The sequence below is a fragment of the Rutidosis leptorrhynchoides genome, chromosome 2, assembly GCF_046630445.1.
Source record: "Rutidosis leptorrhynchoides isolate AG116_Rl617_1_P2 chromosome 2, CSIRO_AGI_Rlap_v1, whole genome shotgun sequence".
Classification (NCBI taxonomy): Eukaryota; Viridiplantae; Streptophyta; class Magnoliopsida; order Asterales; family Asteraceae; genus Rutidosis; species Rutidosis leptorrhynchoides.
In genome coordinates this window covers 702314180-702602537 of record NC_092334.1, presented here as the reverse complement: position 1 = coordinate 702602537, position 288358 = coordinate 702314180, and the positions used below count along the sequence as shown (strand labels likewise).

The 288358-nt window shown below is 32.9% G+C and overlaps 1 protein-coding gene, 2 long non-coding RNA genes and 2 pseudogenes across 6 annotated transcripts; 3 read left to right on the top strand and 2 right to left on the bottom strand.

Annotated features, from left to right (window-relative positions):
- Positions 1 to 63437: 63437 nt before the first annotated feature.
- On the bottom strand, positions 63438 to 257910 carry LOC139890430 (glycerol kinase-like; annotated as a pseudogene).
- On the top strand, positions 72868 to 77856 carry LOC139894251 (uncharacterized). Its single transcript, XM_071877451.1, has 9 exons — positions 72868 to 73314; positions 74184 to 74339; positions 74437 to 74530; positions 74785 to 74882; positions 75309 to 75470; positions 75586 to 75657; positions 75860 to 76003; positions 76227 to 76376; positions 76484 to 77856. Exons 1-9 carry the CDS (start codon positions 72900 to 72902, stop codon positions 77854 to 77856), a joined length of 2664 nt encoding a protein of 887 aa, XP_071733552.1. The 5' UTR covers positions 72868 to 72899.
- On the top strand, positions 116217 to 128521 carry LOC139894250 (uncharacterized; annotated as a pseudogene).
- A 1401-nt stretch (positions 257911 to 259311) lies between the features above and the next one.
- On the top strand, positions 259312 to 261941 carry LOC139894140 (uncharacterized). The gene is made up of 4 exons (XR_011774833.1): positions 259312 to 259554; positions 260132 to 260218; positions 260805 to 260882; positions 261538 to 261941. It is a non-coding gene; the product is annotated as an uncharacterized lncRNA (long non-coding RNA).
- A 2750-nt stretch (positions 261942 to 264691) lies between these two features.
- Positions 264692 to 270277, bottom strand: LOC139894139 (uncharacterized). 4 transcript variants are annotated; one of them, XR_011774830.1, is made up of 13 exons: positions 269676 to 270275; positions 269315 to 269421; positions 269022 to 269099; positions 268705 to 268920; positions 268482 to 268573; positions 268344 to 268386; positions 267875 to 268036; positions 267744 to 267790; positions 266532 to 266668; positions 266133 to 266223; positions 265788 to 265876; positions 265434 to 265522; positions 264692 to 264992 (listed from the first exon to the last, which is right to left on the bottom strand). It is a non-coding gene; the product is annotated as an uncharacterized lncRNA (long non-coding RNA). The 4 variants fall into 4 exon arrangements; XR_011774832.1 differs by having other exon boundaries at positions 268705 to 269099; positions 269784 to 270277; XR_011774829.1 differs by having other exon boundaries at positions 268705 to 269099; positions 269676 to 270276.
- Positions 270278 to 288358: the final 18081 nt, after the last annotated feature.

Sequence of the window (288358 nt, the reverse complement as noted above, 5' to 3'; positions counted from 1 at the left end):
AAGCCTTTTATAAACTAAGGCATTCTTGGAACGTTCTTCGAATGTCTTACAAACTGATCTCGCCTTAAATAGTTGTGCCGAAGAATTCTGACCGACTCTAGACAAGATTTCATCAATCATGTCTCCGGGTAGGTCTCTTAAAATATTGAGTTGTCTATCCATTTTGTGTTTTTATACTGTAAAATAGACAAGAGTTAGATTCATAAAAAAAAATACTTATTAATACAAGCAATTTTTACATATATCATAAAGCATAAGCACACTATATTTCATATATTATACCACACGAATACAACTATCTTATTCCGACTCGCTTGTTTCTTCTTCTTCGGTTTTGGTTCGTTTTGCCAAGTTTCTAGGGATATATGATGTTCCCCTAATACGAGCCGTCGTGATCCACATTGGTTTAGAAAAACCTGGTGGTTTAGAGGTTCCCGGGTCATTGTTACAACTTAAGGACTTCGGGGGTTGACGATACATATAAAGTTCATCGGGGTTGGAATTAGATTTCTCTATTTTTATGCCCTTTCCCTTATTATTTTCTTTTGCCTTTTTAAATTCAGTTGGCGTAATTTCTATAACATCATCGGAATTCTCGTCGGAATCCGATTCATCGGAGAATTGGTAATCCTCCCAATATTTTGCTTCCTTGGCGGAAACACCATTGACCATAATTAACCTTGGTCGGTTGGTTGAGGATTTTCTTTTACTTAACCGTTTTATTATTTTCCCCACCGGTTCTATTTCTTCATCCGGTTCCGATTCTTCTTCCGGTTCCGATTCTTCTTCCGGTTCCGACTCTTCTTCCGGTTCCTCTTCGGGAACTTGTGAATTAGTCCACGAATCATTCCAATTTACATTTGACTCTTCATTATTATTAGGTGAGTCAATGAGACTTGTTCTAGAGGTAGACATCTATCACATAATATCAAACGCGTTAAGAGATTAATATATCACATAATATTCACATGTTAAAAAATATATAGTTTCCAACAAAATTTGTTAAGCAATCATTTTTCAAGTAAACACGGTCGAAGTCCAGACTCACTAATGCATCCTAACAAACTCGATAAGACACACTAATGCAAAATTCTGGTTCTCTAAGACCAACGCTCGGATACCAACTGAAATGTCCCGTTCTTATTGATTAAAAACGTTCCATATTAATTGATTTCGTTGCGAGGTTTTGACCTCTATATGAGACGTTTTTCAAAGACTGCATTCATTTTTAAAACAAACCATAACCTTTATTTCATAAATAAAGGTTTAAAAAAAAAAACTTTACGTAGATTATCAAATAATGATAATCTAAAATATCCTGTTTACACACGACCATTACATAATGGTTTACAATACAAATATGTTACATCGAAATCAGTTTCTTGAATGCAGTTTTTACACAATATCATACAAACATGGACTCCAAATCTTGTCCTTATTTTAGTATGCAACAGCGGAAGCTCTTAATATTCACCTGAGAATAAACATGCTTTAAACGTCAACAAAAATGTTGGTGAGTTATAGGTTTAACCTATATATATCAAATCGTAACAATAGACCACAAGATTTCATATTTCAATACACATCCCATACATAGAGATAAAAATCATTCATATGGTGAACACCTGGTAACCGACATTAACAAGATGCATATATAAAAATATCCCCATCATTCCGGGACACCCTTCGGATATGATATAAATTTCGAAGTACTAAAGCATCCGGTACTTTGGATGGGGTTTGTTAGGCCCAATAGATCTATCTTTAGGATTCGCGTCAATTAGGGTGTCTGTTCCCTAATTCTTAGATTACCAGACTTAATAAAAAGGGGCATATTCGATTTCGATAATTCAACCATAGAATGTAGTTTCACGTACTTGTGCCTATTTTGTAAAACATTTATAAAACCTGCATGTATTCTCATCCCAAAAATATTAGATTTTAAAAGTGGGACTATAACTCACTTTCACAGATTTTTACTTCGTCGGGAAGTAAGACTTGGCCATTGGTTGATTCACGAACCTATAACAATATATACATATATATCAAAGTATGTTCAAAATATATTTACAACACTTTTAATATATTTTGATGTTTTAAGTTTATTAAGTCAGCTGTCCTCGTTAGTAACCTACAACTAGTTGTCCACAGTTAGATGTACAGAAATAAATCGATAAATATTATCTTGAATCAATCCACGACCCTGTGTATACGTATCTCAGTATTGATCACAACTCAAACTATATATATTTTGGAATCAACCTCAACCCTGTATAGCTAACTCCAACATTCACATATAGAGTGTCTATGGTTGTTCCGAAATATATATAGATGTGTCGACATGATAGGTCGAAACATTGTATACGTGTCTATGGTATCTCAAGATTACATAATATACAATACAAGTTGATTAAGTTATGGTTGGAATAGATTTGTTACCAATTTTCACGTAGCTAAAATGAGAAAAATTATCCAATCTTGTTTTACCCATAACTTCTTCATTTTAAATCCGTTTTGAGTGAATCAAATTGCTATGGTTTCATATTGAACTCTATTTTATGAATCTAAACAGAAAAAGTATAGGTTTATAGTCAGAAAAATAAGTTACAAGTCGTTTTTGTAAAGGTAGTCATTTCAGTCGAAAGAACGACGTCTAGATGACCATTTTAGAAAACATACTTCCACTTTGAGTTTAACCATAATTTTTGGATATAGTTTTATGTTCATAATAAAAATCATTTTCTCAGAATAACAACTTTTAAATCAAAGTTTATCATAGTTTTTAATTAACTAACCCAAAACAGCCCGCGGTGTTACTACGACGGCGTAAATCCGGTTTTACGGTGTTTTTCGTGTTTCCAGGTTTTAAATCATTAAGTTAGCATATCATATAGATATAGAACATGTGTTTAGTTGATTTTAAAAGTCAAGTTAGAGGGATTAACTTTTGTTTGCGAACAAGTTTAGAATTAACTAAACTATGTTCTAGTGATTACAAGTTTAAACCTTCGAATAAGATAGCTTTATATGTATGAATCGAATGATGTTATGAACATCATTACTACCTTAAGTTCCTTGGATAAACCTACTGGAAAATAGAAAAATGGATCTAGCTTCAATGGATCCTTGGATGGATCGAAGTTCTTGAAGCAGAATCATGACACGAAAACAAGTTCAAGTAAGATCATCACTTGAAATAAGATTGTTATAGTTATAGAAATTGAACCAAAGTTTGAATATGATTATTACCTTGTATTAGAATGATAACCTACTGTAAGAAACAAAGATTTCTTGAGGTTGGATGATCACCTTACAAGATTGGAAGTGAGCTAGCAAACTTGAAAGTATTCTTGATTTTATGAAACTAGAACTTTTGGAATTTATGAAGAACTCTTAGAACTTGAAGATAGAACTTGAGAGAGATCAATTAGATGAAGAAAATTGAAGAATGAAAGTGTTTTTAGGTGTTTTTGGTCGTTGGTGTATGGATTAGATATAAAGGATATGTAATTTTGTTTTCATGTAAATAAGTCATGAATGATTACTCATATTTTTGTAATTTTATGAGATATTTCATGCTAGTTGCCAAATGATGGTTCCCACATGTATTAGGTGACTCACATGGGCTGCTAAGAGCTGATAATTGGAGTGTATATACCAATAGTACATACATCTAAAAGCTGTGTATTGTACGAGTACGAATACGGGTGCATACGAGTAGAATTGTTGATGAAACTGAACGAGGATGTAATTGTAAGCATTTTTGTTAAGTAGAAGTATTTTGATAAGTGTATTGAAGTCTTTCAAAAGTGTATAAATACATATTAAAACATTACATGTATATACATTTTAACTGAGTCGTTAAGTCATCGTTAGTCGTTACATGTAAGTGTTGTTTTGAAACCTTTAGGTTAACGATCTTGTTAAATGTTGTTAACCCAATGTTTATAATATCAAATGAGATTTTAAATTATTATATTATCATGATATTATCATGTATGAATATCTCTTAATATGATATATATACATTAAATGTCTTTACAACGATAATCGTTACATATATGTCTCGTTTAAAAATCATTAAGTTAGTAGTCTTGTTTTTACATATGTAGTTCATTATTAATATACTTAATGATATGTTTACTTATCATAGTATCATGTTAACTATATATATATCCATATATATGTCATCATATAGTTTTTACAAGTTTTAACGTTCGTGAATCACCGGTCAACTTGGGTGGTCAATTGTCTATATGAAACATATTTCAATTAATCAAATCTTAACAAGTTTGATTGCTTAACATGTTGGAAACATTTAATCATATAAATATCAATCTCAATTAATATATATAAACATGGAAAAGTTCGGGTCACTACAAGCTTTTTCTTCAATAACTGAAACGCTTTCTCTTGTTCATCATTCCATTCAAATTTCTTCCCTTTATGCGTTAATGCAGTCAAGGGTTTTGCTATTCTGGAAAAGTCTTGGATGAACCTTCTGTAGTAACCAGCTAGTCCTAAAAACTGGCGTATGTGTTTCGGAGTTTTCGGGGTTTCCCACTTTTCAACAGTTTCTATCTTTGCTGGATCCACCTTAATACCTTCTTTGTTCACTATGTGACCAAGGAATTGAACTTCTTCCAACCAAAATGCACACTTTGAAAACTTAGCGTACAATTCTTCCTTCCTCAATACTTCTAACACCTTTCTCAAATGTTCACCGTGTTCTTGGTCATTCTTTGAGTAAATAAGTATGTCATCAATGAAAACAATGACAAACTTGTCAAGGTATGGTCCACACACTCGGTTCATAAGGTCCATGAACACAGCTGGTGCGTTAGTCAATCCAAACGGCATAACCATAAACTCGTAATGACCATAACGCGTCCTAAAAGCAGTTTTTAGAATATCATCCTCCTTTACTCGCATTTGATGATATCCAGAACGTAAATCGATCTTCGAATAAACCGACGAGCCTTGTAGTTGATCAAATAAGTCGTCAATTCTCGGCAGTGGATAACGGTTTTTGATGGTAAGTTTGTTCAACTCTCTATAGTCAATACACAACCTAAATGTACCATCCTTCTCCTTGACAAACAAAACAGGAGCTCCCCATGGTGATGTGCTTGGTCGAATTAAACCACGTTCTAATAGTTCTTGCAGTTGGCTTTGCAGTTCTTTCATCTCGCTGGGTGCGAGTCTATAAGGAGCACGAGCTATTGGTGCAGTTCCTGGTACAAGATCTATTTGAAATTCAACAGATCGATGTGGAGGTAGTCCCGGTAATTCTTTCAGAAATACATCGGGAAATTCTTTTGCGACGGGAACATCATTGATGCTCTTTTCTTCAGTTTGTACTTTCTCGACGTGTGCTAGAACAGCATAGCAACCTTTTCTTATTAGTTTTTGTGCCTTCAAATTACTAATAAGATGTAGCTTCGTGTTGCCCTTTTCTCCGTACACCATTAAGGGTTTTCCTTTTTCTCGTATAATGCGAATTGCATTTTTGTAACAAACGATCTCTGATTTCACTTCTTTCAACCAGTCCATACCGATTATCACATCAAAACTCCCTAACTCTACTGGTATCAAATCAATCTTAAATGTTTCGCTAACCAGTTTAATTTCTCGATTCCGACATATATTATCTGCTGAAATTAATTTACCATTTGCTAATTCGAGTAAAAATTTACTATCCAAAGGCGTCAATGGACAACTTAATTTAGCACAAAAATCTCTACTCATATAGCTTCTATCCGCACCCGAATCAAATAAAACGTAAGCAGATTTATTGTCAATAAGAAACGTACCCGTAACAAGCTCCGGGTCTTCCTGTGCCTCTGCCGCATTAATAATGAAAACTCTTCCGCGGCCTTGTCCATTCGTGTTCTCCTGGTTCGGGCAATTTCTAATAATGTGGCCCGGTTTTCCACATTTATAACAAACTACATTGGCATAACTTGCTCCGACACTACTTGCTCCGACACTACTTGCTCCGCCATTACTCGTTCCGACACCATTTGTTCCTTTCGTTCTATTAACCCCTGGTCCGTAGACCTCACAATTCGCCGCGCTATGATCATTTCTTTTACACTTGTTGCAAAATTTGGTGCAGAACCCCGAGTGATACTTTTCACACCTTTGGCATAGCTGCTTCTGATTGTTGTTGTTGTTGCGGTTATTATTGTTGTTGGGATGATTGTTGTAGTTGTTGTTGTTGTTGTTGTTGTTATTGTTGTTGTTGGGCAGTTTATTGTAGTTGCGATTGATGTTGCGTTTGTTGGGATAATTGTTGCGATTATTATTGTAATTGCTGTTGTTGTTGTATTGGTGATTCTTATCACCGTTTTCCTCCCACTTTCTTTTGACTTGCTTCACATTTGCCTCTTCAGCAGTCTGTTTTTTAATTCTTTCTTCAATCTGGTTCACTAGTTTGTGAGCCATTCTACATGCCTGTTGTATGGAGGCGGGCTCGTGTGAACTTATATCTTCTTGAATTCTTTCCGGTAATCCTTTCACAAACGCGTCGATCTTCTCTTCCTCATCTTCGAATGCTCCCGGACACAATAGGTACAATTCTGTGAATCGTCTTTCGTACGTGGTAATATCAAATCCTTGGGTTCGTAACCCTCTAAGTTCTGTCTTGAGCTTATTGACCTCGGTTCTGGGAAGGTACTTCTCGTTCATCAAGTGCTTGAATGCTGACCACGGTAGTGCGTACGCATCGTCTTGTCCCACTTGCTCTAGATAGGTATTCCACCATGTTAACGCAGAACCTGTGAAGGTATGCGTAGCGTACTTCACTTTGTCCTCTTCAGTACACTTACTTATGGCAAACACCGATTCGACCTTCTCGGTCCACCGTTTTAATCCGATCGGTCCTTCGGTTCCATCAAATTCCAAAGGTTTACAGGCAGTGAATTCTTTGTAGGTGCATCCTACATGATTTCCTGTACTGCTAGATCCAAGGTTATTGTTGGTATGTAGCGCAGCCTGTACTGCGGCTATGTTTGAAGCTAGAAAAGTACGGAATTCCTCTTCATTCATATTCACGGTGTGTCGAGTATTCGGTGCCATTTCCTTCAAAATAGTCAAATGGAACAAGTTAATCATACAGAATATTAAGAGTAGTTGATAGTATTTCGTAGCATAATATGAACTCATTTATAAAAGCTTTTTCTTCATATTAGCGTTTTATAAGTTTAAATTCGGGTAGTACCTACCCGTTAAGTTCATACTTAGTAGCTAATATACAATTCAACTACTACAATTCTATATGAAAAACTGATTATAATAATATTTCGCGTTCAAACTTTTATACAATATTTTACAAACTTACAATACCGCTTATTTTACATAAAGCATGAAATATAGCACACAATAACTTTGATACAAGATAGTTGTGAAGATAATTCTAGCTAGTACACAAGTCATTCAGCAAAGGCAATAAAGACACGTAATTCATACGTCCAGAAACAAGTCATGCATTCTGGTTTTACTAGGACTACTTCCCATCTTTGGTCTTGTGGAACATAACCGTTATGGCCGTTGATAAGACAGCGTGTTGTAACGTCGTCAAAGGGACGAGGGTTACGTAATGTCCAACAGTCCCGTAACAATCTAAAAACCACATTTCTTACCCCAATTACCGACTCCGTCACTTGTGGGAATGTTTTGTTTAATAGTTGTAGCCCGATGTTCTTGTTCTCACTTTGGTGAGAAGCGAACATTACTAATCCGTAAGCATAACATGCTTCTTTATGTTGCATGTTAGCCGCTTTTTCTAAATCACGAAGTCCAATATTCGGATATATTGAGTCAAAATAATTTCTTAACCCATTGCGTAAAATAGCATTTGGGTTCCCCGCAATATATGCGTCAATGTAAACACATCGTAACTTATGGATTTCCCAATGTGATATCCCCCATCTTTCGAACGAAAGCCTTTTATAAACCAAGGCATTCTTGGAACGTTCTTCAAATGTCTTACAAACTGATCTCGCCTTAAATAGTTGTGCCGAAGAATTCTGACCGACTCTAGACAAGATTTCATCAATCATGTCTCCGGGTAGGTCTCTTAAAATATTGGGTTGTCTATCCATTTTGTGTTTTTATACTGTAAAATAGACAAGAGTTAGATTCATAAAAAAAAAATACTTATTAATACAAGCAATATTTACATATATCATAAAGCATAAGCACACTATATTACTTATATTACACCACACGAATACAACTATCTTATTCCGACTCGCTTGTTTCTTCTTCTTCGGTTTTGGTTTGTTTCGCCAAGTTTCTAGGGATATATGATGTTCCCCTAATACGAGCCGTTATTTTCCACACTGGTTTAGAAAAACCTGGTGGTTTAGAGGTTCCCGGGTCATTGTTACAACTTAAGGACTTCGGGGGTTGACGATACATATAAAGTTCATCGGGGTTGGAATTAGATTTCTCTATTTTTATGCCCTTTCCCTTATTATTTTCTTTTGCCTTTTTAAATTCAGTTGGGGTAATTTCTATAACATCATCGGAATTCTCGTCGGAATCCGATTCATCGGAGAATTGGTAATCCTCCCAATATTTTGCTTCCTTGGCGAAAACACCATTGACCATAATTAACCTTGGTCGGTTGGTTGAGGATTTTCTTTTACTTAACCGTTTTATTATTTCCCCCACCGGTTCTATTTCTTCATCCGGTTCCGATTCTTCTTCCGGTTCCGACTCTTCTTCCGGTTCCTCTTCGGGAACTTATGAATCAGTCCACGAATCATTCCAATTTACATTTGACTCTTCATTATTATTAGGTGAGTCAATGGGACTTGTTCTAGAGGTAGACATCTATCACATAATATCAAACGCGTTAAGAGATTAATATATCACATAATATTCACATGTTAAAAATATATAGTTTCCAACAAAATTTGTTAAGCAATCATTTTTCAAGTAAACACGGTCGAAGTCCAGACTCACTAATGGATCCTAACAAACTCGATAAGACACACTAATGCAAAATTCTGGTTCTCTAAGACCAACGCTCTGATACCAACTGAAATGTCCCGTTCTTATTGATTAAAAACGTTCCATATTAATTGATTTCGTTGCGAGGTTTTGACCTCTATATGAGACGTTTTTCAAAGACTGCATTCATTTTTAAAACAAACCATAACCTTTATTTCATAAATAAAGGTTTAAAAAGCTTTACGTAGATTATCAAATAATGATAATCTAAAATATCCTATTTACACACGACCATTACATAATGGTTTACAATACAAATATGTTACATCGAAATCAGTTTCTTGAATGCAGTTTTTACACAGTATCATACAAACATGGACTCCAAATCTTGTCCTAACTTTAGTATGCAACAGCGGAAGCTCTTAGTATTCACCTGAGAATAAACATGCTTTAAACGTCAACAAAAATGTTGGTGAGTTATAGGTTTAACCTATATATATCAAATTGTAACAATAGACCACAAGATTTCATATTTCAATATACATCCCATACATAGAGATAAAAATCATTCATATGGTGAACACCTGGTAACCGACATTAACAAGATGCATATATAAGAATATCCCCATCATTCCGGGACACCCTTCGGATATGATATAAATTTCGAAGTACTAAAGCATCCGATACTTTGGATGAGGTTTGTTAGGCCCAATAGATCTGTCTTTAGGATTCGCGTCAATTAGGGTGTCTGTTCCCTAATTCTTAGATTACCAGACTTAATAAAAAGGGGCATATTCGATTTCGATAATTCAACCATAGAATGTAGTTTCACGTACTTGTGTCTATTTTGTAAATCATTTATAAAACCTGCATGTATTCTCATCCCAAAAATATTAGATTTTAAAAGTGGGACTATAACTCACTTTCACAGATTTTTACTTCGTCGGGAAGTAAGACTTGGCCACTGGTTGATTCACGAACCTATAACAATATATACATATATATCAAAGTATGTTCAAAATATATTTACAACACTTTTAATATATTTTGATGTTTTAAGTTTATTAAGTCAGCTGTCCTCGTTAGTAACCTACAACTAGTTGTCCACAGTTAGATGTACAGAAATAAATCGATAAATATTATCTTGAATCAATCCACGACCCAGTGTATACGTATCTCAGTATTGATCACAACTCAAACTATATATATTTTGGAATCAACCTCAATCCTGTATAGCTAACTCCAACATTCACATATAGAGTGTCTATGGTTGTTCCGAAATATATATAGATGTGTCGACATGATAGGTCGAAACATTGTATACGTGTCTATGGTATCTCAAGATTATATAATATACAATACAAGTTGATTAAGTTATGGTTGGAATAGATTTGTTACCAATTTTCACGTAGCTAAAATGAGAAAAATTATCCAATCTTGTTTTACCCATAACTTCTTCATTTTAAATCCGTTTTGAGTGAATCAAATTGCTATGGTTTTATATTGAACTCTATTTTATGAATCTAAACAGAAAAAGTATAGGTTTATAGTCGGAAAAATAAGTTACAAGTCGTTTTTGTAAAGGTAGTCATTTCAGTCGAAAGAACGACGTCTAGATGACCATTTTAGAAAACATACTTCCACTTTGAGTTTAACCATAATTTTTGGATATAGTTTCATGTTCATAATAAAAATCATTTTCTCAGAATAACAACTTTTAAATCAAAGTTTATCATAGTTTTTAATTAACTAACCCAAAACAGCCCGCGGTGTTACTACGACGGCGTAAATCCGGTTTTACGGTGTTTTTCGTGTTTCCAGGTTTTAAATCATTAAGTTAGCATATCATATAGATATAGAACATGTGTTTAGTTGATTTTAAAAGTCAAGTTAGAAGGATTAACTTTTGTTTGCGAACAAGTTTAGAATTAACTAAACTATGTTCTAGTGATTACAAGTTTAAACCTTCGAATAAGATAGCTTTATATGTATGAATCGAATGATGTTATGAACATCATTACTACCTTAAGTTCCTTGGATAAACCTACTTTAAAAGAAAAAAATGGATCTAGCTTCAACGGATCCTTGGATGGCTCGAAGTTCTTGAAGCAGAATCATGACACGAAAACAAGTTCAAGTAAGATCATCACTTGAAATAAGATTGTTATAGTTATAGAAATTGAACCAAAGTTTGAATATGATTATTACCTTGTATTAGAATGATAACCTACTGTAAGAAACAAAGATTTCTTGAGGTTGGATGATCACCTTACAAGATTGGAAGTGAGCTAGCAAACTTGAAAGTATTCTTGATTTTATGTAACTAGAACTTGTAAAATATATGAAGAACACTTAGAACTTGAAGATAGAACTTGAGAGAGATCAATTAGATGAATAAAATTGAAGAATGAAAGTGTTTGTAGGTTTTTTTGGTCGTTAGTGTATGGATTAGATATAAAGGATATGTAATTTTGTTTTTATGTAAATAAGTCATGAATGATTACTCATATTTTTGTAATTTTATGAGATATTTCATGCTAGTTGACAAATGATGGTTCCCACATGTGTTAGGTGACTCACATGGGCTGCTAAGAGCTGATCATTGGAGTGTATATACCAATAGTACATACATCTAAAAGCTGTGTATTGTACGAGTACGAATACGGGTGCATACGAGTAGAATTGTTGATGAAACTGAACGAGGATGTAATTGTAAGCATTTTTGTTAAGTAGAAGTATTTTGATAAGTGTATTGAAGTCTTTCAAAAGTGTATAAATACATATTAAAACACTACATGTATATACATTTTAACTGAGTCGTTAAGTCATCGTTAGTCGTTACATGTAAGTGTTGTTTTGAAACCTTTAGGTTAACGATCTTGTTAAATGTTGTTAACCCAATGTTTATAATATCAAATGAGATTTTAAATTATTATATTATCATGATATTATCATGTATGAATATCTCTTAATATGATATATATACATTAAATGTCTTTACAACGATAATCGTTACATATATGTCTCGTTTAAAAATCATTAAGTTAGTAGTCTTGTTTTTACATATGTAGTTCATTGTTAATATACTTAATGATATGTTTACTTATCATAGTATCATGTTAACTATATATATATCCATATATATGTCATCATATAGTTTTTACAAGTTTTAACGTTCGTGAATCACCGGTCAACTTGGGTGGTCAATTGTCTATATGAAACAAATTTCAATTAATCAAGTCTTAACAAATTTGATTGCTTAACATGTTGGAAACATTTAATCATGTAAATATCAATCTCAATTAATATATATAAACATGGAAAAGTTCGGGTCACTACATTATCCAAGGAACTTGAGGTAGTAATGATGTTCATAACATCATTCTATTCATACATATAAAGCTATCTTATTCGAAGGTTTAAACTTGTAATCACTAGAACATAGTTTAGTTAATTCTAAACTTGTTCGCAAATAAAAGTTAATCCTTCTAACTTAACTTTTAAATTCAACTAAACACATGTTCTATATCTATATAATATGCTAACTTAATGATTTAAAACCTGGAAACACGAAAAACACCGTAAAACCGGATTTACGTCGTCGTAGTAACACCGCGGGCTGTTTTGGGTTAGTTAATTAAAAACTATGATAAACTTTGATTTAAAAGTTGTTATTCTGGGAAAATGATTTTTATTATGAACATGAAACTATATCCAAAAATTATGATAAAACTCAAAGTGGAAGTATGTTTTCTAAAATGGTCATCTAGACGTCGTTCTTTCGACTGAAATGACTACCTTTACAAAAACGACTTGTAACTTATTTTTCCGACTATAAACCTATACTTTTTCTGTTTAGATTCATAAAATAGAGTTCAAAATGAAACCATAGCAATTTGATTCACTCAAAACGGATTTAAAATGAAGAAGTTATGGGTAAAACAAGATTGGATAATTTTTCTCATTTTAGCTACGTGAAAATTGGTAACAAATCTATTCCAACCATAACTTAATCAACTTGTATTGTATATTATGTAATCTTGAGATACCATAGACACGTATACAATGTTTCGACCTATCATGTCGACACATCTATATATATTTCGGAACAACCATAGACACTCTATATGTGAATGTTGGAGTTAGCTATACAGGGTTGAGGTTGATTCCAAAATATATATAGTTTGAGTTGTGATCAATAATGAGATACGTATACACTGGGTCGTGGATTGATTCAAGATAATATTTATGGATTTATTTCTGTACATCTAACTGCGGACAACTAGTTATAGGTTACTAACGAGGACAACTTGTGATGACCCGGGAATTTCTGATCAAATTTAAACTTAATCTTTATATGAAATTGATACGATAAGAAAAGTCTGTAATATTGAGTCTTAAAAATTTTGGAACTGTTTACATTGATGCATTTGACCTTCGACCAGTTCCGACGATTCACGAACAATTAATTGTAAATAGATATGTGTATATATATATATATATAAATGGTAATTGAAAAATAAGTTAAAATATAATTAGTAATATTGTTATTGTTATTACTTTCATAAATAAATACTAATAATAACATTATTAGTATCATTGTTATTAGTAAAATTGTAAATTTAATTTAAAATTTTTTAAAATTATTATTATTAACTTGATCATAAAGAAATATCATTTTATTTAAAATTGTTATTTTCATTATCCTTACTAACATCATTATTATTAATATTACTAATCTTCTTATTAAAATCTATTACTAATGTTTGTATAATATTATATTTCCTTAAATATGTAAAGTACAGAAATAAGTAGATATATAAATATTCATACAAGCAAATATACAGATATACTTAATTATGTATATATTTACAAATTTTAGTTATAGAAATATAGATAGATACATATATTGGTACAGATGCATAGATATGTAAATATTGTATACGTACATATATAAATACTGATAACAAACGTAAATCAGATCATATCATTTTCAGCTGTAGAAGATTGATTCGTTCGTACAAATCAACTTAATTTATAAACTACTCTTAAATTCTTCTATTTGGTTGCTTATGAATGAGGATCTTCTGTCTAATCACTTGACTTCTTTAACCAAACGATCCACTCCTTATAATTGATTAACAACAATTCAATCGATTTCTTACCTCCTAACACCATCCTATTATCACGGTTATGATGTGTTATGACATAAATCATCATCAAATCATAACCAACCTTTGAACTACTGCTGGGTTTGCTTTGTCTACCACAACACAAAATCATTTACCACTAACGATACTACTTGGCTCTTGTTTTTTTTTGTTTTACGTGTTTGCTCGAACCAAACCCACAACCCAACGAACAACTACCATCGAACCTGTTGTTGCTCGCTAGTATTCTTCATTCATAAACCACCTCTTTAATTCTCTATATCTATCTCTCCTATTCTTAACCATGAACCACCATTTGTGCGATCATTTATGCTGCTATGTTACTGTTTCTGTTCGAAGAGAAACCCAACACCAAACGATGGAAACCGCTGCTATTTCCTTGCTTCTTCTATGACTGAAAACAGCAGATTACCACCCCAAACAACCCACTCCCATGCAAAACACCATCTTTAAATCCTCACATGCTATTTTATATTTTTTTTAAAACCCACCAAGTACCCAATATATATTCAAGTATACATATTACGGTGATCAAATTATGAGAGTGCAAGTAAGAAAAACATATTAAAAGCAAACTTGGGATCCACCGATAGTGGATTAAAGTGCTGTCACATTCCACTTTATGAAATAAAAGAATGTCGAGTGTTTTTTTTTATTTACATATCGAGAATAAAATAAGAAAAGGTATGGATGACAATTACTTGTTGGTCATCATCTATCGAAGTATGCAGAAGCAAAGAAGGCTTTTTAATATTTTTTTTCTTTTTCTTTTTCTCAACCGAACGATTTAATACTCGAATATAATAAGAGTAATGGGCTGTTGGTATTGATTAAAGAATGAGGAATAATGAGCAATTGGGATTTAAAAATCGATAAAGTAAATCAGTGGATAACGACTTCCACTTTATGTTCCAATTTCGAATCCTAAGTGTATCAATTAAGGGTCGTGTCCTATTTTTCATTTCTGGTCCGACAATATGAAGGAGTTTCATAATGATCATGTTGATGGATTATGGTTATTGGGTGTCCTTTAGTTGATTGGAAATTTAAAGAAGGAAAACATAAAACAATACAGGATACATACATATAATTCGGGTACTAAAACAGAAGAGAGGAATTGGAAGGATGGTTAAGGGTGTGGGTGTTTAATCGAGATGTCGTGGGTTCAAGCTTGGGCCGAAGCATTTTTTTTAGGAAAGCCTATTTTGAGGTAGATATCTAATTTATTATTATTATTATTATTACTATTGTTATAAATCATTGTTATTAGGGATAAGATAATTATTATTGTTACCATCATTAACGGGATTAAACATTATTATCATTATTAGTATTACTAAGTATTATCATTAAGTATTAGGAATATTATTAATATTATTATCATTAACATAAGAATCATTATTAACAAATGTCACTTTTATCATTAACATTGTCATTATTAATAAAGTAATTATTATTACTAATACTAGTGATTCATTATTCTCAAATCTATCATTTAAACAAATAAACATTTTTTATATATACAAAAATATACTTATTACACATACTATAACCATATTAAAATTACATATTAAAAATACATTATATATTAAACCTAATAACATTGTTTACATAAATATTTACATATAATAAATTTTTGACTTATCAACACAATACTAATTATATGGATATATATATATATTAGTGTAACTATATGTATAAATATTAAAATATAAAATATATATATATATATATATGTATATATATGTATATATATATATATATATAACATTTGAAATAATAAATACATTACTAAATTAAATAAGTAGTATACATAAATTAGCTTAATTATTATTATACGTTAACTATATGTGTTAATATATATATACTTGATATAGGTTCGTGAATCTAAGGCCAACCCTGCATTGTTCAATGTCGTCATATGTATTTTTACTACAAAATACAGTACAGTGAGTTTCATTTACTCCCTTTTACTCTTTACATTTTTGGGACTGAGAATACATGCGCTTTTATAACTGTTTTACGAAATAGACACAAGTAATTGAAACTACATTATATGGTTGAATGATCGAAATCGAATATGCCCCTTTTTATTAAGTCTGGTAATCTAAAAATTAGGGAACAGACACCCTAATTGACGCGAACTCTAAAGATAGATCTATCGGGCCCAACAAGCCCCATCCAAAGTACCGGATGCTTTAGTACTTCGAAATTTATATCATGTCCGAAGGAGGATCCCGGAATGATGGGGATATTCTTATATGCATATTGTGAATGTCGATTACCAGGTGTTCAATCCATATGAATGATATTTTTGTCTCTATGCATGGGACGTATGTTTATGAGAAATGGAAATATGAAATCTTGTGGTCTATTAAAATGATGGAAATGATTATTTATGTTAAACTAATGAACTCACCAACCTTTTGGTTGACACTTTAAAGCATGTTTGTTCTCAGGTATGAAAGAAATCTTCCGCTGTACATTTGCTCATTTTAAAGATATTACTTGGAGTCAGTCATGGCATATTTCAAAAGACGTTGCATTCGAGTCGTTGAGTTCATCAAGATTATTATTAAGTCAATTATAGTTAGATATATTATGAAATGGTATGCCTGCTGTCAACTTTTGTTGTAATGAAAGATTGTCTTTTCAAAAATGAATGCAATGTATGTAAAATATATCATATAGAGGTCAAGTACCTCGCGATGTAATCAACTGTTGTGAATCGTTTATAATCGATATGGACTTCGTCCGGATGGATTAGGACGGGTCGCTTCACAGCTGACTTAATAAACTTAAAACATCAAAATATATTAAAAGTGTTGTAAATATATTTTGAACATACTTTGATATATATGTATATATTGTTATAGGTTCGTGAATCAACCAGTGGCCAAGTCTTACTTCCCGACGAAGGAAAAATCTGTGAAAGTGAGTTATAGTCCCACTTTTAAAATCTAATATTTTTGGGATGAGAATACATGTAGGTTTTATAAATGATTTACAAAATAGACACAAGTACGTGAAACTACATTCTATGGTTGAATTATCGAAATCGAATATGCCCCTTTTTATTAAGTCTGGTAATCTAAGAATTAGGGAACAGACACCCTAATTGACGCGAATCCTAAAGATAGACCTATTGGGCCTAACAAACCCCATCCAAAGTACCGGATGCTTTAGTACTTCGAAATTTATATCATATCCGAAGGGTGTCCCGGAATGATGGGGATATTCTTATATATGCATCTTGTTAATGTCGGTTACCAGGTGTTCACCATATGAATGATTTTTATCTCTATGTATGGGATGTGTATTGAAATATGAAATCTTGTGGTCTATTGTTACGATTTGATATATATAGGTTAAACCTATAACTCACCAACATTTTTGTTGACGTTTAAAGCATGTTTATTCTCAGGTGAATACTAATAGCTTCCGCTGTTGCATACTAAAATAAGGACAAGATTTGGAGTCCATGTTTGTATGATATTGTGTAAAAACTTCATTCAAGAAACTGATTTCGATGTAACATATTTGTATTGTAAACCATTATGTAATGGTCGTTTGTAAACAGGATATTTTAGATTATCATTATTTGATAATCTACGTAAAGCTTTTTAAATCTTTATTTATGAAATAAAGGTTATGGTTTGTTTTAAAAATGAATGCAGTCTTTGAAAAACGTCTCATATAGAGGTCAAAACCTCGCAACGAAATCAATTAATATGGAACGTTTTTAATCAATAAGAACGGGACATTTCAATTGATTGTTTTTCTGAGGTGATTATGAATGAGAGAATGGGATGAGAAAAATGATAACCTAGCACCTCTTTTTATAGTTGAGATTAGGTCATTCTAGAATTAGGTTTAGGTTAGAATACTTGGAGGAAAAGTTATAAATTAGGGTTAGGTTATGAGTGGTGGTTTTACCTGAGTTTTACAAGGGTAAAAGGGTCTTTTTGCCTTGCCCAAAATCGGCTAGGGTTAGAAGGAGGGAGATGGAACTTTTTCGTTTTAGACCTTGTACATTTGCTTGGTTAAAATAGCTCCTTGTATGTTCAAGTTTAAATGTTTAAGGGCTACAAGTTTTAGAGTTTTACATTTTGTCCACGAAAGTTAATTTGCTTATTATTTTCATCTTTTATTAACTTGTCAATTATTGTACTAAGTTAATTAATATGCTTTATAACTCTTAACACTTAACAATTATTGATTAAATTTTAATCATTAAGTTTTAATTATACTGGTTGGGCATTTAATATTGGAAAAATATAGAATGGAAAAATGAGGGTCGTTATAATATGTGTGTACATATTTTAAAGCCAATAACTTTAATTTACTAATTTGGACCCATAATCGTTATCACCATTAGTATAATACAGAAAATTCAAACTAAAATATGACAAACTTGACCGATCTTACCGACTTTTTGGTTTTTCCAAATTTTGAGAGACTTTGACCTGATTTTTTTCAACTTTGACCCGAATTTTGACCGTTGACTATCATATTAGACAGTTTTCTTCAAGACGGGACGGGCTAGTCACCAAACCGTCGTAACGGGCGTCGAAATGGCTCGAGACGGGGTGTTTTACAACATTGAGTAAAACAGAGCTAAAATGAAAATTCTAGAGTTAAAACGATGAAAGACAAGTTACGAACCCAGAAACCAAGTTACGATCTCGGAAACAAGCAAGACGATCCAAGCCAACAGCAGACCAGGAGCCCACACCGGCCTCCTAAGCCAGCCTTCCAAACCGGCCTGCCACTTAGGAGCCAGCCTACCATCAGACTCGGACACTGGGCACATGAAACGGCCAAGGCAAACTGCCTGCCAGGCACCGGCCTGCCACACCGGCCTGCCAGCCGGTTCCAGCCAAAAACTCTCTATAAATTGGGCCATTTGTCACACCATTTTCCACACACTTCAATTCACTTCTTTCTCTTTCCTTTTACAATAATTAGTCATACTCTCAAGGCCTTCGACTCCGAGCGGGAAAATTAGTACCCAGAGAAGAACGCTGAAGATTGTATTAGGAGCGGTCTGGAGTTTAAAGTTGACACTTTTGTACTTTCGGAACTCGATTAATCTACTGGTACTTCTATCCTTTGTCTTTATATAATGTCTTCCATTATTATGATTTATGATATTGTTACCATGATTAGCGAGTAGTTATCTTTAGTGTATGCTATAATGTAGTTAGTTAAAATGCCGAAATAATATTATGGTTTGTGTATGTCGTTGAGATGCTTTTCGATTATGCTTTAAACTCAATCGCTTTTTCAACTAATAGAACGTAGTTATTGGCTCTGTTATTGGGAAGTCGCGAACCCCGATTCAGAGTATACTATATGTGTCACCCCTTGGTAAGAGAAGTCTTTCGGATACAACTCAAGCTTGACCGAGGCACACCAGTTGTAGTAGGTCCACCGAGATTTGGATTCCGATTAAAGACTCTTTCGTAGCGAAACATCTAACAAGGCTCATAGTACATTGTCGTTCTCAGACCATGCTAGTGTAGTTGTGATGACCCGGAAATTTCTGACCAAATTTAAACTTAAATCTTTATATGATTTCGACACGATAAGCAAAGTCTGTAAAATTGAGTGTCAAAAAGTTTGAACTATTTCATATATACATTTACCCTACGACTATTCCCAACGATTCACGAACAATTGTTTGTAAATAAAAATGTATATATATATATATATATATATATGTATAAATGTAGATATATGTAGTTATTTGAAATTTATAAAATATAATTTAAACATTGGAATTAGATATGTAAAATGATACAAAATAATTAAGTACAATTTAAAATGAATCTATATATAAAGACATATGAAATCTATGTATAAAAATATATATATAATTAAATAATAAAGAATCAATAAGGGTTATTATATAAAATATTATATGATATTACATAATTAATAATATATTAATAAATTGAAACATAGTTGTTATAATAAGATTAATATTACTTTCATTATTATTATTAATACTAATATTAATATTAATAATTAACATCAGTATTAGTTATACTATTATGGATAGTATATAGATATGAAATTTAATGCATTTAGTTTGTTACCTTTACTAATATTATTATTACTTTCTTTACTATTATTAGAATATGTATCTAATATTAATAACAGTGTTACTATTATTATATTGTATAAAATATAGACACGAAATTTGATATAATTGATTTGTTATATAACTACTAATTATTATCAGTATTATTAGTATTATTGTTATCATTATTCATATCGTAATTAGTTGTAAGATTACAATTTTAGTTACTACAAATGATTGTGTATTATTATTATTATTATTATCTTTATTATTATCTATTATTATTAATATTATCAACATTATATCTTTTATAATATTGGAATTCTTATTAAAATTACTTATAGCATTTTATAAACATCTAATAATTACGAAATGTAATAAAATATACATAAACAGTTATATATACATAAATACAATTTTATAAAATACAGCTTTCTAAATAAATATAAGCAATTATATAAGAAAATCCAGTTAATTATATTTAATACAGATTATATACGCGAGATTTCTGGTTACCATATTCTATTCTATTCTTTATTTTTTTTCTGTTTTCTGTTTAACCTGTGAACCTTTGTCCGACCTTTCCCTCACCCATATCAATCGATCGACTAGTATTTTTGAGAAAAGAGATTCTTTCCATTTTCCATTATCCATATTAATTATATTTAGTTTTTCTATTATCTGTTTTGATTATTTTGTAAGTCAAGAAACTGCCCATTTTTTTTCTGTTCGCGTCTGGTATGAACAAGGAATTGAAATCGTGCGAGTTTTCAAAATTCATTAATATGATGATGTTAGAGGTATTTCATTTAAACTCTCTGTAAAATTTCAAGGCTTAATTCCTCAAATTGATTGCTAATTTATGAGTCAAACTTATATTTCAAAAAGGTCAACAAATGTGTTCTTGGCAAAATTCGATTTTGTTTTTGAGTTTATGGAGCAATTAATGATTCCTTAAGTTCATATACACGATTCGAAAACTAGTTCATGTAGGAACTTTTGCTTAAAACGTTACCCAATTCAAAATCAAATATATTTTTTTTTCTCTTATACTCGTCGGACAGCAGCATAGAGATATATATATTATATTTTTTTTTGTTAAAGTTCAATCACTTGGATGAAGCTTTTCTGGTTCGTTTACAATCTTAAAACTAATTAGTTATTTTGTTTTGATTCAATCCCTGGTCGATCTCATTATGATGAAGAAGAAGAAGATTTAGAAACAGAAACGAGTGTTATATAGAATGGATTAGGATTTAATTCAGAAAGACAGAAGTGCAGGAACGGTTAGAGGGTGTCACCAATTAACGGGAGGTCTTGGGTTCGATTCTCGTTTGAGGCATTTCTTTTTAGAAAAACTTTCAAAGGGTATATACATTTAAATTTTATTTCCATTATTAATGTTATCATTCTTATTATTATTAAAATTGTTATTAATATTATTGTTATTATTTGTTAATGTTATTATTACTAATTATTAATACTATTATAATTATTATTGTTATTATACATGCTAAGATTAATAATATAATTAGTATTATTATTAATATCATTATCATTCTCATTACTAAATTATCATTAAATATTATTAGTATCATCATTAATATTAGTATTAGTTTAAGTATGATTTATATAATTATTACTACTAATTTTTATCATTTCAAGTATCGTTATTAAGATTAAGATTATTTGTTATTATTGTTGATATTGTTAGTATTATAGTTATTAGTAATAATATCATATTTAAATTTATAAGTATTAGACATGTTACTAACATTGGTATTATTAAGATTATTATAAATTATATCATTTAAGTATTATTATTTTTGGTATTATCTATATATATTAACATTAAGATTTGATTAAAGATAAAAGTTAAGGATATTATTAAGATTATAAATATGTATTAATCGTATAACAATTTGTATATAAATATTCATAAATGACAAGTTAGATATTTTCAAAATAATACTAAAATAAGATAAATATAATTATATATATATATTAAACATTTTGGATAAATACACAAACTAATTAAGTATAATATATAATTTAAGATATAATATATAATATTGTTCGATTACGATTATATATATTAATATAATTATCTAAGCACTAATCATGTTTGTATACACAAATTAAATATACATAATATATAACATAAGTTATAATACATGAATTTGTTCAATTTCGATTATATGTGTTAATATATACACAAATGATATAGGTTCGTGAATCCGAGGTCAACCCTGCATTGTTCAATATAGTCATATGTATTTTTACTACAAAATACATTAGGTGAGTTTCATTATTCCCTTTTTAAATGCTTTTGCAATATATATTTTTAGGACTGAGAATACATGCGCTTTTATAAATGATTTACAAAATAGATACAAGTACGTGAAACTACATTATATGGTTGAATTATCGAAATCAAATATGCCCCTTTATATTAAGTCTGGTAATCTAATAATTAGGGAACAGACACCCTAATTAACGCGAATCCTAAAGATAGATCTATCGGGCCCAACAAGCCCCATCCAAGGTACCGGATGCTTTAGTACTTCGAAATTTATATCATGTCCGAAGGAGGATCCCGGAATGATGGGGATATTCTTATATGTATATTGTGAATGTCGATTACCAGGTGTTCAATCCATATAAATGATATTTTTGTCTCTATGCATGGGACGTATGTTTATGAGAAATGGAAATATGAAATCTTGTGGTCTATTAAAATTATGAAATGATTATTTATGTAAACTAATAAACTCACCAACCTTTTGGTTGACACTTTAAAGCATGTTTATTCTCAGGTATGAAAGAAGTCTTCCGCTGTGTAATTACTCATTTTAAAGATATTACTTGGAGTCATTCATGACATATTTCAAAAGACGTTGCATTCGAGTCGTCGAGATTATCAAGATTATTATTAAGTCAATTATAGTTAGATATATTATGAAATGGTATGCATGCCGTCAACTTTCGATGTAATGAAAGATTGTCTTTCCAAAAACGAACGCAATGTTTGTAAAATGTATCATATAGAGGTCAAGTACCTCGCGATGTAATCAACTGTAGTGAATCGTTTATAATCGATATGGACTTCGTCCGGATGGATTAGGAAGGGTCGCTTCAGTTGGTATATCAAGATAATTATTAAGTCAATTATAGTTAGATATATTATGAAATGGTATACATGCCGTCAACTTTTGATGTAATGAAAGATTGTCTTTCCAAAAATGAATGCAATGTTTGTAAAATGTATCATATAGAGGTCAAGTACCTCGCGATGTAATCAACTGTTGTGAATCGTTTATAATCGATATGGACTTCGTCCGGATGGATTAGGACGGGTCGCTTCAGTTGGTATCAGAGCGGTGGTCTTAGCGAACCAGGTTTTGCATTAGTGAGTCTAACTGATAGTCGTTAGGACGCATTAGTGAGTCTGGACTTCGACGGTGTCTGCATGACAAAAGTTTTGTTTATCATTTTTGTCAGAAATCATCTGCTAATCATCTTTAGGAAATTATCTGCTCATTATTCTTAGTCTAGACACGTTTTAATGCATTGACTGCATGAATAGTGTATAGACAAAATTCATATCTTAGCGTATCTGTTACTGTAGACATTATCTGACACGTTTCCTTAATTTCCTCCGTAATCTACGGGATCTTCTGTACTATATTAGATATTCTATATAATTAGAATATTATCCGATATCCAAAAATCATCTCATATCGAAAATCCTTTATCTAACCGTACAAGATGGAACTCGCAACTAGTTCAAATTCCTTAGATTCCGACAGCTATTTCGATATGGATTTCGACTCAAGCTCCGAAGACAGTATAACCGGAATAGATCAACCAATTAATCATCACCAATTCTGGATGAATTGGGGATGGGTTCGTAGCCTACTTAATCATTGGAGGCAAGAAGAAGGTGATCCTTTCCACCAACCGAATTCACCTCTGGGTGAAGAACCTGAAGCACTTACCGGTGAACCGACCGAAACACTATTTTCTCTCTCATTTCCCGAGTATCTCATCACGATCATATACTATACCAAATTCTAGATCTTATTTATCCGCCCGTCCGAACCGACAGTCACCCCGGTGTAATGGAAGAAGTAGACGAGCTTCGCGCTCGGGTAGTGGCTTTAGAGAATATGGTGCGAAGGTTACAAACACCAGCAGCAGCACCAGCAGCATAACCAATACACCATCAACAACATCAACAGTACCATCACCACCACCAACATCAACATCCGCATCCCGCATCTCAACATCAGAATCTTTACCACTAAAAACAACATCATACGCATCATATATACCAATGAGTACCAACAACAATGAACGATGAAGTATTGATCCATAACTTCATTGATATTCTGCGAAGAATATGTGGTTCCTAATAGTTTTAGAGATTACTTATTCTAGCTCAAACCAAAAATCGAATGAGTTTAATATCATATTAACTCATTAAATCCATGATTACATCTGAAGAAAATGTATATGCAAGTATATTTTCATAAAGATTGTAATTAAAAATTCTTTTGTACAAACTGTTAATGGTAAAAATATTTTAACGGGTAGGTAATACTCGAGGAATATTTAGACTTCACATTAATAAGTTACAATGTACATTCTTCGAATCTGATTCAACGGTCATTTACTATCCTACTTACATCTACAGAGATACGAATCCGTTCACCGCAGAATAACCATTTTTATTCAATTTCATATTTGGATTTTGACTTATCATAATCCAACAAGTGGCATAATGAAGAAAACATTGGACAAAATAAAAGTTGTTAGAAACAAACGAATTAACTAATAGAAATTTTGTTAAGAATCCACGCTAACTGTTCCTAGCTAACTGTTCCTAGCTAACTGATCACATTTTATTTATCGTAATTTATTTATCGCAATTTAATTATCGCAATTTAATTTATCATCATTTAATTTCTGTTATTTATTTTACGCACTTTAAATATCGGGACACGTATACAAGGTTTTGACATATCATATCAACGCATCTATATATATTATTTGGAATTACCATAGACACTCTATATGCAGTAATGATCGAGTTCTCTATACAGGGTTGAGGTTGATTCTATAATAATATATATACTTTGAGTTGTGATCGAGTCTGAGACATGTACACGGGTCACGATACGTATTAATTAATTCGAATATTATAAACTATATATGAATTATTGAGTTAGTAACTGTGGACTGCAAACTGTGGACTACCAAGATTGGACAATTAAAAATGAATTAAAATATTGATTATAACATATGAAACTAAACAATTCTTTAAGTTTTCCACTTGATTTCATTTAAAACCTCATTTGTATCTTGATGATTACAATCTGCGTTCAAACCTTTCATGATTCTTGAAAACACCTCAATCGAGAAGATGAACCAACCGCACTTCATCAATGAAAGAAAAGATTGACGCATATAGTTATGCACCTGAAAACACTTAGAACCTGAGTAAACATTTAACCCGTATCTGTGCTAACTCCTTGGCGTTATTATTACCGAAAGTAACTTTACAATCTCTCTTCAAATTAGCCAATTTTGTCACAGCTCCAACAAGTCAACTTCAAATTTTCGTTCGAAACAACCTTATTATAACCATGATATAAAAGTTGCCTTTCGTCATCAATACCAGAAAACCGTTTATATCTCACTACATTGGCAGCAATTATAGTTAGATATATTATGAAATGGTATGCATGCCCTCAACTTTCGATGTAATGAAAGATTGTCTATCCAAAAACGAATGCAATGTTTGTAAAATGTATCATATAGAGGTCAAGTACCTCGCAATGTAATCAACTTTTGTGAATCGTTTATAATCGATATGGACTTCGTCCGGATGGATTAGGACGGGTCGCTTCAGTAGTCACCAAGCATATAAAATTCGCACCTGCACGCTGAAGTACAACGGTTGTTGTAAGCTGTACCTCTGCTAAGTAAGACCATGGAACCCGGTCAGTGCTGATTAGTACACTTCACCATAACGCGGTCTCAAGCATTGCACCCCACTTGAGGGATTCATAGTTAATTAAGGAACTGTTTGTTTAAACTCATAAAGGATTGGACCGTTAGGATAACCGAACGTGTTCATGGAAGTTAAACCAAATTGGCCATGGTGTTCCTTATGGTTAAACTCTTTTTAAGGGCCTAACTATCTTTTTAAACCTAATCATTAATGTAAGCATCAACACACATCACGTCTCTCGAATATGGCATACCTCATATTTCATTATGCTTAAGAAAGTTTAGACCTTTGTGGAATGTTAATACATCACCTAACCGAGTCACTCAATTGGATGAGCCGTCTGAACGTGTATGCTGTAGTCAAGATGCACGGGCGTCGTGACTAAACCAACGAGTATAAAATATTTCACACAAATTACCCACAAATCAAGATATCATGGGTAAATGTGTGGGCAACTTCATGGGTAAATGTGTGTGACGTACAAATGACACACAACATTTGCGATCGTGACTAATTTTACGTCACTAGTTCGTGGGTAATTTTACGTCGCTGATTCATGCTTAAATATGTATACATGATCATCTATTTACCATGGAAAATATCGTTTCAAATGCTTTATGCGAACCATGTGTTTATGGGAAGAAAAAGAAGGTGACTTTTAGGAAATCAGGGAATACACCTAAGTTAGAGAAATTGGAGCTCATTTATAAGAATGTGTTTGGTCCAACCAATGTAGAATCACATGGAGGTTCTCGCTATTATGTCACCTTCATTGACGACTCCACTTGAAAGGAATAGGTTTATTTTCTTAAAGCTAAATCTGATGTGTTTAATACTTTTGTGAAGTGGAAAGCTATGGTAGAAAATGAAACTAACTTGAAAGTCAAGTGCTTGAAGTTGGATAATGGAGGGGAATATGGTAGTCTTGAATTTAAATACCATTGTGCAAAGCTCGGTATTAGAATGTTGAAAACGGTACCGAAAACACCGTAACACAATGGGGTCGCCGAACGTATGAATCGTACGTTAAATGAAAGGGCTAAGAGTATGAGACTACATGCCGATTTTCCTAAGTTGTTTTGGGCGGATGCGGTTAATACGGCGGCTTATTTGATAGATAGGGGACCCTCAACACCGTTGGGTTTTTGAATTCCCGAGGAAGAATGGCAAGGCAAGAAGGTGAGTTATGGTCACCTTAGGATCTTTGGGTGTAATGCATATGTGAAGACTAAAGATGCGGATAAAGATAAGCTTGAAGCTAAGTCAAAGAAGTGTATTTTCATAGGCTACGGGTCAGATGAAATGGGCTATCGTTGTTGGGACAACGAGGCTAGAAAAGTAATTCGTTCGCGAGATGTTACTTTTGATGAAGATTCGGTCTATGGCAAACCGGAAACGGGGAGTCCTAAACTGAGTCAAGTTACTTTTGACGATGTTTCTATTGATGATCTTGCAGGTTCTAGTGGGAGTTTAGGAAACAATGAATTGCCGAATGACGGTGAGGCGTCGAAAAATTCTAATGATGGGAATGATTCGGAAAGCGGTGATGATTCCGAACATAGTGCGAGTTCTAGTGATGAGGAGGACACAAATGAAACCGGTCCAACCATTCCGGTTACTCCTATACCAAGACGCTCGACTAGAGTGCCGAAACCTAATCCTAGGTATTCTCCATCAGCAAACTACTTGCTCTATACCGAGAATGGTGAACCCGAAAGTTACTTTGAGGCAAGGAAGACAAAAGAATCTATATAATGGGAGCTTGCCATGAAAGAAGAAATGGGATCACTTGAAAAAAACAAGACTTGGTCACTAGTGAAGTTACCTCATGATAAAACGGCATTGCAAAGCAAATGGGTGTATAGAATCAAGAATGAGTTAGATGGCAAGAGAAGGTACAAGGCTCGTTTGGTAGTCAAAGGCTTTCAACAAAAGGAAGGGGTTGACTACAAAGAGATATTTTTACCGGTAGTTAAAATTACTACTATCCGTTTGGTACTTTCTATGGTTGCATCCGAAGACTTACATCTTGAGCAACTAGATGTAAAAATTGCATTCTTACATGGTGATCTTGTTGAAGAGATCTACATGAGGCAACCCGAGGGTTTTGAGGTAAAGGGTAAAGAGAAGTGGGTTTGTAAGCTAAAGAAAAGTTTGTATGGATTGAAGCAAGCACCTCGACAATGGTACTTGAAGTTTGACGAGTTTATGAAGAAGATTAGTTTCTTAAGATGTGAAGCGGATCACTGTTGCTACTTGAAGAAATTCAAGTCTTCTTACATAATCTTATTGTTTTATGTTGATGACATGTTACTTGCAGGTTCCAACATGTCTGAAATTAAAAAGTTGAAGGGATTACTTTCCCGCGAATTCGAGATGAAAGATCTTGGTGGTGCTAAGCAAATACTTGGCATGAGTATTGTGCATGATCGTGTGAAAGGTACTCTATACTTGTCTCAATCCAAATATATTGAGAAAGTAGTAGAGAGGTTCAATATGGAGAATTCAAAGGCTCGTTCTATGCCTTTGGGTAGCACGATTAAGTTATCGAAAAGACAATCACAAAGACGGTAAAAGACAAAATGAATATGGAAAAGGTTCCATATGCATCGGCCGTGGGTAGTATTATGTATGCCATGGTTTGTACAAGACCCGATATTGCTCAAGCAGTGGGAGTTGTAAGTCATTATATGTCTAATCCGGGGAAAGAGCATTGGGAAGCGGTCAAATGGTTGCTTCGTTATTTGAAAGGTACTTCTAATATAGGATTGTGTTTCTCTAAAAACAATCTCATACTTAGAGGCTATGCGGATGCTATTTTGGGTGGATGTGATGATTCGGGAAAAAGCACTACGGGTTATGTTTTTACAATGGGGAAGACGGCGATTAGTTGGTTATCTCGATTGCAAAAGAGTGTTGCTTTGTCAACCACCGAAGCCGAATACATGGCTATTACGGAAGCTTCTAAAGAGCTAGTGTGGTTGAAGAACTTCTTAGGCGAGTTGGGTAAAAGACAAGACTATTGCGTCTTGTATTGTGATAATCAAAGTGCTGTTAATCTTGAGAAGAATCCAGTGTTTCATAGTCGTACAAAACACATCAAGATAAGGTATCATTTTATTCGACAACATATAAATGATGGCACTTTATTCTTGGAGAAAATCCTTGGTACGAAGAATCCTGCCGATATGTTTACTAAGGTGGTCACGACGGAAAAATTGAGGTTTTGCATCACCTCAATTGGTCTTCTCACGAATTGATGAGAGAAGACCCCAGCTAGAGATGTGAATGGTGTTACAAGTTTAACAAGTAGTATTGAAGACCTTTTATCGAAGGTCTACTCATCCGAAGAATGTGTTGAGCGTGCGTGTCCCAAATGAAATTTGGCGGTAATCGAAGGTGGTTTAATGTACTTGGTTAGATCATTGATATGAATGGAGTTTTTTCAAAGTCTCCAAGTGGGAGATTGTTGGAGTATGGAGACATTTTTTCAAAGTCTCCGAAGGTTTTGGATGCGGTGTTTCAAGCTGATATGGCGCATCAAAGGGCAGAGATGCGGCGCATCACTTCTAGATGCGGTGCATCTGGAGCTGGTTCTTGAATCTGCAGTCGTGGAAGCAGGTGATGCGGTGCATCACTCATCAGATGTGGCACATCTGGTGTCTGGCAGCAATTTGGCAAGTTGCAACCTTTACATCCGAGCATGCTTTGGCCTCCTTTCACTTTAGGTGCAAAGTTGATCACTTTACACCTAAAATTAGGGTTGTGATCATGCCAATACAAGGTGGAAAGTATGGCTAGTTGGTTTATCTTTCATGATTGCTAGCACACTTGAAGATCAAGTTGAAGATTCATGGTGTTCTTGTTTTCTCTATATATAGAACTCATTGTATGCAATTGTAACACACCACTCTCAAATATTCAGTAAATAAATGATCTCTAGTTAGTCTGTGGACTAAAGCAATCACAACGATTGCATATAACCACGTTATATCTTGTGTCGATTTATTTTTCGCATTTATTATCTTTCGTTCATTAAGTGGGTTTGAGTGATCTTGATAGAATCACTACTCGGCTAGTAATCTTGGAGAATTACTAGCGTTGTTTGGGTCCTAATATCCTAACAACTGGTATCAGAGCACAAGGTTTCATTAAGGGAACGATGGCGGAAGATGGGAAGTTTAGAATCGACCGATTCGATGGGAGAGACTTTGGCTTTTGGAAGATGCAAATTGAAGATTACTTGTATCAAAAGAAGCTACACCAACCCTTGTTAGAGACCAAGCCAGAAAGCATGGATGATGCCGATTGGATGCTTTTGGATCGTCAAGCTTTGGGTGCTATTCGTCTTTCACTTGCTAAGAACGTTGCATACAACGTTGTGAATGAGAAGACGATGTTTGCTTGCTTGAAAGCACTCTCTAACATGTATGAGAAACCTACCGCTGTAAATAAGGTATTTCTCATGCGCCAATTGTTTAATACTAAGATGAAGGAAGGTACGAGTGCAACGGATCATATCAATGAATTTAATAATATCGTTTCAAGACTTGAATCGGTAGAGATTAAGTTTGATGATGAACTAAAAGCACTTATCTTGCTTTCATCATTACCGAAAAGTTGGTCGGGTACGGTTACCGCAGTTAGTAGCTCTACGGGAACTACTAAGCTAGCGTTTGAAGCCATAAGGGATTTGATTCTTGGTGAAGATACTCGTAGGAGAAACTCGGGAGAATCAACGTCCGGTTCTTTGTTAAGTACCGACAACCGGGGTAGGAAATTTGAACGCGGTGAGAAGAAGGGTAGGAAGAAATCTAAGAAGAGGAATTCATCAAAAGATAGAAGTGAAGTTACTTGTTGGGGTTGCAATCAAAAAAGGCACTTTCAAAGGAATTGCAAAAATGGTTCCGCGAAAGGTGTAAACTTGGCCGAAGGAGAAAGTGATGATGCACTTTTGTGTAGTGTTAAAAATTCGATGGAGTCTTGGATTTTGGATTCGGGAGCTTCATTTCATGCTACTCATGTCAAAAGCATGATGAAGAATTTTCGTTCATATCAAGGCAAGGTGAGATTGGCGGACAACAAGAACTCAACATAGAGGGCGTTTGTAACGACCCAGACTTTTTCTGACCGTTTTATACATATGAGATTAATATCTACATAAATTAAACATTACCAACATGATAAGCAATCCAAATTGTTGAGTCTTGTGTTTTTGAAAAGAGTTTTACACAACGTTTGACCGTCCAATTTGACCAATGATATCACGAACTATATAACATACGATAATTATACGATTGTGTACATATACGTATTTATACATATTTAACATGACCTAAGGATGGTTTAACATATCATTGTGTACTAATAACAATGAGTTATAAGTATACTTTGAGACTACTAACTAAAGTTTTCAAAACGGTAACTATACGTAACGTTCTTTGATATATATACCTATAACCTATAATGCTTATACAAGTATCATATAAATACGTATTTAATTAATTTTAAAGGGCTTAAATACATAAAATAATATAAGTATATTCACAAAAGATAGTTATATTTGAATTCTCGTTCCGTTTCCTCAAGATTTTTACATGTATACCTAGGGTATATGTAACCGTATTGTACGCAGCTTCTAGATGTATTTACTATTGGTATATACACTTTTAATCATTCATTATTAGCAGCCATCTTAGAGTCAAAAACATGCGGAACCATTATTTATCAACTTGTATGACTAATGAGCTAAAAAACAAACTTAAGGATTTTTTTTTCTATATAACAAGTAAATTCGTTTTTATGATTTCACCCCATTTTTCCATTCCATTTTCTCATACTTACACTCCAAATTCTCTCTCAAAATACTCCTAACATCATACTTGATCATCTCCAAGCATTTTCATCATCTTTTAGCTTCATAATCAAGGTAAAACTATGTTTAAACTTTGATTCAATTCATGTAAGTTATTTATCTTAAATCAAGATATAAACTTACTTACAACCTTTGTTTCTTTTCATGATTTCACTTCTTAATCTTCCAAGTCATCAAGGACAAGTTCATATCTTATTTATTCAGTAACTTTCTTCATCATACTTGAGGTATAACCTTGGTTCATCATCTTGTTCAATTCATATATGACTATCTTACTACGAATATATATAACAACAAGAACATAGTTTGAATGATTTCAAACTTGATTGCAAACTAAATAGATCCTTATAACTTGACTTTTAAAACACTTCAAGACCTGTAATATATCATAATGATATGCTAACTTAACAAGATACAACTTGATTTTACAAAGAACACATTAAATCTGAATCTACGTCGTCGGAGTGCAACCGGGGGCTGTTTTGTGTTGGATAATTAAAAACCATCTTAAACTTTGATTTGGAAGTTTATATTTTGGAAAAATGATATTTCTTATGAATATGTTAATATATAAAAATCTCATGGTGTAACTCAAAGTGTAAGTATTTTTGTAAAAATGATCATCTAGATGTTGTTTTTACGACGAAAATGATCACTTTCATAAGATTCACCAAAGTTTGACCTATAACCTGTGATTTCGAATGTAAACTAAGATATTTACAGTTCATATTCATAAATAATGGCTCGATCCAAGGAAGTGGCAAGTTGAACCAACAAAAATGGAGTTGTATTGAAGAAACTACGGCTAAAACAAAATTGGGTATCCGAAGCTAGTTTAGCTACGAAATTAATTGGAGTAAAACTAAACTAATCATATCTTTGCTAATTAATATGATATTTTATATATATTTACTTATGATTTGATTTTATATATTTCAGGACCACCCGTAAACAACACGAGAAGATTAATTATAAGACCTCATGATTGTACACAACACGTCATTTGACAACACGGTACTTTATGTACGCAACACGTCATTTGACAACACGGTACCATGGGTCGAGATTAATTCTGATCAATACGAATACGATGGGGTCTTGATTTATTTTATTGAACAACTAATTGTGGACCACTAACATCGGACTGCTAACTACGGACTATTAGATATTAAAAGTATTACAAGTATACATGTAACGATTATTTGAAAAGAAAATATGTTGATATATTATATATGGTTAGGTTCGTGATATCTATCGGAGACCAAGTCGTATATCTTCAAGACAAAAGTGAGTATATAGTCCCACTTTTAAACTCTAAATATTTCGGGATGAGAATACATGCATTTTATGATTTACGTTATGAACACAAGTGATTAAAAATATATATTCTACGTTGAGTTGTACCACTGGCATACTTCCCTGTAACTTGGTAACTACTATTTACATGAGGTATTGTAAACACGAATCATGTTGATAGATCTATCGGGCCTGACAACCCCAACCGGACTGGACGACCAGTATTTAACGGTTGTACAGTACTTCGTTTCGGTGACTACACTTGGTACGGTGTAGTGAGATTTCATAATAAAGGGAATATGCGACGTTGATTAAATTTTAAGTATGGTTATCAAGTGCTCAACCACTTAGAATATTTTTATTAAAACGTTTATGTATATTAAATCTTGTGGTCTATATTTATAACGCTGCTAGCATTAAACCTATATCTCACCAACTTTATGTTGACATTTTAAGTATGTTTATTCTCAGGTGATAATTAAAAGCTTCCGCTGCATTATGCCGAATTTAAGCAGGATTTGGAGTATGCATATTTGTGTCAAAAATAAAACTGCATATCGGAAGATTTGTAATGTGAAATATGTTGGAAATCGTATTGTTATTATCAAATGTAAAGTTTGTAAAACTAAGATTATCGCTAAACGATAATCATTATTATGCTATTTGAACCTTTGATTATAATAAAGGTTATGGTTTGTATTATAAAAACGTATGCAGATTTTGAAAAATGTCACATTTAGAGGTCAATACCTCACAATGACACCAATGAGTACGTGACGTTTATATTCGATATGAATGGGACACTTCAGGTGGTATCAGAGCGTTGGTCTTAGAGAACCAGAAAATTTGCATTAGTGTGTCTTATCGAGTTTGTTAGGATGCATTAGTGAGTCTGGACTTTAACCATGTTTGATTTCGAAAACTATTGCTTATCCTTGTTGCTTAAAAATTAATATGTAAATAATATGTGGTACTAACGTGCTAGTTTTTATGTGATAGATGTCTGGCTTAGAACTTGTTATCACATTCAGCGACTCCGAACCAGAATTCTCAGATAGTGTTCCAGTCATTAACCTATCCGATGATGAAAACGACACCTTTAATTGGGGAAGACTCACAATTTCCGGATGAATCAATTGAAGAGGAACCGAAAAGTGATCCTGAGGAGGAATAAATACAGGAAATTACGAAAGACAAGTTCGAACGAGGAAAGAAACGAAAGGCTACTGAATTGGAAAATCCAAATCCCGAGTTTAGTGAGGATGTTGTGGCACCAACTCCACCAGACACTTCTACCCCTATTCCCACTATTCCTATTAGTTCTATCCCGACATACAGTTCTTCGGTCCCTCAGCCAAAACGCAGGGAGACAGCCAGGATAAGCTTTAAGCGATTTCTTTGAATACAAACGTTTTGGGTTAAATGATGCGCTGTTGTTTTAAACCATGGGATCATATAACGTTTTGTATAATATTACTAGTGTGGTTTGCTTAATGTTTGATATAAGATAAGCATATGTAAAATAGTGAAGTGTGAAATGCAATAATTTTCCATGGTGAAGTATTATTTGGATGGTAGTAATTAATTTCTGTACTAAGCTATTAAGTATGAACTTTAACGGGTAGGTACTACCCTAGATATAATTATAAAACGCTAATAGGAAGAAAAGGCTTTTATAATAATAACTGGTTCATATTGTTAATAAGCTACAATGTACTGTAAATACACACTACATCCATAATATTCTATATGAATAATTATTTTTTTCATTCTTATTGAAGAATATGGCGCGATTGAACCGAACGACGGAACAAGAAATCGAGGAACTCATCAATCAGCGAGTGAATGACAGAATGTTATGGGTCGAGGCTGTGAGAGGTTCTGCAGTTAACCCAAATCCTCGTGTGGGATGTACTTACAAAACTTTTCAAGGTTGCAAGCCCTCATCATTCAGTGGAACAGAAGGACCGGTCGGTTTAACTCGGTGGATCGAAAAGATTGAGTCTGTGTTTAAAATCAGTGGTTGTATTAAGAAGGACATGACCAAGTATGCATCGTGCACCTTACAAGATAGTGCACTCACGTGGTGGAAAAACTATGTGAAGGCCGTAGGAGGAGATGTAGCTTATGATACTCCATGGGAAGAATTTAAAACAATGCTAATCAACGAGTATTGTCCAAGGAATGAGGTTAGTCCAGCTAGCTGGACTACGAAACCTGAAAGTTGTTGGTACTGAACTCACCAACTACAATCAGCGATTCATGGAATTAGCGTTGCTATGTCCCGAATTGATACCAACCGAAGAACGGAAGATAGAACTGTACAAAGATGGGTTGCCTAAAAATGTCAAGGCAAATGTTACAGCATCGAAACCCAAGACTATTCATGAAGCCATCACTATGGCAAACGAGTTGATGGACCAGATTATTCTGGATAAGAACACCGATGTCAAGACATCGGAAAACAAAAGAAAGTGGGAAGGTAATCAACAATCCAACAAGAAACAAGAAACCACGCAAGGTGCGGGTAGTGGTTCAAGCTCAGGTTATAAAGGACGAAATCCTTTATGTAACAGATGCCACAAACATCACTCTGGTTATTGTAATGTGGTGTGCGATAATTGTAATCAAAGGGGTCATCTTGCTGAAGATTGTAGGATTCCTGTTACAAATACAAATGGCACCAAGACTCCTGCCACCAATGCAAATAGAACTGCCTTGGCCACTGTTACTTGTTATGGGTGTGGGAAACAGGGTCATTATAAGATCCAGTGCCCAAATCTAGAGAAGAATAACGGATCTGCACGTGGAAGAGAATTTATTATTAATGCTAGAGAGGCGTGTGAAGACCCGGAGCTTGTTACAGGTACGTTTACCATTAATAACTTATCAGCATCTATTATATTTGATACTGGTACCGATAGAAGTTATATGTGTAGAGACTTTTATGCTAAATTGAATTATTCATAATTACCTCTAGATGCTAAGTACATGATTGAGTTAGCTAATGGTAAACTAATTAAATCCGATAAAATTTTCCGTGATTGTAAAATAAATTTAGCCGGAGAAACGTTTAAAATTGATTTGATACCCGTAGAATTAGGAAGTTTTGATGTAATAGTTGGCATGGACTGGATGCCCAAAATAGGAGTTGAAGTTGTATGTGCCAAGAAGGCAATTCGCATTCCTCGTAAGGATAAAACGCCAGTAATGATTTATGGAGAGAAGGGTAACTCAAAGCTAAAACTCATTAGCTGTTTGAAAGCCCAAAAGTGCTTGAAGAAAGGGTGCTATGCAATCTTAGCACATGTTAATAAAGTTGAAATGAAGGAAAAAGAGAAGAGCATCAACAACGTGCCTGTAGCAAAAGATTTTCCTGAAGTCTTTCCGGAAGAGTTGCCGGGATTACCTCCATTTAGATCTGTAGAATTTTAAATAGATCTAGTACCAGGAGCTGCACCAGTGGCTCGTGCTCCATACAGACTTGCACCATCTGAGATGAAAGAGTTACAAAGCCAGTTACAAGAATTACTGGACCGTGGTTTCATTCGATCGAGCACTTCACCGTGGGGAGCTCTGATTTTATTTGTCAAGAAGAAAGATGGATCTTTCCGAATGTGTATAGATTACCGTGAATTAAATAAGTTAACTATCAAGAATCGGTATCCGCTATCGAGAATTGACGACTTATTTGATCAACTGCAAGGATCATGTGTTTATTCAAAAATCGATCTAAGATCGGGCTATCATCAACTACGGACACGCTACGGTCATTACGAATTTTTGGTCATGCCGTTTGGATTAACGAATGCGCCAGCTGTATTCATGGACCTCATGAATCGAGTTTGTAGTCCGTATCTAGATAAGTTTGTTATCGTTTTCATTGATGATATTCTCATCTATTCCAAAAATGAGCAAGAGCATGAGCAGCATTTAAGGTTGGTATTAGAATTGTTAAGAAAAGAACAGTTATACACCAAATTATCTAAGTGTGCATTTTGGTTGAAAGAAGTGCAATTTCTTGGTCACGTTGTTAGTAGCAAAGGAATTCAGGTTGATCCAGCTAAAATTGATGCCATTGAAAAATGGGAGACTCCCAAGACACCAACACAAATACGTCAATTTTTGGGTATAGCCGGTTATTATAGAAGTTTTATTCAAGATTTCTCCCGAATAACTAAACCATTAACAGCGTTAACGCAAAAAGGGAAGAAGTATGAATGGACTTCTGAGCAGGAGAGTGCATTTCAATTACTAAAGAAGAAGTTGACTACAGCACCTATTTTATCGTTACCTGAAGGGAACGATGATTTTGAGATATATTGTGCTTCGCGACAAGGTTTTGGTTGCGTCCTTATGCAACGAAAGAAATTTATTGCGTACGCATCCCGACAATTGAAGATTCACGAGCGAAATTATACGACCCATGATCTAGAACTGGGAGCAGTAGTGTTTGCATTGAAGATATGGAGACACTACTTATATGGGGTTAAATGCACTGTGTTTACCGATCATAAAAGCCTTCAACATATTTTCGATCAAAAACAGCTGAACATGAGGCAACGTAGGTGGGTCGAACTGATAAACGTCTATGATTATGAGATTCGCTATCATCCCGAGAAAGCGAATGTAGTGGCTGACGCTCTAAGCAGAAAGGAACGAGAGCCAATTCGAGTACGAGCGATGAACATAAAAATTCGCATGAATCTCAACTCACAAATCAAAGAGGCTCAACGAGAAGCTCTTACTAAGGAAAACATAGGAAATGAAATAATGAAAAAGTATGAGAAGCAACTCGTTATACGGGATGAAGGAATTCGATGTTTTGCAAAACGTATTTGGGTACCAAAGTTAGGTGGATTAAGGAAGTTGATATTGAACGAGGCACATAAAACAAGATACTCGATACATCCTGGAGTTGGAAAGATGTATCAAGATCTTAAGACGCATTATTGGTGGCCTAATTTAAAGACAAACGTTGCAACATATGTCGGGGAATGTTTAACTTGTTCCAAAGTCAAAGCAGAACACCAGAAGCCGTCAGGGTTACTTCAACAACCAGAAATCCCAAAATGGAAGTGGGACGGTATTACCATGGATTTTATCACGAAGTTACCCAAGACTGCATGGGGTTATGACACCATTTGGGTAATAGTTGATCGTCTCACTAAATCTGCACATTTCTTGCCTATAAAGGAAACGGATAGAATGGATAAACTATTATGATTATACCTAAAGAAAATTGTTTCAAGGCATGGAATACCTATTTCCATTATATCCGATCGTGATAGTAGATTTACATCAAAGTTCTGGCAATCACTACAGGAGGCCCTGGGAACTCGTTTGGATATGAGCACCGTATATCATCCAAAAACTGACGGGCAGAGTGAAAGAACAATTCAGACTCTTGAAGACATGATCAGGGCATGTGTGATCGATTTTGGAAATGGATGGGATAAATATCTACCATTAGCAGAATTCTCGTATAATAATAGTTATCATGCGAGCATTAAAGCTGCACCATTCGAAGCACTGTATGGAAGGAAGTGTAGATCCCCTATCTATTGGAATGAAGTAGGAGATCGACGATTAACTGGTCCCAAAATCATACACGAAACTACTGAGAATATAGTACAAATCATGGAGAGATTTAAAACAGCCCGTAGTCGCCAAAAGAGCTACGCCGATGTTCGAAGGAAACCATTAGAGTTTCAGATCGGTGACATGGTTATGCTAAAGGTTTCACCTTGGAAAGGTGTAATACGTTTCGGCAAAAGGGGTAAACTGAACCCAATGTATGTAGGCCCGTTCAAGATCATCGAACGCATTGGACCGGTAGCTTATCGACTCGAGTTACCACAATAACTCGCCGGAGTACATAATACGTTTCACATTTCAAACCTTAAGAAGTGTCTTGCAAAGGAAGACCTCACCATTCCTCTTGAAGAAATCCAAGTCGACGAGAAACTTCAATTCATAGAAGAACCAGTCGAAATCATGGATCGTGAAGTTAAACAGCTCAAGCAGAGCAACATACCAATCATTAAGGTTCGTTGGAATGCTCGAAGGGGTCCCGAGTTTACTTGGGAACGAGAGGATTAGATGAAACAAAAGTACCCACATTTGTTTCCCGAAAACGCAAAATAGGTACAACTTTAAAATTTCGGGACGAAATTTATTTAACGGGTAGGTACTGTAACGACCCGGATTTTTTCCGACCGTTTTATACATATGAGATTAATATCTACATAAATTAAACATTACCAACATGATAAGCAATCCAAATTGTTAAGTCTTGTGCTTTTGAAAAGAGTTTTACACAACGTTTGACCGTCCAATTTGACCGATGATATCACGAACTATATAACATATGATAATTATACGATTGTGTACATATACGAATTTATACATATTTAACATAACCTAAGGATGGTTTAACATATCATTGTGTACTAATAACAATGAGTTATAAGTATACTTTGAGAGTACTAACTAAAGTTTTCAAAACGGTAACTATACGTAACGTTCTTTGATATATATACCTATAACCTATAATGCTTATACAAGTATCGTATAAATACGTATTTAATTACTTTTAAAGGGCTTAAATACATAAAATAATATAAGTATATTCACAAAAGATAGTTATATTTGAATTCTCGTTCCGTTTCCTCAAGATTTTTACATGTATACCTAGGGTATATGTAACCGTATTGTACGCAGCTTCTAGATGTATTTACTATTAGTATATACACCTTTAATCATTCATTCTTAGCAGCCATCTTAGAGTCAAAAATATGTGGAACCATTATTTTTCTACTTATATGACTAATGAGCTAAAAAACAAACTTAAGGATTTTTTTTTTCTATATAACAAGTAAATTCGTTTTTATGATTTCACCCCATTTTTCCATTCCATTTTCTCATACTTACACTCCAAATTCTCTCTCAAAATACTCCTAACATCATACTTGATCATCTCCAAGCATTTTCACCATCTTTTAGCTTCATAATCAAGGTAAAACTATGTTTAAACTTTGATTCAATTCATGTAAGTTATTTATCTTAAATCAAGATATAAACTTACTTACAACCTTTGTTTCTTTTCATGATTTCACTTCTTAATCTTCCAAGTCATCAAGGACAAGTTCATATCTTATTTATTCAGTAACTTTCTTCATCATACTTGAGGTATAACCTTGGTTCATCATCTTGTTCAATTCATATATGACTATCTTACTACGAATATATATAACAACAAGAACATAGTTTGAATGATTTCAAACTTAATTGCAAACTAAATAGATCCTTATAACTTGACTTTTAAAACACTTCAAGACCTGTAATATATCATAATGATATGCTAACTTAACAAGATACAACTTGATTTTACAAAGAACACATTAAAACTGAATCTACGTCGTCGGAGTGCAACCGGGGGCTGTTTTGTTTTGGATAATTAAAAACCATCTTAAACATTGATTTGGAAGTTTATATTCTGGAAAAATGATATTTCTTATGAATATGTTAATGTATAAAAATCTCATGGTGTAACTCAAAGTGTAAGTATTTTTGTAAAAATGATCATCTAGATGTTGTTTTTACGACGAAAATGATCACTTTCATAAGATTCACCAAAGTTTGACCTATAACCTGTGATTTTGAATGTAAACTAAGATATTTACAGTTCATATTCATAAATAATGGCTCGATCCAAGGAAGTGGCAAGTTGAACCAACAAAAATGGAGTTGTATTGAAGAAACTACGGCTAAAACAAAATTGGGTATCCGAAGCTAGTTTAGCTACGAAATTAATTGGAGTAAAACTAAACTAATCATATCTTTGCTAATTAATATGATATTTTATATATATTTACTTATGATTTGATTTTATATATTTCAGGACCACCCGTAAACAACACGAGAAGATTAATTATAAGACCTCATGATTGTACACAACACGTCATTTGACAACACGGTACTTTATGTACGCAACACGTCATTTGATAACACGGTACCATGGGTCGAGATTAATTCTGATCAATACAAATACGATGGGGTCTTGATTTATTTTATTGAACAACTAATTGTGGACCACTAACATCGGACTGCTAACTACGGACTATTAGATATTAAAAGTATTACAAGTATACATGTAACGATTATTTGAAAAGAAAATATGTTGATATATTATATATGGTTAGGTTCGTGATATCTATCGGAGACCAAGTCGTATATCTTCAAGACAAAAGTGAGTATATAGTCTCACTTTTAAACTCTAAATATTTCAGAATGAGAATACATGCATTTTATGATTTACGTTATGGACACAAGTGATTAAAAATATATATTCTACGTTGAGTTGTACCACTGGCATACTTCCCTGTAACTTGATAACTACTATTTACATGAGGTATTGTAACGCGAATCCTATTGATAGATCTATCGGGACTGACAATCCCAACCGGACTGGACGACCAGTATTCAACAGTTGCACAGTACTTCATTTCGGTGACTACACTTGGTACGGTGTAGTGAGATTTCATAATAAAGGGAATATGCGACGTTGATTAAATGTTAAGTATGGTTATCAAGTGCTCAACCACTTAGAATATTTTTATTAAAACGTTTATGTATATTAAATCTTGTGGTCTATATTTATAACGCTGCTAGCATTAAACCTATATCTCACCAACTTTATGTTGACGTTTTAAGCATGTTTATTCTCAGGTGATAATTAAAAGTTTCCGCTGCATTATGCCGAATTTAAGCAGGATTTGGAGTATGCATATTTGTGTCAAAAATAAAACTGCATATCGGAAGATTTGTAATGTGAAATATGTTGGAAATCGTATTGTTATTATCAAATGTAAAGTTTGTAAAACTAAGATTATCGCTAAACGATAATCATTATTATGCTATTTGAACCTTTGATTATAATAAAGGTTATGGTTTTTATTATAAAAACGTATGCAGATTTTGAAAAATGTCACATTTAGAGGTCAATACCTCGCAATGACACCAATGAGTACGTGACGTTTATATTCGATATGAACGGGACGCATCAGCATTGGAGATGTTGTTTTGAAGACTACTCTTGGTTCTAATTGGACTTTGAAGAATGTAAGGTACATTCCTAAATTAAAAAGGAAACTTATTTCGGTTGGTCAATTAGATGATGAAGGTAACGCGGTTACGTTTGAAAACCGCCAATGGAAGGTGGTTAAGAGTAGTTGTGTAGTGGCTCGTGGACATAAAAAGGGAACTCTTTATATGGTTGAAGTATTTAATGAAGACACGGTAGATGCTACGGTTAATGTTGAGTCCGAATCAACTCTATGGCACCGAAGACTCGGGCATATGAGTGAGAAGGGTATGAAGATACTTGTTTCGAGTGGGATAATTCCGGATTTGAAAAAGGTAGAACTTGAGTTTTGCGAACCATGTGTTTATGGGAAGCAAAAGAAGGTGACTTTTAGGAAATCAGGGAATACACCTAAGTTAGAGAAATTGGAGCTCGTTCATACGGATGTGTTTGGTCCAATCAATGTAGAATCACATGGAGGTTCTTGCTATTATGTCACCTTCATTGACGACTCCACTCGAAAGGTACGAGTTTATTTTCTTAAAGCTAAATCCGATGTGTTTAATACTTTTGTGAAGTGGAAAGCTATGGTAGAAAATGAAACTAACTTGAAAGTCAAGTGCTTGAAGTCGGATAATAGAGGGGATTATGGTAGTCTTGAATTTAAAGACCATTGTGCAAAGGTCGGTATTAGAATGTTGAAAACGGTACCGGAAACACCGCAACACAATGGGGTCGCCGAACGTATGAATCGTACGTTAAATGAAAGGGCTAAGAGTATGAGACTACATGCCGGTTTTCCTAAGATGTTTTGGGCGGATGCGATTAATACGGTGGCTTATTTGATAAATAGGGGACCCTCAACACCGTTGGGTTTCCGAATTCCCGAGGAAGAATGGCAAGGCAAGAAGGTGAGTTATGGTCACCTTAGGATCTTTGGGTGTAATGCATATGTGAAGACTAAAGATGCGGATAAAGATAAGCTTGAAGCTAAGTCAAAGAAGTGTATTTTCATAGGCTACGGGTCAGATGAAATGGCCTATCGTTGTTGGGACAACGAGGCTAGAAAAGTAATTCGTTCGTGAGATGTTACTTTTGATGAAGATTCGGTCTATGGCAAACCGGAAATGGGGAGTCCTAAACCGAGTCAAGTTACTTTTGACGATGTTACTATTGATGATCTTGCAGGTTCTAGTGGGAGTTTGGAAAATAATGAATTGCCGAATGACGGTGAGGCGTCGGAAAATGCTAATGATGGGAATGATTTGCAAAGCGGTGATGATTCCGAACATAGTGCGAGTTCTATTGATGAGGAGGACACAAATGAAACCGGTCCAATCATTCCGGTTACTTCTATACCAAGACGCTCGACTAGAGTGCCGAAACCTAATCCTAGGTATTCTCCATCAGCAAACTACTTGCTCTATACCGAGAATGGTGAACCCGAAAGTTACTTTGAGGCAATGAAGACAAAAGAATCCATACAATGGGAGCTTGCCATGAAATAAGAAATGGGATCACTTGAAAAAAAACAAGAGTTGGTCACTAGTGAAGTTACCTCATGATAAAAGGGCATTGCAAAGCAAATGGGTGTATAGAATCAAGAATGAGTTAGATGGCAAGAGAAGGTACAAGGCTTGTTTGGTAGTCAAAGGCTTTCAACAAAAGAAAGGGGTTGACTACAAAGAGATATTTTCACCGGTAGTTAAAATGACTACTATCCGTTTGGTACTTTCTATGGTTGCATCCGAAGACTTACATCTTGAGCAACTAGATGTAAAAAAATGCATTCTTACATGGTGATCTTGTTGAAGAGATCTACATGAGGCAACCCGAGGGCTTTGAGGTAAAGGGTAAAGAGAAGTGGGTTTGTAAGCTAAAGAAAAGTTTGTATGGATTGAAGCAAGCACCTCGGCTGAAATGTCCCGTTCTTATTGATTAAAAACGTTCCATATTAATTGATTTCGTTGCGAGGTTTTGACCTCTATATGAGACGTTTTTCAAAGACTGCATTCATTTTAAAACAAACCATAACCTTTATTTCATCAATAAAGGTTTAAAAAGCTTTACGTAGATTATCAAATAATGATAATCTAAAATATCCTGTTTACACACGACCATTACATAATGGTTTACAATACAAATATGTTACAACAAAATAAGTTTCTTGAATGCAGTTTTTACACAATATCATACAAGCATGGACTCCAAATCTCGTCCTTATTTAAGTATGCGACAGCGGAAGCTCTTAATAATCACCTGAGAATAAACATGCTTAAAAAGTCAACAAAAATGTTGGTGAGTTATAGGTTTAACCTATATATATCAAATCATAATAATAGACCACAAGATTTCATATTTCAATACACATCCCATACATAGAGATAAAAATCATTCATATGGTGAACACCTGGTAACCGACATTAACAAGATGCATATATATAAGAATATCCCCATCATTCCGGGACACCCTTCGGATATGATATAAATTTCGAAGTACTAAAGCATCTGGTACTTTGGATGGGGTTTGTTAGGCCCAATAGATCTATCTTTAGGATTCGCGTCAATTAGGGTGTCTGTTCCCTAATTCTTAGATTACCAGACTTAATAAAAAGGGGCATATTCGATTTCGATAATTCAACCATAGAATGTAGTTTCACGTACTTGTGTCTATTTTGTAAATCATTTATAAAACCTGCATGTATTCTCATCCCAAAAATATTAGATTTTAAAAGTGGGACTATAACTCACTTTCACAGATTTTTACTTCGTCGGGAAGTAAGACTTGGCCACTGGTTGATTCACGAACCTATAACAATATATACATATATATCAAAGTATGTTCAAAATATATTTACAACACTTTTAATATATTTTGATGTTTTAAGTTTATTAAGTCAGCTGTCCTCGTTAGTAACCTACAACTAGTTGTCCACAGTTAGATGTACAGAAATAAATCGATAAATATTATCTTGAATCAATCCACGACCCAGTGTATACGTATCTCAGTATTGATCACAACTCAAACTATATATATTTTGGAATCAACCTCAACCCTGTATAGCTAACTCCAACATTCACATATAGAGTGTCTATGGTTGTTCCGAAATATATATAGATGTGTCGACATGATAGGTCGAAACATTGTATACGTGTCTATGGTATCTCAAGATTACATAATATACAATACAAGTTGATTAAGTTATGGTTGGAATAGATTTGTTACCAATTTTCACGTAGCTAAAATGAGAAAAATTATCCAATCTTGTTTTACCCATAACTTCTTCATTTTAAATCCGTTTTGAGTGAATCAAATTGCTATGGTGTCATATTAAACTCTATTTTATGAATCTAAACAGAAAAAGTATAGGTTTATAGTCGGAAAAATAAGTTACAAGTCGTTTTTGTAAAGGTAGTAATTTCAGTCGAAAGAACGACGTCTAGATGACCATTTTAGAAAACATACTTCCACTTTGAGTTTAACCATAATTTTTGGATATAGTTTCATGTTCATAATAAAAATCATTTTCTCAGAATAACAACTTTTAAATCAAAGTTTATCATAGTTTTTAATTAACTAACCCAAAACAGCCCGCGGTGTTACTACGACGGCGTAAATCCGGTTTTACGGTGTTTTTCGTGTTTCCAGGTTTTAAATCATTAATTTAGCATATAATATAGATATAGAACATGTGTTTAGTTGATTTTAAAAGTCAAGTTAGAAGGATTAACTTTTGTTTGCGAACAAGTTTAGAATTAACTAAACTATGTTCTAGTGATTACAAGTTTAAACCTTCGAATAAGATAGCTTTATATGTATGAATCGAATGATGTTATGAACATCATTACTACCTTAAGTTCCTTGGATAAACCTACTGGAAAAGAGAAAAATGGATCTAGCTTCAATGGATCCTTGGATGGCTCGAAGTTCTTGAAGCAGAATCATGACACGAAAACAAGTTCAAGTAAGATCATCACTTGAAATAAGATTGTTATAGTTATAGAAATTGAACCAAAGTTTGAATATGATTATTACCTTGTATTAGAATGATAACCTACTGTAAGAAACAAAGATTTCTTGAGGTTGGATGATCACCTTACAAGATTGGAAGTGAGCTAGCAAACTTGAAAGTATTCTTGATTTTATGTAACTAGAACTTGTAGAATATATGAAGAACACTTAGAACTTGAAGATAGAACTTGAGAGAGATCAATTAGATGAAGAAAATTGAAGAATGAAAGTGTTTGTAGGTGTTTTTGGTCGTTGGTGTATGGATTAGATATAAAGGATATGTAATTTTGTTTTCATGTAAATAAGTCATGAATGATTACTCATATTTTTGTAATTTTATGAGATATTTCATGCTAGTTGCCAAATGATGGTTCCCACATGTGTTAGGTGACTCACATGGGCTGCTAATAGCTGATCATTGGAGTGTATATACCAATAGTACATACATCTAAAAGCTGTGTATTGTACGAGTACGAATACGGGTGCATACGAGTAGAATTGTTGATGAAACTGAACGAGGATGTAATTGTAAGCATTTTTGTTAAGTAGAAGCATTTTGATAAGTGTATTGGAGTCTTTCAAAAGTGTATAAATACATATTAAAACACTACATGTATATACATTTTAACTGAGTCGTTAAGTCATCGTTAGTCGTTACATGTAATTGTTGTTTTGAAACCTTTAGGTTAACGATCTTGTTAAATGTTGTTAACCCAATGTTTATAATATCAAATGAGATTTTAAATTATTATATTATCATGATATTATCATGTATGAATATCTCTTAATATGATATATATACATTAAATGTCTTTACAACGATCATCGTTACATATATGTCTCGTTTAAAAATCATTAAGTTAGTAGTCTTGTTTTTACATATGTAGTTCATTGTTAATATACTTAATGATATGTTTACTTATCATAGTATCATGTTAACTATATATATATATATATATATCCATATATATGTCATCATATTGTTTTTACAAGTTTTAACGTTCGTGAATCACCGGTCAACTTGGGTGGTCAATTGTCTATATGAAACATATTTTAATTAATCAAGTATTAACAAGTTTGATTGCTTAACATGTTGGAAACATTTAATCATGTAAATATCAATCTCAATTAATATATATAAACATGGAAAAGTTCGGGTCACTACAGTACCTACCCGTTAAATAAATTTCGCCCCGAAATTTTAAGCTATTGAAGGTGTTGACGAATCTTCTGGAAATAGATGCGGGTATTTCTTCTTCATCTGATCTTCACGCTCCCAGGTGAACTCGGGTCCTCTACGAGCATTCCATCGAACCTTAACAATTGGTATCTTGTTTTGCTTAAGTCTTTTAACCTCACGATCCATTATTTCGACGGGTTCTTCGATGAATTGAAGTTTTTTGTTGATTTGGATTTCATCTAATGGAATAGTGAGATCTTCTTTAGCAAAACATTTCTTCAAATTCGAGACGTGGAAAGTGTTATGTACAGCCGCGAGTTGTTGAGGTAACTCAAGTCGGTAAGCTACTGGTCCGACACAATCAATAATCTTGAATGGTCCAATATACCTTGGATTTAATTTTCCTCGTTTACCAAATCGAACAACGCCTTTCCAAGGTGCAACTTTAAGCATGACCATCTCTCCAATTTCAAATTCTATATCTTTTCTTTTAATGTCAGCGTAGCTCTTTTGTCGACTTTGGGCGGTTTTCAACCGTTGTTGAATTTGGATGATCTTCTCGGTAGTTTCTTATATAATCTCTGGACCCGTAATCTGTCTATCCCCCACTTCATTCCAAAAAATCGGAGACCTGCACTTTCTACCATAAAGTGCTTCAAACGGCGCCATCTCAATGCTTGAATGGTAGTTGTTGTTGTAGGAAAATTCTGCTAACGGTAGATGTCGATCCCAACTGTTTCCAAAATCAATAACACATGCTCGTAGCATGTATTCAAGCGTTTGTATCGTCCTTTCGCTCTGCCCATCAGTTTGTGGATGATAGGCAGTACTCATGTCTAGACGAGTTCCTAATGCTTGCTGTAATGTCTGCCAGAATCTTGAAACAAATCTGCCATCCCTATCAGAGATAATAGAGATTGGTATTCCATGTCTGGAGACGACTTCCTTCAAATACAGTCGTGCTAACTTCTCCATCTTGTCATCTTCTCTTATTGGCAGGAAGTGTGCTGATTTGGTGAGACGATCAACTATTACCCAAATAGTATCAAAACCACTTGCAGTCCTTGGCAATTTAGTGATGAAATCCATGGTAATGTTTTCCCATTTCCATTCCGGGATTTCGGGTTGTTGAAGTAGACCTGATGGTTTCTGATGCTCAGCTTTGACCTTAGAACACGTCAAACATTCTCCTACGTATTTAGCAACATCGGCTTTCATACCCGGCCACTAAAAATGTTTCTTGAGATCCTTGTACATCTTCCTCGTTCCAGGATGTATTGAGTATCTGGTTTTATGAGCTTCTCTAAGTACCATTTCTCTCATATCTCCAAATTTTGGTACCCAAATCCTTTCAGCCCTATACCGGGTTCCGTCTTCCCGAATATTAAGATGCTTCTCCGATCCTTTGGGTATTTCATCCTTTAAATTTCCCTCTTTTAAAACTCCTTGTTGCGCCTCCTTTATTTGAGTAGTAAGGTTATTATGAATCATTATATTCATAGATTTTACTCGAATGGGTTCTCTGTCCTTCCTGCTCAAGGCATCGGCTACCACATTTGCCTTCCCCGGGTGGTAACGAATCTCAAAGTCGTAATCATTCAATAATTCAATCCACCTACGCTGCCTCATATTCAGTTGTTTCTGATTAAATATGTGTTGAAGACTTTTGTGGTCGGTATATATAATACTTTTGACCCCATATAAGTAGTGCCTCCAAGTCTTTAATGCAAAAATAACCGCGCCTAATTCCAAATCATGCGTCGTATAATTTTGTTCGTGAATCTTCAATTGTCTAGACGCATAAGCAATCACCTTCGTTCGTTGCATTAATACACAACCGAGACCTTGCTTTGATGCGTCACAATAAATCACAAAATCATCATTCCCTTCAGGCAATGACAATATAGGTGCCGTAGTTAGCTTTTTCTTCAATAACTGAAACGCTTTCTCTTGTTCATCATTCCATTCAAATTTCTTCCCTTTATGCGTTAATGCAGTCAAGGGTTTTGCTATTCTGGAAAAGTCTTGGATGAACCTTCTGTAGTAACCAGCTAGTCCTAAAAACTGGCGTATGTGTTTCGGAGTTTTTGGGGTTTCCCACTTTTCAACAGTTTCTATCTTTTCCGGATCCACCTTAATACCTTCTTTGTTCACTATGTGACCGAGGAATTGAACTTCTCCCAACCAAAATGCACACTTTGAAAACTTAGCGTACAATTCTTCCTTCCTCAATACTTCTAACACCTTTCTCAAATGTTCACCGTGTTCTTGGTCATTCTTTGAGTAAATAAGTATGTCATCAATGAAAACAATGACAAACTTGTCAAGGTATGGTCCACACACTCGGTTCATAAGGTCCATGAACACAGCTGGTGCATTAGTTAAACCAAACGGCATGACCATAAACTCGTAATGACCGTAACGTGTTCTGAAAGCAGTCTTTGGAATATCATCTTCTTTCACCCGCATTTGATGATACCCGGAACGTAAGTCAATCTTTGAATAAACAGACGAGCCTTGTAGTTGATCAAATAAGTCGTCGATTCTCGGTAGTGGGTAGCGGTTCTTGATGGTAAGTTTGTTCAACTCTCGGTAGTCGATACACAACCTGAATGTACCATCTTTCTTCTTGACAAACAAAACAGGAGCTCCCCACGGTGATGTGCTTGGTCGAATGAAACCACGCTCTAAAAGTTCTTGTAATTGGCTTTGCAGTTCTTTCATCTCGCTGGGTGCGAGTCTGTAAGGAGCACGAGCTATTGGTGCAGCTCCTGGTACAAGATCTATTTAAAATTCAACGGATCGATGTGGGGGTAATCCCGGTAATTCTTTCGGAAATACATCGGGAAATTCTTTTGCAATGGGAACATCATTGATGCTCTTTTCTTCAGTTTGTACTTTCTCGACGTGTGCTAGAACAGCATAGCAACCTTTTCTTATTAGTTTTTGAGCCTTCAAATTACTAATAAGATGTAGCTTCGTGTTGCCCTTTTCTCCGTACACCATTAAGGATTTTCCTTTTTCTCGTATAATGCGAATTGCATTTTTGTAACAAACGATCTTTGCTTTCACTTCTTTCAACCAGTCCATACCGATTATCACATCAAAACTCCCTAACTCTACTGGTATCAAATCAATCTTAAATGTTTCGCTAACCAGTTTAATTTCTCGATTCCGACATATATTATCTGCTGAAATTAATTTACCATTTGCTAATTCGAGTAAAAATTTACTATCCAAAGGCGTCAATGGACAACTTAATTTAGCACAAAAATCTCTACTCATATAGCTTCAATCTGCACCCGAATCAAATAAAATGTAAGCAGATTTATTGTCAATAAGAAACGTACTCGTAACAAGCTCCGGGTCTTCTTGTGCCTCTGCCGCATTAATATTGAAAACTCTTCCGCGGCCTTGTCCATTCGTGTTCTCCTGGTTCGGGCAATTTCTAATAATGTGGCCCGGTTTTCCACATTTATAACAAACTACATTGGCATAACTTGCTCCGACACTACTTGCTCCGCCATTACTCGTTCCGACACCATTTGTTCCTTTCGTTCTATTAACCCCTGGTCCGTAGACCTCACACTTCGCCGCGCTATGACCATTTCTTTTACACTTGTTGCAAAATTTGGTGCAGAACCCCGAGTGATACTTTTCACACCTTTGGCATAGCTGCTTCTGATTGTTGTTGTTGTTGCGGTTATTATTGTTGTTGGGATGATTGTTGTAGTTGCTGTTGTTGTTGTTGTTGTTGGGCCGTTTGTTGTAGTTGCGATTGATGTTACGATTATTGGGATAATTGTTGCGATTATTGTTGTAATTGCTGTTGTTGTTGTATTGGTGATTCTTATCACCGTTTTCCTCCCACTTTCTTTTGACTTGCTTCACATTGGCCTCTTCAGCAGTCTGTTCTTTAATTCTTTCTTCAATCTGGTTCACTAGTTTGTGAGCCATTCTACATGCCTGTTGTATGGAGGCGGGCTCGTGTGAACTTATATCTTCTTGGATTCTTTCCGGTAATCCTTTCACAAACGCGTCGATCTTCTCTTCCTCATCTTCGAATGCTCCCGGACACAATAGGCACAATTCTGTGAATCGTCTTTCGTACGTGGTAATATCAAATCCTTGGGTTCGTAACCCTCTAAGTTCTGTCTTGAGTTTATTGACCTCGGTTCTGGGACGGTACTTCTCGTTCATCAAGTGCTTGAATGCTGACCACGGTAGTGCGTACGCATCGTCTTGTCCCACTTGCTCTAGATAGGTATTCCACCATGTTAACGCAGAACCTGTGAAGGTATGCGTAGCGTACTTCACTTTGTCCTCTTCAGTACACTTACTTATGGCAAACACCGATTCGACCTTCTCGGTCCACCGTTTCAATCCGATCGGTCCTTCGGTTCCATCAAATTCCAAAGGTTTGCAGGCAGTGAATTCTTTGTAGGTGCATCCTACACGATTTCCTGTACTGCTAGATCCAAGGTTATTGTTGGTATGTAGCGCAGCCTGTACTGCGGCTATGTTTGAAGCTAGAAAAGTACGGAATTCCTCTTCATTCATATTCACGGTGTGTCGAGTAGTCGGTGCCATTTCCTTCAAAATAGTTAAATGGAACAAGTTAATCATACAGAATATTAAGAGTAGTTAATAGTATTTCGTAGCATAATATGAACTCATTTATAAAAGCTTTTTCTTCATATTAGCGTTTTATAAGTTTAAATTCGGGTAGTACCTACCCGTTAAGTTCATACTTAGTAGCTAATATACAATTCAACTACTACAATTCTATATGAAAAACTGATTATAATAATATTTCGTGTTCAAACTTTTACACAATATTTTACAAACTTACAATACCGCTTATTTTACATATAGCATGAAATATAGCACATAATAAATTTGATACAAGATGGTTGTGAAGATAATTCTAGCTAGTACACAAGTCGTTCAGCAAAGACAATAAAGACACGTAATTCATACGTCCAGAAACAAGTCATGCATTCTGGTTTTACTAGGATTACTTCCCATCCTTGGTCTTGTGGAACATAACCGTTATGGCCGTTGATAAGACAGCGTGTTGTAACGTTGTCAAAGGGACGAGGGTTACGTAATGTCCAACAGTCCCGTAACAATCTAAAAACCTCATTTCTTACCCCAATTACCGACTCCGTTACTTGTGGGAACGTTTTGTTTAATAGTTGTAGCCCGATGTTCTTGTTCTCACTTTGGTGAGAAGCGAACATTACTAATCCGTAAGCATAACATGAATCTTTATGTTGCATGTTAGCCGCTTTTTCTAAATCACGAAGTCCAATATTCGGATATATTGAGTCAAAATAATTTCTTAACCCATTGCGTAAAATAGCATTTGGGTTCTCCGCAATATATGCGTCAAAGTAAACAAATCGTAACTTATGGATTTCCCAATGTGATATCCCCCATATTTCGAACGAAAGCCTTTTATAAACCAAGGCATTCTTGGAACGTTCTTCGAATGTCTTACAAACTGATCTCGCCTTAAATAGTTGTGCCGAAGAATTCTGACCGACTCTAGACAAGATTTCATCAATCATGTCTCCGGATAGGTCTCTTAAAATATTGGGTTGTCTATCCATTTTGTGTTTTTATACTGTAAAATAGACAAGAGTTAGATTCATAAAAAAAATACTTATTAAACAAGCAATTTTTACATATATCATAAAGCATAAGCACACTATATTACTTATATTACACCACGCGAATACAACTATCTTATTCCGACTCGCTTGTTTCTTCTTCTTCGGTTTTGGTTCGTTTTGCCAAGTTTCTAGGGATATATGATGTTCCCCTAATACGAGCCGTCGTTATCCACATTGGTTTAGAAAAACCTGGTGGTTTAGAGGTTCCCGGGTCATTGTTACAACTTAAGGACTTCGGGGGTTGACGATACATATAAAGTTCATCGGGGTTGGAATTAGATTTCTCTATTTTTATGCCCTTTCCCTTATTATTTTCTTTTGCCTTTTTAAATTCAGTTGGGGTAATTTCTATAACATCATCGGAATTCCCGTCGGAATCCGATTCATCGGAGAATTGGTAATCCTCCCAATATTTTGCTTCCTTGGCGGAAACACCATTGACCATAATTAACCTTGGTCGGTTGGTTGAGGATTTTCTTCTACTTAACCGTTTTATTATTTCCCCCACCGGTTCTATTTCTTCATCCGGTTCCGATTCTTCTTCCGATTCCGATTCTTCTTCCGGTTCCGACTCTTCTTCCGGTTCCTCTTCGGGAACTTGTGAATCAGTCCACGAATCATTCCAATTTACATTTGACTCTTCATTATTATTAGGTGAGTCAATGGGACTTGTTCTAGAGGTAGACATCTATCACATAATATCAAACGCGTTAAGATATTAATATATCACATAATATTCACATGTTAAAAATATATAGTTTCCAACAAAATTTGTTAAGCAATCATTTTTCAAGTAAACACGGTCGAAGTCCAGACTCACTAATGCATCCTAACAAACTCGATAAGACACACTAATGCAAAATTCTGATTCTCTAAGACCAACGCTCGGATACCAATTGAAATGTCCCGTTCTTATTGATTAAAAACGTTCCATATTAATTGATTTCGTTGCGAGGTTTTGACCTCTATATGAGACGTTTTTCAAAGACTGCATTCATTTTAAAACAAACCATAACCTTTATTTCATCAATAAAGGTTTAAAAAGCTTTACGTAGATTATCAAATAATGATAATCTAAAATATCCTGTTTACACACGACCATTACATAATGGTTTACAATACAAATATGTTACAACAAAATAAGTTTCTTGAATGCAGTTTTTACACAATATCATACAAGCATGGACTCCAAATCTCGTCCTTATTTAAGTATGTGACAGCGGAAGCTCTTAATAATCACCTGAGAATAAACATGCTTAAAAAGTCAACAAAAATGTTGGTGAGTTATAGGTTTAACCTATATATATCAAATCATAATAATAGACCACAAGATTTCATATTTCAATACACATCCCATACATAGAGATAAAAATCATTCATATGGTGAACACCTGGTAACCGACATTAACAAGATGCATATATATAAGAATATCCCCATCATTCCGGGACACCCTTCGGATATGATATAAATTTCGAAGTACTAAAGCATCTAGTACTTTGGATGGGGTTTGTTAGGCCCAATAGATCTATCTTTAGGATTCGCGTCAATTAGGGTGTCTTTTCCCTAATTCTTAGATTACCAGACTTAATAAAAAGGGGCATATTCGATTTCGATAATTCAACCATAGAATGTAGTTTCACGTACTTGTGTCTATTTTGTAAATCATTTATAAAACCTGCATGTATTCTCTTCCCAAAAATATTAGATTTTAAAAGTGGGACTATAACTCACTTTCACAGATTTTTACTTCGTCGGGAAGTAAGACTTGGCCACTGGTTGATTCACGAACCTATAACAATATATACATATATATCAAAGTATGTTCAAAATATATTTACAACACTTTTAATATATTTTGATGTTTTAAGTTTATTAAGTCAGCTGTCCTCGTTAGTAACCTACAACTAGTTGTCCACAGTTAGATGTACAGAAATAAATCGATAAATATTATCTTGAATCAATCCACGACCCAGTGTATACGTATCTCAGTATTGATCACAACTCAAACTATATATATTTTGGAATCAACCTCAACCCTGTATAGCTAACTCCAACATTCACATATAGAGTGTCTATGGTTGTTCCGAAATATATATAGATGTGTCGACATGATAGGTCGAAACATTGTATACGTGTCTATGGTATCTCAAGATTACATAATATACAATACAAGTTGATTAAGTTATGGTTGGAATAGATTTGTTACCAATTGGAATAGATTTGTAACCAATTTTCACGTAGCTAAAATGAGAAAAATTATCCAATCTTGTTTTACCCATAACTTCTTCATTTTAAATCCGTTTTGAGTGAATCAAATTGCTATGGTTTCATATTGAACTCTATTTTATGAATCTAAACAGAAAAAGTATAGGTTTATAGTCGGAAAAATAAGTTACAAGTCGTTTTTGTAAAGGTAGTCATTTCAGTCGAAAGAATGACGTCTAGATGACCATTTTAGAAAACATACTTCCACTTTGAGTTTAACCATAATTTTTGGATATAGTTTCATGTTCATAATAAAAATCATTTTCTCAGAATAACAACTTTTAAATCAAAGTTTATCATAGTTTTTAATTAACTAACCCAAAACAGCCCGCGGTGTTACTACGACGGCGTAAATCCGGTTTTACGGTGTTTTTCGTGTTTCCAGGTTTTAAATCATTAATTTAGCATATCATATAGATATAGAACATGTGTTTAGTTGATTTTAAAAGTCAAGTTAGAAGGATTAACTTTTGTTTGCGAACAAGTTTAGAATTAACTAAACTATGTTCTAGTGATTACAAGTTTAAACCTTCGAATAAGATAGCTTTATATGTATGAATCGAATGATGTTATGAACATCATTACTACCTTAAGTTCCTTGGATAAACCTACTGGAAAAGAGAAAAATGGATCTAGCTTCAACGGATCCTTGGATGGCTCGAAGTTCTTGAAGCAGAATCATGACACGAAAACAAGTTCAAGTAAGATCATCACTTGAAATAAGATTGTTATAGTTATAGAAATTGAACCAAAGTTTGAATATGATTATTACCTTGTATTAGAATGATAACCTACTGTAAGAAATAAAGATTTCTTGAGGTTGGATGATCACCTTACAAGATTGGAAGTGAGCTAGCAAACTTGAAAGTATTCTTGATTTTATGTAACTAGAACTTGTAGAATATATGAAGAACACTTAGAACTTGAAGATAGAACTTGAGAGAGATCAATTAGATGAAGAAAATTGAAGAATGAAAGTGTTTGTAGGTGTTTTTGGTCGTTGGTGTATGGATTAGATATAAAGGATATGTAATTTTCTTTTCATGTAAATAAGTCATGAATGATTACTCATATTTTTGTAATTTTATGAGATATTTCATGCTAGTTGCCAAATGATGGTTCCCACATGTGTTAGGTGACTCACATGGAGTGTATATACCAATAGTACATACATCTAAAAGCTGTGTATTGTACGAGTACGAATACGGGTGCATACGAGTAGAATTGTTGATGAAACTGAACGAGGATGTAATTGTAAGCATTTTTGTTAAGTAGAAGTATTTTGATAAGTGTATTGAAGTCTTTCAAAAGTGTATAAATACATATTAAAACACTACATGTATATACATTTTAACTGAGTCGTTAAGTCATCGTTAGTCGTTACATGTAATTGTTGTTTTGAAACCTTTAGGTTAACGATCTTGTTAAATGTTGTTAACCCAATGTTTATAATATCAAATGAGATTTTAAATTATTATATTATCATGATATTATCATGTATGAATATCTCTTAATATGATATATATACATAAAATAACTTTACAACGATCATCGTTACATATATGTCTCGTTTAAAAATCATTAAGTTAGTAGTCTTGTTTTTACATATGTAGTTCATTGTTAATATACTTAATGATATGTTTACTTATCATAGTATCATGTTAACTATATATATATCCATATATATGTCATCATATAGTTTTTACAAGTTTTAACGTTCGTGAATCACCGGTCAACTTGGGTGGTCAATTGTCTATATGAAACATATTTCAATTAATCAAGTCTTAACAAGTTTGATTGCTTAATATGTTGGAAACATTTAATCATGTAAATATCAATCTCAATTAATATATATAAAAATAGAAAAGTTCGGGTCACTACATCGGCAATGGTACTTGAAGTTTGACGAGTTTATGAAGAATATTGGTTTCTTAAGATGTGAAGCGGATCACTGTTGCTACTTGAAGAAATTCAAGTCTTCTTACATAATCTTATTGTTGTATGTTGATGACATGTTACTTGCAGGTTCCAACATGTCTGAAATTAAAAAGATGAAGGGATTACTTTCCCGCGAATTCGAGATGAAAGATGTTGGTGGTGCTAAGCAAATACTTGGCATGAGTATTGTACGTGATCGTATGAAAGGTACTCTATACTTGTCTCAATCCAAATATATTGAGAAAGTAGTAGAGAGGTTCAATATGGAGAATTCAAAGTCTCGTTCTATGCCTTTGGGTAGCACGATTAAGTTATCGAAAAGACAATCACCAAAGACGGTAAAAGAAAAAATGGATATGGAAAAGGTTCCATATGCATCGGCCGTGGGTAGTATTATGTATGCCATGGTTTGTACAAGACCCGATATTGCTCCAGCAGCGGGAGTTGTAAGTCGTTATATGTCTAATCCGGGGAAAGAGCATTGGAAAGTGGTCAAATGGTTGCTTCGTTATTTGAAAGGTACTTCTAATATGGGATTGTGTTTCTCTAAAAACAATCTCATACTTAGAGGCTATGCGGATGCTAATTTGGGTGGATGTGATGATTCGGAAAAAAGCACTACGGGTTATGTTTTCACAATGGGGAAGACGGTGATTAGTTGGTTATCTCGATTGCAAAAGAGTGTTGCTTTGTCAACCACCGAAGCCGAATACATGGCTATTGCGGAAGCTTCTAAAGAGCTAGTGTGGTTGAAGAACTTCTTAGGCGAGTTGGGTAAAAGACAAGACTATTGCGTCTTGTATTGTGATAATCAAAGTGCGGTTCATCTTGGGAAGAATCCGGTGTTTCATAGTCGTACGAAACACATCAAGATAAGGTATCATTTTATTCGACAACATATAAATGATGGCACTTTATTCTTGGAGAAAATCCTTGGTACGAAGAATCCTGCCGATATGTTTACTAAGGTGGTCACGACGGAAAAATTGAGGTTTTGCATTACCTCAATTGGTCTTCTCACGAATTGATGAGAGAAGACCCCAACTAGAGATGTGAATGGTGTTACAAGTTTAACAAGTAGTATTGAAGACCTTTTATCGAAAGTCTACTCATCCGAAGAATGTGTTGAGCGTGCGTGTCCCAAATGAAATTTGGCGGTAATCGAAGGTGGTTTAATGTACTTGGTTAGATCATTGATATGAATGGAGTTTGTTCAAAGTCTCAAAGTGGGAGATTGTTGGAGTATGGAGACATTTAAACAAAGTTGGAAATGTCGCTACAAAAGATGAGTTAAAGTGTTGTACGAATTTTACAGATTTCGGTAAACGTGAAATAGTGAAATGCGGCGCATCACTCTTTGGATGCGGCGCATTTATAGAGCAAAATTGTCCGAAGGTTTTGGATGCGGTGTTTCAAGCTGATATGGCGCATCAAAGGGCAGAGATGCGGCGCATCACTTCTAGATGCGGCGCATCACTTCTAGATGCGGCGCATCTGGAGCTGGTTCTTGAATCTGCAGTCGTGGAAGCAGGTGATGCGGCGCATCACTCATCAGATGCGGCGCATCTAGTGTCTGGCAGCAATTTGGCAAGTTGCAACCTTTACATCCGAGCATGCTTTGGCCTCCTTTCACTTTAGGTGCAAAGTTGATCACTTTACACCTAAAATTAGGGCTGTGATCATGCCAATACAAGGTGGAAAGTATGGCTAGTTGGTTTATCTTTCATGATTGCTAGCACACTTGAAGATCAAGTTGAAGTTTCATGGTGTTCTTGTTTTCTCTATATATAGAACTCATTGTATGCAATTGTAACACACCACTCTCAAATATTCAGTAAATAAACGATCTCTAGTTGGTCCGTGGACTAAAGCAATCACAACGATTGCATATAACTACGTTATATCTTGTGTCGATTTATTTTTCGCATTTATTATCTTTCGTTCATTAAGTGGGTTTGAGTGATCTTGATAGAATCACTACTCGGCTAGTAATCTTGTAGAATTACTAGCGTTGTTTGGGTCCTAATATCCTAACAATTAAATAATTTGTTAATTTCTTTATATATAAAAAAGAAACAAAGAGTTAAAGTCTACTTTTCCTAGCGTGAATGATTAATTAAATTATATGAGATCTGGCGGTAAACTTGTGTATATTGAATTGGGGTTTTTTAAAACGAAAATCAAATTGCGCGCGGTTTATATGAACGTGTCGCACGGTTTATGACCGAAATTTTCGGCAGAGTTCTATTAAACCGATAGTTGTGCTTTAAATGTACGTAGAGCAAGTGAGCAACGTAAACGGTACAAAACTATCTCCGGCTTTGAGGTAAAACAATCTAATGTAAGTTAATTTTTAATTCTATTGCAATAACATTACTAGAATTCTCAGTTATGAAGTGGAGTAGTATTTAGGATTGCTGTTTTTTGTTGGGATATTTAGTGTTTTTGGGTTTGTTATGGTCTTAGGGCTCGTAAATAATTGTTGTTGGTATGAATATGAAGTGATGCTAATTATATAATTCTAAAAGTTGAAATGAAATATTTGATTTAATTACTAGTTAAGTTGTTAACTTTTTTCAAGTGATTATTAGTTACTGGGTAGATGTATTTATATAGTTGGTTCAAGCCAAAATCCCTTTGTGAATCAACAGCCTACTTCATTTCGTTGGAGTAGTAATAGATATACTTCGATATATGAGTGTTTAAGATGTATATATTAGTTATTAATTCCTTCATAATCCTTGCTAATCTCTTATGTTTTATATACTCCGTATTGGTGTAGGAATCTGTACTAAATTGTCCATATACTCGATCCCTTTGAATTATATTATACCTATATCTAAATGACAGAGTGGAAATGAATAGTACTATTTATTTCTTCACTTTGCCCCATCTTAATCCCTTAACTTCTTTCACTTTATCTAAACTTAACCCTTTAACTTTCATTAACATACAAATCGAACCCTCCACTTTTTTCGTATATTTTAGATAAAGTGAAAGAAGTTAAGGGGTTAAGATGGGACAAAGTGGAGAAATGAATAGTACTATTCATTTCCACTCTGTCATTTAGATATAGGTATTCACTTTATCTAAACTTAACCCTTTAACTTTCATTAACATACAAATCGAACCCTCCACTTTTTTCGTATATTTTAGATAAAGTGAAAGAAGTTAAGGGGTTAAGATGGGACAAAGTGGAGAAATGAATAGTACTATTCATTTCCACTTTGTCATATTTTTTCAAAAATTTCACAAGCTTAACCCCCTTACTTTTATTAAAATACAAATCGAACCCTCACTTTACTAACTTTATTTTTTTGTTTTTTACTAATATTCAGTTTTCATAAACTTAACCCCCTAACTTTTATTAAAATACAAATCGAACCCCCACTTTATACGTACAGTTTTTTCAAATTTCACAAACTTAACCCACTACCTTTTATTAAAATACAAATCGAACCCCCACTTTACTAACTTTTTTTTTTTAAATAAAAACCCGAACGCTAAAAGCAGCAACTTTCACAAAAGGAACAACCCTTTAATGTTATGTCGAAATTTTTTTTTTTTTACAAAATAGATCAAGACTTTTTTTTTTTACTCGCATTCAAAACGGAGCCCCCGACGCGAAACGAGGACCCCACAACTAGTATATATCTAAAAGGCATAGTTAAAATGAATAGTAATATTTTCACGCTTCACATATGCACACCAACTTTTTTACCTTTTTAATGCACACCAACTTTTTTACTTTTTTATAATTCAACCACCAAACTTTTTACTTTTTTATAATTCAACCACTCCTCTATAATAGTTAACTTTATAACTCTTATAAATTTATCACAAACTTTTCACATTTCATAAATTCACCATTACACTTCTCATCTATTATAAGTCGACCACATACTTTTTACTATCTAATAACTATCCATTATTTTTATTATTATTATTGTTATTATTATTATTATTATTATTATTATTATTATTAAACCAATCACATAATTCTTCACTTTATTATTGTTTAACTTTTTTTTCTTATTATAAATTAACTACGTAACTCATTTTTTAATAACTATTTTATTTTCAAGCTTCACAAATGCACACCAAACTTAATATCTAATAGACAAAAAAAGATGAACAGTGATCATGGACGTTTTCGTCCTTTCACCTTTTTTTTCTTCCAAAAAAGCACTCATACTTTGTTCAAATATTAAAATCCCAAACAGGGGGGTAAAGTGTCAAATAATCATTTTCATAAAAGAAGTCTTAAACAAACTTCACCCAAATATTCAACGGGCCATATCTTCTCGCTCGCAACGAGTTAAATTTTTCCGACACCATCGTTAAACTCGAAATAATTTTAGGAACACAATGTCACTAACTATATGCAAAATGGACGTTTTTTTAAAAAACGCTAAATGTTTGAGGTCTTTTTCATACACGTTGATTTTGCGTTAAATTTTTAAAAGTCGACAATTCCATAGCAAAACGCGGAGATGCACATATATTGTTGATTTAAAATAACATTTAAATATTTCACGGATTATACCTTTTAGTTCGACTCGAGTTGCGCTTCAACGACATTATCGTTAGCCACGAAATAATTTTACAAACTAAACGCAATAAAATACATTGAAAACCGAACCCCGGCGCAAAGCGAGGGTTCGAACACTAGTTGTTTCTATATACTAGTATGAAGGGAGATGACAAGAAACACTTTTATTAACGAGAGGTCAATAGCAATGACTGTAAGTCTTGATTTCAAGATTTCATAATATCCTTATTAGCTATTTAAATTATTGATAAATGATAAATGTATGTGTATACTTGTAGGATAACACGTTACGTGTTAGAGAAACAGTCCAAACCAATATTTCCAATCCACCACTGAGTCCTAATTAAGTAATCAATAGTCACTTTATTTTAATGAAGACAGTCTCAAAAAGAAGGTAAAGAGTGTATGGATTTGGCTCAAAAGTATTTGACTATCATTTGAAAGTGAGAGTGAAGATAGTGATCAAAAGGATAATTGTAAAGATGTTCATTTGTAGGTTATCTCGAGAAAAGTGGAACTAATGAAGATGCTAACCATGGCTCAAAAGTCTTCATGTTATGCTTGCTACTTCACTTTTATGACATTATAGTTTATTTAGTTTATGGTTTCTGATGTTTGTATTTTTCATAATTTTGACTCTTATATCTAAATGTTTTAATGTACTGTTGTACTTCACTCATAAAGTTACTCATACGTATCATGTGTAAATTACAAATTACCTCCTCTCAATTTATACGCACAATTATATTTGTGTTAATTTACCCACAAACAATTATCTAACACATAAGAATATTAATGGGTAACCTTACCCACAAATTTCCCATGACTATGTCTATGGGTAAATTCGTGGTCATATATAAAATCCCACAACATATTTACACACGTATATAACAATTCATCCACAAATATTGTTGTGGTTAAAAATACCCATAAGTTAAACTTTTCGTGTGGAAACGATTACCCTCAAAGGTATTACCCATCTAATTGCATTTGTGGGAAATTCATGTGTATTCGCTTGTTACCCACGAATTTAAGTCCTTTACCCACGAATTTGGTCTGTGGGTGATCGGCTTGATTCTTGTAAATGAGTTTCGTTTGTTTTATTTGATGATGATCAAACAATTAGAAACATGATCATTGTTTGAACAAATAAAAACAAACGCTATAAAACGTAGAAAGACGCATATGTAACACAAACAAAGACAGATTGAACATAAAGTTTCTTAAATAAAAAGTGAAAAACTAAGGGAAAATACTATGAAACCAACAAAATATCTAATCTATTTAGAGAGCCAAATAAGCTGAATGAAAACTGCTTTGCACTAAGATGCCACTTTCTTTGTCCTTAATTCATCGTTCAAAGCGGGATTAAAAGTATCATTTTTCTTCATTCTCTCCCCATTTGCAAATATCTCTTCTTCTGTCCAAACTCTTACACCTAAACCGGCTGCATACGCTGCACCAAGTGTTGTTGACTCTATGTTTGCGGGTCTCACCACTGGGTTGCCCAACAAGTCAGCCTGCACATTCAGTTTACTAAATATTCAACAAACTTCATTTTGGTGTATACACGAAAAGGAGGACGCATATATCAGTGGCGAAAATACATGGGGGTAGGGGGCACCCGCCTCAGTGGGTTTTTTTTAAGTGTTAAAATTTTGGGTTTTTCGACTTTGCCCCCGATAGATTTTTTTTTTTTGCCCCAAAACATTTGAATTTTAGCCAAAATTCTTCAACTTTTGTCCCAAAACCTATAAATTTTGCCCAAAAACTTTCAACTTTTGCCCAAAAACCTTCATAATTTGTCCAAAAATCTCATATTTTTGCCCCAAAACCTCCATATTTTGTCCAAAAAATTTCTGCGGTTTTATTTTTATTTTTTGCCCTCGGTGAAAAAAATTCTAGTTCCGCCACTGCATATAATACCCTAAAACCTCATTTGTTGCCTAATTAAAAAATTAAAGTAATGATGTTAGAAACGTCACACCTTTATAACTAAAACATAAATTTGCAAATATCTCTTCTTCTGTCAAAACTCTTACACCTAGGCCGGCTACATACGCTGCACCGAGTGCCGTTGACTCTATTGTTGGAAAATTACGGTCTCACTAATTCCCAACAAACGCCTAATGAAAAATAGTAAAGAAATAAGAACAATCCACAACACAAGAATTTAACGTGAAAACTCCAAAACAGGAGAAAAACTACGGGCCTCCAAAGAGAGAAATACACTATATCACAAATTGTTACAATGACATAGACAACTCTCTTGAGCCAACTACACTCTCCAAAGTATTTACCTAATATAACTCTCAAACAAGGGTAAGAAAGAAAGAAATAATCAAATACTTAAAGCGTATTGATTGGTGTAATTTGGAAGTGAGGCTTAACACTCCTTTTATAACCAAGTCACCCCCTTCCAAGTTCTTCCTCCCACCTATGTGGGATAACATCCATTTTACCAATATAGCTAGCAACCATATCCATCTTCTAACCAAAACTATAACCAACAAATCTCCACCTTTTGGATAGAAGAAGATAACCATGCTTCCACATTGCAAGGATAACCGACGTAGATGCTTCCTTGACGACAACTTCAAGATCCTCATCTTCATGCCGCTGACATTATCTCTAACCCAAGAAATAAAATCTGCATCTTCATCGAATATTGTCAAGACCCGACAATCATTGTCATAACAGACAATCATAACTCTTAACAGAATTATCATACTCCACTATAAAGAGTATAGCACTTAGAATATCGCATTCCAAGCATTTCACCTCGGCACATGTTGTATAACCAGCTGAACAGTTATGGTGCAACTTCATGTTTGGCTTTCTCTGGAAGTTTCATCAGCTACAACATCAGTTTCCACCACACACCTTGCATCAACGCCAAACCAATGCCCATGTACAATTTGTGGAACCGCTAACGAATATTCCTTTCCATGGTGGCGCGGACACACCATGAGGATGACGTGACTTCAGAAGAATTCGTCACTCTCCGTAACGACGGAGACAATGTTAGCATCTTTGGAGCCATTTGCCGGATTAGCTCCACCGGGACACTTAACCCTTACATGCCCAGTCTTCCCGCACTTCCAGCATGTCAGATTCTTTCTAGAGTTTCTCTTCTGCCTATCCGAACACAACAGTACCGTAGCTTCTGATGACGAGACCCCGTTACCTTCCAATCTTTTCTCCTCGGATAGGAGCTTGCTAGTAACATCTTCAAACTTCAACGTTTCTTTCCCGTACATTAGAATATGTTTCATGTGCTCATAGGACGATGATAAAGATAATATCAATCTCAAAGCTTTATCTTCATCATCCGTTTTAACTCCAATAGCCTCCAGTTCCGAAACAATACCGTTAAGAATACTTAGATGATCTGAAATCTTTGAACCCCCATCCATACGCAGAGTATGAAATTGTTCTTTAAGACACAATCTATTTGAGATGCCCTTGCCCTGGTAAAACTGCTCTAGTTTAACCCAAAGCTCATTTGCCGTTGATAACCCGTGCACATTTGCAAGCACGTTCTTTGCAAGACACCAACGAATCGCACTTGCTGCCCTCAAATCCATATCATCCCATTCTTCTTCATCGAACTTACTGCTAGAATCACTGCCGGGAACCAGGGTGGATTTACCCATCAAAGCCTTGTGTAAACCGGACTGAATCAACACATCCTTGACTTGAACCTGCCACAAACCAAAATTGATCCTCCCATCAAATTTCTCTACATCAAACCTCATCGGACTGAATTTCGACATCGTATCCGTATCCTATAAACAACACTTTCTCTGATTTTGCTCACGTTTCGAATAGCCAAAAGATGTAGCAGGTAGCCAGCACCCTTTAAATCGGAAATCCACAACTCGCCACTAACAAATCCAACTATTACTACGAATCAGAAAAAATATTGTCTAACCATATACCCTATACGATCAATAGAACTCGTTTCTGATGTGGACGATCCACTCCCGTGGCAACCACAGAGCATACTCCGACTCCTATAACCGAGACCCCCGTCAAACCTGACGCTCTGATACTAGTTGTTGGGAAATTACGATCTCACTAATTCCCAACAAACGCCCAATGAAAAACAGTAAAGAAATAAGAACAATCCACAACACAAGAATTTAACGTGGAAACTCCAAAACAGGAGAAAAACCACGGGCCTCCAAAGAGAGAAATACACTATATCACAAATTGTTACAATGACATAGACAACTCTCTTAAGCCAACTACACTCTCCAAAGTATTTAACTAATATAACTCTCAAACAAGGGTAAGAAAGAAAAAAAATAATCAAATACTTAAAGCGTATTGATTGGTGCAATTTGGAAGTGAGGCTTAACACTCCTTTTATAACCAAGTCACCCCCTTCCAAGTTCTTCCTCCCACCTATGTGGGATAACATCCATTTTACCAATATAGCTAGCAACCATATCCATCTTCTAACCAAAACTATAACCAACATCTATGTCTGCGGTCGCACCACTGGGTTGCCCAACAAGTCAGCCTACACATTCAGTTTACTAAATATTCAACAAACTTCATTTTGATATGTACTTGAAAAAGAGGACGCATATAATACCCTAAAACCTCAACCTAAATAAAAAAAAATAAGGTGTGAAATGATGTCAAAAACGACAATCCTATATAACTGAAACGACATAAATTGTGGGTTCTAATAGTATGTAAGAGTAATGGCGAAAATACACTTAACCCCGACTTGAGTTAACGTTGATTATAAAGAGTGTTGTTATTAGAAAATGGTCACGTGCAACAGAACCACCACACATGATGTCACACACATTTCGTTAAGCAACACGATGTCGATACTATATACGGAGTATACAAAGAGCACAAGTGAATTTGACTTTAATGCGTATTTGATTTTAGGAGCTGAGAAGTATTGATTGTCAAACAACGAGTTTAGAAATGTGTGCGCGTTGCTGCAGAAAAAGATTTTCTTGGATAACTTAAATATTGTTTCATGTGGTCTCATTTTATACATTTCACACTTTTTCAGTAGCTTACAATTACATCATAGATATAAAGTTTTATTTCAATTTGTTAAATGAAAAGGTAAAAATTCAAAATAAATATATATTTATTTATTTATTTATTTATTTATCTATATACTAAAAGGACGGGTTTTTGGTCGTTCTTGACTCTATGCCTACCAAACGATATTGGAAAAAAAAAACCAACCACCCCCTCAAACTTTAAACAACTTTCAAGTTCAGCCCTCAAACCAGGGGTCTAAAATGTAAACTTATATTTTAATTAAAAAACTTAACCCAACTTCACCCATATTTTCAACAGGCCATATCTTCCCACTCGCCTCGCGTTAAATTTTTCCGAATTCACCGTTCAACTCAAAAAAAATTTACGAACACAACGTGACTAACTATACGCGAAACAGACACTTATAAAAAAACGCTAAATACCTCGGACTACATTCAATACATATACAAACACCTATAATAAACTACCCAAACTAACTACATCATATCGATAGTTCTGTTTCACTTTTTTTTACGTAATCTTTGTGCCGTTAAAAACGCATAGGCCATTAGGTATACTAGGTACTAACTACGTGTATCTAAAAACACCCGTAGCAAAATGTTTTTACTTTTGTAAATACATAACGCTACGTTAACTATGAATGTTCAACCCAAAGACCTCGCGGCATCACACGGGCCCCTTTTACTAGTTAAAGAGAAAAAGTTTAAAAAAAAGTTTGGAAACAATTGACCAATGACATGTGATTTGGAAGAGAAAAACCAAATAGAAAGCAATTGATCCGTGCATGATGATACCAAACGGCACCGTATGAAACTTTACGAGGATTTTCAAAATAATGAATGATCAAAAAGACAAAAAATGAGTCTCTAAGAGTCTAAAGGATTAATTGTAACACGAATACACGATAGGTTCGGCACGATGCATGCGCTTGGCCAATTTTTTATAATTCGCAAGTTTTACCATGACATATGAATATAAAAAAAAAATATCATAATAAATAATAAAATTATTATAAAATAGAATATATACAATATAGACTAGTGAAATGATCCGTGAAAACACGAGTTTGTTTAAACGAAACAGTTTAATGATATTTTTAGGTATTAAATAAACGTAAATGCTAATGTTATTTAGTTTAATGACTCGTGAAATCACATATTCTGACTAAAAAACTTGTCGTTGTTTTTACAAACATATTGATAAACTTAACTTGGTCAGAATAAATGAATTCATTTATTCTTCCACCACTTTTTTTTTTTCAATTTTCATCACAATTATTATTTTTCTTGTCATAAAAGCTACATTACAACATTTTATTGAGACATTTATTTCACACACATATGTAACATAATCAATCCCGTAAAGAGAACTCATATTTGAATAATACTAGTAATATCATAATAATTAAGTTTGCTCTAAAATTGAGTATTTATATTTTTAATAATAATTATTAGTAATAACAAATGTCTCTTTATTTTTTTATTTTTTTAAACTAAACTACAATTATTATATGAATGTAAAAGGTTGTACATGTGTTCATCGGTGTTTTGTAAAAGATTGTACAATTTGTTTTAAAGTTTATACATAAGGTCATGAAGCTGTTTTATCATATGGTTGTACATAATATTTCAGATATTGTACATATGATTATGGAGGTGTTTAACCATAAGGTTGTACATAATGATTCAAATATTGTACATATGGTCATAGAGTATTTTATTTTAAGGTTGTATATAATGCTTTATATATTATACAATTAGTATTTAAAAGTAATTAATTATTTTATTGACATCATTAATTAGAGGTTTTAAATTTTTTATTTTTTATTTTTGAAATTTTAAAAAACTCGAATAATTTTTATTTATGATATCATTATTTTAGAAATTTATATTTATAAGATATATGATATTATTATAGATAGAAATAGAAATAGAAGATAGATAGATAGGGAAAAAAAAAGAGAGACTGGTATTTTATGAACACCAGATATAAAGCGCGGCGGAGACTGGTGATTTTAACGACTGAACATCCATCTCTGGCTCCTTCCGTTGCTCTCCGTCGCTAATTTCGATCGTCGACCGCTACTGGCTAGTTTTAGCCGGTTCTTCCGGATTACATGTTTAAAAATGCAAACCGTATCAGGTAGGTATCTAATATATTCATATCTGTTTAATCTCAATCGATTATTTTATTCATCTCTGGCTCTTCTCTGGCTCTGCTATTGTAAGTCAGTCTACACTCTTTTATCTGTCGTTCTCTGTGCTTGTGTATGTTTGATTTACATACACAAATATTTTGTATTATTGACTACATAAGTATCTACAAAAGTATGTATTCATATTTAACCTGTGTATGTCTGTACGATACATCGGGATCATCTTACAGAAACAGAGGAGATCGTATATACATATGGTAAACATATGTAGTATTTTTGCCATAAACGAATTACATTTACGGTCTCATTATCATGTAAACAGCACCGGTGAACACATTTGGGTAATGATGAGTAAAAGGACCACTCTTAGGATCGAGAATCGTTGTTAGTTGCCAACAGAAGTAGAATGCCAACCTTGCATCGGGTTAGATGTACGTATAGTGTATGTGTGCCCGGGCGTGTTTTAAATAATTTTATAACCATTATTTTTTTTTGCTAAAATTTTAGTTAAAATATTTGAACGTAATTTTGTAACGGAACTTAAATGTTCAAGAATAGACTCTAGTTGTTTGATTTTGAATAGGTGTAAATATAAATCAGTTTTCTAAGACAGAATTTGGAATTTGCTAATCATACCACTTTGCTAAGTGGTATTTAGGTTAACATCAGGGTAGTACATGTAAATAGCAAAATTCATCTCACATCTAATGATGTATTCAATGTAATACATGATAATGCTACTTTAGCAGCATAAATATATAGAGAAAACATATACTAATAAATTATATTTGAAACTTAATAAGTTTGTTGGAAGTCAAGATAAAATATTTGGAGTGATTCGTGCTATATGATGAGTGGCCTGATGTTGAAAATTTAAAGGTCTGTTGATAAGTCAAGGTTGCCTTTGGCTGGCATCCTATCAAGTGGACTTGGTTGACCTCGTGACTTCCACAACAACAACGACAACGAAATCCAATACCTCATAAGTGGCGTATGGGGGAGGTGAGATGTAGACAATGCTTCACCTATCTTAGAATAAAAACAAGTCATTTCTCCACTCAGAGTGAAAACACTCTCAAAAGTAGAGAAACTTATCCCTTTCTCCATTCAACGGATAGAGAGATTGCTTCCGAGTGGACCTCCGGCCAATAAGTAGGAAAAATTATTTAAAAAAATAAAATAAAATTGAGACGCCATGAAAATGGTAAACTCAAATTTCCATGGGTTTTTATATCCTGCCTGAAATTTCTTTTAGGCTCTAAGACCATCTTTATCCCTGAAGGGGATGATGGGCGTGTTGCTGGGTGGGGTGAGGTGCTTGATGAGCGTGCTGCCATACCGGTGTATAATGGGGTGGGGTGTTAAGTGGCGTGTTGGGTGATGTGTTAAAATCTGATTGGAAGTTGGGTGAAAAGGGGGATAAAAACTAATTAAAAAATGGGGAAAAATGCAACACGCCTCACAAATATTTGGTGCTCACTTGAAGCACGCCGCCGTAATTTTGGTTCAACACGCCGCGCTACGGCGTGTTTGCCGGCGTGTTGGCCAATACACTTCCGAGCATGCTACCGTTAAGGGTGGTCTAAGAGTCAGTCAAGTCGTCAATAAATCGACGCTTGTTGTCACTGAATAACTAGAGTCGACGACCTGATGACTAATATTATGTATTATACTGCAATTAAGTGTCATATTCTATTATATATTTTACACTTAAAAAAAAATTTCCTTTTTTTTAACCAAAAAATAAGGTTTTTTTGTAGTGTTTACCCCTCCGTCTGAGAAAAGCGACACCGAATTATAGCAAACCGCTAGTAATAATTGAAATAACGACAATAAAGAGACACCGAGATTTAACGTGGAAAACACCAATAGGGTAAAAACTACGGGCAAGAAAAGAAACGTTTCACTAATATGAATAATAGGAATTACACTTCTCTCTAATTACAAGGATAAGTTCCAAGTTTTATATCTCTTGTAATTAGGAGATTTATCACTTACTAATTCTCTATTAGACTACTAGAACACAAGAAGGAAGAATGTGTTGGGATGATTTAAATGAGCTAACATAATGCTCCATTTATAGTACTCCATAATGGCAATATTGTAAATAATATGGAGACAACTTGTGTGGTGATGACAAAAGAAGTCTTCGTGGCATAAGTGTAGTCTTTGTATACCATATGCATGTTGACAACTTGCATCCACCAATACATGTGCAACTTGACTACTTGTATCCACCAACTATATCTCATCTATTATTCAACATCCGTCACTAGTTTCACCCTTTCTGTAGTCGGGCTCAAGTTCCGCCACTGAGTCTAGTGTTGTATCAAATCAAAGTTGTATTTATATATCACATGCTGAAAATAAGTGATGCACGATTTGTGTGCGTAAGTTGGGACTAGGGATCTTCATGATATGCAACTTTGTGATGCTAATGGAAGTTTGATTTAATACAAATACAAATACAATTTGTAATAAGAATATCTGACTTGTCTATCAAATATATAAATTGCTTTTTGTAGTGACTAATAAATAATGCAAACGTGTGTTTCAAATAGATGGTATCATTTAGGTGATGGATTACTAAATGGAAAGCAAGTACTTGGGCTTAGTGGGGGAAAAAGAATTGATATCTTTTAAAATGTAGATAATATATTAAATATTGTGGTCCCATAAAATATGCATATGTTTATGCTAAGATACGAGGTTATTAAGCTTCATTTATGACGTATTATTAGTAATTAGTATTTACTTACTCTATTTACTAAAATGGATTGGTGTTTGAGTAATCAAAAATGTTGGTTTAAATGGTTGTTGTTGTTGATTATGATAATGATGATTCATATTCAAATGGCCTGAATTATACAAGATAGTAAATATGTTAACAATTATATACTAATTCATTTTTTTCTTAAGCAAACTATGCTTACGGTCTCGTTATCATGTAAACAGCACCGGTGAACACATGTGCGTGACAATGAGGCCAACAAGGACCATTCGGAAGATCGAAAAATTACTGTTAATTGCTAACGGAAGTAGAACACCAATCTTGTATCAGGTCAGATATCCGTATATAATGTGCGTTTGTAGATATATTTGTAACCATACCTTTTTTGTTTAAATTTTTAATAATATTATCAGAACCCAATTTACATTGGAACTTAGATGTTCAATAATAGGTGTAATAAAAACCAGTTTTATTAAATCATTATTAATTTAGACAACATTTACCATTCATAACACATTGTTAGGCGGTAATGCGGTATTCAAGGGTAATTTCAAGTTAGTAGATAGATGTTAATAATAGATACATATCACATTTGGTGACGATTTCAATCGTATATATACTTTGTATTTGTATGAAACCATACTAGTATTAGTTACATAAACATATAAGGAAAACGTATACTGATATTTGGAAGTTGACTAAGTTGACTGCATTGACTTGATGACTCATATCATATTGGTGCTACATATACATATACATCTACTTAAAATTCCAAGTAATATTCAAGCACAACTTATTATTTATATGCTTGCATTTGTGACTGATTATTATTATTATTTACTTGCTATATCTACTAAAATGGATTGGTGTACGAGTAAGCACAAAACTTGGTTTAACTGGTTGTTGTTAATTATGATGATGATTCATATTCTAATGGCCAGAATTATACAAGGTAGTTGTATAGAAGAGGAGAGAAAGGCGCTGCTGCAAATTAAAGCATCTCTTATCGATTCACATGTTTCTGATGTGGACCCACTTCTTCCAACTTGGGTTGATGATGACGGAGAGTGTTGTGATTGGGAGAGGGTCGAGTGCAACAAAACTACTGGGCATGTCATAAACTTGTTATTCGGAAACATCACGGGAAGATTAGCATATGATGTAGAGGATGAAAGGATTTGGCCATTAAACGTGTCTCTTTTTCTTCCTTTTAAAGAGCTGCGAAGTCTCAATTTGTCATATGATCTTCTGGATAATGGAATTGTGAGCACAGGTATAATGTACATCATTGTCTAATTTTCTTTGAGTAATGATCCATATTGAAGTGTTTTATGTTAGACCCATTTCCGTTTGTAAAGAAAATTTCATATAGTTGAAAATATCATAATTACCCTCTAACCCGAACCCCTTCAATAATTTTGAGTCTTGCCCTTAGTTTGTTATTCAACACACCCGCGAATGAGTTAATTAAAAAGGCGTTTTGGTTAATAACCCTAAATTTAATCTCAAACAAATTTAGTCACCAAATATAATTTTCTCCCTCTTGGTTAAGTTATACCAATGTAATTAACCTTAATAAATTTATTATCAAAAGATTATAAATATCTTTTCTGATGGTGATAGCACCCATTATGGTCTTAATTACCAGATTAAATTATACATTAATACAATTACCGAGTAAATTAACTTAATACATTTGTTTTGTTGACATGTGTTTTAGATATTTTCGCTTTTCTTATATCATACGTTTCATTTTCCGTATATATATTTGCTTCATTTACTACTTTACTGCTTCCATCTAGCTCTTGGGGAATTTACCTTCATATTGATTTTAAAAACGAGTGAACAGTATTGGTTTGTCTTTGTCTAGCTCATATCAAATGTTAGTATAAGTATATTAACTAGCTTTACTTTATTTAAACCAAAAGCGTTAAAGTAAATTTTGATTTAAGTGTGCCTATAGGTTGATCGACCAAAGTGTTCGACGATCAAAGATACATATGCCAATCACAAGCCATTCAACTTTCTATTATTAGAAAACATATTTAGACAACAACAAAACCCAATCCCACATGTATGGGGCATGAAACATATTTAGAAAGTCAACTTTTTTGAAACAACGATATAACTTTGTTGTTGCAGGACTTGAAAAGTTGTCGAGTTTGAAAAATCTAGAATCACTTGACCTCGAGTGGAATTATATTACAAATGGGATATTTCCTTCTTTGGGTGCGCTTACTTCACTCAAAGTTTTGAATCTTAGTTATAATAACTTTGAAGGACACTTTCCTGCTCATGGTAACTTTTTCGCCCTATAACTTTGTGTATAGCACATGTACATGCATATATGTTATCAAGAGGCTTATACATACCCTTTTACACACATATATTGTAGAGTTTGAAGGTTTGGAAAATTTGGAGGTATTGAATATCAGAGACATTAACTATCATGGTACTTTCTTAGTGCAAGGTAATCATCATCATTTCTAGTAATTAAACATACTCATGTTTTCACGTGTTGTGCAACTAAGACAGGAATGTTGTAATTTTGTAAATGATTTTAGAAAGTACTAATAAGATATTTAAGTCAATTTGTCATTAATCCAAACACAATAAGTGTTTACTTGTACAAATTCGTTGATTTTCTTAATTATGTATGTGGTATTGAGAATTTGGATGCTTGATTTTTGGTTTTGAAGAAGTTGAAAGTTTTAAATCTTGGGTCTAATCGTTTCAATGAAAGCCTAATAACATTATTAACATCTTTAAAGGCTCTTCCATCACTCCAAGTCCTAGATTTTAGTAGCAATCTTTATTCTTCTGAATCATTTCCAGCTCAAGGTATGTACAACTGTACATCCATGCTATATCACTCTGATTTTAGTACAGCAAAGTGGCTTCATAGTAATGTAATTAACCTTACTATATTTATCATCAAAATATAATAAATATCTTTTCTGATGGTGATAGCACCCATCACGATCTTAATTACCAGATTAAATAGTTCATACAATATACAATTGTCCCATCCCATGACTTGAACCCTCAACCTCATGGTTGGAAGTGCCACCTCGTGACCACTAAGCCAAAGGCCCTTTGGTACGATTTTAATTCCTTTAGATAGGCACAGTTATTTGTAGATAGTTCAAAAGTAAAAATTTTTGAATTAAATCAAGCAACTTAATTACACTTGTTTAATTCTACAACTACAGACATGTAAGTTTCTCTTAGGATTCATTCATTAATATTATACTATTATTATTACAGGTTGCAAGAATTTATCAAGATTGAAAAGGTTAGAGAGCATATCCCTTAGAAGTAACCGTGTCACCCGGAGCGTCATATCGTGCCTAAGTTCCCTCCCATCTCTTAAGATTCTCGATCTTAGTGATTCTGCTTTATTATTTGGAACCTCTTTTCTGATGCAAGGCATGTGTATCATAATTTCGTAATATATACGTAGACATTGTTAAACATCTAAGTTTCATCTTAACTGTCATAACAAATTTGCCTTCTCTATTTTTTTTTTTTAACTTCTCTGCAGAATTATCTCGTTTCACTCACTTAGAGGAACTCGATCTAAGCTATTGTAACCTAGACTCATTCACATATAACGGTTAGATTATTAAATACACTAAATGTCTCATAAATGTAATTTAACAGCTGTTTTAAAACTTCTGATCTATGTCTATATATAGCAGATTCATAGATAACACCGTATAACTTTCCATCAATTTTCAACTATTAAGATTACGATAAAACATTATTTCAGCCGAGGTGTTGTGTATTCTATTATTTTTTCTAACATTACGTTTTAGGCACCATGAGCACCCTGGTGCACTTAAATCTTGATGATAACTACTTCAATAAAGATGATGTCATACGGGCAATGGCTGCTTTTCCATCCTTAAGATTTTTGTCTTTGCAATCTAATTTTATCAATGGAACACTGCCTATGGAAGGTAAAATAATTGGTTTTTGTTTCATATTTCTACAAATTTTAATTATTGATTTAAGAAATTCAGTATTATCAAGTACTTAACAACTCATTTGAAGGCTCCAACAGTGATGCAAAATTTATTTCAGTTTCAGCTTTCCGTAAGACACAAGCATACAGAATTCTCTTTCTAGAGTTTGAGTCTTGATTACTAACCCATATTTAATCTGCTTCTGTAATTAATCTAGCTTTGGCATCTTTACGCCATCTGGAAGTCTTAGATATGAGTGTTAATCGGTTAGTTGGGAGCATCCCATCTGAAATAAGTACATTAACTGCGCTTAAAGCTGTCTCGTTTGCATACAATGATGAGCTCAACGGTTCATTACTAGATCTTGGTAAGTTTATCTAAAGCATGCACATGTGATTAATACTGGTTTTCTTAATGTATGTGCATAATCGAAAAGTCCACGTAATGTGGTTTCATTAATGCATTTGAGTGCAGGGTTGTGCCGGTTGAAGAACCTCCAAGAGTTGGATCTTCGTCAAAACAAGTTTGGTGGAAACCTTTCAGAGTGTTTGAGCAGTTTAACATCTCTTAAACTCTTTGATATTTCTTATAACCAGTTAACGGGAACACTTCCTCCATCACTGTTTGCTAATCTCACATCTCTTAAGTATGTTGATTTTAGTCATAATAAGTTTGAAGGCTCGTTATCATTTAGCTCGTTCTCCAATCATACAAAGTTAGAGATGGTCGAATTCATAAGTGACAACGACAAATTTGAGGTTGAGACAGAAGATCCTAAAGGTTGGGTTCCGATGTTTCAGTTGAAAGTTCTTGTGCTATCTAATTGCAATCTAAACAGGCTTAAGCGAAGAGTTCTTCCCAGTTTTCTACTTCATCAGCGTACATTAAAAGTACTAGACCTGTCTAGTAACTCACTAGAGATGCAATTTCCAAATTGGTTGATTAATAGTAATGCGGATCTGGAAGTTGTTAGTTTAAGGAACAACTCAATTTCTGGTCCTATTCGTATGCCGTTGTATAGAAACGCTAATACACGGTGGTTGGATATATCTGATAATCTAATGACAGGTACTATACCTCATGATGTAGGAAATATTTTTCCGTATATAGAAAACTTGAACTTGTCTCAAAATTCTTTGAACGGCCCTCTCCCTTGGTCAATGGGCGGTTTGAGTGAAATACATACGTTAGATTTATCTCACAATGATTTCTCAGGAGAAGTGCCGGAGGGATTGCTTTCTAACTGTCAAGTGTTGCAGATTTTACGACTATCTAATAACAGTTTGCATGGTGAAGTACTTTCAAGAAAATTCAACGCAAGTCAGCTATTAGTTCTGTTGTTAGACAATAATCGGTTTACAGGGGTGCTCACAAAAGAGATCAATACTGAAGGTGTTTTTTTAATTATGTTGGATATTAGTGGCAACCTATTTTCAGGTGTAATTCCAGGATGGATAACCAACCAGACAACCTTAAATGCACTTGTGATACGAGACAACAGGTTCGAAGGTCAATTCCCATGTGGGACGGCTTTTTTCTTGTTTCTCGATATTTCACAAAATAATTTCTCTGGGTCCATTCCATCTTGCTTAGGTATGTATAGAAGTCATATGAAGCATCTTCATTTGGATTCAAACAGATTCACTGGAACAATACCCGAATCTTTTCGTAATCTGACAAATCTTTTGACTTTGGATATGGGCAATAACAAGCTATCAGGTAACATTCCGGGATTCTTAGGTGAACTCTCAAGTTTAAGAATCCTCCTTTTGAGAAATACTAAACCTCTTCGATTCCTTGACCCAGGGTCAAAGTCAATATCAAAGTCAACCCCGTGTTTCCAATGATATTAGTAACCGTATGAGGTACCGAAACTAGGTAACACAAACACTAAATGTTATTCAGCACCTCCAGCTCAACTAAATAAGCCTCCAAGTCTAAGATGATTAAAACTAAGGAACAGGTCAATAGTCGCCCAAAGTGTACTTTAAGTGCATAAGACTTTTAAAACTTTATATATGGTTTCATATCATGTTTGGCTTTATGGTATCCATTTTATTAGTGTTATGAGTCTTTGTGTTAGCTTATAATATTAGCTTATTACTCGTATGACTTAGGTAGTGTTGCAATGCAACTAAACTGAATAATCCATATCTAAATGCTGAATCACCCAAAGTTCAGTGCATTTGGTGATGGTAATATACAGCCTCTGAACGAACGATGAGGTGCTGAACGAGTGCTTTGTTTATGAGTTTGCTCAACACCTCTATCATTCTATCTTCCTCACTTCAATCTGATTCTGTAATAAAATCAAACTTACAGGTTTATCATATTCTGCAATTTGTGTAGGTTTATCACTTGTAAGCTGATAATTAGATTACTGTGTTTGATTATGCTTATTTGTGCAAGTTTTATAGTAAAAAACCCAATTCATTACTTTCATAGGATAAGATGATCATGAATGATTATATTTTTCATTTTTTTTTTTCCCTATGAGTTATATAACGTTGTTGTTGGCTGGTTGTGTTGATTTACAAACATAAACTATATAAGGGAGGTACCGATATATTAATATCTGTTCAATTTGACTCGATTTTTTGCATTTCATTCTATGCGAGAGCTTTATGAATGTTACAATTATGAATATTTGCACATTTGCCAACTGGATTCTTTTATGAAATACCATTTTTTTTCTTCTTAAAATTAAATATATTATGCTAAATTTAATGTTCTGTGCTAAATTAAATATATATACAATTAAATTTAGATTTGAAGAAATTATAGACGATTTTTTATTCGAACGGAAAATCAGACAGCACACGAAGACAAAAGTTAGAATTAGGGTTTCCTTTGATTCTCTCTGCTTCTGCAATTGTAAGTTTGTCTCCACTTTTTTAACTGTCCCCTGTTCTACATGCTTGTGTATGTGTGATTTACGTACACAAAATATTTTGTATTACTGACTACGCAGTATATACATAAGTATGTAAATATATATGTAACGTGTGTATGAGACACATCATGATCATGTTAGCGAAACAGCGTTATTCGTATATACTTGCAGTAAACACATATACTTTATTTTCTAGTTCAATTTTTACCATAAGCGAATTACACTTGAAAGAATTATCTATCTCGGGACATGTTTCGTAAAAGTATTATCGATAACCCTGCTAGAACCGAAATAGAATAATAATAACGTAGACTTGATGTGTGGTCTTGATACTAGTGTAAGTTATTTTTAGATTAGAGGAAAAGTTTGGACTGTTAAAGATTAATAAAAATAACAATAACTTACTTACATTTGGAAGATTACCATTTATGGTATGAATAATAGAACAGTAACATTTAAGCACATGCATATAACAATCATAGAATGGAGATAAAGAGTTTATATACTAAACGTCTTTCTTTTGGGACAAGATAACACTACATCTGTAACAATGATCGAATACTATGGTGTGTTTTTGTCTCAAATGCTGGGTAAAAGTTGGTCTTTACTGCAGGAAGTGTATGAAAAAGAGAAGACTCGCCATTTGGTCTTTTCGGATACGAGAAGAAGCGGCCACGTTTGGACAGCTTGATGAGGAAGAGGAATGACTCGCATTTTTTTTTTCTGTTTCTTTTATTTTTCAATAATAATTTTGCTTGTCTAAATGGACCCAAAAAGGAGGTGTGAAGTTCACTTTTCAGTTTTCACATTGTTGTTCGGAACCAACTTTCTGTCAATGTGATACATAAACATTAGCGATGTGCACTTTTATTCAAGAATCAGATTAGAACAGGCTAAGGCTAATGCTAATGTAGCACATTGACAGAATGTATACTCCAAATTCTAACTTCTGTCAAACTGTAATTTTTAGAATCGTTCCAAACAGGTTTAGTTGGGTTTGCTTGTTGCAAACACTTCTTAGTTCGTCTTTTATACTGTCAGTAAACAGAACGGTATTATATAGGATTTAAGAACTGGTCATTATTATCATAAAAAAATAACTGAGAGCTTACTGATAGTTGAGTCTAAATGACTTCAAAACCTTTTTACAGGAGGATCAATCTGAGGACCACGGTTACAGTCTGGCTATTATCTGAACAGCAATGGTGAACACATTTGGGTGACGATGCGGACAACAAGGACCACTCTGAAGATCGAAAATTTATTTTTAGTTGCCAACAGAATTAAAACATCAATCTTGCATCAGGTCAGATGTTTGTGTAGTGTGTTTCTTTTTAATAATATTTGTAACCGTACTTTTTTTTTGTTTAAATTATTACTAATAATAAATAATATTATCAGAACTCAATTTACATTGGAACTTAGATGTTCAAGAATAAACTGTAGCTAGTTATTATTCTATTTTGAACAGGTGTAAATAAAAACCAGTTTTATTAAATCATTAATTTAGACAACATTTAACATTCATAACACATTGCTAAGATGCTGATAACAAAGTACACATCACATTTGTATGAAAACAATACTACTTTTATTTACTTAAACATATAGGAAAAATATATACTGATATTTGAAAGTTTGTTGATGAGTCAAGGTTGCCTTTGGATCACATCCACTCAAGTTTACTTCATGACTTGACTTCTATTTTGTACCACACACTAATTAAGATAAGATTCAGATTTCAATGGATCACATATTAAGGGTTTTATATCCATGCTACATATATATTTACTCAAATTTCAATTACAATTAATATCCCTACACAAATTACTATTTACATGCTTACATTCATTTTGTTAAGAAACAGAAATATTTTAAGCGTCATTTGTGACCGATTATATTTATTCTTTACTTACTCTCTCTACTGAAATGGATTGGTGTTTGAGTAAGCACAAATCGTGGTTTAACTGGTGGTTGATTATGATGATGATTCATATTGTAATATTCAGAATTACACAAGATAGTTGTATAGAAGTGGAGAAAAATGCGTTGCTGCAAATCAAAGCATCCCTTATCGATTTATATATTTCTGATGCAGACCCACTTCTTTCAACTTGGGTTGATGATGATGGCGAGTGTTGTGATTGGGAGAGGGTCGAGTGCAACAAAACTACTGGGCATGTAATAAACTTGTTATTTGGAAACATCGTGGGAAAAGTATATTACGAAAGAGAAAGCATTTGGTCATTAAACATGTCTCTTTTTTTTCATTTCAAAGAGCTGAGAAGTCTCAACTTGTCACGGGATTGTCTGGATAATGGAACTGTGAGCACAGGTATCATATGCATCATTGTCTAATTTAACATAAGTTATGATGATACATATTTTAGTTTTAATTAATTCATATGTAATGTAATGTGATTAACCTTAATATATTTATCATCAAAATATAATAAATACCTTTTCTGATGGTCATAACACCCATATATTAGGGTCTTAATCAATTACAAGATTAAATAATACATACATTAATACAATACAATTATCGAGTAAATTAACCTAATATATTCGTTTAGTTGACATATGTTTTAGATATTTTCTCTTTTCTTATCTCTTACATTTCATTTTCCTTATATAGATTTGATTCATTTACTGTTTTACTGCTTCGATCTAGATTTTGGAAATTTACCTTCATGTATTGATTTTAAAAAACGAGTGAACAGTATTTTGGCTGATATTAAATGTTAGTATAATAAGTACACTATCTTCAATTTATGTAAACCAAATGTGTTGGAATAATTTTTGATTTAAGTGTGCCTATAAGTTGATCGGCCAAAATGTTCGACAATCAAAGATACATACGCCGATTACAAGCCGTTCAACTTTCTGTTATTAGAAAACATATTTAGAAAGTTAACTTATTGAAACAACGATATAACTTTCTTGTTCCAGGATTTGAAAAGTTGTCGACTTTGAAAAACCTAGAAATACTGGACCTCGCGTGGAATTTTATTACAAATGGGATATTTCCTTCTTTGGATGCGCTAACTTCACTCAAAGTTTTTGATCTTAGTGGCAATTATTTGGAAGGAAACTTTCCTGCTCAGGGTATCTTTTTCACCCTTATAGCATATGTACATGCATAATTGCATAAATGTTATCAAGAGGCTTATACATACCCTTTTTACACATATATTGTAGAGTTTGCAGCTTTTGAAAATTTGGAGGTATTGAATGCCAGCTACAAAAATTATCATGGTACTTTCTTAGTGCAAGGTAATTATCGTCATTTTCTAATAATTTAACATACTCCCCAAGGACCCCGATAAATAAGACAGAAAAATGTCAGTAAATGACTTTAGTTAGTACCAATAAGTTATTTAATTATGTATGTTGACAATGAGAATTTGGATTGTAGGTTTTGAAGAGAGATCTACGTTTAAGAAGTTGAAAGTTTTAGATCTTGTGTATAATAGTTTCAATGAAAGCGTAATAACATCTTTAAATGCTCTTTCATCACTGCAAGTCTTACATCTTAGTCACAATCCTTTTTCTTCTGTGAATCATTTCAAGCCCAAGGTATATCTTTCCTATATACACTTTGCTTTTAGTTTTTTCTTTGTTGTTATCGACGTACTCTGCAAACGTGGCTTCATAGACATTCTCTTTCTTTGTAAATGTTTGGAGTTTTAGTTTGATTTATTAAATGAATCAACGTGTTCTTTTTCAATACAGACTTTACCCATTAGACTAATCTGGAGAAGCTGGATTTAAGTTCTACAGATACTTGGCAATTGAGACCCATACTCTCAAATTTGGGTCAATTGGGTCAAGCTTTCGGCTCAATTGGGTCTTGAGAAAAATTAGACTCGGCAATTTAAATCAAAACATAAAAAAAGTTCCAATGGGTTTTCCTCCAACCTATTGGGTCCTATACAAAATTTAAAAATACGTATATATATATATATATATATATATATATATATATATATATATATATATATATATATATATATATATATATGGGTATCAAATTCTAAAGCTCAATAAATAGAGAGGTCTAATGGGTCTTTTGAATGGGTCAAATGGGTCGACCATAGCAGGTTTCGTCCGTCAACATTTATGTAAGTATTCATGGTTATATCATGTATTATGTATATTAATATGTTCTTATACATGATATAATTATAAATTATAAATAATATATAATATATAATAATAACTTAAATAATATAATAAATGCAAAAAATCAAGTGTAAAAGTATATGACCCGTTTTACCCGTTTGACCCACGACCTGTTTCTAGCCCTTACCCAAACTGACCCGACCTGACACATTTGGACCCGTTTAATTTTTTTTACCCGTTTGACCCATGAACCATTTAAACCCAAACCCGTTATCCAAACCGACCCTGTTGGAGATAATCGGTTTGTATCGTATTGAGTTAATGGGTTTAATGTTTCTTGAGTTTGTATGGGTGCATGTTTGAGTCGTTACATGCCAAGAAGTTTAGAATTATTTTGATACATTAAGTATTTAATATGTATGGTAAAATTACGTTGCATTTTTATATGTTAAGGTTTGACTAGAAGTTAGTGTTGCTATGTATATTTTAATTAATAAGTTTGGTAGGTGCTTGGAATAGGTATATGAGTTGGACCGAGTTCATTTTAGTGGGAAATGAAACGTGTGAGAATACCGTTTCTTTAGGTTTAATTTGTTAGTGGGCTAAGTGGTAGCTTTAGTATTTAAGTTCCCACATATTGTAATCAGTTTGATAAAACAGAAGTACCAATGTAGTCATTTGTGTTTATATTGCTTCTTTTATTTCTTGCACTAAAATAAACACAATAAACACAACTTTCTTCGTGCTAGTATTCTAATTTTAATTTTTTAAAGGGACCTGTGTTCCAACAATTGATATCAAGAGCTAAGGTGTAGCTTCAACTAGGTCGTGTTGCTCGTGAGAAGAAACTAGACCGGGGACAAGAAATCGTGATAGCTCGTGGCCAGGGTTTGTTTTCTTGGGTGGTGTGAAGAGTTTCTTGGAGCAGTGATCAGAAAAGTTGAAGATGTCAAGGGCGTTGATTGGAGTTGTTAAAATTTGTTTGTGATAGGAGACTAACCGGTGGAGGTACAAGAAAATAGTACAGCGTGTTCGGCTTATTTTCTTGGGCGGTGTAAAAGGCTCTTGGAACAAATTTGATCGGAACGGAGTTGTTTATTGTTCAGGGGAAATCACACATTAGTGTATGCATTGTGGCTATGGTTGTTCAAACCGAGATGACTATGGACGTGATAGGTGAAGAGGTCAGGTGTCCGGGTGAGTCGAGATGCTGTTAGAACGTGTCCGGGAGAGCCGCGTAGATGTTACAAGTGTGATGAACAAATACTATTGATAAACCGATTAAGGGGGTGATTGTTGGAGATAAACGGTTTGTATCGTATTGAGTTAATGGGTTTAATGTTTCTTGAGTTTGTATGGGTGCATGTTTGAGTCGTTACATGCCAAGAAGTTTAGAATTATTAAGTTTGATACATTAAGTATTTAATATGTATGGTAAAATTACGTTGCATTTTTATATGTTAAGGTTTGACTAGAAGTTAGTGTTGCTATGTATATTTTAATTAATAAGTTTGGTAGGTGCTTGGAATAGGTATATGATATTGCTATAAATATACATATACTTCGTCGCAATATCAATCCAAAATGTTATGATTTTTATGTGTATTCGAGTAGTTTTCGGTTTGTAATTGGTAAAAATGTCCAAAGCGTCGAATGAAATGTTATTATGGATTTTCAATAAAGATCAAAATGAAGATAAAATGAAGATTTCTAATGAGCAACAAAAGACTACAACATCGCGCCTCAAGACTACAAGTCAAAATGATCGAAATCACGAAATCAGCGCGCCTGCACGAGAAAAATCATAACTAAATCATACGGACTCGAAAAAAGGCGAATCAGGTGTCCAGACGTCCGTAACTCAAAAATCTACAACCTCAAAGAATTGTACTTACACGAAACGTGTACAACTACACGAATCGTGTAATCTTTCAACCAGAATCAGATTCCAAATAAAAGTGGGACGGCTGTTTTTGTATTTAAAAATCTATTCTTTTGCCTAGTGCTACAGAAAATGGGGCTTTTTGACCAACTTTACCTACTACACCAATTATGAATACTACACCAATTATGAATGTTAAATACGGAGTACTAGTGAGGATGCAAATTACACACAGACACATATGAAGATACAATATAGAAATTAATATTCTCACTATTTTCATAAATTTCAAAGTACTCCGTATCATTTCATCTAGTTTTTAGTATTGTTCAATATTAATTTCAAGTTTGAAGATTAGGATAGTTTCAAATATTAAGGGTGTATTGTCCGTGATTAAGGGTGTTATTGTACGCGTGAAAGGGGTGTTATTATTGTAATTTTTCTACCGTTTGAAGTTAATGCAAGTGAAGAGATTTTAGTAAGTTTACTCTGTTAAAATTAGCGTTGTTATTATGTTTGCATATCTATATTTTTATGTCTACCTTAGTGTAATGGATAGCTAAATTTCCCTAGTGTTTGCTTAAATGTAGAGCCCCTAGTGAAATGGATTGTTACCATTAGTAAAAGTTAAAATGTAACTTTAGTATTTTTAATATTGAGCCTAGTTAAAAGAACCATTTTTATGTAATTAGGTATTTAACCCTTGCCACTTAATTTATTAAATTTAAATAACGAAAGTTATATTTATTTACATAAATTAAGCTTCAACATTAAAAATGATCTAGACGAATTTATGGATAAGTTATTGACACCAATTTAGAAATAAACTTCGGTGGTTTGGGTGATATCAATAAATTATATGAAGGTGAAATTATAAAAAGGGAAACCGTTATAATTTGGGTATTGGCGAAGGTCAAAACTAGGCTAGGTCTCAATTTAAATACTTAGGGAATAGTAGCTTTCTAAAAAGAATCCGATGAAAATTAGATTTTATTTAGTTAAGTTGTAACCTTATGTTTATTCGAGAGAAAAATGTAAAGTTTGATACTAGAACATTTTAATAGGGCGTAAAACTTAAAACAATCCATGGACCTAGGGGTGACACAATTAAGTAAACACTCCCATTTACCTCATTTATATTTCTTATAAAAGTATTATCATTATTATTTACGATGTATTATTTTAAAATATAAAAAAATACATAAAAATAGTTAATTTTCGTAACAGTTCTGTTTGTCACATCTTTTTACTCATACACGAATCGTGTATGGTCACACGAATCGTGTAAGGCTCTGACGCGGCTACAGTACAGCTAGGGTTAAATTTAGGATTTTAATTATTTAATTATATATATTTAGGTTATTAGTTATTTTAATTAAGTTAATTAGTTTTACTTATTATAAAATACCTTAATAAATGTTTTAATCTTAAAATTAGTATTAATTATTATAAGTTTATAAATTGTAACTAGTTTATAATTAGTTAATTAATTAATTTCCTTTTAATTTGTATTAGTTTTATTAAAAATGTCATTTAGTTAATTTAAATAAGTTTATATAATAATTGCTTAAAACAAAATTCTAAACATATAGTTTTATTAAAAATTACTATTTTACTAATTACCATCTAGTAATATAATTGTCGCATCATAATTAGTATAATTTCAATTAGATTCCCTTTTAAGTTAATTAGTGTAATCTTGTAATTTTATTTTGTAAATTAGTTTAAGTTATTTTCTTTTACTGTTATACTATATATTCCTAATCTAAAACCCCCTTTAATTAAGTTTGACATCAAAGACTATTAAAAACCATTAAACACTCCATCTCCCTGTGGAACGAATCGGATTTACCTATAAAACTAAACTACACGGATAGGACTAGTTGCCTATATATATGTGTGAAATCAACCTAAAATCAATAAAATACCACATATACAATAAATCAATTCGTGTAACAAAACAACTCAAATCCGTTCATAAATAAAGGTCTCGTTTCGACACATCAACTTTTTGGCGCCGCTGCCGGGGAGTTGGCAGTAAATAAATAGATAATTTTTCTGGTTCGTAGTAATAGTTGGATTTGTACGTGGACCGGGTTGTTGGATCACCTATTTTATTGGTCAATAGAAGGATCCTGCCCCTATGCTGCATCTTTTGGCTATTCAAAACGTGGGCAAAATCAGAAGGAAAATCTGTTTGTTTAAGGGTTTTTATCATTGTTTTTATGTTATTCGATCCTCTCGAGGAAATTCATTTCCAAGAAAGTTCAAAGTTTTTGAATAAATCCTTTAATTCTTTGTACAATTTCCCAAATTGTATGATCCGTTCAATCCTAAACTCGTTAAACTTAATCCGGAACCTCAAAGAATTAATAAAGGACAAAAACAACAAAAAGAAATAGGAAGTACTAGTAATTTTAAAACACCGAAAAACACTAAAAAAAAAAAAGAGAAACAAGTAGGTAACCCTAGATAAACCTTTAGTGAAGTGATCTCATAATAGAAATTAATGTATGAACTTACGTTCCTCCAACGCTGAATTAACTCCCTCACATCCTGAACCCGAAAGAAAATTCCACGAACACTTAAGAGCTCAAGACGTAGAAACTCTTGCTAAAAATTTAGAGTCACTTTCCTTAGAATCCGACTCTGAACCAATAATTCAACCAATCATAGAGCCAATTATTAAAGAAGAAGAAGAAATGGCTGATACAAACCTAACGATGGAAGCATTAATGAAGGCCACAAGAAAAGGTCAAGGCCACGCAATCATCCAACCACCGATGACTGATGGCTTTGAAATAAAAGGTCAATTTTTACACATGGTAACTAATACATGTCAATTCGGTGGAGCCCCAAATGAGGATGCTAACGAGCATCTTCGTAAGTTTGTAAGCATTTGCAAGCTTTTCAAAATCAAAGATGTCACCGATGAAGTTGCATGTTTAAAAATCTTTCCATGGTCCTTAAAAGATGATGCAAGAGATTGGCTAGACTCATTACCAGAAGGTTATATTGAAAACTGGAATGATATGATGGATAAATTTTTGTCAGAATTCTTTCCTGCTTCAAAAGCAGCAAAATTACAAAGTGACATAAATCACTTTAAACAAAAGCCTAATGAAACTCTTTATGAAGCTTGGACCCGATTCAATAAAATGCTTCGAATATGTCCTCAACACGGGTTGAATACATTCCAAAAGGTCCAAATATTCTATAAAGGAGTCAATGTGGCAACTAGAAAAGATATAGATGTTGCAGCCGGAGGTTCGATCATGAAGAAAACACCTGAAGACGCTCACACAATCATTGCTGATTTAGCTTCCCATTCTCATAATTGGCATCAAGAAATAGAATTTTCTAGATCATCAAATGTTGCTAGTATTGAAAGCAATGATGAAATTGCTTCTTTAAAAGTTCAAATAGCAAATCAAGCAAGGCAAATCGAGAAAGTAACCAAGGAAATGCATGCTATCAGAGTAGGATGTGAACTGTGCCAAGGTCCCCATCTTACTAGAGATTGTGATCAAAGTACAATGGAAGAACAAGCAAATTTCTTAGGTTACTTACGAAAAGGTGAAATGAACTTTAGCGATTTTCCAGCTATAGAAGCAAACAATCGAAAATATCCTCCTATAAACAGCTATCAAGTAGGAGGACCTTCAGGATCTAATAATAATAACTATCAGAATAATAACTATCAAGGAGGAAATTCAGGTTACCAAAATAACCGGAATTTCCCAAATCAAAGTCAAAGAAATCCGCCACCAGGTTATAATAACCGAAATCAACCTCAACGAAATTATCAAAATAATTTCCAACACAATCAACCACAACCACTAGCATTCAATCAACCACAACCATTAGCAATTATGCAACCTCAACCTGAGAGGAAATCTGGTTTAGAAGATCTCTTAAGAGATTTTATGGTTAAGCACGAGCAAAATGCAGAGCTCCAAACTCAGCAAATTCGAAATCAACAAGCCACGATTCAGATTTTAGAAAGAGATGTTGGAAGGATCTCACAGTTACTAGCAGAGAGACCACCAATTGCAAGTAACCCTCCGTTTATACTAAAGAAGAATGATCCTCAAGCCCCAGCATATTCACAAGTGAATGCTATTTATAGTTTCTGTGAGGATGAAGAAAGTTTCAAAACACCGGAGCATAGTCCTATTTTTACTCTTGGGTGTGAAGATGATGATGAAGAGTGTGATGAGTTTATATTTTCTGATTTATCCAATATGGCGGATTACACTCCTTATCAAGAGATGGATGATACCCGAGTTGAAAGTGTGAAAAGTATAACATGTGAAGATGAAGAGATCCGAGTTGGTGACATAACTCCCGAGTATGGTGATTATTTGATGAGGTTGATGTCGGGAAATCATGCGGAAGTGCAGAAAATTGAAACCACCGAGCCTTCCGAATTTAGGGTTGATGATGATTTGAAGATGATCAAAGAAGAAGCGGAAGATACGGTGAAGCAAGCACCTAAAGTGGAAGACTATAAAGAACCCATTCCATACCCACAAGCACTTGCATCCGAAAAACCAAAGGAGAATCATTGTAAGCCTTTAAATACGGATAATATCTGTGTAAATGTACCTTTGGTTGATGTTGTTGCAGGTATGCCAAACTATGGGAAATTCTTGAATGATTTAATGGCAAAAGAAGGAGTGTGTGAGCAGGCATCATCTGCGTTTCTTAAAGCAGAATGTGCTGCTATTGTGAAAAAGAATGAATTGCCACCTAAGTTAGGTGATCCTGGACCGTTCATAGTACCTTGTAAGCTTAATGAATCTGAAATTCTTAGATCATTAGCTGACTCAGGTGCAAGTATAAATCTCATGCCTTATTCCATTTACTCGCATTTGAACTTAGGTGAACTTAAACCCACCAATTCAGGCATTAGATTCATTGATCAGTCGGTTAATAAACCTATAGGGATTGCTGAAAACTTAGTAGTAAAAACAGGTGAACTTGAGTTTCTAGCTGACTTTGTAGTTGTAGACATGAAGAAAGATAAGTTTGTACCTATTATTTTAGGTAGACCATTCTTAGCAACTGCATGTGCTTTAACAGATTGGAAAACAGGAAAACTAGTTTTGAAGGATAGAGGCAAGAGTGCAACCTATCAAACTGAGTTTAGTATGAACCCACCACCCACACCGATAGTTTCAGTGAATATTGTTGACAATGTCAAACCCATTAGTCAACAAGCTAAGTGTGGGGAGGGTGATGAGGAGAAACTAGATAGTAAACCGCCCAATGATAGTGTTGTTGAGAAAACCATGAAGAAGTTATATGGTAGGATTAGAAATGCTATGTCGAAAAAAGATAAACATTTGAGAGAGAGATTGATTTCAAACCTATCAAAACTTGAGAAATATAAGTTGAAAAAACTGGTTGAAGAGTCAAGATTTTCGGACTCTTGGTTATTATCAAAAATTAGTGGTAAGAATGGTTGCAGTAATGGTTCTATTGGAGTAAAGAAGGGTGATGTTTATCACCCCGACGTTAGTTAAAATTAGGGTGGAGTCGCGTGAACGACTCGCTAATAAACTTCACAAATTGTAAATAGTCCCATTCGTGTGTCTCGTTTTTATTTTAAATTCCTTTTTATTTGTATTTCTCATATACTTGTTTTAAAATTTAAAAATGTTAATCTTTTTAACACAAAAATAGAGTGTTTTTATTTTATTTTAAATTTGTTTTCGAAAAATATTAAAACTTTAACTTTTAATGAATTGAATTTTATAAATTGAATTTAAAAATTTATAAACGGATTAAGATCAGGTATAACAACCGAATTTCCGTTACAAATATAAATTTATAAAAGATATTTTAAATTTAATTGATTATAAGTTATATAAAAAAATATAAAATGAAAAAAAGTAAAAAAAAATTTTTAGTTTGTAATAACATAATTTTTTGGTGTGTATTGAAACTTATTATGTTTTTATTTTTTATTTTAGCAAGAAAATATAGTGTGGGGTAAAAATGTGTTGTACGATTGAAGTACAACCCCATATTTTGTGTGTTTTTAACATGGTTTTGACAGGTACAGAAGAAAATGCAATTAGAGGAAACGAAATATCGAAATACATTGTGATACAAAAATTGGATACAATCATAGGTAAAACAATTTAAGAAAATCCAAATCGATTAACAAAGGAAGTTCCAAATATTCTACACTTTTTGTCCTCTCAAATTTATAAATTATTATCTGATTTTATGTAATGAGGGCATTACATAATCTTAAGTGTGGGGTGGAGATATATAAATTCTCGAGAACTAATAAGTTATTGGTTTTTATGAAAATTTGAAAATTTTTAAACAAATGTATCTAATCAATTTTTAAGGTAACTACGAGCAATTAAAGATCAGGTGTAAAAACCGAAATTGTTGTCTCCATACATTAAAAATACATAAGTTTATTATTTTAAAACTTATAAAAGAAAACCATTTATAACAAGAATTTTGAAAACCTTATGTTGAGAACCATTTATCACATGTTTCTTTCAAGTTATTGCAGATATCATTGCTTTGGAACGTATAAACCTGAATATTCCATTATGACGAGTAATAGAGGATGAATCAAGTCCATCCCGTAAGGAAGTAAAGTCTTTCAAATTGACACACTTGCTAACTTTTGTTAGAAGATGTAGTCCAGAACAGCTGTAGGTTGACGAAAAATCTTGAAAAGTCATCCCTAAAATCGGCTGGAAATCCACCTAACCTCAGCATCAAACAGGGTTTTTGGTGGTCAGACTTATCCTAACCATGAGATGGATCTGTCTCGTACAATGGGGGGGCACATTGCAAATTAGCTTTTAAGACTAATGAATCTAATCCCCAGATGGATGATCTCCGTAAAGATCAACTGCATCTATGTTTGACCGCGGTCAACATACATATGCCATAACAAATTGAGGTGTGTAAACTCATGGTTCACCGATGATATTTGGACAAGATATAATTTTGTTCTAAAACTTATGCTATTTTATGAATTATATTTGTGTAAAACTATTTTTGGACATTTGGCTTCAAGTTCCATGATACTACAATCATGGGGGCGAATAGCTTGCTAATCGCCGACTGAGACTTCGGTTTTCAGTTACCCTCAACCGGAATTTGAGGTTAAAACCGGAAAACGTGTCTAGTGTAAAAACTAGCATGACATTTTATAAAATCATAAAACGTTTTCACAAGGTCCAATTTTCCCTAAGGATCCAAATTTTTAAACCCTAATCACGAGTTTCATGTTTGTTTCTGTTGTCAGAATTTCGTTTCGTGTGGTGTGCGTGTGATCCAATAAATACTGTGTTGTGTAATATATTTCATATAGCGTGTGTTTCATTTCGTGTAGTGTGTATTGTGTGATCTAAATGTTCGATAAAGAAAAATATATAATGTTCTAATTCTGTTAAAAGATGTAATTGCTTGAGGACAAGCAACGTTCAAGTGTGGGGTAATTTGATATTGCTATAAATATACATATACTTCGTCGCAATATCAATCCAAAATGTTATGATTTTTATGTGTATTCGAGTAGTTTTCGGTTTGTAATTGGTAAAAATGTCCAAAGCGTCGAATGAAATGTTATTATGGATTTTCAATAAAGATCAAAATGAAGATAAAATGAAGATTTCTAATGAGCAACAAAAGACTACAACATCGCGCCTCAAGACTACAAGTCAAAATGATCGAAATCACGAAATCAGCGCGCCTGCACGAGAAAAATCATAACTAAATCATACGGACTCGAAAAAAGGCGAATCAGGTGTCCAGACGTCCGTAACTCAAAAATCTACAACCTCAAAGAATTGTACTTACACGAAACGTGTACAACTACACGAATCGTGTAATCTTTCAACCAGAATCAGATTCCAAATGAAAGTGGGACGGCTGCTTTTGTATTTAAAAATCTATTCTTTTGCCTAGTGCTACAGAAAATGGGGCTTTTTGACCAACTTTACCTACTACACCAATTATGAATACTACACCAATTATGAATGTTAAATACGGAGTACTAGTGAGGATGCAAATTACACACAGACACATATGAAGATACAATATAGAAATTAATATTCTCACTATTTTCATAAATTTCAAAGTACTCCGTATCATTTCATCTAGTTTTTAGTATTGTTCAATATTAATTTCAAGTTTGAAGATTAGGATAGTTTCAAATATTAAGGGTGTATTGTCCGTGATTAAGGGTGTTATTGTACGCGTGAAAGGGGTGTTATTATTGTAATTTTTCTACCGTTTGAAGTTAATGCAAGTGAAGAGATTTTAGTAAGTTTACTCTGTTAAAATTAGCGTTGTTATTATGTTTGCATATCTATATTTTTATGTCTACCTTAGTGTAATGGATAGCTAAATTTCCCTAGTGTTTGCTTAAATGTAGAGCCCCTAGTGAAATGGATTGTTACCATTAGTAAAAGTTAAAATGTAACTTTAGTATTTTTAATATTGAGCCTAGTTAAAAGAACCATTTTTATGTAATTAGGTATTTAACCCTTGCCACTTAATTTATTAAATTTAAATAACAAAAGTTATATTTATTTACATAAATTAAGCTTCAACATTAAAAATGATCTAGACGAATTTATGGATAAGTTATTGACACCAATTTAGAAATAAACTTCGGTGGTTTGGGTGATATCAATAAATTATATGAAGGTGAAATTATAAAAAGGGAAACCGTTATAATTTGGGTATTGGCGAAGGTCAAAACTAGGCTAGGTCTCAATTTAAATACTTAGGGAATAGTAGCTTTCTAAAAAGAATCCGATGAAAATTAGATTTTATTTAGTTAAGTTGTAACCTTATGTTTATTCGAGAGAAAAATGTAAAGTTTGATACTAGAACATTTTAATAGGGCGTAAAACTTAAAACAATCCATGGACCTAGGGGTGACACAATTAAGTAAACACTCCCATTTACCTCATTTATATTTCTTATAAAAGTATTATCATTATTATTTACGATGTATTATTTTAAAATATAAAAAAATACATAAAAATAGTTAATTTTCGTAACAGTTCTGTTTGTCACATCTTTTTACTCATACACGAATCGTGTATGGTCACACGAATCGTGTAAGGCTCTGACGCGGCTACAGTACAGCTAGGGTTAAATTTAGGGTTTTAATTATTTAATTATATATATTTAGGTTATTAGTTATTTTAATTAAGTTAATTAGTTTTACTTATTATAAAATACCTTAATAAATGTTTTAATCTTAAAATTAGTATTAATTATTATAAGTTTATAAATTGTAACTAGTTTATAATTAGTTAATTAATTAATTTCCTTTTAATTTGTATTTGTTTTATTAAAAATGTCATTTAGTTAATTTAAATAAGTTTATATAATAATTGCTTAAAACAAAATTCTAAACATATAGTTTTATTAAAAATTACTATTTTACTAATTACCATCTAGTAATATAATTGTCGCATCATAATTAGTATAATTTCAATTAGATTCCCTTTTAAGTTAATTAGTGTAATCTTGTAATTTTATTTTGTAAATTAGTTTAAGTTATTTTCTTTTACTGTTATACTATATATTCCTAATCTAAAACCCCCTTTAATTAAGTTTGACATCAAAGACTATTAAAAACCATTAAACACTCCATCTCCCTGTGGAACGAATCGGATTTACCTATAAAACTAAACTACACGGATAGGACTAGTTGCCTATATATATGTGTGAAATCAACCTAAAATCAATAAAATACCACATATACAATAAATCAATTCGTGTAACAAAACAACTCAAATCCGTTCATAAATAAAGGTCTCGTTTCGACACATCAGTATATGAGTTGGACCGAGTTCATTTTAGTGGGAAATGAAACGTGTGAGAATACCGTTTCTTTAGGTTTAATTTGTTAGTGGGCTAAGTGGTAGCTTTAGTATTTAAGTTCCCACATATTGTAATCAGTTTGATAAAACAGAAGTACCAATGTAGTCATTTGTGTTTATATTGCTTCTTTTATTTCTTGCACTAAAATAAACACAATAAACACAACTTTCTTCGTGCTAGTATTCTAATTTTAATTTTTTAAAGGGACCTGTGTTCCAACAATTGATATCAAGAGCTAAGGTGTAGCTTCAACTAGGTCGTGTTGCTCGTGAGAAGAAACTAGACCGGGGACAAGAAATCGTGATAGCTCGTGGCCAGGGTTTGTTTTCTTGGGTGGTGTGAAGAGTTTCTTGGAGCAGTGATCAGAAAAGTTGAAGATGTCAAGGGCGTTGATTGGAGTTGTTAAAATTTGTTTGTGATAGGAGACTAACCGGTGGAGGTACAAGAAAATAGTACAGCGTGTTCGGCTTATTTTCTTGGGCGGTGTAAAAGGCTCTTGGAACAAATTTGATCGGAACGGAGTTGTTTATTGTTCAGGGGAAATCACACATTAGTGTATGCATTGTGGCTATGGTTGTTCAAACCGAGATGACTATGGACGTGATAGGTGAAGAGGTCAGGTGTCCGGGTGAGTCGAGATGCTGTTAGAACGTGTCCGGGAGAGCCGCGTAGATGTTACAAGTGTGATGAACAAATACTATTGATAAACCGATTAAGGGGGTGATTGTTGGAGATAAACGGTTTGTATCGTATTGAGTTAATGGGTTTAATGTTTCTTGAGTTTGTATGGGTGCATGTTTGAGTCGTTACATGCCAAGAAGTTTAGAATTATTAAGTTTGATACATTAAGTATTTAATATGTATGGTAAAATTACGTTGCATTTTTATATGTTAAGGTTTGACTAGAAGTTAGTGTTGCTATGTATATTTTAATTAATAAGTTTGCTAGGTGCTTGGAATAGGTATGAGTTGGACCGAGTTTCATGTTAGTGAGAAATGAAACTGTGAGAATACCGTTTTTTTAGGTTTAATTTGTTAGTGGGCTAAGTGGTAGCTTTAGTATTTAAGTTCTCACATATTGTAATCAGTTTGATAAAACAGAAGTACCAATGTAGTCATTTGTGTTTATATTGCTTCTTTTATTTCTTGCACTAAAAAAACACAATAAGCATAACTTTCTTCGTGCTAGTATTCTAATTTTAATTTTTTAAAGGGACCTGTGTTCAACAGACCCAACCTCACCCGTTTGCCAGGTCTAGTCTAGTTCTACTTCTACTAGGATCCAAATTATTCAAGGTAAACACCCCCTCAATTTTTTTAAGGCAATTCACACAATCAACCACTACCACACATATATACAATTGTCCCATCCCATGACTTGAAACCTCAACCTCATGGTTGGAAGGCCCCCCTCGAAACCACTAGATCAATGGCCCTTCGGTACGATTGATAGGCACAATTATTTGTTGGATAATTGAAAAGATAAAAATTTTGAATTAAATCGAGCAGCTAAGTACACTTCTGTAACTACAGACCTATAATTTTCTCTTACGATTCATTAATATTATACTACTACAGGTTGCAAGAATCTATCAAGACTAAAAAGGTTAGTATATCTCTGGGAGGAAACAATGTCACCAGGAGCGTCATATCGTGCTTATTATACAGTTGTTGTATGTTAACGTGTTGTGGTGTTTTTTTTATTTATAAATTTAGCCCGATTTAGGGTTTAGAGGTTAAGGTTTAGTATTTTGGGTTTAAGGACTAAACCCTAACCCCTATACTCTAAACCTTTAGTGTTAAAAACTCAATCCAAACCCTAAATCTAAACCCCTAAACAGTAATTTCTAACCCTAATTACTAAACCTAAACATAGTTTTTCATTAATCATTAATCATTTTTTTTATTTTTTATTATTATTATACATGATGTATGAACAGCTGTTAACATACATCATATGTATGTTAACAAGCCTGTAAAAAAAAATTCCTAATCTACACAATGAAAATTGATACCAGATTTTTTTTTAAATCAGAATTAAAGATATAAAATCACAAGTTTGTTTATATATATATATATATATATATATATATATATATATATATATATATATATATATATATATATATATAGACATTATTAAACATCTAAGTTTTATCTTAACTTGCATAACTAAATTCATCGTTCTTTGTGCTTAATTCATCGGTCAAAGCGGGATTTAAAGTAGCATCTTTCTTCATTCTCTCCCCATTTGCAAATATCTCTTCTTCTGTCCAAACTCTTACACCTAAACCGGCTGCATACGCTGCACCAAGTGTTGTCGACTCTATGTCTGCGGGTCTCACCACTGGGTTGCCCAACAAGTCAGCCTGCACATTCAGTTTACTAAATATTCAACAAACTTCATTTTGATGTATACATGAAAAGGAGGACGCATATAATACCCTAAAACCTCATTTGTTGCCTAACTAAAAAATTAAAGTAATGATGTTAAAAACGACACACCTTTATAACTGAAACATAAATTTGCAAATATCTCTTCTTCTGTCCAATCTCTTACACCTAGGGTGGCTACATACGCTACACCGAGTGCTGTTGACTCTATGTCTGCGGGTCTCACCACTGGGTTGGCCAACAAGTCAGCCTGCACATTCAGTTTACTAAATATTCAACAAATTTCATTTTGATATATACTTGAAAAAGAGGACGCATATAGTACTCCAAAACCTCAGCCTAAATAAAAAATTAAGGTGTGAAATGATGCCAAAAACGACATACCTATATAACTGAAACGACATAAATTGTGGGTTCTAATATATAAGAGTAATGGCGAAAGTACACTTAACCCCGATTGAATTAACGTTGATTATAGCGAGAGTTGTTATTAGAAGATGGTCACGTGCAACAGAACCACCACACATGATGTCACACACCTTTCGTTAAGCAACACGATGTCGATACTATATACGGAGTATACAAAGAGCACAAGTGAATTTGACTTTTAAATGCGTATTTGATTTTAGGATCTGAGAAGTCTTGATTGTCAAACGAGGAGTTTAGAAATGTGTGCGCGTTGTTGAAAAAAGATTTTCCTGGATAATTTAAATACTGTTTCAGTAGCACATGTGACTCATTCATTGCGGTGGGAAATCGTTTGCAGAAATTCGTGGTCTCGTTATATACATTTCACACTTTTTCAGTAGCTTAGAATTATATTACATGTATTAAGTTTTAGTGCAATTTGTTAAATGAAAAGGTAAAAATTCAAAATAAATATATATTAAAGAGAAAGAGAAAGTTTTAAAAAAAGTTTGGAAACAATTGACCAATGACATGTGATTTGGAAGAGAAAAACCAAATAGAAAGCAATTGATCCATGCATGATGATACCAAACGACACCGTATGAAACTTTACGGGAATTTTCATCAAAAAGACAAAAAAATAGTCTCTAATCTTCTATATAGTCTAATAAACCATTAAGCTAAATTACTTTTTACTTTTCATAATGATGATGTCATAGTTATATTTAATTAAAAAATTAATACAAAATCTTTTATAAAAGAAAATATTAATCTCTCCTAAATTGTAATTTTATTTTTCTAAAAAAATTTAAAAGACATTTATTATTATTAATAGTTATTATTATTATTAAAAATATAAATATAAATATTCAACTTTGAACGAACTTTATGTTTGTAAAATCAACGACAAGTTTCTTAGTTGAAATCTGTGGTTCCACTGGGCAATAAACTAAATGACTTTAACATTTACATTCACTTAATACCTAAAACATATCATTAAACTGTTTCATTTAAACAAACCCGTATTTCCACGGGTCATTTCATTAGTAGTCATATAGTTATAAAGCTCTAAAATAGTGATATTATCATTAAACTAATTACCTTTTAATTTTCATAATGATGATGTCATAATTTTATATTAATTTAATTAATAAATAATATGAAATCTTTTATAAAAGAAAATACTAATCTCTCATAAATTGTAAAATCTTCTACACCATACCCAAATTTTAAAGCATATTGTACAACTTTTATATAATAATTATATTTTAATTTTTTAAAAAAATTAAAAGACATTTATTATTACTAATAATTATTATTATTATTAAAAATATAAACACTCAACTTTGATCGAACTTTATTATTATTATTTACTTTTAATATAATAATTATAATTATTATATTATTAATATTTAAATATGGATTCTTTTTACGAAATTAATTACGTTACATATGTATGCGAAAATACATGTCTCTATATATTTGTAAAAACAACGACAAGTTTCTTAGTCAAACGAGTCATTAAAATAAATGACTTTAGTATTTACATTCACTTAAGACCTAATACATATCATTAAATTGTTTCGTTTAAACAAACCCGTAATTTCACGGGTCATTTCACTAGTAGTATATAAAGGATTGATTGTTACACGAGTACACGATAGGTTCGGCACGATGCATGCGCTTGGCCAATTTTTTGAAATTCACAAGTTTTACCATGACATATGAATATAAAAAAAAATCATATCATAATAAATAATAAAATAGTATATATATATATATATATATATATATATATATATATATATATATATATATATATATATATATATATATATATATATATATATATATATATATATGGAGAGGATCCCCTGAGAATTCAACATGTGTGAGAACTCTAGGAACCCTAATTAGAACAAAAAAACAACGGCGAACAAATTTGAATGTATTAGAACAAAATTAGAGGTATTAGAACAAAAATAAAACAAGGGTGAACAAAATTGGATGTATTAGAACAAAATTGGAGGTATTAGAACAAAAAAAAACAAGGCGAACAATTTTTAAGTATTAGAACAAAATTGAGATGCATCTTTATTTTGTAGAACAAAAGTTCTACAAATAAATGTAGAACACAAATGTAGAACAAGTTCGAATTTTCTCTAATTCTGTTCTAATTTCATCAATTTTTCTCGAATTAACCAAAATATAGAACACATAATTGTTCGAATTGATCATGATTTGTTCGATTTTCTCCAAATTTGTTCGAATTGCACCTACTCTACATCAAAATCGATTTTTTTTTAATTTAGCCCGATTTAGAGTTTAGGGTTTAGGGTTTAGGGTATAAGGTTTTCGGGTTTACTCAGTAAACCCTCAACCCTAAACCCTAAACGCTAAACCGTTCGTGTAAAAAACTCAATCTAAACCCTAAAATCTAAACCCTAAACCCTAAAATCTAAAGCCTAAATTTAATTTGAAGAAAATCGATGTAGAAACGAGTGTAGAACGAGTGTAGAACATGTCGTTCTACAAAAATTGTAGAAACAAAGCAAATGCATCTAAAATTGTAGAATTGTTCTAATAGCTCAAAAATTGCTCGCCCTTCTTTTTTTTGGTTCTAATTCAAACTTTTATGTTCTAATTCAACAATTTTTGTTCTAATACAAAAAAACGCTCGCCCTTTCCTTTTTTTTTTTGCTCGAATTTCTTTTTTTTTGTTCGAGTATCAATTTTTTGTTCACCCTTGTCCCATTTTTTGCTCGAATTGCTATTTTTTTGTTCGCCCGTGTCCCTTTTTTGCTCGAATTTTCCTTTTTTGCTCGAATTTCTCTTTTTTGCTCGAATTTCAGTGTATTTTTGAGTTCTCATGGTTCTCACACAAAAAAAGTTCTCATTTTATCCATATATATATATATATATATATATATATATATATATATATATATATATATATATATATATATATAGTGATTTAATCAAGAGGGAAGTACTTTTTGGGGGGAAATGGGTGTAACAACCCTCACTTTTCGACTTCTAAATTTACAAAATTAACCATAGGGTTATCTGTCTGACTATAAGTATTAAGGGTTGTTATATACAATTAAATATTGACCGAATAGTAATTTTTAGTCAACAATGTACGCTTAAATAAATAATATATTATTAATTTATATAATTTGACATAATTTAACTAAGTATATAAACTTTGTATCACTTTTATTATTTAGTTAATGTATTATATATTTAACTATATAATAAATCCAATTATATATAAATGTAATAATATTTACAAACTTACTAAAACTATAGTTTAATAATTAAAATCATAATTATTATTAAAAATACAAAATACCGAATTATTTATTATTTTTATGCAAAATTTATATTTATTAATTAAATAAAAAATAATAAAAAATAATAAAAATATTATTGACAAATATTCTTGGAAAAACATTAAATCAAATTGTTTATTTATATATATATATATAAAATCCTTAAAATAAATGAAATTAAATAAAAAAATTAAATAAATAAATAAATTACTTTTTAATTAAAAATTATAATGGAAAAACTACTTTTATTATTTTATTTTGTGCATTATCCCATGACCTAACATTTAATACTTTTGAATTTTAAAATTCCATTAAGAATTAAAATATTTCTTTTTCTTTTAATTATTTTATTCTTTTTATCTAATTTTTTCAAGTATAAATATCCCTAATTTCTCATTCAAACTCACACCAAAAATTTCTCTCATTCTCTCTTTGAAGAATTACTACTAGTAAGTATTCTTTTCTTACTTTTTATTTTTTACTTTTTACTTTTTACTATTTACTTTTTACTTTTTACTTCGGTTTATTATTTTTTTTTACCGAAATATGTAAATAATGTTATAAATTATATGCAATTAAAAATAAAATAAATAACATGTTATAATTAGTAATATATGTTACTAAAAATTATAAAAGTATTTTTATGAATTAATATATAGGAATTATAATTAAAATCAAATTAATGAATATATATGTATATACGCACCTAATGTGAAGGTTATAATTAAAGATAGCGTACAAAGACTACAAACATCACCGCTACTTGTGGCCTAGGGTGATCCTTGTTACCATTATGGGACGCTTGTGGATCTCGAATGTCAAGACTTAGATTCTGGTCAAGAGATCCTGGGCCACTCGGTAACAATAGATCATTCGAGTGACTTGCATGTTAGCAACGAAGTTTGGGCGATATTGTACAACATCTTTGTTAAGAATTATAATCCGAACATTCTTAAACTAGAAGCTTACTATAAGTGGAAGCTTTCCATAAATAGTAAGTTTCCAAAAATAGAAACTTTTGAGAAATATGAACTTTTCTCGAAAACCGTCACTGTCAATATAGTTGCTATATTAATAAACATACTTTATGTCAGTTAGACATTAACTAATCAAACGTTATACCTCTAGGTTGATATCCAGATCACTTACTTGCTTTACTTTCCTTCTTGCGTGGAATACTTCAACTGCTATTTAAGGTGAATTCATAGCCCCTCTTTAATTGCTAGCAAACTTACTTACTTTTACTTGGGGTGAGACACATGCTGTTTTTACTTTTTACACTTTAGACACAAGTACCAAACTGTTAAACTATGATATACCCGGCTATGTCCAACTAAGTCCCTACAGTGATATTTTTAATTGCTGCTGCATGCTTAATTATTGGGGGTAGGCCTATCGGGAGTAACGTCCCCGATACATTTGACTAAGTCATTGTATTACTTAATAATGAAATTAAACCGACAAGGACAGACACAACTTGTCATGGGGCAAACTTGAACGTTTAGTCTAAATATCACGCATTGGCATAACTTTTTGATCCTGCGGGAGATCAACTTTACAAACTAAATCTTGTGGTCTAAAACAACGGTCAAACTTTTTGTTAAACCTATGAACTTCACTCAACCTTTTTGGTTGACACTTTAGCATGTTTTGTCTCAGGTGCTGTTTGATTCAAGCTCTTATACTTACTGCTTATGTGATGCTACTTGGACATAGGATCAAGAGATATCGCATTTATTATGTAACGACCAGGAATTTTCCGATCGTTCTATACTTATGAGATTAATATTTACATAAATTAAACCTTACCAACATGATAAGCAATCCAAACTGTTGAGACTTATATTTTTGAAAAGAGTTTTACACAACGTTTGACCGTCCAATTTGACCGATGATATCACGAACTATATAACACACGATAATTATACGATTATGTATATGTACATATCTATACATATTTAACATGATTTAAGGATGGTTTAACATTTCATTGTGAACTAACAACAATGAGTTATAAGTATACTTTGAGACCACTAACTTAAGTTTTCAAAACGATAACTATATGTAACGTTCTTTGACATATATACTTACAATCTATAATGTGTTGTGATTTATGTCACCAATATGATTTAAGTATAATGGGATTAATTTGTAACCAAAATAATCTTGATAAATATCGAACAAGTTTGGGGAAGTGTGGAGTGCACATTTGTTTGAACTTATCTTGATTATGACGGGAGTTCGGGATAAGCGGGGTCCAAGGGGTGGCAACCCCTGGCGGGGTCCAAGGGGCAGAGCCCCTGGCTGGGGTCGAGCTGCCAGGTCAGCTTGGAAATTTTTTTTTTGGGCTAACATTGCTTTATTAAAAATGTCTTAAAATTTTATTTTTGGCCCGGTTGGACCCAAAATAAAAGCCCGATTTTGAGCTTCTTTTACCGTATCATACCCATCATCCATACGTATTTACTATTGGTAAATACACATCAAATCAATATCCTTATCAGCTTTAGATCTGCCCTAGATAAGAGGGAATCTTATTTGTAAGCTAGCATACATTATTTCTCAAAAATTCAACACAATAATTTGTCCTTGTTCCCTCAACAACCAGACTGTCCTATAAGTATCACCATCACCTTGGTTTTTCATTTCATTCTTACAACCATCTTTCTCTAACCAAACAAAAACACACTCTTAGGAACTCTAAGTGTTCTTCACAATCTCAGCAAATACTCATGAAGAACTAGCTTCATGAACAACCTATAATCATCATAAGAAAGTTTGATCAAGATTATTTTCTATCTTTTCCAGTAGCTTTATCCAAGTAACTTGAGGTAGTAACCTTATTCATAATCTTATTCGATTCATATTTATATAGCTATCTTATTTTGTGTTATAAAATTTTTAACAACAAGAACATAGTTTGAATGATTTCAAACTTGTTCGCAAACTAAATAGATCCTTCTAATTTGATTTTTAAAACACTTCAAAACCTGTAATATATCATATTATGACAAAATCGGATTAATCATATCTTGGCTAATTAACATAATATTTAATATATATTTAATTATGATTTGATTTTATATATTCCAGGACCACCCGTAAACAACACGAGAAGATTAATCATAAGACCTCATGATTGTACGCAACACGTCATCTGACAACACGGTACTTTATGTACGCAACACGTCATTTGACAACATGGTACCATGGGTCGAGATTAATTCTGATCAATACGAATACGATGGGGTCTTTATTTATTTTATTGAGCAACTAATTATGGACCATTAACAACAGACTGCTAACTACGGACTAAGAAAATATTAAAAGTATTATAAGTATATATATATATATATATATATATATATATATATATATATATATATATATATATATATATATATATATATATATATATATATATATATATATATATATATGTAACGATTACTTGAAAAGAAAATATGTTGATATATTATATATATGGTTAGGTTCGTGATATCTATCGGAGACCAAGTCGAGTTAAATACCTTCAAGGAAAAGGTGAGTATATAGTCCCACTTTTAAACTCTAAATATTTCGGGATGAGAATACATGCATTTTATGATTTACGTTATGGACACAAGTGATTAAAAATATATATTCTACGTTGAGTTGTACCACTGGCATACTTCCCTGTAACTTGGTAACTATTATTTACATGAGGTATTGTAAACGCGAATCCTGTTGATAGATCTATCGGGCCTGACAACCCCAACCGGACTGGACGACCAGTATTCAACGGTTGCACAGTACTTCGTTTCGGTAACTACACTTGGTACGGTGTAGTAAGATTTCATAATAAAGGAAATATGCGACGTTGATTAAATGTTAAGTATGGTTATCAAGTGCTCAACAACTTAGAATATTTTTATTAAAACGTTTATATATGAAATCTTGTGGTCTATATTTATAACGCTGCCGGCATTAAACCTATATCTCACTAACTTTATGTTGACGTTTTAAGCATGTTTATTCTCAGGTGATAACTAAAAGCTTCCGCTGCAACATGTTGAATTTAAGCAAGATCTTGAGTATGCATATTTGTGTCAAAAATAAAACTGCATATCGGAGGATTTGTAATGTAAAATATGTTGGAGGTCGTATTGTTATTATCACATGTAAAGTTTGTAAGTCTAAGATTATCGCTAAACGATAATCATTATTAAGTTGTTTAAACCTTGTATTTGTAATAAAAGCTATGGTTTGTATTGTAAAAACGAATGCAGTTTTTGAAAAATGTCGCATATAGAGGTCAATACCTCGCGATGAAATCATATGTTATTGTATTCGTCCTTATGGTTAAGGTCGGGTTATGAACGACATTTCATTTTCCGCTGCGTACTCATTAAAGTTAAATTCATCATTTAGTATTGTTCTCGTTTATTATAATATGTTGTTATGTTTTGATATTAGTGGCGTTCCTTCTAGACCCTATTGGGAGAACGTTATAGATTGGTATCAGAGCATAACCAGGCTGTTATAGAGAACCAAGATTGCATTTTTATGTATGCCTTATTTGTTAGCTAGGGTGCCTTAGCAATCTAGGAAACTATAACATTTCCTGCCTTAGACTTTAAAGCACTTAGGATTGCCTTGTAATCTTAAAACATATGCCTTACAATCCTATCCTAAAACTGATCAAAATCTCCTTCCTAATGTTAGGATGTCTAATTATCATCAAACGACCAAAATGAATCTTTTCAAGCCAACCGAAAAAGATACTGTAAGGTCTTCTACAAAAAGACCAGTCCAAAGTCCACCTTATGGCTTTGGTGGTCCTCCTTCACCAAATTATAGCCCAAATACTACTCTAAAGTTACATGGGTCTCCTGAATACTATCCAACCCCGAGGAATAAAGACAAGAGGAAATGTCTTGAAGAAACTGGGCCGTCAAAGAAAAGATCCCGATCTCCTTCCTACGATGAAGTTGATGCCAATTACGAGCTCATGAATCTGCGAAAAACTACCGATGACCTAATTCTCCATATTGCAAGGATCGATGTTCAAATGAAGGAAAATGACCTAGCGATCAAGAAGCTCATGGAGGAAAATGCTGAACTAAAGAAAGAGATAAAGTTGGTGAAGTATGAAGGTGATAGAAATACCCGATGGGGGAAGCAATCTCTCTCCTACCTAAGAGAAGATGTTGACCTTAGATTGAAGATGGAGGAAAACGGCGTGAATAATCAACTTTCTATAAGGGACCACAAGTACCATGTAATCAATAATGGTGTTTCTAATCTTTATGATAATCTCGAATTCCTGCATGAGAAACAAAAGGCGAAGAATGAGAAAGTTGAGAAGTTTATGAAGAAGGTTGAGGACGAGAAGAAGAGACATGAAGACTACTTCAATCTTAATATTTCCTAATTTATTTTTCCAAATTTCTTATCTATGTAAAGGATATGCCTTAAACTATTTCTATTTCCGAATTGTGTAATAAAAAGGCTTGTTTAATGCATCGTTCTTAATAATATAAAGTGTTTCGTTCATATCATATTCATCTTTATCCCGCTTAAAAATTCTTCAAACTTATGACCTATCAGATTTATCAAACTTCTATACACCCTTATGTAGTGAAGAATCATGGTTCGTCCAACTGCACCAACTCTTACCACGATGTCTCATAACTTTCTCATTTGACCACGTCCATTTCATAACTTTCACAACTTCCATAACTTTCAAAGGTATGAAAGTTGACCAAGTTTATAAAGACTGCAACTTAAAACTAGCCAACCATGACTCGACAAGTTCGTAACTATTTTCATGGATGACGTTTTGATCTGCTCCAAGAGTGAGAAAGAACATGAGCAACATTTGCAAATTCATTCTTAAGAAGAAGAACAACTCTACGCAAACTTTTCCAAGTGCAAGTTTTGGCTTAAAACCGACATGTTGTCGATCCAGCTAAGATTGCTGCTATCCTTAATACACTATATTAGAAATCATCATTTACCATATCCTGACCTTATGAAGTGACCTTGGAATGAAAATATGAATTAGTGAAATATAAAGACGGTGGTCAACGTGATTATATTACGGTAATTCATAGAAAAATTCCAATATCATGACGTATGGAATAGAATGTGATTCAAAGAAAACTCTCTAGCTATCTGCTCAAAAACCCAAATGCAAGAAGAAAAACGATCATCTTGATATTAGTAGATACCAAAGACTGCGAAGCATATTCGTTAATTTTTGGGACTTTCCGGTTACTATCGGAGATTCATAAAAGATTTTTCCCTCCTTGCTAAACCTCTCACAAAGCTAACTCAAAAAGGGAAGAAATTTGAGTGGTCCGAAGAACAGGAATCTGCTTTCAAGATTCTGAAGGAGAAATTGACCACAACCCCGATTCTATCTTTACCAGAAGGTACCGACGAAATTGTTGTTTACTGCGATGCCTCAAAGCAAGGCTTTGGTTGTGTTTTAATACAACGTGAAAAGGTTATTGCCTACGCATCTAGACAGTTGAAGAAACACGAGGAGAACTATACCACACACGACCTTGAGTTAGGTGCCATGGTATTTGCATTAAAGATATGGAGACATTATCTATATGGTACCCAGTTTACGGTGTACACTGACCATAAAAGTCTTCGACACATCTTTGATCAAAAACAGCTGAATATGAGGCAAAGCCGATGGCTCGAGTTATTGAACGATTATGACTGTAAGATGGAATATCATCCTGGCAAGGAAAACGTAGTTGTCGATGCCCTTAGTCGAAAAGATGATGTTAAACGTGTTCGTGCCTTAAACCTGAAAATCAAATCAAATCTTATATCACGAATCTGCGAAGCTCAACTGGAAGCTATTAAACCAACACTTATCGAAGGTGAAGGACCTATCGGTTTCGAGAATCAACTCCAAGTGAAAGCTAATGGTACACGGTACTTTGGCAACAGAATTTGGGTTCCTCGCTTCGGTAATCTCCGTGAACTAGTCTTGGATGAAGCGCATAAGACTAGGTATTCTATTCATCCGGGTTCCAGTAAGATGTACCACGATGTGAAGGAATTCTACTGTTGGCCTAATATGAAAGCCGACATTGCTACTTATGTTAGTAAGTGTCTCACTTATTTGAAAGTCAAGGCTGAACATCAAAAGCCTTCTGTTCTGTTGACACAACCCGATATTCCGCAGTGGAAGTGGGAATGTATCGCTATGGACTTTATTACTAAATTGCCCAAGACTTCTAGTGGCAATGATACTATATGGGTCATAGTAGATCGTCTTACTAAATTTGCTCATTTCTTACCGATCAAGGAGACCGACAAGATGGAGAGATTGTCACAATTGTATATCAAAGAAATTGTCTCTCGTCATGGTGTTCCTATATCAATCATATCCGATCGCGACAGTAGATTCACTTCCAGATTCTGGAAATCCTTACAAACTGCTCTTGGAACTCAACTCGACATGAGTACTGCTTATCATCCGCAAACCGATGGTCAAAGTGAACGAACCATTCAAACATTGGAAGATATGCTTCGCGCTTGTGTTATCGACTTCGGCAAAGGCTGGGATAGACATTTGCGTTTGGTTGAATTCTCTTACAATAATAGTTACCACTCAAGTATTAAGGCTGCACCTTTTGAGGCCTTATACGGACGAAAATATAGATCCCTACTGTGCTGGGATGAATTAGAGGACAGACAGTTAACTGGTCCTGAAATCATACACGAGACAACCGAAAAGATAGTTCAGATTAAGAAACGAATAGAAACTGCCCGCAGCCGACAGAAGAGCTATGCTAATAAAGGTCGGAAAGATTTGGAATTCCAAGTTGGTGACAAAGTCATGTTGAAAGTATCCCCATGGAAAGGCGTCGTCCGTTTTGGTAAACGAAGCAAACTAAGTCCGCGTTTTGTTGGACCCTTCAAGATTACTGAAAGGATCGGACCAGTGGCTTATCGATTAGAATTACCTGCTGAACTTAGCAGCGTACACGACGTATTTCATGTCTCGAATCTTAAAAAGTGTCTCGCTGATGACACTCTCGTTATTCCTTTGGATGACATTCGCATTGATGATAAAATGCACTTCATAGAGGAACCCGTAGAAGTCATGGACCGATCTGCTAAACGCTTAAAACAAAGCACCATACCTATTGTTAAGATCCGTTGGAATTCACGACGTGGCCCCGAGTATACCTGGGAATGTGAAGACCAAATGAAACAGAAATATCCCCATCTCTTCTCAACCGCTGATGCATCCGAGAAGTCTACCTAAAACTTCGGGACGAAGCTTTTATTAACAGGGAGGTACTGTAACAACCCTCACTTTTCGACTTCTAAATTTACTAAATTAACCATAGGGTTATCTGCCTGACTATATGTATTAAGGGTTGTTGTATACAACTAAATATTGACCGAATAGTAATTTTTAGTCAACAATGTACGCTTAAATAAATAATATATTATTAATTTATATAATTTGACATAATTTAACTAAGTATATAAAATTTGTATCACTTTTATTATTTAGTTAATGTATTATATATTTAACTATATAATAAATCCAATTATATATAAATGTAATAATATTTACAAACTTACTAAAACTATAGTTTAATAATTAAAATCATAATTATTATTAAAAATACAAAATACCGAATTATTTATTATTTTTATGCAAAATTTATATTTATTAATTAAATAAAAAATAATAAAAAAATAATTAAAATATTATTGACAAATATTCTTGGAAAAACATTAAATCAAATTGTTTATTTATATATATAAAAAAACTCCTTAAAATAAATGAAATTAAAAAATAAATAAATAAATAAATAAATTACTTTTTAATTAAAAATTATAATGGAAAAACTACTTTTATTATTTTATTTTGTGCATTATCCCATGACCTAACATTTAATACTTCGGTTTATTATTATTTTTTTACCGAAACATGTAAATAATGTTATAAATTATATGCAATTAAAAATAAAATAAATAACATGTTATAATTAATAATATATGTTACTAAAAATTATAAAAGTATTTTTATGAATTAATATATATGAATTATAATTAAAATTGAATTAATGAATATATATGTATATACGCACCTAACGTGAAGGTTATAATTAAAGATAGTGTACAAAGACTACAAACATCACCGCTACTTGTGGCCTAGGGTGATCCTTGTTACCATTATGGGACGCTTGTGGATCTCGAATGCCAAGACTTAGATTCTGGTCAAGAGATCCTGGGCCACTCGGTAACAATAGATCATTCGAGTGACTTGCATGTTAGCAACGAAGTTTGGGCGAGATTGTACAACATCTTTGTTAAGAATTATAACCCGAACATTCTTAAACTAGAAGCTTACTATAAGTGGAAGCTTTCCATAAATAGTAAGTTTCCAAAAATAGAAACTTTTGAGAAATAGGAACTTTTCTCGAAAACCGTCACTGTCAATATAGTTGCTATATTAATAAACATACTTTATGTCAGTTAGACATTAACTAATCAAACGTTATACCTCTAGGTTGATATCCAGATCACTTACTTGATTTACTTTCCTTCTTGCGTGGAATACTTCAACTGCTATTTAAGGTGAATTCATAGCCCCTCTTTAATTGCTAGAAAACTTACTTACTTTTACTCGGGGTGAGACACATGCTGTTTTTACTTTTTACACTTTAGACACAAGTACCAAACTGTTAAACTATGCTATACCTGGCTATGTCCGACTAAGTCCCTACAATGATATTTTTAATTGCTGCTGCTTGCTTAATTATTGGGGGTAGGCCTATCGGGAGTAACGTCCCCGATACATTTGACTAAGTCATTGTATTACTTAATAATGAAATTAAACCGACAAGGACAGACACAACTTGTCATGGGGCAAACTTGAACGTTTAGTCTAAATATCACGCATTGGCATAACTTTTTGATCCTGCGGGAGATCAACTTTACAAACTAAATCTTGTGGTCTAAAACAACGGTCAAACTTTTTGTTAAACCTATGAACTTCACTCAACCTTTTTGGTTGACACTTTAGCATATTTTGTCTCAGGTGCTGTTTGATTCAAGCTCTTATACTTACTGCTTATGTGATGCTACTTGGACATAGGATCAAGAGATATCATATTTATTACTTCTGCATGTGAACATTTACGTTATTGTTATTCCTGTCATTGTAACGACATTTCATTTTCCGCTGCGTACTCATTAAAGTTAAATTCATCATTTAGTATTGTTCTCGTTTATTATAATATGTTGGTATGTTTTGATATTAGTGGCGTTCCTTCTAGACCCTATTGGGAGGACGTTACAATGGGGGAGAAGTTATTTTCTTTTTCGTTTTTTTCAGGCATCAAGATAACATGAAAATATAAACATTTAAAAAAGACACTTTGTGATGAATGCTATTATCTTGGCGAAAAAACGCTCAAAGAAAAAAAATGAAAACATGCATCATGTGTAATATTATGCTTTTGAATTTTTTTTTTGTTAAGGTTTAAAAATTAGGGTTCAGTAATTAGGGTTTAGAAATTATGGTTCAAAAATTAGGGTTTAGCTATTAGGGTTTAGGGTTTAGAAATTAGGGTTTAGGGTTAGAAATTAGGGCTTAGATTGAATTTTAAACACAAATGGTTTAGAGTTTTGGGTTTTGGGTTTAGGGACTAAACCCGTAACACTAAACCCTCCCTAAACCCAAAATCCAAAACCCTAAACCCTAAACTCTAAATTGGGTTAAATTTTGAAAAAAAAAACTTCATATAAGATGAAAGATAACAATGTTCCAAAAATATTATTAGGAATAACATTACTCATGATGAATGTTATCAATTATTTCTTCAACCGTTTTCCCGCCTAAATAATAACATTCATCACAAAGTGTCTTTTTAAAGGTTCATATTTTCACCTAAACTTGATGTATGAAAAAAAAATCGAAAAAAATTTACTTCCCCCCCCCCCCAAAGTGCTTCCATCTTGATTATGACTATATATATATATATATATATATATATATATATATATATATATATATATATATATATATATATATATATATATATATATATATATATACCAGTGAAATGACTCGTGGAAACACGAAAACGAAACATTTTAATGACATGTTTTAGATATTAAATGAACGCAAATGCTAATGTCATTTAGTTAATGATTCGTGGAACCACATATTCCAACTAAGAAACTTGTCGTTGTATTTTCAAACATATTGATAAACTTAACTTGGTCAGAATAAATGAACTACATTTATTCTCCTACCACTTTATTCAATTTTCATCACAATTATTATTTTTCTTGTCATAAAAGCTACATTACAACATTTTATTTAGACATGTATTTCGCATACATATATAACATAACTAATCTTGTAAAGAGAACTCATATTTGAATAATAATAATATAATAATAATAAAGTTTGCTCTAAAATTGAATATTTATATTTTTAATAATAATTAATAGTAATAACAGACGTCTCTTTAATTTTTTAAAACTAAAATATAATAATTATATAAAGGTTAAATAATATGCTTCAAAGTTTGAACATGTGTTCATGTGGTGTTTTGTAAAAGATTGTATAATTTGTTTTAAAGTTTGTACATATGATTATGAGGATGTTTTATCATATGATTGTATACATAATATTTCAAATATTGTACATATGATAATGGAGGTGTTTTACCATAAGGTTGTACATAATGATTCAAATATTGTATATGTGGTCATAAGTATTTTATTTTAAGGTTGTACATAATGTGCTTTATATATTATACAATTAACATGTAATATTTTTATTAAAAATAATTAATTATTTTAATGACATCATCAATTAGAGGTTAATTTTTTTTTTCTATTTTTAAAATTTTTAAAATTTTTAAAAACTTGAATAATTCTTATTATTAACATTATTATTATTATTATTATTTTAAAAATTTATACATAGAAATAGAAGATAGAAATAGCTATATAGATGTATAAAGTGAAAAAGAGAGAAATGAAAAGCACGGCGGAGACTGGTGATTTTAACGACTGGCATCCATCTCTGGCTCCTTCCGTCGCTCTCCGCCGCTAATTTCGATCGCCGACCGCTGCTGGCTAGTTTTAGCTAGTTGTTCCGATTTACATCTCTAAAAACGCAAACCGTATCAGGTAGTTATCTATATGTCCATATCTGTTTAATCTCTGTCGATTTTTTTATTCCATGCGAGATTTTTGGATTCCGTGAAAGTTTTTTTTTTTTTAAATTATTTTATGCGTTTTTCTCTAGCTTGTTCTAGAGTTTTATCGATTTTATATGAATGTTATTCTAAATTTAATGTTTAATACCAAATCAAGTATATACCAGTAGGTTTGAAAATGATAGAATAATTTTAGTCTTATCAGACTTAGGGTTTTTTATTCTCTTGTTCTGCTATTGTAAGTCAGTCTACACTCTTTTAAATGTCCCCTGTTCTCCGTGCTTGTGTATGTTTGATTTACATTACCAAACATTTTGTATTATTGACTACATAAGTATCTACAAAAGTATGTATTCATATTTAACCTGTGTATGGCTGTATGCTTCATCGGGATCATCTTACCGAAATAGTGGAGATCGTATATACATATGGTAAACACATGTAGTATTTTTGCCATAAATGAATTACATTTACGTCTCATTTTCATGTAAAAAGCACCGGTGAACACATTTGGGTAACGATGAGTAAAAGGACCACTCTTAGGATCGAGAATCGTTGTTAGTTGCCAACAGAAGTAGAACACCAACCTTGCATCAGGTTAGATGTACGTATAGTGTATGAGTGCGCGCGCGTGCTATAAATAATTTTATAACCATTATTTTTTTTGCTATAATTTTAATTAAAATATTTGAACGTAATTTTGTAACGGAACTTAAACGTTCAAGAATAGACTCTAGTTGTTTGATTTTGAATAGGTGTAAATATAAATCAGTTTTCTAAGACAGAATTTGGAATTTGCTAATCATACCACTGTGCTAATAAGTGGTATTTAGGTTAACATCAAGGTAGTACATGTAAATAGCAAAATACATATCACATCTAATGATGTATTCAATGTAATACATGATAATGTTACTTTAGCAGCATAAATATATAGAGAAAACATATACTTATATTTGAAACTTAATAAGTTTGTTGGAAGTCAAGATAAAATATTTGGAGTGATTCGTGCGATATGATGATTGGCCTGATGTTGAAAATTTAAAGGTCTGTTGATAAGTCAAGGTTGCCTTTGGCTGATGTTGAAAATTTAAAGGTCTGTTGATAAGTCAAGGTTGCCTTTGGCTGGCATCCTATCAAGTTGACTTGGTTGACCTCATGACTTCTACAACAACAACGACAACGACAACGAAACCCAATACCACGTAAGTGGTGTATGGGGGATGTGAGATGTGTCTACAATCCTTCCCCTATCCGAGAATAAAAACAAGTCATTTCTCCACCCAAAGTGAAAACACACTTAAAAGTAGAGAAAGTCATCCCTCTCTCCATTCAACGGATAGAGAGATTGCTTCCGAGTGGACCTCCGGCCAATAAGTAGGAAAAATTATTTAAAAAAATAAAATAAAATTGAGACACCATGAAAATGGTAAACTCAAATTTTCATGAGTTTTAAATCCTGCCTGAAATTTCCTTTAGGCTCTAAGAGTCAGTCAAGTCGCAAATAAATCGACGCTTGTTTTCGACTCAATAACTAGAGCCGACGACCTGATGACTTCTATTATGTATTATACTGCAATTAAGTGTCAGATTCTATTATGTATTTTACACTTATTTTTTTTCCTTTTTTTAACCAAGAAATAAGGTTTTTTTGTAGTGTTTACCCCTCTGTCACTAGTTTCACCCTTTCTGTAGTCGAACTCAAGTTCCGCCACTGAGTCTAGTGTTGTATCAAATCAAAGTTTAATTTATATATCACATGCTGATAATAAGTGATGCATGATTTGTATGCGTAAGTTGGGACTAGGGATCTTCATGATATGCAACTTTGTGATGCTAATGGAAGTTTGATTTAATACAAATACAATTTGTAATAAGAATATCTGACTTGTCTATCAAATATATAAATTGCTTTTTGTAGTGACTAATAAATAATGGAAACGTGTGTTTCAAATAGATGTTATCATTTAGGTGATGGATTACTAAATGGAAAGCAAGTACTTGGGCTTAGTGGGGGAAAAAGAATTGATATCTTTTAAAATGTAGATAATATATTAAATATTGTGGTCCCATAAAATATGCATATGTTTATGCTAAGATACGAGGTTATTAAGCTTCATTTATGACGTATTATTAGTAATTAGTATTTACTTACTCTATTTACTAAAATGGATTGGTGTTTGAGTAATCAAAAATGTTGGTTTAAATGGTGGTTGTTGTTGATTATGATAATGATGATTCATATTCAAATGGCCAGAATTATACAAGATAGTAAATGTGTTAACAATTATATACTAGTTCATTTTTGTCTTAAGCAAACTATGCTTACGGTCTCGTTATCATGTAAACAGCACCGGTGAACACATTTGCGTGACAATGAGGCCAACAAGGACCATTCTGAAGATCGAAAAATTAGTGTTAATTGCCAACAGAAGTAGAACACCAATCTTGTATCAGGTCAGAATTTGTAGATATATTTGTAACCATACCTTTTTTGTTTAAATTTTTAATAACATTATCAGAACCCAATTTACATTGGAACTTAGATGTTCAATAATAGGTGTAATAAAAACCAGTTTTATTAAATCATTATTAATTTAGACAACATTTACCATTCATAACACATTGTTAAGCGGTAATGCGGTATTCAAGGGTAATTTCAAGTTAGTAGATAGATGTTAATAATAAAATACATATCACATTTGGTGATGATTTCAATCGTATATATACTTTGTATATGTATGAAACCATACTAGTATTAGTTACATAAACATATAAGGAAAACGTATACTGATATTTGGAAGTTTGTTGATAAGTCAAGGTTGCCTTTGGCTGGCATCCACTCAAGTTGACTTCATTGATTCGATGACTTCTATTCAGTAGCACTCAGTAATTATGAGAAGTTTACTTCATTGACTTGATGACTTATATCATATCGGTGCTACATATACATCGACTCAAATTCCAAGTAATATTCAAGTACACATTATTTATATGCTTGCATTCGTTTTTTATTAAGAAACTGGAAATTATAGCATCATTTGTGACTGATTATTATTATTTACTTGCTATATCTACTAAAATGGATTGGTGTATGAGTAAGCACAAATCTTGGTTTAACTGGTTGTTGTTAATTATGATGATGATTCATATTCTAATGGCCAGAATTATACAAGGTAGTTGTATTGAAGAGGAGAGTAAGGCGCTGCTGCAAATCAAAGTGTCTCTTATCGATCATTTATTTGTTTCTGATGCTGACCCACTTCTTCCAACTTGGGTTGATGATGGCAGAGAGTGTTGTGATTGGGAGAGGGTCGAGTGCAACAAAACTACTGGTCATGTAATAAACTTGTTATTTGAAAACATTATTGGAATAGAGGATGAAGAGGACGAAAGGATTTGGCCATTAAATGTGTCTCTTTTTCTTCATTTTAAAGAGTTGAGAAGTCTCGATTTGTCATCGGATCACCTGGATGATGGAATTGTGAGCACATGTATCATGTACATCATTGTCTAATTTACTATGAGTAATGATACATATTGAACGGTTTTGTGTTACACCCGTTTTTTTTTTTTTTTTTTTTTTTTTTTTTTTTTTCCTAAAGAAAAATTCAACAATAGTTGAAAATATCATAATTACCCTTGAACCCGAACCCCTTCAATAATTTTGAGGCTTGCACTTGAGTTTACTATTCAACACCAGCTAATCAGTTAATTAAAAAGGCGTTTTGGTTAATAACTCTAAAATTAATATCAGTCAAATTTAGTCACCAAATATAATTATCTCCGTTTTAATTAATTCATGTGTAATCAACCTTAATATATTTATTATTATTAAAATATAACAAAATATCTTTTTCTGATGGTGATGAACAGTATTGGTTTGTCTTCGTCTGGCTGATATCAAATGTTAGTACAAGTATATTAACTAGCTTTACTTTTTGTAAACCAAAAGTGTTAAAATAAATTTTGATTTAAGTGTGCCTATAGGTTGATCGACCAAACTATTCGACAATCAAAGATACATTTGCCAATCACAAGCCATTCAACTTTCTTTTATTAGATAACATATTTAGAAAGTCAAGTTATTGAAACAACAATATAACATTTTTATTGCAGGACTAGAAAAGCTGTCTAGTTTGAAAAACTTAGAAATATTGGACCTCGCGCATAATTTAATTACAAATGGGATTTTTCCTTATTTGGGCGCGCTTACTTCACTCAAAGTTCTGGATCTTACTAATAATAAATTGAAAGGAAACTTTGCTGCTCATGGTATCGTTTTCGCCCTATAACTTTTTGTATAGTACATGTACATGCATATATGTTATCAAGAGACTTATACATACCATTTTTACATATATTGTAGATTTTGCAGCTTTGGAAAATTTGGAGGTATTGAATGTGAGCGACAATAGCTATCAAGGTACTTTCTTAGTGCAAGGTAATCATCATCATTTCTAGTAATTAAACATACCCATGTTTTCACGTGTTGTGCAACATGCATTGAGATCAACTACATGAGTAACTTCTTCTCCGTATGTGTCCAGCTGAAATGTTGTAAATGATTTTAGAAAGTACTAGTAAGTTGTCAGTTTCTGATAAATCCAAACACAATAATGGAAAAGTTGACTTGTATGTATATTTATTTATCGTTGCTTTCCTTAATTATATATGCTGTCATTGAGAATTAAGATGCATGATTGTAGGTTTTGAAGAGAAATTGATGTTGACGAATCTAAAAGTTTTAAACCTTGCGGGTAATTTATTCAATGAAAGCGTTATAACATCTTTAAAAGCTCTTCCATCACTCCAAGTACTAGATCTTAGTGTCAATACTTTTTCTTCTGAATCATTTCCAGCTCAAGGTACGTACATCCGTCCTATTTATCACTCTACTTTTAGTTCTTTCTTTTTGTTATCGACGTACTGTGCACATATATACAATTTTAAAGGCAACTCGCACAATACACCCACTACCACGAATATCTACAATTGTCCCATCCCATGACTTGAACCCTCAACTTAACTCATTGTTGGAAGGGCCACCTTGAAACTGCTAGGCCAATGGCCCTTTGGTACAATTTTAACTCTTTAAATAGGCACAATTGTATGTGGATAGTTCAGAACATTGAATTGTTGAAATAAATCGACCAACTTAGCTACACTTGTTCAATTCTATAATCACAGACGCTAACTGAACTAAACAATCTCATATCATCCATCTCCCTTACCGAGGCGCCGGATTCATGGAAATGGAACCTCGACCCTTCCGGTTCCTTCTCTACAAAAATGCTATCTCATATCCTTGATAACTTAAAACTCGCAACTTCACACAGTTCGACACCAACACCTAGAAATAAATTCTTACCACAAAAAATCTGCATTTTCATATGGCGTGTCATAAACGGTAGAATACCAACTAGATCCGAACTCGACAAAAGAAATATCGACCTTGACTCAATATTGTGCCCAATTTGCGAAGCGCAAATCGAATCCATAGATCATATCCTCTTTCTATGTCCAAAAACCACTCAAATATGGAGTTCCATTCTACAATGGTGGAAGCTCCCCAACAACTTACTAACTAACTTCTCCGACATTACATCAATCAACCAAAACCTCTCCTCCAATCAAACCGGTACCTCAATTTGGCAAGCCACCAAATGGTCCACCATCTACATCCTATGGAAACACCGCAACTTAAAAGTCTTTAGCAAGAAAGATTGGAACCACGACATCATACTCAACGAAATACAAACACAAAGCTATTCTTGGATCTCAAAAAGAGCAAAAAAATCACCAATCGAGTGGCACCAATGGCTCATAAACCCATCCTCCTACATCTTCTCGGATACACAAAGAACAGGAATCGGCTGAACTATTCGAATCTCGCATACTCGCATGATCATAGTCATCAAATGTAATCGAGTTGTAATATTCGTTGTATAGTTTATAGGGACTTGTACTTATCCGGTTTATATTAATATAATTTACTTGCTTTTCAAAAAAAAAAAAAAAAAAAATTCTATAATCACAGACTTATATCTCTTGGAAGAAACCTTTTCAACAGGAGCGTCATATCGTGTCTAAGTTCCCTCCCATCTCTCAAGATTCTTCATCTTAGTTATTCTGATTCACTATGGAGAACTTCTTTTCTGATGCAATGCATGTGTATCATAATCATATATAATATATGTAGACATTATTAAACATCTAAGTTTCATCTTAACTAGCATAACTAATGTTGGAAGCTTCGACGAGCCCAACACACCCATTACAAGCTTTTCTTCTCTACTCATACTCTTCTCACTTCTTACTTCTTCTCTACTTCTCAACTTACTCTTTTCACAACTTACTCACAAATGAAATCACCACCCATATTTATACTACTCTATGGAAACTTCTACACACTAGATTTTTTCATGAATAAATATCTAGATATTTTTACCACATAAAAATATCTAGATTTTTACATTTTAACATCTAGATTTTTCCTCATTAATATCTAGATATTTCTTTTACATTTTAATATCTAGATATTTACATACATTACTAATTTCATATTATCTAAATTTGCATTGCATTTTAACACTCCCCCTCAATGCAAATTTTCTTCCAACGATGACTTGCAGACCATTCCAAGTGCTTCTCTGAATTTTGTAAACTTCGGTTTACTTAGGCTCTTGGTGAATATATCCGCAACCTGTTCATCTGTCTTTGTTGGCATCATCTTGATTTTCCCTTCAAGGACCTTCTCACGAACATAATGATAGTGCACTTCTATATGTTTTGTTCTTGCATGAAAGACTGGATTCTCTGCTAGTCGTATAGCTGATAGGTTATCGCAAATAAGATTTACTTGATAATCTGTTGATTGATGAAGATCTTCCATTAGTTGTTTCAACCATGTAATTTCTTGTGTTGCTGATGATGCCGATCGATATTCTGCTTCAGTGCTTGACAAGGATACTGTTGGTTGTCTCTTGCTGCACCATGATATTACTCCCGATCCAAGACTAAACATATATCCAGTTGTTGACCGTCGTGTATCATAGTCTCCAGCATAATCGGCATCACAATATCCAATCACATGACATTCTTTTATTTTCCTGTATAAAATGCCAAAGTTAATAGTGCCTTTAACATACCTTAAGATGCGTCGTACAACATCAAGGTGAGGCTTCTTCGGATTGCTCATGTATCGACTAACCACTCCAACTGCATAAGATATGTCTGGCCGGCTTAGTGTGAGATAAATAAGACTTCCGACCATCTTTCGATACATGGTAACGTCTTGAAGACTTTTTCCTTCATCTGCTCGTAGTTTTGTATTCGGATCCATCGGAGTTGAGATAGGTTTGCAATTAAGCATTCCGTACTTTTGTAAAAGATCACGCACATATTTCTGTTGTCCCAGAAATAATCCTTCTCTTTTCTGCTCTATTTCGAGTCCAAGAAAATGTTTGAGTTCTCCAAGCTCCTTCATATGAAATCTGATAGACAGATTCTCTCTTGTTCTTTGGATCTCCTCATAGTGATCTCCCGTGATGATTAAGTCATCCACATATACTAGCACTATGACTAATTTCCTTGATCTTGTTTCACAAATAAACTAGAATCTGAAGGGGCAACTGTGAAACCACTTTGTACTAAGAACTCGCCAATCTTCCCGTACCAAGCTCTTGGAGCCTGCTTCAAGCCGTATAATGCTTTCTTTAATTTGCAGACATGCTCGGGATGGATTTTGTTCTCAAAGCCTCTTGGTTGATCCATATAAATGTCTTTGTCAAGTTCTCCATATAAGAAAGCGTTCTTGACATCCATCTGCCACAGCTTCCAAGATTTGCTAGCGGCTAAAGCTAGTAGAGCTCGAATTGTTGTGATCTTCGCCACTGGACTAAACGTTTCTTCATAATCCAGCCCATATTGTTGAGAAAAATCTCTAGCAACAAGTCAAGCTTTATACACATCCAAAAACCTTGAGATGATTGACGGTTGGCTTGATCTTCCATAATCTTTCATATGGTGAAATATATCCCAACTTTGTTTGTGGGAGTCTGTTAATCACGTATGAAGCCGTCCTCATACATTCGGCCCAAAATCTTCCTGGTACATTCTTACCATGAAGCATACTTCGACAAGTTTCAGCAAGATGACGATTCTTACGTTCTGCCACTCCATTCTGTTGTGGAGTATTAGGGCAAGTTAATTGCCTTCTGATATTGTGCTTCTCAAGATACATATTGAACTCAGTCGATAAATATTCTCCTCCATTATCTGTGCGTAAGCACCTAATCTTATTATTGAGCCCACTTTCTATCTTCTTCTTGAACTCTTTAAACTTCTGAAAAGTCTCCGACTTTTCTTTCATGAAGTAAACCCACACATACCTTGAGAAGTCATCAATGAATGTCACCATATACTTCATGCCTCCAAGTGATGTTTGTTTCACTGGGCCGAAGACATCTGAGTGTATGAGCTCTAGTGGTGTCTTGGACTGATGCGCTGACTCCTTGAATGGCAATTGGTGAGCTTTGCCAAATTGACATCCAGCACAAATTATATTTGTTCGGATATCAATTTGAGGAAGCCCATTTACTATGTGTTTCACCATCATCTCCTTTAACTTGTTGTAGCCCACATGCCCAAGACGTTCATGCCAAAGATCAGCCGTCTCATTCTTTCGAGTCTTATCCACATATGCTGTTTCAGCAGATAGTACATAGACCGACTCTATTCTTCTTCCTTGCATAATTGGATTGCCAACCACCTTCACTCTCTTGAATACGGACACATCTTCTGGTCCAAAGAGCACATAATTCCCTTCTGCTGTCAATTGTGGTACTGACAGTAAATTCTTCTTTAGGACAGGGACAAGATACATCTTCTCGAGTTGAAGCTTATGAGATCCACCTTCACTTGGAATTATTGTCTTTCCAATGTGAGAAATAGACAACCTTGAATTGTCGGCTGTCAACACGACTCTCTTTCCTTTGTAATCATCCATTTCTTATAGCTTCGTCTCATCATTGGTCATATGATTTGAGCACCCAGAATCAATGATCCAATCATCTTTGTAGTTTATTTTTGACTTTAAGGTTGCTGCAAGAGCTTGATCATCCATGTCAGCTTCAACGCAGAGTCCTGCTTCTGCATCCCAAGTTTCCTCATTAATGGATGCTTCGAATGTGACCTCTTTCTTCTCATTTCTTGCGGCGGCCACATTTCCTTCGAAAGTTCGCCTTCTGGGGAATCTACAATCTCGAGCAAAATGACCCTTCTTGCCACAATTGAAGCATTCATCATTCTTTCTCTTATCATTTTCCCCGTATTGTTGGCGATGATCTCTTCTTCCTTGTTGAGCTCCCCCTGAAGCGTTGCCTTTTGATTTTGGGTGACCCTTCCACCCATATGTCTTACTTTCTTTCATCGCCTCTTGTCTTCGAGATGTTGCTTTCTTCTTATTGGTGAAGAGTGCATCTTCTCCGTCTTTTATGGTTACTTCATTCATCTGCTTGGCTAATGCCTCTTGATTAGCCATTCTCCAGCTCTATTAATGATGGTTGAGTAGGTCATCCTCTCACAGCGGCTATAAATCCATTATACTCGGATCTTAAGACGTGGATGATAATTCTCTTCATCCTTGCATCACTCACTTTCTCTTCAGGAGCAAGTTGAGATATCTCACGACAAATAGATTTCACCTTGGTGAAATACCGAGAAATAGATAGACTTCCTTGTGAGATAACTGCGAGTTCATTTTCCAAGAGCTGGAGGCGTGCTTCATTCTTCTTTGAAAATAATTTTTTAAAAGTTTCCTAAGCTGCCTTTGGTGTTTTCTCGTCACGGATGTGCTCCAATAGATCCTCCTCGATTGTAGTCTTCAATATAAATAAAGCCTTCCCGGCCTTGATGTTTCATTTTCTCAAGGCTTCGACATTTTCTTTCGGTGGAGGCGTTGTGTCACTGCCAGCAACTATTTCCCATAAATCTTGTCCTTGTAGGTAGGATTCTATGCAAGTCCGCCAATAACTATAGTTGTGGTTATTGAGACTCTTGATTCCACTGCTCGTACTTGCAAGATCTGTCATCATGACGTCCAACGTCCAATAAGCTTGGTCCCAGACCAATGAGCTTTCACAGTCCCTAACTGTGCTCTGACAGAATCTCCCCTTAGGGCCTTGGTGTCAACAAGACGATGTAAACGTCCAACGTTTACCGATGAGTACCTCCACTAGCAATGGTCCCGAACAACCTGGCTCTGATACCAATTGTTGGAAGCTTCGACGAGCCCAACACACCCATTACAAGCTTTTCTTCTCTACTCACACTCTTCTCACTTCTTACTTCTTCTCTACTTCTCAACTCACTCTTTTCACAACTTACTCACAAATGAAATCACCACCCATATTTATACTACTCTATGGAAACTTCTACACACTAGATTTTTCCATTGATAAATATCTAGATATTTTTACCACATAAAAATATCTAGATTTTTACATTTTAATATCTAAATTTTTTTCCTCATTAATATCTAGATATTTCTTTTACATTTTAATATCTAGATATTTACATACATTACTAATTTCATATTATCTAAGTTTGCATTGCATTTTAACAACTAATTTGCTATTTCTTATTATTTCTTTAACTTTTCTGCAGAATTATCTCGTTTCACTCACTTAGAGGAACTCGATTTAAGAGATTGTGGCCTACACTCATTCGCATATAATGGTTAGATTATTATTAAGTACACTAAATGTCTCATAAATGTAATTTAATGTCTATATATTGCAGATACATAGATAACAGTGTATACCTTTTCATCAATTTTCAAGTATTAAGATTACGGAATACATTGTTTCCGCCGAGGTGTTATGTATTCTACTTATATTTTTCTTGGCATTACGTTTTAGGCACCATGAGCACCCTGGTGCACTTGAATCTCGATTGGAACAAATTCAATAAAGATGATGTCATACGGGCAATGGCTACTTTTCCATCCTTAAGATTTTTGTCTTTAATGGGTAATACTATCCGTGGAACACTGCCTATGGAAGGTAAAGTAATTGGTTTTTGTTTCATTTGTCTACAAATTTTATTACTGCTTTAAGATTTTTAGTATGATCAAGTACTTACCAAGTCATATGAAGGCTCCAACATGTGATGCAAAATCTAATCCAGTTTCAACTATTCATATGACACAAGTATACAGAAATCTCTCTTTAGAGTTTGTGTCTTGATTACTAACATGCATATATATAATCTGCTTTTGTAATTAATCTAGCTTTGGCATCTTTACGCCATCTGGAGGTCTTAGATTTGAGTGAAAATCATTTAGAAGGGAGCATCCCATCTGCAATAAGTACATTATCTTCGCTTGAGGTTGTCTCGTTTGCTTACAATCAGCTCAGCGGCTCATTACCAGATGATGGTAACCTATCTAAAGCATACTCTTAATGACTTTGCATAACTGAAAAGTTCGTGTAATGTGATTTCATCAATGCACTCCTTTTGTAGCATTTTTTTAGATAACAAATTAAATACTCTAAAGAATGACTGTAATTTTTTCGTTTGACTGCAGGGTTCTGCCAGCTGAAGAACCTCCGAGAGTTATATCTTAGTCAAAACAAGTTTGATGGAAACCTTTCTTCTGAGTGTTTGAGCAGTCTCACATCTCTTGAACATTTTGATATTTCTTCAAACCAATTCACCGGAACACTTTCACCATCACTTTTTGTTAATCTCACATCTCTCGAGTATGTTGATTTTAGTCATAGTCAATTTGAAGGCTCATTACCAGATGATGGTAACATTGGGATTGCTTACTGTTTTTAATTTACATAATTGAGAAGTTCATGTAATGTGGTTAAGGATGACTGTAATTATTTCATCTGAGTGCAGGGTTGTGCCGGTTGAAGAATCTCCAAGAGTTGCATCTTAGTGATAACAACTTTGATGGAAACCTTCCTGAGTGTTTGAGCAGTCTAACATCTCTTGAACTTTTTGATATTTCTTATAACCAATTCACGGGAACATTTCCGCCTTCACTGTTTGCTAATCTCAGATCTCTTGTGCATCTTGATTTTAGTCAAAATCAATTTGAAGGCTCTTTATCATTTAGCTCATTCTCCAATCATACAAATTTAGAATTTTTTACATTCATAAGTAACAACAACAAATTTGAGGTTGAAACAGAAGAGCCTATTGGTTGGGTTCCGATTTTTCAGCTGAAAATTCTTGTCCTATCTAATTGCGGTCTAAACAGGCTTAGAGGAAGGGTTCTTCCCAGTTTTCTACTTCATCAGCGTACATTACAAGTACTAGACCTGTCTCACAATTCACTGGAGATGCGATTTCCAAATTGGTTAATTAATACTAATACAAATCTGGAAGTTGTTACACTAAGGAACAACTCAGTCTCTGGTACTATTCGTATGCCGTTGTATAGGCACGCTAATACACGGTATTTGGATATGTCAGATAATCAAATGACAGGTACTATACCTCTTGATATAGGAAATACTTTTCCGTATATAATGTACTTGAACTTGTCTCGAAATTCTTTGAACGGCCCTATTCCTTGGTCAATGGGCGATTTGAGTATTATACAAAGGTTGGATTTATCTAACAATAATTTATCAGGAGAAGTTCCGGAGAGATTGCTTTCTAACTGTCAAGACTTGATGGTTTTAAAGCTATCTAATAACAGATTGTACGGTGAAGTACTTTCAAGAAAATTCAACGCAAGTCAGCTAGAGTTTCTGTTGTTAGATAATAATCGGTTTATAGGGCTGATCACAAAAGAGGTCAGTACTGAAGGTGTTTCTTTAAGTATGTTGGATATTAGTGGCAACTCATTTTCAGGTGTGATTCCAGGATGGTTAACCAACACCACAACCTTAGATACACTCTTGATACGAGACAACATGTTCAAAGGTCAATTCCCATGTGGGACGGCTTCATTCTTGTTTCTCGATATCTCTCATAATAATTTTTCTGAGTCCATTCCATCTTGCTTGGGTATGTATAGTAGTATGGAGCATCTTCATTTGGATTCAAACAGTTTCACGGGATCAATACCTGAATCTTTTCGTAATCTGACAAATCTTTTGACTTTGGATATTGGAAATAACAAGCTATCAAGTAACATTTCAGAATTCTTAGGCGAAATCTCAAGCTTAAGAATCCTCCTTTTGAGAAATAATAACTTCGCTGGTTCAATTCCTAAGCGCTTGTGCCAGTTAAGTTATTTGAGGCTCTTAGATCTATCTAGCAACTTCCTTTCTGGTTCAATACCTAATTGCTTACAAAATATTACTCAGAGTGGCCAACTTTCCTTTTTAAACTCTTTAGCTAGAGTGATGTCAGGGCCCACATTTTATCAGTATGAAAGAAATCTAGCGTACACATATACACAAGGACTTGATGAACTCTACAAAAAGCAAGATGAAGTTCACTTCCTGACAAAAAGCAGGGTTGACTCCTACAAAGGTGGGATCCTTGATTACATGTCAGGGTTGGATTTATCATGCAACAATCTAACCGGTGAAATCCCAAAAGAACTTGGAATGCTGGTTCACATTCATGCGGTTAACTTGTCTCATAATCAACTTATGGGACCCATACCAAGTTCTTTCTCGAATCTAGCAGATATAGAGAGTTTGGATATTTCATCAAACCATTTGAGTGGTAAAGTTTCGTCGGAACTGACTGGGTTGTATTCTCTGTCCACTTTCATTGTTGCTAACAACAATCTGTCAGGTAGCCTCCCGCAAGTGAACCAGTTTTCAACGTTTACTGCTGATAGCTATAAGGGCAATCCTTTTCTTTGTGGACCACCATTAGCGACGAGTTGTGCACCTGCAAAAACAAATTTGACATTGATGGCACCAGAAGAAAATGACGAAAAATGGTATGATGTGGATATGGTATTCTTTAGTGCAAGTTTGGTCTCCGCATGGTTTGTGTTCTTGATGGGCTTTTTTGGGATTCTTTATGTAAATCCTAATTGGCGTAGGAGGTGGTTTGTTTTAGTTGAAGAATGTTTGTATACATGTTATTACTTCCTTTGTGATTGTTTCCGTAAGCATAGGTTACGAATCTTACAATACATATATTATCTGTTTGTACTAGTGATTATTGTATAATAATGGCTGTTCAATTAAAATTATAGTAATTACTGTTGTAAAAGACAGAATAATGAGCCATGCAGTTGAGATTCTGGCGAACCGTTATGCATCATTTCATGTACCAAAAACCTAGTCTCACTGTTCTTTTACCTTTTTGATGTTGAAGTCTGCTTAAACAATTTATCTCACGCTGCAAACAAAACACATAATTGGTAACAATTCATACTGGAGGTTGTAAGACGGGCGAGTGAGATTATGGGTCAAAATAAAATCGGGTCGAAACGACTTATAATGGATCAAAAGGTCGAGCGACTGGGTTGGGTTGACCCACCAACACTTTTTTTTTTTATCCATTTCTAAAGCTAAAATGATGTGTTATTTTTGAATAAAAATGACATAATACGGTCAAATCGGGCTCATTAATAGTTAAATGCATCGACTACCTACCAATTAGAAAACAATTTCATTGCAATTAAATGTAAATTTTTTATTTTTTTTGAACGGCAAGCTTGCATCAATTAAATGTAAATCTTTACATAAACCACTTAAAGTAACTTGTTAGTTGTTACTTGTTACCCATTCCCTAATTTCTAAATTAATTGTTTTGACTATTCGACATAAAAATAATCAGGAAATGGGTCAAAATTGTCGCCTCTAATTACTTGAAATCCTCTATGGGCATATGGTCCTCCACCATGGATTCTCTTAAGAGCCGCAACAAAATGATCGTTGAAACAAGCTTTGTATACACTCTCAGATGCACCATCCCCTGTGATATTTTTTTCACGAAAATTATTTGTTGCAGAAACTAACGTATTTAATAACAGTCACCGGCCACTTGTTGCCAGCCATTTTCAATGGATTAAATTTACTCAAAACTGGTCCCAATGACAAAGCATCTATAACTAGTAAAACAAAAAGTTGAACAAAACTAAAAATATCCATATATCATAATGTTAGTATTAATAATATCAAAAGGTCAGTGTCTGAAAATGTATCCAAATTTAACGAAATTTTATAGTATTCATCTTTCAAAGATTACATTAAACATATCAAGTTTTCAATTATATTGCTATTTTTAATTACATAAAAGGTCACATATATTAGAATTATGGATTTTTGATATAAAACTTATGATACTCAATAATTAATCAATTATACAGACAGTACCCAAGGAACTCTGGTGGCCGGTGGGAATTTGACAGTGCCGAAACCATTTGACGGGCCCTACACCTTGGTGTCAACTTGAAAATGATCACCGGTGATCAGTTAGGTATTGGCAAGGAAACGGGTTGCAGACTTGGAATAGGTACCAATATGTACCCATATTCTTCACTTCTTGGTCAAAACAAAGATTCAGCTACTGCAGATATCCCAATTGAAGAATTAATCGAAAAGGCTGATGGTTTCACTGGAGTCTTCCCTGGTAAACAACCTATATTTAATCTAGGGTGGAAAAATGAGCGGGTCGGGCAACGGGTCAAAACAAGTATATATATATATATATATATATATATATATATATATATATATATATATATATATATATATATATATATATATATATATATATATTGAACATAAATCTGAGATTGTGGGGAAGCTACAAGAGCGAAAGCATATATGTGGAATGGCAGGAGATGGTGTAAAGAAAAATTGTAGGGTTTTATGTTACACCCGTTTTTGTCTGTAAAGAAAAATTCAACAATAGTTGAAAATATCAGAATGACCCTCGAACCCGAACCCCTTCAATAAGTTGGAGTCTTGCACTTTGAGTTTACTATTCAACACCCGCTAATGAGTTAATTAAAAAGGCATTTTGGTTAATAACCCTAAATTTAATTTCACTCAAATTTAGTCACCAAATATAATCATCTCCCTTTTAATTAATTTATATATATGTAATTAACCATAATATGTTTATTATCAAAATATAATAAATATCTTTTCTGATGGTGATAGTATAACAACCTTCATATTTTCATACTTGAATTTACTAATTTGCCCCTAGGGTTGTTATCCATGCTTAATATATGATTAAATTCGACGTTGATTATATATATATATATATATATATATATATATATATTTGTCAACACGTTTTGTTAACTAAAGTTTATACTAATTATATAAAAAAACTTTAGTTAATATTAATATTAATGTGTATTATATATAAAACTATATGTAACATAATTATTAATTAAATGATAAGTTATTTTAATCAATATTTATATTTTTAGCTTATAAAAAAAATAAGATTTTTTTTATAAATTAAATAATGAGCCCATGAATTTTGATTAAATATTTTCAAAAATAAAAACTTATTAAAAATATTTTTAATATGTTTTTATTATTTTGTCAAAATTGGCACTTTTATTTTATTAATTTTTTTTTATTTTCACCAACCTTTTTTACCTATAAATACATGGCTCCTCATTCATATTTTCTTGCCAAAAACAAAAACTTAAGATGTTCTATCAAAACATTGAAGAAAATTTGAGGTACTTTCTATTTTTTTTATATTTTCGATTATATTTATATTTATTGTATATTCTTTGTAAAATTTGAAATTAATTATGTTTATATGTTATAATTAGTATTATAAGTATTATGATGTATAAAAATAATTTTGATAATTTATGAAATATTATTTATAATTAAATACGAATTATGTAGTGTTTAAACGTAAAAATAATGTAAAATTCGTAATAAATACTTTTAACCAAAAATAAAATATATATAATTTTTTCTGAGTTTATAAAACTTATATAGACCTGGAAAAATTATAAAAATAATTACTTGGGTCGAATTGGTAATTATTATATAATTAAACTCTATTATTATGTAATTCGAAGGTAAATTAAGAATAATTATAAAATAATAAAAAACATTTTTAAAATATTTTTTCTACAGGTTATTAGACTTATAGAAACTTATAAAAATTATAAAAATAATTTTTTGGGTTTATTTAGTAATTATGTAGAATTAAACTTGTTTTGTAAATAAATTAAGGGTAAAAACAAAAATAAATACAAAAATATAATAAAAACATTTTCTTAAATTTTTTTACTAATCTATATGATTAACTAATACTATAAAAATTATGTATATAATTTTTACATATTTAATTAATTATTTAGACATTTTTGGATAATGTTCGATTAATAAAACACTATTATTTTTGAAGTAATTTAGGTATTTATTTAAAGGTAAATATATTTAATATATATAAGACATACTAAGGTATAATAACTAAATATTAAATAATACTTAGGTTATATTATCACATATATAATTATTAAGTACATTAATAATTCGTTGTGTGTATACACCTAAAGTGAAGGTTAATCAAAGATAATGTACAATTCATGTGAACTCACCGCTATTTACGGTAAAGTGAATGATGTCTAGGTTGCCATAATGGAAATAAGGTTTTGGATTAAACGAAAGGTTGTAGACTTATAGTCCAACTGAAAGTTCCTGACCCCCGGTTACATCTGGTCATCCTGATTTACTTAATAGCAACGAAGTTTGGACAAAGTTGTACAACGTCTTAATGTGGAGGATTATAACCCAAACTTTCTAAAACTATAAATCTGCTTTAAATGGAAACTTTTCAAAAGTAGAAACTCTTACTATAAATTGTCACTATTAATATAATCCTTATATTAATAAACATACTGTTTGTCTGTTAGAACATAACTGACTAAACGTTATATCTCTAGGTTGAGATCTCCGTTACTTACTTCCGTCATTTCTTTTCTTTGTGGATTATCTTCAACTGCTATTTAAGGTGAACTTCATAGCCCCGTTTTTACTATTTCATAACTGTTTACAACTTGGGGTGAGACACATGCTTGCTTTATAACTGTTTTACGCTTAGACACAAGTACTAAATTGATTAACTATGCTGTCATGCTTTGATTCATGCTAAATCCCTACCGTAATATCGTTAATTGCTACGTTTAAATGCAAACTTAATTATTGTGAGTAGGCCTATTGAGAGTAACGTCTCTAACCATTTGACCGCTGGTCTTTGGTTACATAACAATGATTCCATGACACTGACAGTACAAGGTGTCATAGGGTAAACTTGTTTAGTAGCGATATTATAAACTGCAGCAACACTTTTAGATTGATATTTCTATATTACTCAACTTTAAACTAAATCTTGTGATCTATCATTATTATCAAAATCATTGTTTATGAAAAATCTATGAACTCACCAACCTTTTGGTTGACACTTTTAAGCATGTTTTGTCTCAGGTACTTATATATTATGCTTTCGCTGTAGAACTTTGATGTACTTAGAAGTCAAGCCATGCACTGGGACCAGAGTTAACATCTGCGTCAATGTCGATTTTGACGGGGTGTTACAGTTGGTATCAGAGCAGTGGTTGTAGGGAACTAGGCAGTCTTAATGTGGATAACCCAGATTAATAGGGTGCATTAAAGTCTAGTCTACAGCCTGACCTATAGCTTTAAGATATTATTACTTGCATTATACATATACATATCTCTTATTCTGTAACTCCGGAAGGAAACTCCCATTGTGATTCAAAATATTCTATAACTCACGCGAGTTATCTTTATAAACCTACCTTGGTTAAGGGAACCAAGGGATGTCACTCATGATTTCTGAAATTCTTGACATTCCTATGTTATCTATCATGGTTTTGTGTATTACGTATGTATTACATGAAATGTTATCTATGATTTTTGAAATTTCTATGTTTGTTACTACTCATACTCAAACGTATATAACTCCCTGTTTTATTACGTACCTATGTGCCCTTATGCCTTTGTGCATTAGTTTGCGAGCCGAAAAATGTCATTATTGACTCATAAAGATTCTCGATAATTCAAAGACATTATAATGTAATCACTATTCATATTCATTACTTTAAAATTTTTGTTTTCTCGTTATTTATGATCATTGAGCTTTCTTGACGGGTGGCGTCTACGAAACTCTAGGATGGAAGGGTTTGGATTACCAATTTAAAAGATCCTATAGCTCAAGCCCCTAGACCTGAATAGGCCATTACGAACTGAAAGTCTTTAATCAAAAGTTTATCTGATTACATACTTATCATTTTTTTTTTATCTCGACACGTCATACTGCAATTATTGCATACACGGTGTATAGATGAATCATATCCTATCATATCTATTATAGTGGATCTTATTTGGCGATGTCCGCAATTTTCTCCGTAATTTAAGGAATCCTGGTATTATGTATATCTATGCATATTATGCATTGAGAATACATCCAACTATCATTTCCTATTACCAATCTTTTCATACCCAAAAATCTTTTCTGTGATCAAGTAAGATGGCATCTACGAATAGACCAAGTTCCTCTAGCTCCGAAGACAGCGTGAAGGGAGTGCACCAACCGATCAACTACCGTGATTTCTTTAGAAAATGGGGATGGGTTCGCGAAATACTCACCCTATGGAGAAATGAAGAAGGTACTCCATATCACGAGCCGAACTTACCACCTAACGTCGGAGTACTCGATTCGCTTACCGGCGAACCTGTCCGCAACACCGTTTTCACTCTTTTCGCAAGGATTTTCCGCCTCGAAGGTCGACTCGATGTAGTTAAGGACAGTATTCGTCCTCTACTCCCGAATTCTAATCAGATAGGATTATTAGAAGAAGTTAGAAGACTTCGAACTAAATATCAAGAATTGACAAACCTTACGGAAGAGTGGGTAAAACTAATTCATAGACTCGAACGTAAAGTAGAAACCCTGGAGGTGACGGTGTTCGATTTGGAAGCTAGGCTCGCACCTACTATGCAGGTACCACCATCAATACCAACAACATCAGCAACACCACTAGCACCAGCATCATTCCCATCACCACAAGCTCCGTAAGCACCACAGACACCGAAGAGTACTGAGAATGATGAATTATGAAATTTAATTCATTACTTTCGGTTCACGATTAAAAGATATATGTATATATATATTTATGTGTATCTCGAAATCGTAATAAAAAAAATCTTTTCATACTAAGCTATTATGCGTAAATCTTAACTGGTAGGTACTACTTGGTTAATTCATATCACTAATATGCTATGATATACATCCTTGGTTAATGACTTAACAATCGTTAACTATAATCTCTGTTTCAACTCAATAAATTCTATTTCATAATAAACCAAGTGTATTATTCGAATACATGTTTGATTGTATACTTTCATTTTCGATGTACTCGAAACTTTTTAGAAAACATCATTCGTGCCTTGCGAAGTTCACAAGATTCCCCGAGCACCAACATCATACACCGAGGAATATCAATAACAATGAACGATGAAGTATTGATTCATAACTTTAATAAAGAAATATTCCTCGACGATTATGTAATCTCTAAAGTTTTGGAGATTATTTATTCTCGTTTCAACTATAAATCAAATGAGTTTAATATTATATTAACTCATTAAATTCATGATTACATCTGAAGAAAAATATATATGTACGTATATTATCATAAAGATTGTAATTAAATATTCTGTTGTACAAACTGTTGATGGTGAAAATATTTTAACGGGTAGGTAATACCCGAGAAATATTTAAGTTCACAATTAATATGTTACATCGTACATTCTTCAATTTTGATTCATAAATCGTTAACTATACTCACTACCTTCACATCGATACACAATCATTTTCATACAAATTCAATTACATATTCTGATTTTACAAATCAGAATCCAAGTCAAGATTTTACAGGAGACATCACCCTTAGATTTCTACATCTTTCAAAATCATACTTTAAATTCAAACTATACTAGAACATCACTTTTATTCACAAAACTCATAAAGATATTCGTATCATTCAAGATTCACGACGATTTCATCATACGAATATTGACGATGACAACCTGCATTTAAACCCTTCAAAATTCTTGAAAACACCTCAACTAAGGAACAATCGAAAGAATGAACCAATCACACGATACATACGAAGAATATATGCATATAGTTATGCACCTGGAGAACACTTGGAACCTAAGTAAAAGTTTAACACGTATCCGTGTCAGATCCTTTGGCATTTATTATTACTGAAAATAACTTTGCAATTCCTTTCCAAAATAGCCAATTTTGTCACACCTTCAGGAAAATCAATTTTGACTTTTCATTCGAATTAGCCTTATTATAACCTTGATATATACGTTTCCCGGTATGTCATTGTTACCGGGGAACCTTTTATATTCCACCACATTATCGGCAGATGTACCAACAACTTCGTTACTCTTTGGCGATAAGCCTCTCCTAAAAATCATTATATGTACTCATTGAAACCCCATCATCTACTCATCTGCATCTTGTAACGATAATTGCCATACCAATTACCAAGAATCAGCAATCAGTATTTCGAATCTCGCAACATTTCTACATCAACAGTTATATGTATACATATAACATTTATCTCTTAGAATTATGATCTTCCATTTGGAAATTCTGAAAAGCACCCCAAACTACGAATTAGTTCTCAGAATTTTTGAAAAATTGCCGATGAAGCAGCAAAAACTGTAAACGACCTTAACAGTTGAAAGTTTGATGATAAAGAATAATGTGTTGGCAAAGCTCAGAAAAAGAGAAGGTTTGGAACTGGAAAACGGATTGAGCAAACTATGAAGTAGGCTATGGACAAATCACAAAGACTAAACCTGCCTTCAAAGAATCCAAATGATTCAGTATCTGCTGAAGTCATTAACGAATACCTTGCTCCTGACTCTAGACCTTTACGGACAAATCTTCTTCATCATCCTTCGATATTAGAAATTCTAAGATATCATCGTATCTTTCATTATAAATATCCTCGATATTTCTGAAGATATTTTCATAACTATTCTTATCTGAAATCATTTATCTCCTCGCGTTATCTGTATTACATCATAAAGGAAACTGTTTAGTTTCTATATTCTGTAAACCTTCGAGTTTAAATTTGAATGTTTTTGAAGTAGTGTTGGGAATTGAAGCATGAGTTAGTATAATATAATGACACTTGATCAACGTGATTATATTACAGTAAGTCATGCTGAGTTTCTAATGGAACATGATAATTCACATATCACACCGTCATCATGTGCTATGTTACACGACTCTTACATTCTACCTAATCGCTAAATATATCAAGAACATATTTTCTTGATAGTTCTATCTTTTACTTTGACTTCTGGTAATTTAACAAATCAAGATTGTCCTATTACAATTTCTTTCTAAGAACATTAGCTATGTTCGTTCGAAATTCATACCTACGAATTCTGGACCATTACTTGTTGTACTTAAAGTCGAGAAGTAAAAACAAAAGCATGAAGCTTCGAAATAGAAATAGGAGTATAAATCACAACAAATGGGAGAGAGCATTAACCGTGAATAACGATACGGAAGCATGGAGCTCCGAAATATAAGGGAAAATATAAAACCCGATAATAACACATAAATTAAAAACCGTCCATATCAATACATAAAGCAACATAAAGACACGGGATAATTAAAAACACTATAACCCCAAGGTAATTGTAGAAGTAAACAGATTCCTCTGGGGGTAAATGAAAAAGAAGAATGACAGAAACGATAGTCAGAAAAATATCCAGGATAAGAACTGGATGGAGCATTTTCACAATCTTTGGAAGTATGAATCGAGAAAGAGAGTACAGAAATGGTGAAGATAATGAAACAAAAGAAGCTAATTTATAGCAAAATTCCAGACACATCAATCAAGACAATTTTAATTTCCTTAATTACCGGAGAATCAAATCTTATACAGATTATAAATATTTTCTTTAAATCCCTTGAATTCTGGAAATCAACTTTAATTATGTCAAGAGTTAAAACAAATCTTTATTTTCCCCATTTCATTTTTTTACGATAGCTTCACTCATACTCTTCACGTAATCGAATTGTTTTATTACTCAATAGTGATAAAACTCTATTTTCCAACTAATATCCGTCATGAAAACATACTTATTATCAACCATGACGATCTCTGTCAAATTTCGGGATGAAATTTCTTTAACGGGTAGGTACTATAACAACCCTCATATTTCCATACTTGAATTTACTAATTTGCCCCTAGGGTTGTTATCCATGCTTAATATATGATTAAATTCGACGTTGATTAAATATATATATATATATATATATATATATATATATATATATATATATATATATATATATATATATATATATATATATATATATATATATTTTGTCGACATGTTTTGTTAACTAAAGTTTATACTAATTATATAAAAAAACTTTAGTTAATATTAATATTAATGTGTATTATATATAAAACTATATGTAACATAATTATTAATTAAATGATAAGTTATTTTAATCAATATTTATATTTTTAGCTTATAAAAAAAAGAAATAAGATTTTTTTTATAAATTAAATAATGATCCCATGAATTTTGACTAAATATTTTCAAAAACAAAAACTTATTAAAAACATTTTTAACATGTTTTTATTATTTTGTCAAAATTGGCACCTTTATTTTATTAATTTTTTTTTCTTTTCACCAACCATTTTTACCTATAAATACATGGCTCCTCATTCATATTTTCTTGCCAAAAACAAAAACTTAATATGTTCTCTCAAAACATTGAAGAAAATTTGAGGTACTTTCTAATTTTTTTTTTATATTATCGATTATATTTATATTTATTGTATATTCTTTGTAAAATTTGAAATTAATTATGTTTATATGTTATAATTAGTATTATAAGTATTGTGATGTATAAAAATAATTTTGATAATTTATGAAATATTATTTATAATTAAATACGAATTATGTAGTGTTTAAACATAAAAACAATGTAAAATTCGTAATAAATACTTTTAACCAAAAATAAAATATATATAATTTTTTTCTGAGTTTATAAAACTTATATAGACCTGAAAAAATTATAAAAATAATTACTTGGGTCGAATTGGTAATTATTATATAATTAAACTCTATTATTATGTAATTCGAAGGTAAATTAAGAATAAATATAAAATAATAAAAAATATTTTTTAAATATTTTTTTTACAGGTTATTAGACTGATAGAAACTTATAAAAATAATTGTTTGGGTTTATTTAGTAATTATGTAGAATTAAACTTGTTTTGTAAATAAATTAAGGGTAAAAACAAAAATAAATAAAAAAAATATAATAAAAACGTTTTCTTAAATTTTTCTACTAATCTATATGATTAACTAATACTATAAAAATTATGTACATAATTTTTATATATTTAATTAATTATTTAGACATTTTTGAATAATGTTCGATTAATAAAACACTATTATTTTTGAAGTAATTTAGGTATTTATTTAAAGGTAATTATATTTAATATATATAAGACATACTAAGGTATAATAACTAAATATTAAATAATAATTAGGTTATATTATCACATATATAATTATTAAGTACATTAATAATTCGTTGTGTGTATACACCTAAAGTGAAGGTTAATCAAAGATAATGTACAATTCATGTGAACTCACCGCTATTTACGGTAAAGTGGATGATGTCTAGGTTGCCATAATGAGAATAATGTTTTGGATTAAACGAAAGGTTGTAGACTTATAGTCCAACTGAAAGTTCCTGACCCCCGGTTACATCTGGTCATCCTGACTTACTTAATAGCAACGAAGTTTGGACAAAGTTGTACAACGTCTTAATGTGGAGGATTATAACCCAAACTTTCTAAAACTATAAATCTGCTTTAAATGGAAACTTTTCAAAAGTAGAAACTCTTACTATAAATTGTCACTATTAATATAATCCTTATATTAATAAACATACTGTTTGTCTGTTAGAACATAACTGACTAAACGTTATATCTGTAGGTTGAGATCTCCGTTACTTACTTCCGTCATTTCTTTTCTTTGTGGATTATCTTCAACTGCTATTTAAGGTGAACTTCATAGCCCCGTTTTTACTATTTCATAACTGTTTACAACTTAGGGTGAGACACATGCTTGCTTTATAACTGTTTTACGCTTAGACACAAGTACTAAATTGATTAACTATGCTGTCATGCTTTGATTCATGCTAAATCCCTACCGTAATATCGTTAATTGCTACGTTTAAATGCAAACTTAATTATTGTGAGTAGGCCTATTGAGAGTAACGTCTCTAACCATTTGACCGCTGGTCTTTGGTTACATAATAATGATTCCACGACACTGACAGTACAAGGTGTCATAGGGTAAACTTGTTTAGTAGCGATATTACAAACTGCAGCAACACTTTTAGATTGATATTTCTATATCAATCAACTTTAAACTAAATCTTGTGATCTATCATTATTATCAAAATCATTGTTTATGATAAACCTATGAACTCACCAACCTTTTGGTTGACACTTTTAAGCATGTTTTGTCCCAGGTACTTATATATTATGCTTCCGCTGTAGAACTTTGATGTACTTAGAAGTCAAGCCATGCACTAGGACCAGAGTTAACATCTGTGTCAATGTCGATTTTGACGGGGTGTTATAGATAGCACCCATTAGGGTCTTAATTACCAGATTAAATAATACACCAATACAATTACCGTGTAAATTAACCTAATACATTCGTTTAGTTGACATATGTTTTAGATATTTTTCTTTTCTTATCTCGTACATTTCATTTTCCATATATTTATATTTGCTTCATTTACTATTTTACTGCTTCGATATAGTTCTTGGAAATTTACTCTCATGTTGATTATAAAAATGAGTGAACAGTATTGGTTTGTCTGTCTGGCTGATATTAAATGTTAGTATAAGTATATTAACCATCTTCAATTTATGTAAACCAAAAATTTCAGAATAAGTTTTGTTTTAAGTGTGCCTATAAGTTGATCGACCAAACTGCGCGATAATCACTACAACAAATTGATGGATCCCACACGCTTTTTTGTTCACGCTCTATAGAGGTGTGAAAATAATGTTAAGAGTCCTCACATTTATAAACATAGTTATTTACATACACATCTAATAGCGTGTACGTTACATTTGTGTAAAGAAAACTACACGCTAAAGATTGTGAAAAACAATCTTCACTTTTACAAGTGTTGACAAAGAATAGAAAAATCTATTCTATCTTATAATATGGAGTTTATAATATGGAGTTTATGCAGAGATCATCACCTGCTTCAAAGAATTGTAACTTGTGCTTTTAAGAGTGTAACATGCATATATAAATTACTTGGATGATGTAATAAATAAATAAGAAAACACAGCTTCTATCAGAAGCTTCAACTGTTCTCACGGGGTATATTTCCAATAAATAAATACAGCTTCCAATAACACAGCTTTTATCATCACTATCCATCTTTCATCAGGCTTTCTTTTCTTTTTCACTGCAATTTTTAAAACCCTGCCTAAACCTTAATTAAAAAAATTTTGTAATCTTCAGTCTAATCGAACTCAAAAATTCACCAAGGTTTGATGAATTAATTTATTTTTCTTGAAGATACACAATTATTAATGTAATTTTGTTGGATGTACTAACGATAATTATTTGGTAACTTTATTGTTCTTATTTGATTTAGGTTACACGGTTTGATTTGGGCGTATTAAACATTTTTGTTTATGGTGATTTTTTCTATTTCTTCATCGTTAATTGCCGATTTGTTGATTCTAATTGGTTAACTTGGATTTTGAAGGCATAGGTGTGTGTATTTTCACTCAATTTTAGGGCTTTTGAATAAGCTATTCAATGTTTTGGTTTATGTTATCAAAGCAAAGGATTGATTCTTACAGCTTCTCCAAGTTATCACATCAAAGGATTGATTGCTAACAATTTCTTTCGGTCTCCGTTAGATAAGAATGTCTTTTTTTTTTTGTTACTTATTCCATAAAATGTTCAATTACAGTGAATTGAGTTATGATGTTAATTACTGAAATATGTTGTGATTAACAGATACATTTGCAAGCTTTCTATCTGTAGATTGATAGGTTGTTGATGTGATGTTCATTAAGTGTTGTGTGTTTTTTTCAGGATTTAGATGGTTCTAACGAGATTCTAATTATCAAGGAGGATGCTAAGAAAGGTAGTTTACTCAGATCCTATTGCCTATCACGTGTTTTAGAAATTCAGTTCATGTTGTTTTGTTAAATTTGTTTGTGGCTTTGCCATGTTTTGCGTATCTTTTCGTTTTCTTTCCTTCCCTTTACAGTTATTGTTATGTTATTGTTAATGGTACTCATGTTGAACAATCTATAAATATGCAATGGGTTAGATATATCTGTAATTTTTGTAATTATATTTAAAAGCCAAGAACTAATTTGACTGTTTACATAAGTTGTAAGAATTCATACCTACAAAAACCATTATGTCTTTGGTATTTTGAATATAGCAAAGCATTCACTTTTAGGTTGTACTATCATTATGCCGATTGGTTGAGCTTTTATATATTCGATACTAAAACGTGATACGTATGGTGTCAAATGTGGCTAACTTTGTTATTGGAAAATCACAATGTGTTGAATAACAATTTGCAGAATTGGCTTTTAAATAGACTTACAACTTATGTAAACAGCCAAATCAGTTACACAAGCATGCTACTAATGTCCAATATCATGTCTTTTGCAACTTGATCTAAGAGCATATTCATAATATGTTTTGATTATACATCAGATCAAGGTTGCAAAAGACGTGAGACGGGGTCGAGACGGTCGGGTTCTAAAAAGGTCGAAACGTTAGAGACGGGGTCGAGACGGACGTTGACCAAAGTTGACTTTTAAATATATAAGTATATAAATGTATATATGTGTACATATTTTAAAGCCAAAAGCTTTAATTAACTAATTTGTACTCATAATTGCTATCACTGTTAATACAATACAGAAATTTCCTACTAAAATACGAAAAATTTGACCGATTTTACCGACTTTCTGACTTTTCCGAATTTTGAGAGACTTTGACCTGATTTTTTTCAACTTTGACCCGAATTTTGACCGTTGACTGTCATATTAGACGGTTTTCTTCGAGACGGTACGGGCTAGTCACCAAACCGTCGCAACGGGCGTCGAGACGGCTCGAGACGGGGTGTTTTGCAACAGTGCATCAGATTGTCCATAAGATTGTGCTAGACTACATACAGTCAAGAATGAAGATAATAATATGGCCGGACTTTTGCATATTCTTGGAAGCCATCAAGGTTTGTTTTTTTTTTTTAAGTTGAAAGCAATGTTTTTATCTTTTACATTAGCAATGCTTATGTATTATAATTGTAACCCTACTAGTTGCATCTAAGGATAGCCATCATCTCATAAGCTTCCTGATTCCATCATGTATGAAACTCGGTCCTCATAATCATGTACCGGTCAAGATTACAAGAAAGCAATGAGCAATCTTCTATTCTAATAGATTTATCAATGACCATAAATAAAATACACTCATTCACTATCATATGTTGGTTTGTTTTTACCATGTTTAGTCTTGAATCATGGTCAATTATAGGTTTTTATGTCGTGAGTGAAAAGTAAGAAGGGATTAAATAAATGCATTTATATATGAGCGTTGGTAGTATCATAATGAATGTGTTTATAATGAAGTGCGATAAAGTTGATGAGCGTTTGTATCGTGTTATCATGGCACCTAATTTAATGTGTGTAACTGTGTATGTTTTCATATAACCGTTATTTAATTAGTTAATTTATATGTTAAACAAACTCGTGAATTTACGGGTCACTAAACTAGTATGCCATATATTCTCATCACGCTTCAAGGCGTATATATTCTTCCCACACTTTCGAGTGTGTAGAATTATGTAACATTAGTTCATGCTTTTATCCGTGAAAAAAGACAAAATTGCATGGATGGTTCACCATGTTTGTATCTAAATGCACGGTTAACCTTTATCTTTTTTTTCAACCTAGATGACCCTGAACTATCATTTTTTGACATGGATGATCCAACCATTAAACCCCGTTAATTTTTTGACGTTAAGTACGCTCACGTGCCAAACATGTGAGGGAAATTCTGCCCACACACTTTTTATTTGATGGAAAAACCCACGTGATTCTTGTGATGACCCGGAAATTTTCGAGCAAATTTAAAATTTAATCTTTATATGTATCCGACACGATAAGCAAAATCTGTAATGTTGAGTCTCGAAAGATTTGAAACTATGTTCATATAATCAGATACCCTATGACCATGCCTGACGATTCACGAACAATTATGTGTAAATAGATATATATATATATATATATATATATATATATATATATATATATATATATATATATATATATATATATATATATATATATATATATATATATATATATATATATATGATTATATACACATGTGCGAATATTAAATTGAGTGATAGTAGCAAAACAGTTAACAGATGGTTAATATGAAAATAAATTATGAAATTATTATATGACTTGAAAACGTTAACAAAGTATTAGACATATAATACTTTACATAAACGTGTTGGTTTCGATATTTGTTCAATATAGTTATTGATGGAATTAAAAGATAATATCATATGATTGAATTATCAGATACATTGAATTATGATTACGAGTCTCTGTTATGAGGTCCACATTAATTTGAGAAACCATTTCTCTTTAACGGTATTTGGAATAAATGATAAGTGCTTTTCAAATGAGAACAAAGTATCACTTATCAAGTGTTAGACAAAAGTTAGTAGAGATTCATGTTTGATCTACAACATATTTTATAATTAATTCTCGAGTTAATTATTTAACTTTCATAATAATTAAATCATTGGAATAAGGTTCGTCGATTAGATAAACTCATTTGATATGTTACATTAAAATGATTACATACATTTGATTGTCCTTTAAATTTAACCTTACGATACACTATTAAACTATAAGTTGAAACTAGGAACCATTATGACTTATGACTTAACTTTATTAAACGAAAACGTACTAGATAGAATAAGATTTGTATTTAAAAAGGTTTTGTTTAAATAACGTAAATTGAATATATACAATAGGTCGAAATGGTAAGTGTAAAACTAGGTATATAAATAAAAAGCAACGGGTGTCTACAACGTAGTTATGTATATTAAATATATAGTATTTCAAACAATAGTAGTAATTATCATTTGGTTCGATCAATATTAGGATATAGTATTTAGAAAGTTTAAGGAAATCAAAATAAACATTGGCGCGTAAAAGGATTAAATCAAATTAAGTTTTAAAGCGTAAACGTTAAATGATTTTCGATTGTGTAAATGATCTTGAATTATACCTTGAAATATAATTAGTTCTGAAAATCTAAATATTGTATTATTAGATAAATATTACAAACCTATATGTTATGTATTTTAATTTAGTCATACAACGTTTGGATTTGAACTAACATTATTAAGTACGCTTTGATAAATAACGAGACTTTAATTTATAGAAGTAAATGATCAAAACGATTAAAATGATTAAGTTACATTTAGAGTAAAACAGTTTCTATTGATTTGAGTCTTGTCATTCGTAAGGCTACGTACACAAAATATAAAGGGCTAGTTTTCTAAATGTACGAAACTTCGTTTGAAAAACCGAAAGTGGTACATGAGTCAAGTGACAACGTACGAGCCATTTTTGTAAAAATTATATTTTTACCATGACCGTAAATATAATATAATAAATAAGTAATTATATAAATTAATTAATATATATTAAATAATAATAACAGAGTGTCGGCAAGTTTGATTGCTCAATTGTGGGCTGGACAAAGTGGCCATGCGATCGCATGGCCTTTGCCCACTGAAACCATGCGATCGCATGGCAAGGGGTTGGTGGCCACATCTCTTTATAAACTGAATTCGAGGCAGTTTGATTCACTTCATATTTCATTTCATCTTACGGAGTATTACATATATTATTATTATTATTATTATTATTATTATTATTATTATTATTATTATTATTATTAAGATTAATATTATTATTAATCTTAGGATTAGGAGTATAATTAGTATTAAATATACATAAAATATTACGATGAGGTCATGAGCGAGCCATTCCAAAACGGGTTTCATGAGTGGGATAGAGCTAAGGAAATTATGGGTTATAGCTATGGATGTTATGGATAATGTTCGGGGGTTATGCTCGTGAGATTAAACTAGTGTTTATCATCTCCATTGCGTTTACGTACCCTTCCTGCAATATTGAATCTCAATATTGATACGTGAGTACTCGTAAATAAATTTTTACATATTAATAGTGTATCCCTGACTAGTGCTCGAGAAAATAGGATTATGCATGCTTGTACTTTTAACATTGCCCTTAGATAGGTTATGTGAATCTTGAATTAGTTACACCTACTGTTGAGATAAGATATAAGATATGCATGTCCTTGGAAAGCTAGCGAAAAATTAAGAACGTTTCCTTTCGATACCGAATGGTTTTGACGGGTGGATTAGAAGTTATAGCCAATTGAATCTTTGTATTATTATTAAAAATGATTATTATTATCGTCGTTATTATCGTCGTTCTAGTTTTTATCTAATTATTATTATTATTATTATTATTATTATTATTATTATTATTATTATTATTATTATTATTATTATTAATAAGCGGTATTATCATTAATAATTATTATTACTATCGTTATTATCATTAAAAATTATCATTAGTATTATTATTATTATTGTCATTTAACTAATTATTAGTATTATCCTTATCATAATATTTATTATTATTAGTAACACTTAATTATTATGATTACTATTATTGTCATCATTAAAATGAACGCGATATAAAAGACGATTTAAAAACTATTAACAGATTGATTAGGAAATAATAAGTATGAGTATCATGATGAAATTAAAATATTGTAAGATATTGATTTAGATAAAATTATCCTTCTTGTTATTTTATTCATTATTATCATTATTAAAAAGTATCGTTAGTATTAAAACTATCATTTTAACAAAAATTATCATTTTAATAGAAATGTCATTATTACTATAAAATATCATTATTATTATCATTTTAAATAAAATGGTTATTTTAAAGTATCGTAAATATTAAAGTTATCATAACTAGAATTATCATTTTATCGTAATATCATTTTTAGTAAATATAAATATTGATATTTTTATTAATAAGAAAAATAATAATTATTATTACAAAATAATACAACATTTACTTATTATTATTATCAATGTTATTTTATCAGATAAAAATGTAATACAAATAATATAAATTACCATAATAAAACCTATCATAACATTTTTATAATATTCAATGAACTTTATAAATTTTATTATCTAAGATATATAGAAAGTATATTTTCATATATAAAGTTTTATTTATTCATAAATGAATTATATTATTTACTCTAATAAATCTTTTAAAGATATTTAAAATATAAAAACGACGATATTTAATCTATATAATAATCATTCTGGAAATCATTTTGAGTCAAATTAACTTTTAGTGACTATGGCATATTAGTCTCGAGCAATAGGATTGTGGTACACTATGACTTGACCTAAATTTATTAGACAGATATTGACCAACGTATAAATATATATAATCAATATAGGTTCGTGAATCCGAGGCCAACCTTACACTTGATCAATGATGTTATATGTATTTTTACTACGAAATACAGTATGGTGAGTTTCATTTGCCTTTTTATCCTTTATGTTTTTGGGCTGAGAATACATGCGCAACTTTTATAAATGTTTTACGAAATAGACACAAGTAAGTGAAACAAAGTGAAACTACATTCTATGGTTGAATTATCAAACCGAATATGCCCATTTTTAGCTTGGTAGCCTAAGAATTGGTGTTTTAGATAATTGCCACCAATTGACGCGAATCCTAAAGATAGATCTATTTGGCCCAACAAGCCATCATCCGAGTTCGGATGCTTTAGTACTTCGAATTATCATATCCGATGTGGGTCCCGGAATGATGGGGATATTCTATACGCATCCTGTTAAGGTCGGTTACCAGGTGTTCACCATATGAATGATTTTGTCCCTATGTATGGGACGTATATTTATGAGAAATGGAAATATGAAAATCTTGTGGTCTATTAAAATGATGGAAAAGAATGATTATGATAAACTAATGAACTCACCAACCTTTTTGGTTGCCACTTTAAAGCATGTTTATTCTCAGGTTTGAAAGAAATCTTCCGCTGCGCATTAGCTCATTTTAAAGATATTACTTGGAGTCATTCATGACATATTTCAAAAGACGTTTCATTCGAGTCATTGAAGTTCATTAGAGATTATTATTGGGTAAATGACGGATTAGGTCATTTATAGTTTGGATATTATGAAATGGTATGCATACTTGTTAACTTTCGATGAAATGAAAGTTTGTCTATTAAAAACGAATGCAATGTTTGTAAAATGTATCATATAGAGGTCAAGTACCTCGCGATGTAATCATATGTTGTTATATTTGTTCCTATGGATTGGGACGGGTTACGACATGTGGTATCAGAGCGGTGGTCTTAGCGAACCAGGTCTTGCATTAGTGTGTCTAACTAATAGTTGTTAAGATGCATTAGTGAGTCTGGACTTCGACCGTGTCTGCATGTCAAAAGTTTTGCTTATCATTTCTAGTCGAAAATCATCTACTTATCATTCTTAGGAAATTACCTGCTTATCATTTTTAAGTCTAGACGCGTTTTCCTGCATTTATTGCAAAATAGAGTATAGACGAATTAATATCTTAGCGTATCTGTTACTGTGAACTTTGACTAACACTTTTCAAAGATTCTCCGTAATCTATGGGATTATGGTATTATATATACATATGTATATTATGTATTGAAGAATACCAAATCTAAATTCTACAATCTATTTCATACCAAAAATTCATCTTCCCCGAATATACAAGATGGATCCCTCAACCAGTTCGAACTCCTCAGATTCCGACAGCTATGCTGATATGGACTTCCACACAAGCTCCGAAAGCAGCGTCACCGGAATGGACCAACCAATTTTCCATCATCTGTTCTGGATGAATTGGGGATGGGTTCGTAATATACTAAATCATTGGAGACAAGAAGAAGGTGATCCCTTCCACCCACCACAATCACCTCTTGGCGTTGAGCCTGAAGCACTTACCGACGAACCTGTTCGAAACACCATTTTCTCTCTCATTTCTAGAGTATCTCGTCACGTGTGATGACCCAGAAATTTCTGACCAAATTTAAACTTAATCTTTGTATGAGTAACATTTTCGACACGATAAACAAAGTCTGTAAAACTGAATCTCAATTTTTTTTTAACTATTTTCATATATTCAAATACCTTTCGGTTGTTCTCGATGATTCGCGAACAATTATATGTATATAGATACATATATATACTATAACTTGAAAACGTAACAATGTATTAATTTTTTTGATACCGTACATTAAACTTATTGGTTTAAATATTTATTTGAATATATATGATAAGTTGGAATATTAATTGTATGAATAACTTACGACGTATATTTAAAACGTGTTTATGAATGTTGAAAATATATATTAACTTGGTCATAAAACGATTTGTTATTATATATATATATATATATATATATATATATATATATATATATATATATATATATATATATATATATATATATATATATATATATATATATATATATATATTAACAAATAGCGAGACAATGATTTATAGAAGTAAATGACCAAAACACTCGAAAGTTTAAGATACACTTTGAATGATATAGTTTATTGATAATTTAAGACTATATTTTGACAAAAGTACGAGTCACAAAACGTAAATTGCGAGTTTTCTAAGCGTACGAAAGTGTGTTCGAGAAACCGGAACCGGGACATAAGTCAAGTGACAACGTACGAGTCATCGGAACGAAAATTACAAGTCAACTATGCACATGAATTTAATATAATATATAATTAATTATTTAAATTATATATATTATATATATTATATTTAATTATGTCGACAAACAAGAAAACAAAAATATGTGAGCTGGATCTGACGGCCATGCGATCGCATGAGAAATAGGCATAAAACCCATGCGATCGCATGGGCATCAGAATCAGGAATTATGGCTATAAATACCAGGTTTCTTGCGCATGTTTTTTTACACCTATTACTATGTAAGTATTTATTTATTTATTATTATTATTATTATTATTATTATTATTATTATTATTATTATTATTATTATTATTATTATTATTATTATTATTATTATTATTATTATTATTATTATTATTATTAAGATTATTATTATTATTAATCTTAATATTTTTAGTAATATTATACATAAAATATTACGACGAGGTCATGAGCGTGTCACTTTCAAAACAAGCTTCAAACGGGATAGAACTAAGGAAATTATGGGTTATATCTATGGAGGTTATGGGTAATGTTCATGGGTATTGTTCGCAAGTCAAACCTAGTATTTATCATCTCTGTTGCGTCTACGTACTTTCCTGCAATATTGAATCTCAATATTGATACGTGAGCATTCATATCTTATCTTTTATATATTGATAGTGTATACATGTCTAGTGCTCGAGTATATATTTATACATGCTTGTATGCTAAATTTCGTCGTTAAATAGTTTATAATGAATCACGAATTAAATACATATATTACTGGTAAAAGGTATATGATATACATGTTTTCGGAAAGCTGGCGAAAAATCAATAACTTTTCATTTAGAAATCGCGTAATTTCGATGAACGAATCAAAAGATATGGTCAACTGAATTATAATTGACGTTAATTGGAATTGCTTTTGAATCTGCAATTAATATTTAAACAACCTGTTTATGATATTGATAAAATACTACTAGCCAAGTAAATGAATTCTTATATAAGGCACGTCTCGTTTTGTTGAACAATTGTCAAAATTGACTTTTTGAAATGACTTTTGATAACTATTGTATGTTGATCTCGAGCATTAGGATTGTGATACACTATGACCCGACCTAGCTTGATAAACAATTATTGACCAACATATGTTCTCTAGGTTGAGATCTACAGTTATTTGGTAATCCGAGTTTCGGTCATATTTTGGTGAACGACTTTATATGCGGCTAAGGTGAGTTTCATAAGATCCCTTTTACTCTCTACATTTTTGGGCTGAGAATACATGCAAATGCTTTGTTAACCGATATACAATATTTATATGCGTGAGTTTCATTTGCTCCCTTTTTAATTGCTTTTGCAATATATATTTTTGGGCTGAGAATACATGCACTTTATTTTAAACGCAATGGATACAAGTACATACTAAATTCTACACCGAGTTTGAACCGAAAATCCCTTAGCTTTGGTAACTAGTAACTGCCGGTTATAAGAACTGGTGGGCGCGAGTAGTTATATATGGATCCATAGGGCTTGATATCCCCGTCTGAGCTAGAGCACTAGCCTTTTAACGGACGTATGCTATTTGAGAAGCGTACACGTTGGTTTGCGTGTATTATTAAGATGATTATACAAAGGGTATAAATTATATATACGTTAAGTTTAGTTACCAGGGTGCTCAATTTCGTAGAATATTTTGATAAACGTTTTGGATGAAACAACTGAAATCTTGTGATCCACCTTTATATACAGATTATGCGAAACACTAAAACTATGAACTCACCAACCTTTGTGTTGACATTTGTTAGCATGTTTATTCTCAGGTTCCCTAGAAGTCTTCCGCTGTTTGCTTATATGTTAGACAAGCTATGTGCATGGAGTCTTACATGGCATATTTATCAAGGAAACGTTGCATTCACCAAATCATCACCATGTATCTTATTTTGACTGCATTGTCAACGGAATTACTATTGTAAACTATTATTTACGGTGATTGTCTATATGTAGAAATCATCAGATGTCAAAAACCTTTGATTTAAATATTCATTTATGGTGTGCCTTTTCAAAAGAATGCAATGTTTACAAAACATATCATATAGAGGTCAAATACCTCGCAATGAAATTGATGAATGCCGTGTTCGTCCATATGGATTTGGAGCGATCGTCACATCACGACTATATACTATCCCATATTACAAATCTTATTCATCCGCTCGCTCCAACCGCCAATCATCCCGGTGTACTAGTGTAACAGACTGAAACCCGGGCTAGTTGTAAGTTGTCTATTTTTGCCTTTAGGGTTTGTGCTTAGTCTTAAGTGCTTTTTATTTTAATTATTTTATTAGTATTTTAATATAATTGTGTTGTGACCAGTTTGTGACAAGGGTCCCAGAACAGGTTTGTTTATTTTATTTGGACCTCGTTTGGGTTACCTAATCTTGTGCGAAAGATATCAGATAACTGGTAAATATCCGTGTGTTGTGGGGTATGAGGTTTTAACCTCAAATTAAGTGTGAGACCAGCTAATTTCATCTCAGTTGCTCCTGAACCTTCCTCTCACTCACTCTCACCTAACTTCACCTCCTTCAAACAACCCTAAATCATTTGATCTCGAATTAAAGCTTGATTTTGGTGTCAAATCGTTCCTTATGTTGTTGTGATTCTAACAAGGTAAAGTTTATCTGTTTTCGTGATCAAATCAGTGTCAAAATGGGTGCTTTAGTCAAGTTTTATGAAAGTGGGTTTTGATGTCCAAATTGGTTCAATTTGTTGTTGTTTGTTCATAAAAGTTGTGGGTTTATGTTTCTAAATGTTTAGTGTAAAAGATGTAACCAGTTTTGAGGTCAAAAAACGTGTCCAAAGTTGAGATTTGGTGATTTTGGGTTGAAACCCATCACTTTGCTGCTGTTGCAGCTGATGAACTACCTTCGGCCGATGGTCGTTGACCATCGACCGATGGTGAGGACGATCGGCCGATGGACGAGACCATCGACCGATGGTGTATGATTTCTGACCAGCGGATGTAATTTTGACGATCGACCGATGGTCTTAGACAGTGAAATTCTTACTAAGTGTGGAATTCTAGCCGTTATGCTGCCCGTTTGTATTTTGGTGTTCAGGATGTAAATTTTGAAAGTGCATAAGTGTTAAGCATGAAAATTTTAGCGGACGCAAATTTTTACTAATTTGCTATAATTCGCTGTCAGTGTGTCTAATCTTGATGGGAACACTATTCTAACTTGGTTTTTGCTGTTCTCAGGAGATAAGGACAAGGAAGAAGCTCAGAAATAATAACTGAGCAGTTGCTGGTAATTGGTGAGTGGGTCTATCTACGGATAGAGTTTAAGTAGCATATCATGCTACTGTGGTTGACTCTTTTACCATGCATAGTGTAGGAATTGCCATGATAGAATAATATCGTTTGCCTGATGTTGTATGTGAATTATGTGTACACTGTGTGAATGGCACCAGTCGGGCCTAGGGAGACTGGGGACTCGAGACCGTGCCTAGGAGAGGTTAGAGTCCGTATGAGGTCAACCGTGCCTAGGGGAGGTTGGGTCCATAGGCTACTGATTGTGGAGTATAGTGTGAACGATGCACCCCCTGCATCTGGATAACTATACTGTTAATTGAGTAGCAGGGACTATCGGTAGACTCAGGCCCGATCAGCTGGGAGTCGTGTGCTCGTACAAGCCGCCGATCCTCGTATTGTCTTTTGTATGCTAGTTGGTAGTTAGCAGGTATTGTTGATGTATATAGCTTGTGTGTGACTTAAGCTATATCTGTTAGATAGATTCCATTCACTTAGCGGTGCGCTAATCCCCCACATGTTTTCCCCCTTGCAGGTTTAGGTACTGCTAGTCGGGATGGGTGATACAGCAGATGACATGTTTGACAACCAACTCTGATGTGGACTTTTGTTTAAATAATGTTTTGTAATAACGTAACACCTGTGGTTTGTAATAAAGTAATTAACTAAGGATTTATGGTAATCATGTTGTTATCGAATAAGGGTAATTATGTAAATGAAGTCTTCCGCTGTGTATATATATATATATATATATATATAAAATGGCCGGTGTTACAACTAGCAGAAGTTAACGAACTTCGCGCTCGTGTGACGGCTTTGGAGATTATGGTGCAAGGATTACAAACACCATCAGCAGCACCAGCAGCATAACCAATACAGCTAGTAACATTAACATCGCAAGTCTCAATACCATAAGCACCAGCAGCATCACCGGCATCATCGGTACCACCATCATCAACCCCAACAGTACCATTACCACCATCAACAATCACATCCGCATCACACGCCTTAACATCACAATCTGTACCTCGGATATCAACATCATACGCACCGTAGACACCAAGGAATACCAAAAACAACAAATGATGAAGTATTGATTCATAACTTCATCAGAGAAACATTCTGCGGTGATTATGTAATCTCTAAAGTCTTAGAGATTATCTATTTCAGCCTTAACCATAAATCAGATAAGTAGACAAAGATGATAAGAAGAAGAATCGAAACCCTGACAAGGAATGGTGCGCGATTTACAAGCTAGACTTGTTATACAAGCACCACCAGCAGTTACCGGCAGTATCATCGGCATCAACAATATCGTCAGTACCACCATCACCATCAATATTGTCAGCATCATCAGCACTAGCAACACCTATAACATCACGAGCTTCGTCAGTTCATGAATCACTGTGGAAATTATTACGAATAAACAACGAGTATATATTGTATCAACGAGTTATGGAGTAGTAACTCATCCTTTCTGAAGAAATTATGTATATATTATATATATATATATATATATATATATATATATATATAAATTCTGAAATTATAATAAATATTTTGTACTAAGCTATTTAGTATGAATTGGACAAGAGTAGATACCACTCGGTTAAATTCATGTTACTAATATGCTATGATGTACATCCTTCATTAACAACCTAACCATCGTTAACTGCCATCTTTATTTCAATTCAATGAATTCGGTTTTATAATAAACCAAATGTATTATTCAATAACATGTTTAATTTTACACTCTCATCTTCGATGTACTCGAAACTTTCTGGAAAAACAACATTCGTATCTTGCGAAGTTAGCAAGAGTTCTATGAGCAGCAGCATGATTCACTAAGGAAATATCTATAAGAATAAATAATGAAGTATTAATCACAGTAGTGAAATATTTTGTGAAAATTATGTAATCTCTAATGTTTTAGAGATTATTCATTTCTAATTCAAGTCGAAAATCAAATGAGCTTAATATGGTATTAACTCAATAAATCTGTATTACATCGAAAGAAAATATACCCACATATATTTTCATGATGACTGTAATGAAAATTCTTGTTTAAAATATTATCTGTGAATTTTTTGTTAACTGGTAGGTAATACCCGAGAAATATTTAAATTCACAATTAATATGATACATTCTTCGATTCTGATTCAACAATCATCAACTATACTCCCTATTTTCACAATAGTATACATTCTTTTATAAGAAATCAAAACAACCATACTCATTCAAATTCAATTACATATTCTGATTTTGAAATCTCAGAATGCAACTCAAGATATAAGCAAACTCATCACTTTTAGATCCTTATATTTTTCAAAGCTATACTTTGACTTCAAAACTGTGATATGACATCACTTTTATTTGTAACAACTCAGAAGGATATGGGAATCAATCGAGATTCATGACGATTTCATCCTTTGGATATTGACAATGACAAGTTGCATTTACAACACTTCGAAATTTCGGAAGACACTTCAAATAATGAACAATCGAGATGATGATCCAACCACATGTTACCCGTCGTTTTATACCTGAAAAACTCTCGAAACCAAAGTCATAGTTTAACACGTACCCGCGACGAATTCTTTATCATTTATTAGCAAAAACAACCTTACGATTCCTTTTCAAAGTAGCCAGTTTTGTCACAGCTCCAGCAAGTCAACTTCGACTTTTCAGTAAAACTAATTTTATTATAACCTCGATAGATACGTTGCCCTTTTCCGCCATCGTTACTGGGGAACCTTTCATATCTCGTCACATTAGCAGTAAAATTATAAACAACTTCATTAACCTTCGACTTAAGCCTCTCCAAAAAGTCACTATACTTATTCATTAAAAACTCATCATGTACTCACCTACATCCTGTAACGATAATTGTCATACCGATTACTGAAAATCAGCAATCAGTATCTCGCAGCGTTTCTACTTCAATAGTTATATATACATATAACGTCTATCTCCTAAACTTACACACTTCGAATGAGAAGTTTCTGAAAAACATCTCAAACTATGAATTAGTTCTCGAAATGCCAATGAAGCAACAAAAACTGTAAACGACTTTAACCGTCAAAAGTGTGATGACAAAGATAATGTGTTGGTAAAGCCCAGAAAAAGAGAAGAGTTCGTACTGAACAATGGATTGAGCAGACCGTGAAGGAGACCAAGGACAAATACAAGGACCAAAGTCTATATTTAAAGAATCTTGATGATTCTGTCTCTGATGAAGTCATTAACGAATACCTTGCTCCTGACTCTAAACCTTGCGAACCTTATTCTTCATCATCATCTTATCTTAAATATTATAAGATATCTTCGTATCTCTCATTATACATATTCTCCATATTTCTGGAGATATTTTCGCAACTATTCTTATCTGAGATCATTTATCTCCCCGTAATATCTACAACATAAAAGAAACTGTGTTAGTTTCTAAATTCTGAAAAATTCAAATATGAATGTTTTGAAGTAGTGTTGGGAACTGAAGCATGAGTTAGTATAATATAATGACACTTGATCAACGTGATTATATTACAGTAATTCATGCTGAGTTTCTAATAGAATGTGGTGATTAACAGAACATACCGTCATCATGTGCCATTTACACGACTCTTACATTCGATCTAATCTCTAAACATATCAAGAAAATATTTTTCTTGATGACTCGGTCTTTTCCAGTGTATTCTGGTAATTTAACAAATCAAAATCGCGCCATTACGATTTCCTTCTTAGAACATTTACTGTGTTCATTCTGAAATCCGTATCTACGAGTTCTGGACCATTACAAGCAGTGCTTAATCACAAGAAGAAGAAACGAAAGGACAAAACTCTGAAATAGAAAATTGGAGTATAAATCGCAGCAAATAGGAGAGAGCATTAACTGTGGATGACAATGATTATAGAAGACAGAAGCAGGGACATCAAAGTATAAGAAAAGATATAAAACCCAACAACTACCCAGAAACTACAAACCGTGCATATCAATACGTATTGTCACGTAAAGGCACAGAAAAATTAATAACACTATAACCCCAAGATAATAGTAGAAGTAAATAAAATCCTCCGGTGGTAGATGAAAAAGAAGAATGATAGATACAAAAGTTAGAAGTATATCAAGGATCAAAACGGGATGTAGCATATTGACGAATGTCTTAAAGTATAAATTAAGGAGAAAGAATGGAAGGTGTGAGTTGTGAAAAATAAAGAAACAAAGGGGTGGATTTATAGTGAAATATCCGACATAGCAATTGAAACAGATTACCGCATTAAATCAAAAGAGATCCTATTTCTCTTAATCGCCGAAGAACCAAATCTTATTATGAAAATTTTCTTTAAATCCCACGAATTCCGGAAATCAATCATAACTACGTCATCGGTTAAAACGATTCTAAATTTACTCATTTCGCTCTTTTACGATAGCTTCACTCATACGCTTCGAGAAATCGAATTATTTTATCCGTATTTCTTAATCATGTTAAAACTCTATGTATCAGCTTATATTCGTCATAATAACATTCTTACTATTAGCCATGACGACCTCTATCAAATTTCGGGACGAAATTTCTTTTAACGGGTAGGTACTGTGATGACCCGGAAATTTCCGAGCAAATTTAAACTTTAATCTTTATATGTATCCGACACGATAAGCAAAATCTGTAATGTTGAGTCTCGAAAGATTTGAAACTATGTTCATATAATCAGATACCCTATGACCATGCCTGACGATTCACGAACAATTATGTGTAAATAGATATATATATATATATATATATATATGATTATATACACATGTGCGAATATTAAATTGAGTGATAGTAGCAAAACAGTTAACATATGGTTAATATGAAAATAAATTATGAAATTATTATATGACTTGAAAACGTTAACAAAGTATTAGATATATAATACTTTACATAAACGTGTTGGTTTCGATATTTGTTCAATATAGTTATTGACGGAATTAAAAGATAATATCATATGATTGAATTATCAGATACATTGAATTATGATTACGAGTCTCTGTTATGAGGTCCACATTAATTTGAGAAATTATTTCTCTTTAACGGTATTCGGAATAAATGATAAAGTGCTTTTCAAATGAGAACAAAGTATCACTTATCAAGTGTTAGACAAAAGTTAGTAGAGATTCCTGTTTGATCTACAACATATATTTTATAAATAATTCTCGAGTTAATCATTTAACTTTCATAATAATTAAATCATTGGAATAAGGTTCGTCGATTAGATAAACCCATTTGATATGTTACATTAAAATGATTACATACATTTGATTGTCCTTTAAATTTAACCTTACGATACACTATTAAACTATAAGTTGAAACTAGGAACCATTATGACTTATGACTTAACTTTATTAAACGAAAACGTACTTGATAGAATAAGATTTGTATTTAAAAAGGTTTTGTTTAAATAACGTAAATTGAATATATACAATAGGTCGAAATGGTAAGTGTAAAACTAGGTATATAAATAAAAAGCAACGGGTGTCTACAACGTAGTTATGTATATTAAATATATAGTATTTCAAACAATAGTAGTAATTATCATTTGGTTCGATCAATATTAGGATATAGTATTTAGAAAGTTTAAGGAAATCAAAATAAACATTGGCGCATAAAAGGATTAAATCAAATTAAGTTTTAAAGCGTAAACGTTAAATGATTTTCGATTGTGTAAATGATCTTGAATTATACTTTGAAATATAATTAGTTCTGAAAATCTAAATATTGTATTATTAGATAAATATTACAAACCTATATATTATGTATTTTAATTTAGTCATACAACGTTTGGATTTGAACTAACATTATTAAGTACGCTTTGATAAATAACGAGACTTTAATTTATAGAAGTAAATGATCAAAACGATTAAAATGATTAAGTTACATTTAGAGTAAAACAGTTTCTATTGATTTGAGTCTTGTCATTCGTAAGTGTAACGACCCGGAAATTTCTGACCAAATTTAAACTCTAATCTCCATATGTTTCCGACACGATAAGCAAAAACCCTAAAGTTGAGTCTAGAAAGTTTGAAATTGATATTCGGATGATTAGTTACCCTTTGACCATGCCTGACGATTCACGAACTATTATGTGTATTAGTTATCTTACTATTTCCAATCTATAATATATGAAAGTGAACACATGTATTTTGTTACATTATTTATATTACTTTTAATCATTGTTCTTAATATTAATTGTATTATTTTGATATTATTATTATTATTATTATTTTCTTTTACTATAAGTACCAGTATTTTATATCATTATTAATAATATATTTATCTATTTTAACTATTAATAATATTAATTATTAATATTAATTATAAATAAAACTATATACTAAATCGACTTTCTGTGTTACATCTCCACCATCGAACAGTTTATGAATTCGACCTTTTTGTGTTTGAACTAGATACCAGGTCGTATTAAGATACATATAGATATACATTATATGTATAGATATATATATATATATAAATACAATAAAAATATATATAAATATTGATAAATACGTAATTATACAAAAGAGAGTAAAATTCTGTAATCAATCGTTTTCAAACTTTCTGTAATTTGTCTCTTTGTATTTTGAATTGTGCTAATTAGAGGATCAATCACATAACACAAACAAAATCAGTTGCTATCTGTTTATTTTTTTTTATTATCCTGAATAACAAAATTGTACTACCTGTCTGTAATATCTTCAAATGTTGATTTCACATATCTTTTAGGATCCAATTCAATTGTTAATTTACGTACATAATCACATTATATAAGATAACCATTTTTTTTATTTTCCACACATTCATCTCAATCCACCTATCTCTCCCTCGGATCTTCTTGTGTTCTTCTTCTCTTAATCACAAACCATCCTCACCATCCTTAAACCTGCAACGTTTCTGTTTCGTCCAACAAATCACCAAAACCATTACAACAAACCATCTCACTTGCATCCTATTTCCTTCTTCTTTTCCTATCGACATCCATTACAATCACCACAGAACCATTTTCATCGAAACCCATTTAAATTGTATTTACTGTTTCTATCGAACAAGAACAACACCTCAAACAAATCACCCCAATCAAACAACCACCGAGGAACACCATCGGTCATCCCCCACAAGACAACCTTCTACCCTACACTCTTGAATGTCCGATTACTCTATCACACCTCTAGCATCGACCATTACAATCGTTCACCACTCCTTCACCAATTATTACCCTTGAACGTTTTATAAACACAAATAGTTTTCACGAACAAGAATCAAGAAACTTACCATTGTTTTGATCGCAGCCGTACCAGACCACCACCTTTATTCGAATGTTTTCTGTTTCTATTCAGTCCAAAACCAACTAAACCCACCACCACAATTAGCAACGTTCTTCTGTTTCTTTTTCCTGATGAACTGTTCGGGTTACTGCTGTTCGAAGACTGCTGCATATCGTAGCTATTAATCTGTTTTTGGATCGTTTCAATAACACCATAGCTAAACAACCATCGCACCCATTAAATTACTGCAACCCACTGCTGCTATGTTTTTCTGTTTGCACGAACATGATGAATATGATGAGACGTTATATGGAGATGATAAATAGTGAAGATAAGGAAAACGATATTGAGGATGGGGTTATGATAATGATTTAATGTTTACACCTGTCGGTTTAAAAAAAAAAGAAAAGGAAAAGAATGTGGCCGACAAAGATGATGTGTTGGTCTTTTAAAATAATACTCCGTAGTTTAAAGAAAAAGGAATCCAATCGATATATACTGGAAACCGGCTGTTTAATGAACTCATAAAAACCACATCGACACATGGGATTACTGATTAGGTTTAAGAAATTGTTGATGGGCCGAGATCCAAATTCGTTTATTACTTGGGCCGGTTTTATTAATTGGGCTAAGACAATTAGTTGGGCCGAAAAGATACGGGTTATATACTGTTGGGTGGTATTGGTTGCAGAAAAACTGAATGTAGAGGGATGGTTTAGGGGAGTTTGTGTTGAACGAGAGGTTGTGAGTTCGAATCCAGGCATGGGCATTTATTTTTAGACAAAGCTTATTTGAGGTAGTTATTACAAAAACCCTTATTATTATTATTATTATTATTATTATTATTATTATTATTATTATTATTATTATTATTATTATTATTATTATTATCAATTAAGTTATTATTAGCTCATTAGGATTAATATTATAATCCTCAATATTAAAAATTATTATTTAGTTATTATCATTATTAGTGTTATTATCCAAAACTATTAATATCAGTATCATTACTAAATCTAATTATTTTTAGTATTATTAATGTCATAAATGATATAAATTTTTTTTATTTTTATATTAATTTATATGAAAATGTATTTAATACATATCATAACTATATCATTATTTTGACAAATAATAAAGTTTTCATTTAAAAATATATAATTAAATATATTTTATCAAATTATTAATAAGACATATAAATTAGGAAATTTTTCATTAATAATAAAATATAAACTTATTCGATTACGAATATATGTTTTAATAGCTAAATAATTGATATAGGTTCGTGAATCCGAGGCCAGCCTTATAATTGATCAATGGTGTTATATGTATTTTTACTACAAAATACAGTATGGTGAGTATATAGTCCCTTTTTAAACTCTAAATATTTTGGGATGAGAATACATGCATTTTATGATTTACGTTATGGACACAAGTGATCAAACTAAATTCTACGTTGAGTTGTACCATGGCATATCTCTTTATACTTGGTAACTGCTAATTACGTGAGGAGCGTAAACGCGAATCCTGTTGATAGATCTATCGGGCTGACATCCCCAACCGGGCTGGACGACCAGCATTTAACGGTTGCACAGTACTTCGTTCTCGTTACTACACTTGGTACGGTGTAGGGTTTATTTAAGAGTATGCTGCTGTGACTTTTAGTTAAGTATGGTTACCAAGTGCTCAACGTCTTTTCCATACACGAGGAGTGTATTTTGTATAAACATGAAATCTTGTGGTCCATAGTTATAACGCTGCTAGCATCAAACCTATATATCTCACCAACTTTATGTTGACGTTTTAAAGCATGTTATTCTCAGGTATGAATTAAGTCTTCCGCTGTGTATTAGCTCATACTAAGGACATTACTATAAGTCGATCATCGCAATGGGACCAACTATTGAAGACTTCGTCCGGGAGGATTAGGACCGGTCGCTTCAGTTGGTATCAGAGCGTTGGTCTTAGCGAACCAGGCCTCGCATTAGTGTGTCTAACTGGTAGTTGTTAGGATGCATTAGTGAGTCTGGACTTTGACCGTGTCTGCCTGTCAAAAGTTTTGCTTATCATTTCTAGTCGAAAATCATCTGCTTATCATCTTTAGGAAATTGCCTGCCTATCATTCTCAAAGTCTAGATACGTCCTACTGCATTTAGTGCATCGATAGTGTATAGACAAAAATTCATATCGTAGCGCATTCGTAGACTTGCCTGACATATGCCGTAAATTCCTCTGCAGTTTACGAAATCTTTGGTATTATACATAGATATTCTACATAGCTAGAATATCATCCGACATCCGAAAAATCATTTCACATCGAAGATCTCTTCCATTCACCAAATTGCCCTTTTCAACCTGAAGCGCTTACCGGCGAACCTGTTCGAGAAACCATTTTCTCTCCCCTTTTTCCGAGTATTTCATCACAATTACATACTATCCCATATTTCGAATCTTGTTCATTCGCTCGTTCCAACCGCCAATCATTCCGGTGTACTAGCAGAAGTTAACGAACTTCGCGCTCGCGTGACGGCTTTGGAGAACATGATGCGAAGGTTGTAAACACCAGCAGCAGCACCAGCAGCATAATCAGGACCACCATCATCAACGTCGACAGTACCCTTATCATCCCTAAACCATAACCGCGCCGTAACTCTCAACATCACAATCTGTACCTCGAATATCAACATTACACGCCTCAATATCACCATCTGTACTTCAAGTATGATCTTCGTTCTACATATCGTTATACATCGATTATTTTCGCTTTACGTATCGCTCGATTTTAATTATCCTCATTCGACATGACGATTATGTGATTTCTAAAGTTTTAGAGATTATGTAATCTAACGTTAACAATAAATCAAATGAGTCTAATATTTGATTAACTCATTAAATTCATAATTACATCCGAAGAAAATATATATGCAAGTATATTTTCATAAAGATTGTAATTAAAAATTCTTTCGTACAAACTGTTAATGATGAAAATATTTTAACGGGTGGGTAGTACCCGAAGAATATTTAGAATTCACATTAATAAGTTACACTGTACATTCTTCGAATTTGATTCAACGATCATTTACTATCCTACTTACAACTATCGATATACGTATCCGTTCACCACAGAATAACCATTTTCATTCAAATTTCATATTTGGATTTTGACCTATCAGAATCCAACAAGTGGCATAACGAAGAAGACATTGGACAAAATAAAAAGTGTTAGAAACAGACGAATTAACTAATTGAAATTTGGCTAGGATTACACGCTAACTGTTCCGGCTAACTGCTCCCGGCTAACTGATTAACATTTAATTTATCGCAATTTACATTCTTGCAATTTTAATTTTTGCACTGTATATACTGTCGGGACACGTGTACAACAATACGTCGGATTAATTCTGAGACAACACGTTGTATAATGGGTCATGATATATATTTATTTATTTTACGCATTTCAAATAACGGGACACGTATACAAGGTTTCGATTTATCATATTGACCCATCTATATACATATTTTGAAACAACCGTAGACACTCTATATGTGAAGGTGGGAGTTGGCTATACAGGGTCGGTGTTGATTCCAAAATATATATATACTTTGAGTTGTGATCGACACTGAGACCGGTACACGGGTCACGATACGTATTAATTATGTATATTAAATTATATATGAATATATTGAACTGTTGAACTATTGGACCATTGGACAATCGAACTAATAGACTTCTAACTATGGACAAATAAAATGAATTAAAATATTGATTATACTCTATGAAACTAAACAATTCTTCAAGTTTGCCACTTGATTCTATTTTAAACCTCATTCGTATCTTGACGACTACAAATCACATCCACAACTTTTTATGATTCTTGAAAACACCTCGATTGAGAAGTTGAACCAGCCGCACTTTGTCTACGAAAGAAAGATTTATGCATACAGTTATGCACCTGAAAAACTTTCGAAACCGAAGTTATATTTAAATCACATCTGCGTCGAATTCCTTATCATCCATTAGCAAAAACAATCATATGATTCCTTTTCAAGAAGCTAATTTTGTCACAGCTCCACTTCGACTTCTCAGTGAGAATGCTCCTATTATAACCTCAATATTTATACCTTGTCCTTTTGCCGTTATTACCAGAAAACCTTTTTACACAACATCATCAGCAGACGTACCAGCAACTCGTTATCTTTTTGGCGAAATCCGCAATTAGTATTTTGAAAATCTCGCAGAACTTCTCCAGTTATACCTATAGCGTCTATCCCTAAGAATTTTATACTTTGAATGTGAAGTTTCTGAAAAACACCCTAAACTGTGAAGTAGTTCTGAAAATGCCGATGAAGCAGCAAAAACCGTAAACGACCTTAACAGTCAAAAGTTTGACGATAAAGTATTGTATGTTGGTAAAGCTCAGAAAAAGAGAAGGATGGGAACTGGAAAACGAATTGAGCAAAGTATGAAAGAGGCTGTGGACAAATCATAAAGAATAAGTTTGACTTCAAAGAATCCAAACGATTCAGTGCCTGCTGAAACCGTTAGTAAGAACCCTACTTCTTAATCTAAACCTTTCCAAATGATATTCTTCATCATCATCTTATCTTAAGATATATAAGACATCTTCATATCTTCCGTTATACATATTCTCCATATTTCTGGAGATATTTTCACAACTATTCCTATCTGGGATCGTTTATTTTTTTTTGTAACATCTGCGTTACAACATAAAAGAAACTGTGTTAGTTTCTAAATTTTGAAACCTTCAAATTTAAAATATGAATGTTTTGAAGTAGTGTTGGGAACTGATGCATGAATTAGTATAATATAATGAAACTTGATCAACTTCATTATATTACAGTAAGTCATGTTAAGTTTCTAATGGAATGTGATGATTCACAGTACCGTCATCATGTGCCATGTTACACGGCTCTTACATTCTATCCAATTCCGAAACGTATTAAGAACAAATCATCTTGATAGTTCTATTTTCCTGGATATTCTGGTAATTTGACAAATCAAAATCATGCCATTACCATTCCTTTCTGAAAACATTAGCTATGTACATTCCAAATCTTATACCTACGAATTCTGAACCATTGCTCGCTTGGCTTGAGGACGGGAAGATGAAATGAAAGAATGAAGCTCCAAAATAGAAATTAGAGTATAAAATGCAGCAAATAGGAGAAGGCATTAACTGCGGATGACAATGATTATAGAGGAAAGGAGTATGAACATCGAAGTATAAGGGAAGATATAAAACTCAATAACTACCCAGAAATTTCAAACCATGTATATCAATACAAATAGCAATATAGAGACACGGGAGAATTAGAAACACTATAAACACAAGAGTATAGTAGAAGTAAATAGATTCTTCTGGTGGTAAATGAAAGAGAAGGATGACAGATGTGAAAATTAAGAATATATCAAGGATTAGAATAGGATGGAGCATATTGGCAAATACCTTTAAGTAAGGATTAAGGAGAAAGAGTAGAAGATGTGAGATATGGAAATAAGGGAATGAAGGGGATAGTTTTATAAGTGAAATATCCGACAAAGAAATCACAACAGATTTGCCGCATTAAATCAAAGGAGATCCTGTTTTCTAAATCGCCGAAGAACCAAATCTTATTACGAAAGATTTTCTTTAAATCTCGTGAATTCCGGAAATCAATTATAACCACGTCATCAGTTAAAACGATACCATATTCACTCCTTTCATTCTTTTGTGATAGCTTCACTCGTGCGCTTCACATGATCGAATCGTTTTATCCATATTTTCCAATAATGATAAAACTCTATTATTACCTCATATTCGTCATGAAAACATTCCTATTGTTATTTATGGCAACCTCTACCAAATTTCGGGGACGAAATTTCTTTAACGGGTGGGTACTGTAACGACCCGGAAATTTCCGACCAAATTTAAACTCTAATCTCCATATGTTTCCGACACGATAAGCAAAAACCCTAAAGTTGAGTCTAGAAAGTTTGAAATTGATATTCGGATGATTAGTTACCCTTTGACCATGCCTGACGATTCACGAACTATTATGTGTATTAGTTATCTTACTATTTCCAATCTATAATATATGAAAGTGAACACATGTATTTTGTTACATTATTTATATTACTTTTAATCATTGTTCTTAATATTAATTGTATTATTTTGATATTATTATTATTATTATTTTCTTTTACTATAAGTACCAGTATTTTATATCATTATTAATAATATATTTATCTATTTTAACTATTAATAATATTAATTATTAATATTAATTATAAATAAAACTATATACTAAATCGACTTTCTGTGTTACATCTCCACCATCGAACAGTTTATGAATTCGACCTTTTTGTGTTTGAACTAGATACCAGGTCGTATTAAGATACATATAGATATACATTATATGTATAGATATATATATATAAATACAATAAAAATATATATAAATATTGATAAATACGTAATTATACAAAAGAGAGTAAAATTCTGTAATCAATCGTTTTCAAACTTTCTGTAATTTGTCTCTTTGTATTTTGAATTGTGCTAATTAGAGGATCAATCACATAACACAAACAAAATCAGTTGCTATCTGTTTATTTTTTTTTATTATCCTGAATAACAAAATTGTACTACCTGTCTGTAATATCTTCAAATGTTGATTTCACATATCTTTTAGGATCCAATTCAATTGTTAATTTACGTACATAATCACATTATATAAGATAACCATTTTTTTTATTTTCCACACATTCATCTCAATCCACCTATCTCTCCCTCGGATCTTCTTGTGTTCTTCTTCTCTTAATCACAAACCATCCTCACCATCCTTAAACCTGCAACGTTTCTGTTTCGTCCAACAAATCACCAAAACCATTACAACAAACCATCTCACTTGCATCCTATTTCCTTCTTCTTTTCCTATCGACATCCATTACAATCACCACAGAACCATTTTCATCGAAACCCATTTAAATTGTATTTACTGTTTCTATCGAACAAGAACAACACCTCAAACAAATCACCCCAATCAAACAACCACCGAGGAACACCATCGGTCATCCCCCACAAGACAACCTTCTACCCTACACTCTTGAATGTCCGATTACTCTATCACACCTCTAGCATCGACCATTACAATCGTTCACCACTCCTTCACCAATTATTACCCTTGAACGTTTTATAAACACAAATAGTTTTCACGAACAAGAATCAAGAAACTTACCATTGTTTTGATCGCAGCCGTACCAGACCACCACCTTTATTCGAATGTTTTCTGTTTCTATTCAGTCCGAAACCAACTAAACCCACCACCACAATTAGCAACGTTCTTCTGTTTCTTTTTCCTGATGAACTGTTCGGGTTACTGCTGTTCGAAGACTGCTGCATATCGTAGCTATTAATCTGTTTTTGGATCGTTTCAATAACACCATAGCTAAACAACCATCGCACCCATTAAATTACTGCAACCCACTGCTGCTATGTTTTTCTGTTTGCACGAACATGATGAATATGATGAGACGTTATATGGAGATGATAAATAGTGAAGATAAGGAAAACGATATTGAGGATGGGGTTATGATAATGATTTAATGTTTACACCTGTCGGTTTAAAAAAAAAGAAAAGGAAAAGAATGTGGCCGACAAAGATGATGTGTTGGTCTTTTAAAATAATACTCCGTAGTTTAAAGAAAAAGGAATCCAATCGATATATACTGGAAACCGGCTGTTTAATGAACTCATAAAAACCACATCGACACATGGGATTACTGATTAGGTTTAAGAAATTGTTGATGGGCCGAGATCCAAATTCGTTTATTACTTGGGCCGGTTTTATTAATTGGGCTAAGACAATTAGTTGGGCCGAAAAGATACGGGTTATATACTGTTGGGTGGTATTGGTTGCAGAAAAACTGAATGTAGAGGGATGGTTTAGGGGAGTTTGTGTTGAACGAGAGGTTGTGAGTTCGAATCCAGGCATGGGCATTTATTTTTAGACAAAGCTTATTTGAGGTAGTTATTACAAAAACCCTTATTATTATTATTATTATTATTATTATTATTATTATTATTATTATTATTATTATTATTATTATTATTATTATTATTATTATTATTATCAATTAAGTTATTATTAGCTCATTAGGATTAATATTATAATCCTCAATATTAAAAATTATTATTTAGTTATTATCATTATTAGTGTTATTATCCAAAACTATTAATATCAGTATCATTACTAAATCTAATTATTTTTAGTATTATTAATGTCATAAATGATATAAATTTTTTTTTTTATATTAATTTATATGAAAATGTATTTAATACATATCATAACTATATCATTATTTTGACAAATAATAAAGTTTTCATTTAAAAATATATAATTAAATATATTTTATCAAATTATTAATAAGACATATAAATTAGGAAATTTTTCATTAATAATAAAATATAAACTTATTCGATTACGAATATATGTTTTAATAGCTAAATAATTGATATAGGTTCGTGAATCCGAGGCCAGCCTTATAATTGATCAATGGTGTTATATGTATTTTTACTACAAAATACAGTATGGTGAGTATATAGTCCCTTTTTAAACTCTAAATATTTTGGGATGAGAATACATGCATTTTATGATTTACGTTATGGACACAAGTGATCAAACTAAATTCTACGTTGAGTTGTACCATGGCATATCTCTTTATACTTGGTAACTGCTAATTACGTGAGGAGCGTAAACGCGAATCCTGTTGATAGATCTATCGGGCTGACATCCCCAACCGGGCTGGACGACCAGCATTTAACGGTTGCACAGTACTTCGTTCTCGTTACTACACTTGGTACGGTGTAGGGTTTATTTAAGAGTATGCTGCTGTGACTTTTAGTTAAGTATGGTTACCAAGTGCTCAACGTCTTTTCCATACACGAGGAGTGTATTTTGTATAAACATGAAATCTTGTGGTCCATAGTTATAACGCTGCTAGCATCAAACCTATATATCTCACCAACTTTATGTTGACGTTTTAAAGCATGTTATTCTCAGGTACGAATTAAGTCTTCCGCTGTGTATTAGCTCATACTAAGGACATTACTTGAAGTCGATCATCGCAATGGGACCAACTATTGAAGACTTCGTCCGGGAGGATTAGGACCGGTCGCTTCAGTAAGGCTACGTACACAAAATATAAAGGGCTAGTTTTCTAAATGTACGAAACTTCGTTTGAAAAACCGAAAGTGGTACATGAGTCAAGTGACAACGTACGAGCCATTTTTTGTAAAAATTATATTTTTACCATGACCTTAAATATAATATAATAAATAAGTAATTATATAAATTAATTAATATATATTAAATAATAATAATAGAGTGTTGGCAAGTTTGATTGCTCAATTGTGGGCTGGACAAAGTGGCCATGCGATCGCATGGCCTTTGCCCACTGAAACCATGCGATCGCATGGCAAGGGGTTGGTGGCCACATCTCTTTATAAACCGAATTTGAGGCAGTTTGATTCACTTCATATTTCATTTCATCTTACGGAGTATTACATATATTATAATAATAATAATAATAATAATAATAATAATAATAATAATAATAATAATAATAATAATAATAATAATAATTATTATTATTATTATTATTATTATTATTATTATTATTATTATTATTATTATTATTAAGATTAATATTATTATTAATCTTAGGATTAGGAGTATAATTAGTATTAAATATAAATAAAATATTACGACGAGGTCATGAGCGAGCCATTCCAAAACGGGTTTCATGAGTGGGATAGAGCTAAGGAAATTATGGGTTATAGTTATGGAGGTTATGGGTAATGTTCGGGGGTTATGCTCGTGAGATTAAACTAGTGTTTATCATCTCCGTTGCGTTTACGTACCCTTCCTGCAATATTGAATCTCAATATTGATACGTGAGTACTCGTAAATAATTTTTTACATATTAATAGTGTATCCCTGACTAGTGCTCGAGAAAATAGGATTATGCATGCTTGTACTTTTAACATTGCCCTTAGATAGGTTATGTGAATCTTGAATTAGTTACACCTACGGTTGAGATAAGATATAAGATATGCATGTCCTTGGAAAGCTAGCGAAAAATTAAGAACTTTTCCTTTAGATACCGAATGGTTTTGACGGGTGGATTAGAAGTTATAGCCAATTGAATCTTTGTATTATTATTAAAAATGATTATTATTATCGTCGTTATTATCGTCGTTCTAGTTTTTATCTAATTATTATTATTATTATTATTATTATTATTATTATTATTATTATTATTAATAAAAGGTATTATCATTAATAATTATTATTACTATCGTTATTATCATTAAAAATTATAATTAGTATTATTATTATTATTATTGTCATTTAACTAATTATTAGTATTATCATTATCATAATATTTATTATTATTAGTAACACTTAATTATTATGATTACTATTATTATCATTAAAATGAACGCGATATAAAAGACGATTTAAAAACTATTAACAGATTGATTAGGAAATAATAAGTATGAGTATCATCATGAAATTAAAATATTGTAAGATATTGATTTAGATAAAATTATCCTTCTTGTTATTTTATTCATTATTATCATTATTAAAAAGTATCGTTAGTATTAAAACTATCATTTTAATAGAAATGTCATTGTTACTATAAAATATCATTATTATTATCATTTTAAATAAAATTGTTATTTTAAAGTATCGTAAATATTAAAGTTATCATAACTAGAATTATCATTTTATCGTAATATCATTTTTAGTAAATATAAATATTGATATTTTTATTAATAAGAAAAATAATTATTATTATTACAAAATAATACAACATTTACTTATTATTATTATCAATGTTATTTTATCAGATAAAAATGTAATACAAATAATATAAATTACCTTAATAAAACCTATCATAACATTTTTATAATATTCAATGAACTTTATAAATTTTATTATCTAAGATATATAGAAAGTATATTTTCATATATAAAGTTTTATTTATTAATAAATGAATTATATTATTTACTCTAATAAATCTTTTAAAGATATTTAAAATATAAAAACGACGATATTTAATCTATATAATAATCATTCTGGAAATCATTTTGAGTCAAATTAACTTTTAGTGACTATGGCATATTAGTCTCGAGCAATAGGATTGTGGTACACTATGACTTGACCTAAATTTATTAGACAGATATTGACCAACGTATAAATATATATAATCAATATAGGTTCATGAATCCGAGGCCAACCTTACACTTGATCAATGATGTTATATGTATTTTTACTACGAAATACAGTATGGTGAGTTTCATTTGCCTTTTTACCCTTTATGTTTTTGGGCTGAGAATACATGTGCAACTTTTATAAATGTTTTACGAAATAGACACAAGTAAGTGAAACAAAGTGAAACTACATTCTATGGTTGAATTATCAAACCGAATATGCCCCTTTTTAGCTTGGTAGCCTAAGAATTGGTGTTTTAGATAATTGCCACCAATTGACGCGAATCCTAAAGATAGATCTATTTGGCCCAACAAGCCATCATCCGAGTTCGGATGCTTTAGTACTTCGAATTATCATATCCGATGTGGGTCCCGGAATGATGGGGATATTCTATATGCATCATGTTAAGGTCGGTTACCATGTGTTCACCATATGAATGATTTTGTCCCTATGTATGGAACGTATATTTATGAGAAATAGAAATATGAAAATCTTGTGGTCTATTAAAATGATGGAAAAGAATGATTATGATGAACTAATGAACTCACCAACCTTTTTGGTTGACACTTTAAAGCATGTTTATTCTCAAGTTTGAAAGAAATCTTCCGCTGTGCATTAGCTCATTTTAAAGATATTACTTGGAGTCATTCATGACATATTTCAAAAGACGTTGCATTCGAGTCATTGAAGTTCATTAGAGATTATTATTGGGTAAATGACGGATTAGGTCATTTATAGTTTGGATATTATGAAATGGTATGCATACTTGTCAACTTTCGATGAAATGAAAGTCTGTCTATTAAAAACGAATGCAATGTTTGTAAAATGTATTATATAGAGGTCAAGTACCTCGCGATGTAATCATATGTTGTTGTATTTGTTCCTATGGATTGGGACGGGTTACGACAATTCCAGCCTTAGCTCTTGAGTTATACTGCTAATTCTAGATAACAAATTTTGATGATGAAATTGAGTATTATTATTAGGTAGGTGGTTTGATCAATCACCAATTGGAAAAAAGGCTAATGAAATTGAGTATTATTCTTGATTTGGTTGAAGCTGGGAGGGCAATTTGAATATTTGATGAAATCCATGAAAACCTATTGGATGAATCTTTTGAGGATCTAGAATCAGACCCTTGATAACGATGTATATACTCCTCTTGTTCCAGCTTTGTTTAAAAAAAATCAAAATAAAGAATCAAGAAAGATAGTGTTAACGATCATATTTGAGATTCATTAAATATTTGAAGATAATATCACGGCTAATAAACCAACGAGTTTATCTCTATTATTTAGGATATTATTCTTATCATGTTGTAATTTGTATCCTTATCAAATTCTTGTATCCTGTACTATATATAGTTCAATGAATGAATACCCAACTGTCTGGAAAATTAACGCATAATAAACCTGTCAGATAGCACCTATAAAGTTTGACTAAATTCCAGAATTCTAGTCTGAAAGTCAGCTAATAATCAAATTCGAACAAACCCCATAAAGGTTTATATTTTATTTAGGTCCACAAATTTGAGTCTAACCCATCTCTCCCCCTCTAGCGTATAATAAAGTGTCAAGAAAAAAATAATTAAACTGGTAGTGCGTTGAATGAGAGAGAACAACGGCAAGGAGAAATAGTGGTAGGATTTGTAGAAGGGAAGAAGGGAGGAGGAGGAAGGGGATGAACATGTTTCATATATGAATTCAAGAAAGAAAGAAGGGAAGAAGGGAGGAGGAGGTGGGGGAGGAACGGGTTTTAATTTCCAATTTTTTTTTAATCAAATTCAATAATTTAAATAAAATATGTGTGGACAAAATTGCCCTCACACTTGGCACGTGGTTCATCCATGTTGAAAAGTGATAGTTCAGGTCATCTAGATCGAAAAAAAATAAAGGTTAACCATGCATTTTGATACAAACATGATGAATCATCCGGGCAATTTTGTCGTGAAAAAACTATGAAATATAATATTAGACGGAAGCAATAAAAGCTCACGCCTTCCAACAATCGTGAACATATGACCAACTAGGAAGTACTCACAGATACCAAATCCGAAATTATAAACGGTTCACTTCCGGATAGGGAGATGATATTTCCAACATGATTTTTACTTCTTCCACCATCATATCATGGTACTTTTCTAAAATATCCCTTATTAAATTATATTAAAATGCTTTAAAAAGTTTGTGCAAGTGTATCATTAAGGGTAATTTAGACATTTAAGGTGGAGGGAGTAAAAGTGATGTTGCTTCCGGATAAGTTACCGCAACACAAATTATGCATCTCTCCACTTTACTGGTGTACAGTTTTGTTGGAGCTAGCCCTAAATTCTAATAAAGCACTGCTAGTTCAAACCCTAATCATTCATCCCTTCGATAATCTTCGTTCTCTACGATCCAATCGAACAACTACTGCATAATTCTCACCGTCTTCTAGGTAACTCGATCAATTTGTCAAATTTTGTACATATTTTGTTAATTAAGTCAATTCGCCACTTTTTGTTCTATGAATATAAAAAGACACAGGTATATTTTTGCTAATTTGAGGATTAATAGATTTGGCACAACAATGAGTTCACAGAAGAAGAGAAATTTTCAAATCGAAGCGTTTAAACATCGTGTTGTTGTGGATCCAAAATATGTTGAAAAGACATGGAAAGTAAATGACGATGCGATTCACGAGATATTAAATCATAACGCCGGTGGCCTTAGTTTCGAAGAACTTTACAGGTTATTGATCCTTCTTTTTTTCAATTTAGGTTAAATTTTATTCAATTCATTTCGTGCTTTTGTTAAAACGCCGACTTAGGGTTTTGTTTGTTTGTATGATTCTATATCTGCTAATTGAAAATTACTAAGCTGTATTAGCTATGTTTATATGTCATAATTTGATTTAATTCCTAATTTTGTTTATGTAACAAAGAAATCCTATGAATTACCTGTTTTTGTATTATTGATTAGCGATGTGTTATATGATTTTAACCATGAATTCGTCATAATTACGCCGTGTTCTCAAGTTTCGTCTAAGAAACTGAGCCTTACCTGTAGACAGTTGATCACATAATTTGTTCTGTATGTAACACATCTAAGTTATTTTACTAGTAGGACATATTTTAATTGCTCATGGCTTATAGTGTTTATGTAATCAAATTATAAGTGTTTGGATACAGCTTCGCTTGGTGATATGTTTAGAGGATAAGTGCACTTAAGCTGACGGAGTGGTGCATACTTAAACACAATTTTTAATATACGCCCTGTATATATGCTTATCATATTGCGGCATTCATACAATTCTGTTATATTTGTTATTATGGAGTGTGCTCGTTATAGATTAAAGCTATCACAGATCTTTTGTAAAAAAAATGTTTAAGTTGATAATGTTCATGTCGTCTATGATCAGTGTAATATTTTAAGATGGTAAAGGCTTTTGCAGATAGCTTAGTTTGGACGATTTTGAATTTAGTTTTGCAAAATTATCATCTTTAAAAAATAATTTTTGACAGAAAATAAGAAGCTATAAAAAATCATTGATGATGATCAATTGTAGGATATCTATGACTCATAGACCACGAGTCTTTATTTTTATCATTACATGAAATCATAAAGTAATATTTATATGTTTTGCAGTTGCATCTTATAGCTCTTTAAGACACACAAGACATGAGGGATCTTAAGATCCGTATTGAGGAAGTTGAGAGAAATATTGAATATGGTTTCTTCACTCTAGAATGTGAATGTAACACCTCAAAACTCTATCATCCTAGTTTAGTTATGATAACCTTTGACCGTCTCGAATACCTAGCCTGTTTGTGAGTTGTTGCTTAGTCTAATAAGTTGGTACCCGTATATCTTGCATTCGAAGTGCTTGGTGGTTGGCATGTGTGGGCTGATTGATTTATAAGAAGGTATATTTATGCACCCTGTTGTTATGTATTGGTAGGTCAAGTAATAAAAGGACAGGATCAAGGAATCAATTACACGAACTATCCCAGCCGAGCTTGTGTATGGCGAGTCAGGTTCGCCTTCAACTATCCCTCGAAAAGTTACTCACAGATCTTATGTGTGATTTATATTTAGTTGTATATGGTACAATATATAATATAAAGTAATATAATTACACGAACTTTATTTTGCAAAGTTATTTGATGTGATGTATACTAATAGTTACATGGATGCATATTCATGTTTGTAATGTTTCTTATCATGGCTCTGGTTAATGTGGTTCTAGTTCGTTTTTGCATACTATTTGCACTTGTTTATGCCTTGTGCTTAAGGATGTTGAACTTTCAAATGAGATAGACCTATATCACATGCTTGAATATGAACTTGTATTTTCGAAATTTATAATTATGTTAGAAACATTTTGCATGTATTACATATTTATTGAATGTTATTTTATGCCTTTTCAAGGTTTTTTGTAAGAGGGAGTCGTATGAACTTGAATATGAACTTCATTAACAGTGGCTTTACTTTTATACATTCAAACTCTTATTCTCTTATGCAGACATATCTGATTTTGACGCTATTCCACTTGGTAGAACCAATCCCACACAAGTACAAAGGGATTTACACAAGCTGAGCTCAACATCAACCTACTCGGACAAAGCTAAAGCTAGGATTAGAGTTGATGTTCGTAGTGCTCTCAACTTTGCTCTTACAGGCTAGAATAGAGCGGTGAGTACTTTTGTGATACTTTATATCAAGTTAAGAGTTTTAAAATTGGGGAAAACCTTGACCAAGTGTATGTCATTTTTTCTATTGGTCTATAAATTTGGCTTTGTTCATAAAATTAGAATGGTTTATGGTTTGTTTACTATTTCAGGAATGATGGTATGCAGCAGATTAGACTCTGGGGACTTTCAAATTTTAAAGATCAGATTACATGAGGCACAAACAACTTATGTAAAATAGAATCTGAATTCTGAATATATCAATAGCAATAGAATATGTAAAGTGTTTAGACATAAACAAAGTATTATGTTACTTGATTTCAGGTCAATTTTATTATTTGTTACGTGACATACTTTTGTATTTATAAGATTGTAATGCTCATAATTCAGTATGTTTTAATCTGTGCGATATATATATATATATATATATATATATATATATATATATATATATATATATATATATATATATATATATATATATATATGGCAGGATCAATGGGGAAGCGGGGGGAAGAATTTTTTTTTTTTTTTCCGTTTTTTTTGAATTTTTTTTTCCCGGCATCAAGATAACACGAAAATATGAACATTTAGAAGAGACACTTCGTGATGAATGTTATTATTTAGGCGGGAAAACGATCGACAAAAATAACATTAAAGATAATATTGTTCGTGAAGAATATGAACGTTTTTTTTCCCCATGTTTTGTGAAGTAAAATTTAGCCCGATTTAGAGTTTAGGGTTTAGGATTTAGGGTTTAGGGTCCATAAACCCAAAACACCAAACCCTAAACCCTAAACTCTAAACCGTTCGTGTTAAAAACTCAATCTAAATCCTAAATCTAAACCCTAAACCCTAAATTTCTAAACCCTAATATCTAAACCCTATAAACCCTAATATCTAAACCCTAATATCTAAACCCCAATAGCTAAAACCTCAAAATACGCTCGAAAAACACGATAATTGTTATATATTACTTCTTCGAGCGTTTTCCCGCCAAAATAAAAACATTTATCACAAAGTGTCTATACTAAATGTTCATATTTTCATCTCATCTATAATGTTCGTGAACAAAGTTTTTTCAAAAAACGAAAAAAAAAAAATTGTTTCCCCCCATTTCCCCCCGATTGGTTACTTCCCTCTTGATCCTACCTGCCCCTTGGACCCCGCCAGGGGTTGCCACCCCTTGGACCCCGCTTATCGGGGGCGCTGCCCCCGAACCCCCGTCATAATCAAGATAAGTTCAAACAAGTGTGCACTCCACACTTCCCCAAACTTGTTCGATATTTATCAAGATTATTTTGGTTACAAATTAATCCCATTACACTTAAATCATATTGGTGACATAAATCACAACACATTATAGATTGTAAGTATATATGTCAAAGAACGTTACATATAGTTATCGTTTTGAAAACTTAAGTTAGTGGTCTCAAAGTATACTTATAACTCATTGTTGTTAGTTCACAATGAAATGTTAGCCCATCCTTAAATCATGTTAAATATGTATAGATATGTACATATACATAATCGTATAATTATCGTGTGTTATATAGTTCGTGATATCATCGGTCAAATTGGACGGTCAAACGTTGTGTAAAACTCTTTTCAAAAATATAAGTCTCAACAGTTTGAATTGCTTATCATGTTGGTAAGGTTTAATTTGTGTAAATATTAATCTCATAAGTATAAAACGATCGGAAAATTCCGGGTCGTTACAATATATAACAATTATCGCGTTTTTCGAGCGTATATTGAGGTTTTAGCTATTGGGGTTTAGATATTAGGGTTTAGAAATTTAGGGTTTAGGGTTTAGATTTAGGGTTTAGATTTAGGATTTAGATTGAGTTTTTAACACGAACGGTTTAGAGTTTAGGGTTTAGGGTTTAGGGTTTGGTGTTTTGGGTTTATGGAATAAACCCAAAATACCAAACCCTAAACCCTAAACCCTAAACTCTAAATCGGACTAAATTTTACTTCACAAAACATGTGACACCGCTAATTTTTATTTTTTTTTTAAAATACATGGCGGAAGCATAATATTATTTAAACACGATATTAACATTTGTACAAACCGATGTCACGTGTCACTAAAACAAATTACATATTAACAGGAAAAGACGTAAATACTTTCTGTTTTCAAAAGTACACGGTTCATATTCTAAAAGACCACATCAGAGTTAACCCTGTCAAACATAACATTAGCATGCCCCGTCTTCTCCCAAAAGCATTTTCTACAAAGCTACAACCTGCAAGGAGGAGATGGAGGGGAATTAGCACGAAGCTAAGTGAGTACGACTAACTACAGGCCATAGCATACAGAAGTGTTATACTAATCATGTCACAAAAAGCTAACACACAAACATCACCCAAGTGCCATCTACAGAGACTCTGGCGGCTCGGCCAAACCATTTACCACCAGCTGATCGGACTGGGGCTTACCAGAAGTTCCTCCACCACCGTATGTATATACATAATCCACACGCGACGGACGCGTCATTCACATATATATACACCACGATTGTCTAGGCAACCACATGAGGAACCCAACCCGCAGGTTGATCTCTCCTACCGAGGCAACCACACAATAGGGACGCACTGGGATCCAACAGACAAGCATCAACCAACATGCAGTCATCACAACATACTAACTAACTGTATCAGTAAGTATAACTAACAAGCATTGCAGTCATAATATAACATGCTACTCTATACTATATTCCACAGTTAGTCCCACTCACCGATTACCAGCAAATGAGAAGGTGTTCAGCTGTCTAATCACTGAACCTTCTCTTTCTCCTTTTCTCTTGAGAAAGACATATACACAAGTTAGTTACAATGTCTCGATAACAATGACAATAAAACAATAACACCGAATATCAACACTTAAGCACATAACAACTGATCCATCAACCGTACGAGTAACACTCTCACTCGTACGTTTGAGAACACTCACCTGTACGGGTGACAACTTACTCGTACGTTTGATCTATGATTAAACACCCATTAATGGATTAAATGATCCGTACGGTTCATCACACGCGTGACCAGTGACTCGTACGAGTCACGTCTCAACCGTGCGTATCATCATAATCAAATCATAAGTTTCCATCACCATTCACTAGCACGGTTCACCACACGGTTGACTACCTCAACCGTACGAGTGAAGGCTCACTCGTACGAGTGATGAAGAACAGTAGCAGCAACTGTTAATCGGGTTTCAATTCCAAATGTACAACGTAATCATCAATTTATACAGTAAGTTAACCTATATCATCATATATTCACTATATGATAAGCCCACATCATAAACTCAATCAATAACGACACCAAACGAGTACAGAACATGACATACACCATAAAATCCCTTTTTATGACCAAAATAAAGTTTTATATAGTTTCTTAAAACCTTATCATTGGATAGTAAACTTCAAGACGAGTCCAACGATAGTTTATTCATCGAAAACGGAGTTACGGTTAGAAAGTTACAACCTTTTCAAGTTTACCAAAAACTGATCAGTGCTCACTCGCGTGGGAGAGACCTCACTCGTGCGAGTGAGTCATCAACCGCGCGGTTGAGCCTCAAACGCATGGTCACACGCACGGTTGACCTGTCAGAAGTGTGGGAGCTGTTAGAACATTCTAGCTCTCTGATTTTTGCCATTTTGACCCAAAAACTCGATTTTTGCAAGATTTAACACCAAAACCACTCCCAAAACATCATATAAACTATATAGAATATATTTCTAACGTCAATTAAGCACAACAAACACTTAAGATTAGGATTCAAGCATCAAAATCTAACTTTTACTCAAGAACACTAAAACCCAATTTCAACAAGAATCACTACATGAATCTAAGAGATGCTTACCTTAAATTGGTCACAAAATCACAGAGAACAAGATGATATGATTTATTTAAGCTCAAGAACAAGATCAAGCAATTAGGTTTTGGTTAGGTGAAGATGAAAGTACGGTGTGTGTATTTGGAAAAGTCTAGAAAATGGAAGAAAGAACACACCACAAGTCTTTTAAGTGAGGTTTATTCCCACACTGTGCAACACACGGGTATTTATCAGTTATCTGATATCTTTCGTACATCATTTGGCAACCCAAACGAAGTCCAAATTAAATAAACAAACCTGTTCTGTGACCCTTGTCACAAACTGGTCCTAACCACATTATTATTTAATAATAAATATTAACTTAAAAATTCAAACATATATTTAATCAACACGAACTTAAGGGTAAATAAGTAATCTTACAGCTAGGCCCGATTGAGGATGTTACAAATCTACCCCCTTAAGAAGATTCCGTCCTCGGAATCTGGTCAAGGTCAAACAACTGAGGATAGCGCGCCCTCATTAACTCCTCGGTTTCCCATGTCAAGTTGGAACCTAAACTGTGTCGCCATTCCACTAACACCATAGGGATCTGTTTCTTTCTTAGCTTGGTGACCTTCTTGTCCACTATTCTAATCGGCTCTTCAACTAACTTCTTGTTCAAATCCACTTTCAAATCCTTCAGCGGAAGAATCAAACTTTCGTCGTCTACTTTACACTTCCTTAAATAACACACATTGAACGTGTTGTGAATTCCTGCTAACTCTGAAGGAAGATCTAAAACAACAGTCTGGTCGTTCAAAATTTCTATGATCGGAAATGGCCCAATAAACCTCGGAGCTAGTTTACCACGTTTACCAAATCTGATCACCCCTTTCCACGGTGATACCTTCAAATATACACGATCACCTACATTAAATATCACCGGACGTCTGCGCGGATCAGCATACATCTTTTGTCGGTCTCTGGCTGCTTTTAACTTCTCACGTGCAATTTCGACTTTTTCTGCGGTTATCTGAACAATTTCGGGACCTGCAAATTGTTTCTCACCTGCTTCTAACCAACACGTAGGAGTTCTGCATTTTCGACCATACAACATCTCATACGGTGGCATTCCGATACTTGAATGATACGAATTGTTGTAATCAAACTCTATCAATGGAAGATGCGAATCCCAAGAACCACCGTATTCTAAGACACACGCTCTCAACATATCTTCTAATGTCTGAATCGTTCGTTCACTCTGACCGTCTGTCTGTGGATGATATGCTGTACTCAGATTCACACGTGTACCCAAATTCTGTTGTAAACTGTTCCAGAAGTTCGATACAAACCTAGTATCTCTGTCGGAAACTATTGACAACGGTACACCATGTCGGCTAACGATTTCTTTCAAGTACAACTCTGCCAAATCACTCAACGAAGCTGTTTCACGAGTAGCTAAGAAGTGAGCACTCTTAGTTAGACGATCCACTATCACCCAGATCATGTTGTGACCTTTCTGGGTTCGGGGTAACTTGGTTACAAAATCCATCGTTACATGATCCCATTTCCACTGAGGAATTTCTAACTGTCGTAGAGACCCATACGGCTTCTGATGTTCTGCTTTAACTTGCGCACAAATATGACATTTTTCAACGAAACCTGCAACATCTGTCTTCATTGTCGGCCACCAATACAACGTTTTCAAATCTCTGTACATCTTTGTACTGCCTGGATGCACTGTCAATCTAGATTTATGTGCTTCTGTAAGGATTAAATCCCTCAAATCTCCAAGTAAAGGCACCCAAATACGGTCATTATAGGTCTTTAATCCTCTGGAATCATTGCATAGGTCAAATTTTCTTTTGGTCATTTGCTCAGTCTTTAAGTTTTCGTCATTCAAAGCTACTAACTGAACGGTTTTCAATCTATCAATCAAGTCTGAAACTATCTCAATTCTCATAAATCTAACGTTTTCGACTGTTTTCTTACGACTCAGAGCATCTGCGACCACATTTGCTTTACCCGGATGGTACTTAATCTCACAATCGTAGTCTTTAATCAATTCTAAACATCGACGTTGACGCATATTTAATTCTTTCTGTGAAAAGATATATTGAAGACTCTGATGATCTGTATAGATTTCACAATGCGTACCATACAAATAGTGTCTCCAGAGCTTCAAGGCAAACACAACTGCAGTTAATTCTAAATCATGAGTAGGGTAATTTCGTTCATGATTCTTCAACTGTCGTGAAGCATACGCTATAACTTTATTTCTTTGCATCAGAACACAGCCCAGACCTGCACGTGACGCATCGCAGTAAACCACAAAATCTTCTGTTCCCACTGGTAAAGCTAAAACCGGCGCTTGACATAACAACTGTTTGAGAGTCTGAAAAGCCTTTTCTTGTTCATCAGTCCATCGAAAGGCTACATCTTTTCTGGTTAACTTATTTAATGGGCCTGCTATTTTGGAAAAGTCTTTGATAAACCGGCGGTAATAACCTGCTAAACCCAGAAAACTTTTGATTTCTGTCGGTGTTTTCGGTGAGTTACAATTTATTACAGCCTCTATCTTAGACTGATCTACTTTAATACCCTGTTCACAAATCACATGACCCAGAAACTGTACTTCTCGCAACCAGAATTCACATTTGGAGAACTTAGCGTACAACTGTTCCTGTTTCAGAAGCTCTAACACTAACCTCAGATGCGTAGCATGATGTTTCTCGGTTTTCGAATATATCAATATATCATCTATGAAGACAATCACAAACTTGTCAAGATACTGATGACATACACTGTTCATTAAATCCATAAACACTGCTGGCGCGTTGGTTAACCCGAATGGCATAACTAAAAATTCATAATGACCATATCTAGTTCTGAACACTGTTTTCGGTATATTGTTCTCTGCAACACGTACCTGATGATACCCTGAACGTAAATCAATCTTTAAGAAGTAGGAAGCACCCTGTAAGTGATCAAATAAGTCATCTATTCTTGGTAACGGATACTTATTCTTGATTGTTCTCTTATTCAAATCACGGTAATCTATACACATACGAAGCAACCCATCTTTCTTTTTCACAAATAAAACAGGAGCACCCCACGGTGAAGAACTTGGTCGAATAAACCCCTTATCTAACAGTTCCTGAATCTGAGACATCATTTCTTGGATTTCTGATGGAGCTAATCTGTAAGGAGCTTTTGCAACTGGCGTAGCACCTGGAACTAAATCGATTCTATACTCTACTTCACGTACTGAAGGTAACCCTGGTAGATCATCTGGAAACACTTCGGGAAATTCTGACACAATGGGAATATCGGTCACCTGCTTCTTTTCTTTCTTAACATCAATCACATAAGCTAAGAACGAATCACAACCTTTCAATATCGCCTTCTGGGCTTTCATTAGGGAAACCATAGGGAAGTTAAATCCATTGCGCTCTCCCCTAGCTATCACTCGGGATCCGTCGGCCAAACGGAAAGAAATCATCTTCTCATCACACTTAATATTAGCCCTATTAGCTCTTAACCAATTCATGCCTATGACTACATCAAAGCTAGGTATAGGCATCAACAAACAGGTTAAAGGGAAAGAATGGCCATCAATTTCGATGGTAATTCCAGACACAGATGATGTGCATGGAACCATTTTACCATCAGCTACTTCTATTCCCAAAGGCGCATCTAACATCCTAACAGGCAACTTCAACTTATCACAGAAGCCTAAGGACATAAAAGAACGATTTGCTCCTGAATCAAACAACACACGAGCTGGCAAGGAATTAACCAAGAACATACCGGTAATGACATCATCGGTAGCGGTTGCAGCGTCTACTATCATCTGAAACGCCCTTGCCTCTGCTATTGGAGGATTCTTTCTTTTCTGCCCGGCAGTAGAAGCAGAAGATCCCCCAGAAGTTACTGACCTCGCCCCTGACCCTGCCCCAGAACCAGCTCTTGACGCAGATGGACAATTTGCTGATCTATGTCCCTCCTGATGACAACTCCAACAAACATATGATTTAAAAGAACAAGCTGTTGCTTCATGACCTATCACCCCACATTTCAGACATCTTCGGGTCATTGGAGAACATGGACAGGCATGAGTCGATTTACACATATTACACCATACAGAATGACTAGAACCCGATCCACTCATACCAGACTTACTCTTCTGTTTAAACCCGCCTGACTTTTTACCTCGAAAACCAGATTGCTTACTCGACTGATGAGTCGACTGTCCACCCGATTGACTATCTGATTTTCCCCCAACAGATCCACCTCTTGAACTTTCTCTTTTCGCTACCATTACATCACCCTCAGTAACCTTAGCCATCTCATGAGCCTGCGCCAAGGTTGTTGCAAATCTGGCAACTGTTCTATACTCTGGTTTAATCACCCGCATGAAATGTTGAATCTTATCTTTCTCAGTCGGTACCCACTGTTGGACAAACCTCAACTTAAATGTAAAGTCTCTGAAAACCTCATCAATCGTCATACTTTCTGTCATCTTCATACTCAGAAACTCAGTTTTTAATCTTTTCATCTCATATTCAGAATAATACTGCTCACGAACCTTAGCAGCAAATTGTTCCCAGGTAATCTGACTGATATGTTCCTTAGGTAAATACGCAGTAATAGAATCCCACCACTCCATCGCTTCACCCTTGAGAAGCCTGCTATCAAACAGTACCATAGATTCAGGCTCATAAAAACATGCTTCTAACGCCCTCTCCACTTCTCTTAGCCAATTAAGGATCATTGTAAGGTTTGTGTGACCATGATATTCGGGAGGTTTGCACTCAAGAAACTGTTTATAGGTACACTTCTTTTTCGTCTCGGGAACTTGAAATGGGTGCATCATTTGGTTTGGAAATGCCTGGTTAAACGGGAATGGCATTTGGAGGTTTTGATAGGTGGTTTGAGGAAACTGTGACTGAGAACTGCCACCAACTTGGTTATAATAGTTAGGAGGAAATGTTGTGTTCAACGCAGTGGTATTAGGGTTCCATTGCGCCCGTTCTTGTTCTAATTCTTTGATATTCTCTTGAGCTTCTAATAATCAGCTTTGAAGGTTTATAACTTCTTGAGAGGTTTCTTCCTCTGATGATACATGTCCATCTTCATCGGGAGCTCTGAAGACTCCGGTTCCAGGGGCGGCAGGGCCAGTAGCGTTAACTTCGTTATCTGTCATTACTGCACTACCACAACACTCACACCAAAGCTTAGTATAAACTCTGTTAGTACTATCAACTAACACATGACCTGTTCTAGTACTCACTTAACCCATCCCCAGCATGTTATGTTTGACATGACTCTACTAAGTTTGGGAACATGGCATTTAGATCACAATGCACATGCTGCCAAACTAAGCTGTGATACCAACTTGTGACACCGCTAATTTTTTTTTTTAAAATACATGGCGGAAGCATAATATTATTTAAACACGATATTAACATTTGTACAAACCGATGTCACGTGTCACTAAAACAAATTACATATTAACAGGAAAAGACGTAAATACTTTCTGTTTTCAAAAGTACACGGTTCATAATCTAAAAGACCACATCAGAGTTAACCCTGTCAAATATAACATTAGCATGCCCCGTCTTCTCCCAAAAGCATTATCTACAAAGCTACAAATTGCAGGGAGGAGATGGAGGGGAATTAGCACGAAGCTAAGTGAGTACGACTAACTACAGGCCATAGCATACAGAAGTGTTATACTAATCATGTCACAAAAAGCTAACACACAATTATCACCCAAGTGCCATCTACAGAGACTCTGGCGGCTCGGCCAAACCATTTACCACCAGCTGATCGGACTGGGGCTTACCAGAAGTTCCTCCACCACCGTATGTATATACATAATCCACACGCGACGGACGCGTCATTCACATATATATACACCACGATTGTCTAGGTAACCACATGAGGAACCCAACCCACAGGTTGATCTCTCCTACCGAGGCAACCACACAATAGGGACGCACTGGGATCCAACAGACAAGCATCAACCAACATGCAGTCATCACAACATACTAACTAACTGTATCAGTAAGTATAACTAACAAGCATGGCAGTCATAATATAACATGCTACTCTATACTATATTCCACAGTTAGTCCCACTCACCGATTACCAGCAAATGAGATGGTGTTCAGCTGTCTAATCACTGAACCTTCTCTTTCTCCTTTTCTCCCGAGAAAGACATATACACAAGTTAGTTACAATGTCTCGATAATAATGACAATAAAATAATAACACTGAATATCAACACTTAAGCACATAACAACTGATCCATCAACCGTACGAGTAACACTCTCACTCATACATTTGAGAACACTCACCCGTACGGGTGACAACTTACTCGTACGTTTGATCTATGATTAAACACCCATCAATGGATTAAATGATCCATACGGTTCATCACACGCGTGACCAGTGACTCGTACGAGTCATTTCTCAACCGTGCGTATCATCATAATCAAATCATAAGTTTCCATCACCATTCACTCGCACGGTTCACCACACGGTTGACTACCTCAACCGTACGAGTGAAGGCTCACTCGTGCGAGTGATGAAGAACAGTAGCAGCAACTGTTTAATCGGGTTTCAATTCCAAATGTACAACGTAATCATCAATTTATACAGTAAGTTAACCTATATCATCATATATTCACTATATGATAAGCCCACATCATAAACTCAATCAATAACGACACCAAACGAGTACAGAACATGACATACACCATAAAATCCCTTTTTATGACCAAAATAAAGTTTGATATAGTTTCTCAAAACCTTATCATTGGATAGTAAACTTCAAGACGAGTCCAACGATAGTTTATTCATCAAAAACGGAGTTACGGTTAGAAAGTTACAACCTTTTCAAGTTTACCAAAAACTGATTTTTGCCATTTTGACCCAAAAACTCGATTTTTGCAAGATTTAACACCAAAACCACTCCCAAAACATCATATAAACTATATAGAATATATTTCTAACATCAATTAAGCACAACAAACACTTAAGATTAGGATTCAAGCATCAAAATCTAACTTTTACTCAAGAACACTAAAACCCAATTTCAACAAGAATCACTACATGAATCTAAGAGATGCTTACCTTAAATTGATCACAAAATCACATAGAACAAGATGATATGATTTATTTAAGCTCAAGAACAAGATCAAGCAATTAGGTTTTGGTTAGGTGAAGATGAAAGTACGGTGTGTGTATTTGGAAAAGTCTAGAAAATGGAAGAAAGAACACACCACAAGTCTTTTAAGTGAGGTTTATTCCCACACTGTGCAACACACGGGTATTTATCAGTTATCTGATATCTTTCGTACATCATTTGACAACCCAAACGAAGTCCAAATTAAATAAACAAACCTGTTCTGTGACCCTTGTCACAAACTAGTCCTAACCACATTATTATTTAATAATAAATATTAACTTAAAAATTCAAACATATATTTAATCAACACGAACTTAAGGGTAAATAAGTAATCTTACAGCTAGGACCGATTGAGGATGTTACAAAACATGAAAAAAACGTTCATATTCTTCACGAACAATATTATCTTGAATGTTATTTTTGTCGATCGTTTTTCCGCCTAAATAATAACATTCATCACGAAGTGTCTCTTCTAAATGTTCATATTTTCGTGTGATCTTGATGTCGGAAAAAAAAAAATTCCAAAAAAACGAATTTTTTTTTTTTTTTGCTTCCTCCTGCTTCCCCCCGATTTGTTACTTCCCCATTGATCCTGCCCCTATATATATGTGTGTGTGTGTGTGTATATATATATATATATATATATATATATATATATATATATATATATATATATATATATATATATATTACTACACACTTATAAGTGTTAAAGTAAAAATTGCACATTTAAAACTGTGAGTAGATTGTTTAGATTCCTCACGCTGAAAAGTGTAAAAATCTACAAAATCATTTAAAAGTGTGAGGATTCTCTTAGTATATGTACACTTGAAAACGTGAGCACTCGTGTAAAATTTGTTACGCCTCCTTTGCTCACACCCTAGCCAAGCGTGTACTTCAGTTCTCTACACGCTTTTAACTGTTTAAATATTTAGTAAAATGGGTGTATAATTTTGTTGTAGTGAATCGAAGATATATATGCCAGTCACAAGTCATTTAACTTTCTGTTATTAGAAAACATATTTCGAAAGTCAACCTATTGAAACGACGATATTAATTTATTGTTTCAGGACTTGAAAAGTTTTCGAGTTTGAAAAACCTAGAATTATTGGACCTCGACATGAATTTTATTACAAATAGGGTATTTCCTTCTTTGGGTGCGCTTACTTCACTCAAAGTTCTGGATCTTAGTTAAAATAGATTGGAAGGAAAGTTTCCAGCTCATGGTATCTTTTTCGCCCTATAATTTTCTGGATAGCACATGTACATGCATATATGTTATCAAGAGGCTTATACATGCCCTTTTGCATTTATTGTAGAATGTGCAGCTTTGGAAAATTTGGATGTATTGAATCTCACCTCCTGTAAATATCATGGACCTCATGGTACCCTAGAAATGCATGGTAATCATTCTGATTTTCATTAATTTAACTTACACATGTTACCTCATGTTTTGCAACATGCATTGAGATCAAATACACGAGTAATTTCACCATAACAGGGATGTTTAAGTTTTTTTTATTTGCATTCTCATATTGTAAACAAATATATTCGTGCTAGTTCATGTCTACAGTATTAAACCGAAAAAGTTGGAACAGGGGAGTGAATTTGATGAACAATTATATCTATTTCGATTCTTGTTACATGATATGTGTGGCGAAATTCATAGAGAAATTCCACAGCTTTCTTAAACTAAATAACGAAAAAAAAACAAGTTAAAAAAAAAAAGAAAGTAAATTAGGTGAAGGAGGATGTCGAATGGTGGTGTAAGGTGGTGATGGCGGCAACTATGGTTTTCAAGGGTAGAGCAGTTGGTAGCTACAGTTGAGAGGATTTTGGGCTCAAGAAATTTGTTATGGATGTATGTATGTATGTTTTTGTGTGTGTGTGTGTGTGTGTGTGTGTTTACAATCTTAGCTCTCACACACACTTGAATCAAAGGTTGTGTCTTGGTTAGTGAAATCCTATAGATGTAGTAAGGGGTTAGGAATTGGGTTGGTATTAGTTAGTAAGCATGTGTTGTGTAAGGAATTAAACATTAACTTTAAATAACCCCATTTCACTTGGTCAATGGCTAACACAACTTGCACCATCTTAAATATGTTAACACATATGTATGCGCTTTTTTTCCTTAATTATTTCATTTCAACCGGAGTTCCTTTTAGAAGTAGTCTCTCTAGAGGGAGACCTTTCTCTACCCATAGGTTGAGGATCGACATCCTTTTTCATCTAAGAAGAATGATCGATTATATACATCTTACCTTCTCATATCTCACATTTCATTTGTAGGATTGAGTATTTTATTGTTGTCCAAGGACACCTAAAATACGAAAGAAATTTTAAAAATTACTAACAAGTTAGTTTAGTCTGTTTCTCATAAATCCAAACACAATATTGGAAGAGTCGACTTATACGTATATTTATTATCGTTGCTTTCCTTAATTATGTATGTTGGCATTTAGAATTTGGATAAGTGTAGGTTTTGAAGAGAGATTCATGTCAAAGAAGTTGAAAGTGTTAAATCTTGCGAATAATCGTTTCAATGAAAGCCTTATAACATATTTAAATGCTCTTCCATCACTCCAAGTATTAGATCTTCAGCTCAATCCTTTTTCTTTTGAATCATTTCCAGCTCAAGGTACGTACATCCATCCAATATAATTGGTTGAAATACTTTGCACGTCTATCGACAACCAATTTACAAAAGCATTCATGCAAAGTGGATTCACAACATTCTCTTTCTTTGTAATTGGTTGGAGTTTTTGTTTGATTTATTGAATCAATCAGTGTTTTTTTTTTTTTTTTTTTTTTTTTTTTTTTTTTTTTTTCCAATACATACTTAGCCCATTTGACTAACCTGGAGAACATGAATTTAACTTCTTTCTGAATCAAACGTATTCAAAACAACCCTCTCAGATATTTTATCAAAGGCAATACACACACACCCACTACCACACAAGTATATACAATTGTCCCATCTCATGACTCGAACCCTCAACCTCTTGGTTGGAAGGGCCACCTGAATTTTTTGGTTGAATTTTGTGATTTTGAAAGGTGTTTGTTGGACAATGTATTTATTCAAGGATTTTTGTAGAACAAGTAAACTCAGCTCGGTGTTGGCAACAATGGGTCTTGCCTACGTGGCAACAAATTGACTTCTTTGTTTTTCCATTTTTTATACAAAAACCGTACAAATCATTTTAGTATTTCATGTTTTTATGATGTGACAAGACCCGGTGTTGCCAACACCGGGTTTTCTTTGTTTAACATGAGTACTTAAAAAGTGCCCTGTTCTACAAACACCCTTCAAAAACATACCATTCATCCAAAAATCCCTCGAAAGTGCTAGGCTGATGGCCCTTTGGTACGATTTTAATTCTTTTAGATAGACACAACTAATTGTGGGTAGTTCAAAAGATAAAATTGTTTAATTAAATCCAGCATTTAATTACACTTAACTAGAGACCTATAAGTTTCTCTCAGGATTCATTCATTAATATTACTAGTTGCAGTGCCCGTGCGTTGCACGAACACTTGTATGGTTTGTGGTTAGGGGGGTGGGTCGTATAGCAATCAGGTAAAGGGGGTAATTCCTTTGGTAATTGGTTTAACGACAATCATATTGAGTTAGTATGAAGTTAGAAATATATGAAAGACAAATGAGGTTTAATTTATTTATCTACAACCATACAAATGATTACACCAAAAAAAACTATAACACTTGTATTATAAAGGATGAAAAAGGGATTGATGGACATAGTTAGTCCACTGTTGATGTGCCTTCGGCTTTAGTAGCAGCTGATGTTTTGGAACAAATCCGATGCCCTTTTCGGTGTAATATATCTATGGTAATGAGGGAATTCAAATCAATGAATGTCATTATGTGCACAACTAATAAAGTTAATGAGTATCTGAAAGTAAAATGCTAATAAAATACCTCGCGAAGGCTGGTGCGGGGGTGCGAAAATGTGTGTAATCTGCATTGTGGAATAATAACATCAAATCCAGTTGTTTGAGATGAAATAATTAAGTGATTGAAATTAGTAGTAAGCATACCTCTATGAATCATGTTTCAAGTTGAAGAAAGTTTCCCTGTAGACAACATTTCGTGTGTGACCCTTTAAACGTTCGTCGCTATCATTTATCATGACTATTTTTAAACCAGCTGGGTCGGTTACTCGTGATAGGGCAACATATAGTTGTCAGTGGCTAAAAACTGGTTTAGGTAGGTAAAGACCGACATATTTTAAAGATTATCCCTGGCTTTTTTTTATTGTCATTGCATAACAGGGCTTGACTGGGAATTGAATTCGTTGCATCACAAAGGGCCATTTTGTTTGGGCCGACGTAAGAACAATTCGTGGAATGATGACTGTTTTTCCTATATGCGAGCTTGTTATAATCCGGGCTTGAAGAACAAACTTTTGGAAATCTGTTAGGATGAGACGTGTTCCGTTGCACAGACCTGCGCTTGGGCATAGGTTTCGTAACATCATAACTGGTTGACCTAATTTTAGCTTAAGTTTGTGAGGAGGAACACCTGGGAAGTTTAACGTATTTAAGTATTCCACGGGATATGTTTGTTGTTGTTCCATGCTGTTGGTTGATCCCTTGCAAATCTCATCAGAGCTTTTGTATGTCATTGTTGCTCCTTGTAATTTTTTGAACATATGTTTATTAATCTCATCCGCATTGTCATTTCTTGGTGTAACGACCCGGAAATTTCCGACCAAATTTAAACTCTAATCTCTATATGGTTCCGACACGATAAGCAAAAACCCTAAAGTTGACCCGCACTTTTTCGATCGTTCTATACTTATAAGATTAATATTTACATAAATTAAACCTTACCAACATGATAAGCAATCCAAATTGTTGAGACTTATGTTTTCGAAAAGAGTTTTACACAACGTTTGACCGATGATATCACGAACTATACAATATATGATAATTATACGTTTGTGTATATATATGTATATATACATATTTAACATGATCTAAGAATGTTTTAATATCTCATTTTGTATTAATAACAATAAGTTATAAGTATATTTTGAAACTACTAACTTAAGTTTTCAAAACGATAACCATACGTAACGTTATTTGACTTAAATACTTATGACCTATAATGTTTATACATATATCGTATAAGTAATGTATTTAATCACTTTTAAAGACTTAAATACATAAAACAATATAAGTATATTTACAAAAGATATCTATATTTGAATCCTCGTTCCGTTTTCTCAAAGATTTCTATACGTATACCTAGGGTATATGTACCCGTATCATACGCAGCTTCTAGATGTATTTACTATTGGTATATACCAATAAAAATCTGCTCCTTAGCAGCCTTAAATGATTAAGAAACATGTGGAACCAACCATTTGTCAAGTAGCATGAATTATTTAGCAAGAAAACAAAGTTAGGTATCTTTTTTTTCCTTTATAACCTAAAAACGTTTTTATGCATGCACACCATTTCTTCACCCCATTTTCTCATACTTACACTTCCATTTCTCTCTCAAAATACTCTTAACTTCATACTTGATCATCTCCAAGCATTTTCCCCATCATTTAGCTTCAAAAACCTTACTTAAACACCATAAGAAAACCATACAAAAACACTTCAAGAAATCCTTCCAAGAACACAAACTTACTTCCAATCTTTCATCCAATTCCATCACCCTTTTGGTTCTAGCTTTTTACTCCTCTTTTACAGCAACCTTGTCCAAGGAACTTGAGGTAGTATCTATGTTCATAACCTTATTCGATTCATATATATATAGCTATCATATTTTGTGGTATACAATTTTAACAACAAGAACATAGTTTGAAAGTTTTCAAACTTGTTTGCAAACTAAATAGATCCTTCTAACTTAACTTTTAAAATACTTCAAGACCTGTAATATAACTTAAATATATGCTAACTTAACAAGGTATAACTTGGTTTTTCAAAGAATATCTTAAAAACTGTTTTTACGACGTCGGAGTGTAACCGGGGACTGTTTTGGGTTGGATAATTAAAAACTATCTTAAACTTTGAATTGGAGGTTTATGTTCTGGAAAAAATGATTTTTACTATAAATATGTTAACACATAAAAATTTCATGATTTAATTCAAAGTATAAGTATTTTTAGAAAAATGGTCATTAAGTGTTTTTTTTTTTGTAACAAAAATGTTTAACTTCATAAGTTTCACTAAAGTTTCACCTATGCCGTGTGATTTTGAATACAAACCAAGGTATTTTCAGTTCATAGTCTTAAAGAGGGACTCGATCCAAGGAGATGGCAAGTTGAATCAACGAAAACGGATTTGTAACGAAGAAACTATGACCGAAACAAAATTGGTTATCCTAGACTTGTTTAACTTCGGGATTAATTGGGAAAAATTAAATAAATCACATATTTCTAAGATAACATGATATTTTATATATATGTACTTATAATTCAATTTTATATGGTTCAGGATCACCCGTAAACAACACGAGAAGATTAATCATAAGATCCCATGTTTGTACGCAACACGTCATTTGACAACACCGGTACTTTATGTACGCAACACGTCATTTGACAACACCGGTACCGTGGGTCAAGATTAATCTCGACCAATACATATACGATGGGGTTTTATTTATTTCGTTGGGGGTTTTATTTATTTCATTGCGGGTATATTAAACATCTAAAAATGAACCATTAAAATTGAATTACTAACAACGAGCTGCTAACTACGGACTAAGGAATTATTCAAAGTATTAAAAGTATAACAAGTATATATATGTGACGTTTGTTTAAAAAGAAAAGGTATTGATATATTATATATGGATAGGTTCGTGATATCAACCGGAGACCAAGTCAAATTATATATATCTTCAAGACGAAAGTGAGTATATAGTCCCACTTTTAAACTCTAAATATTTCGGGATGAGAATACATGTATTTTATGTTTTACGTTATGGACACAAGTAACTGAAAAATATATTCTACGTTGAGTTGTACCACTGGCATACTTCCCTGTAGCTTGGTAACTAATATTTACAGCGGTATTGTAAACGCGAATCCTGTTGATAGATCTATCGGGCCTGACAACCCCAACCGGACTGGACGACCAGTATTCAACGGTTGCACAGTACTTCGTTTCGTGACTACACTTGGTACATTGTAGTAAGATTTCATATTAAAGGGAATATGCGACGTGATTAATTGTTAAGTATGGTTACCAAGTGCTCAACCACTTAGAATATTTTTATTAAAATGTTTATATATGAAATCTTGTGGTCTATATTTATATCGCTATCGACATTAAACCTATATCTCACCAACTTTATGTTGACATTTTAAAGCATGTTATTCTCAGGTATGAATTAAGTCTTCCGCTGTGCATTATCTCGTACTAAGGATACTACTTGAGGCCATTAAGGACTTATATCATAAGGCGTTGCATTCGAGTCATTGAAGTTCATAGAGACTATTATTAAGTAAATGGCGGTTTAGGTCATTTGAATATTATGAAATGTCAGGCGAATATGTCAATTATGGATGTAACTATAGATTGCCTTTTAAGAATAAATGCAACGTTTGTAAGATGTATCATATAGAGGGCAAGTACCTCGCAATGTTATCAACTATTGTAATTCGTTTGTAATCAATATGGACAACGTCCGGATGATTAGTTTCGGATCCTTTCACTTGGTGTCAAAATAGCCCTCTCTCGCAAGTAATCTTCATCTTCCAGTCTAACGGGGAAATCTGGAAATATCGTGTCAACGATCGTTTCAATCGGGGGTTTGCTGGAAGATATAATGAATTCTTCGGGAATTTTTATCCATGTTAGCTCATCCTCCCCATCTTTAGCAATTGCAGGAACTTTACCTTCCCCTATATCTAGTACCCATTTATTGAAGTTTTGTTTTCGTGTATCAAGATGTCCATCTGGAGTGTATTCGTTCACCCGCATAATGCGGGATAGTGTGTGCAGGTTACAATGTTGCCATAATTCAGACCTGTTAATGCATGCATGGACTATTTCTTGTCTTTTGCCCTTTGGTATCACTGGAAGTATTTGTCTAAAGTGGCCACCTAGTAAGACAGGCATACCTCCGAAAATCTTTGATCTGTTTCTATCATCCTTCGCCCCTAAAATATCTCGCAAAGTTTTATCTAGGGCCTCGAAAGTGAACCTTTGAGTCATTGGCGCCTCATCCCAAATTATTAAACGGGCTTCTTGAATAAGTGATGCCAAGTGTGTTTGTTGTTTTATTCCGCATGTGCTGTTTTCCATTAATTCAAGAGGGATGACAAATTGACTGTGTGCTGTCCGGCCTTCGGGTAATAGCAATGATGCGATACCTATAGTTTAGGTTTGTTAGTGTATGTAGGGGTAGCATGTATGAAATGTTTTTTGTGTAGTAGGTAATATGTTAATGGTAATATGTGTAGTGACCCGAACTTTTCCATGTTTATATATATTAATTGAGATTGATATTTACATGATTAAATGTTTCCAACATGTTAAGCAATCGAACTTGTTAAGACTTGATTAATTGAAATATGTTTCATATAGACAATTGACCACCCAAGTTGACCGGTGATTCACGAACGTTAAAACTTGTAAAAACTATATGATGACATATATATGGATATATATATATATATATATATTTAACATGATACTATGATAAGTAAACATATCATTAAGTATATTAACAATGAACTACATATGTAAAAACAAGACTACTAACTTAATGATTTTTAAACGAGACATATATGTAACGATTATCGTTGTAAATACATTTAATGGATATATATCATATTAAGAGATATTCATACATGATAATATCATGATAATATAATAATTTAAAATCTCATTTGATATTATAAACATTGGGTTAACAACATTTAACAAGATCGTTAACCTAAAGGTTTCAAAACAACACTTACATGTAACGACTAACGATGACTTAACGACTCAGTTAAAATGTATATACATGTAGTGTTTTAATATGTATTTATACACTTTTGAAAGACTTCAATACACTTATCAAAATAATTCTACTTAACAAAAATGCTTACAATTACATCCTCGTTCAGTTTCATCAACAATTCTACTCGTATGCACCCGTATTCGTACTCGTACAATACACAGCTTTTAGATGTATGTACTATTGGTATGTACACTCCAATGATCAGCTCTTAGCAGCCCATGTGAGTCACCTAACACATGTGGAAACCATCATTTGGCAACTAGCATGAAATATCTCATAAAATTACAAAAATATGAGTAATCATTCATGACTTATTTACATGAAAACAAAATTACATATCCTTTATATCTAATCCATACACCAACGACCAAAAACACCTACAAACACTTTCATTCTTCAATTTTATTCATCTAATTGATCTCTCTCAAGTTCTATCTTCAAGTTCTAAGTGTTCTTCATATATTCTACAAGTTCTAGTTACATAAAATCAAGAATACTTTCAAGTTTGCTAGCTCACTTCCAATCTTGTAAGGTGATCATCCAACCTCAAGAAATCTTTGTTTCTTACAGTAGGTTATCATTCTAATACAAGGTAATAATCATATTCAAACTTTGGTTCAATTTCTATAACTATAACAATCTTATTTTAAGTGATGATCTTACTTGAACTTGTTTTCGTGTCATGATTCTGCTTCAAGAACTTCGAGCCATCCAAGGATCCGTTGAAGCTAGATCCATTTTTCTCTTTTCCAGTAGGTTTATCCAAGGAACTTAAGGTAGTAATGATGTTCATAACATCATTCGATTCATATATATAAAGCTATCTTATTCGAAGGTTTAAACTCGTAATCACTAGAACATAGTTTAGTTAATTCTAAACTTGTTCGCAAACAAAAGTTAATCCTTCTAACTTGACTTTTAAAATCAACTAAACACATGTTCTATATCTATATGATATGCTAACTTAATGATTTAAAACCTGGAAACACGAAAAACACCGTAAAACCGGATTTACGCCGTCGTAGTAACACCGCGGGCTGTTTTGGGTTAGTTAATTAAAAACTATGATAAACTTTGATTTAAAAGTTGTTATTCTGAGAAAATGATTTTTATTATGAACATGAAACTATATCCAAAAATTATGGTTAAACTCAAAGTGGAAGTATGTTTTCTAAAATGGTCATCTAGACGTCGTTCTTTCGACTGAAATGACTACCTTTACAAAAACGACTTGTAACTTATTTTTCCGATTATAAACCTATACTTTTTCTGTTTAGATTCATAAAATAGAGTTCAATATGAAACCATAGCAATTTGATTCACTCAAAACGGATTTAAAATGAAGAAGTTATGGGTAAAACAAGATTGGATAATTTTTCTCATTTTAGCTACGTGAAAATTGGTAACAAATCTATTCCAACCATAACTTAATCAACTTGTATTGTATATTATGTAATCTTGAGATACCATAGACACGTATACAATGTTTCGACCTATCATGTCGACACATCTATATATATTTCGGAACAACCATAGACACTCTATATGTGAATGTTGGAGTTAGCTATACAGGGTTGAGGTTGATTCCAAAATATATATAGTTTGAGTTGTGATCAATACTGAGATACGTATACACTGGGTCGTGGATTGATTCAAGATAATATTTATCGATTTATTTCTGTACATCTAACTGTGGACAACTAGTTGTAGGTTACTAACGAGGACAGCTGACTTAATAAACTTAAAACATCAAAATATATTAAAAGTGTTGTAAATATATTTTGAACATACTTTGATATATATGTATATATTGTTATAGTTTCGTGAATCAACCAGTGGCCAAGTCTTACTTCCCGACGAAGTAAAAATCTGTGAAAGTGAGTTATAGTCCCACTTTTAAAATCTAATATTTTTGGGATGAGAATACATGCAGGTTTTATAAATGATTTACAAAATAGACACAAGTACGTGAAACTACATTCTATGGTTGAATTATCGAAATCGAATATGCCCCTTTTTATTAAGTCTGGTAATCTAAGAATTAGGGAACAGACACCCTAATTGACGCGAATCCTAAAGATAGATCTATTGGGCCTAACAAACCCCATCCAAAGTACCGGATGCTTTAGTACTTCGAAATTTATATCATATCCGAAGGGTGTCCCGGAATGATGGGGATATTCTTCTATATGCATCTTGTTAATGTCGGTTACCAGGTGTTCACCATATGAATGATTTTTATCTCTATGTATGGGATGTGTATTGAAATATGAAATCTTGTGGTCTATTATTATGATTCGATATATATAGGTTAAACCTATAACTCACCAACATTTTTGTTGACGTTTTAAGCATGTTTATTCTCAGGTGATTATTAAGAGCTTCCGCTGTCGCATACTTAAATAAGGACGAGATTTGGAGTCCATGCTTGTATGATATTGTGTAAAAACTGCATTCAAGAAACTTATTTTGTTGTAACATATTTGTATTGTAAACCATTATGTAATGGTCGTGTGTAAACAGGATATTTTAGATTATCATTATTTGATAATCTACGTAAAGATTTTTAAAACCTTTACCTATGAAATAAAGGTTATGGTTTGTTTTAAAAATGAATGCAGTCTTTGAAAAACGTCTCATATAGAGGTCAAAACCTCGCAACGAAATCAATTAATATGGAACGTTTTTAATCAATAAGAACGGGACATTTCAATATGAGTTGGCAATCATATATAGTTAAAGGTAAACACACCCGAAGATGCAACTGCGAGCACAATTAGCCTTTCTGACCTTAATTTTGCGAGGACGGCATTGTATAAGAATGTTTTCCCGGTGCCGCCGGGACCATATAAAAAAAAAGACCACCTTGTTGTTTATGAACAGCGTTAATGACCTGGAGATATATTTCTAGTTGCTCTGGGTTGAGTGAGCTGAAAAGGGTGTTATGTAAGGTAGTCATTTCTTTTATATTGTAGTTTAATTCCTCGCGTATTAGACGGTTATCCATTTGGGTTAGCATTGATTGGTCCGGCTGCGGAAGTTCGGGGAAGTCAGCTAAGGATTTGCCATTTTTATTTAAAATGCCTTGTATCTCAACTAAGCAATAATTTTTAAGCTGAGCCTCGGTTAGGATCAAATCTGGGAAGTTGAATATTTTTCTTTTTTTATAGAGATTGTCCTCTGATAAAGCTTCCCAATTTAGTTCCCATAGTGTGAGTGGTTTACTTACATTGCAAAAGAGTAACATGGTTACAAATAAGTCTCGCAGTTGCGAACCTGTTGCCCATAGCCTTGCTTCAGAGATGGCTTCTGTCCATTCTTTATCATCGTTCAACAAACCATGTGCAAAGCATGCATCTTTAAACGTGGGGTGCAATGTACCATCTACAGTTCGAATTTCCTCAAAGGAACGGGGACCTTTAACTATGTTCAACAACATCCGTAGGTAGTAACGTTCACCTGATGCAGGATTTGAATAGACAATACGTCCGATGCATGTTCTTTGTTTTCTGCGGGTCCATATTTTGGCGTCTTGGTTCCACACATAATCTTTGGGGATTTTTGCATAAGTTAGGGAGCGCGCATGTTCATCCTGTTTATTAAGTTCAAACCACTGGGTGAACATTGTCTCTTTAATGCTCTCTCTGTGTAGAAGGGGAAGGAGTTGCTGGGAATCGCGCAATGTCACTGATTGTTGATTAGGCAAATGGTATGACAATTTGATAACTGATGGTCTTGAATAATGGATGTCAAACGAAAACAATTGCCAGACGGCCTCACACGGTGATAAATATCGGCAATCCAAATAATTCTTAATTTTGTCAACGTCAATAACAGTTTGCACTGTTGAGTTTTCGTTGGGGATCATGTTTTCTTGTATGACTATTGTTGCTCGATCCGGACCTTTGTTTAAGTATTTGAATAAGTACCTGATTGCGCGTGATCTATTGCACCATTCGACATTAATATGGGCGTTGTACTTGAGCAACAAATATCTGTTGTAGGGGACAACAAAACTATTATCAAGGTTAGTGTTGTTCTTGCGAAATTTGACTCCGTTGTTGCGACGCCTATAATTGGCGTACTAGTCTTCGTCAATAGTGGTTTCTGCATAATATGGTTTAGGAAAGTGTTTTGAGCATTTCCTATCAATAATGCAAGGAGCATCCATATGTGAACCACCGCAAGGTCCGTGCAACATGTATTCAGTGACTGCTTTAAACCCTTCAGGATCGTGTATTTGAGAGGGTATCTCTGCTGATATGAGATCATCGATGTCTGATGGTGTCTTGCACTTGTAATCACGTGTCAACCATATTAACATATGTACATGAGGTAATCCGCGCTTTTGGAATTCGATAATGTAGAGGCCTGAAACAACATATGGGGTTAAAGGGGTTGTTAACATATATGTAACCTAGTGGGTGGTTCTTAAAACGGTAAATTATCAAATTAAAAAAACATGGCATTATGCGTAAGTGGAAATGCTTAAGTAGGTGTTCATAGTACCTGCTTGACACGTGCCAAATATGTGTTCTTTCATGATATCATTTGTCAGAGCATCTAGTTTCTGTTTGAATACTCGGGCGACAATCTCAGGGCGATCTGGTGTCTTTTGACCGTCGACATAGGAGAGCATTCCATCAATTTCGGGCCATTTTGGGTTAGAAGTGAAGGTGATGAATAAATCAGGGTTATCAAATTACCGACATAAAGCCATTGCATCTTGGTAATTTTGGACCATATATCGTGGACTCCCTGTATGGGAAGCTGGCAAAATAATTCTCTTTCCGATTGATGCCGCTGACGTGTTGCCCCTTGTAACAGCATCACAAACATTATTGTATAGGTCGGTTCGCAACTCATTTTGGTGATGTCTTACCCACTGCAATCTTTGTTCTTCAACGGATGTATATGCGTCGACCAAGAATTGTTGGAATAATCGACCACCTCTTAGGAGAGTTGTGCCCTCATTTTCACGATGCTGAATTCTATAGCAATAGTACTCTCGCATAGTGACGTAACCTCTGGCAGTCTGCCTTTTCCCGCTATTATTATTATATGGTATCGCTTCGTGATATCCGGTTTCACCGTATGGAAATAGTAAAGGGTATTGCAAAGCCATATAAAGTTGATGTAGCTCTGATATTCTTTTCGGGGCACAATTCTTTTTTTGGACAATGATATCTCGTGAAGAATTGCAGTGGCCAAAGTCGCTAGTGAGTAACGCAGCTATTTCACCAACATTGGGTGCATTATATTGTCGTGTGAGCTGGTAATTTTAGCAACTAAATGTAGTTCACAATCTAACGTTGGGTTATTACTTGACCAATCCCTTGCCATACGAAATGCCTTTGCTACAGCACTGTACTCATCTAGCATGCTAATGAGATTCTTGGTTAGGGTTTCATCAACTGTCTCTTTAGAATCATGGCCTAAGAAAGTGGACATACGATTCCTCGCTTCATTTTGTGTATCATAAAAGTATAGTTGTGCATATTTTGGTGTCCCTGCAGCCTCTGGTATAAGTGAACCAATTTTATGATAGGTTTACCCGCTTATCCTAAATGTATACGGGCCTCGGCCACAGTTAACAAAATGGTCTATTTTAGCCCCAAAAGATGTAAAACAAAACATGCTGTTATATATGCGTATTTGTTCTCGGAATTTAGATGATGTAGAATCATTGTAATCAAGCAATGTCTGTAACAACAGAGGAGACGGCATGAGCTGTGGGAGTAAGACTTTTCCATTTTGACAACACATTGAGAAGGATGGTCTGGAAGTGTTTTTTGGCTTGTTGTTCCGCTCTTCATACCACATTGTTGCGTCACAGTTCCGGCACTTAAACGAAGGAGGTCCATGAGAACGATAAGAAACATGTGTGCCTGGTGGATTGAAGTAGTAGGGGTTTTTCATATTAGATTATTCAAAATAGTAATAATTTGAACGATAAGAAACATGTGTGCCTGGTGGATTGAAGTAGCAGGGGTTTTTCAAATTAGATTATTCAAAATAGTAATAATTTTATCCAAGATTTGTAAAAAAAAAATTTATCAAAACACTTTTCAGTGCCAATGAAACAACATATATACATCAGACATCGTATGGGAACCAGACATCCTATGCACATCAGACATCGCATGAAACAGCATATGCACATCAGACATTGTATGCACAGCATATACAAATTTAGCAAAACTATTGTTACTACTAAAGATATTAATTTATTAAGATTATTAATGAAACATCATATACACATCCACAACAAATACCTATAAACTATCACATGCATAGGAAATATCATAAACACATTTCAGCACAATACAATTACAAATAACTCGGTTATTTACTACGTTTTTTCTATTATTGGCGCTGTTTAATTGTGTATCGATAACTTTAGTCAACAATACTATTTTTCAACAATTAATGGGATATACAAATTTACGTAAATCATCTACACATCATACATCGTATGCACAGCGTACACAAATTTAGCAAAACACTGTTCAGCAGTAAAGATACATTAACATATATTATATAGGAAGTAGAAGGGAATTTAGCAGGCATACACATGGGAACCAATATACGATAATCTATGAAGTTTGCTTGGCGTAGGCTGCCGTTTATCGGAATTTGGGTAATTTTAAATAAACAACAACATTTGTAAATAATTTAATGTGGGAATGATTACCTGCCGAGGTGGATGCGGGTGTTATTGGACGTTTCGTACAAACTCTTGGATCCGTAGTCAACGCAGCTGGGACAATATAAATAAACGGAGTAAATAGGGGGTGTTATGTTAAAGAGTGGAATATTTTGAAGATGGAGTAAAATTTCTCAAGTTACCTGGGGAACATCCGGCCTTTCGGGTAACTGCCTGAGGACTACAAATATATGATGGGTCACGTGTATCTGTGTTCATCTCGGAAGGGGCAGTCAATTTCAGACAATAGTATTTTTGGCTTTTTCCATTATGTGTGTTTGTTGTTGATGAGTAGAGGGATAGGTGACCAGTTAACAAACTCGATAGAGGCAGCAGAGAGTAATCTGGTTCCAATCAGGAAAGCCAATAGATACTGTTACTAAATTCAGATAAACGCAAAAAAGGCAGAGATACGCTAAAAAAGGGGATAGAGGGTAGTTGTATGCATAGTGCAGGGGTACCTGGATGGTTCAGAGTATAAATTGGTAAACTGTTGGCTGTTGTAGTTGCTATCCTGGCACCTGCGCTTTGGTGTACGTAATGTCGGGTATTTAAGACCAGGCCACCGAACGAAAGTGTCCCTCCAGAACCTGATGTTTTTGATGACGTATAAATTGTCATCGGGCCCTTTAGGAAATCCGAGAGTTGAATCCGCTCTAAACCACCTGGTAATCGGGAAAATATTAAAAACCATCCATGTGTGCGTGTGTGTGTGTGTGTGTGTGTGTATATATATATATATATATATATATATATATATATATATATATATATATATATATATATATATATATATATATATATATATATATTCAGGTGTACACATATCAAAACATATATTTTTATTCATATATATATTCTTACCTATATATTCATAGATACGTTTATTTACGTGTATATATTTATAACCATAGACATATTTATACATCTCTATATACATGGGACATGCCAAAACGGAAGTCGGATGACATAGGACTGTAAAGGTAGGGGCTGAATAGAAAATGACCAGCATCAGCCACGTCATTTTTCAACTACAGTTGCAGGCTGATGGGTGCCGAGGGTGTAAAGTAAAATGCACCAATTTTTTGTACAGGGGTGTTATTACCCGAGTCCAGCTGGGTGCTATTGTTGGCAGGGTTATTGGACGCTTGTTCTTCCTGAACAAATCGGCGATAACTGAGTATTCAGATTATGGTAAACACTGATAGTGAGAATGTAATGCACCGTTCATAAATAAGTCATTTTGTATTGTCGTTTTTTTTATTATAGGCAGACGAAACGGCAGTCATAGCATGTCAATGTGTTTTGTATAAATATAAACAAAGCAATAATGGTATCATGCCCGTTAACTAATCACAAATTAACATGACGACAATCTGACCAATTACCTGGGGAGAACTACAGTTGCAGGCTGATGAGGGTCGAGGGCGTAAAGTGAAATACACATATTTTTTGTAGAGGGGTGTTATTACCTGAGTCCAGAGGGGTGGTATTGATGGTGGGGTTATTGTATACTTGTTCCTCAATACTTGTACTTCCTGAACAAATTGGCAAAAATTGGCGATAGCTGAGTATACAAATTATGGTGAACAGTGACAGTGAGTAAGTAATGTACCGTTCATAAATAAGTAATTTTGTATTGCCTGGGTTTTTTTTTTTTAATTATAGCTACACAAATTGGCAGTCATATCATGTCAACGTGTTTTGTATAAGTACAAACAAAGCAATAATGGTATAATGCCCGTTAACTAATCACAATCTAACATGACGACAACCTGAAAAATAACTCCTTCTTATAGTACATGGTCTTTTAGAGTAGCCCGAGTTTAACACGTTTTTTTCTTTTTTAAACCATAGCCAAATTATGATATTAAATGAGTTTAGGTTGTTATATCTTTACAAAGCAAACGAACAAAATTCATATCAACAATTAATAACCATCTGTTTTAATCGGTTCTACCATGAAACTTTGGAACGTTCAAGGAAACAAATGTTATATTATATTAGGTATAAAATTTTAGGATGGACGATGATAAACCTGGATGAAAGTACGGTGGGTCACGTATTATGAGCCCACAGAACACCTGCGTTCGCCCGTTTGGTCCAGGTGCTGTTGAAGTGTGAATTGATATGGGTCCATTGAGTAAATCCGTGAGCTGTAGATGCTTCCAAACACCTGTAAAAAAAAATTGATCAAAGATTGAATGGGAAAATAATTCAAGTTTAAATGGTGAAGACAACACTGGGCATTCCTTTGGAAATATGGGCAGAGGGGGAGGGCAATGTAGTTGAAGCCATGTAAGATGAGGAGCTGGTAGAATGTGCAAAGTATACTTATAGGGCTGTTCAAGAAAGTAACAGCTGGGACTGTTAGTATTCATAGGGGTGTTAACATTGCCAGGCTAATTAATATTAATAGTATTGCATATAAGTTATAGAGTTTAAGAGTAGTAATTGTGAAGGGGAAACATGAAAGGGTGCAGTCATTAATAAACTTAACTCTCAACCCAGTTGACCCGGTTCTTTGGAAACATTTGAGACAAAAGACAAACCCATATGATGCGTGTAATTAGAGTGCTAAATTATACCAACATGTTTCCTCGAAGCCTCCCTCCTAGGCAAATAAAAAGTGGGAAAGCTTGGCCATTAATATGTAATAATTAGCACAAACGGTCCTGTAAACAGAATCACATACATGTTTAAAAAAAATTCTTAACATGTTCATCAATTATAGCTCAAATCAATCTGTTATACCACAATAATATAAACAAATATATTATATTTTAACCGTTGATTCACATAGTCAAAATAGCATAAATGCATTCATAGATTCTATAGAACTTATAAACGGAATTTTAGAAACCGAAGGTAGCAAGTAACAATTTAAACCCCAGTTTCCGGGCAGGTCTATAGAGACTTGTTCAGACCTTGTTAAGAATATCAACCTGAATAGACCTTGTTAAACAAAAGTAATAACAAAACAATAACTTGTTTAGACCTTCCGATAACTTGGTACAGTAATCGCGAGATTACACACTTCTGATAAGGTTGCAAAAATAATCAGTGAAAGAGCATAAAACGCAGAGTAATAGTCCACAATAATATTAGTTTTGTAAACTGATTATATTATAAAAGTTATATAAATAAATATAATTCAGTTACCTTTTAGGTTAAAGAAGCTCAGGTTTCGCAACAATCTGAGAAGTAATCAGGAAAAGTTCAAATAACTCCACAATATCAGATCATGAATAAATACATAGGAGCAACTAAATTATGACACCAGTACATACCAAAATCAGCAACAAAGCAAGAAAGTTTACACCATTAAAAGGTTTTCCGATTATCGTAATGAGATGTCATACTGCAAATTAATTGGTTTAACATGTTCCAATTAATGGCATATTATAAGACATAAGCAATTCCCTAATAATAAAGAAAGTTTAATAAAACCTTTTAATATACAGATCCTTAACAAAGGAAGAAAGTTTACACCATTAAAAGGTTTTCCGATTATCGTAATGAGATGTCATACTACAAATTAATTGGTTTAACATGTTCCAATTAATTGCATATTATAAGACATAAGCAATTCCCTAATAATAAAGAAAGTTTAATAAAATCTTTTAATATACAGATCCTAATTTTAGTTTCCTAATAAGACAAAAGCACAATCATATTGTCAGTATACAAAACTAATTAAATTAGTGTTATAAACCGAAAGCACGAAGTTATGCAATTACTCCGTAACATATACGAAAAATGGTAAGCAGTGCCAGGTTTTTTTTTCTTTAAGCAACAGATGTACCACATGGAGGATTTTGGCTCACAAATAATCATCTCCAAATCTATATTTACCCTTCAAATCAGGGATTTCATTGTTAATCCCTCCAACATCGGTAGTTTTATGATGTTTAGAGTTTCTTACCATGATCCCAAATTTTCTCAACTGCTCAGCTATGTGTAATTGCTAACTTATATTAAATTCTATTGACCCGTTTCAAAATGACGAACCTCGTGTAATTACCTGATGACTTGGATGGGGTGTTTACAAAGGGTCGGTTGCGTGCCTCCCAGTTTTTGGCAATGAGAGTCCCTGCACACAGGAAAGGAAATCTGAGAAAACAGTGACTGGACGTCATAAAATTTCCACCTACTTCAAGATGGTCTATATATTATTTGTGTTTATGTATTCAAACATAGATGTACTATATACGTATATATATATATATATATATATATATATATATATATATATATATATATATATATATATATATGTATGTATGTATGTATGTATATATATATATATATATATATATATATATATATATATATATATATATATATATATATATATGTATATATACATAAACTGAACTACTAAAAACAATTGATGAAGCTCTAGCTCATCTAAACACTATATATCAAACAATAAACCCATACAACACTTATACATATACAATGGAGGTTTGCTCAGTTCTATGACTAAACGCCTAAAACGTACAATGGAAAATGAAAACCAATTCGTAAGCAAGGTATACAATGCGTTTTGTATTCATGTTGTGGCATTGTAAAAAACTTAGCATGGGCTACGATTTGATTCACAGTTACATACCTTTACTAATCATCCAAGATATGTAGCATGTTGCACATATCTGGCAACACCTACACATACAGTGGCTGTGTAGCCTGTGTTCAAACCTGCACATTTAAAAAACTCTTGGTAAGAACCTGCACTTTAGACCTGAGATGAGCACACACATTAACAAAGTCTATTTTTGAATGGCGACATTGTGATCGCTAGATATATTTCTAACGACATCCTGACTCAGTTAAGAAGGTGACATGCCAGTCACCTATAAAACGCATTATGGCAATTTCACGCTATACGCAAAAAGGCATAGCACTTGATTTGGGAATACCATAGACAAATGATGTGAGTGTAATGCATTTAAAAATCAACCAACACAACACAAACATAATGAAAATGAAGGCTGTCGATGTATAAGCAAAAATTGCTTTTATTGAGGCACTTTATTATTTTAAGTAGCTTGGAAACAAAAAAAACACATGAAACCCAAAAAGTGTCTTAGAAAACCAACATGGAAATTTTTAAAGTCAACAGGCTGACCCTTTTTATTTATCACTAAAAAACAACCTATGCGTCAGTACAAACGCTAGTCTTGGGATTTGTGTCATCTCCAGCTATCCCATCCTCATCCTCAGTGTCACTTGTAACAACAAACCTGCGGGGGGAGCATAATGGTGTATATAAGAATAACGATGGTGTATGAAGGTCACAAACATAAAAGATAACAATTTTAGTTGTGCGTGTAGGTCTGGTGCAATACATGTAACTGTCCTATGTGAATACAAATATAATTAACATCTTACTTGTGACGGGTGACACGCTCTGCAACCTTTGAAGGAGTAGGAACTTCTATGGTTCTCTTTGCGGCCTTTGCTGCTGAAAGGGAAGGGCTGACCAGTTTCAAAGCCTTGTTGATGGTTGCAGGCCCTAAATCGTCTCCCGAATCTTCAGTGGGTGGGTTCTCGGCAGCAATTTCGTGAGGGTATACTTTAACACAGTTGAAACTCTCATATGGTCCGTGCTCAAAATAGGATATTGTCTTCAACAAAACGACTTGCTTGGTATTCAGGAGATTAGCGAGTGCATTCGGCAACACCGTGTTGCAAGTCTCCTAATCCGCAACACGTTAGCAAACTAAACACCTATTAAAGTGTGAATTTTATTAAAAATAGAGGCTTACCGCATCTAGCTCGAGCAACAGCCTTGCTGCAGTGGTGTTTGTTAGTTCCTCAGCTGTCTCATCGAAAAGAACAATAACTGTGGACGCAGTTCCATCGGTGACATCAGATTGCACACGAAACCTGAAACATTCAAACGCGTGTGACAAACCCTTTGTTAGAAAGGAAGCTCAGGTGGTTAAGCATCACATTTGTAAACGTTTCTAGTGTCGAAGTGAATACCTTGATAGTGGTTCTGGGATAACATCGCTGCACGACTCGCACCAGTGTTGGTTATGCTTTCGTGAGATCCCCTTCCGTGCCTTGCAAACACTGCAAGTGTTGTAGTACCAGCTGTTTTTTAGGCGGATGTTTGTGATCTCGACTCTGCACTTGAACACATCGTCCGACTGTAATGTAAAGGTAAAAACCAAACAGAATTAGCTGTGCATTTCAATTGATTACAGAAGGTGAGGTCGTAGGCGCAGTGCTACGTACGATGTGCTTTTCCCCTTCCGCACCATTGCAATCAGCTCAGAAAGCGTTCCCTCTTTTGGTGGTGGAAGCTGCCACACTGCAGAAGTGTCTTCCACGTCGGCTGGGAGATCAACGCCACTGCAAAAACCACGGTGGGAATTATTTTGGAGCAAACCAGTGAATAATGTCAATATGACATCTTAGTATTAGTGTGGACAAAACCTCATTTTCTCTAGGAACTTCGCAAGCGTCGGAATCTGGATGTCATTGATAATTTGGGTGGCGGAGGTGCTCGAGAGAGATAGGTTGCCTGCAATTAGCAAAAACACAGTGATATAAACAGGGCATTAAGGATTCGAATTAATTGGAAAGCGCTATGTTGAAAGGGTACCGTTGAAGGTCTTTTTGACTGACACGGAGGTCAGAATGATGCAATACAAAGCATTAGCAGCAGGCATCTTCTCCACAAACGACGGACCCAAGGTTCCCCAAAGTGCCGTTTTCATTCTTCGAGCCCTATGCAAAAGCAAAAGATTAGAAACAAACATACAGATACCTATTGACAGATGGGTTAGAGTTTAGATTGTTGAGCACCTTTCATTAGCAAGGTCAAATTCTAGAATGACCGCCCCTGATTTCTGTGTCTGGGGCTCCCCGACGTTCAGGACACGCCCAACTACGTCTACAGCATTTAGAGTCCACTTTTTTAGTAAGCTAAAAGAACAATAAACTGTAGGGAAAGAACTGGGTAGGGGTAATTAAGTTATACCGATGACGTATTTGCCCGAAGTGAGTTCCATGTCTTCCATTTCAATGCAGCTGAAGGGATGACGGACAAACAAAGCTTCGTCACGTGCGGGCTGTTTTCTTAGGAACGTGGAGCCGGTGAGCTGAATGAGCAGCTTGTTGTCCTTCATAATACGGTACTCGTCTTTATTGCGGACCACATCAAAGTGGTTGAGCAAGTAGACGGATCCCTCCTTCAATCGAGGGATGAAATGGTGAGCAACGTTGCTCTTAGCGGTCAACTGGATTACATCACCTTGCATCACATGAAAGGCAATTCATTAGTTTAGCTAGTACAAAGCGAGGGTACAGAAGAGGCTAACACATGAGAATAAAGGAACGGTTTCAGGAAATCAGAAAATTAGGGTAAGTTGGAGAATGACGGTTAACGAAAGTGTAAGGCCTGAGTTGCATACAATGTTGCTCCTATTTAAATGGCTACTTATCATTACATGTAAATAAGAAACATTAGTGTGAGGGAACTTCTAAATACAATTATAACCAAAGTTGATTAAAAACCTAAAAACATGTTCATCAATGTCTGAACATGCTAATGTTCATCAAGGTTGCTCCTATTTAATGTTTGCTATTTTGACTATGCTAATGAACGGTTAAAATATAATATATTTGTTTATATTAGTGTGGTATAACATATTGATTTGAGCTATAATTGATGAACATGCACACAGCCTAAAAACAAAGGCTGATAACCTTTATTTGTGGCTAAATACCTTCTAAATACACCTATTGCCAATGTCTGACACACAACCTAAAAACCAATATCTATGACCTTTAAACACGGTTGAAAGTAAAGGACTGAATAAATATGAGGAATAGTGCACTGTGAAACAATATCATTTTTACAAAAATAGATTTGACGTCTGTTTATCAATAAAACCTGTAATAGGATATAGTTTTCACCAATAGTTTATAACTATCATGCACCTATTTGAACCTCATCCACTAATTACATATTCATCTAGAACTAAGGACATAATAATTCAACAAAATTAGCCAATGTAAATGCAAATCTAAAGTTAATTTGTAGACCTGTTCATCGGAAGCGATGAAGTCTGTGCTCAGATACGTGCCGTACGCGTTATACGTATCCCAACTTCTACATATCATGAGTTTCACCTCAGCTTCCTTGCCAATTTCGAGCTGCCTAAGAAAGGCGTATGCATTTCTCTCAACACTGCCGGCGGATGTTTCTTTAGCATGTGCCATTCTAATATTATTAATTTAATATTCTGTTGCAGGTGATATTGTAAACAACAATGACTGACCTTGCAATTTATACCCATCCCAAACATCTATCTGGTAATACAGGAAACCAATGGGCTCTTCAACTGACGAATTTAACGAATTTAATTAAGATATTCAATTGGACAAACGAAGGGCTCTACAACATCCACATTCAATTTAGATAATGAATTGGAGTAATATTAAACAGAGTAACCGACCAATTTTTTTAGCAAACCAAAGCTTGAATTAAAATTGACTGTAGTATAGGAATTGAATTGGGTTCGCGTTGGGAAAATTGGGGTTAGCGGATACAGATCTGGGATGAAGGGAGGTGGACGATTGAATTAGGGGGAAGGTAGGGTTCATGCAGGAGATGCAATTGCATACCCGTCCACCATGAATCTGGAATTAAACTCGAATAGGGAGAAGAAACGGTGGAGAGATACAATTGTGGCCGGTAGCGGGATAAAAGGATTTAATTAAATAAATTTATCATTTTTAACTGTATTACTACCTAAATATTGCCTTTTTATGTATGAATTAAATTTTTATATATATATTAATTTATTAAACGTATTAAAAGTGGAAATGTAAGAATTATTAGCATGGAATTGGAATTGTAGGAATAAAGAGCAGGGAATTAATTAGCCTGATTTATGATTTATGACACAGGGTGTCAATATTTAGGTAGTAATAGATACTACTACAGGCTGCAAGAATTTATCAAGATTGACAAGGTTAGAGAGCATATCCCTTGGAAGTAACCGTGTCACCACAAGCGTCATATCGTGCCTAAGTTCCCTCCCATCTCTTAAGATTCTTCATCTTAGTGGTTCTGATTTACTGGATTCTTCTTTTCCGATGCAAGGCATGTGTATCATATTAATATGTAGACAATATTAATCATCTAAGTTTCATCATAATTCATAATATGTGTTGACATTACTAAACATCTATGTTGCCTTTCAACAAATAAAAAAAAAAACATTGATAAACAGCTATGTTTCGTCATAACTGTCATAACGAATATGCCTTCTTATTATTTCTCTAACTTTTTTTTTGCAGAATTATCTCGTATCACTCACTTAGAGGAACTCGATCTAAGCTATTGTAACCTAGGCTCATTCGAATATAACGGTTAGATTATTAAGTACAATAAATGTCTCAGAAATGTCATTTAATAGTTGTTTTAATTATGATATATGCCTGTATATAGCTGATACATAGACTTGACGAGAAAATCTCAGTGTTGATGCTATGATTAAAATCTATTGCATAACTTATACTTTTGTGGATAACGCCGTATAACTTTCGATCAATTTTCAAGTATTAAGATTACAGAATACATTGTTTTGGCTGAGGTGTTGTCTATTCTACTTATTTTGTCTGACATTACATTTTAGGCACCATGAGCACCCTGGTGCACTTAAATCTTGATGAGAACAACTTCAATAAAGATGATGTTATACGTGCAATGGCTGCTTTTCCATTCTTAAGATTTTTGTCTTTAAATGGTAATAATATCAACGGAACACTTCCTATGGAAGGTAAAGTATTTGTTTCATTTGCCTACAAATTTTGTTACTCATGTAAGAAATTTAGTATGATTAAGGACGTACCAACTCATTTGAAGGCTCCAACTGGTGCTGCAAAATCTAATCCACTTTCAAGTTTTCATAAAACACAACTACTCAGAATTCTCTTTTTAGAGTTTGTATCTTGATTACTTGCTAACCCATATTTAATCTGATTTTGTAATTAATCTAGCTTTGGCATCTTTACGCCATTTGGAGGTTTTAGATATGAGTAATACTGATTTAGTTGGGAGCATCCCATCTGCAATAAGTACATTATCTTCGCTTGAGGTTGTCTCGTTTGCTTACAATCAGCTCAACGGCTCATTAGATCATGGTAACTTCTCTAAAGTATTCACATAATTGAAAAGTCCGCGTAATGTGGTTTCATCAGTGCACTCCTTTTGTAGCACATTTTAGAGGATTTTTGAGTAAAAATAATTTTAGTTGGGATCATCCCACCTGCAATACGTACATTATTTTTGCTTAAAGATATCTTGTTTGCTTACAATGAACTTAGTGGCTCATTACGAGATCATGGTAAGCTATCTAAAGCATGCACACGTGACTAATTTTGGTTTTCTTAATGTATTTGACTGCAGGGTTCTGCCAGCTGAAGAACCTTCGAGAGTTAGATCTTAGTCAAAATGTCATACCCCCAAATAGGGCCGGGGAAATATGACTTCACAATATCATAACACAAGTATGTATAAACGAGAACGACTCTATATGAGACGTTTTAATTGATAACCAATGTATTAAAGCAGCGGAAAATATTATGTCATTACAATAAATGTTTTAATGCAATAATATGTATGTATAAATGCGGACTCCAAAAGCAGCAAGGTCCAAATAGCAAATAATCTTTAGCAATCTTCACCTGAGACAAAACATACTTCAAGTGTCAACCAAAATGGTTGAGTGAACAACATAGGTTTAATAGTTATAACAAGTTTTTAGACCACAAGATTTAATTATGAGGTTTAATCAGTTCGGTAGTAGTGCTGGTGTATATGATATCGAAACTAACCAAAAGTTACCCTAAACACATCACGTTCGTGTCGTTGAATCATTATTATGTATCCATTGACCAGCGGTCATCGGGATAGAGACGTCACTCTCAATAGCGCTATTCACAATAACTAAGCTTACCATTATTCCAGTAATTAACGATATCATGGTAGGGATTTAGTAAAAAGAGGGGCTATGAAGTTCACCTTAATAGCAGATAGATATTCCACGCAAGTTATATGATCGAAGTGTTGAACACGGAGATCTCAACCTAGAGATATAATGTTCGATTAATTAATGTCTAATAGACACAAAGCTTGTTTATTAATATAGTAAGCTATATTAACAGTGACCGTTTTCGAGAAAGTTATATGTATATAAGTGATAATATACTTAGTGTTATAAGTGTTACTATATAGGTATGTGTACAGGTTATACTAATAATCTTAATAATAGTATTATTATTTACTTTAATCAATTACTATGTACATCTATCATTATATATTACATCTATAAATATGCCTCTATGTTGTTACATATATATACATATATTCTTTATTATTTTCATACATGTATGTATTTATATCTATATGATACGTATATAGTAGGCGTATGTGTTACTTATATAATAGTGTAAGATGGTACATATACATATACTCATTACTTTTCATTATTATGTTTACTAACTTATGTATCTCGCATAATGAACATTCATACATACATACACACGTACATATACATACACATATACACATACAAATACACGTATGCATATATTTACATATACACACACACACATATACATATAGTGTATACATGCACATACGTACGTATGCATGCACGCATGCACGCACACCATGATCACCTTACTAATCCATAATCTTAACCTAATCAACACATAAAATCACAACTTTTAGCATAATTACTAGTTATATTCATTAACCCTAATCAGAATAGCCATAATTATACTTGTTATCACCTTTTAATCATACTTTTAATTTTTCTTTTACCTTATTACACCACATAAAATCATAATCATATTCCTATCATCTTTTAATTATATTTTTTCTTTACCCATTATTATTATTACTAAACAACTTTTATTTAACCTACTTAACCTTTCAATCATAACATCTTTAACCATATTCCCACATAAAATCATACTACTTATTAATAACTAGTTATAACACTTGATCAAATTTTTAACCTTTAACAACATCATTAATCTTTATCTACTTTAAACATACTTATTATTCATCTCTTAACACAACATAAAATCATAATCTTTTATCTTAATACTTATATTTATCATCTAATAGATTTAAGCAGGATTTAACTAGGAATTAGAACTACCTCAAGAAGAATGAAATCAAGATTTGGTGATGGGTATGGCACGTACAGAAAACAGAAAACAAGCAGGCTGAAGCAACAGCAAGATCACGACCCAGACAAGGGTCTGTTTGGGTCTGATCACACACGACAGAAACCAGGAACAGGTAGCAGCAGGTTTAGCAAGCAATACTCGATCACCAGGAGGTTCTTTTGGGCTATTGGAACACGCAAGAAACAGAAAAAGAAAAGAAAACAACAACAATTAAAACAAAAGCTGTTGTGGATCGAATTATACAGCAAAATAGAAGCAACTTACAGCAGACTTTATGCAGCAACTTGGAGTGGTTCTTGAACCTGTTTGATCATGAATAGCAGGCTAGATGGGTGGTGATGATTCACGATTTCAGAGAGGGTTTTGTGGAGGTTGTTGTCGACTGAAACTGCAGGTGGATGAGGGGTTTTGATCGACTAGAAGGGAGGGAATGCATGAGGGAATGAGTCGACTGAATTGAGCAGATTATGGTGATTAACTTGAAAAATCACGAGCCTTTTATAGATTGTTGTAAGTTTCCTAGTTACACTCTAATTCTTGAGGATTAAGGAAGGTATTTGAGTTAAACTTGGATGTGGAAACTTAGTGTTCAAGTCTAAAAAGAAACCCTACAACTATACAGCCGATTTGCTCTAGTTACATATGATTTATCCCTTTTTTTTATAATAAATATTATTAGGGTTAGATTTATTTTAATTACATCTTATTTATTTATTAGCCCCTAATCTTTTATTAATTCTAATTAGTTCCAATTAGTTTGTGTTAATTTTTATAGTTTATATAATGTCACTTTTAATTATTAATATATAGTTTATATTATTAATTAAATACTAGGGTTAGGGTTTATTATTTAATATGTAATGGTATTAGGGTTTTGTAGTTAATAGGTACGGTTAGGATTAGGGTTTTATATAATATTAGGGTTTTAATACTAATTACGATCATTTAATGAAAGTATAAATGTTCGTTTGTCGAAATGGATAACAACCCTAATGATGATGCACAGAATATGACATTGAAGCCCTAAGGACAACTTGGTAAATTCAGAAGGGAAAAGTGAGGGTTGTTGTAGAGAACCAAGATTGCATCTTATGTGTGCCTTATACAATTAGGTACCTTAGCAATGTAGGACTACAACTTCCTTTGACTATAGTGCCTTTAATTGTTGCCTTTAACTGTTAAATGCTACACTATACTTTAGAAACTTTACTTATCTTAGAATGCCGAGTCAATCTAAGAACTCTGCTCATTCTCCTAAGTACTATTCAATTCCGCCACCACATTTAAATGCGACACCGTTCTCGACATTCCTATGTCATTTATCATGGTTTTGTGTATTACATATGTAATATTATCCATGAATTTTTGAAACTCCTATATTTGTTACTATTCATACTCAAACGTATATAACTCCCTGTTATATCACGTACCTATATGCTTTATGCCTTTATGCATCAGTTTGCGAACCGAAAAATGTCATTGAGTTATCGAGAATCTCAAAGACATTATAATGTCATCACTACTCATATTCATTACTTTTATACCTTTTATTTCTCGTTATTGAATTTTCTTGACGGATGGCGTCTACGAAACTCTAGAATGGAAGGGTTTGGATTACCGATTTAAAGGATCCTATAGCTCAAGCCCCTAGACCTGAATAGGCCATTACGAATTGAAAGTCTTTAATCGAAAGATTATCAGATTACATACTTATCATTTTTTGATCTCGACACGTCATACTGCTATTATTGGATTATAGACACATCATATCTTATTATATCTTATCATATCTTTGTCTAACACTTTTCCTAAATTTTCTCCGTAAATTACGGAAATCTTTTTGCTATATATACGTATATCAAGAAGACAAATATATCATTCAATATTCAACACTCATCTCATAACAAAAACCCTTATTCCGATCAGATAATATGGATTTCTCACATAATTCCTCGAACTCCTCGAGCTCCAATGGCTGCGTAACCGGAATGAACCAACCAATTAGTCATCATCTATTTTGGATGAATTGGGGATGGGTTCGTAGTAAACTTAATCAATGGAGACAAGAAGAAGGTGATCCCTTCCACCAACCGAATTCACCTCTTGGTAAAGAACCTGAAGCACTTACCGGCGAACCCGTTCAGAACACTATTTTCACCCTCATTTCCAGGGTATCCAGTCACGAATATATAATATCTAAAATTCTAGATCTTATTCATCCACTTGTCCGAACCGCCAATCACCCCGGAATAATAGAAGAAGTCAATGAGCTTCGCGCTCGAGTGGTGGCTCAGGAGAATATGGTGCGAAACCTACGAGCACCAGCAGCAGCACCAGCAGCATAACCAGCATCACCACCAGTACCAACAGCATCACCACCAACAACATCAGCTTCACCAATAACAAACACCATAATCTGTACCTCGGATATCAACATCATACGCCCCATAGATACCAAGGATTATTAGTAATAATGAGTTAAGATGTATTGACTCATTCTTCCTGAAAATTATATATGTATACTTTATATATATATATATATATATATATATATATATATATATATATATATATATATATATATATATATGGTTTGGAACAATAATAAATCTTTTCGTATTAAGCTATTACGTGTGAATCTTAAAAAGTATGTACTACTTGGTTAATTCATATCACTAATATGCTATGATATACATTCCTCGTTAATCACTGCTTCATCACAATAAACTCCATTTCATAATAAACTAAGTGTATTATTCAAATACATGTTTGGTTTTACACTTTCATTTTCGATGTACTCAAAACTCTTTAGAAAACATCATTCGTGCCTTGTGAATTTCACAAGAATTCCACGAGCATCAACATCATATACCGAGGTATATCAATAACAATGAACGATGGAGTATTGATTCATAACTTCATTAAAGAAAGATTCTGCGATGATTATGTAATCTCTCAAGTTTTGAAGATTATTTATTCTCGCTTCAACCGCAAATCAAATGATTTTAATAGTATATTAACTCATTAAATCTATATTATACGTGAAGAATACATATATGAACGTATATCTTCATAAAGATTGTAATTAAAAATCCTTTTGTACAAACTGTTAATTGTGAAAATATTTTAACGGGTAGGTAAAACTCGAGAAATATTTATATCTCACATCAATATCTTACATTGTACATTCTTCAAATTCTGATTCAATAATTAGTAACTATTCTACTTACATCCACATATGTATCCGTTCACTAAAGAACAACTATTTTCATACAAATTTAATTACCTATTCTGATTTGGACATATCGGAATCCAAGTAAAGCTTTAGCAAGTGTAATCTTCCTAAAGATCACTACATTCATGAATTATATTCATTCGTATTCTATGATGAATTATCACATCAAACCACCGAAATTATCGTTCATTACTTTTGAAATCAACAACGCCTATTCATCAACCATTAGAACCGTTGACGATTACAATCAGCGTTTAATCATATAAAAATGAAATTTCTTGAAACCATCTCGGATTGATAACCGATGAATCAAATATGGCTGCATTAAATGCAGAGGAAACAGCAAAATTGTAGATGGTCTCAATGGCCAAAAGTTTGATAATAAAGAATGGTACGTTGGAAAAGCTCAAAAGAAAATTTGGAACTGAAAAACGGATTGAGCTAACCATGGAGGAGACCAAGGACAAATACAAGGACCAAACCCTATATTCAAAGAATCCAGGTAATTCTAGATCCGATGAAATCTTTAGAGAATATCTTGCTCCGAAGTTATGTTAAAAGCTTGCGGAAAATTTTTCTTCATCAACCTTCGAACTTAGAAATTCCAAAATGTCGTTATAAATATCCTCTATATTTCTGAAGATATTTTCATAACGATTCTTGTCCACAATTAAGTATCTCTTTGCGATATCTTTATAATGGAAACTATTTTAGTTTCTATATTCAGTAAAATTCAAGTTTAAATTATAAATGTTTTGAAGAAATGTTGGAAATTGAAGCATGAGTTAGTATAATATAATGACGTCAGGCCAACGTGATTATATTACAGTAAGTCATGCTAAATTTTTAATGGAAGATGATGATTCATAGACTTTATAATCATTATTTGCCATGTTACACGACTCTTACATTCTACTTAATCTCTGAACATATCAAGAACATATATTCTTGATAGTTCTATCCTCAGTAATTCTGGTAATTTACCAAATCAAATCGTGATATTATGCTTAGAACATTAGGTTCATTCGAAACTTCATACCTACAAATTCTGGCCCATTACTCGCTTAACTTAGAGACGAGAGCAGAATAAAAAGGTAAAGAGCTCCGACATATAAGGGAAAATACAAAGCCCGATAACAACACGAAAATTACAAATCGTGTATATCAATGCGTATAGCAACATAAAGACACGGGAGAATTAAAAACACTATAACCCCAAGAGCATAGTAGAAGTAAACAGATTCCTCTGGTGGTAAAAGAAAAAGAAGCATGACTGCATATATGGTCAATATAATAACAAATATCAATACGGGATTGAGCATATTAACAAATCTTTTGGAAGTATGAATCTAGGAAGAAAGTATAGAAGTGGTGAAGATAATGAAACGGAAGAAGCTAATTTATAGCAAAATTTCCAAACACAGCAATCGAGGCAATTCATCGCATTTAATCAAAGAAATCCCAAAATTCCGTAAATACCGGATAATCAAATCTTATAGATTACGAAGATTTCCTTTAATCCCTTGAATTCCGGAAATCAATCGTGACTACGTCAAAAGTTAAGGCGAACATTTAATTTACTCATTCACTCTTTTACGATAGCTTCGTTTATACTCTTTCTATAATCGAATCGTTATATCCATATTATTCAATAGTGATAAAACTTTATTCTTCAACTTATATTCATCATTACAATATTCTTGTTGTAAACAATGATGATCTCTATCAAACTTCATGACTATAATTTTCATGAACTACTCTCTGTTTTGTCTACCCTAACATTGTGGCATAAACGCTCAAGGTTTAAATGAGCTCGATATTATTCATAACACATTTTATATATCCAATTTACTGAAATGACTTGTATAACATCATCATTTTGAATGATCTCCGCATTAATAATAAAATGCACTTCGTAGAAAAACTTGTAGAAATTATGGTATGTATGATTTTAATTCTTGAAACAGAACAATATTCTATCCGTTGGAATTCACGCAAGGCCCCGAGCATACCTGGGAACGTGAAAACCAAATAAAACGTAAATATCCTCGTCTATGTACGAACAACACCGATTAATGGCAACAACTAAATTTCGGGACGAAATTTCTTTTAACGGGTAGGTACTATAACAACCCTCATATTTCCATACCTGAATTGACTAATTTGACTATAGGGTTGTTATCCATACGTAATATATAATTAAATTCGACGTTGATCAAATATTTAGTTGACACGTTCTGTTAACTAAAGTTTACACTAATTATATAAAATAACTTTAGTTAATATTAATGCGTATTATATTTAAAACTATATGTAACATAATTATTAATTAAATGATAAGTTATTTTAATCATTATATATATTTTTAGCTTATAAAAAAATAAAAATAAAAAGAAATAAGATTTTTTTTAATAAATTAAATAATGAGCCCATGAATTTTGACTAAATATTTTCAAAAACAAAAACTTATTAAAAACATTTTTAACATGTTTTTATTATTTTGTCAAAATTGGCACCTTTATTTTATTATTATTTTTTCTTTTCACCAACCATTTTTTACCTATAAATACATGGCTCCTCATTCATTTTTTCTTGCCAAACACAAAAACTTAAGTTATTCTCTCAAAACCTTGAAGAAAATTTGAGGTACTTTCTATTTTTATTAATTTTTTTTCAATATTGTCATTTATATTTATATTTATTGTATATTCTTTGTAAAATTCGAAATTAATTATGTTTATATGTTATAATTAGTATTATAAGTGTTATTATGCATAAAAATAATTTTGATAATTTATGGAATATTATTTATAATTAAATACGAATTATGTAGTGTTTAGACGTAAAAATAAAGTAAAATTTGTAATAAATACTTTTAACCAAAAATAAAATATATATAATTTTTTTCTGAGTTTTTAAAACTTATATAGATCTGAAAAAATTATAAAAATAATTATTTGGGTCGAATTGGTATTTATTATATAATTAAACTCTATTATTATGTAATTCGAAGGTAAATTAAGAATAAATATAAAATAATAAAAAAATATTTTTTAAATATTTTTATACAGGTTATTAGACTGATAGAAACTTATAAAAATTATAAAAATAATTATTTGGGTTTATTTAGTAATTATGTAGAATTAAAATTGTTTTGTGAATACATTAAGGGTAAAAACAAAAATAAATACAAAAATATAATAAAAATGTTTTCTTAAATTTTTCTACTAATCTATATGATTAACTAAGACTATAAAAATTATGTATGTAATTTTTAGATATTTAATTTATTATTTAGACATTTTTGAATAATGTTCGATTAATAAAACACTATTATTTTTGAAGTAATTTAGGTATTTATTTAAAGGTAATTATATTTAATATATATAAGACATACTAAGGTATAATAACTAAATATTAAATAAAACTTAGGTTATATTATCACATATATAATTATTAAGTACATTAATAATTCGTTGTGCGTATACACCTAAAGTGAAGGTTAATCAAAGATAATGTATAATTCATGTGAACTTCATCGCTACTCACGGTCGTAAGTGAATGATGTCTAGGTTGCCATTTATGGGTAAGCTTGTGGATCTCGAATGCCATGACTTAGATTCTGGTCAAGAATCCTGGGCCTCCGGTTACATCTGGTCATTCCTGACTTATTTGATAGCAATGAAGTTTGAGTAAAGTTATACAACGTCTTGCTAAAGATTAACCCGAACTTTCTAAAATTGGAAAATTACTATAAGTGGAAACTTTCCATAAATAGTAACCTTCTGAAAATGGAAATTCTTTAGTGAACCATTACTATCAATATAGTACTATATACTATTGTCTGTTAGGCAATGTTTGATCATACGTTCTATCTCTAGGTTGAGATCTCGGTCACGTCCTTCCGTTCAATTCTTTCGTGTGCTACTAAGGTGAACTTCATAGCCCCACTTTTTACTGTTTTATAACTTTTGGGGTGAGACACATGCTTGCTTTATAACTGTTTTACGCTTAGACACAAGTACTAAATTGTTAACTATGCTGTCATGCTTTGATTCATGCTAAATCCTTACCGTAATATCGTTAATTGCTACGTTTAAATGCAAACTTAATTATTGTGAGTAGGCCTATTGAGAGTAACGTCTCTAACCATTCGACCGTTGGTCTTTGGTTACATAATAATGATTCCACGACACTGACAGTACAAGGTGTCATAGGGTAAACTTGTTTAGTAGCGATATTACAAAATGCAGCAACACATTTAGATTGATATTTCTATATCAATCAACTTTAAACTAAATCTTGTGGTCTAAAACTTTGGATATTATTTATAAACCTATGAATTTCACTCAACCTTTTTGGTTGACACTTTAAGCGTGTTTTGTCTCAGGTGATGATTGAGCTAGCTGCTACTTGCTACTAGATGATTGATGTATGCTTTGCTGCTTGCATGGAGTCCATCATTCATATTTATCATTTTGTTTAAGACATTTTCCATTTACTGTACTCTTATGATGTAAAACTTTGAATAATGCTTCCGCTGTTTATTTAATAAATAAAACGTCTCATTTAGAGTCGTTCTCGCTTATACAACTGTGTTATGATATGATTGGTCACAATTACCCCTGGTCCATTTTGGGGGTGTGACAGTTTTATATAATATTAGGGTTTTAATACTAATTACGATCATTTAGTGAAAGTATAAATGTTCGTTTGTCGAAATGGATAACAACCCTAATGATGATGCACAGAATATGACATTGAAGCCCTAAGGACAACTTGGTAAATTCAGAAGGGAAAAGTGAGGGTTGTTATAGTACCTCCCCATTAATTTAAACTTCGTCCCGAAGTTTTAGGTGGACTTCTCAGATGCACCAACAGTTGAGAATAGATGTGGATATTTCCGTTTCACTTGGTCTTCACTTTCCCAGGTATATTCTGGGCCTCTTCGTGAATTCCAACGGATTTTAACAACAAGAATAGAGCTTTATTTCAAACGTTTAATCTTACGATCCATAACTTCTTTAGGTTTTTCGATGGAGTGAAATTAATGCGAAGATCATTCAAGGGAATAACGAGTATGTCGTCAACAAGACACTTTTTAAGATTCGAGATGTGAAGTGTATGAATTTTATTTAACAGGAAGTGTTGACAAAAAATTATCATTCGATCAACGTTTTGTTAAAGTAAAGTCTACACTTAATTACAGTGGGGACCTACTTGAGTGAGAGTTGATATTGTATGAAATTTCAGCTAAAAGCCTAGGTGATTAGAATATCTAGTCTTATGGACTTCCTCCATGACTAGTTCTTGAAAATTTCTGATTAATGGTGATTTTTATAGGATCGACATGTATTCCTTCACTATAACTACATGTCCAAGGAATTGTACGATTCGTAGCCAAAGTTCACACTTGGAAAAAAAAAACTTGGCACACAGTTGTTCCTTCTTTAAGAGCTCTAGGATCAATTGCAGATGTTGCTCATGCTCTTTCTCGCTCTTGGAATAGATTATGATGTCATCAATGAAAACGGTTACGAATTTATCAAGATAAGGTTTGCATACACGGTTCATAAGATCCATGAATACAGCAGGAGCATTGTGTGACGCCCCGTACAAAATCATCGTGTACGGTACATCAACAACAGGATCATTACAAGGTCAAACACTATATGCTGTTTGAAAACCAGTTTTGCATTCATGAACAGATAACGTTTTACAAAAGATGAATAGGAAACATTAACATGAGTACATGATACTAAGGTCATTACAAAACTATTGTTTTGAAAATAACATAAGTTGGGAATGCAAAGTAAAAGTTTCATGTTTGAGACATCTCTAAGTAATGCAGCGGAAGTCTAACACAGCAAGTCTGTAACAGCAAGTCTATACACCGAGACTAGAACAGCAAGGCTAACAGCAGAAGCAACAACGTCTAAACACCTGAGAAATACATGCTTAAAAAGTCAACACGAATGTTGGTGAGCTATAGTTTGTTTGTATTCAGTAATGTAATGTAGGCCACGAGATTTCAGTGCTTCAAACAAGCGTTTCAAATCAGTAATTCAAATCAGTATGATAAAGTATATGTATAACCGTGGGCACCCGGTAACTAGACTTAACGTTTATAACCCCCTGAAAGTACACTTGGCGAGTGCGTATGTTCACGAAGTATTAAACACTCGTTAAATGCTAGCGCGACTAGCCCGAGTGGGGATGTCAAACCCTATGGATCCATATCTAAGATTCGCGTTCACCGGTTCAAAAACCAATGACTAAACGTTACCGTGCTAAAGGGAATGTTTATGCCGTTATATAACCCACATACATACAAAGTTTAAGTACTCGTGCCTAGTATGTAAAACGTAAAAAGCGCATGTATTCTCAGTCCCAAAAATAGTAAAAGTAGTAAAAAGGGATGCTATAACTCACAGTGATAAAAGCGGTAAAGTCGGTAATGAAAGTACGCAAGTAGTAAGTCGGTCCGAAAGGTCGTCAACCTAAATCAAGGGTTACTAGGTCAGTAGGTTGTTTTTTTATAAATTCTAATAGTGCATAAAATAAGTTTAAGTGTCATCATCATCATCATTCATCATCATAAAAGCTAAGTAAGTTCGACAAGAATAGAGATCGAAACAATAGGCTGACTTCGGTCAGCTGCTGCGACCTCTACGTAAATCGAAAAGATGCATAGTCAGTGGCTATGGCTCCGTATGTGAGTCCCCTAACCGCTGACCAATTTTCAGAACCTAACTCATCTTCGTTTGACCGTGGCGACGGTTTAAGTGCGAGTAGGTCAGAAATTTCAGCACAACGTTAATAGGGTGTAGTGACTCTCGGATGGCCATAAATCCTAAACCGTAACTCGGATTAAGACGAGGCCTAAACGGAAAATCATCTACTCGAACCGAACTAACTGAAAATCAACTTTCCAGTAGCCCAGGTGGTCTGATCAGATACGAAAATCAGTGGACAAGTGCTCCGGTGAGGTTCTTGGTGCTTGATGCTCATCACGGTTCTCATCCTTGATGCTTGTAGCTTCAAGTGTACAACTCGTTGATGGTTTAGCATCACTTTTGACCAAGATTATACCATCAATACACAATATGTTAAGACCAAGTGGTAACACAACTCATTTAAGAGTCTTAGATGGATGATGAACCAAGGTTACATCATATCCTTAGTCTTAACACAATTACAAGTCCTATTTACAAACAAAGTTACAAACTTTACATCAATCAAACAAGTATGAACATGATCCAAGTCAAAAGAGGTGATGGAACCCTAAGCTAGAGAGCTTGGATCCCTTTCACACAATTTATAAGGTCACAAAGCTAGAAAGCTTGAACCTTTAGTGTTCTTGAAGATCTTGAAGCATAAAGCTTGGATCTTTAAGATATATGAAGATAACAAACAAAAGTTTGAATCTTTATCACAAAATAACAAGATTAAAGTAAAAGAAAGATGAATCTACAAAGTTGGTGAAGATTCAAAGCTAGAAAGCTTGAATCTTCCATGTTCTTGAAAGATTCATGCTTGAATCAACAAGATATAAGCAAGATCAAAGCTAAAAGGAACTTTGATCTCCATAATATGATGATGATGGCCACGAAAATGAAAGGAAAAGAAGAAGAAAAAGAAGACTTACAAGCAATACTAGAAAGGAAAGAAAGAAAGAACAAGTGTGTGTGAAAACCAAATGAGCAAGTGATTTGAATGAGAGGTAAATGGCTAGTATTTATAAGCAAGGAATTTGACAAGGATTGATGACATGGACAAGGGCTAGTATTTATAAGCAAGGAATTTGACAAGGATTGATGACATGGACAAGGGCTAATTAATTGGGTCACTAGCTAGAGTAGGGTGGGCTTGAGCCCAACAAGGTAGAAAGTCCAACAAGACTAACTATTGTGCATAATTAAATTACTACGCGTAATTAAGCATCCAAAAACCCAGGTAATTATTATTATAAAATAATAATTAATATTTCGCAGTCATAATATTCCGATTATGACAAAAGTTAAACGTGCGCGCAAGTTCGCGGTTTATTCGAAACGTCAAATAACACTAACGGTTATAAAGGCTTCCAATGATCAAGTTATGTATCCTACGTACTCTAAGGCACGTTTTAACATATAAATGGAAGTAAACCACGTAAATCAAGTTTCCAGAGTATAAAGTAACACAGTACGCACAAATACGCAGTTTCGCAAAAACACAAGGCACAAAAGCAAGTCGAAAAAGCCGGGTCGTTACATTACCCACCTGTTAATGGAAATTTCGTCCCGAAATTTGAGGAGTGACAAAAAAAAAATGGTACCGTATTTAAATAAGAAGTAGCGTATCAAAGTTCTGAAAGATTCGTGTGCTAAAAAGTGAGCTATTTACCTTGAAAGGTACTCTGGCGTATAATAAGAATAGGTATATGCTATTAATTAAGTCTCTTAGGAGATCAAAAAATTGATTTCGTTTCTGGTTAACATGAGTATGTTGTCTGAATATATCCACAAAAGAAAAGATGATGTTTTTAGCCTTACATGCATCTTTAGTAAGCTGGATGCATGAAATACATCATGAATGTTACTAAACTCATCTAAAACATTGAGCGCTTATGTCACAATACAAAGCTGACAGGTAGGATGGAAAACATGGTGATCATAACCATGCGATTTGATGTCTGGATAGTGTTAGCCACGAATTTTACTAACCCCTTGATTTCGGAAAGAGACCATAGGCATAAAGAACTCGATATTTAAGAACGTTTCATTTGACTATATGAATTGAAACTTTTGCTAAAAGTGAATAATCGGACTTATATGCAATGCAAGCCATAATTATCTATAGTGCCTTCAGGACGGTCTGAACGAACAATGAAAAATATCACCCAGTTTACCATACTGCAGGTGAACTTATCCTTAGATGGAATGAAAGAACAGTTCCATAATGTAACTTTATCCTTTCAGTTACATGTTGAAGTTAGGGTTAACATTAACTAGAACAACATATAGTTGCAACCAACGAAGAAATGAATGTGTAGAGTAACCATATCCGTATTACAGATGTTTTAAGTAGTCCCTTCCAAGAGGATAACAAGATTCATAGATTCCTAAAGTATGTTACTTTACATTTCCGAAAGAGAATCGCACGAAAGGTGTGATCTTTGAACCAGGGTGAACTCTTCGAGCGGTTTGTTCTGAATTTATCCTTATACTTAAGGAGATGCGCGGACAAGAAGATACGTGGACCCTTGGTCGTAAAGAACGGTTTACTCTAAGTGAAAAGAATCTCAAAACGATTCCTTGTACCTCAACATACTAATTCATAGAGATGATTTTTACGAGGATGTTGCGATTAGCAGTGAAATATTGAGAATAGAAACCCACCTAGTGCCCTTCCTATAATGGGGTGACCATTGAGTGTACCTCAGAACACTGATTTATCGGCCCGCGATTTTGCCATGTTTAACCTTAAAAGGAACATTTTTCGAGTACAAAGACTTCCTAACAATTTTTTTTTTATATAAATCTGCCACCCAAAGTGGCTCAAGCGTTTTTAACAAGGATTTTAATAGTAAGCTTCATCCCTAACGGAGGGAGAGAAGAAGTGTGATCCCTACATGGTGTAGTCTAATACGGAAACCTTTAATAAAATCAACCGAGGAAGTTTTGAAAAACCTTTAAATGTTTGATGCGACAACATAAATGGAACGAAGTTCTTGGTAAATTTAGAAGTATGTATAACGAGTACCATTTGCACAAAATTATTTGACTTAAAACAACTCAATAAAGGAGCGATTTTTAATCATCTTGAAGGTATAACTTAGTATGTACTAACCCAAAATAAGTAAGGGTAAATTTATACATATATGATTTTATAAATCGCGTAAGTGATAGAAAAGTTTTTAGTACTTCCATTTGTCCATAAATCTCGTGAGCACTGCACAAATAAGCAACGTGTAAATCAACGTGTAAAAATTTTGATAAACATAGTTTTTAGTATTTCAGAGGTTATGAGTTGAAAAAGGTCGAGTGAAAAATCTTTGAATCATCGGTTGACATGTTACTAGGTAATGATAACTAATGAATTAAATGTAGTTTTGATGATTATCCGAACTTAAGTCTTTGGCCCAAAAATGTTTACGTGCGAAGCCGTTGCTAAAAAGTGAGGTATGAAGGATAGAGCATGAGGATGAGAAGTTAATCGCTTCTTGACTTTGCAGAATGCCACACAGGTTATGGCTAATATTAAATTCGGAATACTAATGATGTTAATATCGCTAGATGAGAATTTCCTTGGAATAGGTCAGGACTTTGAGTTATGTAAGATAGAGTATCGCTCCGACAGGTGTGAAGAATAAGATCCCTGGGGTAACGCAGTAATCTTGAATGGTTTAAGTGTTTGTGGATGCCCGAAGGCTCTGCATGACGTGGTAGTAAGTGCCTTCATCACATACGCACACATGAATCTCTTAGTTTCGACAGTTGTCTGTCTTCATGATGACTTGAATACGAATAAGCAACGAAAAATTTTATATTGACAAGCAACGAAAATTTTATAGAATTCATTTAAGGTGACGATGTAAGAAAAGAAATTAAGTTCTTAGCAAACTAGGGTTATGTACAACACGTACCATTCAAGGTAAAATATCCTTTGAATAAAAGATTTGATTTGTAAAAGTGAAAGTAAAATTTCATATGTATTTGTCAAAAAGAAGTAATTATTTACTTTATTTTATATAACGTATACGATTTCAAAAATTTGCACGAATGGCAAATAAAATAAATTTATTTTTATTAAGTTTTGAGAGGATCGCACAGTAAAATAGTGTAAGTAAAATTTTGGCAAACAAAATTTTCATATTTCGGAGGTTACAAGTTGAAAAAAGATTGATGAGAATCGAGTAAAAGACTTTTGAAAATCTCGGGTGATATTTGAGCAAAAATGTTACGAGGTAATGAAAACTGTTGAATTTTAATGTGGTTGATGACTATTAGTAGGGCATAAGTCCTTCGACCAAAAATGCTTAAGTATAAAGTTATTGCTTATAAGTGAGAAACGAAAGGGAGAGTATGAGGACGGGGATTAACTACCCATTGATTTTGGAAATTCCGAACTGGTATGACTAATATCGAAGTAAGAAGGGTGATGGTGTGATTATCATTGATTAAGAATTCTCTCGGAATAAGTTAGGATTCAGTGTCGCATAAGAATGAGTATCAAATACGATTCTTGGGTAGTATAGAATTTGAATTGCTGAAGTAACGGGATACAATTTCCTTTATGTATCGTTGTCCATTGTATCGGTTTCTTTCATGGCTAGAAAGTGAGCAGATTTGGTGAGGCGATCAACGATAACCCCGATAGTGTCATAACTGCCGACTGTTTTCGGTAGTTTCAGAATGAAATCCATCGTCATCCCTTCCCATTTACATTCTGGGATCTCGGGTTGTTGAAGTAATCCAGATGGCTTTTGGCTCACCATTCTCGCAAGGTATACGAATAATCTTCTTACTATAAATAACTTTCGCTTTCGTCCTTGAAAGTCAGTCCGTTCCAACTATTTCCTCAAATCTTTCTAACTCAATGAGTATTAGGTTAATTTTAAGGTCCATTCCAACCAAATCTTATTATACTGCCGTGAAAATTTTTATCAACCTTCTCAAATAACATCTGCTTGTGCACAGGTAACTAATCCTTTCCAACTACTACTATAAAACTTCCAAGTTTTGTTGGCATGAGGTCATCTCCAAATGACCCACCTGTTAATTTTTAAGGTACTATCTTAAATTATCCTCTATCTCTGCCAACTTACCATTAGCTTGTCCTATAGAATACTTAACTCTCATGATTGTTAATGGCTTATTAGTCATCACACTAGGATTCTTAGATATAAGGTTTCTATCACTCTAGTATTAAACAATTTCGAGACGATAAATCATTGTGAAGAAACGTACCCTAACTAAAATCAGGATCCATGCGAGTCTCCATAGCTGAGATAACGATTGCTCTATCGTATGTGAGTCCAAAGTTTTTTTTTTTCCTATTTGAGAACTTTTTCCTTAAGTATCCAGGGTGTCTATATCTATAAAAAAATTTCGGGTTATCAATTCTGCAGTCCAGGCCCTTCTCGTACAGTATCTAGACCAAGTGGTTATTTCTGTCTTTATCAGACCATAATGCGTATACTCAAGTGGTTCCTACCAAAATTTCCTTTGAATCGCTTCATATTCCTTATGTAGTAACATTGGGACTTATGCATGATTCACTTCAATATAATTACGCTGGCCTGGCGTCATTATATTGTACTAAATCGTACGTTCATTCCAATATCACTCCATATGGTCAATGTAACGTGATCACTTTCAGTTCTACTCAATTTCATCCAACGGTGCTTTATCTATGCTATCTCAAAACAAAATCTACATAATTAATCTCACGGTTTCTCGGTTTGGGTGCGTAAGTTCCGTAGGTCATGCACCAATGCCTAAATGTCCTGAAATTTCTTCAAAATGTTCAGGTTCAGGTAACATCGTTAGGTTCTTTTCTAGAAATTCAATCTGGGTCTCGCGTCGAGTTGTATGTGTAGCAAGTAGTAGTACGATATGTCTTGAGGCGACTCCCAAGTCTTTGGGTATGGTTGAGCATCAGTAGAAGGCACTCTGACCTTGTGAAAGGAGATGTCCTCCCGACTTCCCCAATGCCTAAGAGTGTTAGGGTACTAAATCCAGAAATGTCGTCAGATCGTCGAGCAGTGGTGAAGAACGAAAGAGATAAGTGACGGTCATGAAAGCGTACGAGATACGAGCCATCTTGCAGAAACTGAACAACCTTCGAATGTTCACACGTCGTACGTGGCTATTTAGAGTGAGCTCGGGGTGCGGTTACTCCGACAAATCCTCCAATATCTCCTCCTCCGAGGATCGACTTTAGTGGGCGTATAATCCGAGGGGTACTCCTCCTAGATTGCGTGAAGAATCGTTTCAATCTCTGGAACGGTGGAACAGTAGTAACAGGTGGATTACAATACTAATCCTTAGGGTTAGACGTGTGGGAAATGGGTTCAGAAGAACATCTGAACTAGGAAAGGTAAGTTTTTCCAAGTCGGTGCAGCGAATAGCAGGCATGAAGCAAGCACGTAATCAGACACTACAGCAACCTAGCTCGTTTACAGCAGTATATAGCATGGCAATATTAACAGTACTAAACAGAAGTAACATGCAATCGAAAGCAGATAGTAGCATGCAGTAGCTAGAATAAGCAAAAGCATGCAGCGAGTTTACATAGCAGTAAAAGGAAACGGTAGCATGCAGCAAGTTCATACGGTAGTAAAAGTAAGCAGTGGCATGCAGTAGTAGTAAGCAGTAACATGTAGTAATATAACACAGTAGCATGCAGCAGGTTCCGCAGAAACAAGTAAACTAGCAAGTTGTAGATTAGTCCTATTAGTGAATCCTACTCGGGTCGGTCCTAGTCTCACTAATGCAACCTAATTCCCTACAACCAATGCTCTGATACCAACTGTGACGCCCCGTACAAAATCATCGTGTACGGTACATCAACAACAGGATCATTACAAGGTCAAACACTATATGCTGTTTGAAAACCAGTTTTGCATTCATGAACAGATAACGTTTTACAAAAGATGAATAGGAAACATTAACATGAGTACATGATACTAAGGTCATTACAAAACTATTGTTTTGAAAATAACATAAGTTGGGAATGCAAAGTAAAAGTTTCATGTTTGAGACATCTCTAAGTAATGCAGCGGAAGTCTAACACAGCAAGTCTGTAACAGCAAGTCTATACACCGAGACTAGAACAGCAAGGCTAACAGCAGAAGCAACAACGTCTAAACACCTGAGAAATACATGCTTAAAAAGTCAACACGAATGTTGGTGAGCTATAGTTTGTTTGTATTCAGTAATGTAATGTAGGCCACGAGATTTCAGTGCTTCAAACAAGCATTTCAAATCAGTAATTCAAATCAGTATGATAAAGTATATGTATAACCGTGGGCACCCGGTAACTAGACTTAACGTTTATAACCCCCTGAAAGTACACTTGGCGAGTGCGTATGTTCACGAAGTATTAAACACTCGTTAAATGCTAACGCGACTAGCCCGAGTGGGGATGTCAAACCCTATGGATCCATATCTAAGATTCGCGTTCACCGGTTCAAAAACCAATGACTAAACGTTACCGTGCTAAAGGGAATGTTTATGCCGTTATATAACCCACATACATACAAAGTTTAAGTACTCGTGCCTAGTATGTAAAACGTAAAAAGCGCATGTATTCTCAGTCCCAAAAATAGTAAAAGTAGTAAAAAGGGATGCTATAACTCACAGTGATAAAAGCGGTAAAGTCGGTAATGAAAGTACGCAAGTAGTAAGTCGGTCCGAAAGGTCGTCAACCTAAATCAAGGGTTACTAGGTCAGTAGGTTGTTTTTTTATAAATTCTAATAGTGCATAAAATAAGTTTAAGTGTCATCATCATCATCATTCATCATCATAAAAGCTAAGTAAGTTCGACAAGAATAGAGATCGAAACAATAGGCTGACTTCGGTCAGCTGCTGCGACCTCTACGTAAATCGAAAAGATGCATAGTCAGTGGCTATGGCTCCGTATGTGAGTCCCCTAACCGCTGACCAATTTTCAGAACCTAACTCATCTTCGTTTGACCGTGGCGACGGTTTAAGTGCGAGTAGGTCAGAAATTTCAGCACAACGTTAATAGGGTGTAGTGACTCTCGGATGGCCATAAATCCTAAACCGTAACTCGGATTAAGACGAGGCCTAAACGGAAAATCATCTAATCGAACCGAACTAACTGAAAATCAACTTTCCAGTAGCCCAGGTGGTCTGATCAGATACGAAAATCAGTGGACAAGTGCTCCGGTGAGGTTCTTGGTGCTTGATGCTCATCACGGTTCTCATCCTTGATGCTTGTAGCTTCAAGTGTACAACTCGTTGATGGTTTAGCATCACTTTTGACCAAGATTATACCATCAATACACAATATGTTAAGACCAAGTGGTAACACAACTCATTTAAGAGTCTTAGATGGATGATGAACCAAGGTTACATCATATCCTTAGTCTTAACACAATTACAAGTCCTATTTACAAACAAAGTTACAAACTTTACATCAATCAAACAAGTATGAACATGATCCAAGTCAAAAGAGGTGATGGAACCCTAAGCTAGAGAGCTTGGATCCCTTTCACACAATTTATAAGGTCACAAAGCTAGAAAGCTTGAACCTTTAGTGTTCTTGAAGATCTTGAAGCATAAAGCTTGGATCTTTAAGATATATGAAGATAACAAACAAAAGTTTGAATCTTTATCACAAAATAACAAGATTAAAGTAAAAGAAAGATGAATCTACAAAGTTGGTGAAGATTCAAAGCTAGAAAGCTTGAATCTTCCATGTTCTTGAAAGATTCATGCTTGAATCAACAAGATATAAGCAAGATCAAAGCTAAAAGGAACTTTGATCTCCATAATATGATGATGATGGCCACGAAAATGAAAGGAAAAGAAGAAGAAAAAGAAGACTTACAAGCAATACTAGAAAGGAAAGAAAGAAAGAACAAGTGTGTGTGAAAACCAAATGAGCAAGTGATTTGAATGAGAGGTAAATGGCTAGTATTTATAAGCAAGGAATTTGACAAGGATTGATGACATGGACAAGGGCTAGTATTTATAAGCAAGGAATTTGACAAGGATTGATGACATGGACAAGGGCTAATTAATTGGGTCACTAGCTAGAGTAGGGTGGGCTTGAGCCCAACAAGGTAGAAAGTCCAACAAGACTAACTATTGTGCATAATTAAATTACTACGCGTAATTAAGCATCCAAAAACCCAGGTAATTATTATTATAAAATAATAATTAATATTTCGCAGTCATAATATTCCGATTATGACAAAAGTTAAACGTGCGCGCAAGTTCGCGGTTTATTCGAAACGTCAAATAACACTAACGGTTATAAAGGCTTCCAATGATCAAGTTATGTATCCTACGTACTCTAAGGCACGTTTTAACATATAAATGGAAGTAAACCACGTAAATCAAGTTTCCAGAGTATAAAGTAACACAGTACGCACAAATACGCAGTTTCGCAAAAACACAAGGCACAAAAGCAAGTCAAAAAAGCCGGGTCGTTACACATTGGTTAAACCAAAAGGCATGACAAGAAACTCATAATGCTCATAACGGATTCAGAAAGCAGTCTTAGAAACGTCAACTTCATTGACTCTCAATTGATGATAGCCCGACCTAAGATCAATCTTCGAATTGACTCGATCCTTGCAGTTGGTCAAACAGGTCATCAATATGCATGAATGGATAACGATTTTTGATGGTTACCTTGTTGAGTTCTCAGTAATCAATACACATTCTTAACGTGCCACCTTTCTTCTTAAGGAAAAGAACGAGTGCTCCCCATGAAGGCAAGCTAAGATGAATAAAACCTTTCTCCAAAACTTTTTGGAGTTGATTGGATGATTTCTTCATTTCGGATGGAGCTAAGCGGTATGGTACCTATGCAATAGGTACAGCACCGGGCGTGGATAGTTTACATGTAAAGGATTTATAATATCTAGGGTTGATATTTTTAGTTGACAATGTAGAGATAAGGAGTATGTAATGGTACACAGTGGTCCTAAGGTTGATCAAATCTTATTCCCATCATGATCCATTAGGATTTCTGTATGACTTATCATAATATAATGACGTTGATCAAGTGTCATTATATTATTCTAAATCATACTTTTATCACTCCATAAGGTTACTACTATGTCATCTAGTCAATATGCATCTTCATCGAGGTGAATAATTCAACGAAAAATGAAAGAAAAGAAAATAACATCATTCATTAAAAGAAAATAACTAGAGTACTACAGAAACTTAACGAAACCTTCCAAACTATAGAAGTACTAAACGGTAACACAAAGAATACTATGAAAATTTAAATGACTCTTGTAGTTGTCAAAAACTCTTCATTGTGCCTCTTCCCCTTCTTCCTCATTATCCCGAGCTTCCTCGGCAGTCATCACAAATGCTCGGCCTTTAGCATTTCCCGTGTTATCCTTTTTCTTTGGACACTGGTTGCGATAATGCCCTTTTTCTCCACAGGCATAACATGTAGGAACGACTGCATTGGCTTTTGTTACAGGTGTATTGTTCGAAGGAACTGCAACCCTACAAGTCTTGGCTATATGACCAATCTTCTTACACTTAGTGCACTCAGCCTTGCACCACCTAGAATGGTGTTTCTCACAACGATTACAATAAGGTTGGTTCCCTAAATAACCTCCTCTTGAATTTTCAGCAACCTTCTTATTTGAACCATGGTTTGATTCCGGAGTAGGCTCAATCTTCCTTTTGCCTTCACTAGTCTTAGCCCCGGCTTGTTTATTAGCCGCGGCCTTTCTCCTCTTAGCCATCATCAAGTTTTGAGCCATAAGTATCACCGCATCTAAGGTTTCTTTACTAGCAGCAATAACATTTCCTTGAATCTCGTCAGGGAGACCTTCTATGTATCGCTCAATCTTCTTTTGTTCAGTGGGCACCATGTCCGGGCACAATGAAACCAACTCTATAAACCTGTTGGTATAAGCTTCAATATTGGTACCACTGACCTTCAATTCCCAAAACTCAACCTCTAACTTTTGAATTTGGTTCCTTGGGAAAAACTTATCCGTCATCATTCTTTTCACAACAGCCCATGGAATAGCATTAGCAGCATCTAGCCCTATAGTTTGGGCATAAGCGTTCCACCAAGTCAAACCAAGACCACTTAGTGTATGAGTGGCATACTTCACTCGGTCGACCTCCGCGCAGTTACAGATGCGAAAGATTGATTCGAGTTTTTCGAACCAACGAGTTAGCTCAACTACTTCCTCATTCCCATTGAAGGATGGAGGCTTACAGTTCATAAACTCCTTGTAGGTGCATGAGGTAAGTGGGTTTCCTTGGTTGTTTCCTTGAATATTGTTGACTTGGGTGGCAGCAAGCAGTTGTTGAAATTGTGCGGGAGTCAAAGTGACATTTGGAAGAGCGTTAGCACCACAAGTTGCCATTGATCTTCAATACACAAAAATAGTATTAGTTGAATAGTTTATGGTGCACTAGGTAGCAACACCAATGGATAAGAAAAGGTAGTATGGGTTAGTTAGTGATAATGATGGTGAAACAAGTGAGTAATTGGGTGTGCGGATAGATCCTTTAGTTTCGGATCCTTCGGTGTCTAAAACGATGACTGGGTGATGACTAGACATCCTAGAGAAGGAGTACTAACTAGATTCTAAGGCACGGTATGACGGTAGGGATATAAGGGGGCATAGTAAGGCAATCAAAGATATGAGGATTACATTTCAAGCTAAGGCATGAAAGGTTATAGTCCTATAGATTGCTAAGACACCTAACAAACACATAAGGCACACATAATATGCAATCCTGGTTCTCTATAACAACCTGGCTCTGATACCACTCTATCATACCCCCAAATAGGGCCGGGGAAATATGACTTCACAAAATTATAACAAAAGTATGTATAAACGAGAACGACTCTATATGAGACGTTTTAATTGATAACCAATGTATTAAAGCAGCGGAAAATATTATGTCATTACAATAAATGTTTTAATGCAATAATATGTATGAATAAATGCGGACTCCAAAAGCAGCAAGGTCCAAATAGCAAATAATCTTTAGCAATCTTCACCTGAGACAAAACATACTTAAAGTGTCAACCAAAATGGTTGAGTGAACAACATAGGTTTAATAGTTATAACAAGTTTTTAGACCACAAGATTTAATTATGAGGTTTAATCAGTTCGGTAGTAGTGCTGGTGTATATGATATCGAAACTAACCAAAAGTTACCCTAAACACATCACGTTCGTGTCGTTGAATCATTATTATGTATCCATTGACCAGCGGTCATCCGGATAGAGACGTCATTCTCAATAGCGCTATTCACAATAACTAAGCTTACCATTATTCCAGTAATTAACGATATCATGGTAGGGATTTAGCATGAATCAAAGCATGTTAACAATAGTTTGAACTGATCAAAATAAAGTTTGAGTACTTGTGTCTAAGCGTAAAACAGTTTAAAAGCAAGCATGTGTCTCACCCCAAAGTTATAAAACAGTTAAGAAATAGTAAAAAGAGGGGCTATGAAGTTCACCTTAATAGCAGATAGATATTCCACGCAAGTTATATGATCGAAGTGTTGAACACGGAGATCTCAACCTAGAGATATAATGTTCGATTAATTAATGTCTAATAGACACAAAGCTTGTTTATTAATATAGTAAGCTATATTAACAGTGACCGTTTTCGAGAAAGTTATATGTATATAAGTGATAATATACTTAGTGTTATAAGTGTTACTATATAGGTATGTGTACAGGTTATACTAATAATCTTAATAATAGTATTATTATTTACTTTAATCAATTACTATGTACATCTATCATTATATATTACATCTATAAATATGCCTCTATGTTGTTACATATATATACATATATTCTTTATTATTTTCATACATGTATGTATTTATATCTATATGATACATATATAGTAGGCGTATGTGTTACTTATATAATAGTTTAAGATGGTACATATACATATACTCATTACTTTTCATTATTATGTTTACTAACTTATGTATCTCGCATAATGAACATTCATACATACATACACACGTACATATACATACACATATACACATACATATACACGTATGCATATATTTACATATACACACACACATATACATACAGTGTATACATGCACATACGTACGTATGCATGCACGCATGCACGTACACCATGATCACCTTACTAATCCATAATCTTAACCTAATCAACACATAAAATCACAACTTTTAGCATAATTACTAGTTATATTCATTAACCCTAATCAGAATAGCCATAATCATACTTGTTATCACCTTTTAATCATACTTTTAATTTTTCTTTTACCTTATTACACCACATAAAATCATAATCATATTCCTATCATCTTTTAATTATATTTTTCCTTTACCCATTATTATTATTACTAAACAACTTTTATTAAACCTACTTAACCTTTCAATCATAACATCTTTAACCATATTCCCACATAAAATCATACTACTTATTAATAACTAGTTATAACACTTGATCAAATTTTTAACCTTTAACAACATCATTAATCTTTATCTACTTTAAACATACTTATTATTCATCTCTTAACACAACATAAAATCATAATCTTTTATCTTAATACTTATATTTATCATCTAGTAGATTTAAGCAGGATTTAACTAGGAATTAGAACTACCTCAAGAAGAATGAAATCAAGATTTGGTGATGGGTATGGCACGTACAGAAAACAAGCAGGCTGCAGCAACAGCAAGATCACGACCCAGACAAGGGTCTGTTTGGGTCTGATCACACACGACAGAAACCAGGAACAGGTAGCAGCAGGTTTAGCAAGCAATACTCGATCACCAGGAGGTTCTTTTGGGCTATTAGAACACGTAAGAAACAGAAAAAGAAAAGCAAACAACAACAATTAAAACAAAAGCTGTTGTGGATCGAATTATACATCAAAACAGAAGCAACTTACAGCAGACTTTATGCAGCAACTTGGAGTGGTTCTTAAACCTGTTTGATCACGAATAGCAGGCTGGATGGGTGGTGATGATTCACGATTTCAGAGAGGGTTTTGTGGAGGTTGTTGTCGACTGAAACTGCAGGTGGATGAGGGGTTTTGATCTACTAGAAGGGAGGGAATGCAGGAGGGAATGAGTCGACTGAATTGAGCAGATTATGGTGATTAACTTGAAAAATCACGAGCCTTTTATAGATTATTGTAAGTTTCCTAGTTACACTCTAATTCTTGAGGATTAAGGAAGGTATTTGAGTTAAACTTGGATGTGGAAACTTAGTGTTCAAGTCTAAAAAGAAACCCTACAACTATACAACCGATTTGCTCTAGTTACATATGATTTATCCCCTTTTTTTATAATAAATATTATTAGGGTTAGATTTATTTTAATTACATCTTATTTATTTATTAGCCCCTAATCTTTTATTAATTCTAATTAGTTCCAATTAGTTTGTGTTAATTTTTATAGTTTATATAATGTCACTTTTAATTATTAACATATAGTTTATATTATTAATTAAGTACTAGGGTTAGGGTTTATTATTTAATATGTAATGGTATTAGGGTTTTGTAGTTAATAGGTACGGTTAGGATTAGGGTTTTATATCATATTAGGGTTTTAATACTAATTACGATCATTTAATGAACGTATAAATGTTCGTTTGTCGAAATGGATAACAACCCTAATGATGATGCACAGAATATGACATTGAAGCCCTAAGGACAACTTGGTAAATTCAGAAGGGAAAAGTGAGGGTTGTTATACAAAACAAATTTACTGGATGCCTTTCAGAGTGTTTGAGTAGTCTAACATCTCTTAAACTCTTTGATATTTCTTTTAACCAATTCACTGGAACACTTCCCCCATCACTGTTTGTTAATCTCACATCTCTCGAGTATGTTGATTTTAGTCTTAATAAATTGGAAGGATCATTTTCATTTAGCACTTTCTCCGATCATACAAAGCTAGTGGTGGTTGCATTCGTGAGTAACAACGGCAAATTTGAGGTTGAAACAGAAGAGCCTATAGGTTGGGTTCCAATGTTTCAATTGAAAGTTCTTGTGCTATCTAATTGCAATATAAACCGGCTCAAAGGAAGGGTTCTTCCTAGTTTTCTACTTCACCAGCATAAGTTACGTCAGCTAGACCTATCTCACAACTCACTGGAGATGCAATTTCCAAATTGGTTGATTAATACTAACGCAGATCTGGAAGTTATTAGTTTAAAGAACAACTCGGTTACTGGTACCATTCGTATGCCATTGTATAGGAACGATAAAACATGGTATTTGAATATGTCAGACAACAATCTAATAACAGGTACTATACCTCTTGATATAGGATATATTTTTCCGGGTATACAGAACTTGAACTTGTCTCGAAATTCTTTAAACGGTTCTCTCGCTTGGTCAGTGAAAGATTTGAGTCAAATACGAATGTTGGATTTATCTAACAATAATTTATCAGGAGAAGTTCCGGAGAGATTGCTTTACAACTGTCAACAGTTGAGGGTTTTACAACTATCTAATAACAGTTTGTACGGTGAAGTACTTTCAAGAAAATTCAATGCAAGTCAGCTAACAATTCTCTTGTTAGACAATAACCAGTTTACAGGGGTGCTCACAAAAGAGATGAGTACTGAAGGTGTTTCTTTAACAATGTTGGATATAAGTAGCAACTTATTTTCAGGTATGATTCCAGGATGGTTAACCAATCTGACATTCTTAGATACACTCCTGATACGAGACAACATGTTCGAAGGTCGATTTCCATGCGGGACGGCTTCATTCATGTTTCTCGATATCTAACGAAATAATTTCTCAGGGTTCATCCCATCCTGCTTAGGTATGTATAGTAGGATGGGATCTCTTCATTTGGATTCAAATAGATTCACGGGATCAATACCTGAATCTTTTCGTAATCTGACAAATCTTTTGACTTTGGATATGAGCAATAACAAGTTATCAGGTAACATTCCATACTTCTTAGGTGAAATCATAGATTTAAGAATCCTCCTTTTGAGAAATAATAACTTTATTGGCTCTATTCCTAAGCACTTGTGCCAATAAAGTTATTTGAGGCTGTTAGACTTATCTAGCAACTTCCTTTGTGGCTCAATACCTAATTGCTTACAAAATATCACTCAAAGTGGCCAACTTGCCTTTTTAACCTATTTAACTGGAGAGATGCCAGCGCAGACATTGTATCAGTATGAAAGTGTTCTAGTGAAGTACGACGAGATACATGGAGATGAATTCTATGTAAAGCAAGATGAAGTTCAGTTCCTAACAAAAAGCAGGGTTGACTCCTACAAAGGTAGGATCCTTGATTACATGTCAGGGTTGGATTTATCATGCAACAATCTAATGGGTGAAATACCTAAAGAACTTGGAATGTTGGTTCAGATTCGTGCGGTTAACTTGTCTCATAATCAGCTCACGGGGCCCATACCAAGTTCTTTCTCAAATCTAGCAGATATAGAGAGCCTGGATATTTCATCAAACCATTTGAGTGGTAAAGTTCCATCGGAACTGATTCGGTTGTATTCTCTGTCTACTTTCATTGTTGCTAACAACAATCTGTCTGGTAGCCTCCCGCAAATGAAGGGACAGTTTGCCACATTTACTGCTGATAGCTATAAGGGTAATCCGTTTGTTTGTGGACCACCATTAGCGAAGAGTTGTGCACCTAAACAAACAAATTCGACGTTAATGACGGTACCAGAAGAAAATGAAGAAAAATGGTATGCCTTGGATTTGGTTTCCTTTAGTGCAAGTTTGGTCTCCACATGGTTTGTGTTCTTGATGGGATTTTTTGGGATTCTTTGCGTAAATCCTAATTGGCGTAGAAGGTGGTTTGTTTTAGTTGATGAATGTTTGCGTAAATCCTGATTGTTTCCTTTCTGATTGTTTCCGTAAATCCTAATTGGCGTAGAAGTGCTGGTTTTGATACATGTTATGTTTGAATCTGTTTGCGTTTGTAATAGTGGTTACTGTAACAAACGAGCCTTATGTACTGTAGACTCCTCTCAAATAGAAAATGTACACAATTACTGCATCTTGAAACAAAATTAGATTGAGCAGAAAAGTTTCTTATAAGAATTAAATCAATCAGATCGAAAGTCCTTTCCACTGCTTTCAGCTTTGCACCAAGAGGCCACCTTCTTTGTCCTCAATTCATTGTTCAAAGCCGGATTAAAAGGAGTATATCTCCAGTGGCGGAACTTGAACTCAAAGACATACGGGGCGGATGCAAAAATTTAATAAATTTTTCATTTCCAGTGGGGGTAAACACTAATAAAAACCTTATTTTTTTGTGAAATTCCCCAAAATACACTTTTTAAAAAAGTTTTATTCCAAAATACACTTTTAGAAAAAAAATTGTCTATTTACACCATTAAGTCGATCACACATTGGGTCGACTACCTCTATACCCGGTCGACCACACCAAATTTAAATGTGGTCGACCACCGTTTATAACTGGCAAGGTCGACTTCTGTTGGCTATCGGTCGACCACTATATTCGACCCCAAAAAACACGGGCGACCTTAATGATGGTCGAGTATACAAAAAGACACTGAAATAGCGAGTTGGGATAACAAAATTCAAATTTCAACTCTAACATTGCAGATTCAAACCTGATTCATCAACCCTCATTCATTGCAGATTCAATCAAGAGATCACTTCAATAGTTTTGTAGATAAACCCTAATTCCATCGTCAGTGTATCTATTTCGTCCCTAGATTCAATCAAGAGTTCCCTTCAAAGATGTCAGATATTGAGGTAAAACCTATTTCGTTGTTGTATGTATATGTTAGTTTATCTGTATGTGTATATATGTGTATATATGTATATCTATGTATGGGTCCCTGTATTTATATATATGTGTGTATGGATGTATTTGTATGTGTGTATACGTCAGTATATGATAGGTATCTGTAATTGTATATGTATATGTAAATGTATATGTATATGTATATGTAACTATAGATATACAATTCTCCCATTGTTTTTGCTAAAGTGTATATATCTGTATATGGTTATGGGGATGCCTTAGGTCAGAAGATCACTTGCATACTCGACCATTCAAAGGGTCGACTTCCAAAAACATACACTATAGTCGACCCCATTTTGGATCGCCTATAGTTGAATAAAACTTTAGTCGACCAAAAATAAGGTCGACTATAGTGTATTTGCTTTTCAATTGTATGTACCTGTATGTATGTGTATGTGTATTAACATTTATGTATAATGACATTATCATTGTCTGATTACAGGTTTGGTTCGAGGTCAAGGTCACCATTCGAAGCAAGATGTCTCTTATAAGGGAGATTAAGAACAAACTCACTCCGGCTCAGACAAAGATTTTCAGAGAGACGTGTTTCGGTCATTGGTTAGATATAAAGTGTGATGACAATGATCCGGGATACATAAATTGCTTATTAATGAATCAGACTGACCGTCCGAAAAAGTCTGTAATCAACGGACGCGAAATATGTGAGGATCCAGAAGAGCTATGGTTTCGAGTTACCCGAGACCATGTCATTAGGTGTGGTAGACGTGAGTTTTGCTTGGTTACCGGGATGCGGTTTGGTCCAGTTACATCTTTTATAGATTGGATAGGTCAAGAGAGGTCGGATTTTGACCACTCGGTTTCATCTCGTGTTTTTATTAAACGACATAGTGGTCAACGTCATCTTTCGGAGTTTCACGACGTCTTTTTTAAAGATGAGTTGAAAGGAACTGACAAGGATAAGGTCATAGTCGCCATTGCGTTGATAATTAACTTATGCTTCCTTGGGAAGCAGTTGCGGGATAGCGTAAACGATGACATGCTTCTTTTATTAGAGGACTTTGAGTTGATGAACAAGTATCCGTGGGGTTCTTTCTTATGGACCAAACTTTACAATAGTTTGCGTCACGTGTTAGTACCTTATAAAGAGAGGGTAGCAGATAAAACCCGGAAGGGGGTAATGACATACCATTTGAGCGGCTTCACTTGAGCGTTTAAGGTAGTAATCCGTACTTATGAATTTTAAGCAATTAACATGTTTCATATTTAACCAAATTTGGTTTTTGTTTGTAGATGTGGATATGGGAGGCATACAAACACCGAATAGAAGCATATGCTTTCAAGCCGGAAAGTGAAGGCATACCTCGTGGAATCCACTGGAAACGGAAGAAGAAAGTCATGGGCTGGAATGAGTACGTTGAGTTGATGCAACTCCCGGTGAGTATAATTATACCAAAATATGGGCCAAAATATTTATGTATGTGTTATGTTTATATGTATGTGTATATCTATATGTATATGTAACTGTATATGTATGTGTATATGTAACTGTATATGTATATGTATATGTATCTGTATTTGTATATGTAACTATATATGTATCTGTATATGTATATGTAACTGTAACTGTATATGTATATGTACATGTATATGTAACTGTATATGTACATGTATATGTATATGTGTATGACAGGATGATATCCCGGACGAAGAACGACCTCTCAATCGTTTGAGGCCCACCAAGACAGAGGTTAAGTGTGAGTGGTGGGTTGCTAGTGCAAACTATTTCAAGAACCCCGATGCTAAAGTACCGGTGAAGAAAGTTGATGATCCGAAGAAATTTGATGATGAGACGAAGAAGGAGTTGACGGATATGATTAAGAATTTGACAAAGAGATTAGATGACCAGGAAAACTAACATGCCAAGGAGATTAAGGAGATGAGTGATCGGGTTGAGGCTGGCATCCGTGTTACACGTGAGACACTAAAGATAGTGCAGAGTTTATATGTTTCTAGAGGCTACCACAAGACAATGATTTTAAAACTCCATTCTATGATACAAAACCTAAAACAGCATATTCGTCAACAAGAGCAGGTAATTTCTTATTATACAATTCATTTAAGCAAGTTGGTAAGTTATATAAACTGTCCAGTGTGCAGATTTGTAGTCGACCCTTCATTGGATCGACTATCACCACGTTTACATTGTAGTCGACCATTATCTAGGTCGACTATAATACATTTATACTATAGTCGACCCATGTCAAGGTCGACTATATGGATGACTTTCTGATGACTTACTGCTGTGTGTTTCTGTGACAGGATGATGGTGGTTGCATTGGTGGATATGTGTCAGATGTTGAAGTTCAGACAACCAAGAAAGATATGTATGATAATGTGAAGGTTGCTTCACCGGTTTATGTGAGGAGAAGCAAAAGGGACCGTCGGGTTGCACGGGCAAGGATGTCTCCCTTCGTTACACCGTCACAAATGATCAAAAAGGGTGCTAAAAGAAAGCCTGACATGCCAGAGAAAGAAATCCCGATAAAACAACAGAAGACGGGGAGACTGAGTGCCCCGGTAGTGCCTGATAATGTTATTCTAGAAATCATTGACGATTTGATTCATAAGTCTGGACTTATCTATCCCGGCCCGTCCACATTATATCATGATGAAAGGAATCTGGACGGCCCTAAGACACCGGAAGAGATGATGACTCCACATTACGAGTGCTTATCGGTATTTGTTAGGGGCCTATTCGACGGATTTATATTCATCACTGACGAGTTTTGGGAGCGGATCTACAACAAATTTGAAGGCGGTTACTTAGATAACTTTGTAAGTGTTTTATAAACTTATTATTAAAGTGGTCGACATTTAACTCCGCTAGCTTGAGATTGACTAAGTGATTGTTAATTTCAGAATATTAATGGTTGGGGATCTATGTTGTTGTGGTGGAGTTACCGTTTAGATCAAATGGATTTTCAGCCACTAAAGGACCACCAAAGATGTACGATCATGCCGGTCGACATGATTAACTGGATGGGGATTTTTAAAACGGGTGTAACACTTGACCCGAATTACACCAATCCCAATATTACTTGCTATGCAGACGGATCGAGACTCCCTTTCCCACATTGGTCGAAGTGTCAGAAGGTTACAATATCAAATACATATACATATACAGTTTAAATATACATTGACATATACATTCAGATTAGAGTTATCTGTATAACTTTCTAACGTTAATTGTAGGTCCTATTCCCAACATGTTTGGAAGATGCGGATCACTGGGTGCTTATTGTGCTTGATCTTAAGGACTTCACCGTCGTCATTTACGATAGTTTTGTCAAGCACAAGTCAATTGACCACCGCGCTTATTATGTTTCCGAGTTAGGTAAGTGTCTGCCAGAGTTTTTGAGGGCAATTAACTACACTCCTCCACCACACGTCTCGATGCCATCTACATTTATGTATATCGACTCACCTCAGCAGTCAGGATATTACGGTGACTGTGGTGTATGGGTTTGCATAAACATGGAGCGTGTGTTTTGCCAGCTAACCTACCCATTCGAGAAAGATACTGCGAAGGTTGCATTAGAATACAGACATAGGATGGGGAAGACATTCTTTAGATCTCGAATCGAAGTACGTAAAAGGTAGATCTAATGTTTGTGTTGGTATTGTATTTTGAACAGGCTCCACTGTAAAAGGTAGCTCTAATGTTTGTGTTGGCATATTAGGTCAGCAGGTTGAACATGCTCCACTGTAATCTTTTGACAGTCACCAAATGACTGGTCGACCACTGGTGTTAAATTTGGTCGACCACTGCTTAAATACACTGTGGTCGACCATGATGTTGGTCGACCACTTAATAAAAATGACATAGTCGACCACCGTGGAAAATGTGGTCGACCCCTGCTTAAATACACTGTGGTCGACCCTGATGTGGGTCGACCACTTAATAAAAATGACATGGTCGACCACCATATATGAAGTAGTCGACCACAGTGGACTTTCATGATTAAAAAGGCAACCTAGGTCCCACATTTAGATAACATTTCTTATACTTATTAGCTACGGATAAGAAATCCACCTTTCATGAATTTAATTGGATAACGTAGATCCTTTTATTCCTGTTATCCATTTGTACTCTATAAGTAATGGGATCCCATAAGTAATTCTCATATTTAATAAACACCATACTTGATCGATATTCAAACACACCAGATTCATATTCACAACAACTTAGTAGTTGAAGTTAACTCTTTGCGCAGTTTGAGGTCATCACTTATTGATGAGTAATCCCTACTTTTATATGTCTTTACATTTATAGTGATGAGTAAGTTAAAGATATATATTTGTTCAGGAGGTTATTTTGAACATGTCAATAATCATATAGTTTATATGCCACTTAATTGTCCCAGAGTACCTTTGAAACTTACAATCGCGCCAAACAAACCCTTAAATCGTACGCTTTTGTTAAAATATGTGTTAAAAAAATCGATGTTTCACAAGATTTAGTTATATCTATGAAATACGTTGTCGATAACTGTGTCTTGGATATCACTGATGATGAAGATGATTTTAATGATTTTATGAATTTCGCCATCTCAAATCAACCCGTTCACATATATCTAGAAGATATTACGAATTCAATGCATGTTTTAGGTCGAAACCTTACTAATCCTAATGATCAGTTCAACCTACAACAACAATACAATAATCGGTTAAACCTACAACATCCGACCAATTATCAGTTCAACCTACAAAATCCTTACAATAATCAGTACAACCTTAATCATCCATCCAATAATCAGTTCAACCTACCTCAGCAATCCAATCAACAGTTCAACCTACATCATCCATACAATAATCAGTTCAACCGACAACAGTCATCCAGCAATCAGTTCAACCTACAACAGTCAACCATCAATCAGTACGACCTAGAACACCAAAGTAACAATCAGTTCAACCTACACCACCCATACACTGATCAGTACAACCAACCACATCCATACACAAATAATTCGAACCTAAAAAATCAATCTGTAAATCAGATCAACTTACAAACTCAAACCACGGATGAAATCAACCAACAAATACAATACACCAATTTGTTGAATGATAAACAACCACCGTTTGAAGGTAACGGAGATCATTACATGGTTGACCTACCTACATCTGATCAAAGCAGATCTGAGCATGATGATATGGAAAATGTGAATCCAATCAAACCAACAAAACACCCTTTTTCTAACTACATAGTTGATGAGGATGATGTTCCTGATAGTGATGATGAATACGAAGATGAATACGTCGACCAAACACAAACTTATGACCAGCCAATTAAGTATAATCCCCAACCCGATGATATATTTTGAAACATGCCACCGTTACTGTCGAACACCCAACCCGAAATGAAACCTAGATCAATGACAATATATGAAACCTCAGATCTAGTTAAATTGAATCAGACTTTCGAAAACAAGGAAGATTTTCTTATGCAATTACGTACAAAGTGTGTTACTGAAGGGTTCCAGATAAAACCAAAGTACTCAGACAAGTCAAGGTATACAGCTACATGCATATCACCAAATTGTTCATGGCAAATTACTGCTAGGTGTATACAAGATAGCAACAACTTTCAAGTACATAAGTTGAATGATCTACACACGTGCTCAAATACCCAAATTCTTCCGAACAATAAGCATGCCACCAAGAAGGTCCTAGGTAATATACTGAAAGAGGTGATGAAACAAGAAGGTCGTGTCTATCGACCGAATGATATAAGGACTGATATGTCGGGGCGATTTAAAATAAGTCTATCATACCACCAAGCATGGAAAGCCAAATGTTACGCAATTGAGATGTTGAGGGGTAGTCTTGAAGATTCCTTTCAAATACTACCTAATTATCTATATAATCTTAGATTGTCTAACCCATGTAGTGTAACCAACATTCGAACGGACAACAAAGGCAGATTTATTATGAGTTACATGTCCATTGGTGCAGCGATATGTTTAATGCTTTCTTTATTTACTTATTAATTTAACTCGTATTTAAAAATAATGTTTCAATACTTTAATATGCAGACACGTTCGTTTGTTAACTATGCACGACCAGTAATCATAGTCGATGGGGCTCATTTAAAAAGTCGTTACTTGGGGACTAACTTGATTGCTGTCGCTATGGATGCTAACAATGGAATCCTTCCATTAGCCTACGGTATTGGAGCAGGAGAGACCACCGATCATTGGACATGGTTTTTTGGTAATCTAAGAGACTCTCTACAGTCTTCGGGGTGTTGTATTGTTAATCTTACCCTTATATCTGACAGGGCACCTGCAATAGCTGCTGGCATATCAAACGTATTTCCAGAAGTATTTCATGCACTATGTGCTAGACATTTGTTGGAAAACCTCAAAAGTGTGTCTAAAAGGGTTAAAAGTTACGAGTGGCACTACTGAAAAATGTGCAAAGCGTATAGAAAATCTGATTTTGATCACCACTATGGTATACTAGCACGACGTATCCCAGACAGTGCACGTACACTCACTACTGTTGGGTTCAACAGATGGTCTAGACATCATGCAGATCGTGTTCGGTATGCTTACCTAACTTCTAATAGTGCAGAGTCAATGAACGCACTGTCAGTTCATGCGAGGAAACTCCCGATTACAATGCTTCTTGAATTCTTTAGAGCTTCAGTTCAACAATGGTTTTGGGAACACCGAAACACTGCCGATGGTTTAACAACCCCTGTCACACCATATGCAGAGCGTAAGCTTGGTAAAAGAAATCGTAAGTCTATTAGTTGGACTGTCAAACCGATATCACAAGTTAAGTTTGAGGTATTGGATATGAAAAAAGGTGGTAAAGTCAATCTACAAGATAAAACTTGCACATGTAAACAATGGCAGTTTTCCGGTATACCCTGTGGACATGTAATGGCAGTAGCAAGGTATTTTGTCCTACGTAACGTTACTACACACGTTCAGAAGTATTTCCACACTGAAACGTACAAGTCGGCATACATGGAAGATATTAACCCGCTAGATCATATTTCTGAATGGATAGATCCAGGACACCTACAAACCGTCCTACCGCCATTGGTTACAAAGCGACAATCGGGTAGACCGAAGAGTACTGCTCGTATACCGTCCCAAGGAGAGGACAAAGACAATTTCAAATCTAAAAGAAAATGCAGTCGTTGCTTGGAATATGGACATACTAGATCAACTTGCACCGCACATTATGATCTTTCTGAAGGTAAACAAAAGTCCAAGTGTAACTCAAAAACAAAGGCAAAGCCGAAGGGGTTGATAAAGGGCAAGGGTAAAGGAAAACGTGAAGACTCATGCTCAACACAATTTGGCTCCACTTACAATTTGAGTGATGATTAGCTTCTTCTTTGTGTTTTAAATGTGTTTAACTGCCATGGATGATAGGTATGTGTGTTCGTATGTTTTCTAGCCATTTAACTGTCGTGTATGTGTTGTGTCTGTAACTTGTGTTATTTGTTGTGTAATCAATAAATGTAGTATGAGATAATATATAATATTTGTTGTTCAAATTAAAGTTTATTTCACTAAATTGGATGACAGACTACATTGGAACTCATGAAAAATCTTATCTGATATATCTTATCCAATAGTAGTATGAGTTATGCTTAGTCGACCCACTAATCGGTCGCCTACAACGCAAGGATGGTCGACTAGGGTTAGTCGACCCACTTATGGCTAACAAGTCGGTCGACCTTGAAGTCGACCACATCATCGAAGTAGTCGACCAACATCAATGAAGAATGTTGGTCGACTACCTTGAAAACTAATGTGGTCGACCGGGTAAAGGGGTAGTCGACCCAAATTGTGGTCGACCTAATGGTGTAAATAGACAATTTTTTTCCCGAAAGTGTATTTTGGAAGAAAAGTTTTAAAAAAAGTGTATTTGGGCGAATTTAGTAAAAAAAAATTTTTTAGTGTATAATTTTTTTATCCGTTAAATCCAGGTGAGGCGGATACCCCCTTTGGGTTCCACTAAGATCCGCCCCTGTCTATCTCTTCATTCTCTCCCCATGTGCAAATATTTCCACTCGTACACCTAAACGAGCTGCAAATTCAGTTAGGTAAATATTCAACAAACTTGATTCTGATATATCTCGAAAACCAGATCTCAAATTTTTAGTCAATTCACTTATGAACGGGTTGATGCAGGGGTACTTATCCCTAACGAGTAAAATACAATACGTCCAACAAGTCAAATGGATCAAAATTTAATCAAAGTTAAATGGGTCAAGAGTATGTACTGGATAATTTTGCTAAACAGACACTTTTGATCCATTTTACTATTCAGAAAATTAGACTATTCTTAAAAATGTATAATTTGCTACATCATATTTCATATTTGACGGTCTGAAACGATAATCATTCGTAATTACACGTCTTTCACCAGAAAACACATACTTTCAAGAACAGCCCAGCAATATGAGACTTATTTGTTAACCGCGTAATCTCAATTAACACTCCGCGAGCATCATCACGCAACCAAGGTGCAATTAATCTGTTAAAAGCCGGTACATAGTACACACCACCACTCGACTCAACCTTTAGCCATTGAACGGCTGCACCAGCAAATGCAATCGAGCCCTCGAGAGCATAATTTGTAGGTACATCTTTTCCAAGCTTAAAAGATAAAGTGGTCAGCAAACCGTGCTATGACTCGATCACATCCTCACCAGTATTAAAAAGAATAAAAGCACTTGTTCCGTAAGTACTTTTGCCTACCCCTTTTTAAAAGATTTACCCAACATGGCTGCATGTCGATCACCTAAACAACCCGAAATAGGGACACCGGGAATCACCCAACCTTTTGCTACATTCCTAATAATTTCAGCATTACTTACAATTTTTGGTAGAATGTTTTTAGAAATCTTTAATGTTTCCAAGGTCGATTCATCCCAATTAAGTGTTTTTAAGTTCATAAGCATGGTTCTTGGTGCATTTGAGACATCAGTGACATGTAAACCGTTATTAAAACCTTCTGTCCTGTTCCAAATTATCCAGGAATCCATGGTTCCAAAAACGGCATCGCCTTTCTTAACAGCTTCTTTCACGGGTTCAATGTTTTCTAGTAGCCATGAGAGCTTGATTGCACTAAAATATATGCTGATAGGCAACCCACATGATTGCAGATAATGGGTTATTCCATCTGATAATTCTTTTTCTAGGCTCCTTAAAATATAGAATTTAAAGATACACTAATGTATATATGTGGGATAAAAGCATAATAAGCATTATTCACTTTTTTACCTAAACCAGATTGATTCGGTTATACCCGAATATGCTTAATCATTTATACCCTAAGAACTCAATTTTGTTAGTTCCATTAATATTTTAAAAGATACAGTTTCTTCATTTAATATTGATCCAGATCCAATCGCCATATCGTTTTTCTACACATTATAAAAAGTTACTCACTCAGTTCCTAAATTAAGTGCGTTATGGATCTTCAGTATACAATTTTAGGTAATGTACATATACTAGGTTTTTGAACACGTGCGTTGCATAGGTGTGTAAAAAACCGTACAAAAAATGTAATTTACAGTTCATATTAGTATGTAAATAGCGATACTAAAAAAATAGGAAAAGTATAAGAATTATTTAAGAGCCCGTGGGGTTGACAAATTTTCAAAATTCTTCGGAGTTTAAGAACCCGTGATGTTGACAAATTTTAAAAGTTCTTTTGAGTTTAAGAGTCCGTGACGTTGACAAATTTTAAAAGTTCTTTTCAGTTTAAGAGTATGTGGTGCTGATAAATTTTAAAAGTGATATTGGGTGGTGCTAGTAACTTAATTATTTTTCTCAGCATTAATATCTTTTTCATTTTATTTAAATTATATAGTACGTTATATTTAGAGAAAATCATTGAAAATTTGTCATAGAACGTAACGTTAGTTTAAGTCTAAATTATATTACTTTAGAATTATTATATACAATTATTTTTTAAATATAAGTGTAACCCGCGAGTTTAATTTTAGAAAAGTTCATTTTAGCAAAATAATGATACTCGGAGAGTCGTCGTGTATAATTAATATTATATAGTTATATTTGTCCGTTCACAAATATTTTAAGGCCTTAATTGTAAATTTAAATAACTTCCATATTTATTGCTAAAAATAAATGTTCTGTTAGTAGTGCATCGAAGCTCCGTGTCGAATACAAATATTACATTTAGTTCGTAAAATTATTTCGAGTTGAACGGTGATAACAGTGGAACCTAACTCGCGACGAATAGAAAGATAAATCCGTTAAAAAATTTTAATGGGTATTGTTTCCGTACCATAAATAGATTAGACATAGATATATAAAGATTAAGTATTATTACTTCTATATTTAAGTTATATTACGTAATTGTAGTTTAATTGTGTACTATTATATATTTTATTTTATTTTAATAATATATATAATATAATATAGATATATAGATATAATATATAGATACAAACATCTATAAATAACTTTTAACCACAATTAAAAAAAAAAATTTGGGTTATATATATGTTACATACTATGGTTGAAATATAACATCTCGTTATTGACGTTAGTAAAATATAACGTATATTACTAATAATAGTGAATATATGTTGCGGTTATTTAACCTAACGTTATATATATATATATATATATATATATATATATATATATATATATATATATATATATATATATATATATATATATATATATATATATATATATATATATATATATATATATTACTTTATTAAAATCTACTATAAATTAACTGGTTTCATAATAATAATACATATTATATTATATATATTATACTAGATTTAAGAGCCCGTGCGTTGCACGGCGGCTCTCAATCAGAGAAAATCGAAATAGTTATAAGTTGTTCATTATATAACTACATCACCAACATTATAATTTATAAGTACATGACCATAAACATGTTTTATTAGATTTAAGAGCTCATGCGTTGCACGTCAACTCTATAAAATAGCATTCAAAGACGATTGTTTTGAGACTATGTAGCTGTAGTATACAATTATAATTAAGAAACTCTCAAGTATTGATAACATTTGTAATAAAAGTAAATGTATTGAAATGATTAGTATTATAAACGTTGTTAATGAATACAGTTACAATGTAGTTTTCAATAGTTCATAGTGAATTACATCATCTCTAAGTTGCTAGCGCGCTAAGTTTATAGGGAAACATTACCCGCTCAAGAATGCATCACCTGACTATATAAATGTGTTATTACATGTAGGTTCCGAAGCTCGTGCGTTACACGACTATTAAAAAGAACATTATTATTTAGTCATGGTTGAAGGATATATACCTGAGACGTGTACTATGAAAGTTGTAATCGCAACTTGTGTAGACGAAATATTTTTTGCCTTTGTAATCTATTCACCATTTAATCGTCATGACCCAACCGACAACCAACCAGCCATTTGCGTCATACACTTTCAACACAAGTTTCATTAGCCATCATGGGAAAGTGTTGACCATTCAGCCTAGCTGCAGTGTGGTAAATGACTTGGAAATTTTGAATGTTTCGTCTACATGCTTTATATCGAGTCTCTGTAAAAAGATAATATCATCATGAGCAAAAGTAAAAACAAATGATGGTGAGCCCGACCTAACCCAAGTAATAACAAATGATGGTGAGCCCATAGAAAAAACAACCATAGCTAAATTCACCACCAAGCGAAGTTGAGTTTAACATGTGGTACATTAGCAATAGCAATCAAAATAATTTGTGGCTCCAATTCAGTAGAGAACACCTTAATATGAATTCTTATGTATTTCATAATAGCATCAGATTCTTATTAGTCATAACGAAATATGCTCGGTGGAATATTAAGTGCAATATGAAATTAAATAAATGTGTAAGCCGAATTTTAAAATCAATCAACTTCATTCCAAAATATGTACAATAACTTTTATTACTTCGAATATAATATTTTTACATCAACCTCCAACAGCTCGGGGTTCTCCCATAACATTTATTTTGTTATAAGCTTAAACTCTATTAAAAACAATTATTGTTCATATATGATATGATTACAAATTACAGTATTAACCTATAGCTCCCTAAACAAAATGGTAAAGAAAATGCAGTGAATCCAAACAACATTTTCAGCCTATGTAATTGTTTCCTTATTTCCCTATTACTTTGCCCATTTGACCGATTATAGATAAACCGATAATATAAACTTAATCGTGATAACATATGTGAATGGGTCAATTAGTTACATATGTTATCATCCCAAATATCTGAATTAAATCCGTCATCGAAATCAATCAAATGATCACCGTGCTCATCGCATAAAACCCTCACCCTAGGATGTAATCGAAACCAAGTGTATTACAATACAGTGTCAGGTAGTCAACTTTGTTCAATTTTTACAGTTTTTTTACTTAAAAGATGAAACTATTTTTTTACATATTAAAGTCATGAAACCAAAATGATTGACTATAAGTGAATGAGACAAACACTTTAAAGCATGCTGATATGTTATTTTTACCGAAGATGGTAATCAATAGTAAGACCTAATTACGTAATCAAATTAATATAATATTACACGTAAATACTCTAATAATCAAGATGGTAATCAAGATATCTTTCTAGTATCACATATATAGAATCAAAACATACCTGCTCGAAAATAATTTTTATCAATCTTTATGTTTTTGTCATAACAATTGTTAAATGAACCTATCTATATGTAAAAAAGCATAGCTTAAAATTCGATTTTTAAAGTTGAACCAAACATTTTAACAAACAAGTGGTGTCCAACTACAAAGACAATAAGACATAACTAAAACAACATTACCAAAGAAAAGAACGACACCGAATAATGTGCTGATGATAAAAGAACGAATGAACAACACTTAAACCAACCTTTCAACAAAATCCAAATTGGAGAATGAAGTAAAAAAGGTTACAATTTGTGATAACATATGTTAGCTTACGGAGGAACTTTTAGCTTCAATTTATCACACCCATATACCATATGTCCATAGGCGTGAATTCAATTTTTTGCGGGGGTTTTACAAATCAAATCTAGTTAGCAAATTAGTAAAGGCAACAACAACATATATGCAAATCTCGATTACGAATTTAAAAATTAAGAAGGATTAACGAACCTGTAGACAAATCTCGATACAGAAATTAAAATATTGGAGTAGTAAAATCCGAATTCTTGGTTGATATTAATAAATCCGTAGACAAATCGTGGTGATGCTAGTTTGAATCGGCCGGTTCTCTTTCGATTAAATTTTCGAATGAATCAATTTAATGTTAGCTTGTGTTTGTTTTTTGTCAATCGATGTAATCAATTGACACTTAAGGTTTGTATTGATGGGTGAAAGAGACGACGAAGGATGGGATTTAGGGTTTCTATTGGATCGGTTCAACAGACGACGAATGAGAAGAAGATATACGATCTGGGTTTTTTTTTTTTGGACAGCGTGGCATGATTAGTTTTAATGATAATTAGTAGAGGGATGAGATTAAGATTTACTAATGGAGTGACACGTTGGATTTTCTTTCGTGATTTATATGATGTAAATAATAGATAGATAGATAATAGATAGATATATATATATATATATATATATATATATATATATATATATATATATATATATATATATATATATATAATTCAACGGGTGTGTATACTTGTTTCCTTAATTTGGTCATGCGAATATTTACACTAATTTATTAATATTTAATACATATTTATGAATTTGTCATTAATTAATTTGTAATTAATTTAATAATATATATAATATAGATATATCTATCTACATCTATAAATCGTGAAAGTTAATCCAAGTTGTCAACCCCTAATGATCCCTTAAGCCATATTGCTGACGTGGCAGTCCCTAATTACTTTCTAATCACGCCTAATTAGCCCTTAATACATTCCACGCTGGCATTTGATACGGGCCTGAAGAAACCGCAGGAAAAAAAACCCCAAAATTCTTCAATCTGCATCAAACCCTAATACAGATATCGAATCAGTTATCAGCAGATGGTTATCGAGTAACTGCGATCATCGCCAACACATGCCGATTCAGCGCCATTAGAAGTTTTCTTCATGTCTCTGCAATCAGATTCTTCATTCATCGATTCTGTCAAAAGAAGTACTCTGTATGTAACTAACCATGCCTATTGATTGGGTTACTTTTTGGATTAATTTCTGAATTTTACATATTAGGGTTCTAATGTGTTTACTTAGATTTCTTATCTTGTGATATGATCTTTGAAATAAAAATGCTATACTACGAGATGTGATATGCATTTTTTTTAATTGTGTCAATTCATTAACATTGAATTCATGTTGTGTGCTATTAGTTATAAAAAATACAATCATCGTCTGAATGAAAAATTGCCTCATTATTCATGCAGATCATGATTTCATAAATTAGAGGTTATTGATGTATGTTTTAATCAAACTTATGCACTTAAAATTACAACAAAAAAGAAAATTGGTTTTCATAAAAAGGTCCAACATCCAAGTTCGTTATCACATATTAGTCCTGTTGATGGTTTCAACATTTCGGGAAGCCTGTTGATGGTGAACGTGTTTCATTCTATAGTTATACTAGTTCATTGACCCGTGAATTCACGGGTTGCCGAAGAAATCTACATTATAATATTAGTGTTATTGACGTGTAGAAACTGGCTAAAAAATCAATTTCACTACACCGCTACACGTACAAACCGGCTAAAAAACTTGTTTCGTTTACCTACATAAACCAAATATGAAATTGTAGTGCATAAACAAAACCTAAAATTGACATTAGAACAAAAACGAAAGCATATTTATGTTCTAAATAACTGTTGTATTATCCAAATAGAAAGTAACAGAAGATTTCTTGCATACTTGACATCTAGAGATCAAATACCATCTCATTTAATATACTGTGTATTGTAATAAGAAAAGTTGCAAACAATTTTTTCCTTAGCCACATCAGAACTACAGCAAGTTGAGGTATAAAATAAAATTTAAACAGTTAGCACCATAATGTTTTTTCGAGCGTTCTACATGTACTAAACTAATAAATCAATACAGACATACCATACAAATATACCATGCTCTATTAAATCTTGAAAAGCACATTACAATTGTCGTGCTTTGCTCACACAAAACCCATCTTATATTATGCAGTCATATCTTCTAATCTAAGTTTACTTAATAGAAACTACAAAAATATTTAATTAAACCACATTGAACTAACACTGACAATCTAAGAGTTCACAACTATGAAGAGAAAATTATTTACTCCGTAATATGTACAATAACATCATGTATCTGCAAATGGGTCAAAGTGAGAAACTAACCCAAAACAAAAACTACAATTAGATGAAATTTTAACAAATAAATCAAGATTAAAGATATGCCTATCCAAGTAATGTATTTGCAAAGCTATTAACAAAAGCTTAATAAAACATGTAACAAAATCAAGCTTAATTATGCAAAGCTATATCCATTATTTTTCTAGAACTGAAGTCTAATTCACATTGTATAAAGCTAATTACTTTTTTCTGACAACATTTAGAACTTACTACTAACAATAATACTCCATAATAACCACTGCCCATTACCTACAAATAAACAATATTATATTTGTAAAAATTCCTCACAAATAGAGAGGCAAAACGGTCGGGGTAAAAAGTAAAACGGGTCACAGATCATTCACATACCGGATCAAACATTGAGAACATATTTCAATTGTTATTCAGCTCTAAACACACACACACACACACACACACACAAACACACACTTTTAGCTTGCTATCATGTTCAATAAATAGATGAAGCTTAAACATTAAAATCCCAAGTTGTGAAAAACAAATACATGAATAAGAAGTATGAAATTAACCCTAAAATACAAACACGGACCTTACACTTACAAATACGAAAACGTGTAATCTTCAAGTCGTCTAAAGGCTGGAGAATATATACCACGGCTTTGTGAAGACAATTGCAAGCATAATCCCTTGATCCACTTTCAAGTCCACTGTAGTATATATACATGCACTACAAAGAAATAACAACAGATGCTGACCCAATGCTCCCACTTACCTATTTTTTTTCACGCTTTACACTCATATGGTTAGAGGTGACAATTCAACCCAATTAAAAGTAGGCACAATATTAAATTTTGAATCCATCAACTCTTTAGGATGCTTAAAATCTAAACCAAAACATATAGATGGAGATAAAATCAAGGAATGAACATAGAACAATATTTTACACTTGAAATCAAATGAAACTTTTCATCTACACATTTAAGCAAACAGTTGGTGTGCATCAATCGAGTGTTCATTTATAACTAATTTATGCATCATCTTAACATCATTTTAACATAATTATTCATAACTATTTGAATCTGAAAAAGAAAAAATTAGGAAACTCGATATTTACTGGTACAAAAACCAAAGAGCATCAAATAGATCACCAACTAATTAGAAAGGTTTAATATAACATACCTGACTATACAACAATTGGAGCTTAGAAGAGAAGTGTTTGAAGTTGTCTTCGATTAAGTAATCCACATTATCAAGCTTCAATTCCTTTTTCATGCTTATTTTTCTATGTTCAGTTCTGTATGTTCAACCATCAAAATTATTGCATAAGAATTAAACAATAATAAACTCTAAAAAGTTAAACACTAACAAAGAAAAAAAGTTAAACTTCTTAATTTGTACATATATAACAAATAACAATACCTCAGTCCAATTTCCTCAAAATCATAGAAATTAGATCATTATAATCTAAACACAAAAAAATGTTGAATTCACCTAAAAATGATTAAAGTGTAAACGAAAAAGAAGAATGATAAAAAAAAAAAAAAAAAGGAGATGATAAATCCAACATGATTTTTACTTCTTCCAACATCATTTTATTCCTTTTTCCCAAAATATCCTTCAATAAAGTACAATAAAAAGTTTTAAAATTTTTATAGTATTAGTTTATCATTAAGAGCATTTTATCATCTCCCAAAAAAAAAAAAAGAGAGGGGAATGGTGATTTTCAAAAGCTCTGGTACCTTCAAATTGAAATTTTAATTTTTGAATTAAAACATATGGCAGTTAGATTTCTTGGAAAATGACAGTCAGAACCTAGAATCATGCTTAGAAATCAAAAAGTTAGTGTAAAAGCCTTAAATTAGAGGAACTTTTCTTATTTATATTAATTATTTAAGTATTACATCATCAAATCTCATGTTACAACTCTAAAAGCACATATTACAATTTGAGGAAACACATAATGACCTCACCTCAAACCCCCCATTTATTAGATAGAATAGATAGATTTCTTATTTTTTTATATGATATTTAACTACTAAATGCTATACTATTTGATGTGATATGTAGTTTTTGGATTATATCGATTCATTAACATTGAAGAAATGTTTTGCTATTAGTTAAAAACAATTCAACCATCTGAATGAAAAATTGGTTTCGTCATTCTTGCATATGCTGTTTTCATAGAAAATGGGTTGGTTGGGTAACGGGTAGAAATGGTTACCATCTCTTTAGTGGTAAAAATGGGGTGGGTTGACCCGTTATACTTTTGTTTCTCAGCTTTAATAGAAACTATATACCAAAATAATACGAAATATTTTGATCCCCTATTTTGCAGTTTACATAATTTTTTTTATATAAAATTAGTAACTATATTTTCTTCAAGGAATTAAAGTTGACCATGCATATTACCAATTTATGATGTCGTTGTAGAAAGTACTAGAATCAGTATTTATCCTTATCAAATAAGGTTGTCAGGTACAATATAAATACATAGCAAACGATATATGAACACAACAAACAGGTGGAGAGTGATTGTACAACTATTTGTGTTAAAATTGACATTGTTGATCTGGCTGTATTTTATTTATTTAACCGACCCAAATAGGTGGTATTGTTAATAAATTTATATTCCTATCGGTAGCAATATGGGCGGGCTAACCGATGGGATGTTGAACACAACAGACATCATGCTTTTATATGTGTCAACCTGAACACTGAAGGGAGTGTTCTCAAAGGGTTAGTGTTTTTATTTTTTTCTCTATTTTATAGAAGGAGAAAAAAAACAAACTCGATGAGATTGAGTAAAATAGTTTGGGTTTGGTTTGTGCCAGTGAGCCCATTTTGTCTACTGCTGCAAAGTTCAACAGTTGCAGACCCTAGAAAGTTTGTGTTCTCAAAGACTTACCTGAAGAGAAGGTTAGTCTTATTAATTTCAGTAACATTATTTTAGAAAACTATTTGTACGGGGTGCAGTAGACTATCCCTCCATGACTTAAAGTGGGTCTCAAGAAGAATCACAACCTGTTTTGTTATTAATTGTAAAGGTTTAAAATTAAGACAAATCTTTGCATCGCTTTGCACATTTCTTAGCCTTTTGGTGACTGTAGATTTAAACGGTGTGCCGTAAAGTGTCAATTTAAAAATTCAAGATATATATAAAGCTATTGTTGTACTGTGTGTGTTTAATGGTGATTGAAGTTATTTACTTCACAACGAATGTGACATTTACTATTGTCCAGTCATCTAACGAATAATTTTCTTCACTCAAAAAGTTTCTCTTCAGTTAGAGGTGTCAACTTGGGCGGGTTGGTTTGGGTAATTAGTAAATATTTTCCGGGCCAAGTCTCATAAACATTAGTTCTGCTTTGTGAATATGCTAAGGTAATAATTGAGTTAGCGTGTAAATGATGTGTTTGTCATTATGTATTTCAACTGTAAATTGTTATTGTATGTGTCTGACTGCAACTCTAAAACAATGAATGAATATGTAAAGCCTTCTATCATTGGAAAAGTATGCAGACCTGTCCAGACAAAGTTCCAGCCTTTAACCACCAATAATTAGAGTCTATGTACTGATAAGGTATGCATACTTATTACCCAACATAATTTACACTTACGTAAAACTAATTGTTTGCTGTAGTATTTCTTGCTATAATGTATGAATGATAAAAATTATTACACATACGTGTAATAATTGTGTGTGGACTGATAAGGTATGCAGACCTATTACTCACCAATACTAATAGTAACCTTTTCAATTAATTTAAGCAGTCAACTAAGAGGAGTTATATTTTTGAAGATAACTTATTTTTGACACATCTATTTATGGTATAAGAAATCAAATGATTATAAATTATAATGTAAAGATATATCATTAAAAGATATTTATTCAAATCCCCCTAAAATTTAAAAAAGGTTATACTTTAAGGATCAGTTGTTAATTATAATGATCAAAGGCTGTTTATTAAGTAGTATTTATCATCTCTACTATACCACTACTATTATAAATATAATTCCTTCATCACATTAGACTAGCATAATATAATCCTGACTATCACACCTCAAATCCACATTTAATTTGGTACAAAAAAATGACTGATAAACGAGTTTACTCATAATTTGTTGAACAACCAACGAAATGACTGGAGTACGTGTTAACTGTTAAGGTTCCTAAGACGTGGAAGAAGACTGCTTGGAGGAAGTTAAAACAATTCACTTCATACATGATTCTGGTTGATGCAAAGGTACGTACTTATTTATTTCATATGTTCTTATAATCTTATCATATTCATATTGTTTATTAAAAAACGAATTGTCATACCTATGATAACAGTTTTGGTTTGACATTACAAAGTCATAAACAGTTTGTGGGGGATTCGTTTTTACACATATATGATAAAGATATGTCACAATGTTCTTAAGTGTTTGCATTGACCAAACACTGAGATGCATTACATGAGCAATCCGAGAACATGAAGAGTTTCGGATGGTAATGTTGTTTACCAGCTTTCAATAAATATTTCAGCTTAATGATTGTCTAAGTCTCACCTCCCCCATACCCGTGGGAGTGGGTTTTGTTGTTGTTGTTGTTGTTGTTGTTGTTGTTGTTGTTGTTGTTGTCATTGTCGTCGTCGTTGTTGTTGTTGTTGTTGTTGTTGTTGTTGTCTACAATAGGGTTACATCCTACTTTCATTTTGAAAAGTGAAAGTATTTATTTTGTCTGTAGTTTCATTCTATCATGATATCCATTTTGTTATTACAAAGCTTTTTACTCAATTCATTGAATAATACGTTTTCCCAATGAAACTCCATTTTTGTACTTTTTAGCTTTCAAGAATCTGATATTGAGTTGTATCATTTGAATATTGAGGTGTTATTTCATGTATTGTGTTCATGTAGTTAGTTTCTGGGTTCTTCCAACAAGGTATTTGTATAACACCTTCTGAACAAATTGACAAGCGATGCTTACATGAACATGTATAGTGATTATTCTTGTGGAGTGTGGTTAGTGTTGTACATGTTGTAAAGTGTTATCAAGGGTGGATGATGAAAATGTTGATCCATGCCAAAGAAGGAAGAGCACTAGAGCTTGATCGGTGATACACGTAAACGTGTGGACTTGAAAATTTTCGATAACGAAAGATGTGTTCTTTGATGGTTTAGTTGATATCATAAGTCAAGATTTGCCACAGATGGGAGATATTAATTGCTTTTGGTGCAACAATTTGTACATATGCAACTCAAGTTTCCGTCAAACATAAACGAAGTGAGTAACTAATCCTTCATTGCTTCTATACTTTTTTTAACCCCTTTTAATTTTGTTATAATGTTGTTTGAAAAGCATTTCATAAAAAATGTAATACATTAATATTACAATTGTATGTTTATTTCATCCACAACAATACTTGTGATACTGTCTATATCATATATCTATTGATATAACATTTTACGATTCCAGTTTGTTTGATTAAGAGTACTCGTGCAACGCACGGACTCTTAAATCTAGTAGATATAATATATAGATACAAATATCCTAAAATAACTTTTAACCACAATTAACAAAAAACTTTTGGTTTATATATATATATATATATATATATATATATATATATATATATATATATATATATATATATATATATATATATATATATATATATATATATTAGGTTTTTGAGCCCGTACGTTACACGGATGTGTAAAAACCGTGCAAAAAATGTAATTTACAGTTCATATTAATATGTAAATAGCGATACTAAAAAAATAGAAAAAGTATAAGAATTATTTAAGAGCCCGTGGTGTTGACAAATTTTCAAAATTCTTCGGAGTTTAAGAGCCCGTGATGTTGACAAATTTTAAAAGTTCTTTTGAGTTTAAGAGTCCGTGATGTTGACAAATTTTAAAAGTTCTTTTGAGTTTAAGAGTATGTGGTGTTGATAAATTTTAAAAGTGATATTGGGTGGTGCTAGTAACTTAATTTATATAATTATTTTTCTCACCATTAATATCCTTTTCATTTTATTTAAATTATATAGTACGTTATATTTAGAGAAAATCATTGAAAATTTGTCATGGAATGTAACGTTAGTTTAAGTCTAAATTATATTACTTTAGAATTATTATATACAATTATTTTTTAAATATAAGTGTAACCCGCGAGTTTAATTTTAGAAAAGTTGTTAGTCATTTTAGCAAAATAATGATACTCAGAGAGTCGTAGTGTATAATTAATATTATAATAGTTATATTTGTCCGTTCACAAATATTTTAAGGCCTTAATTGTAAATTTAAATAACTTCCATATTTATTGCTAAAAAGAAATGTTCTGTTAGTAGTGCATCGAAGCTCCGTGTCGAATACAAACTATTGCATTTAGTTAGTAAAATTATTTCGAGTTGAACGGTGATAACGGTGAAACCTAACTCGCGACGAATAGAAAGATAAATCCGTTAAAAAAATTTAATGGGTATTGTTTTCGTACCATAAATAGATTAGACATAGATATATAAAGATTAAGTATTATTACTTCTATATTTAAGTTATATTACGTAATTGTAGTTTAATTGTGTATTATTATATATTTTATTTTATTTTAATAATATATATAAATATAAATATAATATAATATAGATATATAGATATAATATATAGATACAAACATCTATAAATAACTTTTAACCACAATTAAGAAAATTTTTTTGGTTTATATATATATATATATATATATATATATATATATATATACTAGTTTTTTGAGCCCGTGCGTTGCACGGTAGTTGTACAAATTAATACTTCGTATTCGATAACGTTAGAATTGACATGTTATCAAATGTCTAATACAAATACAATGAAAAAAACTTTTATTACTAATAATATGTGTATCTAAAGCATTAGTATTAAATACCAACGTGAGTCTGTACATGTCACATCAGTTTTATAATTTAGTGTTCGAGAACGTTCGTATTAATTATTATCAAATGTATAATACAATTGCAATAAAAATGTTTATTACTAATAACATTTGTATCGAAAACATTAGTTTTGAAACTAACGCATAGATTATGAGCTCGTTTATGTGGTACATTCTTTATTTAAAGATATAAATATAGTAGTCTTTAATTACTAAAATATTAAATTTAATAAATAATAATTGAAATTTAAAGACATATCTTATTAAAATCAAGTGATAAGATATGCGTCCTTATATTTTTAATAAAATAACGAATGCAAGTCCAATTTAAATATCTCTAGTTTAAATTTATACAATGTCTTCATGTTTACATATTGATAAACCCAATCTAGAGATCTCATATTTAAAAGTAATATGGAATACAATTTTTTTTATAATAACGAATTTATAGATTAGATATCATATTATATATTTTTTATAATAACGAATTTATAGATTAGATATCATATTATATATATAGATAGATAGAGGGATAAAATTTTAGTATCTATTTTAATTTGAATTAAATTTGGATTATATGCTACTAAAGGGATACAATATATTTTTACTTGTGTATTACGTATTTTTATATTATATATATAAAATAAACTAGATTTATGAGCCCGTGCGTTGCATGGGGACTCATCCGTAAACATTATTGGTTTTTAAACTTATATATGAAATAACGATATTATAGGAAAAATGTAAAAAGTACTCTTGTGGTTAAAATAGTAAAATACGTTTGTAAACAACACACATTATATAGTTCATACATAGATTGATTATACAACATAAAGTTACGAATTGATGTAAACATGATTTATTGTTCAGTAAATGATTTGTAAAGGCATGATTTCCAGATTTAAGAGCTCGTGCGTTGAACGACGGCTCAAAGAAATAGTATTTGAATGATTTACTATTGGCACCAATTACCTGTATTACACCATGGCAATGACGAAAACAATCATTAATGAAATTGCTTTGTTCTGATCAAGTCATTATATATTCTAAACTATTTTGTGACAATGTACAACATAATTCAAACAAAATGTGTCATTCAAATAGCTCAGTTGTTACTATATATAATATACAATTAAACTTGAACTTTACCTGTTAAATGAACAAAGAGATTGATACGGGTCAAAGTGTCTAAATTGGTTAAAGTGTCAAAATGAACAAAGAAATTGATATACTTATTTGGCTACAACATATGTAACTTCAACAACAAAAAATTAGAACGGGTGAAAGTGTCTAAATGGTAAACCACATCACATTACTATTTAAAAGTTTGGAACCGTTATTATGTATGAGAAAGTCTAAGCTCCATATTTGTGTTCATTTCACCAAATTTAGTTAAGCTACACCACAAGTTAAGAGCATCCGATTTCGCTGAACGCATTTCAACCTACAAAGAATATAGAAGTGTAAGTTAAGTTTCATTGACTAATAAAAGTTGATTAATATCATAGCCTGCTTATACCATTTGTGCATCATAAAACTTGACTAATACTTGTTGATGCATACATACTTATAAAATCATACCCTTTGTTTACATCTGCTAATACTACATATTGAAACATATATACGTACATATTTATGTACCATTGATACACATGATAATGAAACTGTGACTATATTGACTACTAAATGGGGCGAAATGTGAAATGAAATTCTCCTTTCTTAAAAAATGGGTTTAAATCATTGCTTTACATTGAGTAATATCTGTTAATAATACCATACCCTCAACTACCATGCTCATTACCTCGATTAGAATTAGACTACGAATCTGAATCATATGCACGATAAAACAATGGATTAATTTGAATCCTTTGTATAAAATACATACCTAGTTTAACGAAAGTGTGACTTCACCATTGTAAAAACCTTTTGATGATGATAAAGTTATTCTTTTTGTCCTTAGGAAATTCAGCGTACCTGTATGAACAGAACATGACAAGTTTAAGCAGTTAATTATTGTGCATTTTATTAAGTGTATTCATAATAATTGGTGTTTAGTCTGCATGTCAAGTAGTGTTTAAGCGTATAAAATTATCTGTTTCTATCAAACAATTATCGTTGTGAGGTATAGAAATAGTAGGCTCAATAAAATGTGTTATTGATATGTTTATATTACAAATATAAATATAAACATGTGGTTATTTTTTCGTAAACAGATAATCGAATTGAGTATGCGACAAACCATTCTGCACCTGCTGAGTTGATCCATCCAGTCATGTTAATTCTAGTACCACAGTTTAGCTCTTCATTGCCTCGTTCCCTAACACCTCCCTATCATTCACAACAACCACAATTCATAATTCAAAATAATATTAGTCGATTGAAACCAAATAACAATATCTTTCACCAGTAGCCTCCAGCTCTTCTATACCAAAAAGTACAGTAACATGAGTTATAAGTGACACAATTACGTTTAAAAAAATAAACAAAAAAATGGTTGATGGGATGGCCATAAAAACCCAGTTATTGAGGTCAAAATGAATATGGATACACATTACCATTTACCAACCTCTATACAAGTACATACCTCGGTCAAACGGCTTTCATGACTCGCAACAGCTTCTCTATCTACGCTCACAATCTTTCAGACACATCCTGTCACTTCACCATTAAAATCTCTACACGAAGTTAAAATAAATACAAAACAAATCTCACCGAAAATGCGATGTTACATGAACGCAACAAACAGAATATTGAGAAAGCTGTTTATAAGACATTAAATGAGATTAATTAAGGTTGTATTTATAAAACTGATGCCTCTAGAATCCTGGTTAGATATACCCAAATCCGCAACACTTCTAATCGATGAAGCTAAATTTTTGCAAAATGCTACACACTTTTCAAAAGGTTCAGAGGTTTTATTTAAGTTAATGCATTGAGATTAAGGATGAATGATGAAAATGTAATTTTTTAAAATAAGATGTACCTTGACAATTTTTGAGACTGTTGTGCTAGTGCAACATCTAATATTCTTCTAATATTCTGTGAAATCGTTGTACGTTGACCACTGACTGGCTATAAATAGATGATGATTTGACTTCCGGGACCTTTCTTGTTTTTATTCTGTACGGAAGAAAAAGTATCATGTATCAAGAACGTATAATATTTGTCATTGCAACTAATAATTAGAAAGCAGGTAATTCGATTGAGGTTTAAGAAGTGGCAAGCTTAATATTAATCATTCTATCACAATAGTGATGACCCGAGTTTACAAAAATTGGTTACCCTGCTACCATTATTTTTACAGTATAATCTTTAGAGAGCCTACATGATGTAGTTCAACAGTTTTTAAATTTCATATGATCCAACTTAAATAACTTACTATTGGGGTCAAAAGACATCCACTCAGTTTACATTAGCCTACAAAGTAAGCTTTACTTCATACCACTTATTCGCATTCCTAAATGGCTATAAAACTAATTTTAAAACAATTGTATTCGTCAATTCAGGTTGCCTATGTCAACAATCCAACATCATCTACAAAATCATGATCAAAATAAAATGAGACAAATAAAGAAGTTTTGAAATACATATGAAAAAAATACATGTGTTGCCATACATGTTCAACATCCAATTGTCCAGATATCAATGGTCATCAGGACACAGGTAACACTGGATCATTTCCATCAGTGACCCCATTATCTATGTTGATTATTTTGTTATATGTCAATAGCACATCAAATTTAGTCCTATCTTGCTTACTTTCACTTATCTCATGATAAAAAAATCAAGTTAGATAAATTTATTACACATTATATCATATAGTGAATATTGAGTCACAAATTATCATATTATTATACTGATCAATTCATGATGTTAACTTTCAGATATGCCAGTCTATATATATTCAGCAACTCATTGTATATAAAAAGTCTGCATACCGTACATGTTAAAGCAATAATATACATTGTGTACACTTAATGCATTAAAAAACTGGATCAAAATGTTGCCAGTAGCCCTAAGGGGACCCGACCCATTTTGACCCATAATAAAATGGTCAGTATCAACCCAAGCCTGATATGACCCATTAACGTACACTTATTAATCACGTGTTTAATATGATATTTTGATTCTAACGCCTTCTTCGGTAAGAAAGGACTGGTTACGTATAATAATAATTCTTTATGTAAAATATTACCCTTTTTTTTAGTAGGAGCTCCCTCTTTATCTTCCACTCTTCTTTAGCTAAACAACGAAAAAGAATAAATCTTTATTATTTCGAAATGGTATCCGTAAATAAGTAAATAATAACAGTAAGTAAGTAACTACCAAGTGTTTTTGCAGTTTTGGTTGCTGCACTTCCGATTGTGAACCTGGAAATAGAGTGTTTCCTTGTAGAAGACTTACATAGATATTATTATCTGCCTATGCATAATAGAAGGTTTCTCAATACTATTTAAAATTTCTTAGCAGCCATATCGTACCGCGTTCCTGAAAAATAAAACGTACCAAATAACATATAAATAGTTACCGGGTCAAATATTTCAAATCAAGAAGCTTCGTTACATAATACAACCACCAGTTTATGCACGTATTAGGTCAACTTGCATTAAACATTAGGTCCTAAAATCGGACCACGTGCCCAGAACTTTTAAAATCATACTTAAAAAAGTCACTATATATAAACAATTTCGCCATGGAGTGTTTTGAGTAACCGAATTAAAATAGTACCATAAATACAAATTTCATGAACGTGCCAAACTCCACTACCCTATCACCTACTATATATAATTATTACCTTCTTCTTTTGTGCATGATAAAACATGTCAGAATAAGTAGACCTGCATCAAATACATATGAGTTCAATTACATATTACATAATGTTGAAAAATAAAACCCACATTCAGATACATAATGTTGAAAAATAGGAACTTACAAAAGTCTTATCAAAGTCTCTATATATGAGTTCTTCTGCAATTCCTCAGGTCTTAAAGTCCTACACAACACAGCTTCCATCAGAGCACCCAGCTGAAAAGAAGTGCATAATAGGTTCAATTTTATACACTTGATATAAGATGTAATATATTTTAAGGACTTAAAACACATATAGATACTAACATTAAAAAATTAAAACCGTATAAACACAGATAGATACTAACCTTAAGAATCATTCAAGTGATCGATGGAGAATGAGATTGAGAAACACTATAAATACTGCAAAACTTCTTTAAAGTTGACATTTATTGTTATATTTGCAAGTTGATCATCTTTGTTTAAAATTAGCACGTATTGATTGTATTTTTCGCCTACATATTCATTATCAGCCACATTTTCATTCTTAAGAGTGTTTGTCCTCTGTTTCAGGGCATTTAACACTACAAGAAATAGAAAATTAAAAAAAAATACATCTTCTTGCTTATTAGTCATTATAACAAAACATAAGTAGTTTCAATGATAAAAATAAAATATATTACACCTGAAAACGCATATCTGGTGGGGGATTGGAGAAGATTGATAAAAGATAAATCGAATATGCAGTTCGTTATGATGATATCTGCATCGTTATGAAATAGATCAGCAATCAAAGATGACGAATATACATGCGTTTTGAATTGAATTACAAACCCTAATAAAAAATGGATGGATACCCAAACTAATTATGTCGTGCTGCTATTTGGATTAAGGGTTACAGGTTGAAAACATGATAACAAATCCAAAGAATACAAATAGAATCGAACTCATCATCGAAACTACTAATTAACCACTTACCTCAAATCAAAAGTTTTCACTCGCAACACTAATATTCTACTGCAACTTCTTTGTGATATAATTCAAACCGCCACTGCTTGCAGCCTTTTCAAGTTTATGAACCCTCACTACAAATTACATAAAACTCAACATTAATAACAATAATGTTCTAAATCAAATTATTAAATATTATGAATATAGAATGAAGAACTGAGAAAATCAAATCTCATAAAGTCAACAAAAAACACAAATCTCTATTCACTTATCTCACAAAATAAATAAATCAAAAGAATGTTGTCAATCGAAGAGAACATCCCCAACTGAAGCCATATTTGTTCATAAGAGTATGAATTTACAAATCAAATAAACATTTTACACATACCGTTACAGAATCGTGTTACAATCGATCAGAATCGAGCATTTGTTCCAATATTGTCTTTCAGTATTCATGAAAACATATGATTTACGATATGTAAGATATATCACTTACGGCAGCGACGGTTGTTTGACGGCGACGGTTATTTGATGACGGCGATTATTTAACGGCAGCGGTGTTTTGATGTCGACGGTAGACATTTATTAGGCATAAATTAGAGTTTGAGGAAGATAATAAAAGTGATTCAAATGGGTTAGGGTTTATGAATCTGAATCTGAATTTTGAATACTCCATCCGGTTAACAATGCTATTGATTGTAATCAAGTAGATAAAGCTGATCAAAAACGGTGGTTGACGGCAACGATGAATCGGATGATGAACAATGAAGAAATTACTGAGATCGTTGTTATATATAAAATCTGTACGGTATTGTAGAGAAAAACATGAACGATTAATTGGTGGTGGTTGTGTCGCCTAATACGGCGTGATGAACACACAATGGGCGGTAAAAAAGATCAGATGAATTTTTTTTAAGAGAGAGAGAAAGAGGGGATAAGAGAGTGGAGACTTGCACGGTTTTGCAGAAACAAAAGGTTATGTTTTGATAGGACACGTGGCAATCAAAGACAACTTTATGAAAACTTTAGGTTAAAAAAATCAATTTTTGTGGGGCTGACAAGTGTGCCGAAAATGTAGGGATCAAGGAGGTGGCGCCACGTAGGTGATCCATCCCTTGATTTATATATGTTAGGGATAGGGATTGGTATGCCTTAATATATTTATTAGGCATTTACATAAACTGTAATATGTTGACCCAATCTTACATAAACTGTAATATATTAGGAATATTACGTAGGATATTAATCATAACTAAATTTATATGTTGACCAAATCTTTTATTTATTTATTGTTATAAGATCTATTTGGGGATACCAAATTCAGTTACCAAGTTTCATGGAATCATATTTGGGTCGTGAAAATAATACGGATATTAGATACTACAGATGTATTCAATTTGAGATTGATTAATTGAATGACAAGTAGGATTTATTTAATTCGGATTAATGAGAAATTGACACGTAGGATTAAAGGGATGCGTTTTATATAGATGTATAGATATAGATGTATAGATAGATAGATTAAATTATTAATATTAATATATATACTATAAACTGGATTCAAAAAACAAAAATACCCTCACATGCCTAGCACATGACCAAAACTAACGGAGGAATTTAATGAAATTTTGACTGAGGGACAGTCCGTGTTAAAAATTATAATCCAATGGACGAGGAAGGTAACAAAAGTTTAGGGATGAGACTAGCAATTTAGAATAAACCTAGGATGATCTGCAAAACTATATCTATTATTAATGGGAAGTGATATGTACATAACCACTTTTTACACATGCACAATCAAACACTTTTTACAGTGTTGTACTGTATGTAACACCTGTCAAAATTGACATTGACTCAGATGTTAACTCTGGTCCCAGTGCATGGCTTGACTTCTAAGTACATCAAAGTTCTATAGCGGAAGCATAATATATAAGTACCTGAGACAAAACATGCTTAAAAGTGTTAACTAAAAGGTTGGTGAGTTCATAGGTTTATCATAAACAATGATTTTGATAATAATGATAGATCACAAGATTTAGTTTAAAGTTGATTGATATAGAAATATCAATCTAAAAGTGTTGATGCAGTTTGTAATATCGCTACTAAACAAGTTTACCCTATGACACCTTGTATTGTCAGTGTCGTGGAATCATTATTATGTAACCAAAGACCATCGGTCAAATGGTTAGAGACGTTACTCTCAATAGGCCTACTCACAATAATTAAGTTTGCATTTAAACGTAGCAATTAATGATATTACGGTATGGATTTAGCATGAATCAAAGCATGACAGCATAGTTAACAATTTAGTACTTGTGTCTAAGCGTAAAACAGTTATAAAGCAAGCATGTGTCTCACCCCAAAAGTTATAAAACAGTTATAAAACAGTAAAAAGTGGGGCTATGAAGTTCACTTTAAATAGCAGTTGAAGATAATCCACAAAGAAAAGAAATGACGAAAGTAAGTAACGGAGATCTCAACCTAGAGATATAACGTTTAGTCAGTTATGTTCTAACAGACAAAAAGTATGTTTATTAATATAAGGATTATATTAATAGTGACAATTTATAGTAAGAGTTTCTACTTTTGAAAAGTTTCCATTTAAAGCAGGTTTACAGTTTTAGAAAGTTTGGGTTATAATCCTCCACATTAAGACGTTGTACAACTTTGTCCAAACTTCGTTGCTATTAAGTAAGTCAGGATGACCAGATGTAACAGAGGGTCAGGAACTTTCAGTTAGACTATAAGTCTACAACCTTTCGTTTAATCCAAAACCTTATTCCCATTATGGCAACCTAGACATCATCCACTTTACCGTAAATAGCGATGAGTTCACATGAATTGTACATTATCTTTGATTAACCTTCACTTTAGGTGTATACACACAACGAATTATTAATGTACTTAATAATTATATATGTGATAATATAATCTAAGTATTATTTAATATTTAGTTATTATACCTTAGTATGTCTTATATATATTAAATATAATTACCTTTAAATAAATACCTAAATTACTTCAAAAATAATAGTATTTTATTAATCGAACATTATCCAAAAATGTCTAAATAATTAATTAAATATGTAAAAATTATATATATAATTTTTATAGTCTTAGTTAATCATATAAATTAGTAGAAAAATTTAAGAAAGCGTTTTTATTATATTTTTGTATTTATTTTTGTTTTTACCCTTAATTTATTTACAAAACAAGTTTAATTCTACATAATTACTAAATAAACCCAAACAATTATTTTTATAATTTTTATAAGTTTCTATCAGTCTAATAACCTGTAAAAAAAATATTTAAAAAATATTTTTTATTATTTTATATTTATTCTTAATTTACCTTCGAATTACATAATAATAGAGTTTATTTATATAATAATTACCAATTTGACCCAAGTAATTATTTTTATAATTTTTGCAGGTCTATATAATTTTTATAAACTCATAAAATAATTATATATATTTTATTTTTGGTTAAAAGTATTTATTACGAATTTTACATTGTTTTTACGTTTAAACACTACATAATTCGTATTTAATTATAAATAATATTTCATAAATTACCAAAATTATTTTTATATATCATAATACTTATAATACTAATTATAACATATAAACATAATTAATTTCAAATTTTACAAAGAATATATAATAAATATAAATATAATCGACAATATAAAAAAATAGAAAGTACCTCAAATTTTCTTCAATGTTTTGAGAGAACATCTTAAGTTTTTGTTTTTGGCAAGAAAATATGAATGAGGGGCCATGTATTTATAGGTAAAAATGGATGGTGAAAAGAAAAAAAATTAATAAAATAAAGGTGCCAATTTTGACAAAATAATAAAAACATGTTAAAAATGTTTTTAATAAGTTTTTGTTTTTGAAAATATTTAGTCAAAATTCATGGGCTCATTATTTAATTTATAAAAAAATATTTTTTTTATAAGCTAAAAATATAAATATTGATTAAAATAACTTATCATTTAATTAATAATTATGTTACATATAGTTTTATATATAATACACATTAATATTAATATTAACTAAAGTTTTTTTATATAATTAGTATAAACTTTAGTTAACAAAAACGTGTCGACAAAAAAAAAATATTTAATCAACGTCGAATTTAATCATATATTAAGCATGGATAACAACCCTAGGGGCAAATTAGTAAATTCAAGTATGGAAATATGAGGGTTGTTATAGTACCTACCCGTTAAAGAAATTTCGTCCCGAAATTTGACAGAGATCGTCATGGTTGATAATAAGTATGTTTTCATGACGGATATGAGTTGGAAAATAGATTTTTTTACTACTGAGTAATAAAACAATTCGATTACGTGAAGAGTATGAGTGAAGCTATCGTAAAAAAATGAAATGAGGAAAATAAAGATTTGTTTTAACTCTTGACGTAATTAAAGTTGATTTCCGGAATTCAAGGGATTTAAAGAAAATCTTTATAATCTGTATAAGATTTGATTCTCCGGTAATTAAGGAAATTAAAATTGCCTTGATTGCTGTATCTGGAATTTTACTATAAATTAGCTTCTTTTGTTTCATTATCTTCACCATTTCTGTACTCTCTTTCTCGACTCATACTTCCAAAGATTGTGAAAATGCTCCATCCAGTTCTTATCCTGGATTTTTTTCTGACTACCGTTTCTGTCATTCTTCTTTTTCATTTACCCCCAGAGGAATCTGTTTACTTCTACAATTACCTTGGGGTTATAGTATTTTTAATTCTCCCGTGTCTTTATGTTGCTATATGTATTGATATACACGGTTTGTAATTTATGTGTTATTATCGGGTTTTATATTTTCCCTTATATTTCGGAGCTCCATGCTTCCGTATCGTTATTCACGGTTAATGCTCTATCCCATTTGCTGTGATTTATACTCCTATTTCTATTTCGAAGCTTCATGCTTTTGTTTTTACTTCTCGACTTTCAGTACAACAAGTAATGGTCCAGAATTCGTAGGTATGAATTTCGAACGAACATAGCTAATGTTCTTAGAAAGAAATTGTAATAGGACAATCTTGATTTGTTAAATTACCAGAAGTCAAAGTAAAATATAGAACTATCAAGAAAATATGTTCTTGATATGTTTAGCGATTAGGTAGAATGTAAGAGTCGTGTAACATAGCACATGATGACGGTGTGATATGTGAATTATCATGTTCCATTAGAAACTCAGCATGACTTACTGTAATATAATCACGTTGATCAAGTGTCATTATATTATACTAACTCACGCTTCAATTCTCAACACTACTTCAAAAACATTCAAATTTAAACTCGAAGGTTTACAGAATATAGAAACTAAACAGTTTCCTTTATGATGTAATACAGATAACGCGAGGAGATAAATGATTTCAGATAAGAATAGTTATGAAAATATCTTCAGAAATATCGAGGATATTTATAATGAAAGATACGATAATATCTTAGAATTTCTATTATCGAAGGATGATGAAGAAGATTTGTCCGTAAAGGTTTAGAGTCAGGAGCAAGGTATTCGTTAATGACTTCAGCAGATACTGAATCATTTGGATTCTTTGAAGACAGGTTTAGTCTTTGTGATTTGTTCACAGCCTTCTTCATAGTTTGCTCAATCCGTTTTCCAGTTCCAAACCTTCTCTTTTTCTGAGCTTTGCCAACACATTATTCTTTATCATCAAACTTTCGACTGTTAAGGTCGTTTACAGTTTTTGCTGCTTCATCAGCAATTTTTCAAAAATTCGGAGAACTAATTCGTAGTTTGGGGTGCTTTTCAGAATTTCCAAATGGAAGATCATAATTCTAAGAGATAAATGTTATATGTATACATATAACTGTTGATGTAGAAACGTTGCGAGATTCGAAATACTGATTGCTGATTCTTGGTAATTGGTATGGCAATTATCGTTACAAGATGCAGATGAGTAGATGATGGGGTTTCAATGAGCACATATAATAATTTTTCAGAGAGGCTTTTCGCCAAAGAGTAACGAAGTTGCTGGTACATCTGCTGATAATGTGGTGGAATATAAAAGGTTCCCCGGTAACAATGACATACAGGGCAACATATATATCAAGATTATAATAAGGCTAATCCGAATGAAAAGTCGAAATTGATTTTGCTGGAGGTGTGGCAAAATTGGCTATTTTGGAAAGGAATTGCAAAGTTATTTTCAGTAATTATAAATGCCAAAGGATCTAACACGGATACGTGTTAAACTTTTACTTAGGTTCCAAGTGTTCTCCAGGTGCATAACTACATGCATATATTCTTCGTATGTATCGTGTGATTGGTTCATTCTTTCGATTGTTCCTTAGTTGAGGTGTTTTCAAGAATTTTGAAGGGTTTAAATGCAAGTTGTCATCGTCAATATCCGTATGATGAAATCGTCGTGAATCTTGAATGATACGAATATCTTTATGAGTTTTGTGAATAAAATTGATGTTCTAGTATAGTTTGAATTTAAAGTATGATTTTGAAAGATGTATAAATCTAAGGGTGATGTCTCCTGTCAAATCTTGACTTGGATTCTGATTTGTAAAATCAGAATATGTAATTGAATTTGTATGAAAATGATTGTGTATCGCTGTGAAGGTAGTGAGTATAGTTAACGATTTATGAATCAAAATTGAAGAATGTACGGTGTAACATATTAATTGTGAACTTAAATATTTCTCGGGTATTACCTACCCGTTAAAATATTTTCACCATCAACAGTTTGTACAACAGAATATTTAATTACAATCTTTAAGATAATATACGTACATATATATTTTCCTTCAGATGTAATCATGGATTTAATGAGTTAATATAATATTAAACTCATTTGATTTATAGTTGAAACGAGAATAAATAATCTCCAAAACTTTAGAGATTACATAATCGTCGAGGAATTTTTCTTTATTGAAGTTATGAATCAATACTTCATCGTTCATTGTTATTGATATTCCTCGGTGTATGATGTTGGTGCTCGGGGAATCTTGTGAACTTCGCAAGGCACGAATGATGTTTTCTAAAAAGTTTCGAGTACATCGAAAATGAAAGTATACAATCAAACATGTATTCGAATAATACACTTGGTTTATTATGAAATGGAATTTATTGAGTTGAAACAGAGATTATAGTTAACGATTGTTAAGTCATTAACGAAGGATGTATATCATAGCATATTAGTGATATGAATTAACCAAGTAGTACCTACCAGATAATATTCACGCATAATAGCTTAGTATGAAAAGATTTTTTTATTACGATTTCGAGATACACATAAATATATATACATATATCTTTTAATCGTGAACCAAAAGTAATGAATTAATATCATAATTCATCATTCTCAGTACTCTTCGATGTCTGTGGTGTTTACGGAGCTTGTGGTGATGGGAATGATGCTGGTGCTAGTGGTGTTGCTGATGTTGTTGGTATTGATGGTGGTACCTGCGTAGTAGGTGCGAGCCTAGCTTCCAAATCGAACACCGTCACCTCCAGGGTTTCTACTTTACGTTCGAGTCTATGAATTAGTTTTACCCATTCTTCTATAAGGTTTGTCAATTCTTGATATTTAGTTCGAAGTCTTCTAACTTCTTCTAATAATCTTATCTGATTAGAATTCGGGAGTAGAGGACGAATACTGCCTTTAACTACATCGAGTCGACCTTCAAGGCGAAAAATCCTTGCGAAAAGAGTGAAAACGGTGTTGCGGACAGGTTCTCCGGTAAGCGGATCGAGTACTCCGACGTTAGGTGGTAAGTTCGGCTCGTGATATGGAGTACATTCTTCATTTCTCCATAGGGTGAGTATTTCGCGAACCCATCCCCATTTTCTAAAGAAGTCACGGTAGTTGATCGGTTGGTGCGCTCCTGTCACGCTGTCTTCAGAGCTAGAGGAACTTGGTCTATTCGTAGATGCCATCTTACTTGATCACAGAAAAGATTTTTGGGTATGAAAAGATTGGTAATAGGAAATGATAGTTGGATGTATTCTCAATGCATAATATGCATAGATATATATAATACCAGGATTCCTTAAATTACGGAGGAAATTGCGGACATCACCAAATAATAGATATGATAGGATATGATTCGTCTATACACCGTGTATGCAATAATTGCAGTATGACGTGTCGAGATAAAAAAAATGATAAGTATGTAATCAGATAAACTTTTGATTAAAGACTTTCAATTCGTAATGGCCTATTCAGGTCTAGGGGCTTGAGCTGTAGGATCCTTTAAATCGGTAATCTAAACCCTTTCATCCTAGAGTTTCGTAGACGCCACCCGTCAAGAAAGTTCAATGATCATAAATAACGAGAAAACAAAACTTTAAAAGTAATGAATATGAATAGTGATGACATTATAATGTCTTTGAATTATCGAGAATCTTTATGAGTCAATAATGACATTTTTCGGTTCGCAAACCAATGCACAAAGGCATAAGGGCACATAGATACGTAATATAACAGGGAGTTATATACGTTTGAGTATGAGTAGTAACAAACATAGAAATTTCAAAAATCATAGATAACATTTCATGTAATACATATGTAATACACAAAACCATGATACATGACATAGGAATGTCAATGTAGTGCCCCGACCAAATCCACATGGACGAGAACATTACATATGATTACATCGCGAGGTATTTGACCTCTATATGATACATTTTACAAACATTGCATTCGTTTTTAAAAGACAAACTTTCATTTCATCGAAAGTTGACAGGTATGCATACCATTTCATAATATCCAAACTATAAATGACCTAATCTGTCATTTACTTAATAATAATCTCTAATGAACTTCAACGACTCGAATGCAACGTCTTTTGAAATAGGTCATGAATGACTCCAAGTAATATCTTTAAAATGAGCTAATGCACAGCGGAAGATTTCTTTCGAACCCGAGAATAAACATGCTTTAAAGTGTCAACCAAAAGGTTGGTGAGTTCATTAGTTTATCATAATCATTCATTTCCATCATTTTAATAGACCACAAGATTTCGTATTTTCCATTTCTTATTAACATGCATATCAGGCATTTTGCAAACTGCATCTGCATAAAAATCATTTATATGGTGAACACCTGGTAACCGACATTAACTAGATGCATATAAGAATATCCCCTATCATTCCGGGAAATCCTTCGGACATGATATAAAACAACAACGAAGTACTAAAGCATCCGGTACTTTGGATGGGGTTCGTCGGGCCCATAGATCTATCTTTAGGATTCGCGTCAATTAGCAGATCGGTTTACTAATTCTTAGGTTACCAAGTAAAAGGGGCATATTCGGCTTCGATCGTTCACACATATAATGTAGTTTCAATTACTTGTGTCTATTTCGTAAAACAGTTATAAAAGTTGCGCATGTATTCTCAGCCCAAAAATGTAAAGGGTAAAAAGGCAAATGAAACTCACCATACTGTATTTTGTAGTAAAAATACATATAACATCATTGAACAAATGCAAGGTTGGCCTCGGATTCACGAATCTAAATTAATTATATATATTTATGTGTTGGTCAATATTTGTCTAACAATTAAGTCAAGTCATAGTGTACCACAATCTTAATGCTCGAGACTAATATGCAAAAGTCAACAAAAGTCAATTTATCTCAAAATGATTTCCAAAATTTATACATGATTATTATATAGTTTAAATATCGTCGTTTTATATTTTTAAATATTTTTAAAAGATTTATTAGAGTAAATAATATAATTCATTTATTAATAAATAAAAATTTATATAAAATAAAATTTATAAAGTTCATTGAATATCATAAAAATGTTATGATAGGTTTTATTAAGTTAATTATATTATTTGTATTACCTTTTTATTTGATAAAATAATGTTGATAATAATAATAAGTATAAGTTGTATTATTTTGTATTACTAATTATTATTATTCTACTAATAATAACAATATTTATATTTACGAAAATGGTATTATAACAATATGATAATTCTTATTAATAATGAAATTTTACAATGATATTCCCATTAAAAATAATAATTTTTGTAAAGATGATATTTTTAATATTAATAATAATACTTTTAATAATAGTGATAAAAATAATGAAAAATGATAATTTTATCTAAATCAATATCTTTAAATTTTATCATGATACTCATACTCATTATTTCCTAATCAATTTGTTAATAGCTTTTAAATCGTCTTTTATATCGCGTTCATTTTAATGATAATAATATTAATCATAATAATTAAGTGTTACTAATATTAGTTTTAATTATTATAATACTAATAATAATAAATATTATGATAATGATAATACTAATAACTATTTTAATGATAATAATAATAATAATACTAATTATAACTTTAACGATAATAACGATAGTAATAATAATAATAATAACAATTTTTAATAATAATACTTTTTATTTATAATGATAATGATAATAATAATAATAATAATAATAATAATAATAATAATAATAATAATAATAATAATAATAATAATAATAATAATAATAATAATTAGATAAAAATTGGAACGACGATAATAACGACGATAATAATAATCATTTTTAATAATAATACAAAAATTCATTTGATAATAACTTCTAATCTGTTCATCGAATCCATTCGATATCTAAATGAAAAGTTTATAGTTTTTCGCCCGCTTTCCAACGACATGCATATCTTATATCTTATCTTAACCGCATATGTAACTAATTCAGGATTTAACATAGCCTATCTAACGGCAATATTAAAGGTACAAGCATGCATAATTCTATATACTCGAGCACTAGTCAGGGATACACTATTAATATATAATAATAATAATAATAATAATAATAATAATAATAATAATAATAATAATAATAATAATAATAATAATAATAATAATAATGAGTAATAAGTAAACTACCTCAATGAAGTAGTCCTAAAAAAAATGCCCACGCCCGGGTTTGAACCCGCGACCTCCCACTAACCCAATAACACCCTTAAACCATTCTTCCGTTGTTTCTTTTCGGATTAAATTCTGCCTTCCTTCTTCACTAATGTCACCACTCTCATTATCTCATAATCCTAATCATCATCATATGCATCTTTATCTTTATCATATAATCTTCATCATCAACACTCAGCACAATCATCATCTTGTTTACATATATCATTATCATCTTTATCATAATCATTATCATTCCTACTTCCTAATTACGCCATCATCACGTCAACGAATCATCAAGTATCACGTAACAATTCCCCATGTATCGACTTCTGTAACATCAACTACTATTATCTCATTCGACCAGGAGTGGTAAAGCAGGAACCGAACTCGTACAGTGTTTAGCAAAAGAAGTAGCCGATGGTTTTCCTACGGCCCAACTAGTATTAACTCCTCGGCCTGCTTAACATCTATATCAAAATACACTAGCCCAATATCATCAAATAACAAAAGGGTAATCGTTTGATCTAGGTTTAATCGATTCAATTTAGAATGATGGCAGCAGCAAGAATCAATCAAAGAAGGTGGTATCGTGATATTAAACGAAAAGGTAAAGAAGCATATGGCTGTGGCAGCAGTAACAACATAAGGTTTCGGTTTTTGGTGTTGGAAATCGAATAGAAACGGCAGCAAGGAGTGGAGGTTGTTCATGGTCGTGGATGGCATCGTAAAGGTTGTTTTTGGCTGTTAAAACTCAACCATTCAGAATGACAATCATCGTTTTTCTTTTATCATAATCATAATCATATATCCATAATTTTATGGATAATAATTATAATATACCTTTAAATAATAAAAAGAAAAGCAAGTGGGTTATCTTGTTAGAATGTGTCAGCCATAAATAAAAGAAAGGAGCCCGTACTAGAAATTTTAAAACAATACAACATGATGTGTGGTCTTTAATTGTATGGCTTATTCGAAGAAAAAAAATATAATATATTGAACAATGGTTGATGTGGGTGTCAATGAAGTAGATTCAAGGTGTTAAAGTGAAGGTGATGATATTTCGGCTGTAGCAACAACCAAGAGAAAGTAATACATCCGCCATACTTGTGTTGGTCTACTGTCTTCGAACAGGAAACATGTAGCGGTTGTGTGTGGTTTTGGTTGACTCACAATGGCGGTGAAGGTGGTTAATGGTGTTCAAAATGAAGAAGGTGATGGTGTTGTGGTTATGATGGCCGAAGGTGGTGGAAGTTGTGGCTGTTGGGGTGGCGAGCAGTCATGAATAAGAAAGAGATCAAAGGTGGTGTTCGGTGGGTATGTGTTGGGGTTGAACCGAAACAATAGGTGATGATGCATATGCGTATTTTTTTTTCTTTTCTCATCGAATGTAATCGAACCAGTATTCAGAAGTAAGCATGGTGATTCGATATTGTCAATGGTGGTGAGGATTCAAGGCTGGAACAACAAACCGATTTATGTGTACTAGCTAGTTAATTATCAAAAGAAATATAAGGAGTAATATACATAAGAAGGAAAAGATGAGAATTATAAGTGGGTTGTTGTAGTAATAGAAGAAAGAAAGAAAAATGTTGAAGGTGATGACAAAAACATTTTTTTTTTGTGGGTGAATTCTCTTGTGGACCGAGACGATGATGTTAATAATTGATAATAGCATAGTGTGAAGAAAAGAAGAAAATTAATTAATTAACAATCGTCACCTTTACTTACATCTTGAGTATCTTATAATTTAAAGAAGAGGAATTAGCAAGTGGGTTGCCAATGTTTTCAAAAGATGGAAAAATGATGGTGATGGTCCGATATCAAGCAATAATAAGAAACAGTGTACTGGTTGTTTGTTACTCCAAATGCATGTATCTCCATATATAGATATATAATATAGGATGGTGACTAGTGATAATGAAAAGCAAAACAAATAAACTTAAATTATGAATTTGAAAGGAATGTGTGGAAAGAGTTTGCAATCAAAAGTAATCCAATTCACAAACAAATGGGTATTGTTAACTGTCACATTCATCTAATAATTAGTAATAATAATATAATTAGAATAATAATAATAATCTTAAATCATATGAGTTTTAAAAATAGTAAACAGCCGAGAGAATGGATTATTCTACCGACAAATTTACACGGATTGCTATCATGCTCCGTTGATATTTTAGTGGCGAATAAAAGTCTTCGGAAAAATCTCAAATTTTTACATTAATTATCTTTATTTATTTTTGTCATTATGGTATAAAATTCAATCATTAATTTATTAAATAAAAATTACATCAACTGTCCCTCTCAATTCTGGGTAAAATATAAAAAGTGTTAAAATTAAATAACTAGATCCTAAACACATTTTTAGTAAGCCTAAAATTTATAGAACTCATTTTCGTATCACCGTTTATTTTAAAATCATATAAGTTCGAATTTTACTTACTTAATATCGATTGACTGACAAACGAGTGCTATTATCGTTTACTAACTAAATTCGAAACCATGTAAATATACATTCAATATACCTTACATACATACATATATATATATATATACATATTTATTTATTTACAAATAATTGTTCGTGAATCGTCGGGAATGGTCAAAAGGGCAAATGCATTCATATAACTGTTCCAAAGTTTTCGAGACTCAACATTACAGACTTTGCTTATCGTGTCAGAATTATGAAATCGTATCGAGAGTTTGGTTTAGAATTAGTCGAAATTTTCCGGGTCATGACAGTCAAGAATTTCAGAAATCATGAGTGACATCCCTTGGTTCCCTTAACCAAGGTAGGTTTATAAAGATAACTCGCGTGAGTTATAGAATATTTTGAATCACAATGGGAGTTTCCTCCCGGAGTTACAGAATAAGAGATATGTATATGTATAATGCAAGTAATAATATCTTAAAGCTATAAGTCAGGCTGTAGACTATACTTTTATGCACCCTATTAATCATGGTTATCCATATTAAGACTGCCTAGTTCCCTACAACCACCGCTCTGATACCAACTGTAACACCCTGTCAAAATCAACATTGACTCAGATGTTAACTCTGGTCCTAGTGCATGGCTTGACTTCTAAGTACATCAAAGTTCTACAGCGGAAGCATAATATATAAGTACTTGAGACAAAACATGCTTAAAAGTGTCAACCAAAAGGTTGGTGAGTTCATATGTTTATCATAAACAATGATTTTGATAATAATGATATATCACAATATTTAGTTTAAAGTTGATTGATATAGAAATATCAATTTAATAGTGTTGCTGCAGTTTGCAATATCGCTACTAAACAAGTTTACCCTATGACACCTTGTACTGTCAGTGTCGTGGAATCATTATTATGTAACCAAAGACCAGCGGTCAAATGGTTAGAGACGTTACTCTCAATAGGCCTACTCACAATAATTAAGTTTGCATTTAAACGTAGCAATTAACGATATTACGATAGGGATTTAGCATGAATCAAAGCATGACAGCATAGTTAACAATTTAGTACTTGTGTCTAAGCGTAAAACAGTTATAAAGCAAGCATGTGTCTCACCTCAAAAGTTATAAAACAATTATGAAACAGTAAAAAGTGGGGCTATGAAGTTCACCTTAAATAGAAGTTGAAGATAATCCACAAAGAAAATAAATGACAAAAGTAAGTAACGGAGATCTCAACCTAGAGATATAACGTTTAGTCAGTTATGTTCTAACAGACAAAAAGTATGTTTATTAATATAAGGATTATATTAATAGTGACAATTTATAGTAAGAGTTTCTACTTTTGAAAAGTTTCCATTTAAAGCAGGTTTATAGTTTTAGAAAGTTTGGGTTATAATCCTCCACATTAAGACGTTGTACAACTTTGTCCAAACTTCGTTGCTATTAAGTAAGTCAGGATGACCAGATGTAACAGAGGGTCAGGAACTTTCAGTTGGACTATAAGTCTACAACCTTTCGTTTAATCCAAAACCTTATTCCCATTATGGCAACCTAGACATCATCCACTTTACCGTAAATAGCGGTGAGTTCACATGAATTGTACGTTATCTTTGATTAACCTTCACTTTAGGTGTATACACACAACGAATTATTAATGTACTTAATAATTATATATGTGATAATATAATCTAAGTATTATTTAATATTTAGTTATTATACCTTAGTATGTCTTATATATATTAAATATAATTACCTTTAAATAAATACCTAAATTACTTCAAAAATAATAGTGTTTTATTAATCGAACATTATCCAAAAATGTCTAAATAATTAATTAAATATGTAAAAATTATATACATAATTTTTATAGTTTTAGTTAATCATATAGATTAGTAGAAAAATTTAAGAAAACATTTTTATTATATTTTTGTATTTATTTTTGTTTTTACCCTTAATTTATTTACAAAAAAAGTTTAATTCTACATAATTACTAAATAAACCCAAACAATTATTTTTATAATTTTTATAAGTTTCTATCAGTCTAATAACCTGTAGAAAAAATATTTAAAAAATATTTTATATTATTTTATATTTATTCTTAATTTACCTTCGAATTACATAATAATAGAGTTTAATTATATAATAATTACCAATTCAACCCAAGTAATTATTTTTATAATTTTTGCAGGTCTATATAAGGTTTATAAACTCATAAAAAATTATATATTTTTTATTTTTGGTTAAAAGTATTTATTACGAATTTTACATTGTTTTTACGTTTAAACACTACATAATTTGTATTTAATTATAAATAATATTTCATAAATTATCAAAATTATTTTTATACATCTTAATACTTATAATACTAATTATAATATATAAACATAATTAATTTCCAATTTTACAAAGAATATACAATAAATATAAATATAATCGACAATATTAAAAAATAATAATAAAAATAGAAAGTGCCTCGAATTTTCTTCAATGTTTTGAGAGAACATCTTAAGTTTTTGTTTTTGGAAAGAAAATATGAATGAAGAGCCATGTATTTATAGGTAAAAATGGTTGGTGAAAAGAAAAAAATAAAATGAAATAAAGGTGCCAATTTTGGCAAAATAATAAAAACATGTTAAAAATGTTTTTAATAAGTTTTTGTTTTTGAAAATATTTAGTCAAAACTCATGGTCTCATTATTTAATTTATAAAAAAATCTTATTTCTTTTTTTATAAGCTAAAAATATAAATATTGATTAAAATAACTTATCATTTAATTAATAATTATGTTACATATAGTTTTATATATAATACACATTAATATTAATATTAACTAAAGTTTTTTTTATATAATTAGTATAAACTTTAGTTAACAAAAACGTGTCGACAAAAAAAAATATATTTAATCAACGTCGAATTTAATCATATATTAAGCATGGATAACAACCCTAGGGGCAAATTAGTAAATTCAAGTATAGAAATATGAGGGTTGTTATACTGTACAACACTATAAAGCATATTTGGTTGTGTATGTGTAAAAAGTGGTTGTGTACATATCATCATCCATTATTAATCGCAGATATAAATTATAGTTTTTTAATAATTACGTGAAACGATATATAGTGACATGACTAATACAAGACAAAAGTAATTAACTAAAGGATAAATTATATTAATGATCCCTGTACTTTACACACAATTATACAATTAGTCCTAACGTTAATAAAATTTTAATGATCATCCCTGATATACTTAAAAGTGCACGTAAATAATCCCCACTTTTAATTTATGTTAAACCCTGTTTAATCTTACTTTTTGGCAAATCATATGAAAGTAAAAGATAATTTCGCAATTTCATTCATCATTTCAAAAACATTATTATTATTTTTAAACTAACAATATATTAAATATTGAATTATCATCAGTATATATTGCATATTTGGTGCAAAAGTAATTTCAAAATTGAAAACTAAATTAAAAATAACTTTTTTGTATTATTAATTATAATGTTGTTAAGTTCATCCGTGCAATCTCTTTCTTCTTAATATCTTGATTAGAAGCCATCAGATTCTAAGTTGTAGCAATATAACAAATTGAATATGATTTATTTGGATGATGTATATATGTTTTCTGATAAGTATGATGTGAAAATATCTATATAGGAGGGTTTCGTAAACAATTGAGATTTACTTTAATAAATCGTTGAGAAGATTAAATTCTGAAGGTGTGCGGAAGATCGAGGTCGTCGAAGTGCGATGATGATGTAAGCTATAGCCACTCGACACATAAATTAGTATGTTATTCATTTTCTATTTATAATTGAAGTCATCAACCGAATTCATTTTAGCTTATAATATTTTTCGAACATCTCATAAAGCAAATTCATGCTGATGCTGATGAATATTTCATAGCTAAAGGTAATATTTTGAAAAAATGGTGATAACAAATTTTGTAACACCCTGTCAAAATCGACATTGACTCAGATGTTAACTCTAGTCCCAGTGAATGGCTTGACTTCTAAGTACATCAAAGTTCTACAGCGGAAGCATAATATATAAGTACCTGAGACAAAACATGCTTAAAAGTGTCAATCAAAAGGTTGGTGAGTTCATAGGTTTATCATAAACAATGATTTTGATAATAATGATAGATCACAAGATTTAGTTTAAAGTTGATTGATATAGAAATATCAATCTAAAAGTGTTGCTGCAGTTTGTAATATCGCTACTAAATAAGTTTACCCTGTGACACCTTGTACTGTCAGTGTCGTGGAATCATTATTATGTAACCAAAGACCAGCGGTCAAATGGTTAGAGACGTTACTCTCAATAGGCCTACTCACAATAATTAAGTTTGCATTTAAACGTAGCAATTAACGATATTACGGTAGGGATTTAGCATGAATCAAAGCATGACAACATAGTTAACAATTTAGTACTTGTGTCTAAGCGTAAAACAGTTATAAAGAAAGTATGTGTCTCACCCCAAAAGTTATAAAACGGTTATGAAACAGTAAAAAGTGGGGCTATGAAGTTCACCTTAAATAGTAGTTGAAGATAATCCACAAAGAAAAGAAATGACGGAAGTAAGTAACGGAGATCTCAACCTAGAGATATAACGTTTAGTCAGTTATGTTCTAACAGACAAAAAGTATGTTTATTAATATAAGGATTATATTAATAGTGACAATTTATAGTAAGAGTTTCTACTTTTGAAAAGTTTCCATTTAAAGCAGGTTTATAGTTTTAGAAAGTTTGGGTTATAATCCTCCACATTAAAACGTTGTACAACTTTGTCCAAACTTCGTTGCTATTAAGTAAGTCAGGATGACCAGATGTAACCGGGGGTCAGGAACTTTCAGTTGGACTATAAGTTTACAACCTTTCGTTTAATCCAGAACCTTATTCCCATTATGGCAACCTAGACATCATCCACTTTACCGTAAATAGCGGTGAGTTCACATGAATGATACATTATCTTTGATTAACCTTCACTTTAGGTGTATACACACAACAAATTATTAATGTACTTAATAATTATATATGTGATAATATAACCTAAGTATTATTTAATATTTAGTTATTATACCTTAGTATGTCTTATATATATTAAATATAATTACCTTTAAATAAATACCTAAATTACTTCAAAAATAATAGTATTTTATTAATCGAACATTATCCAAAAATGTCTAAATAACTAATTGAATATGTAAAAATTATATACATAATTTTTATAGTCTTAGTTAATCATATAGATTAGTAGAAAAATTTAAGAAAACATTTTTATTATATTTTTGTATTTATTTTTGTTTTTACCCTTAATTTATTTACAAAACAAGTTTAATTCTACATAATTACTAAATAAACCCAATCAATTTTTTTTTATAATTTTTATAAGTTTCTATCAGTCTAATAACCTGTAGAAAAATATTTAAAAAATATTTTTTATTATTTTATATTTATTCTTAATTTACCTTCGAATTACATAATAATAGAGTTTATTTATATAATAATTACCAATTTGACCCAAGTAATTATTTTTATAATTTTTGCAGGTCTATATAAGTTTTATAAACTCATAAAAAAATTATATATATTTTATTTTTGGTTAAAAGTATTTATTACGAATTTTACATTATTTTTACGTTTAAACACTACATAATTCGTATTTAATTATAAATAATATTTCATAAATTATCAAAAT

Bases quoted from the DNA above. Each gene is read 5' to 3' on its own strand.
- LOC139894251 (XM_071877451.1), top strand. From the start codon at position 72,900: ATGGATTGGTGTACGAGTAAGCACAAAACTTGGTTTAACTGGTTGTTG. The intron at 73,315-74,183 runs GTATAATGTACA...TTGTTGTTGCAG, and splicing joins TAATGGAATTGTGAGCACAG to GACTTGAAAAGTTGTCGAGT. The intron at 76,004-76,226 runs GTAAAATAATTG...TAATTAATCTAG, and splicing joins TGGAACACTGCCTATGGAAG to CTTTGGCATCTTTACGCCAT.